The 272780-nt window shown below is 36.9% G+C and overlaps 5 protein-coding genes across 7 annotated transcripts; 1 reads left to right on the top strand and 4 right to left on the bottom strand.

Annotated features, from left to right (window-relative positions):
- Positions 1-30023: 30023 nt before the first annotated feature.
- LOC140171062 (serine/threonine-protein kinase 31-like) lies at positions 30024-109266 on the bottom strand. Its single transcript, XM_072194237.1, has 17 exons — positions 109208-109266; positions 108221-108343; positions 106638-106688; positions 102772-102897; positions 100668-100757; positions 100098-100205; positions 99336-99386; positions 96831-97082; positions 95803-95907; positions 95268-95348; positions 93445-93567; positions 92585-92794; positions 90431-90571; positions 89508-89633; positions 88278-88713; positions 86288-86431; positions 30024-35371 (listed from the first exon to the last, which is right to left on the bottom strand). Exons 2-17 carry the CDS (start codon positions 108323-108325, stop codon positions 35352-35354), a joined length of 2169 nt encoding a protein of 722 aa, XP_072050338.1. The 5' UTR covers positions 108326-108343; positions 109208-109266; the 3' UTR covers positions 30024-35351.
- Positions 109266-132606, bottom strand: LOC140171060 (uncharacterized). The gene is made up of 10 exons (XM_072194236.1): positions 132483-132606; positions 120270-120355; positions 118629-118748; positions 116395-116528; positions 114905-114963; positions 114077-114313; positions 112617-112784; positions 111008-111517; positions 110197-110282; positions 109266-109377 (listed from the first exon to the last, which is right to left on the bottom strand). Exons 1-10 carry the CDS (start codon positions 132549-132551, stop codon positions 109266-109268), a joined length of 1581 nt encoding a protein of 526 aa, XP_072050337.1. The 5' UTR covers positions 132552-132606.
- A 31687-nt stretch (positions 132607-164293) lies between these two features.
- LOC140171880 (uncharacterized) lies at positions 164294-207922 on the top strand. Of its 2 annotated transcripts, none has more exons than XM_072195220.1 (5): positions 164294-164495; positions 181571-181785; positions 184613-184811; positions 197558-197719; positions 201382-207922. In XM_072195220.1, exons 2-5 carry the CDS (start codon positions 181631-181633, stop codon positions 201526-201528), a joined length of 663 nt encoding a protein of 220 aa, XP_072051321.1. In that variant the 5' UTR covers positions 164294-164495; positions 181571-181630; the 3' UTR covers positions 201529-207922. The 2 variants fall into 2 exon arrangements, with proteins under 2 accessions (XP_072051321.1, XP_072051322.1); XM_072195221.1 differs by lacking the exon at positions 164294-164495 and adding an exon at positions 173725-173852.
- Positions 207923-210010: 2088 nt separating this feature from the next.
- Positions 210011-272541, bottom strand: LOC140171877 (polycystin-2-like). 2 transcript variants are annotated; one of them, XM_072195217.1, is made up of 17 exons: positions 272281-272541; positions 270676-270967; positions 262128-262241; positions 245007-245137; positions 244441-244694; positions 238005-238229; positions 237066-237294; positions 232338-232508; positions 230500-230681; positions 230175-230295; positions 229027-229259; positions 228075-228192; positions 226967-227017; positions 224266-224450; positions 223805-223952; positions 221906-222091; positions 210011-214210 (listed from the first exon to the last, which is right to left on the bottom strand). In XM_072195217.1, the coding sequence occupies exons 2-17, from the start codon at positions 270854-270856 to the stop codon at positions 214178-214180; spliced, it is 2562 nt and encodes an 853-aa protein (XP_072051318.1). In that variant the 5' UTR covers positions 270857-270967; positions 272281-272541; the 3' UTR covers positions 210011-214177. The 2 variants fall into 2 exon arrangements, with proteins under 2 accessions (XP_072051318.1, XP_072051319.1); XM_072195218.1 differs by lacking the exon at positions 226967-227017.
- On the bottom strand, positions 215167-221479 carry LOC140171879 (uncharacterized). Its single transcript, XM_072195219.1, has 5 exons — positions 221238-221479; positions 218897-218950; positions 217468-217665; positions 216792-216860; positions 215167-216617 (listed from the first exon to the last, which is right to left on the bottom strand). Exons 1-5 carry the CDS (start codon positions 221457-221459, stop codon positions 216165-216167), a joined length of 996 nt encoding a protein of 331 aa, XP_072051320.1. The 5' UTR covers positions 221460-221479; the 3' UTR covers positions 215167-216164.
- Positions 272542-272780: the final 239 nt, after the last annotated feature.

Below are 272780 nucleotides of genomic sequence, written 5' to 3'. Positions count from 1 at the left end.
TGAAGCAGGTTACAGAACCTCAATGCAACCGACTTTTCAAAAACAAGGAACAATAACCAGAGTACTGCAGATTTACAAGTTTTAACTGTTTTTGTTAGCCTCCCAAGTTTTGTTAGCCTCCCAATTGCCCAAGGTCACCTACCAAAGAATGTGAGGTTGTAGTCAATCATTTTTGTTTCAGTAATAGAACATGTAAATAAAATTGAGAATTTACACAACATCCAATGTTTAGCACATTGAATATCTCACATATTGCCTATGGAATACCGACCTTACAGTGAGTGTGAATTTCGAATGGGATGACCTGAATGGGTGACGCCATTTAAATCTACACACCCTGTGTAGGAGATTAGGGTCATGTCTTCCATAAGGGGAGCGTGAAGTATTTTTAATGAAAATAGCCCAATCTGCGGGGACACTCCGGGACTTCGGGATCACTCCGAAAAATAGTGAAATTTCATATTTTTTTCCAGATTAATGTGGCCACCTTTACTCTCAACAATTTACAAATGATTAAATCTCTCTTAAATTAATTGTTAAACACTTTTTAACACGGATTTGAAATTCATTTTACTTTTTATTTTCAGAGAGTGGTCGCTCAGATCACTCTTTCTTTGTTTACTCTTTAACATTAAGAGTGTGCCTATGTGGGTGTTTTTTAAGGGGTATGATATACATTTGAACAATATCTTTATATATTTATATAACATAATCTTTTGATTTAGATTTCTTTGTTTCCGACACTCCAACGGGAAGTTTTACCGCCCCTTCCACCCCCAGGTATCTCATCTGACGCAGCCTCTATGAGAATTGTAAATTGCTGAAGGAAACATCAATAAAAACAGAAAACAGTTCTGTTATTTCTGTTCTAAAACTAACACTTTCATTTGAGAAAATTCAAAACCTGCTGATGCGTATATATTTGTTTCTATACCAGTCAAAAGTTAATAAATAAATGGAGTCACACGGAGATATTGCATTACTGCCGTTTCTTTTAATCATCAGATGCGATTTGTTTATATTATATATAATTTATTTTCTTCAACAACACAACAGTTCATCAATAACTGATAACTTAAAATTGTGTCTTTCAATATATCTTTCAACGCATCGTTGCAAACGGATTTGTCAGAGTGCAATAAACCTCGCTGAAAAGGCTTTTTTAATTATTTAAATGTTTTCTCAACGGGTTTTCTGGTTATCGATTACCTTAATTACCAAAAATAAGTATTTCAGCCAACGGTATTGGATAGCGTAAATACGAGATGGAGATTGGGGATTTGGAAAAAAGGTCGAAAGACAAAAAAAAAACACAAACAAAAACAAAAACCAACCGTACAACAAAAGCCGGTTATAGCCCGAAGAATGTAATTTGTTTTTCATTGCCTTACCGAAACTATTTATTTGCAATTTATCGCTAAAGGTCTCAAGTCCTAATCTACGCTGAAAGCCGAGCCACGTCTCTATAGGGATGTACACTGTGAATAAGAAACTGATTCATAACGAAAAAGGAGTGGTTCTAGATGTATTAAGCTGATTAAGCTATCGCGCCTTTATCTTCTTCATGAATAGTGAAAAATATTTTATGCCTTGAGTTACTGTTATCAGCAAATACCTACGGTCCAAAGGTCCTATGATCATGTAATTATGATACCTAAATACATGAAATAGCCTTTTATTCAATCCCTCATTTCAAATATATAGTTTTGGTTTCTCTTTTGTTCAGAAACCAAAAATCAAGGGATTAAAAAGTAGAGCTGATCTGATCTGCAATCATAACACTATTATGCTGGGAGGACACAGTATATGATATATAACCAGAAGTATACAATAGCCTATTGTGCTAACATAATTATTATCATGATTGATATCGAAATCTATCCCGCGGACGACAGTTGATGCTCTCTGTCGAAGGTATAGGTGGCATATTACACTCACGAGTTCTAGGCCTAGAAATCATATACATGCGCGTATACTGAAGGATGGGGTGGGGTGGGGAATTTGTTTGTTTGTATGAAACATAAACGATGCATGGAGATGATTTGATTATGAATTAGTTTATTATCCCCGGAAGCACAACCCATACGTCTTTAAGAGGGGGCTCCCCTCTCTATATAACCACATCTTTCCTAAATTACCCCTTTCCCCTCCTCCTCCCCTACATTCGATATCTTCATCTCGAGCTCTCCTCCCCTTCTCTTTCACTTCCAATGCTCTCTCTCATATGTTTCTCTCTCTCCGGTCCATATCCTCCTTGCCCTCCAACCCCCCCCCCCCACACACACACACACACACACACACACCCCAATCTTCTCCCCTCTATCTTCTACTTTTTTCAGTAAAAATTGCTTCAGTAAAAGTCATTAGGTTATTAGAGGTCATATAATGGCCTTCCATCGATTCTGGTACATGGGATTAAGGACATGAATCGATTTTGTTTATAGCACCTATACAATTTAGTAGTGGCTCCTTTTGTAATGTCGAATGCAAATATTTCGATGGTCTATATATTTTCACAGTGAAATCAGCTTAGGCTATTTCGTAGTCTCAAGCCAATGCTTTCAAACTAAATCAATGCTTTCAAATGTAGACTGTTTTGTTCGACTTCTCTGCTCGTGAATATTGCACTGCGAAATTTAAACATTTCTTTTGTATACTTAGATCAGGTAACTCGAAAATCCTGTAATTTTATTCGTCACACCACTTATAAGAAACTGAAACCAAAACCGAAACTACCTGTCACAAATGTTTAGTTTTAAACAAAAGGTAGAAACAAAGAGTTCGATATCTTGTGATTCAAGTGGTTAGGCAAGACAATAGGAAACCACGTGACCAAAACCAAAACCAAAACTAAAACTATATATTTGAAATGAGGCAATGCCAGCATAATACGACAAATGACCGTTTTGTTTCAAACAATTAACGAATGAAGCAGTCATAGCATTAAACAACCTTGACAAGGGTCAAACTGACTGGCTTTTGACCTCATGCCTCACACCTCAATATACTAATCTATGCTTATGTACTTAAATAAAACACCTATTGGACTACTGGTAATCACTAAGATTATCACATGGATTTACTCTTAATGTTTTAGGATGATACATCATAAGTAAAATTGAGGACATCATTATGATAGACATTCTGGGTGATTACACAGCAATGCTGACACATCTAATTAATGTATAAGACGTCAGGTCACCACTGGAAATCTCATTCGTAGAGAACCAGCCATTCCAGAAGGGCTCAATCAAGCGGCAACTGCGCATGGTAGTGATGACTGGGAGTGATGAGAGGGATTTATCCCCAGCTTGCATACCCGGGTTGCATACTTGTTTAAGTCGACTCTTGTAGTTGGACTCTCGTGATGCCTCTCCAAACTGCTCTATCCAGAATACAATTCTATATAATTATCTCGTGATGTTAGTACTCTGGCATTATATTGATGTAATCTTCTTAGCCTCAAGATTGTTCGTTTCCCATATTTGGCTGTCACATAAGAACCATTGATGCTGATGCTGCTTATCCTGCGCACCTGGCACTGGCACTGGCACATGCAACCTTACGGTTTTTCCCACTCCCCCCCCCTATCTATCAAAAGTTTCCATAATTTTCCCCCATTTTCCCCTTCCCCCGAAAAGAAATCTGGCGCTGCCACTGTCCAAGCCCTTTCAAAGTTCTTGCTATATGGTGGTAGATGCTCGGGGTAGATGAAACAGTCAGCCACCTGGACAACCGATTCTTTAGAAATGCTTAGTCGCGCTAAAAGTCGATCGATACATGTTAAAATCAGCACAATTCAGAGATACACCTTTTTGCTATGAAATTAATTTTCTCGGTCAAATATAAAGCAATATTTTTTTTCTTCAGTAATGTCAGTTAAAAACTTGGTGCTTGGATATACATTTTTTTTAAAATTCTGGTGTTAAAATTAAGCATCAAATTGTGTCTTTTAGTGTGATATTTTTGATTTTTATAGGCCTTGAATTCGCCCGCGAGCTTTTTACGGAATTCATGTTTTAGCGTCTCAAACTATTATAGTTTGCTAAAGAAAGATATTTCCCACCCCTGTAAGGCACATCGTGTGGGTCTATATGTTATAGTTTTGTCAGAATTTCCGTTTTTGTTTTACCCTTTTTCCCTTCATGCTCCGAAAATGTCTAACTCAGTACTTTTATCTCCAGAGCAACCAGCAGAAATAGTCGATATTTCCTTTGTTGTTTATCCAGGTCAATTTTCCATTGAAAGCAAATTGCCCGACCAGCGATTTGGTAGCCCAAATCCCCAATTGAGTGTTCTGGTTAAACATGATCAGTAGGAGCGCAATAGGCCTGGGAATTTCTTTGCTATATTGAAGTTCTAGCAACACTGTAGCCATGCCGGTATTCCTATTAAACCCAGGGATATCGATCCACAATGCTAGTATTAGCCTTAGATTTCACGCGTTGATTTTGAAAAATGGTCAGCCGGCAGTAAAAATGGTGAAATGAAAACGCAAATTCTGACAAAACTATGATATATCGCTCACGGTGATGTGCGTTAGAAAGTTGGGAAAAATCCTTCATTAGCGAACTATCTTACTTTGAAAAGCTAAAAGGTTGATCCAAAAAAAGGCTCGCGGGCAGAGTTTAAGCCTATCAAAATCGAAAATCTTACACTAAATGACTAAATTTCACGCCTAAGTTTAACACTAGAATTTGAAAAAAAAATACAGTATCAAGCACAACAATTTTTCCTGACATTTACTGAAAAAATGAAAATGATTGCTTTTCATTTGGCCGAGAAAATTAATTTTACATCGAAAGGGTGTAACTAAAAATTTAGCTCATTTCAACACCAAATTCGATCGTTTGTATTGCCTCATTAAATGACTGAGTGAGCCTTGCATAACAAAAGAATCGGTTGTCCAGGATGCTAACTGGAAAGGTTATTAGTGGGCTGAAGGAAAAAATGATGAACACGCTTCTGAAAATAGGTACATGATTAGCTCATTGCCAGGGTAGTGGTTTTAGACCAGTCGGTTATAGTTTCCTAGTAAGACATTATCAGCTGTGTCCAAGGATTCTCTTGATTATTACGAAAGATTACGGGCTATCAATCTTATGAAACACTTGGTCCTATAACCAATCCTATTAAATTGGGATTATTTGTGAACAATTACACGGCGTTTCTGTCACATCGCATATTTGGCAGACATATCAAGTCAGAAGTGACAAGATATTTACTCACATTAAAAAACATGGCTAGTAAACGCGGAGATGAGCAATATATAAATTGATAAACATAAAAATAAATGTACAGACTGTAACAATAAAAATTATACAATTGCAATTTCGCTTTTCAAAAAAATAAAAGAGATTATGGCAACAATATTATATGCAGTGGAATCAGTAACATCTTGGCTAACAGAAAAACTTGATTTCTTTACTAGTTCGAGCTCAAACGTTATGCTGAATTAACTAAATCGTCCAGAAAACGAGTTGGGGACTTTTGACATTTTCGCGCCTATCAAGCTAATTATATTGCGTAAGATCGACTTTCATGATTAGCAATTGCATTTTTGCTTTTAAAAAATAATAAAAGGGGTCATGGCGTAAATTCGATATGCAATAGAATAAGTAATATCTTGGCTAACAGACAAACTTGTCTTTCCGAATTCAGGCTCAAACGCTATGGCCTATTTTACTTAATCGGCCGAGTTGGGCCACTTTTTGCCAATTTCACACATCAAGTTTGTACCGCGTAAAATGAACTCTTATGATTATCGTCAAAGATCTCAGAACCAAACCATAGGTTTTCGTGTTTTTCTTTCACTTAATTGACATTAGTAAATAAATAATATGATATTAATTTCAAAATTATAACTTGAAATACCACTTCAAATGCCCCATTGTTTAAAATTACCCATCTTAAGAGCACCAACCAGATGGTTCATGATTCAACTCACTTCAGACACTTTTGCTACACAAAGACATGAAAGTGGTCCAAGCTGTTTTAGGACTACTTTACACATCTCGCCATATCTTCGATTGAAGACCACTTATTTTACTGAAACAAAGTTATACCACATTCACACATTAGAATCATCTTTTTCAAAATCGTTTTTGAAATTACGAATGTAATTTGTGAAGCTGTTTAAAAGTGTTGAAAACATGAAAAGGTGTCGATTTTGAACAAGCTAATTCTAATTTGTGAATGTAGTATGTAATAGTAAAAGTGTTGAAAATCGGGAAGTGTCGATTTTGAAATTACGAATGTAATATCTGAAGCACTTTAAAAGTGTTGAAAACATGAAAAAGTGTAGATTTTGAAAAAGCTAATTCTAATATTTTGTCAATGTAGTATGCAATAGTAAAAGTGTTGAAAATCGGGAAAAGTGTCGATTTTGAAATTACGAATGTAATATGTGAAGCACTTTAAAAGTGTTGAAAACATGAAAAAGTGTCGATTTTGAAAAAGCTAATTCTAATTTGTGAATGTAGTATGTAATAGTAAAAGTGTTGAAAAGTGGGACAAGTGTCGATTTTGAAATTACGAATGTAATATGTGAAGCACTTTAAAAGTGTTGAAAACATGAAAAAGTGTTGAAAACATGAAAAAAAATCCTAATGTGTACAGTGAATGTAGTAAGTAATAGTAAATGTGTTGAAAAGCTGGAAAAGTGTCGTTTTTGAAATTACGAATGTAATTTTTGAAGCAGTTTAAAAGTGTCGAAAACATGAAAAAGTGTCGATTTTGAAAAAAAAATCCAAATGTGTGAATGTAGTATCTAACAGTAAATGTGTTGAAAATCGGGAAAAGTGTCGATTTTGAAATTACGAATGTAATTTGTGAAGCAGTATAAATGTGTTGAAAATCTGAAAAAGGGTCGATTTTGAAATTACGAATGTAATGTGTGGAGCAGTATAAAAGTGTTGAAAACGTGAAAAAGTGTCGATTTTGAAAAAGCTAATTGTAATGTATGAAGGTAGTATAATAAGAGTGAATGTGTTGAAAAGTTGAAAATGTGTGGTTTTTTTTAATTGAAAATGTAATTTATGAAGTATTACAAAAGTGTGGAAAACATGAAAAAGTGCCGAGTTTGAAAGTGGCGAAGTGGTATACTCAGATTGTTGAAAACATCAAAAGTCGATTTTGAAAGAGCGAATTGTACTTTTGCTTATATGTTTAGTCAAAATAATTTCATGGCTGATTGCGTTTTGCTAGACTTCCTCATTTCAACTGCTGATTCCCATAATTATTCTCTTCCAATGTTTCAAATAATTTCCCTCACATTACACAAGATATATTTTTTTCTAAAATAAGAACCCGATTTTTTTTCTGTCCTATATCATGACATGTATCCATAACTTTGAATTCAAAGTATCTTGGCCCTATGACCATAGCACTACGGCCGTATGGATATTCTTAGTCCACTGTATATCAAAACAGGTGTCCTGTTGTATGGCCAGACATCTGACCCACGGGACATTCATTGAATGACTCAAACCATATCAGTGTTTGTCAGTTGTTCCTTATATCACCTATATAGCATTACCAATGCGCAGACAATGTCTTCAACACGAAGGAAAGCAAGAAACTAATTCTATGTGACTTCGTTTCAAAATGGGTATAGTCTATCGGGTGTCAGTGTCTGGGGAGTGGTTCAGTGGCCTTTTCAGTACTTACGGTGCAGACTGTAACGGACTGGACATTTTACGAAGTAAACTCGGGATGGCGAAATGTAAAAACGTGTGCCTTTTACCCATTTTAGTATTATTTCTAATATTCAAGTATATAACCGGGCTACGCGTCTCCAGTGAAAATCTGAAATGTTCGTTTATATTTTATTCTTATGTAAGGGGCAAAATGTCCTAGAGCAAGCGCCTCCGTCTTTTTGGAATCAAACAAGTTAAGGGATCTAAAATGAGCGTTTATTGCGTTTCGACAGTATTTTTTGTGGGACATGAGACCACCTCAGACCTATCGAATTGCATTCTGAATACGAAGCATGTCTTTCTGATATAAAATAATTTTCATTTTTGAAAATCACAATATAATACAAATTTTATGACAAATTATAAAAATTTGATATTTTTCAAATTTTGATATATAACAGTCCTCGAAGTAAATCATATAAATCTAATGATATATTCTTAAAGTGTATGTAGCACGGAGAAAAGCCGACAGTCAATTGAAAATTTTGACCTTTCATATTGAAGATATGGATTTTTTTCCCAAAAGACCTAATTTTTTTGGTGTTTTGGGAAAAAATCCATATCTTCAATACGAAAGGTCAAAATTTTCAATTGATCGTCGGCTTTTCATCCCACCTACATACACTTCAAGTATAAATCATCAGATTTATAAAGTTTACTTCAAGTACTGTTAAATATCAATTTTCAATGATTTGCCATAAAATGTGTATTAAATTGCGAATTTCAAAAATCAAAATTATTTGATATCAGAATGACATTCTTCGTATTCAGAATGCAATTCGATATGTCTGATGTGCTCGTATGTCCCAAAATAAATACTGTCCAAACGTTCATACCCCAGCCCTTAACAGACTGGAGATGGTAACTTACATACGCGCGAGTCACAAAATGTAAAGGTTTGAGCTTCATTTCTGATAGTCTGTTGCTTGGGGTATTATCATGTCCATATCTTTTGCAAGGAAGGGTGGTGTAAATCTGGGACCCAAAAATGCGAGCCTTGTGCATGTTAGTGCTGAATAAAGTCTCGGTTATGTCTGGCTAATATCCATAACAAATCCTTTTTATGTTTAGTCAAAATAATTTCATGGCTGATTGCGTTTTGCTAGACTTCCTCATTTCAACTGCTGATTCCCATAATTATTCTCTTCCAATGTTTCAAATAATTTCCCTCACATTACACAAGATATATTTTTTTCTAAAATAAGAACCCGATTTTTTTCTGTCCTATATCATGTATCCATAACTTTGAATTCAAAGTATCTTGGCCCTATGACCATAGCCCTACGGTCGTATGGATATTCTTAGTCCACTGTATATCAAAACAGGTGTCCTGTTGTATGGCCAGACATCTGACCCACGGGACATTCATTGAATGACTCAAACCATATCAGTGTTTGTCAGTTGTTCCTTATATCACCTATAATAATAGCATTACCAATGCGCAGACAATATGTGACCGTACAGCACGAATGAGCCGTAAATGTCCTCAATTGTATTCTGAGTTACAGTGTAAAATGGGCATGAAGGTCGTATTCATAGGTACCTCAATTGGGTGCTACGTGTACCTCATTTACTGAGATACACGTAGCACCAAATTGAAATACCTATGAATATGACCTTCATGCCCATTTTATACTGTAACTCAGAATACAATTGAGGACATTTACGGCTCATTCGTGCTGTACGGTCACATATGTCTTCAACACGAAGGAAAGCCAAGAAACTAATTCTATGTGACTTCGTTTCAAATGGGTATAGTCTATCGGGTGTCAGTGTCTGGGGAGTGGTTCAGTGGCCTTTTCAGTACTTACGGTGCAGACTGTAACGGACTGGACATTTTACGAAGTAAACTCGGGATGGCGAAATGTAAAAACGTGTGCCTTTTACCCATTTTAGTATTATTTCTAATATTCAAGTATATAACCGGGCTACGCGTCTCCAGTGAAAATCTGAAATGTTCGTTTATATTTTATTCTTATGTAAGGGGCAAAATGTCCTAGAGCAAGCGCCTCAGTCTTTTTGGAATCAAACAAGTTAACAGACTGGAGATGGTAACTTGCATACGCGCGAGTCACGAGTCTTTTGCAAGGAAGGGTGGTGTAAATCTGGGACCCAAAAATGCGAGCCTTGTGCATGTTAGTGCTGAATAAAGCCTCGGTTATGTCTAGAAAACGTCAAGTTCAAAAACCTGAAACTGAAAAAATACAAATTCTTCAGCAGACGCAAGTTTCATGGTACCTGGTACAATTAGAACCATGCATTTTGTCTAGAAAACTTTGACATACCCAATCAATCTCCTACTTGTCTTTCACTAATTTGTCAAGACTATGTCAACGGAATTGACTATGTCAAAGCCTTCACTATATATTACACATCCAATGAAGAAATAGGACACTTTCCTCCGATGGGACAACAAGAATTTAATCTTATTTCATTTCTTATCAGACACCTTCCTGACATCTTGGCAAATAAAATTTGGTGATATTTAACCATGTTAACCCGCCTAGTTAAAGAGGGTCGAACATCACTACAACGTGCGCTATAATGATATGAAGTCAACAGACTCCGATGACTTATATTTGCGAGTTCAGCACCAGTCAGAGATTCCCAGTGGTGGAAACTTCAAGTAGTTCGGAAACGACATGAATTTTGAACTCTGGAGAACTGAATTTAAGATAAACCATCAGCCTCCGGGGAGGAGCGAGACTTTAAGAGCATCTGCTTTTTAAACGAAGTTAGACATGATAATAATAAGCCTATCCTGCAAAGTGAATAGTTTTGTAAGTAAACTGAATTTAGATTCAGGTAAAATGTTGACAAGGATTGTCAATAGTACGTGGTATTCCTGCTTCCCTTACAACATATCCGGGCAACATATAATAATATAATTTTAAAAAGAAGTTTGTCTCCATTTTTTTGCACTTCGTTGTTGTGCGTGGTCATAGACTTTGCTCATTAGACATAATTGTTGGAGCTTTCGTTTTCAGGAGCAATTTTAACGCATTTCGCTGTTGTCTTTATTCAAAAGATTCAGAAACAAAAAACCAATGACAGAATCTGCTCACAAGCAAGTTTTGTTTTCATACGTTTGGGTTACAAGCGATATGAACTCTGATGAAATCAATATTATTGAAAATCATATCAAAATTGAATTTATATTTGAGTGGGGAGGCTGGAAACCTCGTTATCGTTGGACATTGGTGATCGTATTCTGCCAGTGTCCCTCAATATCAGTGACGTAACCAGCCTCATTGTTCCTCAAAGTACATTTTCCTTTTCATTCCTCTTCTGATTTGCTTCTTCCTCCATTCCTCATTTGTTTTCTGCCTACGGACGCCCTTCATAACAGATCAACTGCATTGTTCACGAAGAAGTTCGAAAATGTTAAAGACAAAACATTCTAATACCCTGCACCGTGATTTATTAGGATACCATGGGAGCAAAGACCTTCAATATTTTTGCTGAGATTTTTTTAATAATGTGGATATGCCGACATCCCCACTGTGCTATGTTATCCTGCAGTTGGCCACGACGGGTTGTTTCTTAAATTCGGTTCTAGGACTGAGAATGCGCGAATAATGGCTTGATAGATGTGGGGTGGTTGAAGGGTAACTCAGTCCTTTATATGTTCTGTACCCATGATATGGATACCAAAGAGACAGCATTCCCTCTGCATGGCCGCTATATTTTTTTTAGTTATGAAAATGTCCCAGGATAATGTACCACTTTACTGACACCTTGAGTGTGGGACTGTTCAACCTCGGAGACATTGACAAGCTTTGATGGAGGGAAATTAAATATCAACCCATTTTTAATACCTTGTGTAGCGTTGTGGACACTGAGGGACCGCTACTTTCCCGGTGTGGTAGGTAATATCTTATAATGCGAGTTCATAACCTATGGCGCTGGGGAAAGCAACCCAATTGAGGAATGGTCCCGGTTAGGGCACGGCAGGCGTCAGCTCGTCACCTCTGTCACTTTCAATTGCCTTCCCAATTTCATGTTAAACATGATGTTCTATTTCTCCTGAACGGATTATGGGGAACACTTTTAGGTGAATAATGAACGTGCTAGGAACACAAATTAAAAACAAAAATCCGTTGTTGAAATGTACCAACCATAATTGATCATAGATAGCCGTTGTGGTTAATATCACAGTCATGAAGTTATTTCTCGACACCACGTTCTGTTACTCTCTTTCCCGCAGACCATTGGCTCAATTTCATCTTGCTAATTCTTTCGTATTCTGCTTTGAGACATTCTTTCGAGCGTTTTTATCTGAATGGAGTTATTGTTGAAATGGAACTTGCAACTAGAGTCAACAGACGCTGAATACAAGCCGCAATTTGACCCCTATAACTTGACCCCTGGGTTACGGATGGGGTCAACTGCTCTTGCATTGTGCTTAGGATGTCATAAGAAATATTCCTGGTGAATTTCAGCTTAATCGGAACTTATACATGGATTTTGATTTTTGAAAATTTTTGATTGACCTTTTGACCCCTTAATGACATTTGACCTCAATGAAAAAAAACCTTATATACACCGACAAAATGCATTGTTCTAATTTTAATTAAAAATTCTAACATGTTTAGTTCTTGAGATAAAAATTCTTGAAGTTATTTAGCTAAAAACAGGAAGTGACCCCTTTATGACCTTTGACCCCTAAAATAAAAATACCATACATACATCAGGTAACACTGATTCATGTATGATGGTTATATTACTCTGGTCTGTCTACATTTTGAGACAAAATTTTTTTGAACATTTTTGATAATTTTGGTTTTGACCGGAAGTAACCCCTTAATGACATTTGACCCCAAAACTGTAGGCATCCTAAAGACCCTGGCTAGTAGCAATGCATGTGTGCTAATGGCGACTCTCTGCTATGTAATTTGTAAAGACAGTGATTTTTTGAATATTTTTAGACTTTGACCGGAAATGACCCCTTAATGACCTTTGACCCCTTATCTGAGCACACCCTATAGACACCGACTAAAGTCGAGTCACATGATATAACCATGTTCTCATCGCATGAAATTTGTGGAAGGAGTAGCATTTTTTGTGAAATCACATTTTTGACCATTATAGCTAGGTCAAAGGTCACAGCGAGGTCAAAGTCAAATGGAAGGTTTGGCCTAGCCCAATGGTCATTTGGGTCAACTTTGGTTGAAATCTGTCAATCCCTTGCGGAGCTACATGCAGTTGATTGCGGTTGCCAGAAGAAGAAAGAAGAAAGAAAGAATTGAGAAGAGACAGAACAAGCCGACATTCGTCGTCGGCTTGTAAGTACATGATTGTAACAGAAGTGACGAGCTTAACTTTTCCTTCCTAGAGAGTACTGCATTGTGGCTTACGATACACCAATCCATACACACGTACTTGTGCAAACAGCTTCAAAATTCTTAATGTTATTGGAAATGATAACACCCCGCTCAAGCATACTATTTTCCTCTTAGTTGAATGACGTTGAAACACATCTTAATTTTTGCCGTATCTTTAACTTTCCTTAGAGAACACATCGCTTATTTGGCGGAAGCTGCTTCTTAACCTAAATTCTTGAAAATATGGTATGATGGTTGTTGCAGCTCTTCAAATCCCATCACTAAACTAGAAGGACGGTATGATTTTATTTCTAAAGGCTACTATTTTCATCTTGGTTGAATGACCTTGAAGACATCTCCCTACATATGGACTTCCATGTTGATATTGCAATCGTTTGTAATGTTTATGAGAGCCAGAAATGTGCACTTAGATGCCTTTTGTCAGATGGAAAAGCCCCGGAAAAAAATGCCATACCTGCTGAAATTTACAAAGCAGGAGGACTTTGTCTTGTTGACCTTGAACTCTTTGCCCTAATTTATGCTGGCACATACGGATTTCCATGTTGGTATTTCAATCCTTTATGTTTATGAGAGCCAGAAATGTGCACTTAGAGGCCTTTTGTAAAGTGCCTTAGTGGAAAGCCCAATTGATGTAATAACTGCTGCAATAAACAAAGCAGGACCTTGTATTGCTGAAGAAGAAAAAAGCTCACCAAGCTCTTCCAGTCAATATGGAGTCAAGAACTGGTTCCTCAGGAGTTCAAGGATGCATCCATCATCCATCTTTACAAGAGGAGATGCATTCATCAATCCTGTGCCAATCATATAGGCACATCCCTGCTGCCAAATGCGGATAAAATTCGAGACAATGTGGCTTTACACAAAATCGCGGTACAATTGATATGCTCTTTGCAGCTCGCCAACTTCCAAGAACAAATGATGAAATCAAGAACAAATGATGATTTCTATTTCACCTTTACACCTTACGTAGACTTGATTAAAGCATTTGATACTGTCAGCTGTGAAACACTCTGGAAATTTGGTTGCCCTGATATATTCATCACCAATTCGTCAGTTTCATGATGGCTAGTGTACAAGATCAAACTGAATCATCTGCCAAAGTCCCTGTTACAAGTCAAGCAAGGTTGTGTTCTGGCACCAACACTCTTCAGCATGATATTGGTGCTTTCAACAACGGCACTGCTCAGTTATCGATTTGATGGGTATTTATTGTTCAACTTGAGGAGACACCAGGCCAAGACCGAAAAAGAGGAGGTAACAGCTCGTGATTTCCCGTTTCCTGCTTTACCATTATCAGCACTAAGAAGTTATGTATCCACCCGCTCCAGGAAAACCATATATGGAGCGGTATTGGAGCCAACATCACAGTTATGGACCAGAACTTGTCAGCTGTTGATAACTTATCTTGATGCCGAAATCAATGCCAACATCAACAGCAAAACAGGTATCAAAGTCGACATATATGGATGTGAATCCTGGACTGTATACCAACATCATGCCAAGACACTGAACACCTTCCGTATAAATTGTCTGAGAGAATCATGAGATGAAGTGGCAAGACAAGCATCCAGACACTGAGGTTCTAGTGCGTTCATACATGATGAATACTGTTGAAGAAAACCAGCTAAGGACTGGCCATGTGGTCAGAATGCAAGACACACATCTTCCCAAGAACTTCTTTAGATAACTTAAATTTGGAAACGGTCCCTTGGTGGCCAGAACAAACTATTTAAAGACACGCTCAAAGTATCTCTGAAGAGCTTTAATATTGATCTGGAGCATGGGAAATTCTAACTTAAGAACAAGACCCTGGTCATGCTGGTGGACAAGTGGGTGAAATCAGCAAAGAAACATTTTTTGGCACACCCCGACATACATCACACACCCATACATTAAATACACAGGCATATATCAGAGCTCATTTCATAGTCCCCTTTCCTATTTGGCAGGGACAATAACTATTGTTTAACGGGGACAAAACGAGGAAATGATCTGGGTATGATTGAATCCCCCTCCTTTAAGCTGGCCTCACCCTCTGTAACCTGCTGCGTGTCATTGAAAAGTATTTGCTTCCGAGTCTCTCGTACCATCATCTTTGAACTTTGAACATCGGTTTGCCAAGAAATCACATTGACAGACCGTGGACAGGAGATGTAGGCACAATAGAGGAACAACAACATCCAAATCCATCCAAAAAATAGGTTGCTATATTGTTTCAGCAAGTCTGGGTCTTGAGACATAACAGGCTAAATATAGAATTAATACATATTTACTTGCAACAACACACACTAACAAACAATTCAGTCAGTATTTTGTTAATTTAATGTTTGTTTTAACAAAACTGTTAACAGCTGTAGGTTACAAAATAGTAATAGTATTAATAAACATGGTTACAATATAAAGAATACAAGGAAAAATAGGCCCGTTTTGAAACGCATCTCTTGGCACATCGTAGGCGACTGTAAGCATGACTGAATTGAAGTTGGGCACATCTAATAATATGCTTCAACAGTAAGGTTCCTTGAAACAAGCCATGCTATTTATCATCTATCTAGCTAACTACGTAAATGGAAGGTCAAGTTCCTTATGTGGAAGACTTCAAATAAAAAGGAAGTGATAAATGTCATATAGATATTACTTAAGCATCTTACTTCTATTAAAAACTCACACATAAGAGATCATGTGAATTAACTATTCAGGTTTGGCCACTAAAACAGTTACTTGAATGTTACTCATAAACTATAATGGTGCAAGTACTTTTGCAAATTATCACATCATTATACTGTTTGTTCAGTACTAAATCGATTTTTATCATATATTTAAATAAAAACTTGCATCTTCAAAATGTAAACCCAAAATTTTGTGAACGTTTCTTCACATTTTGGCAAAATATCAACTTCATTCCTGTGGTTTATTGTACAACAATGTTTCCATACTTGCATTAATATACTGTTACATTTCAGTATAACTCTTCTATACACCAAAATTCAACTCGGATTGTAATTATGACAAACATCATCTCACCTTTCTGTCAAACTGATTATTCTTTGGCCCAGTGATTTGGTCAATTACATACACATCCACCTCGAACTAGATTTTGGATGATTAACAAACTTACAAATTAATGATTACCTTTAAATACAATTTTTGTATCACAATGCTCAAATGATCTTCTAAAACCTCCATAATACTTCCACTATGTATTACTTTACTTAACAACAACTTTAAACATGTTCAAATTTTGGTTTTATGTAGATAGTTTGTAATCACATGCATACAGACAAGCAATCTTCAAACTGTGAAAAAAAAACCTAAATGCTGACGTGACAAAAATAATAAATGTCCAATGGCATGTTAGGTTCTACCTGAACATCATGTTTCTCATAAACATGCATTCTGCATTTAATCAACAAAACAAATATTATGATATTTGATGGAGAAGATTGCTAGAAAAAATTAGGGAAAAGATGGCCAAAACATAGAGGGCAAAAAATGCAATACAAATCCCAATGCATGTCACTTTGCCTTTTCAACTAAAAATGGATAAGAATGAAGCATAGCCCTTAGGGCTTCAGAAAAAAGTCACTGAGACAAACACATGTTTTGGGGATTACAACTGTAATTTCAGTTAATCAAACATACATTCACATTAGGTGTTATGCAACTCATAAAACCCCCTATTTATACTATACTGGGAATACACACCCAAATGAAGCCTCCCTACTATAACGTAAGACATAAATAAGACACAAGGAAATGCTGAAGACAAAGTGACTTCAAAACAGGATATACTTATATACAAATGCAGCTCTAATTAAGGATGACATCAAAATGTAGCCCATTGATTGAGAGCATGTCTAGGAAAAGGAAATGAAGGAAATAAACCCAAAGATTGAAGAAGTCATGTAAACGACAACTACATAATTATCCAGGATCATAGTTTTATTTCATAGCGGACTTTTTTTTTTTATATGACTTCATATATTTGGTTTGTTCAATGAGAAAGGACAGTAATTACAGATGGACAACTAAGGTTTTTTATCCTAGGCCTTTCTGTATAACATACAAATAACAATTGCACTTTCTGTGACAAGTTCCAAATGAAGGTAATTCCAAGGATACATATAAAAGCACCATTTAGTGCCAAAATAAAACATACAAATGGGCTATTATGGTTGAAATCCATACACCCCGGGCTATGAAAGACATGAACTTAATCTCCCACACATGTGTTGCAGATTCTAAATTGTATCACCCATTCAGATACCCCATTTGAAATTCACACTCCCTCTGTGGAAGATAAAAGTCGTGTTTTCCATAGGGGTGTATCATAATGGATTTTGACTGTAATAGCCCAATCTATGCATTGCATGTTTCATTTCTATAACCTTTTGTATGTTTAATGGAATCTGCACAGCTGTACTATCATGGTTCTCATTTTGTGACTTATGCACATCAACAACAACAAAACAACATAAATACAAAATAACAAACTTCCAGATTGAACGCATGTCAATCTTTACCCATAGCAGCCAGCGCACAATAAATGTCACATCATCCTATCAACACAGAGCACTAAGTGTAATAATTTCAACCTTCAAGATTGTTTTGGACAAAATTTCAACATAAATTGTACACATACAAACTTTCAAAGCAACTTTGACTCGTATTATACTTAACTAATGTGTAATGTGATTTTTACATATAAAAGCTATGTGGTTGATACTTTTCAGCTTTTGACCTACTTGTATATTTTTTTAATCATTTAAAATCCAAAACTGTCATTCTTTCTAACACCCGAAAACAAAAGCCCCAAATGAGCCAATCAAATAAGGCTTCATGGGGCATGTTGTTTGATATCACATTATGAGATAGCTGTTCATGAAAGTTCATGTGTGTTGGTATATTGAATGATTCAAGGTTAAACTTTTGATTCATACACAAGATAATCATTCCTACCTCGGCATTTTCAATTTCAGTTGGTTACTACATCTTTCTTCAGGGATACTGAGACTGGGGTGTTGATCATCAGCTTATGACCTTTTTGACATATAGTCTCAGCCTCTCATAGACTCCTGGAAGTTTGAACCTGTCCCCATCTCTGTTGAGAAAGACAAACAAAGATGGGGCAGGTTCAAACTTCAGGAGTTTATGAGACTGTGATCAAGTCTACAGCCAAAAAGGACACAACTTGATGATCAACATCACAGTCTCCCTGATGAAAAGCTGGAGTAACCATCAGAAAATTCCAAACTAGGGATAATTATCTTGTGTTTGGATCAAAAGTTTTAAACTTGAAATATGATATAGCTGTGTAACTCAAATTTGTGAAACAAACTCCTTCTTCCTTTGCCCAGCCCTAATATGACAAGTTACTTTAATCCATTTTTCATCAGCTTCCTTTCTTATAATATAAATCTTGTAACTACTAATCCTGCCTTGTACAACCTGAGTCAGCACAAACAAATCTTGTTCTTGCCTGCCTTGATCAAACCATAATTATACCTTAAAATCATAACATAGCAATGACAAGGAAATGAGATTAGTGCTGTGGAAATGCCTGGTAAGACATATTGCTATATAACTATTAGTGCTGTGGAAATGCCTGGTAAGACATATTGCTATATAGCTAGTAAATCTTCACACTATAGTATGTCTTGTCTCAAGTTGCCAGTAACGAAATGTTGGATTTTGCAAAGACAAGATTCAAATCATATGCTCTACCCTAATGCCACGAGGCGTATACACATACGTAGAAGGCAGATTTGTCTGTACGATGGCGAAGCCGCATAAATGCACTCATTTGAATCTACCCACTGCAAAATCCAACATGGTGTTAGTTTCAACTTGAGACAAGACACATTATAGCTATCCCTCACAGAAAGCAGCTACCATGGTCTTGGTTTCTGATTAGGCTACTTGGTAATGCTTAGCAAGACAGGGAATGTGATATAATGTGGTAATATTTATAGAGTTTAATTTCAGCCTTCATATTATCCCTTACTGAAAACCAGAATTGATAGTGTTTCTGACTGTCAGTGCAGTTAATTTGCCTTTAAAATCTTCAAGTTTTTTTTTCACCCCGAGTTTTTATTTGGGCGGAAGTCCAGTACGGAGCATGGCTATTTGTTATCCCTCACTAAAAACAAAAGTTAGAAGGTGCAAAGTATTGAAATGTTCAACCAAACAAGTACTGCACTATACATGTGGCTACAAACCAGCCGTTCAAAAATTACTGGCACCCTCAAGCTACTACTAATGCAACAATGAAATATTCATGGGTACTAACCATTTTGATACAAGTTGTATATCGTTGAGCCTTTAATTTAGCCTAGCATAATGCCAAGCAAGAAAAGTTGTGTGAAAACTATACTTGCATCCTAGTGCCTGCCCTTCTCATAACTTGACATGTCTGTGAGTTTGCACTCACACTGGCAAATCACTGATACAACCAATTCAACCAATATGAAATGCTGTCCCTCTCCCATGTTGATAACACTGCATGTTTTGTGTGGGGGTAACAGGCATATATCCTGTAGGAAATGATAGATATCATAGCAATGCCTGCAAACAGGACAAGATTTCTAGCACACATTACATAACACCTTATACTTAGTTCAGCTTATGATTGGCCAAAATTAAACAGTTCTTGTTTATGTGTGCGTCAATAAAGTTGTAATTTACGCTCACAAAAATTTCCATAAGCAGGCGTAAGTCGCGCATTATGCAATGTACAATTACCATAAGTGCTGTGCCCAACTGCGTGCATGCCATTCTATTTCAATACACAATGTTATGCGATACATTTTTTCGCCAATTATAAGCTGAACAAACTATAGGTTGTTGACAACACTATGCACCGAAATAGTCTCATACCCAATGACACAGTTCAATACCCTCCACTTGGTAAACTATATCAAAATTTGCCCTCAAAGTAAGGAGGTTGAGTTTTTGTGACCGAATACACATCAAAGGTCATTTGTGTTGGATGAGCATGTTTGAATCTTACTGCAAGGGCAATAAATCAAATTGTAAAATAGCAATCATATCCTTACAAAATCAGAAATAATATATCAGAGGTATTTCAGATAATGTTCAGTAAGATGTCTGGTACTTAACTTTGCCCTCTGCAACAACAAAGATTGCTGTCACTTCAGACCAATTGCACTAACACTGGCACTGTGGCACATCATATAATATGCCCAAACTCCATTTCTAGACTTCAATTAAAGGTGGAAAATCTCATCCCCCACTTTACCTCAACAAAATGCTGATTTTGGTATCAGATGAAAGCTCATAATTTTCTCATAAACATATTGAAATTTGGGATTCCAAATCAGTGTATTTCCGAAGAAATCATCAAAAAACTAACGAATTGGTCTCAAATATGGTATACCATAGTTGAGACTAATTAGGCAGTTTTTGATAATATCTTGGGAAATACACTGAGTTGGAACTTCTAATTTCAATATGTTTATGAGAAAAATAAGGCCTTTCACTTGAAATCAATATATTACATGAACATGATGATTTTCATTAATAAAAACACTGTAGACTACCAATATCACACTGTATAAATGTCGGTAATTCCATCAGGAATTAGTCACATTTACAAAAAACATTTACATTTTCTTTTTGCATGAATGCTTGAAAGGGATGACATTTTATGTTATACGTAAGTTTTAAAGAATTTGATTTTCCAAATATATCAGGTCACCTTCCTTTAAACACCCCGTTTCAATGAATTTCATGACTTCAATTTCAGTTAAGATGTGATTAAGGTGATGTTTACCAAATTGACTGTCAAGATGTTCAGTTTCTTGTTTCAAATACGATCTATAAATTTCAAGTTCATATTTACAATAAGCACTTGTATGCAATAAAATGAGTGTGAGCATTCCCAAGTATTGAGTCAGTAATTCGTAAGATTACCCATAATATTTCACACAAATATTTCACCAAATTCTGATTCATATGTTGTACACTTGGTAAGATTCATCAGATAGAGAAATCACAAGTCACTGGCATATTTTGAGCTGGTGCCAACTTCCAAGAAAAAGGACAACACAGAGTTTGTCATCCCAAAGAAGGGGGAAGGGTAGCCCATTTTCAAAAAGAGAAGGATGGTACTTCTTCAAGGATATCCAATTTTCTCCTTCACTTTACCGCTATGAACCTACATTTAATGCACCCCAGCTTACAACACAACCCAGCCAGGGTACAGTAAGAATTGACAGATGAGCGCTATGAACCTACAGTTAATGCACCCAGCTTATTACAACACAACCCAGCCAGGGTACAGTAAGAATTGACAGATGAGAGGTTCCTTCTCAACTCTTTCAATCAGCAGACTTTCAGAGCAAGAATTTCTACTTCTTTTGAATTCAAATTGATTAGTAATCTTGGTGATCATGCTGCGGCCCTTCAAGTAAAATGCAATATATGCTATGTTAAGTACTAGGAAACACTCTCTGTTATTTTGGGAGCAAACTGAAATATTTGCCTCGCAATTAAAAACAGAGTCTCTGCTATGTTGTGTACTCGAGGATAACTGCATTTTCTACCAATTCAAAAACACCAGTCTTGAAGAAAAAAGGCTTGCAGTACCTGTTTCTTAATTTGGTCACAGATACTTGCCATAATTCCTACATGAACGTCGTACATGAACGTGTGACATCAATTTGATGGCATTCAATAATTCCAATTGGTAACTGTTAGAGCAACATCACATGACATCACGGATTCATGTGTACAAAAAGGTGACATCATGCATTCATGTTATGTAACCACTTCCACATAAGAAAAACTAATACTGTCGAATGTGTCGAAGGAGTAATCCATGAAAAATGGAATGCTACAACCTACATTACTTTCTCCTACAAAATGAATATCTGAATTTCTTGCTAGCCAGGCTAAAATGCACCATCAAGCAATTGCTTTTGACCAAAAAATTTAATTGTTCTTTCCACAAGAAACAATTCCTATTTATTTGTAAGAATTATGGTCACTCACTGGCTAGAGAATGAAGTCAAATGTCCAAATAATATCAACAGCTTAGCACCCTTTTTGCAACTGGTCACCTTGTTACCAACTTTTAAAATCTTTTCCAACAAACCATACGGCTTTAAAAAAAATAGCATTCATAAAAATGGGAACTATCCCCATTTTTGAATCCATCTACACCTTTGCTAAGTTCCACAAATTTTTCATTCAGGCCAATTGGCCACACTATTCTTATCCAGATTAACCATATGAACAAATCAGCTTTCATAACAAAGTGACCAATTGCCATTATTTACCAAATAGTCCACGTCTGCTTCAATGTATTGATCTAAACATCAGCTAATATACAAACACCCACTTTTCTAGGCCAAATTTGGCAACTTTATAGGCCAAATGGCCACTCTCTTTGCCCATCCTTATTTTGCAAACATAGGATGGTCTTTCTCACATGTAAAAGACTAGACTGCAGCTTAATTCAATGCACCTTAAACCTATAAGCACCTTCACATAACACAGCTGAAATCCAAATTTTTTGGAAGACATAATCTTAATCTCCCACACAGCAGCTGTGAATTTCACAGAGGGTTACCTGAATGAGTGACTCTGTTTGAGATTCACACCCGGCCCTGTGTGGGAGATTAAAGTCAAGTCTTCCATAGGGCGTATGGATTTCAACTGGAATAGCCCATTTCTGGACTTTAAAGTTTCAACTTAAAAGTTTCAACCAAAACCCAAAACTAAGTTACAACCAAAACCAAAATTACATACAGCTCTATCGTCACATACCATTTCTGTTCATTTCAGTTCCTTGAAATCAACCAGTGCACATCAAGACATTTTTTACACAATAACATATTAAAGTTTATCTCAAGAATCACTGACTCAATAGTAGGCATGTTTGCACTCCTTTGATTGCATCATCAGGCTGAAAGCAAATACAACTGTAAATTTAAAGGTCTTGCATTCTATGTTGTTAATGTAATGAAAAATTCAATGCATCCTACACAGTGCGCAAAGGTGAGATTGTTAGAATGGGAGATATCATGAACAAAAGATACATAATTACATAAGTATATAAATAATGGCTATATGCTCATGTTCACCAAACATAATTAGCATTAACAGCATTATGAGGAAAATGGATGTGGTGGACTGACCAACTTTAAATAAAATTGTCTCCAATTTACCTCTTTTAATTTTACTACACATGTATTGGTTAATACATTTTTATCGTCATATATTCTTGTGAAGTTCCTTCAATGCAACTTCTACAGTTATTCTCAAGAAGTTAAGCTATGCAAAAAGACAGTTTTCAGGTGATGTTCTAGATCTGATCAAAACTTACGGCATTTAACAATTTCTGGGGATAATCCCTTCAATTTGCATATCATCTACTCATTATAAACTCAGGACACTTAACCAATACAACAACTAACACATCAATGAGAGATCAAATCAGTTGTTACCACTACAATTTACGCTACCTAAATCCGTAATCAGGTAAACATCACAAGACTTCCAAGGAAATGTATTGATTTGATCATGAAATTACCGCTCAAAATTACAAAATGTGAGAAATCCTGTCCAAACGAGGACAGTGCATAGCATGCATGATCAGGATGAGTTGCTTATTACACACAAAATATGTGATACAAAGATAAGACTTGTTTATGCCACACTAAAGTAACTAAAACTTATAGATACATATGGCTGCAATCCAAGTGAGGAGCTGACTAATTGTCCAGGGATTCATTCCGCCAATCAAAAACACACTTTTAAAGTTGCAGCTCTAACTTGACTACAAGCATATTAAAGTTTCAAAATGATTTTCATTTGATCTGGTGCGAGGACCTTAGAGATTAGAATTAAAGAGTATCAACTCTGCTCTGATTGTGTCACTCATGGAGGACCAAATTGTGTACCACCAAATAATTCACTGTGCACCAGAAAAATTTGATTCCAAGTTTTCTGCATGTAATTTTTAGGGCTGATAGAAATCACAAAGAGCAACACCCATAAGCCTTTGTAATGATCAAGCCTAAGAACTCATATAATTATGTGATGTGTCATGTCAAAAGGAGACACTTTTGGGCAGGTTATCAATTTTAAGGTTTTTACATATCTTAAATAATGAGATATTTTGCTCCACGATGCCGTTTTCCCCAATGAAATCGGACATTCATAAGCGAAGATATTGAGTTGGTAAATTGTGGTATTAAAAAATTGCAAATTTAGATATCGGCCTTAAAAAATATTATTGACAACGTTGAGAGTAGGATTTACCTTGAAAAATGTCTAAAAAAATACAAGATGCCAGTTATATTCCGGTCTGAAACTATCAGACAATATTTGAAACATGAATAACATCACAAATTCGCAACAAACCTAAATTGTGAAAAAAATCACCCCGGGCAGATTTTTGGCTCCTTTTGACATGACACGTCACATATATAGTTTCATTTCGTGTCTTTGCCCATTAATGCCAGAGGGACACCATGTTGGTCTCATGTATGACAAAGTCCTAACTCTTTATATCTACTCTCTTTGGTCATATTCAAATTGAAGATTACTGTTGCATTTGTCCTAATGTCCTGAAAGTTTCAGCAACAGTGGGACAAAAGGGATAAAGGAAATCAAATTCTGTAATTAAACCTTAGGGCTATTCCAGTTGAAATCCATACACCCTCTATGTAAGACACATCTAAATCTTCCGCACAGGGAGTGTGAATTTCAAATGGGGTTACCTGAATGAGTGACTCCATTTGAAATCTACACCCCCTATATGGGAGATAAGGTTATGTCTTTCATAGGGGGTGTATGAATTTCAACTGGGATAGCCCATTAATACATGTGTTTATAGTTAGGCTTTTGTTCTGGATTAACCACACTAACACATTCCCAATTGTCTGTTTAATTAAAGGGCTTATTGGTCAAGTTTAAAGTGACCTTATTAAGTGGAAAGTGGTCATTCCTATCATTGTGTAAGTTGACAATCAACTTGGGCACAATAACGATCTGCTACTGGTTGTTCTTGCCTTATCCCTAGTATGTTTAAATAATATGTAGACAGGATAGTGACAGAATATTCCTATATCGTCAGTGATCAGTTTTTCCAAATAAATATCTTAAAATAATGTTATGGACATACCAAGGGGACATATTGATCTTTTTTTGTTTGCGTTATTGCATAATAATGACAGTAAAATGTTCTTTTATTGTAAATAATTGTTTGGTCTGACTTCACAGGTCTGACTTGAAGCAATGACTACCTTTTTCGTTTCTCTTTGAAGTAAATACTTCTCTGTTGTTCTACATACCTGGTGGAATCTGTTAACAGCTTTGTTATCAAAATAAATTACAGCTTAAATCAATTTTAACATATTTTTATACAGGGTTTTTGTACACAAATATGAAAATAATTGGCATCCCTAATGCTGTGAAAAGGAAGTACTTCACAGGAACTTGTTAGTAGTGAGGGTTCACTTTCCACAAATGAACAAGTGATGATAGACTCTTCCTACCAGGCGCAACAATTGGGACATGCTTCAACATTTTTGCCATTTCCCTAAACATACAACGCTTATATATTTTTTCAACCCTAGCTTCAGAGATAATGCTACTTCTTGTGTGGCTTAAAACTTTTTTATCCCTTAATAACTTTTCAAGTGTGGCTTTATCAACTGGCTTTAGCCTAGAGTGGCAAGTTTTCCGTGATTTAAAACACCGAATTCCGTGATTTTCCGTGCGTGGGTTAAAATACTAAGTTACGTGATTTTCTGTGATGTAATTTCAATTCTGTGTTCACATTCGGGGCAAAAAGAAGTTACTTGCATTATCTTTTTAGTTGTTTTAAGCCTGATATCTTTGAAGACAGACTTCATTTTCATTATTTTTACCTCACATTCTTATTATTTTTTCTTCATTTTTATTTTTCTCAAGGAAAAACATGTTTTCTGTGAACTTCCTGTGTTTTCTGTTTTTTTCTTAAATTCCGTGGATTTGTCCGTTTTTCCGTGACACAGAAAACTTGCCACTTAGTCCAGTAGCAGAGTAGAGCTAAGTATCTTTATGCATGGAACAAACTTAATAATCTGGTCGCCCCATCAATATCAACTTCAATAAACCATACTCATAACATAGTGTACAAATGTTTATAACACATACCACATGTGGCATGTTGATAAATGCTTTATTAAGATACTGACTCTATGGCACTTTGCAATTAATAACTTCCTAAATGATACATATGTTAGGGCCATTGCTCTGTGAGAAAAACTTTACAAAAGCATCTTACTTTTCACAATACTATACTCAACTTTGAAAGAAAAGAAAAATGCTCATGACTATCTTCAAGCATGAAGCATTTAAAATGTGCCTCTAGCCCTGTCAATTAACTAATATATTTCCTATTAATTACATCCTCAATAGAACATATATCCTGAGGCCTGTACAAGGCAAGCAATGAACAAAGATACAACTCTTTATATTGTCAAGTCAATAAAACAATGTATTGATACTTGACTACAGGAAACTATTAACTAAACCAGGTAAAATGTTTCTACAACTTATCAACTGAGTTGTTGAGCTTTCATCTGGAATGGGCTGGATTGGGCTAGTCCAGATGAAATCCATGCAAGACATGTACATCTCCAATACAGTGGGAGTAGATTTGAAAGAGTCACCCACTTGGGTAACCCCATTTGAAATTCACACTCCTAGTATGGAAGATAAAGGTAGTGTTTTCCATATATAGATTTCAACTGGAATAGTCCAAAGCGGGCAATCCCGAGTTTGATAGTGACATTGGTACATATTTGTACATATATGCGAAATGAAACGAAATATAGTTTACTTGTCAAGATCATTCATTCTGTTCTGATGTGTGGTACTCTTTTTAACAAACACTTTCTAACATAATAATATACTAGTAACTCTACTGAAAATGTCAGTAACATTTTGGTCATTAGAACTATATCACTTACAAATATAACATTTGCTTTTTTAGTTAAAAATAAGAAATAACAAAAGAAAACTAACCAGTTAGTTGAAAGAACTCATATATATCATACTTGGAATGTTTTCCTCTAATCTAGTTCAAATAAGTTATATTTTAACATATACATTTAGTAAAACTTCACATACCACTAGATCCTTAATCTCCACTAGAATGCAAATAACTCAAAGGCTCCAGAAGTACAATGAATTAAAACAAAATTAAATGATAGTTGATTGCAAACATTTCTTTCATCTGCTTCCAAGGCTTCCCTGATAAATATAATACTACTCTTGTTTGGTTTTCTTGTACCTTATCACGCTAAACTTATAGTTTTCTTTGCTGCAATAACATGCTATGTTGTAAGGGAATATACTGAAGTACAAACTTTTTCAGTACTTCAACAAAACATGCAGAAGTGAGGGTGCAATCTCTTGTTAACAAGTCCCACCTTCACTTGGGTTTCTAACATGCTCATATGTCAAAACAAAGTTCTTTAACCCCAATAAGTTTGTACACAATATAATGACATCTGCAATTGTTGGGAACAAAAACTCATAGCCATCAACTCCCAGGTCAAGATATGATTATTGAATACAGGTTAATGGACTGTGCCACAGGGAATGAGACCATTTGGTTCATAGTGTGCTTGCATTTAATCATATGCTACAAGTCACTTGAAACCTTACAATCATCACAAATGTTATCACCACCAAATACATGCCATGCTACAAGCAGTGTTGCCAAAACTTTTCAGTGGCAAGGCGTGGCGAATTGGCTTGCCAGGCTGCGGTGAATAATGAAGTAGCCTAATTTGTAATATTCCAGAAACGCACCCAAAACCAGATATTTGGCATCACTGGCTGTTTACAACCTTTGATGAATGTCAGTCAGTTCCTACAAAAGATTTTGTTATTTGTTATTAGAGCGTCAGGTGCTGTAAGGCTATTTCCTCCAGTTAAACAATAGGAAGTCTAATTCTAGGGATATAATTGAATGTGTTGTGTTTGGATTGACTATTTCATAAGGGGAGGATTCAGTTTACTTTGTAAAAGGTGCTTAACCAATGGGAAGTTGTAATTCTAGGGAAGTACTTGACTATAACCTGTGCTCTGACATTCAATTTGAAAAAGTAGATATTAAATCTACTTTGGTACTTTATAAATCCCATTGTTTATATGTGCATATGTACATGACAGGCCTTGCAGAAGTTTTCATGTATATACTTTGGTTCACATCGGTAATGGTAATTTCTCTGGTTGCAGTATCAAATTGTTAATTGTACAGAGCATAAACACATACATACACGCAGCATGCTTACAGTGTAACTGCAAAAAAGCATCGACGTTACTACCAAACTTGAGGTAACCCAAAATATAGTACCTAGTACATTATCGGCAAATCTACATTGAGCACTATGTTTAGCCACATGCACCAAGCAATAACTACACAAGTTATCAGAGTCATGACACATTAAATGTTCTCCTATTCAGTTTCACTGCCAAACAAAATTGCAACAACCTGGAGCCTGGGCCACGGATTCAAACATGATTCAACAAGGTGATCATGCGAGTACACAGGAAGCCTGCAATATCAACATTTGATATATGTTGACATTGAGAAATTCAATCAAACCATAAACCATCTCTCTTCGTATCTTCCTTCCCCACTGACTGTTTGACCTTGGTGAGAAAGTCCCTGCGTACTGCGGGGTGAGAAAGTCCCTGCATACTGCGGGCTTCATCCTCTGCTCCACCCCATGCATATGGTTACTGAATTTAGTTACAATCATCTATCTTTGCTACTGCTCCTAATAAAACATTACAATAGTGTCCATAAATGCATATTTTGCACAAACCAAATATACTTGAATGAAGCTGCATTTTAGAAATGATTTTGTACATTTAGCGCCATCAGCAGTGAATATTCTTGTGTGGTTACAAGAAGGGTAATCACTCGTCAGCAGATTCTTTACCCAATTAACGCATGTCATATGCACAGGATGCCCAGTTTTACAAAATGAGAACACTAAAACAGACATCAAGAAAACGTAATACTGACAGATACAATCAAATATGACATGTACCGTATTCATTCCAATAAGCGCCCAGGGCACGCAACAAAGTCATTTTGGGTGGGTGCTTAATTTTGTACATGGTTTACCTAATTTTTTCCTAACAGGCGTTTATTAGAGACTAATCTATACATGTACATTATAAAAAGGTTCCTGAGACGTTCTAGAAGCTTTTCTGATGCAGAAAATGTATTGCAAGTTTACACAGGATTTCTAATCCCCAGCTATTTCACTGTATTGACGTCTATCCATCTTTTCAACATTGATGGTACCCTTTGGCAAATTGAAAATACCCTGGGTGGGCGCTTATTGGGGCATGGGCACTTATTGGAACGAATACGGTATATAGCTGAATTTATGTTCTCAACCTTGAACATTTATGATGGTTATAAACATTTATCTACAAAATATAAGGAAATATTATGTAATTGAAGGACAAACCAAAGATGGCACGACTCATGTAAATGTTGAATTATTGTCTTGCCAACTAAAATGACAACTATATTTTAAGATGGAAGGTTCAAATGAAGGTAAAAACTGTTCTATTCTTTTCACTTCCTCAACACCTGTGCGTATCATACCAAATGGGTAGAACTTAGATTTATATCATTTTTTTAAGAGGAAGGTTGTAAGCATGACTTATTAACTGTGCTTATGTTCTTAGCATTCTGGTTTGACTAACTGTATAACGACATAGAAAAATAAAATATGGCACTGCCAGCCACTACAATTTTAAAAAAAACCCACAATCTACAGAACAGCATACGTTCGCCTAATGGCGCTAAAAATTTCCTTGACAAAACTGGAATTTTAGACACAAACTAAAAGTGCCCTCCCATAAAACTCCCACCAGCAAATAAGGGCACGTACCCCTAATTCTTGTTGGGATTTTTAGAGGAGGGAGCTCTCTATTTGAACAAAATGCTTACTTCACAGCTGCAGGATGGAAACTTACCCATCATGAATAGAACACCCAACGTTTTATTAAATATAATATAATGTCCACTTTAATACATGAAAGTCATACTTATTATCTACAATAGACTATTAGAGTGGCTTGTGTCCCAGTTTTAAGCAATCAAAGCAAGTATATAATCCTCTCACATGATATTTTTGTTCTTATATTTCTGCTGCATTTAGACAGAACACGTGAAGTAGGAAATTAAGCAACAATAAAAAAACATGATTATATTGGCTTCAATTTCAGTTCCATAAATAGTTGCATAAAAATGCGATTCGGTGAACAGGTAATAAACCCGATGAGTTTTGTCGCAAAGTTGAGGCTTACCCTATTTCAGACGCTTGCATTTGATGAGCAGAAAAACATCTGAACCTTCCAACAGAAAATTAATCTTAAAGTTTAACTTATTGGTGCTCAGAGCTTATTAACAAAGATCATTTTGGCTATCCTAATGAATAAATGCACTTTTCAGAGCTGTGTTGTACATCTATAATAGATCTGCTTGCATATAGATCACTGTATTTCAACAGCTTGGAACACAAAAAGGCTAACTGCTAAAGTTATCTACCTTTGTTTAACCTTTTTGTGCTAGAGCTAGCAGTCGCATGGATTTAGGGTTTCTCTACCGGAAGTCAATTTGTGCCGAAATTCCTTCCCACAATGCAATAAGCGTTTTGCATAACAACAGATACAGTTTGGAGGTTAATCAATATTCTTTGTTATGCAATACGCATATGGTATTGTGGGAAGGAATTTCTGCACAAATTGACTTCCGGTAGAGAAACCCTAAATCCGCATTAGATCAAAATGACTGCTAGCTCTAGCACAAAAAGGTTAAACAAAGGTAGATAACTTTAGCAGTTAGCTTTTTTGTGTTCCAAGTAGTTGAAATACATAGATATGCAAGCAGATCCACATATTCAGTACCCACAGTATCTATTACGGAAGAACTACATATAATTATGTCAAGGAGGGATTTTTTATACTCATTGTTACAAAGAGGTTAAAATCATTGGAATTTAAAAACTAGGTTTTTGATGTCATCAATTAGATTTCACATATATGAGTGCACTGAAATGGTGACCCTTATTTTGTATCTAAGATTCATGGGCCACAAAGTAAGCAAGTGATACTAATGTAGTTGAATGAGTAAACGATGCTATGATATACAGAAATATAGCCCATTTAGCCGCCATAAAGATCAGTTGGACTGGGCGATACATCCAGGATAGGATGTGAAAATGTGCCACTCGTAAGTCCAGAAGAATAGATTGTATTTCTAAATTTCCTAGCCCATTTAGATAAAATTTCGAAATGAAAATGCAACATCATCCTAAAACCAGTTCTACAGATTTATAGAATTTGTGATAACATACAACTTATGGATATTGTCAACCTTCGTTGCTTAGCAACACTTCCATTCATAAAAACATGAGTGGAATCAATTCCTGAATTCATAACATGGATAGTATCATCATTCTAACATGTAAGAGTCAATTGTACATGGTAAAAGAGATTAGAGTTAAGAGTATATACCAAGAATGCCCTTGTAAGTAATGCTATGTGAATTGTGATAATGGGTATAGTGTACAATTCAAACTTTTATCACAAACAACCAAAATTGAATTATAACTGGGCATCTCTATGCTTGTGCATTACACAGGTAAAAGCACATTTAGCATTTGGTGCATATTGTCAGCACAACCTATCGCTTTGTTTGTCGCTCATGGATGGCAAATAGTATACTTCCAGAATCCAGCATTTTTTTGGTATAAAGAGTCCAACAATAAGATGCACATGTAAGCTTGGTTAAAAAGGTTTGCTCATTCAGTACTTAGCGCAAATGTTTGAAACAACGTGTTGCACGCAGGACATAAATAACAACGCACTTTGAATCAAAGACTTTTGCCAGGCGCATAGCAAAATTATCCGGATGTACACTCTTTGCCATCCATGAGCAATACGCAAACATTGCGGAGTTGGTACTTTTTGGTGGTACCTCCTTGGCTAGTGCTGGTAAGTATGGTGCTTTCATCATCTTCCCTGCTTTAACTGATGGTCTCATTCCCAATCACAAAATTCATTAACCTGCACTTAACACTTACACCTCAAAATTTGACCTCAACTTGGGGAGTATGACTTTTTGTACCCAACACAGTCAAAGGTCATTCTCATGACTGAACAAATGTATGAGAATAAAAGAACTGTGCCTGACATATGAGCCTGACATGTCTTAGATCCTAGTGTATGTAGCTCTCCTCCTTGTTCCTACAGCATTTCCAATTCTGCACATCTACAGCTAAATGTAAGGTCAGTCATGCCATTCCCTGCACCCCTAAAAAAACTCTTAACAAGGTAAGTAGTGCATTTCTATGGAACACAGCTTTAAAACTTGATTCTTCCACAACATAGAGAGTCTAAATAGCTATTTATATGTACTTTTCAAACTTGAATATAAAAGCGAGTCATTTTGACAGTCAAAATTTAACATGGATCAGGTTAAATATGAAACATATGTTAGCGGACGGATGAACTTATTCCATGATGAGTCGATAGACTGTCTCCATTTCTATCCAGTCATGACACTGGACTTTCACCAGTGATTCTAATGACTTTGATTTCACACTTGAGTAAGCCATAGAATTAAGGTACCAGATGTGTTCACCCCTGTATATCCTAAATAAAGACAAATATGTTAAAATTAAAACAAGCAGCCAATACCTGTACTCTTTAGCTCTGATTTAAGACCTTATTTTTTTAAATTGATTGAGAATTAAAGAAACAGTGATCTAAAACCTAATGAAGAAATTAAATTAAAATTGCACTTTTATGTTCTAATCAATGAAAGCACAACGCTGATTTTTAACGTGCTGATCAATGGAAGCACGGCTCCAGTTCTCTTGTTCGCAAACGCTTTGTGTACAAATCAATCGAGCATGCAATGGAGCAAACTGTAACTTTTAAATTGACATCTTCCTTAGGTTTTTGGATCGTAGTGACTTTATTTCTTGAACTATTTCAACGAATGAGGTCTTAAATTTGAGCTAAAAGATGCAGGTATTGGCTGCTGGTTCCAATTATGACATATCTGTCTTTGTTTAGGATATACAGGGGATGAACATAACTGGTACCTTAATTGTTTGGCTTACTGTATATTGTCAAGTTCAAGTTCTTAAGTTAGGAATACTAAATTTCAATATTCAGCACAAACTATTAACCCAGATATAATTTAACAAAAATAAATCATATTCCTTCCCCCGCTTGCCCAGCCACATATCATTTAGATAGGTCTCGGAAATTCTCTGATTCTTGGTCTACCTAGTTGACTGAATATCCTAGTAAACTTTGTAACACAGATATCTTTATCAGTAGCAGGATTCATTTAGACTTTTTAAATCACCATTTCCACACCTACAGCGCATCAAGTTTGTGTCACGGCTCATAACCAATATCAACATATTATAAATGTCACACACTTATACACTGCAGACAGACACTTACGGATGCAATAACTGTGATAACATGCGCCTGCATGCACCAGCGTCCAGCGTCAGAATGTGCCGGTCGTTGGGTCACTTCGAATGGCATTAAATTGGCAAGATTACATGCCACATGTGGTGGGAAACCATACTTCACTGAGGTAAAAGACAGTATTACTTCTGATTCCACAAACCAGAACAACCCATTTTCCCAAATGATTTTTTTTAAACGTGAATTTTTAAACTATTCAATCAATTATACTATATTTGGGAAAATTTGCTTCACAACTTTTGAGTACTGTTTGACAGGTTTAAGTAGCTACAGAAACTTTTGTGGCTTTTATGTAAAGGAATATGTGTTTAAAGTTGAAACATATTATGTACACTCTCCTATCCTTCTGGTAACGGTGCTTTATGAGCAAATGACTTGTAGTAAAACTTTCACTTGAATGACAACAGCTGTACGCGATTTTGTATTTCAAATACAACTTGCATACATAATGAAAATACTAGCCAATCACAAGTGAGTTGGTTCACTTTCGCGATATGCACTCGTGGGTGTTCATCAAAGTGTACGCGGACAATCGTCATGCTGCTGGCAGGTGTGTTCATTCAAATGAATTTTTTACTGTAAGCATAGTAAATAGTCACTGCTTTGTCAAAAGAAACATTTCTTTACACTTTTCTGTGTTCACCAAGTCCTATAATAATATTGTCACCAATGTAGTACAATATTCCTTGTGCTTAGTAACTAAATAATATATGCTCATTACTTTAGTGCACCATGTTAAAATAAATTAATCAAAATATTATAGTAGTTACAATACATACAGCATAAATGCAGCTGGCTGTAAATTAAGCATACTACGCATATGTGACCGTCCACCACGAAGTGGTAGTAAAGTCCGCTCTAAGTCATTTTCTGTTTATTGCAGATTGTGAAAGAATGCACTTTCACCTTTAAAATGACACCTCAACCAGCTTCATCGGATATCTGGAAGTGAAGTTATGGTTCATCAAAGGTCAAATCCCTAATATATTTTACATAGAAATCCATATACTGTTTTTGATTTATCTCAAAATGGAAAATGCCGACTTTACGACCAGTTTGTGGTGGATGGGCACATATACCTTATATTAAAAAAACTAAAGAATTTGGTTATTTTTTCCTAAAACATGCATGTAGCCACTAGTTGTCATTTTGACAATGCAGCATACTCTATCAACAGTATTAAGCACCAAAAATTTATGGTAAAAACTCATTTACAATGTACATGATGTTATGAAACACAATCAGTTTATCTTACTTTGAATACATATTTATTTAGGGACCGATCATCATTTAAGCCAGGAGGGAGTACGATAATTATCAGCTTTTGGGACACAAAATTTAACCCTTCCCCTGCATTCACTAAAACAATTTATATCCCCTTTGATATAACACATTTCTTCATTTAAAATACACCACTCAACATTTTACCATTAAAATTAAGTTCCCTTTTTCTTTCTGGGAAAACAATTGTCAGCTGCAAAAACTATTAATCAGTCGCTTAGTACAGACAGCCATATGGAAACAAGTACACTTTGTACTTATTTTATAAGTATAAATCTCTTTTAGTAACACAACCTAACACTAATAAAAACTGTAAACCTAGCTACAGAATACAATATATCATATATAAAATAATGAAAAATAGAGTTGGCAAATCTCATCAGTTTGGCACCATCACGTTACATGCATAGTCTTTCATACCGGTATCTTGTTAGTCGTCCTTGGGACTCTCCTAGACTCACTCTCTTTATAGAGAAGATTCCACTCCTGTAAATAATAAAAAACAAAAGACAGCTTAATAGTTTATATGTTTCTACAGATTGCAATTCAAAGCACATTATTTTGTGACCTGTTTCAATAATGGGGGGGGGGTGCCCTGGGTGCCACAATCCCTAGCTATGCCACTGCCAGTACCTGTACTGATTTAAGACCACACCTGTTGAAATTGATTGAAAATTAAAGAAACTGTGATCTAAAACCTAAGGAAGAAAGGAAATCAAAAGTTGCCCTTTTGTGTTCTAATCAAGAGAAAGCACTAGTTTTAATGTGGTAATCAATGGAAAACATGGCACTATAATCAAATTAAGTAATTCTTGGCCAAACTGGAACACTGTGAACGCTAGTGGCTCCGCGACAAACACACACGAATATATCACGGTACAGAAGAAAGTATACATGTGCCTTACACTGCGTACACGCTTAGTACACTACATGGACGCAACGCGCATGTTCCAATTTGGCCAAGAATTACTTAATTTGATTATAGTTATCTTGTTCAAGAATGCTTTGTGTACCAATCAATAGGGTATGCAATTGAGCAAACTGCAACTTCTTTTAAAATTTGCATCTTCCTTGGGTTTTTGAACGGTTTCTTAAATCTGAGCCAGCTCTGCTGCTGGTTCTAATTATGACATATTTGTCTTTGTTTAGGATATACAGGGGTAAAAAGTAACTGGTACCTTAATTGTTTTGTGGTCTGTGGATCTTTTCTACAATATAAGCAGCAACACCATAAGGTGTCAAAGTATGACCAACTCACTCTGTAATTGAATTAGTTATGGTATTGACACTTTACGATGTCGTCAATCACTCACACCGCCATTAACCACAACGTATATTGGCCCCGCTGGCCGGCTGGCCGGGGGGATGAACAATAACTGCGACACCTCAAGGTAAACATTCACTACCTTCCTCCAACATTATTTTTCACTTCACAGATGCATGTGAGAGAGGTGACAAGTTCAACTTGACAAAAATAACATTTTCAATCAACTTTACCATGGTCAACATGAGTAATGTTTTTCAGAAGTGGTTATTATATATTAGTCAAGTTAGCTCAATCGATAAGGCGTTCGACTATGGTGCGAGAGGTTGCTAGTTCGAACCCTGGTGGTGCCTAGTATGCTCTCGTGGAAAAATTGAGTTAGCTTGAAATTCCCTTGGACAAGGAATTCACTGCTAATTTGTCTCGTAACCCGTACGAAACTCGGGGAGCTGATCCTGGTTGCGATGGTTATTTGTGGAATGTCTATGGTGTTCGCTCTTGAAGCAGCGAAGCCCCTGAATTGTTGTTTAATGGTTTATGGAATGATGTTAGGCCATAGTGGTCAGCGACAACCTGTTAAGTGTGCTGAGGCTTGTGGATCAATGTCTAGGCATTGTGCCTGTGCGTAGCGCACTATAAATCACTGCGCTTTTTTTTTTTTTTTGCATGGTGATTGGTTAAGTGATTTTTTAACACCATTATTCCATAAACCTCAAATGTCAAGCTGCATTTTCATCATACTTAAGTTTTTGCGGTACTTTGTGTCAGCATAAAATTAAAAACTTCCTTTTTTGTGGTCAGCAAATCACAAAAATATGCATTGACCATCTACTTTATTTTCAACAAGCACATTTCTTTAATATCAGATTACGATTCTGAATGAATGTTAAACACAAACATTACTTTTACTAACTTGTTCACCTAGATTGGGCCCTTGAATGAGGAAGGACAAACTATTCACAAGAATATACTTCATCCACACCATTTAACCGGTCATTTTCAGGCCATGGGACATGTCATGACCATTCATGCCCTACATCCCTGCAGAGAGGGAAGCTGCACATTACTTTGGACAGATTTTGTTTGATGTTAACCAGTTCTCATAACCCGAAACTCTAATGACACGCATATGACACATAACACCTCATACTTCTTGTCAACTTCTGGCCAATCTTGAAATGATTACGGCTTGGGTTACAAATAGAAAATCCACTTTTGAAATCAGGATGAGCTGGAAAGTAGTTGTTGAAATGCACTACAATAGCTTCCAGGGTTGTCACTCGCCGGACGGCGCCGGGTCGAGCCGTCCGGCACTGTCCGGGCGTCCGGCACTCACAAAAATTTTTTTTTTTTTTTTTTTTTACATTTCGAAAGTGGATGATCATAAAAAGAGCAAGAAATTTTTTTTTTTTAGTGGGTGGTACCCTCAAAGCCTATTCCCCAATCCCTAGCGTTCACTAAAAAGATAGTGCGAGGCGAGCTTCGCTCGCCACGCTCGCCTTCAATATTTTAACCAGTACTTTTTGGTCCTGGTGACAACCCTGATAGCTTCTTTAATATACACAGGTGAAGTGTAATTATTTACTTTCCTATCTTAAATTTCATTATACCCATAACCAATTTTGGCAATTTTACTATACCCTCCCTTCCTCTTTATCCTTACCCTACATCTAACCCTAATCCCTATCCCTACCAGATTGCTTTTTCCTCTCATTTACACAGTTGAATAGTGCAGTGATATGCAAGTAGTGTTACTTTTATCCCCATGACCAACATAGGTTGCTGTGAGCATGATTATATGACCAACATATTAGGACTAGATTGATACATAATCATACAGTGAGCAAGATATCACAAATACATCATGACTACATGTAATTTAGAACATGAAGCATTACACCAAGCTTACTACATGTATGTCAATGAAGTCCTACAGAGTAGCTCAGACTGACATCAGAAACTCTTCAGTAACAACACCATCAAAATAATTATGAGAATTTTAACACAATACCACTAGAAATGGACAATGTTAATAAATAAATGATTGGCCCTGTAAATAAAAATCAAATATAAATGGTATGATATTAATGGTTTAAAAAACAATTTTAAAAAAATAGAGTTTAAAAAGATGAGTTGAATGCCAGATTGAAAACCAAGATGCTGTCATGGGTGCTGTCTGGTGGTTATGCATTTAAATTGTGATTTTATAGTGATGTGCTAGAATTGTGCTTTTGCTTTCTCTCACCAGTGACATATACACACCATGACCATAATGGCAGTGTAAGGTATCACATACAATTAGTTATCCACATCCAGAATTAGTGAGTGTTTTTTTATGAGGGTGCCTTCCAAAAACCACACAGTACAAATAAAGTGTATGGGCTGCAATGGAATATTCCATTTAAAGTCCACTCTCCCTCTGTGGAAGATTTTGGGAAATTCTTCCACAGAGGGAGTATGAATTTCGAATGGAATTAGCACATTAACCAACTCTATTTTATTTGAAAATCGCCCTCAAAAGTGGAAGATTCAGGTTGAATCTTTATCTGAGGGTGTATGAAATTCAAATGGAACTGCCTAATGTGTTCATTCCATTTGAAAATCATACTCCCCTTGTGGAAGACATTTCCAAAATCTTCCAAAGGGGGAGTGTGGATTTTAATTGAGAAAGCTCAATTTGACTTGCACTTAAAGTGACATGCACAGATATTCTGCAAAAAAATGTTATTTGAAGGACTGTGCCAAGAATTGATCAACGGGCTTAGGTCATTTTATTACAACATAACAGCTCATTTTTCCTATTAAACAGCTGTATGTTATTGCGTTATTCCAGTTAAAATCCATACACCCCTATGGAAGACATGACATTAATATCCCACACAGGGAGTGTGAATTTCAAATGGTGTAACCTGAATGGGTTACTCCATTTGAAATCTACATGGATTTTAACTGAAATAGCCCATTCCTTCTGTTTGAATCAATTGGTTGGCCTATCATATCTCTGTCTGATAGCGTATATTAATGTTGAGCATGGCTTCTGAATTCAACTGCCAAGCTCGTACAAATTTGCTTGCAATTGGTGACAGATAGTTGAGCATGTCTTAAGATCTGATATCATTTCTGGTTTATTCATTGCAGCGATGAAGGGGAACACTATCAGGCAGGGTTGGGCATTTTTTTTTCTCATAATATAAAGGGGTATAGCCCGATTGCTAATAGCCTCATCCCCAGAACCCCAGATTTTAAATGAAATGGTATAAATTTTGGTATCAGAAGAAAGATATTATTTTCTCTATCAGCCTGTGAAATTTCTGGGCTCAAAGATATTTAGTTTGAATGTTATGAATGAAAAGGTGCGTCTTTTTGGTCGACCAATTAATTAATACACAGTGTTCCTATGGGGCTAGAAAATTACATTTTTAGCTCTCATATCAAAATGAACTGAAACACCAGCGTGAAACATCACAAATGGGAAGTGGTAGTATAAAGGTCATTTAATCAAAAAGAAAACTTTATATAGTTAAATCGGGTCATGCCCCTTTAAATCAGATTTTTTAATTTGAAGTCTTTATTATCTATTTATTTTCCCCCAATAGTCAACTAAAGTGCCTTATTACAATAAAAATCTAACAAATTTTCATTCAAATGCAAAATATTGATGATGTGAAAATCTTGAACAAATTATGTGAAAGCACCTATTCTGCATGTCATTTGTTAGTGCCAAATGTCCCAAACATGAGAAAAAAAACAATTAACATATCAACTGATCACCAGTGCAAATGATACACATCTAGCCTACATGATTTTGATTCTGGGGATAATTCCTTCAGCTTGTTAGCAATCATGTTCTCAATTCGTCCCAGAGGAGATGTACATGGCGAGGACTTAACTGTAACAAACACATCAAGATAAAATGCTAGTTAAAATTCTAGTTAACCCCATGAGAACTACCTGCCGATTGGCCAAAAAGAAGTTTTCATTATCAATTGGACCAATCAGCAACATTGTTAGAATAATTTCAACCCACAAAAAAATTGGGGTGAATTATTTGCAAAGCTCCATTCTGATTGGTGATTAAAGTGAAGGTATCATGTAATTGACCAATCATAGGCAATGTTAGATCGGCAGGTAGTAATCAGGGGGTAAGTATTCTTGTTAGGTATAATTATCATTGAATGCAGCTAAATACAGATGCAGTTCAGCATCCACTTTAGGGTTCAAAAATATGAAATCTATAATCTTGTTTTCACAAGTTGTCTTAAAATGTTTAATTGCAATAACTATAATGAGAGGATGTACCTTCTGCGTCAGCGTACTTTTCATAGAATAACACGATCGCGTGACCTGCATGACCGAACCTTGACCTTGCCTAGCAACGACCGTGTGATTGGTCAATTCTCAAAAGCTGTGTTTGCGCCGTAAGCGCCGGTATTTGCGTAGTACGCTCGACGCAAATAACTGTGCATACCCAAGTTGGTTCTCATGATCGAGAATTAATTATTTTGGCTATAAAGACTGTTCATAGCTAGATATCTTGTGTTTGAAAATGAAATCAAAACTGTAATAACATATATAAATGTACACACATAATGTCAATTCTTTCAGGCCATGATCATGACTGAATCAAGCAGGGCAGAACCTATTTATCAGATCGGTACCGGTTATGTCTATCATCTGTTTGGATATCAGTAAAGAAATAATATTACATATCGGATCGGATTGGATATCGGCCAATATGTGACTCCTCGCCACAACTGAGCCCGGATGTCGCCAGTGCCACTATTGAGATATGCTCCATCGAACTTAACAATAAACAATAGGAAAGAAAGGATTTATTGACTGTTTTATTGATTTTTCACTACTTAAATGTCAAGTAGTATAGACATGATATACATCATTTTAAAGCTAATTTCAAGCAGAATATTTTGGTTGAATATCTCAAAAATGATGATTGGCGACATCCGGGCTCAGTTGTGGCGAGGAGTCGCATATTAGGAACATCAATATCGATGGTGGACAAAAGTCACTTCGGTTCAGCTCTAGTAGTATCAAGGTCAACTGAAAACATTTCTGAAAAGGTTAAAGAGATTAGTCCAAAGAGAATGGACTCGGTCATGTTTGTCACTCATGGAGGCTAAAATAGTGTCCTCTGGAAACGTGTGCTTGTTTACATACTGCATGTTTTTGTAACGTGTTGCGCCAAAATCACTAATACATGTATGAGCAAATCTTTGTGTAATATATTGCTGCAGGGTATTTCTTTGGCTGGGAGCATATAAAGATTAATTGATTTAATTACAACTCATGTAGCCTAGATGTATAACAAGGGTGACACCTGTCCTAGAGGTAATTAATTAACTCTATGGCCTTGGTGTGAATAATGCCATCTCATGACACACGTCCAGTGTAGCTTGAAATGACTAGATACAAATCAAGTCTACTCTACACAGGGCCGCAGCAAGGGGCAGCAAATTTTCTTTAATGTCCTAGTCTGGCTCCCATCTGCCAGCCTTTGTTGCTTTCAACATTTACTGCCCTCAAAGCTTACCGCCCTAGACAACCGCCTAGTTTGCAAAGTACCTAATGCCTAAAACTAGATTTTCCAGATTAGGGTCGGTCGGTGGAGGACAAGCAAGCAATCTTTTTTTTTTTTTTTTTTGTCCTTTTTAGCTAGTATTACCAATGAACATATTATTACAGGCTTGTTTCATTATGAAGACAGATTTGGTCTCCCTCCTTTCAAAAAGTTGAGAACATTTTATGAGGATATGTAGAAGGTGCAGATTTTGAATTTAAGTGAAATATTTGCTACAACACATTTTACTATATAGTCTTGCCAGCATCCACATTTTTTAGGCAGGGAGTCTAAAGTCCCTTGACTTTTGTGCTTATCATGTACTATTAGGACAGTCATACATCATGGACAAGTAATAGACTACAACATACATGTAGGGCAGTGGGGATTTCATGTTTCCTTACCAGATAGTGATTGGCTTGTAAGTAATGTGAAGGGAAAAGTTTGATCTGTTCTTAGGTCATGATAAGGTTAGAAGATGTGCACATCTACCACTCACAGATAATGGTCAATCAAGTCCCCTGTGACACTGTCTGTATAAGTGATAAAAATCCCACAATAAATTTGTCATGCTCATTAATTTCAAATATATTTGCTGGTTTTTTGTTAATTTCTAAGTTTTCTATAAAGATGTACAAGTTAAAAGTTTCACACCGTGTAGAGGAGCACAACAAGCATACAACTCTTCTTATACATTACCTTTGTACAGGAGCCAAACATTAAAGCCAGTGGCGTAACTAGGGTTGGTAGCGCCCGGGGCAAGAATAAAAATTGGTGCCCCTACCCTCCCCCCCCCACCCGAGAATATCTTTGACCCACCCCCACCCCCATTTTTTTAAACAAGCGCGCGAAATTTTGGACAAATAAGGCATACCACTAATTAATTTTGGTTACTAGAAATTGAATACTGTCTTAAAATGTTCTTTTAATTGATTTTGTACTGAAATGCGTGCAAAAATTTTGACTTTCATCGCTTGGAGGCGCGAGAATCGATGATAAATTGGTCAATTTGGCGCCCCTAATGGTGGCACCGGGGCACGCTGTTCTCCCCGCATGTGTTATGCGTGGGTGCATAAAATTTGTCATGCCTGCAACTTGCGTGTTTACATGTTGAATCCAGTTGGAGGTAGCGGCTAAACATTGCCATTTTATTCTGCAGTTTTATCGCTGATATCAACACAGAATCACCAATCTTCTTGCAAGGTTGAGTGGCAATGACTAACTGACATTCCTCGTGAAATAATTTATGTGAATTAGATGATCTTTAGCTAGTTTCACATCCGGTAGATCTCGCGGGGTTTACTTTGCTCAGGCAGCCGTAAAGTAAACCGCGCCGACGATGCGGACTGACCAACGGTGAAACATGATTGAATCGCTATAAACTAAAGCACAGAATTTCCACTATTACAGATTCCTGCAGAGCAAGTGACAAATCTGTGTTACATTCAACTGGAGTGTCTGGTGATTTTTAGCAACGATATATCTGAGTAACATACCTACCAAATCTCTTTGGTTGTCCAGTATCTCAAAATTGTCAGCTTTTGGCAAATAGTCATGTATTATTGCCATAATTCACACATTCCTGCTCTGAAAAACCAATTCGCCATAGAAGTGAGGATGTAAAAAGATAAACTACCACAGGGGTGGAATTTCGCGGGAGTCCGAGAGTCGACTCTCGCAGAGACTCCCGTAAAAGTCCTATTGCGAGAGTCCATGTGGACTCTCGCTGGAAATGATCAGCTCAGTGAACTTACGTTTAAGTTCAACACGCCTTAAAACTCAAAGCCTTCAAAATTAAAAGGAAAAGTCACCAAAGATGCAATGACATATGGAAATGAGAGTATGATGACACATATATTAAAAACTTAACTTTGTTAGTTTATTTGTTAGTTTTTTGTTTGAATGCATTTTACGTAGGCCTACATATAATACCTTTTGGACTCCATAAGATTGTACAACGAGAATCCATTTACGGGAATCCATGGACTCTCGCAAAACTCTCTTGCGAGAATCCACTTGGACTCCTGTGGCACTTTATGAAATTCCACCCCTGCTACCATAGCAATAGGGAATACAATTTTTGAATATATCGCACTGCACTAGTATGTTCACACGGTACATCTGTATTGAACCATAGATGTCAAACAAAAAGGGATAAAGACCTGGATCGTAATTCTATAGAATATTCATATCATGCTGATCACTCCCACCTGTAAGATTAGTATTTTGAAAAGAGTGGTATTGTATTCAATCTATGATTACAGACATACACAGTTGATGAGTCCAACCTGTTCAAAAATTGTATTCACCTATTTCTATAGTAAATAATCCTGTTACATCATCACTTCTATGGCGAATGATGATTGAAGTCGAAAATCAAACATCTTTGATTATTTATGCTCACCTCAACATTGCTTTGATAAGCGGGAAGGAGACAAACATGTAAAGCCTGACATAAAAAACTGACATAAAAACTGGTTTTTCAAATAATTCATCTACCAATTCTGCCTACAGTGACTTTCAGAAGATGTCAAATATCCAAACATTATTTGGCACAATATTATCAAAGACAACCTGATACCTGGGAGACCTACTGAACGTCAGTGAATGCGTAACCTTTGAGAGTGACTTACAGAGGTATTATGATGCCAACTGTAGTCACCAATCAGTGACAAGTCACCTGTATCTTCAAGTGCAATAGCAAGCAGTTGACCCAATGGCCTTCATTCACCTGTTAATGTTGTGGCAGCCTTGGATGATACATAATATGGGACACATTACCCATACAATTCAATATGGGGCTCATGATCATGACCTGAGAAAAGATCAAACTTGTGTCCTGATCACCCACAGAACTACGTAATGTCTTTTTCTAATGTGACACATAATTCAATCTTTTTAACCCTAACAACCCAAAACACCACAAAATACCGCATGCATGAATCCCATGGACTCCGATGATGCAATCACCTTAAGTGTTATATGCTCACGGAATTGCTGCCCGGGCAGCGATAATCCGTGTAGCTACCGGTCTGTGATTGTGTGGTTGGCAGGGGGGGGGGGGGTCAAAGGTTCGAATCCCGGGTGCTAAGTGACTTCTTTCTTCATCATCTCTCCTTTTTCGTATCTTCTTTAACTTCCGATATCAAAAAGCAGGGTTCAGTGTTAGGGTTAAATACCATTCTGATGCAATCCGGTATGGACGTCCATAAAATGTGATGAACAATGAAACCTAAGACTTATACAGTAGATACAAATTCTGGCTTAGTGTTCAAAGCTTTGGTCCAGAGATTTGAAGGTCGCTGTTCCGAATGGAATGTACATGTTTTTTATCAACGTTTATGTGCACCAGCCAGTCTGGGGAAAGATAGAAAACTTGTACAAAAGTTGGTAATAATCTCCCAGTCTGTATATCAAGGCTTCAAGTCTGAAATACTTTGAGGCAAGTTATGAATCAGTATTTACTTACCCAGGTGACTAACTTACTATATATTTGAGCCTCAATAACCCTATCCAAAGCAAATCCCACAAAATCCCACACCCTGGGTGCTTCCCCTGGAATATGGTAGGCCAGGTAACACACAAGGTACCCCCATCCAAACCATCCTGACACGCAGAGTTACAGATGATCATACAAATGGGTTGTTGCAATTGAAATTCACATACCGCCTGTAGAAGACATCACTTAAATCTTTCACACAGGGAGTGTAAATTTCAACTGGGGTTACCAGAATGGGTGAATCCATTTGAAATCTACACCCCCCGTGTGGGAGATTAAATGTCTTCCATAGGGTGTGTATTTTAACTGGACTAGCTGGAGATGCTGATTAAACAGAACTCGAATAACAGTGCTCTCATAACAGCAAAAATATTGAAGATAAATGAGCTTCTTGAAATGCTGAGGGCCAGGTGTGAGCTTATACAGCAACTGGTCAACCTCTCCTAAAAGACAAGCTAGTTAAAGGCAATATATACAATGCATATTATGCATGCAGGAATATTCCGTACTTGTTCTCACAACTGATCATAAATAGTTCATGCATTTTCATAACACAGTACAAGTAGTTCCTTTTGTAAAAAAATGCTAGCCCTTCATAGCAAAGCCTGCTAGCAGCAGTATATGTTAATTTCTAGAGGTTAATGACTGTGCATCATTTTGTTTGGAGTGTACTGTGTAGCTTTTGGAATATTCTGACAGGTGCAGCCCTCAAGAATAACCTGAGGAACAACCACACAGTTTTGATTTTTCAAAATACCTGAAAAATAATGGATTCAAAGTTATTAACCTCAAATTACCAAGGATACGCTTACGCACAAGTTATTAGGGCCTATTGTGCGTATTTTCATACCATGTCACACAAGGAGGTCATTAATGTGTGTTTATAAGTACATGTAGCTGTGCATCGTTTGTGTTTTGACAAATTAGTATGATTGCATACATTCATGAAGTTATGAATTGTGGTTTCTGAATTTGACTGACTTGTTTGCACAAATCTTCTGCTCACCACTGACAAGCACTTATTAATTACAGGGCGAGAAATACACAGTAACCTTAATAAACAAGCAAATTGACCGCAAACAGATTTATCTCTTCCTATAAGTCCATTGAAACCTGAACCCTGTTGCATATAGGCCGACATTGTTACATCCAAATAAGGGCAATTTGCCAAGTCCGCAATGAAATAAACATATACAGGGATTATATTAATTCTTTACAAGCACAACTTGTTATATTGTAAATCTGAAACCTTACTTAAGCTGACCATATGTATGACTAATGTTGTGATTGAAAAACTATTGCGCTATTTTCTCTTTCAAAGCAATCCCCTGTGCAAGAAGTTGAATCTGTGCACTTTTATTCATTCTGAGGCTTGACACTGTTAGATTGAACTCATAGAAAACTGAGTAATTTCCAAGATTCAACTTTTTGCCATTCTCAGACAGAAACATCTTTTGGAAAACATTTAAGTGCATTGGGCAAATGGAATCTGAAATAGCTTGTAACGAATTTATCCATATACAGACATCTTCACTCTAAATGAGGGCTTTTTTTACAAAAGAAAGGAAAGGCAGACACCCTCCACAAACATTACAATAGATTGGTCTTACAATAATACATGTTTGTACAGCCACCTGTATCAGTAATATAGTTGCTCAAACTCAAAGTAATGTTTTTGTGGGGGTATCTTCCGTTCGCCTCATTCATACAAAAAAAATCTCATTTCGAGGTATGCATATCTAGATGGAATTCTACGGTATTGTGTGACTATACAAATGGGTCAGACTGACAGCAGAATAAGTTTAAAGACACAGTCCATTGACCCTTCATTTAAGAAATAAAGGGTAATGTATTATCCTTTACACGCAAATAATGTGTCCGAGGCAGTAAAAACGTAAATAATGGGTGAGGCGCAGCCGAAGCCATTATTTAAACGTTTTTCCTGCGAGAATCTATTCTATAATTACCCAAAATAGTGCGATTTAAAGAGAAAATATCACAGTTTTTGCACAAATATTTCAAGTTGTTTACCTCAAGGTGGAGGGCCTACGCGTAGCCAAAGCGTAAGTGATAGCGAGTATTGCAGAACGCGTAACCAAGCGTAATGCTTTATAGAATGCGTAATCTGACGCTAATATACTGCATCGCGCTTTGTTGTGAGCTATGATTCGAAAAGAACATAAAGTTTGTTGCCCTGGCCACTTTATTGCTAATGATGGTCTTTCACGTGACGCGTTTCAACACACAGTGCGCGATTTTGAATAATGGGTCGTGGGGGTAATAGAATAAACAATAGAAAACAGATGACTTCCCACCCATCTACCTATGCTTTACTACATTGATAACAAGCAATATAGCATATGCAATTCATAGCAAACCTCATGTTGACAAGACTTGGCCAGTCAAATAGTATTTCATATGTCAGAATGACAACTTTACAGTCAATTGCATTGGACAGTCATATATAATTACACTATTTAGATAAAGGAGGGAGCCTGCCTGGGTGGGTTGAAATCCACCAAGTCATGACTGATGGGATTCCAGTCACAAGTGATCCCCCTGTGTACCGGCCACAGGTCTAATGTGAAACACTACAAGAAACTTAGACAGTCATTATTATTCACTGTCTCAAATGTCTTGCTATATATCCATGTGGCACAATAAATTAAATTTACAAACCAAATATGTGAAGCAATCAAGCAAAATCAGTCACAACTCGGAAATATTAAATTTTCAGGTTCTTATCGATAGTAACAAGCATTTATAAAGCTGCACTTTGCAGAAATCCCCATTGAAATTGAACAACCAGTTTCAAAGATATGAGCAATTAAAGAGTTTCCAAAACAGAAAGAAACAAAAGGAAATATTACCTTTGTTTGGCTGTATCTCAAAATCAATATTTACGAGTTCCGACTGATTTTGCTTGATCGCATTTGTTCCCTGCTAAGAATGTTCAATTTTAAACCAACATGGACTGACTTTGACAAAGGGACAGGATTTTCTCTTACACATTTGAATGGAAAGTGGTTTTAATGGAATAGAATATAGTGCTTACAAAAATGAGCTTTCCGTGTGGACTTTTCATGAATTTTGTGCATCAGGATCTTCAAAAATAATGCACTTCTTAACTTCTATTCCCTATTGAATAATATGATGCCAAAACAATTCAATTTATATCAGGATGTCATTTAATACAGCGCGATATTCATTTCACAAAAAAAGATAAATTAATGTCCCCCGGGAATGCTTGTTTTGTAATAGTTTTGCGAATTATATTCAATGTCTTTCTCTATATTTGTGCGAGTGTTCGTGTTTTATTTTGTATGTTTGGGTATGATAAATTTGTTATTACGCTTGGTTAAGAGCAAGATAAGGATGATCTCTCATATACAGTAAGGCCGTATACAAGTTCCTCCACTAGAGATGAGCTCATCCAACCTTGCCTCACAACAAATAATATTACACAAAAGATCTAAAGGAAAGTCCAAGACACTTATGATTAATATTTTCCTTGTCACCATTACCAACCATTTGAGGTGTGAATCATACCACACACAAACACCCATCAAATTACATATTACATACATACATAGGGTAGACTACATGATCCATAGGTAAGTCCAACACATTACCCAGGCAAAAATTTAGGCATGAGTCATGCCCATGAACATGCCAAGAACATGCCAAGAACATGCCATGAACATGCCCTATTTTCCCTAGCAACGTGCATGAATTTTCGCGAATTTGGGAATATTTGGCTGATTTCTCATCCCCAACCATGAAAATTTATGCATTGCCATTCTTATTTGTATCGTGCTTTTTGTCAGAGCCTTGATATATTCAGGGCATGTTCATGGGTATTTCATGGGCATGAATCGCGGTCAATGTCAAATTCTCTCTACTTTCATGCCATGAATTCCTAATATTCAAGGGCGTCAATTTAGTGGGTGGAGCTATCAACATACATTTATAATTATCATAGCTCCCTCTATTGAGCATGGTTGTGAATGGTGATTGGTGTTTAATCAAATCATTCGGTAAGCAAGCCGGTGATGTACGGCCTACCGATATTAAACATTTTAAATATCAATAGAATCACCACACATATTCTTACACATGTGATGATGAGACATCCACATGAAAGGGTTTCTTAAATGCTAATAATGGTGTGATTATCTATATTATTTATGATTGATTTTTGTTAACACCTAAAATTCCTATGATGGTCATGGTACACATCATTTTTTCACTGCTCTTAAGTTATAGTCGTATGCAGACTCCGAGTATTAGACCTATAATATTTGATGTAACATATCTACGTTATTTTGTCATTCTATTTTCAGTAATGTTTAAGTTCTAATGTTTGATGACGAGTTTTTGGTTTGGGTTTGAGCAACGAAACATCATTTTTTTTTGTGTTATTTTGAATTCGAGCGTATGTATAGGCATTATCGAGACTTAGACCTACTTACTATTTGCCATAGAGATGATCCACCGGATGATCAAAATCAATTCAAAAGTATCCCATGTTAGTCCAAAAGTATAATCAAAATAATTTTCAACCCTTTCCTATGAACACTAACTAACATAGTAATATGACGGTTTAGTGGAAATGTTTTGATCAAAATCAAGATGGATAAACTTAGTTACACTGACTGACAAACAATGGAAACAAATTTCCCTCGAATTTTTTGTCATATCCCATATAGGGCCTACACACATTTTATGAAGATGTTAAAATATGTGAAGTTCATTAGACAAGTGAAGTAATTTCCCCGGGGTAATTTCACTCTCCACATTTTTAGGTAAAGCAAGTCGTAGGCCTAAACTTTTTTAAAGGTACTTCATGTTTACTTGCTTTACTTTTAAATAGGCCTATTTAGTTTATTTTGTGAAAATATTTAATTATGCAATACATTTATCAAGTTTACTAGTAATGTACTTGGACATGACACCATCATAATACATGCATTCACACACTTGCTCAGTGGCACAAAGAAACTAAACAATATGTGACCGTACAGCACGAATGAGCCGTAAATGTCCTCAATTGTATTCTGAGTTACAGTGTAAAATGGGCATGAAGGTCATATTCATAGGTATTTCAATTTGGTGCTACGTGTATCTCATTAAATGAGGTACACATAGCACCAAATTGAAATACCTATGAATACGACCTTCATGCCCATTTTACACTGTAACTCAGAATACAATTGAGGACATTTACGGCTCATTCGTGCTGTACGGTCACATATGGTAGCCATCATATTAACTAAATTTGACAAGTGGACATTAATGCTTTGAAGTCATTAGGCATGCCCACACGGAGGACTTCGACGAGCAAAAACTTCGGCCGTGTGAACGCTCTCAAGTATTCCTAAGTTTGCCCCGGAGTTAATATTGTTCGGGCAAACTCTGGGAGTTTGCCCCGAACAATTTCAACAATATAATATCAGATATAGATTCTGAGTGCTGAGCTTAAGCCAGGCTATGAGCTTGGTTTAATTATATTGAAAATGGTTCAATTTGACGCAATACTATATAGATTGCAAAACTCGGGATTCCAGGTTTCAACCCGGGGGTTGCTTCAATATCGTATGGACACACAAACTCGGGGATTGATTTAGGAATCGCAATACTCGAGCATGCCGATCCTCAAGAGTTCTATCGACCGTCTGAACACGACTCTCATTCTCTGATACCAATATCCTTGGTAAATTTTGGTCTAGTAAATACTGTAATACATGTACATGCAGATCTCTAAACCGATTTCAATATAAATAGGTGTACAAGGCTTACTCAGTCACTGAATGAGGCTATACAAACTATCGAATTAAGTGTTGAAATGAGCAAAATGTTGAGTTGCACCTTTTCAATGTAAAATCATCTCGATGGTAAAATTAATTTTCTCGCCAAATAAAAAGCAATAATTTTATTTTTTTCAGGAACTGACGCCGGGAACTGTCGTGAAAAACCATAAATGCTTGATGCTATTTGTTTTGTTTTTTAAATTCTAGCGTTAAAAATTTAGGCGTGAAATTCAGTCATTTAGTGTAAGATTTTTTTTTTGATCAACCTTTTAGCTTTTTAAAGTAATATAGTTCGCTAATGAAGGATTTTTCCCAACTTTCTGACGGTGACGGACATCACCGTGAGCTATATATCCTAGTTTTGTCAGAATTTCGGTTTTGATTGCACCAAATCAGCACCATTTTTCAATTACTACCAATTTTGTCATAAGGCTGCGTTCACATAGAAGTATACTATTCGGGTATACGGTGCACGTTTTACAGGTGCACGCGTATAGATTAAATCGAGCAAGGTAATTTCATAGTACCGGGTCACATAAGGCTACGGTCGCATAGAAGTATACTATTCGGGTATACGATGCACGTTTTGAAGGTGCACGCGTATAGATTAAATCGAGCAAGGTAATTTCATAGTACCGGGTCACATAAGAGCTATTCGAAAAGGCCGTATACCTGCGTATAGTATAGTATAGTGGGAATCGCGCATGTTCGATTTTTTTTTTATTTTTTACCGTATACATTTTACAGACCTAAACTCTTATGTGGGCAAATTCATTTTTTTAATTGATGCACTATCTAATTCTGCACATTATGACACCTCATTGAATGCAATGTGACCTCAAGAAGTAAAGTTACAAGCATTTGATAAGACGAAGAAAATGGGTAAACTGACATACCGTAAAACGGGGTGAATCGGGACACCGGGGTGAATCGGGACAAAACACAAAAAAGTTTTTTGACACCAAATATTTCAAACCTAATTGATTGTTTTGTGTGTTTCTCTTCCCATGTTAAAAAAATGGACGGTCAGTATCAGAATGGTGGCTTTGCACATGTGATACAGGAAATATGGAGCCCAGGACACTAAAATGAAAATTTCCTCCAATTGCTCCAAAAAAATGATGTGGTCAGAACTTTATCCCTCCCAGTGGAACCATTGGAGGAAATGAGCTGGAAATGCACAGGGACCTCACAAAAAGTGTCATACATGTGCTGTTAAAGTGAAAATTTGGTTAGTCCAAAGAAATTTTTAATTTTGTTGATTTTGTACTTTTCAGATTTGAACTTTTGAGAACAGGGGTGAATTGGGACACAATGTACTGTAGCTTTAATGGTATTAAGTTTGGATTATTCTCTATGTGGCATCACCTTAAGCCTGTAATAGTTAGTTGTCCTCTACCGGTACCACCCACCACTAATTTTAAAAACAGGAAGTGAGTTTTTACTGTCCCGGTACAAAATTTTACCACACCTAATTTTCAGAATTCCAGAAATAATTTTTTGAAAGGATTTTCAGGTTTTAAATAAATACATACTTTGTTTTTAAAATATTGTTATTAATTTGTTTGTATCTTTAATGGTATAACTTGTATAAGATATGTATTGGTAAAACAGACCTATTTGCACCTTCATTGGGCACAGGTCATTGGGTAGCTCTATAATTTGACTTAGAATTAGAAAATTAGAAATTCAAATTTGAAAGCCACCCACCCTTAACCCAAAAAAGTTTTGGAGGACAACCATTTGAACTATAATGTTGTTAGTCTTATCCTGCAGTTCCAGTAATTATTGAGTTAATTATGCTTTGAATATTGCTGTTAGAGTTGGAAAATGTTTGCCAATGTTCAATTTGTTGGACTGATAGAAATCATTCGTGAGTTGTTTTTAATGGCACTGGTTGCAAGTTGGTACCAGTATGGTATTGCTAAATTGCCCATAATGTGTTTGGCCAAAGGTTGTTTTGCTTTAGGCTGTACATTGTATGTACATGATAATTGTTATTGATGGAAAATCACATGCAAGTAGCAAGAACATTTAACAGTTGTCTGCAATATGTGCGAGTTGTCCATTTTTGACTGAAAGTCACAGCTCGCTCGTTATTTTTTCCTTTAAAAATGACACATGATTATCGGTATTTTTTTTTTAATGTTTAGGGAGAAATGCAGTATTTATTTGGTAAGAAACACTGTAGTATTACCTTATGTAAGTAGTGATAAGAAAAGAACAATGAAAACTTCAGTTTTAACATGAAATGTGAAGGTCAAAAGTTTTATTACTTTTTTACCGTAACAAGTACAGTCCAGTTGAGGGTACCAAAGAACATCTAAGTTATGGCAGTAAACATGACATCAATTGTTGTTAAATTGTTCTAAATTATTAGAGAAGTATTTAAATACTTGTTTAATGTCTCAATTCACCTCATTTGTGGGGATAAAGGGTACAAAAACTAATTCAAACCTTCATCAAATACTATTTACTCTGCTGTCCCGATTCACCCCAAACTCGGGGTGAATCGGGACAATCACTTTTTTTAAAAAAAGAGGTAAAGCACTTGAAATCCACTCAATCTAACATTACCAGTATGTAGATCTCATGTGTGGACATAAAATGCACCAATGACTGTGGCAATTGAAGCTACAAAGAAAAAATACAATTAAAGCCATGCCCAAACTGTCCCGATTCACCTCGTTTTACGGTATTCGATATTAAGCTATCTGAAATATTATCATTCGATCAGGCTGAGTTCACATAGTATACTCCTATATGAACTCAGCCTGAACGAATGAGCGTATTTCGTGTAGCGAATACCGAATACCGTATACTTCTATGTGAACGCAGCCTAATCAACACGCGAATGTACCCACGGATGGATGATTTTGCAAGCCACAATAGAAATATCGATTTAGTTCTGCCATGGAAGAGAATATTTCCAGGTTCTGCTGGTTATAATTGAATACCTGAGTGGAAGAAGGGCCCAACTCCAATTTTTTACAAAAATAAGTTAGACCCAGCATTTTATTGCCAGCAGACTGTTCTTCCTTGTGTGTGAAAGATGAGCCAAAATTCACTCTCTAAATAGTCTTCCACGTACACTTAATCATGGTTTTCATGGATGTACAAAATTCCTCTTTAATCAATATTAGTGGAAAAAGGGCCCAACTCGATGGATTTGGGCTCTTCTTCCACTAATATTGGATTAAAGAGGAATTTTGTACATCCATGAAATCTGCTTTTCACTACAATAAACTTTCTTGCTAACATATTTACATGCTTCTACTTGTGCAATTAATGGATAATTACCTAATTTCTGTAGCTATTTATAACACGTCTGCTTACGGAACTAGCACTTGCAGTATTATTAGTGGAAGAAGTGCCCAACTCCAGCTAGTATTAAGACCTGTACCGTTGCCATGGAAACAGGCCTCGAAATAAGCCAGAATTTCTGAGGGCCATTTGGGCCCTTGATCTTAAATGTTTGAGGGCCCTCACAAATTTTTATGGGCCCGAATTTGGGCCATTGGTTTTAACCTATGAACCCCACAAAAAAGTGAGCAAATTGTCACAAATTTTGCGGGCCATTTGGGCCCGCCGGATGTGTCTTTTGTGGGCCCTCACTGATTTTCGGGGCCGAGGGCCCTTGGGCTCCCCTTATTTCGAGCCCTGCATGGAAACATCATAATAAATTTCGAATGTATGTAATATTGTATGTTCATGTATTAAAGGTCCCCTGAAGATGAAAACATTCTGTCTATAAAACTTTTCCAAATATTTTTTTTCTTAATAGGCCTATCTCAAAAACAGTTTTGATGGAGTTGGGCCCTTCTTCCACTCAGGTATTCAATTATTCGCCGCAGAAGTGAAGTAATTAATCGGATTAAGGGGCTGTGCAATAATTACGAGCCCTGGGGGGAGGGTAAAATTGGGGGGGCAAGAAATTTTTGGCGAGCTGAAAGGGGGGGCAAGCAATTTTGGCGAGCCGAGAGGGGGAGCGATTTTTGGCACACATTCATGGGGCGCCTTTTAAATAAAACGCTCTAAAAAGGCTTAGGAAAACAGTACGGAAACGCTTAAATATGCAAATTTTCCTGCTCGCTGCGCCATAACATGTATCGGACCATTTAAGGTTTGAAAATTGAGATCCCAAAAATATGGCATGCACAAGGGGGGGCAAAGATTTTTTGTTAGATAACTGTTAAAATAGCAGATTTTCGCGCACTCAATCACTCGCTCACATTTGCAGTTTGCATGCTACACTAGTACACTGCATTGAAGGAGAGGGAAAAGATTAGTCCTCCATTTAATACGATAGTCCACGGCGTTGATTATACTGCTAATTATTGCGTTGGTCCTGTATGGACTAGAAAAGATTTGACTTTAATGCGCTCAAGTAGGCTCCATTGAAAACCCACCCATCGATGGGTCCACTCACATTGTGGCCTGTAAACCATCCGCGATAATAATTAAAACGAGTAAAAAGGGTAGTTTTCCCGAGTTGGCACGATACGCGCTTATCGTGTTTAGGGTGTCAAAAACATGAGAAATAGGGAAAAAGGGTAGCAAAATTGCAATTGTTGATACGCGGAAATGAAATTTAGGGTATGGAATTTAAAATACAAGGAATAAAATTCCTGTATCAACAGAAGCGTGTTACCTGTTTAGAGTATGTTTTAGCCAAGGGTTAAATCCTTGTTTAGAGTGCTTTTCAAAAGTTGATTATCGCGGATGGTGTACAGGCCACAATGGGAGTGACCTCCAGGCCATCGATATACCAAAATCGTTGAAAAGGTATTATACCCCAAAACCGTGGCACACCCCGTATGATACTTTCAACCAAGGAGACCACCCCGGATTATTATCTTGTCCAAGAACATTGTGTCCAAATCAAGAAGGCAGTAGCAAACTGGAACCTTTGAATTTGGATGTTTGCTCAAGTTCAAATCATATCCTTTGTTTCAAGTATAAAAACCAGCCGTGACTAGTTTTACAATCATGATTCATGAATGATGAGAGTTGACATTTGAAGGTAATTTCATGTAATTTGCTGAGAAAATCTTGATGTGTCTACATCACTATGGACCACAAGAGTCTCATCCCAATGGCATAGTCCACTAACCTCAATTACATAATCATAGTGCAAAATTTAACCTCAAGTTGCAGAGTATGAGTTTTTGTACCGAAATCTTTAAAGAGCTTTAAAGGATGGAGGATGTTGTGGATCCTACTCCTAGTGCATGCAGAGGTTAATTTATTTATGATCAACCAAATGAATGATGTATATTCGCATTCAGAGAACTTTATACAAAAGGCCTTCATACTTTCCTGTCTTGTATGTTTAGAGTTTTAGATAGATTGATTGAGTAAACATTTAGAAATCAACAAAAATTTAAAGGCCATATCCAAGACCAATCACAAAACATGCAACAATTACACACAATGCAAGAATGATGCAGATAACTTTATGATAAATACAAATAAATAATGCAATAAAACACAAAGAATATTGTGAGAGATTAGCGGCATACTCAGGGGTGTAGCCATGATTTATTTAGGAGGGGATGAAGCTGATTTTGAGAAGTGGACATTTCCCCCAAAGTGTTCAACTGTTTTTACCATAAAATCCCATTTTTTTCACTACACTTGTAATATTAGGCAAATGTTGTCTCTGTTGACCGAAAAAGCATAAAATACCTGCTATCCCAGCAAACACAAAAACATTTTAAATAAGTTGTATTTTGGGTTTTGGTTTAGGTAAAAACGTTTTAATAACATTAAAATGTCGGGTTATATAAAGGTCATGAAAACGTTTTAAAACGTTTTGTATAAAACACACTCCAACAATATTTTTTAAATGTTTTCAATTGTAAAACTAGTTTTACAAACATTTTTGCCAAATATTTTGTCAACACTTAGGCCTAAATAACATTATGTTAAAATATTTACACCCCAGTGGCGTGATGCGGGAGGGGTGCAGGGGGCAGGGGGGGGGCAATTTCCCCCTGGCAAAATTGCCTATTTGGGCCCCCCCCCTCAGACCCTCATGCCCCTCTAGCTATTTGGCCCGCCCTAGCGAAGGAAAAAAAAGGGAAAAGGAGAGAGAGAGGAAAAAAGGGAGGGAGAAGAAGGGGAAAAGAGAGGGGGGGAAAGGGAGAGGAAGGGAAAAGAGATGGGGAATCCATACGATATGCAATGATACCATACGATTATTGTCAATAAGCCTGGCAAAATTGTCTTTTGGGCCCCGCCCCCCCTAGTGCGGGGAAAAAAGCTCAAGATGGAGAAAGAGGAAAAAGATGGGGAAGAGAAAGGGAAAGAGAAAGAGGGAATCCATAGGCCTACGATATTACTACTCCACAATATACTTGTAATGACTTCTTGAAGACAAAGAAATATAAATCTTTTGAAATGCTAATTGCACAAAAGCACCTATAGGAACAGTATATTGATTAAAACAATAAAATGGTCAACCCAAAATAGAAAAAGTCGAAAAAAGGTGGTCAAGAAGGCTGTGTCCGACATGTTTCTTGTAGCATGCCCCAACCGAAAATGTTCAGTATCGACACAAAATTGGCCGATTAAGTCATTTACCATTGAGCTATTTCAAACTTGGGGCCGGATTTACGATTAGACCAGATGGGTAGGCCTACTGGTACCGGGCCCAGGCCCCTAAAATAGCCTAAGGTATGTTCCCCAAAACACCATGTTTTGGACCGAAATATGGTAACATTGCTAAATTTTGAGCGCTTCAGCATGAGCTGGCCTTTTACGTAAAATTTACCTTTATTTTGGGCTAAAATTGTCTGAAATTGGACATTTTTAGCGCGCTTCCCGCGCACTTTAACCAGGAAATTAGTAAGAATTATGGCCAAAATTCATTTCTATTAAGACCAAATTAGAAATAAAAAAGCAAATTTTGCTCAGTAATAACCCAGTTTACCATTTTCTCTCTTGGGCCACTGTATTGCCAAATTTACCTTTGTTTTTTATCTTTTCGATGGGGGTGCGTCGCACCATTCGCACCTACCCCCATTTTCGTTTGGTGGATTTGGGCCCCGCCCCATACAGGCTTGCCCCCCCCCCTGGAAAAAATCCCAGCTACGCCACTGTTACACCCAGCAGGCACAGAAATGTTTTATACGCTTGTATCTTTCGACAGACAGTGTTACTGTCTATAAAGCCTCCAGCATACTTTCCTGCCGCTTGACAAGCCTTTATTGTGTCCGTTTGTCTGCAATGCTTGGCGCATGCGCCGCTCAGCTGCAAGCTGCAGGGTAGTATGAAACCAGCATAACAAATTACACACTATAAAAGATCATCTTTTATCATCCGCTGATTTTAAGATATACATTTTTTAACACCAAAAAAGGACAAAACAAAACAAAACGAACACAAACAATGACACAGACAAAAGGACAAGCTTCCCATGTTATTCTCATCAGTTGCAGAAAGCGAACAAAATAGTTTAAAAAGAGGAAATGCAAATAAAAACAGATTGGCAGGCAAAGTGACTTTAATCCTCATTTAGGTCAAACATAAATTTCTTGAAATGTTTGCCCAATTTACCTTTACCTTCGGCTAGCCTATATTTATAACTGGGAGAAGTCTTTTGAAATTTAAATCTATGAGTATAAAACTTCAAACATAATACAAGAAAGATGATTACAATTCTGTGCTCAGAGTCATAGACATTAATCCCAAACAATTTTGGTAGTTATAAATTGTAATATTATCACCAGTTTTGCTTTCAATAAATTGGGTCAGACTGTTCCACAAACAGGGTTTACTTTAACGCACAAAACACGCGTATTTACGCGTTCAGGCACTTTTCTGACTCCTTCAAATCCACAGTCCCAAAAAAGTCCAATGCGTACAAAATCTTGAAAACGTACGCGTTCAGATATTGCAAGATTTGAATAGAGAAACACCTGATATTGTGCATTTATTCTCGGCTTTTGGCATTTAGGACCTAAAGGCTTTATGGACCGTCATGTCACAATTTTCGCTTTTCAACTGTTTAAACTTAAATTTTACACAGTAATAGAGCCAAAATGGTCCACCAAATCGCTTCAATTAGATCTTCATTTTGCAAAATTTTCCAAGTTCTTAGGGGGGAACACCATCCTGCGTAGCTGACAAACAAATGGCCACTTTCACTTCTGCTTTCGACATTTGCCAATTTATGGTTAACACAATTTATAGGCCTACCATAATAGGGAAAACTTGCCGTCCACGAAAGACTCCATGGACTGCTCATTTCACAAATATTCGGCTTTGTTAAACTAACATTTTACACATTAGTGCCAAAATGATCCACCAAATTGCTTCAATTAGGTCTTCATTTTGCAAAAGTTTCTTACTTCTCAGGGGGCATTTTTAAATATTATTATTTTCTTCTAACATTGCCCCCATCCCCTTCTGACTGCTCTAGATCCGACACTGCTCCAAACAGTGGCGTAGATTTCTTTTTGACTCGGGGAGGGGGTGAAAATAAATGTTTTGAAGTATAGTGAATCCAGCACTTATTGGAGAAAGAATAAGTTTATGGTACAAACTTTTTTGCCATTTTGCAAAAATGTGCACTTTTGGGGCTAAAATGGCCAAATATGAGGTTAATTTGGTCAGAAACCCATATACAGGCGTCAACATTGGGGGATGATACACAAGACTGGTGCTTGTGTTTTGTTTGTAAGAGTGAACGTTCTCTTTGTCCATCGTCTTTGTCTCTTTTGTGATTGTCCTTTGTACCTATTCTTACAAATTTTGACTATAATATTATGATTTAATTCATGATCGTTGGGAACTGGTGGCCCATTATGTATGTTTTTTCTCCCTCCACCAGTTCCAAGAACAGGGAATAAAAAACTTCAAAAAAAACACAAAAACATTGGGGGATGATTGTATGGATCATCCCCTGGCAAAATATTGGGGGAGATTCCTATATGGCTCCAAAAACACACATATTGTTGAAAATGTCTTCAAAAATAATATTATAAAAATACCCCTTGGGCAATGTTTTTGACTCCTTCAGAGGAAAAATTCACAATTGAAAGGGTTAAAAAAAATTTGAAAATACCCCTTCAGCAAAATGCTTAAAGAAAACCCTGTCCACAAGCATTTGATTTTTTAACAATCACAAAAAAATGCACCAATGATTCCTCAGAATTATTTCAAAACCACAAAATGGGGAATCAATCTACCAATTTTATGAAGTAACTTGTTTGTGCAAATTACTCTCTGAAACACGTAAAAAGCTGAGTTTCAATACTGCAAGAAAAGTTATTATTGTGTACTTCATTCCAATCCGTATCCTGAACAATATTTAAAGCATCAATCCAAAAGCTCTCAGTTTTGGCAGGTCCATCCTGTGTTTTCAAAATAGTGTATAAATACTTTTGCCATTTTCAAACAAGCTTCCAACAATCTTATCAAAAATACTTTCTTTAACATTAGGGGGGTAGTTATAAAACAAGTCAATCGAAATTCCTTTCATAAGATAATTGTACTTTCTTCTGTCTTTAATATAGAGATATCAAATTCAAGAACAAGATCTTCAAAAGATTTACTGAAATTATACCTCTATTAAGATCCTCAAGGATTATGTATACCACGATCAAACCAATCTTGATAAAAGAATATTTGTTTTGGTTTTCAAACGAATATTGCAATTCCACCAAACATCCAAATGTCTGTTTGGCTAGTGAACGGGTACACCTTGCCCCTTTCCCGAATTTCTCTTTCATTGTTTGTCAAGGGGGCACCGTTCTCTTACATTTTTAGGGACTTTTCTTTAAATTCAACCATAGGCGCCCTTTATTATAGCTTATCAGACTTGTGTTAAAACGTGTTGTCAGCTCGTGTTTGTAACAAATTAAATCAAATACAAATACTTTAATGTAGGCCTATAGGTCTTTGTAGTGAAGTTTACGTATATTGAATATTTTTATCAGTAAAATTTGCAATATAGAGAAAATTACAGAATGAATGTCAACAGTGAGAATGCAGGCCTATAATTACGGTATAGTATTAATTATTCCATCCTGTAGGTGAAAAGGCTATTATTATTGCTATTCAGGTGCTTGTATCAACTGATTAATTGATTATTATATATTTTTAACTGATTTATTTCACAAACGTAACCATTGTAAATATGAAGCTAAATGAGGCTTAAAAATATACTTGGAATTCAAGAGTACTTGTAAAGTAGGGATTGGAGTAACAATGTCGAGGTTCGTTTATTACATGCGACTGGCAACCCATCTATGTGTATCGGCTATTAAAGTAACTTCTGTTAGCTGATGCCTAATTTTGTCTGAACAATGTGACGCTTGATTTAGAGACGCGTCGACATGTTAAAATTTGCTCAAGTGATTTTATCATAATAGCCATCACATGCGCATAATAATTGACTATTATTTATTGTTTCAAAACATAATCGCAACAAATTATGACCCTAGCAATGTTATTCGGGAATTAACAACGAAACCAACTAATTTGAAGAAAAAAATGGAGCAATGTTTTGTTGCAAATAAATGGAGCAATGTTTTCGATAGGAAACAAATGGAACTCCTTGTAATTGTAAAATTTCACAATTTTTCAACTTTTATGCAAATTTGAAATAAGTCTTTTTAAGTATTTCGTTCTGTTTTAAACAGGAAAGTGTATAAGCTATACGATCGTGAAGGAATTTCATAATTACTCTCCAATACCGTGAGGCAGTTGAAGCATATTTGTCATGTGAGATCCAATGCCGAGTTGTATGCAAATTATACTGTAAAAACAGTAAATTAGTTCATATTTGTTATAGTACCCATGTAGAATAGTGTAGATCCCCGGTACGCAATATGAAATGGATATAGGTGTAGAGCTGACACTTTCCATAGTAAGGGGCATTCGGTGAGAGCAATTTGTAAAATATGGGGTCATTTGGCCTGGGTGAGAGCATGTTTTTTTGGATTCGATGAGAGCAAAATGTAAAAATATGGGGTCATTGGGCAAAAACCGCAATAGTGCCACAGAAACCTTGAACATTTAACAAATTTTGTTCTAAATGGCTTCAAATATCTTTTTATTTTTTATTTATTTTTTAAATAAATAACAAAATCAGTGATAAATAAAAGTTGCTGTTCAAATTGAAAATAGGGGTCTTTGGGTGACAGGTCAACGGGTGTGACAGCGCATGTGTTCGTAAACAAATATGAGGTCCTTGGGCGACAGCGATGCTGAAAGGGGGTGAGTCTTTACAGCCCTACATACGCGCACCTCCAAAGTGGGAGTGCCCCCCCCTCAGCTTTTACAATCAAAGACTCCTCTTCCCATACACACCAACGTTGTTCGACCGTTGCCGGTTATTCATTAACAAGTAATTATGAGCCCTGGGAAGGTAAAAGATGGGGGGGGGGGGATGGCGAGTTGAAAGTGGGGGGGTGGTTGGCAAGCAATATTTGGCAAGCCGAGAAGAGGGGGGGGGGGGTGATTTTTGGTACACATTCCATGTGCGGATTTAGGGGGGGCGCAGCCGGCGCGCGCCCCCTCTATTTTTTGACTAACAAAGGGCGCCGGTAACTTAAAATTGTAAAGGAAAAAAACAAAAAACAAATTCGGCCATGAACAGCAAAGAATGGGCCAAAACCATTGAGTTTTCGAGAGGGTAAGCCCCTTTAACACATCGTCGACCAAAAGGCGCCCCATTTATCGAAAATTCCTGGATCCGACCCTGCATTCTTGGACAACCGTTCGGAAACGTTTAAATCGCTTCTTCAACTTTATTTTCCAAAATCAAACAGAGTAATGAGAGTATACTTATTAGGTACATTATTACAAACAAAGATTAAACGAAACGATTATGGAGGGAAATGATCATAAGGCCAAGAAGGCCAGAATTGATCACGCCTTTTATAATACAGAAAAAAGCAAAGCAAAATGAGAGACTATCACACAAGATACATAAAACTTAAAAACTTGCTCCAAGAATAAAACGTATGATAAGGAAAGATGCAATTTGTATTTTTTTTTTCGAAAGTTTGTCAATGATTTAGCTTCTTTGACATTTTTGTTTTGGGCCTGTGGTTCTGAGTCTGACTGCTTGATCAGTAAAAACCTTTTTATTTCATTGTTTGATCATAATTGTTTCTGTTTCTTCAATTCTTGTGTGATAGTTGTGGATATCAGAGCGTTTTGTAAAGAAGTTGTTAAGCGAGTTTGGTAATTGATTAAGACAGTATTTGTACATACATATACATAATTTGTAAGTATCAAATACGTTTTCGCAACATGTATATAGACCCCGGGGGCGGGATGCACTCAACTTTGGAAGTGACGGTATGCACTCAACTTTGGAAGTGACGGTATGTGCCTGTCAATAGGGGCCCTCTTTTGAAGTCGACTATACCCGATGACCCCATTTTTTTAAAAGTCATATCCAATGACCCCCTTTTTTTGGTTGCGGCTACCCAATGACCTCTTTTTTCTAGATTTTAGCATCAAAATGCCAAAAAATAATGCAGAAACTTTCAAATTTTGCTCAATTTTATCACAATTATCCCGAAATTTTCAAAATTTTGCTCCATTTTTTCAAAATTTTCTGCCCGATGACCTTTTTTTTTTTTTTTTTTTTTTTTTTTTTAAATCTTATACTCAATGACCTTTTTTTTTCAAATATTATACCCAATGACCCCTTTTTTATTTTGTTTGTACCCAATGACCCCTCTTTTAAAATAACGCTTTGTACCCGATAGGCCCCTACTTCGCGACCCCGTAGGCACTTCTAAAGTTGAGTGCCCCCGGGATATAGACCATTAGGGTTTGCAAGTTGGGTTCCAAAAATTTGACATGTGCAAGGGGGGACAAGCGATTTTTGGGCAGGCGGAGAGGGGGAGGGCAAGAGATTTTAGGCGGGACCGAGAAGGGGGGGCAAGCGATTTTGGGTGGACGTTTGAAATTTTACCCCGGGCTCATAATTATTGCACAGCCCCTACCGGGAGCCCCTAAAGCTCTTTCCCACCCGTCCCGCTTAGCCTATAGCTATAAACGGATTGTAACTTTTTACACTCGACACAAGGGTTTATTTCATAAATTAAATTATTTTATCCTCGTCAAATTTGGATCCATCAATTCATCATGAGATTTGGATATAGAATTGGGTTTGAGAAGTAACACGTACGGTACTGGTGTATTCATATGTCAAAATTTATTTTCGGTGGCAATTGTGCTGTGGAAAGTTGAAAACAAGTGCATGATTATACAATACACGTGCCTCATGTCATTCAATTATTTATAAAATCCTTTTCGCGGAGGAGCACCGTTTTTAGATGAGCTGAGATGATTTCGCATGCATGTATGACTGAATGTAATGAATTTGAGGAGAAGAGATTTCATTCAAAGACGTGTAGGAATCATGGGCAAAGTATTAATTTAAAATTTAGATAAAATTATCCAAATCTGATTAATATAATGACATCAGGCATGATTCAGCAGATTAACTAATTAAAGGATCCGTTTATTATTCCAAATGGAGGGGCCAGGAGTAGACAGCAAGTCTTTAGAGGAAATGCATACTCCCCCACCCCTTTCAAAGATGAGGAAATCATTATGACCCCCGAGCTTCACAAAAACAAAATTAACAAAATAATAAAATAAATTCAAAAAGACATTATTTAAGTGCAAAATCCAGGAGTCTATAAAATCCACCTTTCTCGAGTCCGAGCCTGACTTGAATCCAAGTGTGCAATAGAGTCGTACCACCACGGTCTAAAACCAATCATTAGCACCAACGTGTTAAGGGTGTTTTTGGGTACGTTTTTGTCAAAACACATCCAGTTTTGGGGTGGGGTTTTCATACTGACATGAACATAGTTATGAGGCTTAATTATTATGACGTCGACAGATCAAAAATTGCCAACCTAATTTGCAACCACTAACAAATATTAAATGAGCAGTTTCATCCTTTGAAAGTTCAATCATGCAATGAAGCAAGACTTGGGGAGCGTACACTGTGATCCGTCGTAAGACCTCTCAATTATTATGAGCCCGCTGTCACCCAAAGAATCCATTTTATTTTATTTTATCATTATTTTTCTTTTAGCAATTTGAACATAAAAAGTCCACATTTTTCCCAACCATCAACCAATGATTCTATGTGATGATTGGGTCTTTTTGTCAAAAAATAAACAAATGTTGACCATGATATTGTTTTACTGGGGAAAAATATCCCCAGCCCGCATTTTCATATAATTATGCTCACATGTTTCCTGTAGTATTTGTCAGTGTTCTATAGGTGTTCTGGGTGTGATGATGCATCCGAAGGTGTTTAGAGTACTCTAAGGCAACTTGTAGAATATCGGAGTCTTCACAACAGTCCGAACCACAGTGAGTCCGATTTTTGTAGGATTAGGGTTAAGGTTAGTTGGGGTTAGGGTTCGGACTGACGGTGTTTTGGACTGACGGGGTGTACCCGCAGAATCCTGCATGTATTATATACGCACCACTTTTCTAGAAACCGACGCAAACAGGGTTCACCATATTCCAGTGGTACCACTGTGCATTTCCTATTAATTTCAATAGTTCAAGTAAAGAGTTAAAGTATCAGCTACACTCAACGTCGACTTTGGAATCCAAGTCTAGTCCGAGTTCGACTCCAGTTGTGTCCGAGTCATAAGCGAGTCGAAAGTCAAAGGTTCGATTCCTACAACACGCACCAAACCCGGGGACCCAACTTTAAAGTCCCCTCAGATACTGAATGTATCTGATGAACCCTAAAAAATTACACCCGATGACCCCCTTTTTTTAGGTACGGCAACCCAAAAATATTATTTTGCTCCATTTGTTTTCAAAATTTCTACCCGATGACCCCTTTTCTATACCCAATGACCCACTTTTTTCAAAATATTATACCCAATGACCCCTCTTTTCATTTTGTTTATACCCAATGATCCCCTTTTTCATAAACGTTTTGTATCGCGATATACTTCATAATGCACGCCGGTGGGCACATGCATAACCGTCACTGCTAAAGTTGAGTGCCTCGTCCTGGCCAAAACCATGGGACCCCTTTCAAGAAAAGTGAACATGAGCCTGCTTTCAATTACTAAAAAAAAACTAGATCCTTTTTGGCGTGGTCCAAACCATATGACTCCTAGTTTTTTCATGCCCACAGACACAAAAAACTAAGAAAATTTATATTTATCTGAAGTCAACAAATTTTTAAATGTAGGTGATTATAGTTATAGATGTAACTCGCTCCGTAACTTGCTATAAACTCGTGTCCAAAAGTGTTAAAAAGGGTGCTATTTTCACCAATTATGACGTTTTGTTGTTGTTGCTGTTGGTGTTTGCTGTTGTTTTTAAATGGTTGCATTTTAGCAAGATTCCCTAGATATTTGAGTATGGTAATTTTTCGTGTGACTTTGAGACAAATTAAAACAGTGACTTCTTAAAAGTAAATGTGTATTTTCCTGTTTTCAGTTTTTTTCTGCAGTATGACCTTATAATTATTTTGGTTAATTGAAAAAAGCAGCCTAGGATATCAAATCAACATCTTCCCATCTTACATATCGTTATGAATTCAGATCAGAGACAAATCGAGCATTTTGAGCAAATTGAGTTTACTGTATGCTTGTGATTATGTTAATTCATCAGGCGATCTTTAATGTCCACCAAAAATTAATAATAAATCTTACTTCCCAACGTATATTGAAATTATGATTTGGGCGAATCGCCCTATATAAGTGCGATTAATAAATTTGACCAAAAGATCGAAATCGTGTACTTAGCTGTACTTGATCTATTGTATAGTATAGCTGGAATCTCCCAATTTTCTATATTACATGTTCTACAGCTACTGGAATATATATTTGATATATAGGCCTAATGGGTAGTTTCAGGTCCGGGCACGTAATTTTTTTCTGCAACCATAACGGGACGCAAAATTTTATTAAATCATAACCTAACCCTAATCCTAACCCTAACATGCACTTACCCTAACCCTAACCCTTTCCTATGGGTTATAAAATTTTTATGTCCCGCGTTGCAGAAAAATAATAACCGTCCGGGAACTTTCGCAGTAAGGTGAGAGCAGAATTCGGTGATATGGGGTCATTGGATGAGAGCATGATTTTTGGCATTCTGTGAGAGCAAAATGTAAAACATTTGGGGTCTTTGGGTGAGAACATGACCTTTTTTTGAAATGGAACCTTTGGATGAGAGCCAAAACAGCTCCACGGAAACCTTGGATTTCCAGTTCTATAAATGGCTTCAAATTTCTTCTTTTATTTTTTAAATAAGTAACAAAATCAGTGATAAATGATAGTTGCTGTTCAAATTGAACTTGTAAGGGTCTTTGGGTGACGGATCAAATGGAAAAATAGTGGGTCTTCGAGTGACAGAGCATGTTGTCATTAAAAAAAAATGGGGTCTTTGGGTGACAGCGGCGCTGAAAAAAGGGGGTCTTAATATGCGGCACCTCCAAAGTGGGAGTGCCCCCAGGCTATTGGTATCTTCTATTCAGTGATACCAAAATAAGGACAATCATTCCCAACATGATATCGCTATGGACTGGAGTAATTATCGCGGGTAATTAATTATGTCAGAGCGCCGTTGCAAAATTGGGAAATCACAGAAAATTATAGGCCTATAGGTGTAAATAGGCCTACCTGTTTTGAGGGATATAATGATTGTTTTAGAACATGCAAATAATTTGTGCACATTCATTTCTATAATATAGGCCTACATTTCAAATGAGTGCTCACGAATGTTCTCAATTATTATTAGAATGACCAATGGAATGTACCAAGATTTCCAAACGCCTGCCTAATTTGCCTGCCATCCTTCCTTCACGTACAAATGCTATCGGGTATGTGCCGCCCAAATGGGTAGGTTTTCCACGAAATATCCTTAAACATTATCTGAGACATTATGGGTCTCTTTAATTTTTCCGTGCTATACAGTGGCGTATATTTCTTATTGACATGGGGTGGGGGTGGGGTTGGGAAAAAATTCTGGAAGTGTAATGAATGCAGCACCTTTTGGCAACAGAATAGGTTCATGGTACAGATGCGCGCGATTTGTAATTTTGAAGCTAAACCGATGAAAATGGTGCAATAGAATAATAAATTTGTGCGAAGCACGAACAAATTTGCACTTTTGGAGCTAAAATCCTTTTTAGATATGGGTCTCAATTTTCGGAAAATCCTTAGATATGTCCCTATTTTCGGTAAAATTACCCTTGGAGATGGGTAAGGGTTTGAATGCTCGAGCCACACACCCCCGTCGAAAAATAATCCTAGTACTACTAACAGGCCTTGCCGTTTGAGGCGAGTGATCGCTCTCGCTCACCACCGCTCGCCCAAACTCCATTTCTAGTGAGCGATTTTCCACTCGCCACAGACACTATAGGCGATAATTAAGCTCGCTACTGAATCTCCCAAAATCAGCCATCGAATCAACCAATTCAGCATTCAATCAATTATGTTCTCTCTTCAAGCGGAGAAAGTTACAAAGTTTAGCGCTTGGCAAGCATTTAAACATAAATACCGTTTAAAGACCGAAGCTTTACTTGATTTTAGTGGTATTTGTGCAATTTCGACCACTCGCCTAGACCACTCGCCTTTCAAAGGACTGAAGTACCAAGTGAGAACATGAATTTTTCTAAATACGGGGACTTTGGATGATAGTCAAAAACAGACCAACGGACATGACGGAAGCCTCAAATAGGCCTATAGAATCATAGTAGAACTATAATAGCCCGTTCACAAATCGCGACGCCTCTCGAACAGCGGCGAAAGCGAACACCGAGCGTCTAATCCCGTTCACAAATCGACGCGACGCCTCTCGAGGGGGGGCCGCTATGACAATTATTATAATCATTGATGTCTCAGAAGTGAGAAAATTTTGCAAAATGAAGACCAAATTGAAGCCATTTGTTGGACCATTTTGGCACTATAAATTGTTAGTTTGAAAAGTCTAATATTTGTTTCGTGGACAAGTCTTCACTATTATTGTTAGACTTCTCCGTAGTCCACTTGCCCATTTTGCATATACATGTACTCTGGCTATTAAGCATAAAACGCTGATTTGTATTAGTTTGTGTGCAATTGATAGATTTTCACATCTGATATTTTCAGTCACCATACGGTACTCCCTATGTTTGTTAGCTTCCCAAGTGGATTTTACTCGGGCTTTCGCGATCAATAAACTGGTATTCCAAAATCATTTTGCTCAATATTAATTATACAAGATATGTTGCATTCAATATAACTTTTTAATCATCTATAAATTATATAAACTCTTTATGACCATTTTACTATTGAACATTTTAATTCTAATAAACATCAGTAGAATTTTGAGTTCAACGGAATGCGTTCATCATGATTAAAAGGCCTATAATACAAACCATTAATTGGTGTTCGATTTTGACACTATCGTTGTGTTAACTAATTAGTTAGAAAAAGTTAGGAAATGTGTAAAAATGAAGGCCCAATTGAAGCCATTTGTAGACCACTTAATTGTTTATGTTGACGTTGGGACATTTTGCAAAATGAAAGTCTAACTGAAGTCATTTGGTGCATCATTTTACATTATTGATTGCTTTAAACAAAAATGCCCTGAACCTAATTTGCAATATTTTGCTTGAGATTTGAGATTCACAATTGCTAAAGCATGCATGGATTGATGTTGAAGTCACCATAGAGTCCGTCTTAATACTGATTTTGGTGACAAAATGTGACGGGCCCTGTATATCGGCGACCCACAGTAAGTTTTACAGGTTTATGGGCCGAGGAACTGCCTTCAAACAATGCCTAAAATAATCACAGGCCTATGATCGACCAGACTGTGCGGCTGTTTAGGGGAATGGCATGGGAGTTTTTTAAAGAAAAAAAACTTCGCCCACTAGAAAGACGAAAAAAAATTGCCTCACTGATGAGTGAAAAAAAATTTCCCCCATCCAACTTTGTATAAAAGTATACATTAAAATTGAAAAATAAATACTTCGCCACCGAAGGCGAAAAAAAAATTCTGTCTGACCCAAACTCCCATGTCCCCCCTGAGAATCTAATGGTGCGTCCCTTAGGTATGGGCAGTGATGGACCCTCTCAAAACCTTTTCTCTTCTTTTTTCCCTTTTCTCTTCTCTTTTTCTCTCTTTCTCTTCTCTCCTTCCCTCTTTTTTTTTTGGGGGGTAGGAGAAAATGTGTGTGTGTGTGGGGGGTTGATATTGTGTCCACCACATTGGCGTGCGTGGGTCATCCGATGGGGGGGGCACCAACCATATTTGGGGGCACGGGTCTGATGCATGGGGGCACAAGCCGCTTTTTGACAATTTTCCTATGGGATTTTTTTAATTTTGCAATCGACTTGGGAGCACGTGCCTCCCCCACCCGTGCCACTATGACGCTCGCCACTGCCCCCCCACTTTGAAAAGTGAGTCCCCCTGTCCCCCACCCGATTTACGCCCTTGCCTCTCGAACAGCGAGTGAAGCGAGCACCTATAGCGAGAGCCTGTGCTAAAGCAGCCTTAAAGTACCTTACCGGTATTTTGAAAGCAGCGCTGAATGAAAGTTGCTGTTAAGGGACCGTTCATAAACACTTGTTAGGGGCCTGATGCAAAAAGGGGCCCTGAAATTTTTTGACCCTCCTAAGGGTGGCCCTGAAATAAATGTATGCTTTTCTATGGGGTTGACCCATATTTTATATGTCATAAAGGGGGCCCTGACATTTTTGAGACCTGTAAAGGGGGGGCGAAAATTGTTTATGAGCGATAATTTTTTTTTTGCATCAGCCCCCCCACTAACAAGTGTTTGTGAACGGTCCCTGATGAAAGTTGAAAAAGGATACACATATCCTACATAATCCTGTTTTGGCGTGATTTAATGGCAATGTATGAAAATTGCCTTCAAATGTTCTGTGTAAATAACAGTTGCACAATAAATCCTTACAGGTGTAACACTTTTTAAACACGCTAGGCGTTTAGCCAAATCGTTGTTATTATCTACATGTACCTTTCGAATCATCACAAATCCAAAATAACATCAATACTATCCGTTTGGTTTACAAGTTATTTTACTTTGGATTTGTATCTAAACGCATTTTTGAACACCTATATCCGAAATACTCTAAATGCTATACCGTTTAGCTATAGCGATAATTTAGATATTTTAATATCTAAATAAAAATATAAAGTGCCTGTATAATATTAACACAGACTAAACACCACCGACTGTTTAGCATGTGTTAATAGATTATATACAGGTTGGTGTTTGAGTGTAAACACAAGCTAAACACAGTGTTTACGATGAGTTATAAGTGCTTACGATGCATTTAGATTTAAATTCAAAGTGTGATAACTTGAAACCAAATGGAAGGTTATTTGTGATTTGTGATTTGACATTTTGTGTGTTTACTTTCTAAACAATTTTGAAAGTCAAAACACGTTGAATGTTTAGAATCTAAATACTTACTCTGTTTAATCTGTATTTATGTATTTACTTTGGTGTTAAGATGTCCTACCTTTACTGTGTAAATGAAAAATTAAACGCCTAGCATTGTTTTAAACGTGTTACAGAAACCAAACACCAGGGTGAGCCTAGCCTATAATTTTGGACACCTATGTGATGGGCTGTTGTTCGTTCATGGAAGTTCGAGTCATCCATAGAAAGTGTTCATGGTTCTGTCAAACTCTCAATTGTAAACCTTGACTTTTCAATGACTCATGTATCACCAGGCCAATGTAAAAATTTGTACTTGAATTCGGTCTTCAACCCCTCTTGGCTATGATTTATACTGTTCATTTTATAGGCGACGAATAAAAACATGTTCTACGGGCCCGACCGATCCAGAATGTGCGCTTTGGAGAATTATTTTATAAATTTTGTTAAAATCATGTAAAATCAGCGGTTTCTGGCCCAAATTGATTTTTTTGGCTGAACATTTTTGAGAAAATATGTTTGCAAAAAAATTTGCAGATATTTTTCAGATTTTTAGGGTAATTTTAGCCTTCAGAAAAAAATACTTGAAAATTCCGTTCAGCCCGAAGAACATGGTTTTTTTTCGTCGCCTTATGTGGTACATTTACTAATTTCTTTCTATTTCTCAAGTTCAGCTTTTATGTATTATGGTTGTTGCACAAACATTATTTTGATGTAGTCTTCTTAATACAGCTAGCTGTTTCAATTGTGGTAATAACTAAGCAGCTCGTTAAACTATCGGATAGCAACGTTTGAGCAGTATTTGTGTGGGACCGGAGAGCGCATCAGACATACTAAATTGCATTCTAAATCCAAGGAATGTCCCTCTATTTTGAGTAGGCCTAAAAAATAACAAAGTTTGAAGGAAACCGTACATCTAAAAATTTGATTTTTTGAAAATCGCGATATAATAAACATTTTAAGGCAAATTATTATAGAAATGATATGTACTAAAAGTGTATGATTTGATATTAGGGGGACATTCCCCATATTCAGAATGTTCCACAAAAAAGGCTGTGCAAACGTTGCTAAATCAAAACACGTTTAGCCTAAAACCTACATTTTAGGCATTATCTAGTATTATCTAGTAGTAACTGGCCATTTAGCCTACTTTATGAACGAATATGGCCGGACGATAAAGTATAGGGCTATTTTAAAATGTGTCTTTCATTTGGTGAGAGATTTGGCTCCACTTTGAATGGGTGCATTTTGGGTTCTAAATCAAATTTAATTATAAGATCGTGCCTACCATTATGACTATCATGGAATTGTCCTGTTTGTCCATATAGTGTCTCTTTATAATTCAAGGTTTTTGTTTGTTTGTTACGTCATAAATTCTAAACTATTTACCTTTAATTAAAATATAAATAAAAATACATTTTATTATTAACCCATTGCAATATCAACTTGGATATTTAAAATAGATTCAAAAATTGCCGTGAAATGCAGCTGTTTAAAATTGAAACTTATTACTAGGCCCTACGTATGTTCACACGTATGTGTACGTATAAAAATAAACAAATCTAACCAAAAACAACTTATAAAATGTAAGATTCCACTGAATGTTTCCAAAGGCATGGAATCGATGACTCTGGATGACTTGTAATTTGTGTAATGCTCATGGTTAAGGCTGAGGATTTAGGCCTCGGAGTAAGAATAAACTTATTCTTGAAGGAGAAATGCCATACATCTTCCCTGAGATCACAGATGCTGAGATACAAAATATATACTCATATCACCCAAATTGCATGTTTAAACACAAGCATGATCTGATTTATTAAAATAGCAACGAATAAGTCTACTTTGCCGGTTTTTTTTATCAAAGCATTGGAATTATTAATGCAGGGCTATTACTATTATAGTGTTATTAATAGTAGTAAACTTTAAGCATTTTGTTAAGAGAACTAGCGAAGGTCAATTTTACGCTCATGTCCATTTGGCATTCAATTTCATGCATAAGGCCTATTCAGTGATTTGCTCATCCGGACAATCGTAAAAGTCATCAAAAATCACATTTTGGTACCTTTGTCATTGTCATAGATGCACAAAATAAGACATTTTACATGAACATGATAATTTATATATTGAAACTAGGCCCTATATAAATTATCTACATGTACATGTATTTGAATGGGGCTTCAACTTTGTCAATACTGAAATTTTTCATTTCAAAAATACCACTCAATGACATTTGAATGACTTATCCTTCATTTTTAAGCAATTTATAAACAATTTTAATTTTTTTTATACTGGCGCTGGAATCACTGAATGGGTCTTTAATAATTATGCCCTGTTCATGCGCGTCCATGATATTTGAACTTGAATGCTTTATGTGTCCCCGGTATGTGTCAAAATTGTAACAAACAAGCAACAAACATTTGAGGAAGTTTTCATGGAAATACCTGCAATAGAAATGACCAAATGACTTGTATATAAACCATCACAGCAGGGTTACGTTACTTGCATGATATGAATCATATGATGAAACAAAAGCAATTGTTCTGTCGCCTTTCTCGACAAATTAATCGTTGATTGTAGAAAACTCGTTATTTTCATTCAGAACGTTATGATGCGCGAATGATCACATTTTATTATTTTATCAAAATGAGCTAGCGCCTATACGTACTATATATTACACTATTTCAAAAGAAGACTGAAATCGGATGTAATTTATTAAATTTTATGCAGACTGTACTGACTTTCCAACATGCATTATTAAAACATCAATTAATCATGTTAAAAGGCGAGCATAAAATCATTGGAAAGGGGAGCAGTAACAGCAGTTGGCGCTAACATTAAATTGCCAATACGACTGCCAAAGCTATAAAGAAAGACCTGTATGAACAAAATTGTTTTGGATTACCAATAATCATGATAATAATAGATTTTCTTCCGAGTTTACACAAAAACCAGTCACGGATACCGCTGCAGTGGAAAACAAACATGACAAAGTGGGCAAACTAATAAATGCTTATCATAAAATGACCGAGGGCAGCAGGCATATTCAACCCAATTAAATTCACGTGAACTTAATACCCAAATTATATTTTGATTGACAGCATGATAATTCGCTACCGTTGGCTACCATTTCTCTATCACTGCTAATAAAAGCATCCTCCCAAGTCCCATAATGCAAAAATGATTATATTTTTCATGGGTTGAAAATTCACCCCCTAATTTCATGCCCATGAGTCCTTGATAGAGGATTTCATGGCATGTTCATGCCAAATACAAAACAAAAGATTTGGAATGTCTTGCCATGTTCATGCCAAGAACATGCCATGTTCATGGCATGATTTGCATAGCAACCAGTAGCGAATTTTGGGAATACCCATGAATTTTTTTTGCCTGGGTAATGATTAATGTGTGACCTGTTAGAGCAAAAAGTACATTGCACCTTATTATGTCAGCAACGACATACACCTCCTTTCGCTTCGACCAGCTGAAATTATTTAATCCCACCATCACCATGAATAATACAATAGAACGGGATTAGCTTGGATTATTGGCTTGGCCTTTAACCCTAACAGGACTGTATACTACAAAATACTACTTGATATATGCACTGTTCGTGCGTGCATCTCACGTGGTGTGATGACGCAATCGCCCTAAGCGATATATAGGCACGGTTTCGCTGGCCAGCGAAGCCCAAGACCTGTGGCAAAGTGTCGCCGACCCAGTGCCTGGCATGCGAGGGGTCTCCGGTTCGATTCCTACCCAGAGCAAACAACTTCTTCCTTTTTGTTTTCTCTCTTTATTCCTTCCTTCTTTCCCTTCCCGTCGCCAAAAAGCCCTTAGGCGGTTAGGGTTAAGGGGTCTGATTATTAACGTTTAGCGACGTTTTCACATATTTTTTGTGGGAGCTGAGAGCACCTCAGACGTATCGAATTGCATTCTGAATACGAAGCATGTCTTTCTGATATCAAATAATTTTCATTTTTTGAAATTTACGATATAATACAAATTTTATGACAAATTATTAAAATTTGATATTTTTCAAATTTTTGATATATAACAGGCCTCGAAATAAATTTTATAAATCTAATGATATATTCTTAAAGTGTATGTAGCTGGGAGGAAAAGCCGACGATCAATTGAAAATTTTGACCTTTTATATTCAAGATATGGATTTTTTCCCCAAAAGACCTATTTTTTTGTTGGTGTTTTGGGAAAAAATCCATATCTTCAATACTGAAAGGTCAAAATTTTCAATTGATCGTCGGCTTTTCATCCCACCTACATACACTTTAAGCATAAATCATCAGATTTATAAAGTTTACTTCAAGTACTGTTAAATATCAAAAATATAAATTTTTAATGATTTGCCATAAAATGTGTATTGGGTCAGTCCATGTCAAAACAGACTGAGTGTACACCCACCCTCTTGGATTATGCTCTCCTTTGGCTCAGGGGTACCTTTCATGGACCCCTAGGTGAGGTCACAAGAAAAAAATTCAAATTCAATTTCGTTTCCGAATGGCGGGCCATCTAAGTTTGGCGACCTTGACCAAAATTGGGAATTTAAGGTGTCCAAATGACAAAGCGCTCTCTTTGAGAGGCATTTTCTTCTTAATTAAATCAGTTGTGACCCTCTTTTGAATGTGGTCACTCACTGGCTGTGTCTGAAATGCCTAATGCCAAAAAGATTGATTTGAATTTCGTTGGGATTTCAGAGGGGGTCAAAATCAGCACTTCATACTGTTCAATCAAATTATCTTTGATTTTGAAGGACCCATGATAATGCCACAGTGCACTTATAGGTCCTAATTATGTTCAGAATGGATTAACCATGTGCCAATGTCTATGAGCAATTCAAAAAAAGAGAAATTTCTAGACCCCCTACAGAATTTTAGGCCCCCCCTAAAGTGGTTCAGCCACAAATGGCGCTTAAAATCGGCAAATTTTGACACCTAATAACTTTAGGTGTACACCAGATATAAATTTCTAGTCTTTTGCATCTGAAAGAATGTAGTTTAATGTTACTAGGAACATAAGATTTGTTTTGTATTTTTTTTGTTTTTATACTTTCAAAAAGGTTGTTGACCTATGAACATTTTTCGTCATAGCGCCCTCCTGAAAGGTCTGACACATAACACACTATACATTTTTTGAATCCTCATGACCATACGAGTAATTTGATATATTACTTGACATAATTGGGAGCATTCTGAAAATTTGACCCCCATAACCTGTACTTTGCATGTGCATCATTGCCAGGAAGTGCATTTTGACCCCCTTAAAAATCCATACAGAGGATTAGAAAGTAGTTTTTCTTATTACTTGACTCAAGAGCAACTTGAAATATCAGGATAAATAATACAAATGGCTATAAAGTGATCAAAAATATAAAAAAATATCATACTAAAATTGGCATTTTGAACCGTATCCTGTATGCATGGTATGTTAGGCAAAAATGACTATTTTTGAAAGCGTCAACTTAATACTAAAACACAAAAATACAAAACAAATCTTATGTTCCTAGTAACATTAAACTACATTCTTTCAGATGCAAAAGACTAGAAATTCATATCTGGTGTACACCTAAAGTTATTAGGGGTCAAAATTTGCCGACTTTAAGTGCCATTTGTGGCTGAACCACTTTAGGGGTGGCCTAAAATTCTGTAGGAGTCTAGAAATTTCTCTTTTTTTTTAATTGCTCATAGACATTGGCATATGGTTAATCCATTCTGAACATAATTAGGACCTATAAGTGCACTGTGACATTATCATGGGTCCTTCAAAATCAAGATAATTTGATTGAACAGTACGAAGTGCTGATTTTGACCCCCTCTGAAATCCCAAAGAAATTTCGAAATCTATCTTTTTTGGCATTAGGTATTTCAGACACAGCCAGTGAGTGACCACATTCAAAAAGAGGATCACAACTGATTCAATTAAGAAGAAAGTGCCCTCAAAGAGAGCACTTTGTCATTTGGACCCCTTAAATTCACAATTTTGGTCGAGGTCGCCAAACTTTGATTGCCCGCCATTCATAAAACGAAATGGAATTTGAATTTTTTCTTGTGACCTCACCTAGGGATCCATGAAAGGTACCCTGAGCCAAAGGAGAGCAAAATCCAAGAGGGTGGGTGTACACTCAATCTGTTTCGACATGGACTGACCCTATTACATTGCGAATTTCAAAAAAATCAAAATTATTTGATATCAGAAGGACATTCTTCGTATTCAGAATGCAATTCGATATGTCTGATGTGCTCTCATGTCCCACAAAATATACTGTCCAAATGTTCATACCCCATCCCTTAAACAATGTTGAACATTCAAAATTGATGTTTGGCTTGCCCACAACTGCTGCATTCGTGTGCAAAAATAATGATGACAACAAAATGAATAATGAAAATGATGTGCATGTCCTGGAAGCTTTAAGGTATCTTTTGTTGCAATGGGTCACATATTTTCCTAGTCACCATCAAGACAACCAGTTCTAACTGAGGCATAATCCATCCCACACATAAACACCCATCAACACAAGTTCCTATTCAGACATAAAGGTCATCTCATCAGTCCTTGTTCTGAATCATAAGCTCATAATGTAGCTTAATTAAAACAAAAAAAAACCCTAAATAGACCTGTGTTAATTGACATCTCTACTGTGTCATGTTTGTCACATTTAAAATAGTTTAGAAGTATGAAAAAACTGTTTTAAAAAAAATTCTGAACATTTGAAAAAAAAAAAAAAAAAATTTCTGGAATTTTCATAATTATGTTTGGTATTCATTTGGTAGACTCAAAACTTTTTCCAGTTTAAATAATGGTTGGTCGGGCGAGGACAAGCAAACACTTTTTGCCAAATTCAAAATGCCTGAATTTGAAATATAAGCACAAATATAAAATAAAACAAACCAAGACATAATGGCAGCTTTATGAAATAATTTAACTTAACAGCCAAGTATGCTAATTAAGACAGATTACAATGTTATCTGAATGGACAATATTATTATCACTCCATTTTCAAATTTACCACCTTTGGCCTGAGTTGATAAGATTCCAGCATACCATTCTTCCCAAAGACTGCCACAGACAGTCCTCTTTTATCTGGCCATGATGGGACTACGCATTGGTCGGATAAGTGAAAAATCCTGATAAGTGAATTACATGCAATTCTGCATTAAATGTGCCAAGTGATGATTTTGGGACAACAAAATATTACTCAATATGCTGTTATAACAGCATGTCCTTTTAAATACATCCGAACATGAAATTAAGGTGCCAAAGCATTGAAAACAACATCACACATGCGGATAACACAGAGATCCATATAAAAGATGTCTGGATAAGGGACGTTGTACCATACCCAGTGGTTTTACTGACTAGTACCACTCTGTCAAGAGTGGAGTCAAAACCATGTGTACCACTCCAGACATAATGAGTCACATGGGAGATTACTTGTCCCACCCTCTAGTATAAACTTAAAAAATAAACAGACCCACCCAGAGAGTGGTCCTACTCCAGACATAACATGGGAGACTACTTGTACCATCCTCATAACAGGTGTGCCCAGAGAGTGGTCCTTTTTTCAATTAAAATTTCCCAGTAACCTCACAAGGGTTTAAAAGACAATATTATGTAACCTCACAACAAGGGTTCCATGTGGGTGTATACTTTTAGGACATAACCATGACCTCAGTATGTTTGTAAACATAGATTACTTGGCTAGAGTTTTGTCCTTGTAGAGTGCTCCTTTTTGCCATGTATCACTCTGCCCTGGTACGAATAACTATTACTTGTACTGTATTGGGCTTTTCCCTATGGAAGACATGACCTTAATCTCACACACAGATATTTAAGGATTTCAAATGGGCCCCCTGTGTGGGGCATTAAGGTCATGTCTTCCATAGGGGATGTACATGTGTATGGATTTCAACTGAAATAGCATATTGTGACCTGAACCATGCAAACAATTATTGACTCAAGATACAAATTTAATTTTATACCCTCACACCCATCTCATATGCTTGAAGTTTTCTAAATAAAATTACAGACATGAAGAAAAAGACAAGGCGGTTCTCGAACCACGAGTCTCGCCTGCTTTTGTGACCGCCTGCTTTTGTGATAACTGTTGGTAGAGAGGTAAATGAATTTGGCGGTTATCGGCTGGGCACGATTATCTGGCCGATGGTAACTGTACCCACCAAGTTTCATGCCCATGCAACAGTTTTTACTAATATGACCTCAGATGACCCCTGGTGGCCCTGAAATGACCTTCTAAAATTTTGGCTCTAAATGTTGACTGTACCCCTCGTGCTAAGTTTCATGCCCATACGACAGTTTTTACTAATTTGACCTCAGATGACCCCTGGTGGCCTCGAAATGACCTTCCAAAAATTTGGCTTTAAATGTTGACTGTACCTATCAAGTTTCATGCCCATACGAGTTTTTACTAATTTGTCCTCAGATGACCCCTGGTGACTCCGAAATTATCTTCCAAATATTTGGCTTTAAATGTTGACTGTACCCACCAAGTTCCATGTCCATCCAACAGTTTTTACTAATTTGACCTCAGATGACCCCTGGTGACCTTCCAAAAATTTGGCTTGAAATGTTGACTGTACCCACCAAGTTTCATGTCCATACGACAGTTTTTACTAAGTTGACCTCAGATGACCCCTGGTGACCCCAAAATGACCTTCCAAAAATTTGGCTTTAAATGTTGACTGTACCCACCAAGTTTCATGTCCATACGACAGTTTTTACTAATTTGACCTCAGATGACCCCTGGTGACCCCAAAATGACCTTCCAAAAATTTGGCTTTAAATGATGACTGTACCCACCAAGTTTCATGCCCATACGAGTTTTTAATAACTTGACCTCAGATGACCCTGAGTGACCTCGGATGACCCGTAATGACCTTCCAAAAATTTGGCAAAACCAAAGAACTATTTCATCAAAGTAATAAATCAAAACAGAAAGATGCTTCCTTTACGAGTTATCACTCATTGAAAGTGCTACTTTGCTATACTTTACATGGAAAGCGACTATCTTAAAGTCGTCATATTTCCTTAATTACATGACCGATCAAGCTGTTATTGGGATATGTGATGCACAGTTGAAAATTAATTATTAAAAGATTTGGTGACCTCAGTTGACCTTTGACCTTGTATGTGACCTTTGACCTCACGAAATTGGAAAAAGTATGTTGCCCTGAAAAATCAAATTTGGCAATACCAAAGAACTATTTCATCAAATAAATCAAAACAGAAAGATGCTTCCTTTACGAGTTATCACTCATTGAAAGTGCTACTTTGCTATACTTTAAAAAAAAAGCGACTATCTTAAAGTCGTCATATTTCCTTAATTACATGACCGATCAAGCTGTTATTGGGATATGTGATGCACAGTTGAAAATTAATTATTAAAAGATTTGGTGACCTCAGATGACCTTTGACCTTGTATGTGACCTTTGACCTCATGAAAATCTAATCAGGTCGAGTACCTCTGGCCACGCAACTCCCCACCAAGTTACGTCACTGTACCCCATACGGATCTCCAGATAATCTGTTCACAAGGTATTTTGCTTATTACGCATATATTATGCAAATTAGGTACTTAATTACCATATTTTACGCTCAAAATCTAATCAGGTCGAGAACCTCTGGCCCGCTTCTCCTCACCAAGTTACGTCACTGTACCCCATACGGATCTCCAGATAAGCTGTTCACAAAGGTTTTTTGCTTGATACGCATCAAATACGCATAAATTATGCAAATTAGGTACTTAATTAGCATATTTTGCGCTGAAAATCTAATCAGGTCGAGAACATTTGGCCACGCTTCTCCCCACCAAGTTACGTCACTGTACCCCATACGGATCTCCAGATAATCTGTTCACAAGGTATTTTGCTTATTACGCATAAATTATGCAAATTAGGTACTTAATTACCATATTTTGCGCTCAAAATCTAATCAGGTTGACACCCTTTGGTCATGCTACCCCTATAAAGTTTCATCATCATAGCACTTACGGTTCTCAAGATAACGCTTGTTCACAAGCTTTTTCCGAACACACACGCACACACGCACCCACACCCCCACACACCCCCCACACACACACCATAGTGATTACTAAGTCTCTCCCTGAACATTCAGGCGAGACAATAACTGAAAGTGTGTGATACGGCCACTTTGGATTTGGCTAATTGTGATGGTGGGGAAATGCTCTCAGTTTTTTCCTGAAGAAGTCAGAGTCACACCTGGCGAGATCTTGAAAACTTTTGCTATCCGACAGCATACCTGTTGAAACGTTGTGGCTTGTTTTGTAATATCTACATGTAGGGTACAGGATACACTTGGTAAGGCTCATGATTGTCCTGAAGAAGTCAGAGCTACTCCTGACGAAAGCTTGACAGTTCTAAACTTGTCCGACGCCGAACCCGCTAAAAACCCACTAATTGCTGATGATTACATTGTGTACCTTTTTTAAAGGTGGGTGACCATGCAGGATGACTGCCTCATCCAACCTCACTTTACTCAATCAAGACCAAGATCAATTCAATGGCATCACAAAAATAATTTCATAACCCTGATAAAAGTTTACGCCTGAGATACGTTTTGATTAGATACAATGAAAAGAAAGTGGTAGCAGGGTGGTGTAGCACCACTCCAATAACATGTATTATTCTATGGCAATTTCCAAACAACAATGTATGCTCCTAATATTTGAAGTGCTGGAGCAATCGATTGAACTCATAACTTGGGAAAAATAATATTTTGGTTTGTGAGTTTCTATAAAATAGAAAGGACCATGTGACATCAAATTGGTTGCATTATTGGTGTAAGATATTCATGAGTTAGAGTATCATAAATACTCCATTGAATAATTAAGTAGCTTACAGAACAAAGCTGTATAATCCTTCAAATGGAAGATTTTGTGCTCGACTAATTCTGTACTCTCTTACATGAAGGATAAGCCCTTGAATCATTTGAAGGCAAATATGAGTAGTAGGTGTGAAGATTTCAAAAGTAGGGCACTTGGTAAAAAGGATGCCACTGAAAATTGGAATAAATTCTTATGCTAGAAAATATAAAGAAAAGAGGAAATAGTGAATAAATTGCAATGTCATGTAACACTTATACAACCAGCTTATTCACACAGTTCAAAATGCTACATTTTGATACCAGGTATATACATTGGACCTTGTCAATTTTAGGACAGCTTCTCTGAAAACTGACTGTGTGGCCTACTTCCACAAGCCTTCAGAACAGATTGACTGAATGAATAAGTAATGAACACTAATGAGGGCAGTATACATACCATCAAGGCAGTCAACTCAACATAATTTGCATATCGTTCAAATAAACTTTCCAAGTATGGCAACAGGGTCTTAGCTAGAAATTGAGGGTTGCCCATCATTTGAATAAAATTGCCTGTCCTAATTTGACCTTTAAAACATTTACCAGACTTCTATAGCCCATTGGGGGTTCAGAGAGTTCAAATATGTGCTGATATGTCCTTGTTCTACAAATTGGGCCTACTAAAAAGGGCAATTAGCTTCTCAAAACATACAATTTATAATATAGCTTCTGTCAAAGGCATTAATTTTGCCCGTCCCAGGAGCAAACTGGCCGTCTAAAATGACGGCCAGACGGGTGGCTAGCTAAGACCCTGTATGGCAATATAACTAGCAACAACAGTCTGCTCACTTGTACATACTGATTGTATTAATAGTATAGTTTACATGCTGTGGTGTTGCAATTTTGTTTACAACAATCATCTGTTCACCCTAATTTATATTATTCTGATATTACAAACTAGGAGAGCCGTTTCAAAAGAGCTGTTTGAACCAATGGCCAAGACACAATAATGACCCAGCAATTGACAGAGATGAGTCAAAACTCACCAGGGGAGCAAATAGGTGCACTGTGGGTGAGCAATCACTGCTCCCCATCTCATTAAAAGAGAGTCCCAGGAACCAAACCTCTTAAACCCTAGTGTAATGTTATGCTGTGGCCTGTGTGATCTCAGGGTGCTACTATGGGCAAATTATACACACATTGTCAACATTTTTGGTCCTGATCTTGAAGGGGTGCTTTTGCCGTATTTACTCTATTGACAATCCCCCTCTACAGTGTGGGCCAAAAACAACTTTACCCAATTTAAAAGGTTCATATCTCAGAATTAAAAAGTCTGCTGCAAATTGTTTTCATATATTCGTAAAGAACATCTTCTTTAGAGTATTTGGTAAAAAACTATCCAAAAATGTATTAAATTAAAAACGTGGCGCTAGTTTTATCTCAAAGAGTCAAAATTAACTTTGTCCACGCTTGAAGGCCTACAAGCTGTCACGTCGCATCACTTGCAATGGCGAGTTCGATAAAGAATGAGATTGAGAACCACGCAGTATCATAAAAAATTGTTCAGCAATTTTATATCACGGTAACACAATCAAATAAATCAAACATTTAATTTAAATGTCAAGCTTATGATATTTCGTCATGATATGCAGCTTTCACGCTGCAAAGATAAACACAATTCTCTTCAAATATGGGCAAAGCAATTGTAACCTCAGACCTGTTTTTTTTTTCATGAAATGTTATCTACAAGAAAGTTTGAAGTTTGAAGTTATTGAAGTTATTGCGTTAGTGGTATGTTCGGCAAATTGTTGCGTCGACAAATGACTGGGGTTAGCCTCAAGTTCCTTTGAACCACTGCAATATTTGCAGCTGAACGACCAGTTCTTGGACGTCCACTCCGTGCTTTGCATTTATTCATCACACTTCCGAGGTTGTGAAAGTTGTTCGTATGTAGAGTTATGGTAGGTTAGGGTGGGATCTTACGTTCGGAAACGAATCCGAAATTGGCGCTGCACTACCAAAAGCTTTCTGTTCTTAATTAAGTATACCTCTGCCATAAAAGTCATCTCTTGTGTTGTGAATTGCCTTATCTTGACACCTTGCAAACCTATTTAGAAATAAGCCACGCAGTCACAAAATGCACGAAGGTCTGTTTAAAATTCAAAAATTGGGCCAGATAAAACCTTTGTAAGTGTGTAATTTTTATGCTAATTGTTGGTCAATGACAGGAGTGAAGTTCGAGTACATGACAAGTAAATGGGGGTTAAAATCGATTGTATTTCTTTCATGCATGTAAAACAATCATCACTTTCAAAGACAAGCCAAAGCGTGTTTACCAATTACATGTATGCCTAACGCATATGTATGCCGTACTCTTAGCAATCGGACACATACCATTGAATTACGTGTGGACAAAGTGTTTTTTTTCTTTTTTTTTTAATACTAGCACCATTTTGTTAATTTAGCTTCTTTTGATTTCATTTCTTCATCACATACTTTTAGAAATATATACATTTAGAATATGTAACAATATTATGAATAGCTTTTCTACAATTCCAGCAACCACCCTCTGAAATTGGGTAAAGTTGTTTTTGGCCCACACTGTATTAAGGGGGTACTACACCCCTGGCCAATTTTGCGCCTATTTTTGCATTTTTCTCAAGAATTATAGCGCATTGGTTACAGGTAAGATATGTATATTATAGGGGCAAAGACTACAACTACTGCACTGAAAATTCAGCAACTCAAGGCAAGTAGTTATTGATTTATTGATCAAATACTGGTTTTCCCTCATTTTTGACTGCAACTCCACAACTGTTGTCTGTGCTGAAATAAAATTTCTAGTGCAGTAGTTGTAGTCCTTGCCCCTATAATATACATATCTTACTTGTCACCAATGCGCTATATTTTTTTGAGAAAAATGCAAAATAGGCACAAAATTGGGCAGGGGTGTAGTACCCCCTTAAACGCCCCCTTCTTTTTTCAAAGAAAAAGTGACAGAAATGCAAAAAATTTTCCTGCCATAGCATGTAAGCATCATAATTAAGCTTAAAACTAGCATGTTATAAACTTGCGTTTTTATCCAATTCATCACTTCATTTAAGCAGACTGTTCATATATTTACCTAAATAAATCACATTCTTGCATAAAAATGCACAGATCTAATTTGTTTGTACTTTCTGATAATATGTGCTTCCTGTATTAATGGTTCCTCCATGATGATTTTCACCCAGGAAGTCATATTTTGCGAATTCCGGAGGTCGTATATTGCGATTTTTTTCCTTGAAAAATCACTTTTAATATTAAAACACCCTTTTTCGTAATTGCAACTCCTGCTGGGCGTTTAAGGGTATACGAGGTATTGTTGGTCAAAGCAGTCATAAAATCGATTTTCATTATCTGAATCAATATATTATTGAAAAATAACACTTTGGTGTTTTGAAAAAGTTCATTCTACAAATCATATACTTTGAAAACTTGCTTAATTTCGTGTTGTTAATGAGTTATGTACGTTTTACAAAAGTGTTGTTGTTTCAGCCCTCTTTACAACATAACTCAAGAACCACAGAACCTACAAAAGTATATCTGTGATATTTGAATTCTTCTACAAGTTCGCTATGAATTGAGCAATGCAATTTTTGCTAAAGCTCACTACCATTCGCAAGATGCTGTGAACTACTTATTTTTTGGCTGCTTCGACCAACAAAACATTGTATACCCTTAATAGAGTAAATATGGCATGTTGTCTAGTTAACATCACCATGGGTCTTGGGGTCAGGGTGCACATCACATCAGGCAGAGAGGTAACCTACCAAAGTTCTAACCCGCTGACACTAACCTTTACCTACCTTTCTATATTGAACAGGCTACATTGATACCAGCCAGTTGAGCAGGTCATTTGGTCATTTGGACAAAGTTACTATAACTGTATAGCTGGTATTAAAGTAAATCCCTAATCGGAGTGTGTAATTATATGAATCTTGTACCCACCTTGTGACATTGTCTCATCATCATTTACAGATGGTGTCTGTTCAGAATCCTCCTCCTTCTCCTTCTTGATCTCTGCCTCCATGTTCTGGTTTATATCTACCTCCTCCTCCTCTGCACCTTCCTCCGTTTCAAGAGCTGGTGGGCCTATGTGACAACAAGCAAAAGTATCAGGTTAGCAAGAATCTAAAAGGTGAGCAAGAATCGAAGATTAACATTGCCAGGATTTCTGTATACTGACAGACAGACACTATATTACAGCAAGCCATCCTTTCTTTGGATGTCACTAATGCTAGCTTGCTTCATAGCAGTGGCCATTCCATGTTGCACCCTCTGACATGATGGGACACTTACTGTTGCACTCAATCGGGGGAATCAAAACATGCCATAAAATTAATAAATGACTGTTTGTGAAACAATTCCAAAAGTTGGGGAATCAACTTCAAATAATTACAAAAGAAAAGGTATTTTTTATGTCTACAGAGAACATTTACTGGAACTGAAAGGGCCTGCATGTACAACCCAAATATGGATTTTCAGAGGGTGTCCCCTTTGAAAGAGGTGTGAAATGGAGAACTGCAACAGATGGAATAACCCATGTAAGGCCTCACACAATTCGCCTACAAGGAGCGGTAGCAATTATGGCAAAAACATCTGTACATTGCATATATGTGGCTGGACGCGGCGAATGAGCCGTAAACTCGGCAAACTTCATTTTGAGCTACAGGTGAAAATATATGCAAATCTCGTATTTTGGCGAAGTTGAGATTTTTGTAGATTTGAAATGTTTAAGCTTTCTTCTAAACACATACAAGGTTTTATTTTAAAGAAATAAGTGGAAATATGAAATAATCTACATTTTCTGAGGCCCATCTGATGAATGATCATGTTGCTTCCCTAACTTTGAACGCGTTTTTCTCGGTTTCGCGTTTTGATTCATGACAACCTATAACAAGCCATAACTTCGCTTCTGATTGTCACATGAAGTTCATTGAGGTGTCATTTTAATCCCTGAAACATGCTCTTTGCAAATATGTAAAAAAAGTAAAAATGACCAGAGGGGGACTTTACGGCTTATTCGAGGTGTCCAGGCACATATTTGACACCAATCATCACTGCACACAGTCCAATTACAGAGGGATGGTTTATAGTCAACTTGGTATGCCACAATTATGACCATTTTTTCTCTACAGCAGCATAAATGTTTAAGTAATTGATTTAAGGGGGTACTACACCCCTCGATAAATTTGTGTCTATTTTTGCATTTTTCTCAAAAACTAATAACACAGCGGTAACAAAAGTTATGTATATTATAGGGGCAAGGAATCCAATTACTACACTGGAATTTCAGTGACCCAAGACAAGCGGTTTGTTATTTATTATAAGAAATAAGGTACCGCTAGGATGTACCTCGTTTCCTATCATATATACTGAACCGCTTGTCTTGAGTCACTGAAATTTCAGTGTAGTAATTGGATTCCTTGCCCCAATAATACACATAACTTTTGTTACCAGTGTGTAATTAATTTTTGAGAAAAATGCAAAAATAGTCACAAATTTACCACATGGGTGTAGTACCCCCTTAATAAGTTATACTCTAATCAGCTTGTAATAGGTGGGACTCATAACATTGTGGAATGATATAGAATGACGTACACATAGCTTGGCGCTAGCTTGGCGCAGCACCTATGTGCACTGCGCTTTGCGTATTCCTTTCTTTTGTGAATTTACGCAGACATAAGTTGGAATTTTATTGACTCACACAGTAACAAAAGCGAATAATTCTCGCCTTATTACTGCGCTGATCATAGTATAGTATGCTAAATCGTGTACTTTTCACTTTTTCTGCAAACTTGTATCCATTCCATTTGGTTTCATTTCCCATGACCCTCCCAGCCATGCTCCCTAAACTCCATAATATCATTACTGTGAGGCACCTCTGAAATGTGCTTCCTCTTCAAGCCTATGTTAACATGAAATCTTGAATGCATACCATCATCATCGTCTTCAGTGTTTTTCTCTTCTTTCACAGACACTTCTTGCTCCTCTATCTTCACAGTTTGCTCTGCCTCCTTTCTTTCCTGCTCCTCTCTGCACTTCTGTTCTTCTTCCTGTTGTTTCCGTTCTTCCTCTTCTATTTTCTTCTGTAGCTCCTCTTTTTTCCTTTGTTCCTCCTCCTCTCTTTTCTTCTCCTCTTCATCCTTTATCCTTTGCTCCTCTTCTTTTCTCTTTTGTTCTTCTTCTTCAAGCTTCTGGATGTCCATTTTTAAGTATTCACTTGCTAGGACAGCCGGGGAATGAGGGCGCTTCCCTTGCCCGTAGCTGATGAGTTTTTTTATGATGTCACGTAATTCTGGCTTTATGGTGATAGCAGTGAGGTCTGGTGTGCCATCAGGTTGCATTGTGAAAGCTGTTTCAGGGTAGTGAGCCTATGGACAATACGAGATGAGAAATCATCAGTCACCATTTTCATAATCACCATTTAGGGGCAATATTTCTAAGGATTTCCCTTTAAATCACCAAAACTTATTGTAAATGAATCCCTTTAATATTGAAGTCGTTCCTTTAACTAGCTGCAACTTGAACTTCCTTTATAAGAAACCTCATACTACCTCCTTTTAAGTTCTGTACTTCAATAATCATTTAAGTAACATATGCTTCAACAACATTGCACAAGGTATTTACACCTGAAGTGTTACAAGTGCATATCATAAACCGGTAGTCTACGGACTTTTGGACAAGGAAGATGACCACCCCACTCTGTGAGCATAGCTCCAGTATAACATTATCCTTAAAAGAGGTGTGACCCTATCAAGAGCTCCATGCCCCATTTTGCTTCATAAAAAATGAGATTTTTATATCAGAAGAAAGCTCACATTTTTCTGATAACCCCAATAAAATTAGAATAGAGGATGTGAACAGAAATGTGGCAAATTAAAGTAACCACACTGGAAGTGTACCATCATATGGTAGGCATGTTTACATCACAAACTGTAGATACCGGTATCAAGTTGTTTAGTTTATGGGAAATTTTAAACAAAAATTATTTTTGACCCAAAAAAACTTGATGTTAAAAACTCTAGTTTTATACTGTACTCTTATAAATTGATCGACACTGCAACCAGTGAAATACACAGCTACATCATTACTAAACTTGTTCTGTTCTGGAAATAAACATGCTTGTTTTTCAAAATAAAGATCTATTGTGAAATACACAACTTACGAATAGTAGAGATACACCTAATGCAAACATATCTGAGGCAACATGTGCCTCCAAGCCACAGTTGATTTCTGGAGCTGTGAAGTGCAGCCCATTGTCTGTCTTGTACCCTTGCTGAGCTCTCTCAGTCTGGATGAAAGGAAAAAAAACAAATGCTGGTTATATACTGAGTAAGTAGATGTAAAATTTCAAGGCTACATGTATAGGCTAGAGTACCCACCTCTCTTTTGTGAGAGATGGGCTCCTTCTCATTATTATGCTTCAGGGGGTGGCAACACCTCCCACACAATAAGGGTGTGTACCCATCCCAGCATAAGCCGGTACTCAATATACATAGGTGGAGAGAGGCAATAGAGTTGAGCATCTTGTCTAAGTGTGTAACATTATCAAGCTTCTAGGTTTCCAACTAGTCACCATATAATAAGGACATTGTCTAAGTGTCCAACATTATTATTACAGCATGACATCATTACAGCAGTGTAATAGTATCTATTGAAACCTTTGACAAACAAAGCAGAGAAATATGTGACATGATCAAGTGGAATGAGTCGCATGTCGACCCAGGTCGAAAATGAGTTTTACTTATGTTTCTAAAGAGGACATTTAGTGCTTTCAGAAACTGAAAACCCCATGTTGATACAACTTTTCTTTGCAAAGTTACGTCAATTTATCAATCGCTGAAAACAATATAAAACAAAAGAAAACACTTTCTTTGCCAATATCTCAAAATCAATATTGGCGACATCCGACTCATTTCCCTTGATCGTGTCACAAATGCTTAAAAACTCCTGCAATCCATTACTTAAAATACAGTGACGCTGTGGTTTGTTCCATAAGAAGATGTCAGCTTATGTAAAGACTATTACAGGTGTATTTAACATTGCTCACAAAGTGTACATTTTCCTACTGTTTGTTCCTTGACTTACCGGTGTTTTTGAGAAGTCATAATCAGCCAACATTGCATGCATATCTTCTGTAACCAGGATGTTTTCTGGATGTAAAGCACCATGAATAACATCCAGACCATGTAGAGCCTTCAGACCTGTCACTATGTCCTTGAATATTGTCTAGTGATTGTAAATACAATATTTCATTAGATTAGTTGGGATGAATGCAACAAGTGTGATATGTTTAGTATTCTGGTATTGAGGGAGGGTATTTGGGCATGCATTACCAAGCTAATTCCCCCTACCCATGAAGGTTTAATCCATCCAACTTAATGCCAGGGCTGGTAATTTCCACGAAGAAACCGTAAACCAAAGATTCTACAATGTAATAACAAGTTGTCTAGAGAAAAACACAAAGAAATTGACTAATTAGCCCTGTAAACCAAACCGGGTCAAAATAACATTCATGTTTTGGGGAAATAATCGAACATTTGAACACATTCCCTCACCCAATGTATACTGCGCCAATAAAGTATCCTTACACTTGGATAAATAATCACAACTTCAAAACTGAACAATATTTGGGTAAATTTGTTTTTCCAATAGATGCACTCTATAATGCTGCACATTATGACACCACATTGAATCTAATGTGACTTCAAGAAGCAAAGTTACAAGCATTTGATTAGACGAAGGTCCAGTTTTAAAAGTGACAAACTGGCCTATTCAAAACTCTACAGACTAGACATCTGGTTTGAGAGTGGCGAATGGCTAATTTATGCGTTTGGCATTGATTTAAAACAAAAGGAACAAAAGAAAGCTGAAACAAAAGAACTGACAAATAAAATGAAAGTTATGAAAAGTACAGAGAAGTAAAAACTGAAATAAAACTGCTTTAAATAACGCTTCATTGAAGAAACTGTGTTGTCTCTTTGTTTGGCTTGTTGGGAATCTTTTTATGCCTTGTATAGGCCAGTTTGTCACTTTTAAAACTGGACCTTCGTCTATTCAATTGCTTGTAACTTTACTTCTTGAGGTCACATTGGATTCAATGTGGTGTCATAATGTGAAGGATTAGATAGTGCATCTATTAAAAAAACAAATTTACCACAAAATTGTTCAGTTTTGAAATTGTGATTATTTATCCAAGTGTAAGGATACTTTATTGGCGCAGTATATGAGTTTCATATGTACTGTATTACAGTTTGTTCAGTGCAACACTCACATCATCTGTGTTTATATAGTCAAAAGATTCAGTAGGGTAGCCTTATGTGGTGGTGATGGTTGTCATTGTCTTAAGGGGGTACTACACCCCTCTATAAATTTGTGTCTATTTTTGCATTTTTCTCGAAAACTAATAACACAGTGGTAACACAATTTATGTATATTATAGGGGCAAGGAATCCAATTACTACACTTGAATTTCAGTGACCCAAGACAAGCGGTTTGTTATTTATGATCAGAAATAAGGTACCGCTAGGATGTACCTCATTTCCTATCATATATACTGAACCGCTTGTCTTGAGTCACTGAAATTTCAGTGTAGTAATTGGATTCCTTGCCCCAATAATATACATAACTTTTGTTACCAGTGTGTAATTATTTTTTGAGAAAAATGCAAAAATAGTCACAAATTTACCACATGGGTGTAGTACCCCCTTAAATAAATAATAAATGTTGGTATTTATACAGCGCCTTTCACATGTGAACATGTACCAAAGCGCTCTTCATCAGCATCATATTATCGTTCTTATTACAGGTTAGGTACTATAATTATTATTACCATATTATTTTTAACCTTATTATTTAAATATCTGTAAAGTTGATTTATATCCACAATCTAGGACAAAATTGTTGGATCATTTTTAACATATGCTTTGTCATTGATCCCCCTCCCCCCCATCATTAAATCTTTACATTCTGTTTCTGCTGTTGTGGAAGTACCCAACATTGATTGGGGGAAAGGGATGTTAGAAACCAAGATGTTTCATAAGTGAATTCCATGGTGAATGTTAGGCTGTTTGAAATTTCAAAAACACCTTGGGTGATCCAACACATTTTTTCCTGGTTTGCAGGAAATGGGACATACATTTCAACCAATTTCACTGAAAAAGAGCAGCGATAACACCTATCCTGAGAAACAACTTTTTTACGAGAAAAACAATGTGAACACTTTTTGAACCTTTGTATTACCTGAAGGTGCAAGGCTGTGGGAGTAGTCTCTTTCACAGTCCTAACAAGGTTCAATGGCAACTGTGGCAGCTGGAAGTGGAGTTGATCTGATAGTTCTGAGGTAGGAATGATGAGTTGAATGTGTAGGAGTCTATCAATGTCAAGTTTGGAGTAGGCAATGGCGTTGTGAAGGAGAACTGTGCGCATGTCTTCACTGCTGATGTTGTACGACTGAAAGAACAAAACGATATGGTAAGATTTGCAAATAACCCTGCAAAATCTTAATATGTTGTTGTAAGTTATTTGACTGATTTAGATAAAAAAAATTCTAAAGCACAAGTTAATGTTTGTGCTTTTATCTGCTGTACAGTGCATTGGAACTTTGACCTCAATCTTATGAACTTTATAAAATATAATTTATGTTACGTTAATTTATTTCAACCTTCGCCTATGCAACTTTTTTTACTATCTTTTGCACTGGTTCCATCAAGTGTGGTAGTTTTAATCTATCATGAAGTTTACCTCACTCTGAGTCTGCAAAGTTTCAGTGAAAATAGCATGGTGGAGTGGTTTAGGTATATGCCAAAGGTGTAGGTTCTGGGTTGAACCCCAGCAGGGGAAAATAATTAATACGAAGATGCCACTCAGTTATACTCAAAAACCCTGAAAACTGGTGAGACAAACATGAAAGGCATGTGAATTTGGATTGAAAATAAATACAAACCAAAATTTGGGCTCCTTCCAATACTGCAATTGAATTATGGGGCAGATGCAGTGGATGATAAAGACCTCACAGCCAGTTCCGATCAGGGTAACACTTTGGCAGAATAGAGTCTGTACACTGAATGATTTATCCACACAAAATACAACAAACATTTTACCTTGATGACAATATTCTGGCCATTAAACTGTCCAGATTTTACTATGCTACTCTTAGTACTGGGCAAAGGTTGAAGGTCAAACTGCTGAAGATCTCTACCATGTTTTAGTAGCCCATTGGTTTCCTGGAAATGGAAAAAAAACAGAGAATTTCAATTTCATTTTGTAATAACTCTTGGGAGCTTGTTTATGTTCTTGTGTGATATTTTTGACTGCTTGTATTTGTATTATCATTGTAGTTTTAAATTGGTTTTACTTCAATGTAAACAGGATGGTCAATGCAGGCCTTGACCTTTTGACCATCTCCTCCATAATCGCCTCCATATTATTATCTTTGTGATGTGAGATTTCAATATATTTTGCTCTTTTTTATAATGAAAATAACGATTCAATTCACTTTAAATATAAACTCCTCAACAAAAGTTTGGAAAGTTTTTCAAGCATCCCTATTCAGATTATTTGTGACATGTTCATATCGTGTTGCATATCAATGGATAGCTACGTTATATCGTGTTGCATTATCAATAGATAGCTACGTTATTGCCCTTTACAATGACACCCCATTTGAAACAATCACATTTTTCACGGCTGAGTACACATCTTGTGAATGTAGTGGAGTCTCAAACAGAATGTGGCAAATTGGCTATCATTCTGTGCTCAAACAACACTAGTGACTAGCCTCAATAGCAGCCACAACAGACAGGAACCTTATCCTCGTGCTGCTTACCAGCCTGGTCACACATTGCTGTGGAATGGCATCAATTCTCCAACCAGGAATCATCACAGGTCATTCAATGTGGTTGCATTGGTTACTCTGGCACGTACAGCACGACCAAAGTCTGGGCTGATGGCAGGCCATTCCATTCTCTCTGCTCCCATATTCTGTAGGTAGTCCTTGACTACGCTGGCTCTGTGGGGGCGAGCTTTGTCATCTTGTAGGATTGCATTAGGTCCCAGATTGTGAAGATATGTGATTGTAGCTGCAATACCATATTGCAGAATAATGGTAAATTTGGCACAGTCGGTTTGAGACCCCACTACATTCACAAGACGTGTACTCAGGCGTGAAAAAGGGGATTATTTCAAATGCGGTGTCATTGTAAAGAGGAATAAAGTAGCTATCTATTGATATGCAACATATATTCACAATATTATTTGTGAACATGTCACAAATAATCTGAGATATAGATGCTTAAAAAAACTTTCCAAGTTTTTGTTGAGGAGTTCATAAATAATCAACCATGTTCATTCTGAACAAGTGTTCATGTCCCAATTTTGTGTTATAAATTATAATTAACAATATCTGTCATATTATATACAAAAAATATCTGTCTTTTGTACAATACACCATTTTTTCCTATTTCAAGATAAATGTTTGTCCTATGTGGACATGCAAGAACCATTTTGTGTGCCTTACAGTCACTGACTGATCAAGCCACATTGCATGCCCGGTTTATTAATTTCTGATTTTTCTACTTCGTTGGCACAATCATGACAGAATGCCAGTCAGCAGATTTGAGATTGGATTATCATAATACTAATCACAGAGTGTCCGTCCGTGCGTCTGTGCGATATTGCGTGCTCGCGGTGTGCTATCGCGGAGTATCAACGGGGCGGGGTGTGCGCAGAGTACCGCATCGCGCATCGGAAAGCATTACAGTGTGACTGACAGGTGCATCTCATCGGACCTATTTTAAAGACATGATTAACATAAAAATCACCAGTTATGGTAAGGCCTATAATAACCCGTTTGGGTAATTAGAGATAGGCCTATCACGAGAACCGCCCAACTCGAGAACCGCGAAATCTAGTATTAAATACTTACCAGATAGTCCTTAATTCTGAATGTAGGGTGTAAAAGAGCCAACTCTGGGAAGTGTCTCTTGGTAAGACCAGCCAAACCAACCTGCATAGGTAGAACAAAATATAAACAAATTAACAACTTCTCTCGCCCAATCATGGAAGGTGTCTATCATAATGAATTCAATATTGACAGCTGCAAATCTAAAAGTACAACCATGCTTTGAGATGACAAAGGATCTATAGTTTGATCAGCTCATAATCGGCAGGCCTTATAACATCACAGATTATATTATTTGGAGAATTGTCTTGTGACATCTTGCCGAAAGTATTACAAATTATTATTTGAAGTTCTATACTTTGTCTACTTTCTTTAACACCCAAAATATAGACCAGTCAGATCAATAATATCCTTCTTAATGTGGATCTACTTTTCGGCGTAGTGGTAAAAGCCTAATAATTCCTGTCGATTAGCAGCTGATCAAAGTATACATGGGTTGAAAAAACAAATCTGCAAGTTGATAATACATCTTACTTATGTAACAATTAATCCTACTTACAAGTAGTTTGTCCTCTGTGGCATAAGCTTCTTGAAGTCCACTTCTGATCTGGCCCAACTCATCATTTAGGCTTTCTTTATTCTTCTCATCACATAGTTCTGGAGCCTATATAACACACACACACAAATAATAATTAGGCAAGAATATCTTCCAACAATAGAAAGTCCAAAATCTGAACAGCCACTAGGGCGTAACCAGGAACCTTAAGACCCGGGTGTCGGGTGCGCTGCATAAAGAATAGTCTCAAAATAGGCCAATTTTGCATGTTTAGGAATCAACCCTGGGGCCCTCTGCATTCCCCTAGTTAGGGCTAGGGTTAGTGATTTGAAAAAGACAAAAAAAATGTGTTCTTTGGAAGATTTGAAAAATCTTGATTGCTCAGATGTTCGACAGTTTCAAAACTCTAAACCTGAACAAATCAAACTAAAATCGAAACAGTTGGCTGCTACATGGGCAAGAAAAAAACTGCAAATGACTACACTTTGCTTCATTGTAAGTTTGGTCGTGACATCAGAGCTTTACACATTTGCACCACAAGAGTGAAGACAAAACCTCTTTCTATGTGTGTTTACTCTTTGTAGGGTTAGGCTGGCATGCACGACACTTGATTCGATATTACCGCCAGTGGAATATGCACCTACATCTGTACCACTCGAGGTAAAACAAAGGCTGATTAGGTAAATTAGTGGACAGTTAATTTATCAGTTTGTGAATATAAGTATTTCAGCAAATACATTTCGAAATGAAGCATTATGCAAGTACCACAGGCCCAGGGATGCAAGTAGCTGTTTTAAAAAAATCCAGATTCCAAATCCGGATAAAAAACAAACAAAATGGAAATCCGGCAAAAAACAGAAAACTTGCACCCCTGCACAGGCCCAATCTAAACCTAGAAATAATCCATAATCTGAAAGCATCAAATGGCAACCCTCAACAACCTTGCACTGAACTATTTTTCCCCCAACACAAAATCATTTTGAGCAATACAAACAATTGATAAAATGCAGTATCAGTAAATGGCAGCTCACCTCGTCCATATCATGCTTATCAGCCAGCTTATGTCTTAGTCTGGAGCGCAGTCCTTTGATATCTTTCTGCACAGTCTGCATCTCAGATACATCTGGTTTGGAGTTCATCCATGGTTCCAACTCTTTGCCAAGCTGCTCATGGTGATTGTACAGTTCTGTTAAGGTTTCGATGGAGGCTAGCTCTCGGCGAAGTTCTTTGGTCAGGCAGCATACGGTTTTGGTCAGAACCCCTGCTTTGATGGTTTCTTTTTGCTGCAAAGTAGTGAAATAGAACGGAAATTCAATTTTGGCATACCTTCAAAACAGGTACTTAATAAAAGAAAATCTGAGCCTGTAAGACCTTTTAGTTGCAAATTCAAACATCAAGTTAGTGACAGACAGTGAGCAAGACAGACTCAGACAGAGACGAAGAGACAGAGACAAAAATATAGACAGACAGAGAGAGATAAGCTGAATTTATTTCAATCACTTTTGCAGAAGCAAATCGATACAATTTGCAGAGGCAAAAACAATGTCGCAAGTTGAAGAAATGTCAACTCCTGAGCGATGTCGCTTGCCACATGAATGCATCAACCAATCATTTTGTACAAACTGGATCTACTATTTTGTGGCCTTTTGAATATTTCAATTGTCATCTGCAATCAAGAGAGCTGTGATTAGTATTGCTTTGGCAGATATGCCACTCAGTTTCACTCAAAAAACCTGTTGAGAAAAACCTGAAAAAGCATGTGAATGCAGGCCAAAAAGCTCCAAATGGGCTAAAAATAAATAAAAAACACGAGACTTTGGACTCATAAAAAACCTGAATTCAGGCAAAAACCTGATCTCTGCTTTCCAAAAGCGGTGCATCCAGTCGTCAAATTATTTTTTTTACCTTGGGGTGCACTTTCGGGTCACATTTGGAAAGTTGTGGTGCAATTTCATCTGATGCAGAACAGCAACTGGAAGTGCAGTCTCAGACAATCAACACATAAAGTCGGTACAATGTGGTATCACAATTTTGCCCTGCACTTTTAAAGTTGTATCGCAACAGGCAAATTTTAGGGTGCAACTTGCACTGCGATAGGGCTTATTTCGAACGCTGGGTGTATCATATAAATGCAGAAATTTGGCGATCGTTCATTGCTTTCCAAAAGCAGTGTATCAGTGATTGAGTATAAATTCAACTAGAGTGCGAGAGAGACACACACAGAGAAATAGTGACAGAGAGAGAGATATATTCAAGAATTAAATTTCAACTGCATCACCATCATAACATGCAAAGTTCAACCTCAACCTCAAATTCAGTTCTGTGTAAGATAATCTCAATATTTTGCACGATATGAGTGTCACCTAAACTATGAAGGAAGAATGTTATACAATTAATATCCCAGCAATTTAGATTTTGTTGATACCAAACAAGATTTGGTACGCTAAAAATGATCATAATCTTAAATCGTAAACGCCTGAAGAAGCACATGGCAATTTGTAACTGTCCTCATCTGATCTTAGCTGAAAATTGGTGTTGCTTGTTCTGATGAGGCAGATTTTACATCATTACATTGAATGTATTTCTTTATGTGCCAGAGGTCATGGATTTTAGCTGACCAAAGGTTATTGCCAAGGGACTAAATTGAGTAAGTCAGCAAAATTCACAGACTAATGCTCAGCGACCGAGTGTAAATTCAGCTTTAATTACATTTAGTTGCAAGCAAATCCAGACCCTATTTCTAGAGCACTTACTAGACAAATTCCAATCAGCCGTCTACACTTCGCATTTACTGTGTATGCTTCGTAGTGACGACTGATTATCTTACAGCCAATATCATGACGGACTTCTGAAAACTATTCAATGCGACTTTGGTTGTGCGCCGTGGCCGACTGACTAGCGGCGCCCGTTTTGGACAATTTGGACACAACTGCAAGATGCTCTATGCCACAGGAATCCTGTTGCAAAATCCATGGGGTATTCGGGTACCCGCCGAGATTACATTACCGGGCAGGAAATACCCTGCCCGGTACCAAATTCAAAAAAAAAATTATTTTTTCGGTTTTGTAGTGTCCCCGGACCTAGACCTAAACGCTAGGATCATTCATGGTTGACCTAAAAAAAAAAATTAAAAAAAAAAAAAAATTTCAAGATGTTTTGTATTTTTAATAAGAAAATTGATATTTTGTATTCATGTCATACTCTATTAATGATTTCAAAATGCATTCAAATTCAATGCATTTTGAAATCATTAATAGAGTATGACATGAATACAAATTATCAATTTTCATATTAAAAATACAAAACATCTTGACATTTTTTTTTTTTTTTTTTTTTTTTAGGTCAACCATGAATGATCCTAGCATTTAGGTCTAGGTCCACCGACACTACAAAACCGAAAAAAAACTTTAAAAAAGGAAAAAAAAAGGTAAAACTGCGTGCAGCGTGCCGGGTACAAAATTACCCGAAAATGCCAGGCCACGTAGTTTTCTCAGTCGTCAATCCAGACGGTTGACGACTGAGGGCAGCAGTCTTACCTGTTTGGTTTGTAGAAGAGATGGATCCAGTTTAACTACAGGTGTGTAAGACTGTCAACAAATAATATACAGAAATCTTAGTTCATCCATGTTGGTTTAATTCTAATACAAATTTTATATGTCCCTCAAAAGTTTTGGTCATAACTTAGTCCTTCAGCATAATAAAGGTACTCCCAAGTTAGGGATTGCCAACCTTTTAGACACCTGATTCCTTAAACCAAGTCAATAAAAGTTACCAAAGGTGTAAAACTCTTTACTGAGTTCAGATCATCACACTATCAAAACAGAAACGGGCCAAAACCACTAATTGCTCATTAATTGATAATAGCCCCTCCTGGCCAGATTGGGTATAACCCCTGGCACATGCCTGTACAAATCAAATGTCAACTTATCCCTTATCCGTGCTATATTATGTGTATACAACATGACTGGTCACTGCTCTTGTATTCCAAGAGGGTGGTTAATTAGTCAGTGTCTCATGGGGGATTTATGGTAAGCCATATCACAGTCGTATTCTCACCCCTATTAATTAGACAGAATTTCATTTCTGTTTAGATAGAGTGACCAGAGTATACAGCACCATACGAGGGATGGTCCAGATATCCAGGAGGCCAAGGTTCAAGTCCTGGTCAAGGATGATTTTTTTTTTGTGGCCAAACTTGCAGGAAGAATAATTACATAAAAATAATACAATCATACCATTATCACAAATTATTCACACTTTAAACTCAAAGGAAACAAGTAAGCTTCAATTTACACTACCTTCTGTGACATATAGAGTTCTGTATCTATGGCAACCATTAGTGTCTCAATAAGCTCATCGGTGGATTCCACTGGCTCAACATCTTCATCTCTGTCCAATCCAAAACTCTATGGGGGAAAAGATTACGGGGAAGTCAGCGTTAATATGTATACCTCAGTCAAGTTTTACTGAACTTATCTCAAAGGTTGCCACAGACTAAATGTGTACGCCAGCAATTTCAGTGAATGCTCGCGATTTGAAACTGTACACTGACTGCACAAGGGTAAAAGCACTATATACAATTTTTCACCCCCACAAATGCTGTTTGCTCTGTTGTGTGTTAAGTATAATAGGCCTGCCATCACACGCAAGCAACTCTTTTTTAATATTGTTCTACTTTCTCCTTAAATAAACCTCTACGGTTCAGTTTTTATTTAAGAATGTCAAAATTTAAATCTATTTTGCTGGTAAACTTACTACGTATCAATTTAATTCTGCAATATGTTTTTTGAAATGCCAAAGGCCACCCCTCCTCATTTTCACAGGAAATTCATTTTGAATGTAACACCATCAAAATTTGCAACACTCACAAGTAACAACTTGGCAAGAAGAGATGTCCACAATGTCAGTGTGTTGTCTGTTGTTGTTCTGATACTGCTTAAGTAGCTACACTTATCAGTCTACGGGTAAACAAAAAAGAAAACAATATATTTTAAATTAACATAGAAATAAGAGTATTCATTAAAAACAAATTATTTTCAGTTTGAGAAACATTTTCTTCCATATATACTCATACAGACATTACTACTTATTCGGCTACACTATAGTTTTCATAACACAGAAGTGGGGTTCTGATTGGCTAATTGAATCACATCATCATCACATCAGCACCTCATTTGCCGATAAAGCTGCGTAGCATCGCGTGACCCAGGCGTGACCTAGTTCTTTTTACGAACAAGCAGGAAGAACAGTCAGACACTGCTAAAGGACCTTGCCAAATACTATAACAACATAATATGATGGTGTTTTTACTGAATGCCTTGCAACACCCAAGTTTTTATTCCGCCATATTTATTATGGGGTGTCAAAGTCAATCAGTTCGTCTCTGCTGCTCTGCAAATCAGGTTAATGATTCACTGCCTGCATATTTAGTGAGAAGAACAGAAGTAAAAAATAAACTTTTCATGCCCTGCAGGCTGCTTTCAAACAAACATGAATTTTCCTCCATGTCTGAGCAAAGATGTCCACCTTCTCCTTATACTTTTCTATGCTTAGAACCATAGAGAACTAAATTGTGAGAGGTGCCACTCTGATCGCAAAACTGAGGACAGTGTAATAGCGCAATCTTGTGTAAGAGCTGGACAGTGTAAGAGCTGTGCCATAATTATGGTAATGAGCCATGGATGACATAAAGCAGACAACATAAATAAAACATGTTTCTCATCATTTCTAGAAGCTTCAAGTATGTATCTTTTTAATATGTTATTTAATAACCTTTTGGAAACAAAATGTGTGGTAGGAGTAGCTATATAGATTTGCTTTTACATTTTTATCACTGATTATAGCCCTGAGTTTTGACATTGGATTCTTGCTTATGCATGGTGATTGACTGCTGCAGGGTGCGGCTAATTCTATATCAAGTACAAAAATGTGACTCTTGCATATAATCAGTCCAAGAGAACGCCAAATATGGATCAGGAGTATTACATAATAATACCCTGCTATGATAATAGCTGCACTAGGTTAATCGTATAATCTCCTTATGTGGTTAGCATGGTCTAATGCCAATGTCTGTACATGTATTCGGTACATGTGCCATATCTTTTACAATGGGTGATAAATTTCTGGTTTGTTTTATTTCAAAACGCAACATTCGATATTCTAAAGCTTGGTCCAAATCCAAGAGAAGAACCAACTCTAGTAATTTATGTGGTTTCAAATTATATCAGACGTTGCCTTTTTGATAGAAATGGTGTTTGTTGATGTGCACAGTTTCCCATTAGATCATAACATGTTGTTGTACATCCAAGGTCAAAGGTCTTTTAATCCATATTTGGCGTTGTTCTGGGACTGATAATTATCCATGGCTTCAAAAATTCAGAACCATCTCTTCAACAGAGCCCTAGGGCTCTATGGTAGAGTCCAAAGTTTTCCGTTTTACGGAAAACGGAAAAAAATCACGGAATCGGAGGTAAAACACAGAAAATGACATTTTTGTATGATGTGACAAAAATTGTTAAAAGATAAGAGAAATAAATGTTAAAAACAAGCATGAGTTGTGTATGTCAATTTTTATGATAAAATACTGTTTAACAATTCCGAAATAAAGGTATATTACCAAGGCATGAACCCCCTATATCCCTCCAAACATCGTAATAGTCGGCCTATTATCGTGAGAATATTCCAATCAGAGCATATTGATCGCGATATTGAACACTTTATTGTGACATTAATATCATTCTTTATACATTTTAAGCTTTATTCATGACACAGATTTACAAATTTTACAACACGGATTACAACACGGAAAATGGATTTTAGAAAACGGTAAACTTCGGACTCTACTCTATGGTCTCTCTCAGTACATGGCACATAGTAAGACCTGGCTGGTGATGTTTACTGAGTGGTCATTTTGTAACTCTTCCAAATGGACAGGCATTATGTACAAAGTGCCATGGGCCTGCTAGAACTTACCTTCCACTGTGTATACTCCTGTATACATGCATCAGCAATTTGGCTGCTATCTTCCTTGGCTGCTGTGGCATCTTTATCTGCAGCTAGGAGATCAAAGTACTCTGCTTCCAGACACTCAAGAGCAATCTGATGGCAAGGGTGAAATAATGACAGTCATACATCAACATCACTCATAACATTGTCTGCGGCCATTTAACAGTGATTACAAGATTATCAAACAAATAAATTGAACAGGTGATGATGTTGGATCTCATGCATGGGTGGATAAATATAAAGTAAGGTCAGCATGCAAATACAATGTGGTATTAAAATACATCAACTTGCCCAGGGTTAAATATGTTGTGGCATTTATTGGCCAGTTCCCAGTTGAAATCGATACAATGGAGTCACCCATTCAGGTAACCCCATTTTGAAATTCTTTGTGTGGAAGATTAAGGCCATGTCTTCCATAGTGAGTATATGGAATTTCAACTGAAACAGCCAATTAAATGAGAGAATCAGCCTTGAATGTTGCCAAGGAATTTAGCCGAAATCAATTCACCGTGTGAGTGCAAGAGTTGAATATCAGAGTCATATAAAATACATATTCCTTGTGCAACACACAACCAGCACACCCTAAGAGATCTAAAATGAGCGTTTATTATGTTTCGACAGTATTTTTTGTGGGACATGAGAGCACCTCAGACCTATCGAATTGCATTCTGAATACTGAAGCATGTCTTTCTGATATCAAATAATTTTCATTTTTGAAAATCACAATATAATACAAATTTTATGACAAATTATAAACATTTGATATTTTTCAAATTTTTGATATATAACAGTCCTCGAAGTAAATTATATAAATCTAATGTTATATTCTTAAAGTGTATGTAGCAGGGAGGAAAAGCCGACGGTCAATTGAAAATTTTGACATTTCATATTGAAGATATAGATTTTTTCCCAAAAAAGACCTAATTTTTTTTGTGTTTGGGAAAAAATCCATATCTTCAATACGAAAGGTCAAAATTTTCAATTGATCGTCGGCTTTTCATCCCACCTACATACACTTTAAGTATAAATCATCAGATTTCTAAAGTTTACTTCAAGTACTGTTAAATATCAAAAATATCAATTTTAATGATTTGCCATAAAATGTGTATTAAATTGCGAATTTCAAAAATCAAAATTATTTGATATCAGAATGACATTCTTCAGATTCAGAATGCAATTCGATATGTCTGATGTGCTCTAATGTCCCAAAATAAATACTGTCCAAACGCTCATATCCCAGCCCTTAAGATGTTTATTTTCTCTTTTACATTCCTAGCTTGTGACCAATACCCAGAGATGAAAGATGTCCATATAGCTCACCAACAGGCAAAGTCCCTCAGAATTCTTGTATATTCTTGAGGGCATATCGTTCAATAGACCATGTCTAACAAATCACACATGGGGTTGCATGCCTTCATGTTTCTGCTAAAGAGCATGCCAAGCATTCGCATTTAAATGAAAGATGCAAAAAAAATATGGCATAACAATTGGCGTTCATTGCCTGATGATATAGACTTTGCTCCTTGGTGCACCCTCTGTTATTATTAGTCGGTATACCCAATTACAAGTTGTTACTTCAACATTTACTATTGCTTGTGTGTGCATATAATATGATTCTTGCTAAGTATCTATGAAAATCAACTTTGATTCACACAATGCAAGAATCTTTGCAAGAATTGATATGTTGATTCCAACATTAACCCTCACACTGATGTTGATTTTGTTATCAATGGCAGAGAGGAGGTGGATTAACTTGACACGTTGCTTTGCATGTATCTTTTAAATCACAATGCAGGGAAAATGCATGCAAGTGGGAAATTATTACCATGCATGAATAATTAGGCAATAACAAAATAAATAACAATAATGAGTTAGCAGTAGCTACTTTCAACAGGAAACATTTGGTAACAATGCATGCAGGAGCTCAATTTTGAAATAATTCTTGATTAACAAAGTTCTGCATTAATTGCTTCAGAGATTGCATTTCCCTACGCAACGCTAGCTTCTATTCAAATGTCAACTCTTGTGATTCACAATACAATGCACCTCCAGTTGCTAGGGAGAGGACAAAATATGTAGTGCATCATGGAAAAAGTTGACATCCAGGCCCACTTAATACAACACAGGAACATATGTCAACATGTATTTAAATGTCAATACCATGATGTTACACACAAATACACACTAAAATTAGTAATTTACAATTACTTTCTATCTATTGATCATTCATACTGAATCCTTCATGGAGCTCTTTTTAACATCACACTCGCGTTAAAATTAGCTAGAACTGAGATGCCAACCCTGGACCGGCAAGAGCAACCACTGGTGGCGCATCGTATTGTGAATCGCAAGTCAATTCAAAATTACTCCACTGTGATTGACTTCTAAATGACACTGCATTGCAGTTAGCTTGGCTTAAAAAAATCACAATCTCTTAAGCTTTGGGCTCAGTTACTTAGGAATGTCATACAATCTTAAAATTATATCAAACCTGATTTTACAAAGACTAAATGCCCACAGCCATCAAAATGCTATAATCTAACAAAGAGATACTCTGCTGCAGGGCATGTGATAAGGGCTTAAGGTCCAGTTCACCAACCATTTATCACAGTGGCAGTCTTCATACACCATGGTCAGTCAAACTCAAGCAAAGGATTATTCTGATCTGTAATAATTCCTACTGCTGCCGAGCTACTTTGTGGCTACTCTAGAGTACCAGTGCAGGACCAGCCCAGTACCAGTGTATATACATTATGCGTGACTCTGATGTGTGCACTATAGAGTACCCACACTGGTACTCTAAAAAAAAAATTTAGTAGCTGCCCAACCGACAGTCACTGTAAACTAAAAAGGTCCTAACAAGGAAAAATCAACCTAAGATTAACTCCCTACTACAATGGGGAATTATCTCTTCACTCCTTTGTGCCTCAGTTCAACTTAGGTGAAATTAGGGCACTAAAGAATTGAAGTTAGAAAACTTTTTAGGACACCCACTTCAATATAATAATGAAACCACTTCACTCCCAGGAAACCCACTGAAGTGAAGTGACTGTCCTAAAAGTCAAATGATTACCTTTGTTAAGTGAAGTGGTGTCCTAAGAAGTGCCCTAAATTCAATAGAGGCCGTCAGCCTTTCGCCATCGTGTGCCATTTTGTGGGTACAAATGCTACACGTGTTCATGCGTTGGACACTACGCACAGGGCGCAGCTCGCCACGCAACTATTATCACGCATCATCACGCATGGAGATCAAACGACCATCGCAGCGTGTACCCACAAGATGGCGGCATATGACGTCACGCTGACGGCCTCTATTCTTTAGTGCCCTAACTTCACCTAAGTTGAATTGAGGCACAAAGGAGTGAAGAGATAATTCCCCATTGTAGTAGTGAGTTAATCTTAGGTTGATTTTCCTTGTTAGGACGTTTTTAGTTTACAGTGAGTGTACCTCTGGTGGCAGTAGCAATAAGAACCTGGTAACACTATTAAGCCATTACAATTTACATCAGGTTGCCCTTCAATTTTCTGCTTTATACAACCATAAAGACGACAAGTCAAAACAGTCAAAAAAGTTGGTAGCAAAAGCACTGCTTCGCTTATTTTAGCAGAAAATATCTCTGGGTATAAACTTTTCGTTGCACTGTGGAATAAGTCTTTGTAAAATCAGGTTTAGTCCTATCATTTGATTATCTGTATATTTGACAGAGTGTATATTGCAAGACAAAACATTTAGAACACAAGCAGAATAAAACAAGAATGATATAGCCTGTAGCCATTCATTGTATTTGATGTGGACAGTGAGTTTATCTATCTGTTGCATATTGGGTGCTTACTGATACATCCTCGCTATGGTATAACAGGGCAAGTGGTGGGCCAGAGGTGGGCTGTAGGAAACAGACAACGGCACAAAATATATGGTTGCTACACTACACTGTCCTAACCATGACAAAATGGCACAACTGACATGATGACTAGTTTCAGATAATGGCACATGAACATGCTCAGTTAAAACACACCAATATTATAGGGTTGAATCTGAAGTATGAATTTTGGCATGTTTTCAAATGTGACATGATCTGGTCCATGGGGGCCAACAGAGGCATTTTCAAAAATTGAGTTACTGTAATTATTACATCATACATACAATAGGTTATCATTTACTGAAAACACCAAAGGTCTAGCATACTTGGTTCTAAAAGTTATGAAGTTTTTTGATGCCTATTTCTTATGTATTTTATTGTTTTTTTTACCCATATTTTCATCTTTACCCAAGTTTCAAATTTGCCGCCTTTGGCCCCCATGGACCAGATCATGTCACAAATATTCTTCTACGTAGATATCTATGAACAACCGGACCATCAAACAACAGTCATTAACGGTAACACTCCAAGAATGTATGCATTATATAGAATTTTATTTGAAATGTTAAAAACCTCAAAAGAATCATGATCAAAAGTGTCAGGTGTGCCCTTTTGTAGTAGTGCAGTACTTACATCCAAGCCTTCTATTATAAAGACACAAGGCAATAGGGGCTCATGAGCATTTGGCTTGTAAGAAAATGACATGACCAGATGCAACATTCTATATTTCACACCTGCCGTAATGCTAGCCCTTCACCTATAACCTTACATGAATTTGACACATGGTAAATAAAAGTAACATTATAATGATCATGTCTATCAATTTTACGTACAATTCTGGTTTCCCTGCACACCCTGTATTTTTAATACAATTCTGGTTTCCCTGTGCACCCTATTTTTTTGGTTTTAGGGTTAGGGTTGGGGTTAGGGTTAGGGTTAGGGTTAGGGTTAGGATTAGGGTTAGGGTTAAGGTTAGGGTTAGGGTTAGGATTATATTTGTGTGCAGGGTATACCAGAATTATTAATTTTAAGTTGACTGATAATGGGCACCTTCACACTGGAGCGAGATCACATCAATGTGCATTCTGGGATCCCCATCAATATTAACAACTGTCTATATGGCACTTGGATGCGCATCTGGGAAATGATCGTGTAGTGAGCGTGTTTCTTGTGAGCATGTTACAACGTGTTACAGTGCATGTATGGCGTTCAAGGCATGCCGTTGTCTGCACGTACAAGAGCATATCACATTGATGCGCTTTCCTGGAATCTGCATTAATGCAGATCTGGCCTCCAATGTGAAGTCACTTGTTTTGTTTTTCTCATACTGTTGAACCCCAGATAACTATAGAAACACCCACTTTGAATTCTTAACAAACCTGGACACTATCATCAGGCTATGAAGTATTTATTCAGGTAAAACCTTACCTCGTCCATCCCCTCTGTCAAGACTGGAAGAGATATTGTCTTGGACAAGAACCGTCATGCCTGGAATCATTTTAGACATGCCCTATACAATGTAACATATCTAAATGTTTTCACTGGTTTGCCCTTACCTTCACTTTCTCCTGTCTGTCAACGAGTGGTAGGGATTTGGTCTTGGAGAGGAAACTAGTGATTGCCTGGAATGTTTCTTGGCGTGCTTCATTGCGCGCTACCATCAGATCAGGTAGTAACTCCTGTAATCAGAAAAGCATTAATATTCAAATGAATGCTGTATTCAAAATTGATTTTTATCTAGTCTTAAGAGAAGTGTAACAAAAATGAAGAGCAATCATTTGTTTTGATCTGAAAATTGAAACCCAAGTCTATAGAGCATTTCCCTTTGTGTTTGGTAGTGATGTAGGAACATCTTTCGCTGATTGCGGTATTGAATTTGGGCTGGTCGATGCGGCTGTTAAAATATCAAGTTTATTGCAAGATCGGGAATTTTTTTGGACCGGAATGAAAAACAGATTGATGATACATGCATGAATCATGTGTTTGAATAATTAATAGTTAGAGCTTTAAAAAGTTACTGGCCATTTGGGTCTGCAACTAGTTCTGCTAGTTAGGAAAGTTATCAGCCCAGCCAAAAAGTTATATGACAATGGCCGGGGGACCGCCACTATTTGTAACGCTGAATATGTGGACTTACACACCAGCAGGTGGAAAACGAGACTATATTTTGGACAAATAACATAAAAATATATCCGGCAATGAATTCAGTCTAGTAATAATCCTGATTAAGGATAACAAACTGTAATTTTTTTGTAATTTTTTCCAATTGTTTTCAAATTAACTGTGAATGATCCTAGCACTTCAGAATAGGTCAAGTGGTTCTCCAAAGTCGCCGAAAACTTTGGAAAAGAAATTTAAAAAAATTATTAAAAAAAAAAAAATCTTTCTTTTTTCTTTTTTTTTTTTAATTTTTTTTCAGAAAATCGGAGTACTCCGATTTTGGGGGTTTAAAACTCAGGAAATCGGAGTAACTCCGCGAAAATCGGAGTAGTTGGCAGGTATGACATGCATAGAACCGATTCCTGGTAGAGACTCATTCCTACCTTATCAGTACACTTGCGTAGATTCTCCTGGCATTCCTCTAGTCTATCGTTAGCGCCATCACCTCCTCGCATCCAATACTTTCTTGCTAATACTAGTCTCGGTATTCTGTAGGAGTTTTATTGCTGTCTCAATCACGCCATCAACTGTCACATCCAGCGGCATCTCCTTCCTGTCAGGGAAAAAAGAAATATTTGATTCAAAATCATTTGTGTACAACCATATTCAAAATGATGTTAAAGTCAGCAGAACATGTAACACCCTTTTCGGTAGGCATGATGCAGAGAAGGGAATAAAAACTTTAAGGTGTATTTCATGATTCTAGCATCCTTATTTTAGGGTATGGTTCAAAAAAAATTATTATTTCCAAAGTTGCGAGTTCTGCATAATTGCATTGTTTGTATTACAGTGCCACATAGGCACTGTGTCAGAATTTCTGTGTCAGAAAATACTAATTTGATGATGCCTTTGTCAAGAACCTACAAGAACAGCTACATGAAGAAAAATTTGTGTGTGTGTGGGGGGGGGGGGGCATCATTCGTTAGTGAAATAAAAACTGACAATTGAGTCTGATCTTCCCAGAAACCTTCCAAGGACTCTTTCTATTACCGTATTCGTCCGAGTATAGTCCCACGTTCGAGTATAACCCGCCCCCCCAGTTTTCGAAAAATTTCAGAAATTGTAAAAAAAAAAAAAAATTCAAGATATTTTGTATTTTTAATATGAAAATTTATAATTTTTATTCATGTCATACTCTATTAATGATTTTTTTTTTTTTTTTAACCATGAATGATCCTAGCATCTAGGTCTAGGTCCAGGGACACTCCAAAACCGGAAAAAAATAAACTTGTTTTTTTGTTGTTTTTTTGTTTTTTTTGAAATTCGAGTATAATCCCACCCCCAATTGTGAAAAATGTTCACATAAAAAACGGGTGGGACTATACTCGGACCAATACGGTAGTACAATGCTTCAAGTACACTCCACACTCACCTCAATGTGCGCACCTTCTCAAAGCTTTTCTGTACCTTGGTAAACTTGACTTGTACGGCTGATGATAAGAGACTCTGCAACCCTTCCTAGAAACAAACAAAACATTTCATACTTGATTCACTCTTCTCCTTAGTCTATATCAAAATGTGCCAAGCTAAAAAACATTCAAAAGAATAACAAAGCCCCAAACAAAGCTAGTCATTAAGAGTATTATTTTCATATAAGTATATTCAAAGAGTTATCCTACACTGGCTTTCAGAGAAGAACGACAGTCCCTTTCTCAGATTGATAAAAACTTAAAGGAGGATTTCCTGAACCTAGCATCCTCTTTTTATGACATATTTCAGTAGATATCCACGAAAAAAGCTTATTCCCAAAATTTCAGTTGATTCCGATTTTGCATTTGCGAGTTATTAATGATTATGCGTATTACACTGCTCCCTAGGCCACTGTAGTAATTTCGTTCTGGTATACCAGAACGAAATTCAAATTTGGCGATATTTTTGCTAAACGAAATGAATCTGCAAGAAATATTTGGTACGTAAACATTATGTAGCCAGAGGTATCCAGTGGTATAAAAATCTCAACTTTTTTGGAGAAAAGTGGGGGGATGAGGTTGTGGATCACGAAATGCCCTTTTAAATTGACCAGTATAACCTATAATTGAATGGTTTTGTGCTCAGTTGGCAGTTCAACATACATGACAAACCACTATATTGCTTTAAAAAACTATTATGACGGACTTGAGGCACCTTTATGTTTTTTGACTGATTCATTGTCAATTCCTTAATCATGAGTACCAACTACTTACATTTTCTGTTTTTAGGGCACTTAGCTGCCTATCCTTTTTCTTAATTTCACGGGTAGCATTCTCCAATTGTTTATTGCTGGGTGGTGCGCTATTTGCGCCTTGTTCATTTCTGCTGGTCGGTGCCCTGTTTCCACCTTGTTCATTTCTACTGGTAGGTGCCCTGTTTGCACCTTGTTGTCTGTTGTTACTGGTGGTACCCTGTTTCCCTGCAGCTGCATCTTCCTGTCTGTTCTGTTGCTGGATCTGTCTCTGTTGACGTGGAGCTTGCTGTTGATTACTACTGAATCCATTCTGTGAGGAGCTTTGCTTGGGACTCTGGTCGGGACCTCGACTTGGACTGGCAACAGGAGTGATGGGTGCGGCAAACCCATGATCCCGCATCAAACGGTTTAGATCCTGTCCTTCACAGTGCAGCTCACATGGGACACTCTGGTCCCCATGGACAAGTGGTTTGTATAAGCGTACATTAATGAATTTGTTGTCTGCTACACCCATCAAGAAATTCACCGCCTAAATTGGAAAAGATAAAGATAGTATTTAGAATCTAAAAGCAACCAAAATACATGTATACATATTGGGCAATCAAATAAATAAATAGAATTCTGGATTTATACAGCGCAATTTTCCAGCAGATTCAAAACGCTGTAATTTCACTGCCACTGTTGAATCATCACAATCTGATCGCATCAACTAGGCCGGTTACAGCCAAACCCAGTGCGAACCTATCCACGCTTATACTGTAACATCCACCAATTATCTGTGCAGCTCCCCAAATTCCATTTGGTGAAGGAAGCTTTTGAATGAAACTAATTACCAGTTTACAATGTGTCGCTGAAGTGTGTGGTTCACAACCTATGCTACATAGCTCGAGATACTCTAGCTAAAATACAGGTTTACATTTACTATCTTACATTATCTTGCTGTATTTCAGCTAGAGCTCCAAACGACAAGCTTCCGGGGTTTTTTGGAGAACAATACTGTTACGTAAGATGAAGAAGAAACCCGCCTCGGAGCCTGCCCTACTCATTATTTCATTGTACTTATTGCAATTTGCCTCCACACATTACGTAATCAACACAAAGCTTTTGTGAGGATTAGTGAGTGGATAAGAAATTGACAGTGGAGGATACTGAAGGACACGCCGATTGTTAGTTGTCAATCATGAATTGCCGCAACGTATTAATATTTTACTGCATGGCATTCCGCAAAACACCAAGACAAATTATGCCGTATTTTTCCAAAGATCATCTCATATGAAGTAAGCTGAATGCGATCTGTACTTTTGTAACATTCCGATCGCTTTTGATCACCTATTATCGGCGAATTTGCTTGAAAACACGTGAGTTCATGTTGTGTAAACATAATTAGCATAGACACAAATGAAATTACGATGCAATACAATGCAATTTGAATGCGCAGCAGATCTATAGAAATAACTTTGCCCGGTTTTATGCAGAATTAGACCCTGTCTGATGCTACAGGATTCTCAGTGAAGTAGATCGGATCAGAGTTTATTCTGAGTGTAGCAGTGCTGCTATTTTTGAGCATCTACGTTGGCCACCAGATACTTGTGACACCTGTTAGATAGCTATGTATTCATTTGACTTACTCGTTTGTGTTCTTCAGCATTAGAAATAGCTGTACAAGTTGGTTTCAATCCATGTAGATGTAGTTTGCATGCTTGTGGTTGGACGGTAGCTAATTCACCTGTTAACTGCACCATCTGAGTGGCGTCTGTCACCTCTTCATTACCATAATCAATGTACCGTACATGAGCCTTGACAAGGAAGTAAAATTAACATTGTGTTTTAAGGGGGTACTACACCCCTGTGGTAAATTTGTGACTATTTTTGAATTTTTCTCACAAAATAATAACACATGGTAATAAAAGTTATGGATATTATTGGGGCAAGGAATCCAATTACTACACTGAAATTTCTGTGACTCAAGACAAGCGGTTCAGTATATATGATAGGAAATGAGGTACGTCCTAGCGGTACCTTATTTCTTATCAGAAATAACGAACCGCTTGTCTTGGGTCACTGAAAATAACTTTTGTTACCAATGTGTTATTAGTTTTTGAGAAAATTAAAAAATAGACACAAATTTATTGAGGGGTGTAGTACCCCCTTAAACCAGATGGATAGCCTAGACTTACCATACCAGAGTTGTAACGAGTCATGACTTGTGACTCAAGGTAAACTCAGGCATCCGACTCAAGTGATATTAAGTGAATGAACTCCATTGAATTTTAATAGTGACTCGAGTCACTTGACTTGACTTGAGCTAATAATAATTAGGCCAAATGACTTAATTCGGTTTGATTTTTGGTCACTCGTTACAGTTGGAATCCAGGCACCCCCATGAAAGACTTGTCACAAAAACTGATTGAGGAGCCAATGGCTCCTAAGTTTATAAATTTAGGCGCCCAAATTTTGCTCCCATGTAAAAAATCTGAGGTACCAACGTAAACTGAACAGCTGCTGTACTCTGATCTACATATTCCCATTGAACGCTACATACTTCATACGCATATGTTTTCCAGGAAGTCCCCATTTAGACATGATGATAAATGCATATTCATAGCATACATTCGTACTCTTGAATGCTACATTACATAATAACATGTTTTGTTTTTGGCGATTAAAAGCTTCAGCAGTTGGTCGCCATTGGCGCCAGGGATTGAATATTTAGTCGCCATCAGCAAAAATCTAGTCGCCAATGCTCCTAAAATGGTTGCACCGTACAGCACTGCTGTACATTTCAAATGGAGACACCCATTCAGGTAAACCCATTTGAAATATACACCAACCTTTAGGGAGATTATGTCTTCCATAATGGGGTGTATGGATTTCAAATGGATGGTCATTTTGCTTTTCCAAGAAACTAAATACGTACAAATATTGTGGCAAAATTGTGGGAAAGTTGATTTATCTTATCAGAAAATAACAACATTTTCCAGCCCCTGATAAGTTAGAACTCCTTCATCTTTCAGTCTACTTGAGACTATGCACATTTGGGGTCAAACCATAAAAGAGAAATTTAGCGGCAATTATGGAGTATTTTTACCTCTTTAGTGTTGTTCTGTCCATAGGCTAACACCTTGCACCTGTACCACAACCCATCCTCACTGAACACTGATCCGTACAGAACCTTAGGCTCTGGCTTGGAGGATATCTTGGGGGCACTTTGGCAGAACTCCTGCATTTCCACCATGATTCTGCTGCTCTGTTCGATGGATGCCTGGCTACTCAATTGTACATAGACACTGCAGGCATTACTAGCATGAGTAAGCATAACCGACTCCTGCAATAGTAGAAGATATCAGCAATACAATGGTTAGTTCTTGTCAGCAGCAACTTCAAGCTGGAAATAACACTATGGACCATAATGACCTCATCCCAATGCCATAGTTCAATAACCTCAATTAAACAATCATAGAGCAAATCTTGACCTGAAATTACAGAGTACGAGTTTGTGTACCTAAATTTCCAAAGGTCATTCAATGAATGTGCAACTGTATTGGGGTTAAAGATGTTGTGTGGCATGTTGTGGCTCCTAGTGTAATACATTATACTGGAACTGGCCTAAAAGGCATATCATACCAGTGTAGCGGGGTTTTTTTTGTGACTTCCGTCACTTATCAGAAAAGTTATTGTCAAGATGTTAACTTGAAGGCAACTTCTATGTAACTAGCCAAGACTGGTTGCTGGTAGCGATTGTGAAAATGCTACCAGCGTTACTAGCTTATTTCGAACAATGATGATATAATGCTTGCACCACACTTTGCATGTCTTGTTAGTGTCCCTCCCATGCACCATTATATAGTAGACATCTGTGTTACTTAAATGACAGTTTCTACCAGAGTACATCCCCACCTTGTTGAAGTCAACTTACCTCTGCAACAACTGTCAGGTTCTGTGGTGCTGCTGTTGCTGGGCTATCTTGACGCACACCTGCAAAGTGAAATAATGTCACCAATATTGGTCTCAAAAAAACATGGATGGGTTGTACAATGTTTTACAAGTTTGATATTCTGATAATATCTGGCTTCTCATGATTTGTGGAATTTTATCCTCAATCTACAAAATTTCATAATTTTTATTTTTAGTTTGCAACGTAAAACCAGAAACATTGCAATTCCTCATTCTCCATTCTGAAAGAATTTTCTGTGATATTTCTACAAGCAGTATTGCCCAAACAGGCATTATGTCTCAATTTTGGTGCAGTGAACATGAGATTTGGCCGGCCCCAGAGAATTGCCTTCTCAAGGCAAACATATAACAATTTTGCATCAAATTAGATCATGTTTTAGGAAACGCACTTCATTTGGCACAACAACATTTTTGACAGTGAAACACCCTTCCAGAATCATTATGTAACATAACAAGCACCTAACTCATAAAATAAACCAACACAATGCAACGCTCTAAATAGAATACACTGCGCTACACATCAACATACATGTCTACATTGCTCCACTATGATCCACTATTGACCTTTTCAGTAAATCTAATAAGCCTTTTTTTGGGACCTCTAGATACACCACCAATTATGTGCACATGATTAGCGAACATTGTTACTGTACATTTACCGCCATTGAGTGCGCAATAATGATGTCTGCATTGGCATGATGACATCAGGGGTCCCAAATGCAAAGGAAAGATTCCTACCTAAGGCCACTCCACACCCTTGTCTCAATTCTAGCTGTGCTTACATTGTGTAATAATCGATCCATTGGGAACTTTTTTCAAAATTCAGCTGGATGTTTCATGGTATTATCTGAATATTCCAACTTTGATGACACCTCTCTTCATTTTCAAAGAGGTATAAGAGTGATTTGATGAGACAGGTGCCCTAATCAATTCTTAGCAAAGCAATGCTGTATTGATTACACGTTTAATTTGCTCCATTGCATTTACACCCACACAACCTCCTCTGACAGTGAATGGAATCCGCCAAGCGTGACGTGCCGAGGATATAACATAGAGCAGAAAATTGTGAAAATATTCACATCCAGCTGGATTTTACACAATTTGGCCCCTAATTCGGAAATCATCCAAAACGATCCACACCTTTTATACCATTTTGATGAAAACTGTTGAACCTGGTAAGGCTCAAACTGCCAAAGTTGGTTGGATCTCCAAACTTTTCAAGGCAGGTCTGAGTTTTCATATGGACTAGTCCATTGGGCTATTCCACTTGAAATCCATACACATTACACCCCAAAGACATGACCTTAACTTTCCACACAGGGAATGTGAATTTCAAATGGGTTACCGGAATGTGGTGGCTCCATTTGAAATCTACACCCCCAGTTTGGGAGATTAAGGTCATGTCTTCCATAGCGGATGTATGGATTTCAAGTGGAATAGCCCGCTGCCTACCTCTTGTCCTGGCGGATGTACCATCTTTGCCAGCATCCCCTCCTCCGCCAAATCCACCTCCGCTGCCTCCTGTTCCGCCAAATCCACTTCCACCGCCACCACTACCGCCGCCGCCGCCGCCACCACCGGTGTACCTGTGGGATACATATCAATACAACTTGATCATCATGATCAGGGTTTTCTTTAACGCACAAAACACGCGTATTTACGCGTTCAGGCACTTTACTGACTCCTTCAAATCCCTAGTTCCAAAGTCCAATGCGTACAAAATCTTGAAAACGTACGCGTTCAGATATTGCAAGAATTGAATAGAGAAACACCTGACATTGTGTATTTATTCTCGGCTTTTGGCATTTAGGACCTATAGGCCTACTCCCGATATGTAGGACAACGAAAGGCTTTATGGACCGGCATTTCACAATTTTCAGCTTTTCAATGGTCCACCAAATCGCTTCAATTAGGTCTTCATTTTGCAAAATTTTCCAAGTTCTAAGGGGGGGTGGAACATCACCCTGCGTAGTTGATAAACATATGGCCACTTTCACTTCTGCTTTCGAGTTTCGACATTTGCCAATTTATGTTTAACACAATTTATAGGCCTACCATAATAGGGAAAACTTGTCGTCCACGAAAGACTCCATGGACTGCTCATTTCACAAATGTTCGGCTTTTTTAAACTAAAATTTTACACATGAATATTGCCAAAATGATCCACCAAATTGCTTCAATTAGGTCTTCATTTGGCAAAAGTTTCTTACTTCTCAGGGGGAATCTTTAAATATTATTCTCCAAACAGTGGCGTAGATTTCTTTTTGACTCGGGGGGGGGGGGGGAGGGTGTGTGTCTTGAAGTATAGTGAATCCAGCACCTTTTGGAGAAAGAATAAGTTTATGGTACAACACATTTTGCCATTTTGAAGCTTAAGGGGGTACTACACCCCTGGCCAATTTTGTGTCTATTTTTGCATTTTTCTCAAAAAATATAGCGCATTGGTGACAAGAAAGATATGTATATTATAGGGGCAAGGACTACAACTACTGCACTGAAAATTCAGCAACTCAAGGCAAGTAGTTATTGATTTATTGATCAAATATTGGTTTTCCCTCATTTTTGACTGTAACTCCACAACTGTTGTCTGTGCTGAAATAAAATTTCCAGTGCAGTAGTTGTAGTCCTTGCCCCTATAATATACATATCTTACTTGTCACCAATGCTCTATAATTTTTGAAAAAAATGCAAAAATAGGCACGAAATTGGGCAGGGGTGTAGTACCCCCTTAACTGTTGAAATATGGTGCAAAAGTAGAATAAATTCGCGAGAAGCGCGCAAAAATGTGCACTTTTGGGGCTAAAATGGCCAAATATAAGGTTAATTTGGTCAGAAACCCACATACAGGCGTCAACATTGGGGGATGATTGTATGGACCATCCCCTGGCAAAATATTGGGGAGATCCCCCCTCCCACCATCCCAATCCGGATCTACGCCTATGGCTCCAAAAACACACATATTGTTAAAAATGTCTTCAAAAATAATATTATAAAAATACCCCTTGGGCAATGTTTTTGACTCCTTCAGAGGAAAAATTCACAATTGAAAGGGTCAACAAAATTTGAAAATACCCCTTCAGCAAAATGCTTAAAGAAAACCCTGATCATGATGATGGTGGTTTTAATTAATTCATTCCTTTGAGAATCCAATTAGAAGCAGGGGCGAGTTAAAGGTGGAGGTCCAATTGTTACACATAAATGTTTTACATCACATTGACACAAATCAGGCAAACATTATTATTCCATGTTTTGAGTCAAATTGATCCTGAGATTGGGATTCTAGAGGCAAAAATGTAACTTCCAAGATGGTAAACACCAAATGTACCAGTTTTTGTTCATATCACCAAAACATATTTCAGGCCTAAAATTTCACAGGGTATGAACACAATATGAGCATAAAGCTGATACTACAATCAACATCTTGATGGGGTGGGGGTAAAGTGAGAGGGTCACACACCTGCATGCATACCTGTGGAGGTATTTAGGCTTTCAGACACACCTGTAAGAGTGTAGAAGCAATGGCACGTCTTTCAGTAACGTCCCTGAATGATGTTAATATAAATGGTATATAAGGTGAGTTTTGGGCCCAAGTGGTCAGCGACTTCCTGTAATGAGCAATGATCTTATATAATTGTGCTATAGAAATATGTGCCATTTTTTTTAATTATAGGAGAATGTGCACCTACTTTGGGTTGTTTGGGTTCCTCTCCGCCTTTTTTACTAACAGCACCTTGCCGTTAACGTACTTGCCGGATGCATCTGAAACGGCTTTCTGTGCACTCTCTTCCTCCACAAACCTAACAAAACTGACACAGAGAATAGGACACAGACAGTCTATATGAATACATTATATAATGACGAGCTCACCAATGCTCAAAAACTGTAAAAGGAAATGTTGAGCAGAGATTTTTATGAATGATATAGATCCTCATTTGTAAAATTTGCAATTCAGCTTTGTGTTGCATTATTATGGAAGCATGCACTTTTCAAGTTAAATATAAAAAAAAACATTAGAAAATTTGTAAAGCCTTTATCATTTCATTTCTATGACATTGTTTGATTAAAAGTTGCAGTCTGCTTATTTCTAGATACTGAACTGTGCTTTTATAACATATATCAAAAGCTACTTGTTAATGTTCCTATTTCTCTACTAAACATTGAACAGTTCCAAAAAAATGCCTCTTAACATTTTACCAATTTGAACATGCTTGTGCACAACATATTTCAAGCTAAAATTGTTCCTTATTATGACTTCAACTTTTGGTTGGTGGTGCAAACATGCACACTGACAATCTGAAAACACTAGCTACATTATCTCCTGTTCCATACAGTTTACTGAACACAATGAAACAAAGAAAGTTGACCATTTTTGTCATAAAAAAAAATAATGTTTGTTGCATCACATATGTATGTAACATGCTAAGCCACTTGAACCCCTGAACCCCCCCAACCTGGAAGACTTATGAATTCCTACCAAATTCTACAGATTGATTGATTGATTGATTGATTGATTGATTGATTTTATTCGTTTCAATAATTTCCGATACAAACAATTATAATACATAAAAAGTGGATATGGTATGAAAGATTCTGTAATTCCATACAGAATTTTCTCATAAGATAATATCATAAATTTGAAAACAATTTTAAACTAAAACCTTCCAACTGGATTGAACATATGGTGCAAATTCAATTCAATTCAATTCAAGAAACATTTATTTCACAACTTCAAAAATACATAGTATAAATGACAAATGCCATAAATTTTCAAACCAATTACATACAAAGCAAAGTAGTGAATCCGATCACAGGCCCACTGATGACAGTCAAATGCGATCACGTAAGAACAAACAACCTATTAAAAGGCAAGAGACAGGTCAAGAGTGGGCCTGAGACAAGATTATGAGGGCATCAATAAAAACCTAAAATAAAGTTGTGGGGCAACACGCTGGGAGCAAGCTCGTGGGTGCGGGTTGCCGGCAAACAGTACAAACGAAAATACAAATACAAACAGGACAAGACAAGACCTTACAAAAAAAAATAAGATGTGAACAGGAGTCAAAGAATAATTACTGGTAAACCGGTTTAGAAAGCAAATTGCTCTTAAAATGATGTTTGAAGGAGCTTGTGGATGTGGCATTTTGGATGGAAATGGGAATGGAGTTCCAAATGTTAACTCCATGCACTTTGATCGAGTTAGCAGCAAGATTAGAACGAACACGAGGCGGATGCAAACGAACACGATGCAATTGAGATGGAAGTGAAATCTTCCACACAGTGGGTGTGGATTTGAAATGCAGCCCATGGATCCATTCTGATTCAATTACCCGAATTTGGTGCCAGTCTGCTTGCCATCTTTCAATAGAACACTGTGAATGCCTCCATATGATGCAAATAGACGTTTCATCCCATCCTGTAGAAAAAACAAACAAACAATATTTAGATTAGTACTTGATACATTCCTGGTAGAGAATAAGTTTACCAAGTTGTCCAAGTACCATTCACTTACTAGGCTGACTTTGTTAAGAAGTAAAAGTGAACATTTTCGCACTAGTGTTTAATGTGCATTCACATACACACATACATTGTAGCAGTCGATACGAAGAAATCGTTGCTCCAAAAATGACCGCAAATTACACATTTGGTCTTGCGTCATGAGTTGGGATACCTAATTTGGCGGTGGGGTAACACTTTTCCACCTTTTCCATGTTTATGATGTCATATTTTCCATAATACTTGTCATACAATAATAAATTTAGTGTCATTTTAAAGAGTAATCTATAGACCACTTGACATCACTGTTTATCAACAAAGGCGAGGGACTCGTTTATCGATATGCTTGAACGAGCCGCTACACTGTTAAATAGCTGTCTTGTACTATATGAAATGTGGCGGGCAATTTAAAATGCACGTGCCCTTAGCAAACTACGATGCGTACGCACACTGCAGGGCAACGACGTCACATGCCAAGTGGTCTATACTCTTTCCATAGCAATAAATAAAATTGGTTCATATTGTTTCAGTTTTAATTAGGGTTAATTAATTAATGAATTGGTGATTGCGGTGGTGGCTAGGGAGCCAGTGGCTAGGGAGATATTTTCCACTTTTAAATGTTAATTTTAAAGAAACAGGAAGGTCCATGTGTCATGAAAACACAATTTCTGGATTAACAGACCCCAAATACATATAATTAGACACCAAAATTAAATAAAAAGCTTTAAAATAAAAAATTAACATCATTTTATTACAAATATATATTTTTTAGACCCCCCCTTTCTGAAAATGGTATTTTGGCCAGCGCCAGCTCATTTCTTGGCTTATTTTTATTAAAAAGGTGTCAAAATGCTCAGGAAAACAAGCCTCATCAAGTAAGATGTTACTTAGCTGCAAGATGAAAGCCATTGTAATTTTCAAAATTTCCATGTGTTACGGATAGGGGTCCCAACTCATGGCGCAGGACCATTTGTAATCATTTTTCACCACAAAATATGATATTAAAACACAGGTGAGCAATGTATGACTATATGGAGAGGTCAAACAGATTGTTAATTATTGTCAATTAATATTTTTTGACATTTAGGGAATGTTCATAAATACTTTGGTGGGGGAGTTGGAAAATATGGGGGATCAAAAAATTTTGGGTCCTAAAAAGGGGAGATCAAAAAAGTTCAGTCCTTAATTAGGGGGGATCATTTATTTTAAAATAAAAAAGTGCCAATTTTTTGCTCTTCGCGCAAATTAATTCCAGTTTTGTACTATACTTCACCAATTAAGCTTCAATATGGCAAATTTTTTGTACCATCATAAAACTTATTTTGTCGGCAAAAGGTGCTGGATAATGGATTCACTGAACTTCAAGAAATTTTCTCTAACCCCATTGTCAAAAAGAAATCTATGCCACTGTTAATGATCATATTTTTGGTTTCTTTCTTAGGACATGAAAGGGGGGATCAAAAAAATTTTAGACCATAAAAAGGGAAGATAAAAAAAAATCCACCTTTTTTTAGGGGGAATCCAAAATTTTTGACGTCCGAGGTTCCAACTTTTTCAACCCCCCACCAAAGTATTTATGAACACTTCCTTATAATGAAAACAATTTACACTGAAGACACCCTATGGCACCTGCTACAACTTGAGAACAAGTCCTCAAATGTTCGAAATTTACAACTGACCGGCTCCATACATTTGATACATATTTCCATACATTTGATGTATGACAGCTGCACATAGTCCGAATAATCAGACCCAGAACAAAGTATTAATTTCTGACATGATCGTGTTCTGGGTCTGAACTGTTTCCATTCGAAATCTTGATGCCCAATTGGACAAAAGAAGCACATGGTCCTACTTCACAGTTTTTTAATCCCCTATTCATGTTGCGTGAATCACTCTATTGTGGACCACCCTTTTGATACTTGAGTATTTGGACAAGCGGAACAGCTTTTGACAGGCCTTTTGTCTACCTCTCTGTTTGTAAACAAACGAGGAGGTCGAAATTGTCCTCCTCGGCAAATACGAAAGGCAGCGTAACAGTATGGCACTATTACCTTCACAGTCACATGCATTCACAGGCCAGTGATGCCACAGGCTCCAGCCTATTATAGACCACTTGACATCACTGTTTATCAACAAAGACGAGGGACTCGTCTATTGATATGCTTGAACGAGCCGCTGCACTGTTCAAATAGCTTTCAGCCTTTCTTGTAGTAGGGACTGCAGAAGTCTACTGAGCATAGTCAATTTCCCAATACAAAAAATGGTGTAAAATAATGCATCAGAAAAACTGACATTTTTAGCATTTTACTGAAATTCTGAGCTGATTTAAGGCAAATTACCAATTTTAAATGGTTACTGGTCACCACCAAATGTCAAAAAATTGTGTTAAAATGCATCCGCAATTCCCTAATTAGGTCAATTAAATTGGAAATTAATTATTTTTCCAATTTAGGGGTTTTGCTATTCATGAATGTGAACGAATACAAAATTTTTGGAAAGAGCATGGTCAAATTACTCAGAAAATGTTTTTGAATTTTGAAAATCGGTTAGCTAAAAATAGCTAAAACGGATATTGTAAAGTGCCATAGTGTTATAGCAAACTTTATGTTGTTTACTTCTTGTTTACTTTTGTTTATCTAAACTTTGCAAGTCAACATACTCAATACTAAAGCAAATTTTAGCAATTTTCTGGCACTAATATATTTGCTGGATATAGCACTTTCATGTTGACGAGAAAACTAGAGCGATAACCGCACCATAGCTGAACCATATGGCTTCGGCAGTATATTGTGGTAGGCCTATACCTAGGCACCGGAGTTTTGCGCGATTTCAAACAGCAAAATGCGCTGGCCACTTTTCAAAATGCGCCAAAAAATAGGTCAAAATGCGCTAAAATGCGTGATCCCCTGTTATCAATGCAAAACACGAAAAAACATCGGTAAAACGATGACATGTCAATCAATTATGACCGACTTCCGGCTCATTTCCGGGTTCATTTCCAGTTTCTGGAAAAAATAAAGATGGCGACCATCACAAATCGTTGATCGAAATGTCGAAAGCAAGGGTAAATTTCCCCACATTATGCTTGGTTTAATGATCGTTATTTGTATTTTGATGTACATAAGTGAAGTTAGAACCAATATTGCGTGAATTTTCTTGTAAATGCTGCCGATTTGGGGCATAAAATCGTAAGTTTTAACTTTAAGCTTATCGATGGGTCAAAATCGTGAACATTCTCGATGGAACCCAAAATGCGCTTTGGACACCCAAATGCGCGAAAATGTGCGCTTTTGCGCGAACCGCGCAAAACTCCGGTGCCTACCTATACCACTGTCACCCGGAGTCTGTAATGGACATAATCTCGAAATGCTACGAAGGTATGACCGCCTGAGTGGTGTTAATGAAAGAGGAAAAGTAAAGAATATAAAATAAACTAGAGCAACTGTGCCCTTTGCAAGGGATCGAGGTAAGTTAGGCAGATGACTGTGACGATCTGATCAAGCAGCAATACTGGATAGTATTAATTTTAATAAGATTGTTTCATTAATTGACGTTTTAATATATACCTTGATCGTGGAAAGCTGGCATTTTGACAACTTGACTTTTGACCTCTGTATGACCCCCTTAATGACCTTTAAATGAATTTTAGAATATTTAAAACATGCTAAGAATGTCATAAGGATTGTTGCATTTAAATTTCAGCTCAATTGAAGCATTTTGAAAACTTGAACTTGGACCCCTTTATTGCCCCAATGACCTTAAATGAATTTAAAAATATTTTCAACATGTTTAGAATGTCATAAGGATCATTGCGTTTAAATTTCAGCTCAATCGGAGCATTTCAGAAAACTTGACCTTTGACCCCTTTATGATCCCTTAATGACCTTAAATTAATCTTAAAATGCTTTTAAAATGTTAAGAATGTCATAAGGATCATTGCATATAAATTTCAGCTCAATTGGAGCATTTTGAAAAACTTGACCTTTGACCCCTTTATGACCCCTTAATGACCTTAAAATTGAATTTTAAAATTTTTGTTAAATGTTTAGAATGTCATAAGGATCATTGCATTTCAATTTCAGCTCAATTGGAGCATTTTGACAAACTTGACCTTTGAGCCCTTTACGACCCCTTAATGACCTTTAAATAAATTTTTTAATGTTTTAAACATGTTTAGAATGTCATTATACAGGGGCGTTTATTCTTCCGTTAATCGCCCCCAAAGGGGAGGGAATAATTTTACCCCTTTGGGGAAGAATTTTGCATTTTGAAAAAGAAAAAAAAATAGAGGGGAAAAACAGAAGAAAGTCAACAAGATTCAAGGAAGATTAAAAATAAAATTAACAAATTTGGGGGGAAATGTATAACTGGAACATGTATTATTAAATGTTTTATGGCTATTTTTGGAATAAAATATATGGTCACAGGCTGGCAGTGACTGCTCTACAGGGTAGGTGAATTCATCAAGTATAATTTAGGGAAGAATTATAATGGGTACATAGCATTAGCATGCATGTAGTGATCCCTTGTCTTTTACCCATTCCCATCCCAAAAATAATTATTTTGAGCGAAACCATGGACTTAAGCATAAAACAGGGAAAAGTTGGGTCAGTAATTCTTCCCTGCCCGGGTAATAGTGACTAGTGGTCATACTATATAGGTAATAATGCACACAAAGATTAAGGGAGCTCTGCTTTGCATATTTCATACAAAATCCATTTTCTTTTTAGTTTGGACAACTGCCTATCTAGGGAAGCATTTGGGATTCTAAGGGAAGATGTTTATCTTCCCTTTTAAACCTCAGCTTCAGATCCAAATCCTTGATTATCCTTCCCTAGGCCTAGATGCAATAGTTCAGTGGCAATCTCCAAACTCTGCTACAGAAGAATTTTAATTCTAAGGTTTTATAAATCAGGGGCATGTGAGTCACCACATGTATAAAAGAGCTGAAAATGCTGAAAACAGTTAGCAAAAAGCTAAAAACACCTAGCAAAAAGCTTCAATTTGGGAAGATCCTATACTTTTGTACAGAGCAAGTATACTGGTACAAATAAAGCTGAAAATCAAAAAAAAAAAAAGAAGCTGAACTGTCACACCCTATAAATAATAAATCACAGTTAGCTCTGAAAATAATAAAGAGCCTAGAGGTGTTTGCCAGCCTGTCTTCCCTAAGTTCCCTTTGAACCATTAGTCCTAAGTTAGATGCAATGGTTCAGTGTCCAGACTGTACCATCTAGGAAAGAATTTGATGTTTTTAAGGAAGACAGAATAAAACAGCTCACAACTTAGCCTAACAGTTGTATAAAGAAGTTTCTGGGTCTGACAACACATCTATATTCAGACAAGGAAGGGAGGGAACAACAAAATAAGGAAAAGTACAAGTAGATAGCAACAAGCCTAAAATTTTCCCTTTTGGTCCATTTTTTTGGATCTCAGTTGGGGAAGAATCTGGGGACGGATGTGACACAGTGCGGTAGGGTGAGGGAATAATTTCAACTTTCTGGAAGAATAGACACCCCTGTGTCATAATGATCCTTGCATTTAAATTTAAGCTCAATCGGAGCATTTTCGGTTAGAATGACCTTTTTTGACCCCTGTGACCCCTGGATGACCGCTGATGTTTGGAAATATTTTTATTATATTCTTTATGTTTTCCTCTTTCATATGACACCACTCATGGGGTCATACCTTCGTGGCATTTAGAGATGTCCATTTCAGACCAAATGGTTAGTCAGTTAGTAAGTAAGTAAGCTAGTAACATAGGCCCTACACTAATATAGGGCTAGGCTGAGACCATTTCATGGTTCAGCAAAAATAAATTGGATTCACATTTAATTATGTAATAGCCGTTTAAATTTGTTTACATAGTTTGTTTACTTGTAAATAGTTTTCTTTTGTGTTTCAATGGGTTATACAACGAGTTAAAAATTCAAAACCACGAATGAGGTTCTATTTTGCATACAAAACATAATTTCAATCCATTTAGAAATAAACAGTTCCAATAAATGCTAATTAAGGTAAGATGCTAATTAAGTTGTTTACTCTTTGTTTACATGACAACAACGCACAATTCAAACAACAATTCAACAAACCAGCCCTCGAATTAACCCACGGCACCGACGGCATATTGCCATGGGTGCCCACCCCCATTGCCGTAATGCCCTCAAAATATGTCCTTTACCGACGGCAGTCACTTGCCGTGCCCTTTAATGAAGTTGCCGTGGGTGCCCTAGCCGGCCAGCCCTGCCCAGGGTTCGTAGCGGTCATTAAATTCCTTAAAAGTCAGTGAATTTGAAGCAAGGTCATTAAAGTCATTAAAAGTCATTAAATTTTGTAGAAAAGTAAAAAAAGTCATTAAAAGTCTTTGAAATATATTTGTATGAAGGAAAAAATAAAAATACGATGTATTTTAATAATTATTTTATTTAATTTATGATTACATACCTGCCAGCCGTTCCGCTTTTGGCGGAACTGTTTACACTTTTTAAACCTCAAAGTCGGTAAAAAGCGGAACGCTTCGCTTTTCCCGAGAAAAAGAAATATTAATGATGATTCTTTCTGGACACATATATTTCCAATTTTAAAATGAAAATTCCTTAGAACCCTGACTGGATGACTAGGCTAGATAATGGTACTCATTTAACATGCATGTGGTCACCTTTTCATGCCCAAAAGACTCCCAAAATTGATGCATTTTGGTGGATTATCGGACCTGCATGTTATCAGGTTTTATGTTCAAAAACTCATCTCTTTTTCCTCAATGAATATTACCTTAGTAAGAAGTATGTAATGTGTATTAATGAACGATGACGTTTGAGATGATGCTGGACTGATGTCGTGTAGGCCTATATGTATACTCTAATATCAAGTCATGTTTAAGTCTAAATTAAATTGAAGCAAACTTGGGTCAAAGGTTTGATATGAACCTTTTAGCTGTATCCTTTGGCTTTGTGTGGCCGTCAGTCGGGGTGGACTTGGGGTGGGGGTGGGGAGGTTGGGTGGGTGTGGGTAAGTGTGTATGTATTTCCCTTGGGATAGGCCTACTATTTTAGTCCCAATTTGTAGTGACATCACTCTGTATGTTTAACATACTGAATTTTACAAATTACTTTTATCATACAATATATTCTTCATGCACATTAGTACCCCCCATGTGGGCCCCATCCCACATACCCGAAGGTGTGGGGGGGGGTCAAAGTTTGATGAATCATTGTTTTTATATTGCGCATTATATATACCAATTTCAGTCATGTAGGCCATGTTATTAGGCAAAAAAAAACTTTGAAGAATGTCTCTCATGTACAAAAGTATAGGAAACTGAAAACTTTAAAGCATGTTTTCTGGAAGAAGGAAGCACTTTTTATTAAAAGTGTAAAACAAGCCAGGAGCTTTGAAATACACATTAGTACCCCCTCCCCATGTGGGCCCCTCCCACATACCTGAAGGAGGGGTGGGGGCAAAATTTAATGAATCATCGTTTTTATATTATGCATTATATATATCAATTTCGGTCATGTAGGCCATGTTATACAGGCAAAAAAAAACTTTGAAGAATGTCTCTCATGTACAATAGTATAGGAAACTGAAAATTTAAAACCCTTTTTTAGGATGAAGGAAGCATTTTTTCAAAAAGTCTAAAACAGGTCAAAAATGGTGTAAAAACCTCTGGCTTCGGGGCTTCATCCACTCGACCCCCACTGGGCTTTGCCCCTGAACCCCTGCTGTTATATGCTCGGTCGCACAAGTGCTCCTCGCAATATGTGTTCCACTTTTGGGGTTTCTGGGGTTGGCAGGTATGTGATTATTATGTATTACTTTATACTTTCCCGTTAGATAAATTAGAACAGTAGATTAGTTGAGTAACCCTTCCGAATTCAGCAGCTGAACCTGCAGGCTGTAGTATCAATGTATATTTGTATAGGGTAAAACTAACTGGTACTTATATATTAAGAGGTACAAACATAACTGGTACTTATATTAAGATGTACAAACAATACTGTTCAACACATCCGAGGTATGAGATTTAATAAAAAGTCATTGAAAAGTGTATTTGAAAGTCATTAAAAGTCATTGATTTCACTGTGGTCTTGACACTATGAACCCTGCTGCCCCTTCATGATTATAAAATCATTAACAAGTACTGGTTAAAACCTCGAAAAATTTTGTAAAATTAAAATCGATAATCTTGAACACGATCGCTATTTTCAGCATCGTAACCCAGCTATCAATCAATAGTTGGTTATTAATTAATATTCATTACCCCTACGTAAGCTTACATATTCAGCCAATCACATCCGCTTTTATACATTATCTGGTTGCTATTTTCTGACTTCATTTTCCCGATTGGTCAGAGAAATACCTTCAGCTTACTATCGACCAATCAGAAACGCTGTTAGTAACTCAGCTTCCTTGTGTCTCGAACAAAATCCAAGTGCTGGGCAAATCAATTGATCTCTCGATTAGCAAACATTGACTTCCCATTGCAAACCGATGGCGATACCCTTCCGGTATCGTCTTAACTTGTACATGTGAGCCCATCTCTAGATATGTTTTGCACAAAATAGTTTTTATCCCGGCGAATTTGATCAATATTATTACCAAAGTTACAGTTCACCGCTGTTTCGGGTCAGTTTTGCAGCTCAGAACTAGGGATCGCAAAATTTAAGTAAATTAAACTGTTGATTTTTGACTGCTTTGTATTATTTAAGCAGGTTTTTGAGCAATCAGGTTAGTTTTAGTGTAAAGTTGAGAGTCGAATTTTACTTTCGAATTCAGCTGACAGCAATGCATCTATTCGCTTTTGAGAAATTGCCTTGGTGCCCTTCTCAAATTTTCAACAGTTGCCATGATGCCCTTTTGAAATATTACAAATTGCCGTGCTGCCTTGCCTTTTCAGTGAAAATCCAAGGCAATTATCAACTTGCCCTAAAAAGTTGCTGTGCCCCTTCAGATCCTTAATTCGAGGGTTGCAACAAACCAAAGTTACGACTTAAATGTATGCACTTTCTATGATCTGTTGCGCAGGAGACAGCACAAACTTTAATGGATATTGCCTACTTACAGGCATTTGAATTTGTTTACCTTTTTGTTTATGACTATGCTAGTCCAGAAAATAACCAATATAGAACCTGTTTTATGCCAATAATTTCCCAAAATTGCCATAGACATTTTGACTGAAAAAAGTGCCCCCATGCCGAAGTTCAACGAGTCATATCTGCTGAACGGTTTGAGGTACAGAGGTGATTCAAGCATCAAAATGCTCAGAATTTAACATTCTCTTGCATAGAAGAACTCTTATTGAGTTCAGACACTGCCAAATTTTTGGTGTGTGGTCCCTATAAAAGTTGTAGTAGTGTTGTACTAGATATGAAATGTGGCGGGCAATTTAAAATGCACGTGCTCTTACATGCTTACAAACTATGATGCGTACGCACACTGCAGGGCAAAGAACAATGGAAATTGCCATAATTTGCGCGCAATTTGCCGGGCAATGACGTCACATGCCAAGTGGTCTATACCCTAACCAGAACTCTGATCTGAATCCAAATTATACCATTGACCCATGGGGGATGTTGTTATAAAATTAGGGAGTCCAGTAGTTTCCCGATTTCCGAATTTGTATCTGGAAGCATGTAAAACACGCAAGAATTGTCGTATGTTTTAAACATGATTTTTATGTTCAAATGGAAAAATAAATTATGATTCGAAGAGATTAAAGATTAATCTTTCTAACTGTATGATGTTTTTTCCAAAAAAGTCTGTATAATACTAGATCAATGCGATAAATACGGTGTAGCCTACCTTCAGAGCAACAGATTAGCAGTAGATGCATTCGTCGCCATCTTGTCACATGAGCTTCCGGATGTGACGGAGTTTTTGGATCACATCTCATTAACCCCTGACCTAGTCCAAAATCTGAGATTATTATGGGATAGACAAAAGAATTCCCCATCTGGCAATAGTAAACAAATGCCCGTTGATAAAGCATGAACGGTAGTCAAAAGCAATTTCTGAGGCACCAAAATCAAGGTAATTTTTCCCGATTTTTCTTGTCAAAAGCCTAATATAATTCGGTTTATATAAGATTAAAGAGTCCATGAAACCTACATATGAAACTGGTATTAGATTAAATTATAGACTTTCAAGAAGAAGTTGGCCAAGTTGCAGAGCAATCGGAGGTTGCGGTAAAATGCGAACCATGATTTTGTACAGGGAGGTACTGTGGTAACATGTGAAGTACAGGGAGTGTAGCGGTGTGTTAGCGGTGCATGCCATGTCATGTGCCTTGTCAGGTTGACGCCGGGTGGTTATGGTGGTAGATGTAGCGCATTATCGGGTCTTTAGGGCAAGGATAAAAATGAAGAAAGCACACTTAATACAAGTGATATTATTTTTGTTACTACTTTTAATCATTTCTATGATACTTAAAGAATCTGTGTAATATTTTTAAATTTTTTTTTCACTTCCTTTGTATTTTTTTTTTCAATTCTGAAGTTGAGTAGTGCAGTGTCAGATGAGCTTCTAAAGACAAGAACATTTTGCATGAGGGCTTCAGAGAAATATGAGAAAAAACCACTTCAATGAATTGATATTATTTATGTTACTACTTTTAATCAACTCCAGTATAATAAGAATCTCTGTTCTAAACTTGTTATAAAAATGTTTATGCTTTTTTCCCGATAGGACCGAAGTTTGGGGTGACTTGAGAAAAAAATAAAACACACACAACTGCACTTCATACTATGTAATCATGTTGTTACTTTTTTATTCAATAATTGTTGTCAATATGATATTACAATACTAGTTGTCTTTTTTAACTCCCTTTCCAAATTTTATTAGATTTCAAATAAATTTTGAAACAGTAATCGACATAATAGGGACTTCGTTGCACACATTCCAGTTGGTCGCGGCGACAGACACAAAACCTGTACGCACACAAACACAACTTTAATTGAGCATAACTTCACTATACTTCAAGCTACTGAGCTGATTTAAAGACTGTTGGTTTTCTCTTAAATTCTCTTTCCAGTGATACCAAACTTGATAAGGTTCGCTTAAGGGGGTACTACACCCCTCGATAAATTTGTGTCTATTTCTGCATTTTTCTCAAAAACTGATAACACACTGGTAACAAAATTTATGTATATTATAGGGGCAAGGAATTCAATTACTACATTGGATTTTCAGTGACCCAAGACAAGCGGTTCGTTATTTATGATAAGAAATAAGGTACCGCTAAGATGTACCTCATTTCCAATCATATATACTGAACCGCTTGTCTTGAGTCACTGAAATTTCAATGTAGTAATTGGATTCCTTGCCCCAATAATATGCATAACTTTTGTTACCAGTGTGTTTTTTGAGAAAAATGCAAAAATAGTCACAAATTTACCACAGGGGTGTAGTACCCCCTTAAAAAAGGCAAAAAGTGCCGGACAGGGCTGTCAACTTTTTGGTATTGCTTGGCGTGAGACAGAGGCGTACCGGGATTTGCCGACTCCAATGTTCAATTTTGTACCATGATTACTTGAGCCACGGCGCTCGACAATGTGAAAAGCGGGGTAGGAGCAACAAATTATTCATGACGATCGTGAGATTTTACTAATTTTCCAGCTTTTTATGCGTGAGATTTACTACCTTGGCGTGAGACCGTGAGAAAGTGACCCAATGCGTGAGACTCACGGCCAATGCGTGAGAGTTGACAGCCCTGGTGCCGGACTCCCTAAAAGTAAAAATTGGCTAAATGCCAAAAATAATTTCATGGAATCATGAATTTATTTAGCTAAAAAACCAAGAATTGCCCAACTTGCTACATGTTTTAAACCTGAGGCTGGGGAGCCGTGCTGCAACAGTGTATACTGCATATCATATCCATAAATTGCAAAATGAGAAGAAGTAGAACTGTCTGTACAAAAAAATGTATGTATGCCGAATTCGTCATCCGAGCAAAAGCGCTGCGAGTCGCGAGCAAATTTCGGCACGATATTTTACAAACTTATACTACCGCATTCTACCAAATTTACAAAACTTGATTTTGCACCTACTTCATCAGCAGTTGAAGGCAAATTCCCAACGTAAACATCAAAGGTAGGTTTACCACGACCAGGGTTCATGATGAATCTTGCCAGGAACTTTCACGTGTTGACAAAAAGTTAAAGTTTTGACAACTTTTCGCGACTTCCTAGTCTCGCATTCCAGTCGTTTCCCTCTCCTGAGAGTTGCTCTCTCTCTGCAAGTCTGCATGGAGGAGCTTGGAGGCCCACCTTGGAGGCTGAGCAAGGGTGACTCAGAAAAACAAATGTTTTTATTTTTTAATGGGCCAACATCCAATTTTGTTCATTTTGGTGTAAAAATGCATCATGCAAAATTTCATAAAATTTAGATCAATTTTGGAGTGCACCCAGGCTTTGAAGTTTTGGCAAAGCAGTAGACAGAAGCTGACAGAACAGTAGACTTCTCCGTAGTCCACTTGCCCATTTTGCATACTCTGGTTATTACATTTAAGCATAAAACTCTGATTTATATTGATTTGTGTGCAACTGATAGATTTTCACATCTGTATCTGATCTTTTCAGTCACCGCACTCCCTCTGTTTGTTAGCTTCCCAAGTGGACTACTGACTTTGCCTTGCGGTTAATATTTTTAACACAGGACTCTATGGAGAGTTAGGCCAATTTCTGACCTAACTAAAATTGGCCATGATGTAATGCATCTTTAAATGGATCTACCTTGTGATTGTTCGCCCATATCTCGCTATGGTTTAAATCTGCCGGGCCCGCGTCATTACGTTTATCAATAAACTGGTCACTTTTGACTAGAAACTAGTCAAATTTGACTAGATTGCGGGGTGCAATAGGATCTTACTAGACTCTAGTCATTTTGACTAGGATAATCTAGTCGACAGGAACGACTAGGGAGTCTTGTCAAAACATGACCAGAATATCTAGTCATTTATTTTTCACTTTTGACTAGAAACTAGTCAAATTTGACTAGATTGCGGGGTGCAATAGGATCTTACTAGATTCTAGTCATTTTAAATTCTAGTCATGTTAATTTGGGGAAATGCATCATCTCTTGTCCGCTTCACGCTAAGAGAAGAACATTATGCCTCAACACTGTGGTGTTAAATAGCCATCAAGTGTATTTGATAGCATGGTGACACGTATTACAGAAATAATCTATAAAATTACGGTCTTAAAAGAGGAAGGCAGAAAATTATAATGTATTTGCTTGAAAATATAAAATCTATGGTGTTAAATAGCGTTTGCCCTGTGTTCTTCATCCGTGGTTTTGTTTCCTATTATTTCAACTGAGTATAATATTTAGGATTTAGAGAAGGTCCTCCAAACACTAGCACTCATCACAATAATCGTTTGTTACAAAATTGTTACCCAATTTGTTACCGAAATTGGTGTGAAAACTCACACCAAATTCTGCATCCTCGACTTGGAATTGACTAGAATTTCTTGACTAGAATTTATGACCAGGCGTAAATGACTAGATATATGCGTTGACCAGTCATAAATGACTATATCAGCGTTGAAATGATTAGAAAACTCCTCAAAATGACCAGAATCTCGTCAAATTATTTTGACTAGGATTTCTAGTCGAAAAACGACTAGGTATTTTTAAGAGTGTAGATTCCAAAATCAGAATTGTTCAGTATTAAGGGTAGACGAGGTATTGTTGGTCGAAGCAACCTAAAAATCGATTTTCATTATCTAGATCAATATATTATTGAAAAATAACACTTTGATGTTTTGCAAAAGTTCATTCTGCAAATCATATACTTTGCAAACTTGCTTAATTTATTGTTGTTAATGAGTTATGTACGTTTTACAAAAGTGTTGTTGTTTCAGCCCTCTTTACAACGTAACTCAAGAACCGCAGCACCTATAAAAGTATATCTGTGATATTTTAATTCTTCTACACACTCGCTATGAATTGAGCAATACAGTTTTTGCCAAAGCTCACTACCATTCGTAAGATGCTGTGAACTACCAAATCACAGTTTAAAATAATTAATAACCTTAAAGTGAGCCATTATAATTATGCAAGATATGACCATTTTACTATTGAATACTTTAATTTTAATAAACATCAGTATAATTTTGAGTTCAACGAAATGGGTTCATCATGACTAATAATAACATGGTAGCTGCAGGTAATATGGGACAGCAGGTAATATGGGACACGGACACCTGTTTTCATTTTAACAAAAAGTAGCTTAGAGAAGGTACACACTTTAAGTTGATTTGTCAAGTGTTTAGAGACATCAATTGTGCTTCTAGAAATGCAGTTTTGGAGTCTGTGTATCAAACTCTTGGAAATCAATGCCAAAAAGAGTGAAATTGCCCAAAAATTTACGTCGTTTTTTGGCCTGATGATATAAAATCAATGACGCCACATTTTATGATTGTGTATCCAAATACTCTGGTACTGTAACGAAAATGGATTTTCGCTCATTCTCTAAAAATTGGTTATTTGAGCTCGTGTGAGGCTTATGGTCTTATTTTTGTATTGTTACACGTACCTATATCTCTTGGACTAGTTATCATGATTTTTATAACCAAATTTCGATTCGTCCTCGATTTCGATGTTCTGGTCATGCATTTTTATAAGCTTACTGAATGAAGAGTATTGTATTACTCACCAGTTACTGATTTGGTCGCCAGATTTTCATGACCCAAATTCTTTTATTGTGCAAATTAATAAAAGTTTACAGTAAAGCACAGGTGGAAATACTATCAAAATTACTTTTATTGAAATCTGAATTGAATTTAGGCGTAAATTAATTGGTTTAAAATGATGTGTTTCGTGCATATTTTCGATCTGGGAAAGTTTTGATTTGTTTACATGTTGCCAGTTCTTTGTTGATTTGGGCTTAATTCTCTGAATCTAGTAAAGATTCTGTCAAATTTGCGGCCCTGGCAACTCGCTTTTCATTCTGGAGATCGACCCCGTCTGGGGATGTCTATGGTCGGATTCTCGCTTGTCTGGGTTTGAGCCGCGTTCGTTTTTCATGTTTTTCAGTCAATCAGAAACCTTTTCGGTGAGCGAGTTCTCGTGAGCAGAATGTGCTGTTTTCTTGCTCACGAGAAAAGACGATAAATTGCTCGTGAGCTAGGAAAGTCCTTTTTCTGCTCACTCAACTCTCGTTTTGTGCGTGTTTTCGCGATAAATTGCTCACTATAAAAGCGGCTGCTCGCCAAAATTGCTCACTTTTTGGTTTGACGCTGCCAGGGCAGTCACGCCCCTGGTTAGCTCTATCACAGCAGATTTGAAATGAGACTCATCGGGCATTGGAAGTGATTGCCACTCACTGCCGTAGCCTCGCTTTCCTTGACATTGGTTCACTAAATTTCAGCTTCGATGTGGAAGACATTTAATGCAATTTATGGGAACTTTCAGCCAAAAATGGTGGTCAAAATGTAGCAGACGACATGCAGCCATGTCAGCAGTGTAAAGTGGGTTGTCATCTTCGAGCCTTTTTCAAGGCTAGCCTAGCTTTCTCCACTGCGTAGTTTAATAATTTTTGGTTCCCATGAATGCTTGATTGTCTCCCTCGAAGATAGGCCTATAGAACTGCACCATTTTCAGCATCTTTACAGTCACAAATCGTCATAAATCGGTAAACTTAGGTGGCCTAGGCTGCTGCCTTGCAACTTTTAGCGCCTGTAGGTGGCCTGGAAAGTTTAAGCTTACTTAGGCTCTTGGGCCTTCTGCTTCTCTTGGACATCTTGGTTCATCGTGACTGTTAAACAATGGCTTAATCATCTTAATTTAATTACGATAGAATATAAAAGGGGAAGTTCCTAGTCTTCAAGAAAGGCTAAGCTTAGCCTTGCATTATGATGTGCATGCATGTATTGCATGCCATGCAGATGGTGGCTCTGAATTTAGGTGTTATGGATTAAAGGCGCACTCGTCGTTTTATGAATTAAAAAAGGAACTTCCTGTTTATTCTTTCAATCGTGCAGTTCTATACTTCAGAATCAAGGAAAGTACGTGGAAAATCTGCCAGTGACTTCAAAATTAATTAAATGGGCTGAAGCCTATTATTTTCTTGTTTTATTTATTGATTTTTATATCGCAAAGAAATTTGACTTCTGATTGGCCTAAATTGCTCAATTGCCAAACTGATAGACAAGCTCATTACAAGGTGGCCTGTATGCTTTTTGTACGATGACCCCATAAAATGTTCATAATCCCTGATAATAGCTGGCACGCGACACCCGACGGGATAATTACTTTACCACACAAGAATTTTGGAGTCGAATTTAAGTCAAGAAATTCGACTCCAAAACACCTCGAGGTCAGATTTATTTTTAGCCGACCGTTAGCTCTGCGGCCTTGTGGCCGTCTCCTCCATTCAGTTTACACTGTGTACTGTAGCATAGGGCTGTACTGTACATGTTCAGCACTTGTCCACACACACACACCCTTTCGTATTTGCTGTCTCACACAGCTCAGTTCCTTGCATTTCGTTGTTTTATATTTTCACATTTTTAACTGATTTTAATTACACCATATTCCTTACATTTTATAATGTGAAGACAGTAATATTTTATGTATATTATTGCAATGAACAGAAAAAATTATTCAGATTAAAGCATGTTTTAATTTTTTTAAAGCAAAGTGTGAATATTTTTTCACAGAAAGATTGGCATTTAGGCCTACTAGGCAATTTTATTTTAAGAAATAATAAGGCCGAGTAAAAAAATACATGTTTCTCGTCCGCTCCCTCCTCCTTTATTGAAGATTTTAAATGTTTTTTATTTTGTAAACTTTCAATTATAACTTGTTGAAAAAGATGTTTCATAAGTTGAAACTTATTTTACAGCTTTGTAAATGCAAAATACATCATTGGGGTCACTAGAGGGGCCACAACGACATCGCCTGGCTAATAATTACCTGGTACAGCAGGGATACTAAAATAAATACCCAGGATCGATACACGTGAATTTGCTATGCACGAGTTTGATATGAGAAGAAAATCTTTGGATACCGGTGTACAAAATGATGAATATCTCCCGTAAATGATTTCGTATAAAGAAGCCAGATGTGGTTCCTTGCACATGAATATATATTTTGAACAGATGTGATAGTCGATATGTATAATGACCATGCGTGGCGGTGGATTCAATCTACCATGGCGATTTCTGCCATGAAGATATCGGGGCGATGACACTGTGGGGCCTACCTCTCAAAACAATAAAATAAAAATGGCCTCCTCCTTTTACTCAGATATCAATCTGTATGTCGAATACCCAAAATGTTAATCAGTGATATGGGTAGGCCTACTAGGCCTATTATAGGCCTACTTGCGCAATGTGTGGCGATTCTTCATCATAACGTCACCTGCGAGACCCCAGTAGATAAAGTAGTCAAGTGCCATTTTGACGAAATTATGTTATTGGCAGATTATAAGTCACTAGGGTCAAACATTTTTTTGTTGAAAATTTGGGTCGATTTGACCCCCTACAAGTAGGGGTCACTTGAGGGGTCAAATTGGGTCAAAATTTAAAAATGGTCCGATTTGTTTAGCAGTTATAGGGTCGAGGTCAATCAAAGGTCAAACGAGGTCAAATTTTCAACAACATCCGATTTGCATAAATGATACACAAAATTGTTCTTCTCGATATGGGCATTTTAAAATGTATACTTTTAACTATTATTAACTTTCAATTTTGTGAAAAATGCAATTGTTTAAATCTGAACCATGGTTTTTAGTGGAAAAAGTAGTCAAGTAAAAATACTGATTATTGATTATAAAAAATCAATAAATGACAAATCGTTGATTGATAGCTACATTAAGTACAATTCATTACAGCAAGTTTTATACAAAAATATCTCAGTTTGAGGTCAATAGAAACAATTCATAACTTTAAACCCACTTTTCTCGAAACTGTTATTTTGGCACTTAACTACTTTATCCACTAAGGTCTGTTACAAATACGATGCCACCGCGAATAGCAAATGGAGCCTACGGGTTTCCAAGAGTGTGTTTTTTCCAGTATTTAATCTCCCTATTGGTAATATTGGTAGGCCTACATGGTCAGCTAAATATACTCTCTGTCGTACGTCGAAGTTTCATTTAATTTCTTAACTGGTGTTTAAATAAAGAATATCTGGCAAAGCAAAGTGTGAATATTTTTTCACAGAAAGATTGGCATTTAGGCCTACTAGGCAATTTTATTTTAAGAAATAATAAGGCCGAGTAAAAAAAATACATGTTTCTCGTCCGCTCCCTCCTCCTTTTTTGAAGATTTTTCAATTTTTTTTATTTTGTAAACTTTCAATTATAACTTGTTGAAAAAGATGTTTCATAAGTTGAAACTTATTTTACAGCTTTGTAAATGCAAAATACATCATTGGGGTCACTAGAGGGGCCCACAACGACATCGTCTGGCTAATAATTACCTGGTACAGCAGGGATACTAAAATAGATACCCAGGATCGATACACGTGAATTTGCTATGCACGAGTTTGATATGAGAAGAAAATCTTTGGATACCGGTGTAGAAAATTATGAATATCTCCCGTAAATGATTTCGTATAAAGAAGCCAGATGTGGTTCCTTGCACATGAATATATATTTTGAACAGATGTGATAGTCGATATGTATAATGACCATGCGTGGCGGTGGATTCAATCTACCATGGCGATTTCTGCCATGAAGATATCGGGGCGCTGACACTGTGGGGCCTACCTCTCAAAACAATAAAATAAAAATGGCCTCCTCCTTTTACTCAGATATCAATCTGTATGTCGAATACCCAAAATGTTAATCAGTGATATGGGTAGGCCTACTAGGCCTATTATAGGCCTACTTGCGCAATGTGTGGCGATTCTTCATCATAACGTCACCTGCAAGACCCCAGTAGATAAAGTAGTCAAGTGCCATTTTGACGAAATTATGTTATTGGCAGATTATAAGTCACTAGGGTCAAACATTTTTTTGTTGAAAATTTGGGTCGATTTGACCCCCTACAAGTAGGGGTCACTTGAGGGGTCAAATTGGGTCAAAATTTAAAAATGGTCCGATTTGTTTAGCAGTTATAGGGTCGAGGTCAATCAAAGGTCAAACGAGGTCAAATTTTCAACAACATCCGATTTGCATAAATGATACACAAAATTGTTCTTCTCGATATGGGCATTTTAAAATGTATACTTTTAACTATTATTAACTTTCAATTTTGTGAAAAATGCAATTGTTTAAATCTGAACCATGGTTTTAGTGGAAAAAGTAGTCAAGTACAAAATACTGATTATTGATTATAAAAAATCAATAAATGACAAATCGTTGATTGATAGCTACATTAAGTACAATTCATTACAGCAAGTTTTATACAAAAATATCTCAGTTTGAGGTCAATAGAAACAATTCATAACTTTAAACCCACTTTTCTCGAAACTGTTATTTTGGCACTTAACTACTTTATCCACTAAGGTCTGTTACAAATACGATGCCACCGCGAATAGCAAATGGAGCCTACGGGTTTCAAGAGTGTGTTTTTTTCCAGTATTTAATCTCCCTATTGGTAATATTGGTAGGCCTACATGGTCAGCTAAATATACTCTCTGTCGTACGTCGAAGTTTCATTTAATTTCTTAACTGGTGTTTAAATAAAGAATATCTGGCAAAGCAAAGTGTGAATATTTTTCACAGAAAGATTGGCATTTAGGCCTACTAGGCAATTTTATTTTAAGAAATAATAAGGCCGAGTAAAAAAATACATGTTTCTCGTCCGCTCCTCCTCCTTTTTGAAGATTTTTCAATTTTTTTATTTTGTAAACTTTCAATTATAACTTGTTGAAAAAGATGTTTCATAAGTTGAAACTTATTTTACAGCTTTGTAAATGCAAAATACATCATTGGGGTCACTAGAGGGCCCCACAACGACATCGTCTGGCTAATAATTACCTGGTACAGCAGGGATACTAAAATAGATACCCAGGATCGATACACGTGAATTTGCTATGCACGAGTTTGATATGAGAAGAAAATCTTTGGATACCGGTGTAGAAAATTATGAATATCTCCCGTAAATGATTTCGTATAAAGAAGCCAGATGTGGTTCCTTGCACATGAATATATATTTTGAACAGATGTGATAGTCGATATGTATAATGACCATGCGTGGCGGTGGATTCAATCTACCATGGCGATTTCTGCCATGAAGATATCGGGGCGATGACACTGTGGGGCCTACCTCTCAAAACAATAAAATAAAAATGGCCTCCTCCTTTTACTCAGATATCAATCTGTATGTCGAATACCCAAAATTTTAATCAGTGATATGGGTAGGCCTACTAGGCCTATTATAGGCCTACTTGCGCAATGTGTGGCAATTCTTCATCATAGCGTCACCTGCGAGACCCCAGTAGATAAAGTAGTCAAGTGCCATTTTGACGAAATTATGTTATTGGCAGATTATAAGTCACTAGGGTCAAACTTTTTTTTTTGAAAATTTGGGTCGATTTGACCCCCTACAAGTAGGGGTCACTTGAGGGGTCAAATTGGGTCAAAACTTAAAAATGGTCCGATTTGTTTAGCAGTTATAGGGTCGAGGTCAATCAAAGGTCAAACGAGGTCAAATTTTCAACAACATCCGATTTGCATAAATGATACACAAAATTGTTCTTCCCGATATGGGCATTTTGAAAATGTATACTTTTAACTATTATTAACTTTCAATTTTGTGAAAAATGCAATTGTTTAAATCTGAACCATGGTTTTAGTGGAAAAAATAGTCAAGTACAAAATACTGATTATTGATTATAAAAAATCAATAAATGACAAATCGTTGATTGATAGCTACATTAAGTACAATTCATTACAGCAAGTTTTATACAAAAATATCTCAGTTTGAGGTCAATAGAAACAATTCATAACTTTAAACCCACTTTTCTCGAAACTGTTATTTTGGCACTTAACTACTTTATCCACTAAGGTCTTCGACTGTTACAAATACGATGCCACCGCGAATAGCAAATGGAGCCTACGGGTTTCCAAGAGTGTGTTTTTTCAGTATTTAATCTCCCTATGGGTAATATTGGTAGGCCTACATGGTCAGCTAAATATACTCTCTGTCGTACGTCGAAGTTTCATTTAATTTCTTAACTGGTGTTTAAATAAAGAATATCTGGATTCCAAATAAAAGATAAAACTGAGATAATATCTCAATATCTTAGGCCTAAAAAAATGTTTGATTGGCGGAACATAAAAAAAAAATAGGTAGGTCGGGCCTAATTTTAAGGTAGGACGGGGTTACGCCAGTCAAACAATTTTTTTTTTTTTCGACGAAGCAAGGAACCTGTATGAAAGAAATTAATAATATAATATTCTATTAAAAAGTATGCAGAATTTCAACACAGCGCAGCGGCATTAGGATGGCCTCATTTCCATATAGAATTATTATATCAGAATAACCAATTTTATTGCCCCGTCATCGACACATTGAATTTCTTGGTCTTTATAAAAGACCATTCAAAAACAGGTGGAAACAGATAGATATTCCTTTTTATTTAATACTTTTGCAAGCAGATCAATATGAGACAATTTTTATCATAGAAATTTGCCCCCCATGGAGTTGAAATTTTGACATTTGACCTTTTCCCTATAACTCAAAAAAATGTACGTCGGAGATATGTCGAACTATAGTTTTTCTGAATCCATTTGACGAGAGCAATACATTGGTATGGTTTTCAGGAGGATTTGATCAAATTTGACCGGGAGCCACTCACATAAACTGTACGCATGCGTGAACAAAAAACAAGGAATATGGGGTGGTTTTTTTTTAGGCAAGGCAAGTTACGCGAGTGACGCATTTAGGGTCTAAAAACACTGATTATCAAGAAAAGGGTAGTTTTCTGAAACTGATCAACTTGTTTAGGGTACCGTTTCACATTTTAGTAAATTACGAGTCCAAAAAGGGTACCTTATGTGCTAACATTTTCAAGTATACCACGCAACACATGCGCTGCCCTATCAAAAAATATGCTACCCTTGCCCAATATACCAAGCTATGCATGTGCTGCCCATTAATAATCTTTTTTACACACTTGACCTATATACCATTATGTATATGTGCTGCCCATCAACCATTTTTGCTACAATTACCAATATTATAGCACACTATACGTGTGCTACCCTTAAACAAATCTGTGCTACCCTTGAAATTTTTGTGGTAACCTTTTCCAATATAGCACGCTACATGTACGTGTGCTACCCTTGTCCGTATATACCATGCTTTACATGTGCTGCCCTTAAACAATTTGTGCTACCCTTGTCACATGCTATACATTTGCTACCATACAAAATTGGGCTGCCCTTTCAAAAATTGTGCTACCCTTTTCCAATATACCACACAATACATGTGCTGCCCTTTCAAAATTGTGCTAACCTTTTCCTATATACCACACAATACATGTGCTGCCCTATCAAAATTTGTGCTACCCTTTTCCAATATACCACACAATACATGTGCTGCCCTTTCAAAATTTGTGCTACCCTTTTCCTATATGCCACACAATACATGTGCTGCCCTTTCAAAATTTGTGCTACCCTTTTCCTATATGCCACACAATACATGTGCTGCCCTTTCAAAATTTGTGCTACCCTTTTCCTATATACCACACAATACATGTGCTGCCCTTTCAAAATTTGTTCTATCCTTTCCTATATACCACACAATACATGTGCTGCCCTTTCAAAAATTGTGCTACCCTTTTCCAATATACCACACAATACATGTGCTGCCCTTTCAAAAATTGTGCTACCCTTTTCCAATATACCACACAATACATGTGCTGCCCTTTCAAAATTTGTGCTACCCTTTTCCTATATGCCACACAATACATGTGCTACCCTTTCAAAATTTGTTCTACCCTTTTCCTATATGCCACACAATACATGTGCTGCCCTTCCAAAATTTGTGCTACCCTTTTCCTATATACCACACAATACATGTGCTGCCCTTTCAAAAATTGTGCTACCCTTTTCCAATATACCACACAATACATGTGCTGCCCTTTCAAAAATTGTGCTACCCTTTTCCAATATACCACACAATACATGTGCTGCCCTTTCAAAAATTGTGCTACCCTTTTCCAATATACCACACAATACATGTGCTGCCCTTTCAAAATTTGTGCTACCCTTTTCCTATATGCCACACAATACATGTGCTGCCCTTTCAAAATTTGTGCTACCCTTTTCCTATATGCCACACAATACATGTGCTGCCCTTCCAAAATTTGTGCTACCCTTTTCCTATATGCCACACAATACATGTGCTGCCCTTTCAAAATTTGTGCTACCCTTTTCCTATATGCCACACAATACATGTGCTGCCCTTTCAAAATTTGTGCTACCCTTTTCCTATATACCACACAATACATGTGCTGCCCTTTCAAAATTGTGCTACCCTTTTCCAATATACCACACAATACATGTGCTGCCCTTTCAAAATTGTGCTACCTTTTCCAATATACCACACAATACATGTGCTGCCCTTTCAAAACTGTGCTACCCTTTTTCAATATATCACACAATACATGTGCTGCCCTATCAAAAATTGTGCTACCCTTTTCCAATATACCACACAATACATGTGCTGCCCTTTTAAAAATTGTGCTACCCTTTTCCAATATACCACACAATACATGTGCTGCCCTTTCAAAATGTGTGCTACCCTTTTCCTATATGCCACACAATACATGTGCTGCCCTTTCAAAATTTGTGCTACCCTTTTCCTATATGCCACACAATATATGTGCTGCCCTTTCAAAATTTGTGCTACCCTTTTCCTATATGCCACACAATACATGTGCTGCCCTTTCAAAATTTGTGCTACCCTTTTCCTATATGCCACACAATACATGTGCTGCCCTTTCAAAATTTGTGCTACCTTTTCCTATATACCACACAATACATGTGCTTCCCTTTCAAAAATTGTGCTACCTTTTTCCAATATACCACACAATACATGTGCTGCCCTTTCAAAATTGTGCTACCTTTTTCCAATATACCACACAATACATGTGCTGCCCTTTCAAAAACTATGCTACCTTTTCCAATATATCACACAATACATGTGCTGCCCTATCAAAATTGTGCTACCCTTTTCCAATATACCACACAATACATGTGCTGCCCTTTCAAAAATTGTGCTACCCTTTTCCAATATACCACACAATACATGTGCTGTCCTTTCAAAAATTGTGCTACCCTTTTCCAATATACCACACAATACATGTGCTGTCCTTTCAAAATTGTGCTACCTTTTCCTATATACCACACAATACATGTGCTGCCCTTTCAAAATTTGTGCTACCCTTTTCCTACATGCCACACAATACATGTGCTGCCCTTTCAAAATTTGTGCTACCCTTTTCCTATATGCCACACAATACATGTGCTGCCCTTTCAAAATTTGTGCTACCCTTTTCCTATATACCACACAATACATGTGCTGCCCTTTCAAAAACTGTGCTAACCTATGTCCGAAAGACCACACAATACATGTGGTGCCCTATCAAACATTGTGCTACCCTTTTCCAATATACCACACAATACATGTGCTGCCCTTTCAAAAATTGTGCTACCCTTTTCCTATATGCCACACAATACATGTGCTGCCCTTTCCAAATTTGTGCTACCCTTTTCCTATATGCCACACAATACATGTGCTGCCCTTTCAAAATTTGTGCTACCCTTTTCCTATATACCACACAATACATGTGCTGCCCTTTCAAAATTGTGCTACCCTTTTCCAATATACCACACAATACATGTGCTGCCCTATCAAAATTGTGCTACCTTTTCCAATATACCACACAATACATGTGCTGCCCTTTTCCAATATACCACACAATTCATGTGCTGCCTTTTCAAAAATTGTGCTAGCCTTTTCCTATATAGCACACAATACATGTGCTGCCCTTTCAACAATTGTGCTACCCTTTCCAATATACCACACAATACATGTACTGCCCTTTCAAAAATTGTGCTACCCTTTTCCAATATACCACACAATACATGTGCTGTCCTTTCAAAAATTGTGCTACCTTTTCCTACATACCACACAATACATGTGCTGCCCTTTCAAAATTTGTGCTACCCTTTTCCTATATGCCACACAATACATGTGCTGCCCTTTCAAAATTTGTGCTACCCTTTTCCTACATGCCACACAATACATGTGCTGCCCTTTCAAAATTTGTGCTACCCTTTTCCTATATACCACACAATACATGTGCTGCCCTTTCAAAAACTGTGCTACCCTTTTCCAATATATCACACAATACATGTGCTGCCCTATCAAAATTGTGCTACCCTTTTCCAATATACCACACAATACATGTGCTGCCCTTTCAAAAATTGTGCTACCCTTTTCCAATATACCACACAATACATGTGCTGCCCTTTCAAAAACTGTGCTACCCTTTTCCAATATACCACACAATACATGTGCTGCCCTTTCAAAAATTGTGCTACCCTTTTCCAATATACCACACAATACATGTGCTGTCCCTTTCAAAATTGTGCTGCCCTTTCAAAATTTGTGCTACCCTTTTCCTATATGCCACACAATACATGTGCTGCCCTTTCAAAATTTGTGCTACCTTTTTCCTATATGCCACACAATACATGTGCTGCCCTTTCAAAATTTGTGCTACCCTACCACACAATACATGTGCTGCCCTTTCAAAAACTGTGCTACCCTTTTCCAATATATCACACAATACATGTGCTGCCCTATCAAAAAATGTGCTACCCTTTTCCAATATACCACACAATACATGTGCTGCCCTTTCAAAATTGTGCTACCTTTTCCAATATACCACACAATACATGTGCTGCCCTTTCAAAACTGTGCTACCTTTTTTCCAATATATCACACAATACATGTGCTGCCCTATCAAAAATTGTGCTACCCTTTTCCTATATACCACACAATACATGAGCTGCCCTTTCAAAAATTGTGCTAGCCTTTTCCTATATAGCACACAATACATGTGCTGCCCTTTCAACAATTGTGCTACCCTTTTCCTATATAGCAAACAATTCATGTGCTGCCCTTTCAAAAATTGTGCTACCCTTTTCCAATATACCACATAATTCATGTGCTGCCCTTTCAAAAATTGTGCTAGCCTTTTCCTATATAGCACACAATTCATGTGCTGCCCTTTCAAAAATTGTCCTACCCTTTTCCAATATACCACACAATTCATGTGCTGCCCTTTCAAAAAATGTGCTAGCCTTTTCCTATATACCACACAATACATGTGCTGCCCTTTCAAAATTGTGCTACCCTTTTTCCAATATACCACACAATACATGTGCTGCCCTTTCAAAAATTGTGCTACCCTTTTCCAATATACCACACAATACATGTGCTGCCCTTTCAAAATTTGTGCTACCCTTTTCCTATATGCCACACAATACATGTGCTGCCCTTTCAAAATTTGTGCTACCCTTTTCCTATATGCCACACAATACATGTGCTGCCCTTCCAAAATTTGTGCTACCCTTTTCCTATATGCCACACAATACATGTGCTGCCCTTTCAAAATTTGTGCTACCCTTTTCCTATATGCCACACAATACATGTGCTGCCCTTTCAAAATTTGTGCTACCCTTTTCCTATATACCACACAATACATGTGCTGCCCTTTCAAAAATTGTGCTACCCTTTTCCAATATACCACACAATACATGTGCTGCCCTTTCAAAAATTGTGCTACCCTTTTCCAATATACCACACAATACATGTGCTGCCCTTTCAAAAACTGTGCTACCCTTTTTCAATATATCACACAATACATGTGCTGCCCTATCAAAAATTGTGCTACCCTTTTCCAATATACCACACAATACATGTGCCGCCCTTTTAAAAATTGTGCTACCCTTTTCCAATATACCACACAATACATGTGCTGCCCTTTCAAAATGTGTGCTACCCTTTTCCTATATGCCACACAATACATGTGCTGCCCTTTCGAAATTTGTGCTCCCCTTATCCTATATGCCACACAATATATGTGCTGCCCTTTCAAAATTTGTGCTACCTTTTCCTATATGCCACACAATACATGTGCTGCCCTTTCAAAATTTGTGCTACCCTTTTCCTATATGCCACACAATACATGTGCTGCCCTTTCAAAATTTGTGCTACCCTTTTCCTATATACCACACAATACATGTGCTTCCCTTTCAAAAATTGTGCTACCCTTTTCCAATATACCACACAATACATGTGCTGCCCTTTCAATAATTGTGCTACCCTTTTCCAATATACCACACAATACATGTGCTGCCCTTTCAAAAACTATGCTACCCTTTTCCAATATATCACACAATACATGTGCTGCCCTATCAAAAATTGTGCTACCCTTTTCCAATATACCACACAATACATGTGCTGCCCTTTCAAAAATTGTGCTACCCTTTTCCAATATACCACACAATACATGTGCTGTCCTTTCAAAAATTGTGCTACCCTTTTCCAATATACCACACAATACATGTGCTGTCCTTTCAAAATTTTGCTACACTTTTTCTATATCCCAAAATTTGTGCCCTTTCAAAATTTGTGCTACACTTTTCCTACATGCCACACAATACATGTGCTGCCCTTTCAAAATTTGTGCTACCCTTTTCCTATATGCCACACAATACATGTGCTTCCCTTTCAAAAATTGTGCTACCCTTTTCCAATATACCACACAATACATGTGCTGCCCTTTCAAAAATTGTGCTACCCTTTTCCAATATACCACACAATACATGTGCTGCCCTTTCAAAAACTATGCTACCCTTTTCCAATATATCACACAATACATGTGCTGCCCTATCAAAATTGTGCTACCCTTTTCCAATATACCACACAATACATGTGCTGCCCTTTCAAAAAATGTTCTACCCTTTTCCAATATACCACACAATACATGTGCTGTCCTTTCAAAAATTGTGCTACCCTTTTCCAATATATCACACAATACATGTGCTGCCCTATCAAAAATTGTGCTACCCTTTTCCAATATACCACACAATACACGTGCTGCCCTTTCAAAAATTGTGCTACCCTTTTCCAATATACCACACAATACATGTGCTGCCCTTTCAAAAACTGTGCTACCCTTTTCCAATATATCACACAATACATGTGCTGCCCTATCAAAAAATGTGCTACCCTTTTCCAATATACCACACAATACATGTGCTGCCCTTTCAAAAATTGTGCTACCCTTTTCCAATATACCACACAATACATGTGCTGCCCTTTCAAAACTGTGTTACCCTTTTCCAATATATCACACAATACATGTGCTGCCCTATCAAAAATTGTGCTACCCTTTTCCAATATACCACACAATACATGAGCTGCCCTTTCAAAAATTGTGCTACCCTTTTCCAATATACCACACAATTCATGTGCTGCCCTTTCAAAAATTGTGCTACCCTTTTCCAATATACCACACAATACATGTGCTGCCCTTTCAAAAATTGTGCTACCCTTTTCCAATATACCACATAATTCATGTGCTGCCCTTTCAAAAATTGTGCTAGCCTTTTCCTATATAGCACACAATTCATGTGCTGCCCTTTCAAAAATTGTGCTACCCTTTTCCAATATACCACACAATTCATGTGCTGCCCTTTCAAAAATTGTGCTAGCCTTTTCCTATATACCACACAATACATGTGCTGCCCTTTCAAAAATTGTGCTGCCCTTTCAAAAATTGTGCTACCCTTTTCCAATATACCACACAATACATGTGCTGCCCTTTCAAAAACTGTGCTACCCTTTTTCAATATATCACACAATACATGTGCTGCCCTATCAAAAATTGTGCTACCCTTTTCCAATATACCACACAATACATGTGCTGCCCTTTTAAAAATTGTGCTACCCTTTTCCAATATACCACACAATACATGTGCTGCCCTTTCAAAATGTGTGCTACCTTTTCCTATATGCCACACAATACATGTGCTGCCCTTTCAAAATTTGTGCTACCTTTTCCTATATGCCACACAATATATGTGCTGCCCTTTCAAAATTTGTGCTACCCTTTTCCTATATGCCACACAATACATGTGCTGCCCTTTCAAAATTTGTGCTACCCTTTTCCTATATGCCACACAATACATGTGCTGCCCTTTCAAAATTTGTGCTACCTTTTTCCTATATACCACACAATACATGTGCTTCCCTTTCAAAATTGTGCTACCCTTTTCCAATATACCACACAATACATGTGCTGCCCTTTCAAAATTGTGCTACCCTTTTCCAATATACCACACAAAACATGTGCTGCCCTTTCAAAAACTATGCTACCCTTTTCCAATATATCACACAATACATGTGCTGCCCTATCAAAATTGTGCTACCCTTTTCCAATATACCACACAATACATGTGCTGCCCTTTCAAAATTGTGCTACCCTTTTCCAATATACCACACAATACATGTGCTGTCCTTTCAAAATTTTGCTACCCTTTTCCTACATGCCACACAATACATGTGCTGCCCTTTCAAAATTTGTGCTACCCTTTTCCTATATGCCACACAATACATGTGCTGCCCTTTCAAAATTTGTGCTACCCTTTTCCTATATACCACACAATACATGTGCTGCCCTTTCAAAAACTGTGCTACCCTTTTCCAATATATCACACAATACATGTGCTGCCCTATCAAAAATTGTGCTACCCATTTCCAATATACCACACAATACATGTGCTGCCCTTTCAAAAATTGTGCTACCCTTTTCCTATATGCCACACAATACATGTGCTGCCCTTTCAAAAATTGTGCTACCCTTTTCCAATATGCCACACAATACATGTGCTGCCCTATCAAAATTGTGCTACCTTTTTCCAATATACCACACAATACATGTGCTGCCCTTTTAAAAATTGTGCTACCCTTTTCCAATATACCACACAATTCATGTGCTGCCTTTTCAAAATTGTGCTAGCCTTTTTCCTATATAGCACACAATACATGTGCTGCCCTTTCAACAATTGTGCTACCCTTTCCAATATACCACACAATACATGTGCTGCCCTTTCAAAACTTGTGCTACCCTTTTCCAATATACCACACAATACATGTGCTGCCCTTTCAAAAAATTGTGCTACCTTTTCCAATATACCACACAATTCATGTGCTGCCCTTTAAAAATTGTGCTACCCTTTTTCAATATACCACACAATACATGAGCTGCCCTTTCAAAAATTGTGCTACCCTTTTCCTATATAGCACACAATACATGTGCTGCCCTTTCAAAAATTGTGCTACCCTTTTCCTATATACCACCAAATACATGTGCCCATATTTCAACCTGATTTCAACTAACTTTTAGGTTGAAATCGGGTTGAAATCAGGTTAGATTGAAACTTCGACGTTGTGTCAACGTTGATTCAACGGCGAAATCCTAACCTGTGCCCACTGGGTAAACACGATAAATAGCATTTTCATATTTGAACCATTGTAAACTATTTAAGAACTTCAGGATTTGATTCTGCACTTTGCGAATTCGATTGAACATTTTTCCATTTTGTTTTCGCATAATATTAATTTGTATTTCCAAATAGGCTCTGAATTAAAGCCTACGTGAAGTTGGCTGCACAATTTGCAAAATTTGCTGCACAATGTGCGAAATTGGGTGCACTTTTTAGAATTTTGAATGCGTATTAAATGAAATAGATTGAACATTCGCTTAATTGAAATCGAGAATGTAAGCGTTCATTAAATTTCGCGCGAAAAGGAATGTCACTTATACTAAACTGAACGACCAAAGTTCGAAATTGGACGGGAAAACCTATATTAATAATAATAATAACACTAATAATAATAATAATAATTAACGTAGGACCGTAGGACTACTTTCATCTAAAACCCACCCACCCCGCCCCCCCACCCCATACACGTAGTAATACAGTAAATAAGGAAAATGGCCCCATGTAGGAGTACATACAACAATGTATAAAAGAAGGTCCTCCATAGGACTACTTTCATCTAACAACCACCCTCCACCCCAAACACGTAGGACTACTCATTAAATAATAAAGAAAATGGCCCCTGTAGGACTACATGCAACAAAGTATAAAAAGGTCCCCCCTAGGACTACTTTCATCTAACACCCAGCCACCCCACCCCATACACGTAGGACTACTTAGTAAATAATAAGGAAAATTGGCCCTGTAGGACTACATGCAACAAAGTATAAAAAGGTCCCCAGAGGACTACTTTCATCTAACACCCAAACACCCACCCCACCCCATACACGTAGGACTACAGTAATAAGGATATGGGCCCCTGTAGGATTACATGCAACAAAATATAAAAAAGGTCCTCCGTAGAACTACTTTCATGTAACACCCACCTACCCACCCCATACACGTAGGACTACTCAGTAAATAATAATAAGGAAAATGGGCTACTGTACTGTAGGACTTCATGCAACAAAGTGTAAAAAGGTCCCTGTAGGACTACTTTCATCTAACACCCACCCACCCCACCCTATACACGTAGGACTACAGTAAATAAGGAAATTGGCCCCGTATGATTTCATGCAACAAAGTATAAAAAAAAGGTCCTCCGTAGGACTACTTTCATCTTAAACCCACCCACCTACCCCATACACGTAGGACTACTTAATAAATAATAATAAGGAAAACTGGCCCCTGTAGGACTACATGCAACAAAGTATAAAAAGGTCCCCCCGTAGGACTACTTTCATCTAACACCCAACCACCCCACACACGCAGGACTTCAGTTAATAAGGAAAATGGGCCCCCTGTAGGGTTACATACACCAAAGTATAAAAAAAGGTCCTCCGTAGGACTACTTTCATCTAACACCCACCCCATGCACGTAGGACTACTCAGTAAATAATAATAAGAATAACAAAAGAAAACTACATCCACCCACCGAGTTTGAGCCCCGTACGAACTACGACGGCCTCATATTGACATTAGCAGTCACATACAAATAGACACATTATATCTACAGAGAATATCGTATAATAAAGAAACACATTTCACATTGATTCACATTCACACTAATTACTAGCGTACACCCATAAAGTTACACCCAATCCTTTGTTTGCCCTTTTCCTTTTTAAAGGAATTTTTAATTACCGGAGGATTTCAGCATGCGCAGTATATTGGCTCTGATTGGCCCTTGCAACAAGGTCGGTGATATTACAGTAAGCAAAGCAGTCAGGACTTGTGATGCAAACGAAATTGGATACCCCGCTATATGCCCCGCGGCCTCTTGGTAGCATATGGTTTCTGCTGAATGTTATTGATTTAACAGGGGCACTAATCCTGCTGCTGACAGATGTACTTAATGGTATACCGAGGTAGCTCGGTATTCGACGCTCCAAAAAGCTTAGACAACACCTTGTAATGGCTGGCATCAGTCGAAAGCTCCCGCCATGAGTAGTATTTTTAAGAACCAGTGAAATTCGCTCAATAAGAATAGTTCACCATTTTAGATGGCATTTCGTACAGTTTGTCTTTTTGTCCAGTCGTTCCAGGTTCCGGATTCTCAGTATTCACCACCGCGGCCCAGCCGCGTTACAAATTTTTGGTGGCAGCTTGTGTGGATGAACTTTGCTTCTTAGGAGAGTTGACCTTCTTCATAGATGACAGACCTACTGAGTACTGAGATCGTCCGGAACAGCCTGGACATGAATTTCGACATTCCATGGTAAGCTTACCTGTGGCTTCGCAGCTCTATTTAGCCTATTCTATGGTGTTCAAAATGTATACTGTTTCTGCGCCGCTACGGTTCTACGCTACACATATGCCATGTCTACGCTACCAATGCGATGGTGATGTTTGTGTGTTTGTGATGTCAGAATTGAGTCTAAAATGCTTCAAAGCCTGTTGAGCATGTGAGTGCCGGTATTCCTTGATGTAATTATGGCCTACAAATGCAGCTTCAGAATTGAGTAGTACCAAATGACCAGTCTATCATCTTTAATATGCAATGTAATTGCAAGTATTTACAACTGCATAAATGTCCTTCATGTTAACTTTTATCAAAGTTTTTATACTTTTAGTGTTGCCAGATGGCCTACAGTCACAGCCTCATCTTACATTATCTGGTGGTATAGCAATCCTAAGGTTGGTAGACAACCCAACTCCGAAATTAGATAGAAAATAATGTGGATGGTGATCCAGGCGCTGTAACAGGGACTACAGGCACAGCAGCAGGGGCTCAAGGCGCTGTAGCAGGGGCTGCAGAGTGCAGGCGCAGTAGCAGGGGCTGCAGACGCTGTAGCAGGGGTTGCAGCAATGGATACATACAGTAGTAGACGCCACTGCCCATTGAACTGGAAGTAGTCGCAAGGCCACGTAGTAACCACCCGCCGTTCCCAGAGAAGGTGCTCGATAAAGGAGTGAGGAAGAGGGAGATATAGCGCCATGCCTGGAAGATGTATTTTTACATGTGAATTTGTTGGAATTGGAAAGGACCGGTCCGCTTTTGTTGATACCTCCGTTGTAGCCAGGACGAGCAGGGTAAGCTCAGCAGCTAACGGAGATGTGTTTTTTGATCGCAATGGTTGAGTAAGCGCCATTGTTTTGATCTGGTACTACGCCTTGAGACGACTACTACAAAATGGGTGGAACCTTAGGATGATTGCAGGGAGACTGAGAGTGTGTGAGACTCTTATCATTCTACTTAATTTACATAAACTGAGAGAGGTAAGATGTGGCTGTATCAGCTGTGCTGTACTAATTGTACAGTGCTGCTGAATGGAAATTTTAAAAGTGAGTGGCTACCAACCAACAACTGTTTACACCAATCTTGATAGTTAGCAATCTTTATTAATTTCTTCAAATTATAGATCTCACCTGGGGTGATGAAACATACCTACCTTTCACATGTATGACGTACTGGTGTTGCTGGTGCACCACAGTATCAGGGGTCCTACATTGTGTTCTGGAATGTTGACATTGATGCTTGCAGTACTGATCACACTGTAAAATTCATTACCAATATTTCCTACCTACCTTTCAGGGAGAGATGGTTTGGCTACACTCTACCTTGCCAACCTTGAAGATTAACTTTATTTGATGGAGAAAAAAAAAAAAAGTCTAACATGTACCTTCAACTTTAACAAAATAACTGCAAAATGTCATGTTTTATGATATTTTATTGTTCAACCAACTTTATTAATTCTGATGATTTGGTACTACACATTGTACATATGCTATCAACTTGACTGTGTTGATGTGAATTAAAGAATGGTACCATTGCTTTGCTTGTGTAAACAACCATCTTTACTAGTTGTATCTTTTCAGCAATGGTTCATCAGTCAGCATGTGGTGACGGTGGTTCTTCAGTCTTCGATGGTATTCAACCTGGAGATGGCACGCACCTGGGACATGTTGCAATGAGAAGTTTGACACTGGTATTATTTATTCTCTACCTTGGGCTCTATGTGGGATGTCATGTGAGCGATGGTCTGAACCTGTTCTGATGAGAGCCCTGTGCTAGCTACATGGTGTGATGGGATGACTGCGCTACCGAGTGTGTATGGTGAAACTTTGATGGTTCTTCCAACAATACCAGTGTTAAATCTTTTCAAAGCAACATTTCCCAACTTGAGTCTTGACAAGGTGACTCTCACTGCCATCTGGAACCTGGTTCAGCATGATGTCAGATGACAGGCTACCTGTGTGATGGTGTACAAGCTGATGATCATCTGAGAGACTGATAACCTGCAGAAGAAGACTATACGAAGATTCAGTTAATTCAGCATGTAAAATTTGTAAATTCACACATCAAAAATCTAGCAAATAATTTGGAGCACAAAATTTTAATTGATAAATAATTTATCTTTGAATTTTGAAAATTGGATTTTTGGAAAATAAAATTTAAATGAATTTTGGTTATTTTGAAAAGCTCAGAAAGTGAAATACTATTATTTCTGATATTAAAGTTTTGTGATGATTGGAAACATTTAAAAATTTGGAGTTTTGGATAATTGGAAATTTGAAAATTGATTGAAATTTTAAAACTTGAAATTTTGGAAGATAAAAATAACCTTTGTTTACATTGTGATGATTTTGAAACAGATTTCAGAATATCGTTTTGAATTAATATTTGAGATGTTTTGAAAACTTTTGATTATATTTCTGGAATAACTTTATACTTAACTTCAGTTAAATTTGAAATAGATTTGCAAAATTTAAATGATAAAAATAATAATAATTAAAAAAAAATTCTTGAAAATCAAAACAAAATTAAACCAAATTGTAGAGTAAGATTTTATACTATGTATTGTGTGCTCAATGTTGACAGGGATTGTCTTGCAAAGGTCTTCCTAGTACGGTGTTATGTCTTCTTTAAAATGTTTCATAAAGCAAGCGCTGGAGACCTCAGTGGTGGAAATGTTCACGTGTCACAAGACGAGTAATTTTTGGCAATGATGAGTGCACTAAAATGACTTAGGTATGGAATTGGTCGATCTAACCAGTTTAAATCCTGTGCATTTTTTTAATGAAATTTTGGCTTTTATTCAAATTTTGGTAAATTCAATTCTCTTTTGAATGTTTTGAATTTTAATAATAGTTCACAATTTAGATTGTTCACTTAATTCAGAAATTAAATAAAATTTCGAGGACGAAATTCTTTTCAGAGGTGGGGGTAGTGTAACGAAAATGGATTTTCGCTCATTCTCTAAAATTGGTTATTTGAGCTCGTGTGAGGCTTATGGTCTTATTTTTGTATTGTTACACGTACCTATATCTCTTGGACTAGTTATCATGATTTTTATAACCAAATTTCGATTCGTCCTCGATTTCGATGTTCTGGTCATGCATTTTTATAAGCTTACTGAATGAAGAGTATTGTATTACTCACCAGTTACTGATTTGGTCGCCAGATTTTCATGACCCAAATTCTTTTATTGTGCAAATTAATAAAAGTTTACAGTAAAGCACAGGTGGAAATACTATCAAAATTACTTTTATTGAAATCTGAATTGAATTTAGGCGTAAATTAATTGGTTTAAAATGATGTGTTTCGTGCATATTTTCGATCTGGGAAAGTTTTGATTTGTTTACATGTTGCCAGTTCTTTGTTGATTTGGGCTTAATTCTCTGAATCTAGTAAAGATTCTGTCAAATTTGCAGCCCTGGCAACTCGCTTTTCATTCTGGAGATCGACCCCGTCTGGGGATGTCTATGGTCGGATTCTCGCTTGTCTGGGTTTGAGCCGCGTTCGTTTTTCATGTTTTTCAGTCAATCAGAAACCTTTTCGGTGAGCGAGTTCTCGTGAGCAGAATGTGCTGTTTCTTGCTCACGAGAAAAGACGATAAATTGCTCGTGAGCAAGGAAAGTGATTTTTCTGCTCACTCAACTCTCGTTTTGTGCGTGTTTTCGCGATAAATTGCTCACTATAAAAGCGGCTGCTCGCCAAAATTGCTCACTTTTTGGTTTGACGCTGCCAGGGGCAGTCACGCCCTGGTCAGCTCTATCACAGCAGATTTGAAATGAGACTCATCGGGCATTGGAAGTGATTGCCACTCACTGCCGTAGCCTCGCTTTCCTTGACATTGGTTCACTAAATTTCAGCTTCGATGTGGAAGACATTTAATGCAATTTATGGGAACTTTCAGCCAAAAATGGTGGTCAAAATGTAGCAGACGACATGCAGCCATGTCAGCAGTGTAAAGTGGGTTGTCATCTTCGAGCCTTTTTCAAGGCTAGCCTAGCTTTCTCCACTGCGTAGTTTAATAATTTTTGGTTCCCATGAATGCTTGATTGTCTCCCTCGAAGATAGGCCTATAGAACTGCACCATTTTCAGCATCTTTACAGTCACAAATCGTCATAAATCGGTAAACTTAGGTGGCCTAGGCTGCTGCCTTGCAACTTTTAGCGCCTGTAGGTGGCCTGGAAAGTTTAAGCTTACTTAGGCTCTTGGGCCTTCTGCTTCTCTTGGACATCTTGGTTCATCGTGACTGTTAAACAATGGCTTAATCATCTTAATTTAATTACGATAGAATATAAAAGGGGAAGTTCCTAGTCTTCAAGAAAGGCTAAGCTTAGCCTTGCATTATGATGTGCATGCATGTATTGCATGCCATGCAGATGGTGGCTCTGAATTTAGGTGTTATGGATTAAAGGCGCACTCGTCGTTTTATGAATTAAAAAAGGAACTTCCTGTTTATTCTTTCAATCGTGCAGTTCTATACTTCAGAATCAAGGAAAGTACGTGGAAAATCTGCCAGTGACTTCAAAATTAATTAAATGGGCTGAAGCCTATTATTTTCTTGTTTTATTTATTGATTTTTATATCGCAAAGAAATTTGACTTCTGATTGGCCTAAATTGCTCAATTGCCAAACTGATAGACAAGCTGGCATCAGTCGAAAGCTCCCGCCATGAGTAGTATTTTTAAGAACCAGTGAAATTCGCTCAATAAGAATAGTTCACCATTTTAGATGGCATTTCGTACAGTTTGTCTTTTTGTCCAGTCGTTCCAGGTTCCGGATTCTCAGTATTCACCACCGCGGCCCAGCCGCGTTACAGTACTGAGGGTGCATTTGTCACTTTTTATGATCTTTAGGTGATGGGTTAAGCTTATCAGCAGGTAAAATTCCACTGAAAAGTGGCACTTTCCTTTTATAAATGATTATTTTCTCTGATTTTCAACTGAATGGGTGCAGGTAATATGGGACACATAGGAAATTGTGTGCATTGTCAATGCGAAAAGCAAAACTATTTAGAAAATTGAATTTTCTTGTTGAAATTTGCATTTAACATTCAAAATCATGTAACAAAAATGTTTTTAGAACAAGAGAGTGATTTTCTGAACATTTTGATTTTCACCATAGAGATAACACAGTGTCCCATATTACCTGCACATGCAGGTAATATGGGACACTTGACGATGACGTCATTTTGACGTCATAGCGTCCAAACAAACATAAAAACAAGATATAACATTGCCTGTTTTATTAATCTTAAAGGACAGGTTGTTCATCATAACAATCTCTTTTGGGCATATCTTCTATAGTTTTTATGCACATAAGCTAAACGTCCTTAATGGTCCCATATTACCTGCAGGTACCCCTATTTTTAATAAAATTCGACTATGGCATAGTCTAACAGAACAGCCAAAACATTTGGCCAGCACGCAGGAATATTATGATTAGGATAGCCTTAATAGAATAAATGAATGGTATAAATAATCTCTATTGTGTTTTCAGCTTCAATAACCTGTCATCCACTTGGAAATACTAATTATTATAGAGAATACAAAATGTCCATCTCTCGATCCTCTTCCGATTGGTCAAATGCTGTCATAATGGCCAGAAATCCTAGCATTATGCAGGAAAGCATTATCCTCCAAAATCAACAGCTATCAACTTGACGTCTGGTGGTGGGAGGTCTTCTTCTTTCATACTTTCATAATTATGTAACAACCTGCAATAGGCCTAGATAGTGGATAATATATGCCTTTGTTAATATTCATGAGTTTATTCATCTGCCGTTGCATTATGCCTAACTATGAAGTTGGACTATATATCAGCAGTGCTACTAAGAGGATTCACTCCCTCTTCAGTGAATGTCAGATGTAGGGCCTACTTTTTTCATTATTAGGCCTATATAGACAATAAGGCTTGAACTTAGTGATTTAAAATTCCGATGGGTTTACATAGGAAACATGTGTAGGCCTATCTAACACACCTGAGAAATTCATCCACATAAGTTGAGTCTAGCTTTGTGTGAAAAAACTGTTGGAAAAAATTTTGCACCAAAACCCTATTGACTTTCAATAGTTGCATACAAAATTGCCACCATTGAAACAATTGAGATAAATTTTGAATTTTCTCCGCTTGTATATTTTCATTTAATTTTTCTTACATATTTGTTTTATGAATAGGCCTACCTAAGACTAGGTCTACATGCTAACAGTTTTATAACATAGTTAGATAAGTTGATTATTACTTTCTGGTGGCTGAGTGAAAATTACCAAAAATCCCCATAGACTTCACACACAAAACTTCAAAGCCCGGGCGCACCCTCTAAAAATTATTTGAATTTCATGAAATTTTGCATGATGTATTTTTACAACAAAATGAACAAGAAATGTCTTTAAAAAAGACAATGCCTCCAAGATACAAATGGGCAACTTTTGTTATTAGTTAAGGAGACACTTATAATGCTAGCTTTAAGGTAACGCTATTGGATATAGATTTTTGTCTGATTGAAATATGTGAGCCCATTCTCTCCTGATTACAAGACTGAAAATTTTATTTTAATCGGATATTCGGTTACCAAAATATGGCCTGTCAAAATGGCTTTCTTTTATTTTTGTTATGCAATGTTGTCAGGTAGGCCTTATTTTCTAATTATATATGCAAGAGTTATACAAAGTAAAATGTTCAGATCGGCTACAAATTAAGATATAAAACCCATGGATGCCTTTGGCAAATTTCCATTTGCATAATTAATTTGGGCCCTAATCAACTTTTCTAATAAGTGGCCCTGATTAATTATGCAAATTGAAATTTGCCAAAACGCAACCGTAATTTTGTAGTATAGTGTGTGTTCTACCCATGTAGGCCTACCATGCCTCAGTGCCATAGCTCTTTTAATTGTATCTGATTATCTGAAATCTTTACTTTGCATAATTCATGCATGTAATTAGAAAATCATCTGGCAACTGGAAACTGCAAAAATATAGAAAATAAAAAGAAAGTTGTTGCCAATTTTTTGTTTTGGTTTCACGCGCCATTCCCTGGGGCGCCATTTTGACAGGCCATATCTCAAGAACCGAATGTAATCTACAGGGCATAAGCTTTAACATACTATAGTATTATTTAAATAGAAAGAAAATCTAAATTTGTGCATTAGCCAATAGGGCCACGGTCACCTAAAGCCATCTTGCAGATAATTCTGATGTATGAAATAAGACCTTCAAACTTTCAGATATGAAGAGTTCCAGATGCAGGCAGCCGTTTCTGTTTTTTAAAATATAGGCCTAAGTTGTATCAAGAGTCATTTCTTGTGGATTTTTTGACTGAAAATTACAATTGTAACGTTTCAGAGTAACAGATTTTCGTATCAGATTCTTTTATGCTTGTTTATTACATTTTGTATTCAGGACTAAAATAATATTAATATTATTATATTTAGGGGTCTTTTCATAGGCCATTACTTTTTTGTATGTGTAATTGAATAAAAAATCAAAAACATTATTGTTTTGTTTTCTTTCCTTCATTTGTGCTTTGTTTTGCATCGAAAGGGTCAATATCAACACCTTGTTTGTAAGAAGTATTGTGTGGGGAAAGATGATTCTTGCATTTTATTTTTATTTTTATCTTAACAAACAAAAAGCAAATTTCTCAGTCATAGTCTTGAAACGGTCATGGGTATGCATACAAAAATATTGCAACAGTACTCAGTAGAATGTAAAAACTGACATACATACCACCAACATGACCAACCACGCATGGGAAGCAAATACTTTAAAACGAATTATTCCGAATTATATCAACGCAATAAAATTGCAATACTTTAGTACATGATTTGAACAGCAATGAAGCCGGCCATAGGCGCGGCTATAGGCGCGGCTAGGCGCATCATAGTTGAACACGGCACAGCACATACATCTCGTATGCAGAGAAATCAAATAGCTAGCCGGTCTTTTCAATCCCATCATTTCAACCTATTATTATGATGTAGACACGCATGCACGATGATTGCGGCCTAGTCGAGCCTAGCATGCATGCCAGTCGGCCTGCTGACTCACCGCGTATTAAATGACACAAAAATACCTCAAATTTTGCACAAAACAATCCATGATGTCAAATTATCACATCCAAAGTGTCGCCATGAACGTCAGCTTCAACTTCTCCAGCCAAAGTTTTTGCATTGATAATCAGGTTTCATGTAATCATGAAATTAAACCTTGTTTAATGTGTTTTCCCATTGCCACACACAGCATAACGGTTGTCCGACTTTATTTCTACGATATTGCTGATGTGCTCTATCTTTATTCCATGATGAGGCTACAACCCATAATTAAATACCGAATTAAAAATACTAGTTTGCGTCTGACGTCATGACAAAGGCGCGCCGTGATTGGTTGCTGACCTGCGCAGTATGGCATTTTTGGTCTGGTTGACAGGACGGCATACGCAAGCTAGTCTTTTTAATTCGGTCTTCAATTATACAACATATGAGTTTGAAAAAATTCTAATGCATAATTCATGAGCTTGATAGACTCGCACCATTGGCGCCACGTGCTAGGTGTTTCTAGAATCCCTATAGAATAAGATTAATTTTAATGCTAATTTATTGCACATGCTGAGGAAGCGTGATTACCTTTTTGAACATTCGGAAATGGCGATAGGCGAATTTATGTATGGCGCAAAGTGGTGGGGGATATATATTGGGCTTTCGATATTGGGCGGAAATTAGAGTACTTGTCAGAATATAAATTTGTACAATCGGCCTATATGCCGCGCAATGTGCGGCATTTTAGGTGTAAATTTCAAATCATACTACCTCCTGGCGGAGGCAGAACAATATTAGGGGTTGGCCCGTTATCACCCTACTGGGCAGGCATGTTCAGTCAACGCTCTGCAGGGTCTATTGTTCTATTTTTCCGATTAGAGCGCTGACATATTGGAAAATGTTGCCAATCAATATTCATGAGAGTGTACATTCAACGTCCAGTTTTCGAAATTGGGTGACTTGTGTTTGGGAATGGCAGGTGTGAAATACATCTGATTGGGCGTTTAATATACGTAACGAATAAACGCATTGACATCATAGAATGGCTGCCCAGTGCGGTTACCGTAAAATGGAGTAACTTTGGGCACTTTTCAGAGTTTTTAAACCACTGCTTCCAAACAAAACCAATTATATTTGTAATTAACTCTTTTTTGTGACATTATGGATCCCTTCTACACATTGAAGTTGAAAAAGATTTTTAAATAATTTTGTAAGGGTGCCCTCGGGGTTAAAGAATAGTTTGACCAAAGTTACCCCGCATTTGGGGCAATTGGTCAGAGTATTAAATTCCATGCCCGGATTCCATGAAGAAAAAAAAATCAAAAAAATTAATCTTCGCTGTATATGGGCAAGTTATTGTTTTTTTGTGACATTTGACCCCTTGCAAAATTAATCAAGCACCCATCCTTGCTCACAAATGTCGATTTTTATTTTTCAGAAAAAATGTAAAAAATGCTCATTTTGGTCAAAAAATATATTTGCCCGACCAAAGTTACCCCGCTGACCGAAGTTACCCCATTTTACGGTATGTGTTTAGTTATTTTATAGGCCTAATATTATTATTAAATGTATTCATCATTCCTTTCTTTTCCCTTCTTTGTACTTATTCTTTCCTAGACCTATACACTTTATCACTCCCAGTCGCTCTCCTTGTCCCCTCTCACCCTCCCTCTCTCATTCCCATCATTTTCCTTATATTTCTATTTACGCTCGTATCTACTTGTCTTTATTATATCTTTTCATTTCACATCGCGCGCTAAAAAGTTTGTCATATTGAACTTGAAGCTATAAAAATGATGATGGTGCATGTGTGAAGTAGTCTCGGGCACAGTTGAGATGTTTATAGACATTTGTGATGCCACTAGAATCCGGGCTAGTATACCAATCAGTGGCGTATCCAGGATTTTGGAACCGAGGGGGCACAACCTGTAAATGTACCGACGGAAATATTTTTTGCCGACGGAAGTTGTGATTTGTTGACCCAAAATTTTTTTGCATGGTTTGAAAAAGTGAATAGCAAAAAAAAATTTTTTTCAAACTAAATTAACTTGACGTTGAAGTATACACTCTCATGCAGTGGGGCGGATCTAGAGTAGTCAGGGGGGGCAACTTGAGAGAAAAAAAGTATGAAACGGCCACCCTGGAGAGCTCTGGAGCACTTGTGCGACGCGGGGGGGGGGGGGGCTGAGGGGGATGTGCCCCCCGAGAAGTTAGAAACTTTTGGAAAATGAAGACCCAATTGAAGCCATTTGGTGGACCATTTTGTCACTATTATTGCAGTGTAAAATATTAGTTTGAAAAAAAAATTTGCGAAAAGATGGTCCAATTGAAGCCATTCGTGGACAAGTTTTGACTTTATTATTATATAAATTATAATTAGTACCCATTAAGTTGCGCACACAGGGGGGGTCTGAGGGGGATATTCCCCCCTCAAAAGTGAGAAACTTTTGCAAAATGAAGACCTAATTGAAGCCATTTGAAGTCCCGGGGGGGCACTCAACTTTAGAAGTGAGGGGAAGTGCCTACCGGCGTCGCGAAGTAGGGGCCTATCGGGTACAATTTTACAAAGCGTTATTTAAAAAAAGGGGGGTCATTGGGTACAAACAAAATAAAAAAGGGGGTCATTAGGTATAATATTTTGAAAAAAGGGGTCATTGAGTATAAGATTTTAAAAAGAAGGGTCATCGATTAGAAAATTTTGAAAAAATGGAGCAGAATTTTTAAAGTTTCAACATAATTTTGAAAAAATTGAGCAAAATTTGAAAGTTTCGGCATTATTTTATGGCATTTTAATGATGCTATTCCAGAAAATCTAGAAAAAAAAGAGGGTCATTGGGTAGCCGCAACCAAAAAAAAGAGGTCATTGGGTAGCCGAAACTAAAAAAAAGGGGGTCATCGGGTATGACTTTTAAAAAAAGGGGGTCATCGGGTATTGTCGACTTCAAAAGAGGGGACAGGCACATACCGGTAGCTACCGGTATCGTATACCGTCACTTCCAAAGTTGAGTGCCCCCCGGGATTGGCCCGTCCCTTTTAAAGGCAATTTTTTCATTATGCTGTCATCGCCGCAGATCGCCGGTACAGATTTGAGTCAACGTAACGTTGATAAATTTTATTTTTAAATATTCAGGATTTGAAACAACACCCTGTTTTTAAAAAAAGTGCTGAAAAGAGAACAACGAATTTATATCCATCAGAAGTGCAGCAGTTGGACTACGGATTCAAGAGCCGCTGTGTCGTGTTTTTTACGTCGTGATCCGCGACCGGAAGTGTAAGCTTACTTAAATTTATTTATGCACAACAACACACAGATTTACCATGTTTACAGAGTATGTAAACTGTTTATGGGGCCTTTGAGTTGACAATAATAACGCACTATCTGTTTTGAGGTCAGTGTGGGAAATCAGAGGGGTTTGTTTTGGGCTGAGAGGTAATTTTCTGAGGGAGCGTGAGTTTGCCGACAAGGAAGGACAAGACCAAGGCCCCCAACAAACCCGACAATTTCACGCAACCCAAAGGAATGACCGTAAAACATATGGAGTTATGTACGTGATCTACCAGTGGAGCTCCTGCGCCCCTCTGCAGAACTTCCGGTAGTGGATGTTCTGCGCTCGGGGGCGCAAAGAATCCACTGTCGGAGTAACTGCGCTCGGAAGCAAAATAATATATTTTCTTATAAGGCCAAGTAAAAATAAAAATATGTTTCTCGTCCGGGTTTTTAAAAATTAGGAGGATGAGGGGCTTTTTATTTTCTATTTTTTATTGGAAAACGACGCTAAATACCTGTATTTGGCAGTTTTGGCACCATATTTTCGGGTATTCGACATACAGATTGATATCTGAGAAAAAGGAGGAGGCCCTTTTTATTTTATTGTTTTGATAGGTAGGCCCCTCTAGTGATCACAAAACTCTTCTTAAGGCAGCTGTGTACTCTCCAGGGTTCCCGTTAAGGATTTAAAATGTGCGTCATGAGTGACGCAAGTTTGCTGACAAGGTTGAAAAAACTTGCGTCCAGACATATTTTTGTGCGTCCATCTGAAATTCACGATCAATCATACCGGGAAACGCCGCGGAATTTCATGATCAGAACGGCAGCCCCTTCTTGCTAACACACGTACCCGTGCCCCGGGTCTACACTTCATCAAATGTTGATTGTTAAAATAAAATAAAAGTGCATTTTCGCCGTGATATTCCATCTCCAGTCGCTATGATAATTTTTCTCATTTTTGTGTCAGTTTTGGTCGGAAACGTGGTCAGAAACAGCTGCAAAAACATGCACAAATTTTCGTACTTTTACTTCCGGGTTTCTTTAATTTTAAAACGTGCTGTTGATGCTATAAAAGCTAAAACACGCGCTGCCACAAATAATACAAAAAAAAAGGTTATCATTTGGATTTTGTCTTTAAAATTGCTTTTATTCATCGTAACTATAATACTAATAAAGGAAACGTAGATTATTTATGAGAAAATAAACTTAAAACATTAAAAACTGAATATTGTCAGCTTGTGCTAGACTCGCTGAGTCTCATGGACGCCGTTCCTATGTCCATCAGACTCGTATTTCCCATTTTGGATGTCAATGGGAAATACACACTTAACGATTTGCGCCGGTTAGAAACTTGAAAAAAAATCATTAAAATTTTATCAATGTATGGTCATGTGTCATATGGTGGGGCACATTTGCGTTACAAGTACTGATTTTGATCATTTGTCCTCCTTTTCACTTAAATTGTTACATCTCTAAAACTATACATCTCACATCAACAAAACTATACATTTTTGGAAAGCTTATGTTCCAAGGAATCCAACTATGCAAAAATGAAGTTGGTATACAGGGTGCGTAAGAAAATATAAAGGGTGATATCATGAAAAAAAATTAATTTTACTTGTGAATTCATAATTTATTGCATTTGCTACTGATATGGAATATCTCAAATGTAATCTAACTTTGTGGCAGGCAACACTATGAGCTTAAATAAAATGTATACTTTTGCCATGTTATGATTGACCAAAGTGGTGATACAGGGTGTGAAAATATACGTAACTTCATGCACAAAATGTTGATTACATTTTTGAAGATATTTTCTTTAGAGTGTATCCTACATTTATTTTAACTGCATATTTGGATTCCTGGGGTAAAAGCTTTCCAAAAATGTATAATTTTCCTATCTTAGGGTGTATAATTCTCAAGATACAACAATTGAAAGCCAAAACGCATGTCGTGACTGAAAATCTTGGCATTTGTGTGTAAGTGAATAGGAAAAAATTGAGGTTCTTGTGACTTGCGGTTCTCAATTAATACTTGTTAACACGATTAGATAAAATTAATAGCTGAATATGAATAATGAATGATCAAGCTTTCATTTGAGGTATGATTTGCAAGTATAGCACACAATTTGGCAATTATATAATTTAAAATTCAAAAGGATGCCATGTCTCCCATAGAGAATGCACATACTCCACTACCGCTTATCCACTACCGCTTATCCACCAGGTTTATCTTCGTTAACATTTTGGTATTTTTCACTAATTAAACAAATTGGCATTCCAAATTGAGAAACATATTTGAAAATTAGAATAATCAGGCTGTATAATGAGCCCAAACTTCATGCAATTGAACCAAGAATAGCCCTGTGACAACAAGTTAAATCTGAAAGAGGAGAGAAAAATGTAACATCACCAGGTATTTTATGGTCCCACCATAAGACACATGACCGTATATAAAAGTGGTACCAACCTTATTGTGCTTGCTAATTTAAGACTCGGTTGAAACAAAATTAAGGATCGAATGCATTTTAGTGTCCAAAAAGGCAAAATTATCGTCAAAGTTCTGCGAAATCGGCACCCTAGCGAAGGGTTCAGAATTGAATCGAACGAAAATATCCGATCTTTGCGATCAAAAACACAAAATTACAACTTTAAACATACTATTGGCAAAAGACATTATTACCAAACAATATAGAATAGAAAATTTGACATCATTTTCTCAAAATATTGAAAAATTTGCTCACTAGACATCGAAAAAGTACGCAATCCAATTCCCGTTCAAACGCATGGGAAACTGAAAGTGCGATAATCGTGACTAGCTTGTGCTAAATAATTAAATAAACAGCAACTGCACGGTAGCCGCACATCTTCAGTTGAGCAAGCTTTGTAAACAAAGCATCAATGGGGACTTTCCCATAAAACAGCGATTGTACGGAAAGCTTGCAAAAAGTGCACGATTTCCTGACGTTGCATTTACAAATATTGCAGAATTTACTACAATTCTTAAGCAGGTGGGTCAAAATTTTGGGGCTTTTATTATCTTAAAAACATAAAAGAATAAAAATGTCTTATTTTTATCATCAATTAATGATTAAATTTGAAGTTAGTCTGCGTCCCACATGCATGTGATATGGACGCAAAAATACTTGATTAGCCATGTGAACTTGCGTCCAAATTCGTAAAATACGCGTCTGGACGCAATGACGCACACTAACGGGAAGCCTGGTACTCTCAGACATGCATGTAGTAAAAGTGCAATAACTTTGTAATTATTCGCGCAAGACATATAAAAGTATACATTTTTATAAAGGCAATAAGGCAAGACATCAATCTTAATATAAATACAGATTTGGGGTAAAAACAACAATTATGAAGAAAATCACAAAAAGTGAGTTTTTGGCAATATTTGTTAGGTACATCATAACAAAAAACACTCTTTCCAAAATATTTTATTTTGTTTTTAGTTCAATCTTGAGGCTCCATTCCAAAAATGTTTTTTTTATTTTTTTGATATTGGCCTTAGTTTTTGAGATATTGACCATATAAGGCATCAAAATGAACTTTTTAAAATTCACAAATGCCTATTTGCACAAAATGATGCCTAAAATCGGAAATAGACCAAAATATAAAAAAATGAGAAAACCGTTTCTTGAGTCGATCATGCTTTTTACGATGATCATATTTGCTTACCAATAAATACAGCATCTATAGGTAAGCAAATATTATTTGCTTACCTATAGATGCTGTATTTATTGAGTTATCGTGTACCTAAATCGTCATTTGTGATGCGATCAAGCAAAATGAGTCTGATGTCGATCAAAATCAAAATTCAGTTTTCAATATCATTATATCAGCCATTCTCAGAGCTTTATTTTGCCGAATACCCCATCATAATTAGACTTATTGTTCCAAAGATATGGCTATTTTAGTGTTGCTCAGAACAATAAAATACAAAGGAAGTTGAATACTATTATTGATTATATCTCAAAATCAATATTCCCGACATCCGACTCATTTTGCTTGATTGCATCACATTTTACCGAGAAAATGAACATTGAAATAATGGCCGTTGAAGTTTAAAGTGGTCACATTTTGCCCTTTCATCGAATCTCACAGGAGAATGCGGCAGTTTTCGTTTTTCTACCTTATATTACGTGAACATCGGGTAAATCCACAGCCCGTTGAGAAGTTTGAGCGAAATCCATTCATAACTTGATATTCAAATCGAGGAGAGAACTTGAAAAACCCACATTTTATCAGCTAAAACGGAGCCATTTGACCACTTGAAATTAGTGTTTCCAAAGGATGCGCCACGCATGCAGATAAGCGGCGCGTATGCGTAGCGTATCTGTGCGTTAACAAATTGCGCGATACACAGCGCAATGCGTTGTTATGCCGCGTGTACCTCGCTGATACAACAAAGATTTTCTCTTTTTAAAATTGCAAACACGAATGAAATAGTGAAATAAAATCCATAAAATAGCGCAGTTGGAGTTTATAAATCTGGATTTTCTTTCCTTGTATTTATAAAAAACATAACAAAGTAACAAATATCAAAAAAACTCAATTTTGCGAAAGAAACAACGTCTTGAGTACACAGCCGCGTTAAATGATCTATTATGCATTTACAAAGCCGTAAAATAGGTTTCAACTTCTGAAACATCTTTTTCAACAAGTTATAACCATGATAACTGAAAATTAACAAAATAAAAAGAAATTTGAAAAATCTTCAAAAAAGGAGGAGGCGCGGACGAAAACATGTATTTCTTTTACTCGGCCTAAAGGTGGATCATTGCTACGCTCGGGCATGAGAATCCACGATCGGAGTTGATGCGCTCGGAAGCAAAATAACATATTTTCTTATTATAATATCGGTGGATCATTTCTGCGCTCGAGCGCAGAGAATCCACCATCGGAGTTGCTGTGCCCGGGCGCAGTTCCTAAATGTAAAGGTGGATCATTGCCAGTGCTGTACGGTGCGACCATTTTAGGCGCATTGGCGACTAGATTTTTTCTGATGCGACTAAACCTTCAATCCATGGCGCCAATGGCGACCAACTGTTGAAGCTTTTAATCGCCAGCAAATGCAAAACATGTACATATGGATGATAATATAGTATAGGTCAAAAGTTTTGATTGTTTTTAAGCACTCAGGATGGCATCAAAATAAAAATAAAACTTTGAATTTGATGGAGCTTTTGGGAAACAAGAAGGATGACGATAAAACAATTAAATCAGGGAATCCAACAGCAGTTGATACTTTTAATGAACCAAGTAGAACCCGGAACTGGAAATGGAAGTAAGCCTAAAAAAACTTGGGAGCAAAATTTGGGCGCCTAAATTGATACAGTTAGGAGCCATTGGCTCCTCAATCAGTTTTTGCACCGTACAGCACTGATCATTGCTGCGCTCGGGCGCAGAGAATCCGCTGTTGGGAGTAACTGCGCTCGGAAGCAAAATAATATATTTTCTTATTAAAATAAAGGGGGATCATTGCTGCGCTCGGGCGCAGAAAATCCACGATCGGAGTTGCTGCGCTTGGAAGCAAAATAACATATTTTCTTATTATAATATTGATGGATCATTTCTGCGCTCGAGCGCAGAGAATCCACTATGGGAGTTGCTGCTGCATTATAATTACAATATTTATTGGTTTGCTTGTTCCAAATATATTGACCTGTTATATTCGAGTAATAAAATCTATTATTTTGCTTCCGAGCACAGTAACTCCGACCATGGATTTTCTGCGCCCGAACAAACACATTTGTTTCATGAAAATAACACAACCTTTGCTTGAAAATACATCTCCGTTCACTCAGTATAAATTAGTTCAACTGAATGAGTTCATCACAGATATTAATAATAACATATTTTTATTTATCAAATACCGACTATGGCATATACATGTAGTTTAATTTGAGTAAGTGTTCCACCGGCAGAGCCAATAGACCCTGCCCGGCCTTCTGGAATCTGGAGGATAACCAATATGTTTGCTATTCTCCTGTTTTGACGAGTGTCCCATTCAAGGTCCTTTACAAATTTGTAATATATGGTACTGGTGGTTTTGTATAAGTGTTGGTTATCTTGCATGAACATTCTCCTCTACAAACATTTTTTTTTTTAGATTTAGGGCAAAAATATGTGCTGCACATCTAGGCAAAATAATGCCAATTTGGCACAAAGTATGAACTTTTTTTTCTTGGTTTTTGTGATGTAACCATTTGGTACGGTACTTTTAAAAATGCAAAATGCCGATTGGGATGATGGCGCAATATGTTATGCCCCTCCAAAGTCTATCATTTAGTAAACTAGGCTCAGAGAGGCTGAAATTTCAAGAATTTTTTTCAGCCAAATGAGGGCACTGTGCAGTGTGCACGCTCATATTGTACATGTGAGTTGTGCCAGTGTTAATATGTGTATAATCTTTTTTTTGTATCACAACCCCCTTTATTTGGGTACATAATTTAAGGAAGACTGGCTCTTCACTGAGGAGAATGCCCTCAATATTTTTTTTAATTCTGTTTTTACATGATTATATTGTACTTTATTATAAACTAACATACCCTGCAAAAATGATCGAAAAACAAGCTTGTACCACTATAACCAACTATATTGAGAACTATCATCTGGGTGAAGAATTTCAATCGGCGTACAGGAAGGCACATAGCACTGAGACGGCACTCATGAGAGTTAAGGATGACATCATGAAAAATCTTGCTCAACGCCAAGGTGTCTTTCTAGTGTTGCTAGACTTAAGCAGTGCCTTCGACACTGTCAGCCATGAAATCCTCATTAACAGGCTTGAATTTGATCTTGGTATAAAGGGTACTGTTCTTCAGTGGGTCAGGTCATACCTTTCAAATAGATCAAGCAGTGTGTTAATCAATGGTGTGCTTTCAGACCCTATGTCTTTAGAGTTTGGTTTACCACAAGGGTCTATTTTAGGACCACTTGGCTTTACTTTGTATGTTCTGCCACTTGGTCGTATAGTTAGATCTTCGATTTGAATTTTCACATGTATGCAGATGACATACAATTGTACACAAATTTTAACCCCAAGGACCCTTCTTCCATTGTGGTTGCTCTGCATAACCTGTCTTGCTGTGTTGATGCTCTCAGAAAATGGATGAGGAGGAATATGCTTAAACTCAATGACAGCAAGACAGAGTTCTTTGTAGCCACTCCGTCCCACCTGAAACATATTGTGGGTCCTGTGTCATTGTGTGTTGGTGATATGTTAATCAATCCATCTGATAACATCCGCAATTTAGGTATTATATTTGATTCTTCCATGTCATTTTCTGCTCATATTACAAACCTTTGCTGTAGCTTGACATATCATCTTGAAACCTTTCTAGGATCCGTAGGTGTCTTGATCGTGATACTTGCCATCTTGTCATCCGTGCCCTCATCTTGTCTAAAATAGACTATGGCAATGGACTGCTCCTAGGGTCAAACAAAACTGACATTCAGCGTATTCAACGCATCCAGAACTGGGCTGCGAAGATGATATGTCAAGTCCGTAAACAAGATCATGCAACTCCATGTTTGGAAGAACTGCATTGGTTGCCTGTGGAAAAAAGAATTGTGTTTAAAGTACTTTTATTTGTTTACAAATGCCTGAATCATATGGCTCCCAATTACATCTCCTCTTGTATCACTCTCAATCAACCTGGTAGAGCTGGACTGCGCTCAGCATCTGACACCACCACGACTGACAGAGCACAATACATCTAAATTGCTGAAGTCTGCTGGTAGCGGGGCCTTCTACTATAATGCTCCCAGAATGTGGAATCGTCTACCGATCAATATCCGTGAATCTGCATCACTTGCTGTTTTTAAGAAGGCTTTAAAGACACATTTGTATAAATCTTCCTAATTGTTCTGTTGCTCTGTATATATTTTGCTTGTGTTTATATTTTGGCCTTTTGCCACCTTCAATATTGTGTGTAGCGCTACGCTCTTAATGTAGCAGCGCTTTATAAATGTTCAATATGTATGTATGTATGTAAAAATCAAGACTATGTGCTGCAGTTTTGTCAAAATCCGAGATTTTTAATCAAACGCACTGTCGTTTTTTGGTATTATCGGCGCTGGTAGTAAATTCCTATTTTCTTTGCTTTACCTCAGTTGTTCGGCTCAAAATTAAAAGAGGACATCTGATCAGAAAAGCTAACATTTTATGGCAAAGAAATACTAATCCATTTTGTATGAAAATGTTATAATATGGCTAAAACAAGTGTTTTAAAATCTGATACCCTGGTACTACATTGAATATGTAGAGTTGTAGACACACCTTTTATATTCCATTCAGTCTGATGAGTTTGCCATCTGGTAGTGGTAGACATCACTGTATTCAGGTTACAATTTTTTTGACAATGTACTGACTCACAATCCCTAAAAGATTCAACTTTGAATCTGGATTTGATGTAGTAGTTGAAAACCCCAAATGTTCAAAAATAAATTAAATGCAAAACTTAACCATATACTGCAAGAATACAAGATTATAAATCAGTGAAGGCCCTTGAAACTCAATTTCTTGTTTCCTGTCACTTCTTTTTCATCTCATAATGAGGCAACTTTTTTATTATTTTGGCAATTTCCATTTTTCACAAAAAATAACCCCTTTGGCACCACAAATTTTTATTATTTTTTTATTCTTGGTCCAGGGCCTCAATTTCGTGCCAGTTTTGGGAATCATGAAAGAAGTGATTCTCGCAAAAAATGTTACGAGAATCATACCGAGAGTCGATTATGTGATTTTCATTAAAGGCGTCGGTGACGGGAAACAGGAAATCAAGTTTATTCAAGAACCTTATACAACAAAACATTTAATATAATGCAATGTGTCTTATTGTACCAGTGCATTACATTACATTATATTAGAATGATATGACCTTTTTCATAGCTTCCAAGCAGTGACAATATTAAATATTTTCCTTTTTTCTGGTCATTACATTGTAGTCAGGCCAACTTTTAAGGCACATGTTTTGCCCTACTTGTGTGTGTCAGTGTCACTGTAATGAAGCGTGCCTTGAAAAAAAGTTGGATCATGGTGATGGGTTTCAAGTACTGTGAGGTCAGTTTTTACACACCATAGTAGTATAAGGGTTAACATTTGACTTGTATAGGATAGATTTAGCAACATTGCCTGTTTATCTGAGCTGTGTATGACATGTGGGATTTCCTGAATCACTGTTTGTGAAGGCACTGCTACATGGTATATGGTGTATTATTTTTTCACAACATTGATGAAGTAATTACTGGACATTATTGGAGAGCCTACATGTACGATTTGTACTGTGAGCTATGCACTGTGATTGATTGATTTGCATGGCAAGTTGGATTTGCTGTATAGATGGTATGTACATGGTTTTGTCAGGATAATTATTTCTACTACATTGGTTCTATTACTACATCATTTCCTGGGAGACGTACCAGTTTGTTCTTTTTCTTATTCATGCCTGAGATTTGTTGCTTGGTAAGCTAAACAACTACTTGCTATGATTTCATATAGTAGGCTTGTGTTAGGGGGGGGGGGGCTAGTATTTTACAAAATTACACTTTTTATTTTTTTACCCTCCTCAAAATATGTACCAACCCTAATAGATAATGAATCAAGAAAAAAGAAAAAAAATCCAAACTGCTAACCCCCCTGTACAGTGTACATACCCTCTGAAAGTTCCAAATTAAGGTTGCCGAAATCGGCAGGCTTGTACTGCTTTTAACATAGGGGATTTCTGACTGACAGACATGCATTGCTATAACATAGGTTATCACAAAAATGATAAATTTAGTGTCCACATTATAGTTGTTTACATTTTGAACAGTTTAGGTAATAAAATATGTATTTTTATAGGGGGTGGGTGTCAATATTTCTGGAAGGGGGGGGGGGGACATAATAGGCCTACGTGTATTTAAGTTCCTCTGGATACACCTAAAATTAATAAAATATTGTTTTTCATGCAATCCAACCTCTTTGTCAGGTAAGATATCTACTGCTACATTGAAATCATCAATGATTACATGATGTAATGTTGTTTCAAATAAAGTTTCATGTTGTTGGGGGTGATTGTTGACAGTTTTTTTTATAATCCTTCAGCAGTCTAAAATATTTTTCGGCATAGGGCTAATGCAGTATTAATGCAGAAGTATACCTTGAGTGTCATCAATTTCAATATGATTTACTTGTCCTAATCTGCACTTGTATACAGGGTCCACCTATATTTTTGAGTAGGCCTACCGATTGTACCTCCTCAATCCTCCTAATATCAACTGCAATGTTTGTGATCTTTTTGGCTTCCATGCTCTCCTTTTAAGGATCTCCATCCTGTTTCATGTTCGAACTTCAAATTATTTAATGCTGTACTCTTTGAAGGAGCCATGATCTACACGGCTTTATATCAAGTCTGCTGATCTACATTTTAAATGTGAGGATGAGCTAGGATGAAACAGATTTGAGTTGATTAGCTCCATTAGACCCAAGCAGGGTTGTAGCTACGCTGGGCGGTGGTGTGCGGACCCGCCCGGCATTCTTAATTTCCACCCGGCACTCAAGTTAATTTTGAGCCCAAATACCCGGCACTCCAGTATCAAATGTTTCAGTATAAAAATTACCAATTCTTATCAAAATTTCAATTTTTTTACCATTTCATATAAATTTCACCCGGCACTAAAATTTGCCTAGCTATACCCCTGGACCCAAGTTCATAGTTTATGAACCCAGCTTCTCTCTGCTGCTATATTATGGACTGGTGCCTATTCAAGTTTTGCACTATTCATACTTGAAACGCATGATGATCATTGTCTTCTGCTCCATGAATCCAACTATACCTCCTTTTTACCGGAGGAAACCCTTGGCAAGCAGTAGTAAATTAGGATCTCCGATTTGTAGGCCCACTGCCCACATACATTTGTATGACCACCTAAACAATAACTAAATAATACTCATCAAATCAAGTAAGTACAAAACTGCTGAATCAGCAGACTTAAGTCATGTAGGCCTAAGTTAATTGAAAACAGACCATCATCAGGCTCATTCAAAGAGAACAATGAATTGTACAACATTATTAATAGGCTTATAAAATAAGGTTTGGAACATGAAACAGCTAGGAGGACAAGGCATTGGAGCTAAAGCGATCACTCAAAACTACAAATAGACCCTTTATAAGTGCAGGTGGTGTTGACAAGAAACAAGATAATAGAGAACAGTTTAATAATATTAAAGATGCCAAAAACAAGTGATATTTTCCCCTAGACTGATAAGCATCATAAACTAGAGCGATAACCGCATCATAGCTGAACCATGTGGCTTTGGCAGTATATTGTGGTAGGCCTATACCACTGTCACCCAGAGTCTGTAATGGACATAATCTCGAAATGCTAAAAGGTATGACCACCCAAGTGGTGTTAATGAAAGAGAAAAAGTAAAGAATATAAAATAAACTAGAGCAACTGTGCCCTTTGCAAGGGCACGAGGTAAGTTAGGCGGATGACTGTGACGATCTGATCAAGCAGCAATACTGTGCAGGATAGTATTAATTTTAATAAGACTGTTTCATTAATTGCCATTTTAATATACCTTGATCGTGAGAAGCTGGCATTTTGAAAACTCGACTTTTGACCTCTGTATGACCCCCTTAATGACCTTAAATGAATGTTAAAATATTTAAAACATGTTAAGAATGTCATAATGATCATTGCATTTAAATTTCAGGTCAATTGAAGCATTTTGAAAACTTGACCTTTGACCCCTTTATTGCCCCTTAATGACCTTAAATGAATTTTAAAATATTTTCAACATGTTTAGAATGTCATAAGGATCATTATGCGTTTAAATTTCAGCTCAATCAGAGCATTTTGGAAAACTTGACCTTTGACCCCTTTATGACCCCTTAATGACTTTAAATGAATCTTAAAATATTTTTTAAATGTTTAGAATGTCATAAGGATCATTGCATTTAAATTTCAGCTCAATTGGAGCATTTTGAGAACCTTGACCTTTGACCCCTTTATGGCCCCTTAATGACCTTAAATAATTTTTTAAATGTTTGAAACATATTTAGAATGTCACAAGGATCATTGCATTTAAATTTAAGCTCAATCGGAGCATTTTCAGTTAAAATGACCTTTTTTGACCCCTGTGACCCCTGGATGACCTCCGACGTTTGGAAATATTTTTATTATATTCTTTATGTTTTCCTCTTTCATATGACACCACTCATGGGGTCATACCTTCGTAACATTTAGAGATATGTCCATTTCAGACCAAATGGTTAGTCAGTAAGCTAGTAACTTAGGGGTGGTGCAATAATTATGTGTACCCCGGGGTGAATTATAGGGGGGGCAAAGATTTTTGGCAGGCCAAAAGGGGGGCAAGCATTTTTGGCAGGTCGAAAGGGGGGTCAAGCGATTTTGGCAGGTCGAAGGGGGGGGCAAGCAATTTTGGCACAGATATTTTGGGCACCGTTTATATATACGCCCTAAAAAGGCGTAGGAAAACGTTATGAACACGTTCAAATATGCAAAATTTCCTGCCCGCTGCGCTCGCACTATATGTTAAGACAATTTAAGGTTTTAAATTCGGGTTCCCCAAAATCTTGCATGTGTAAGGGGGGGCAATGATTTTTGGCACGTCAAAGGGGGGGGCAAAGGTTTTTGGCACATCGAAAGGGGGGGGCAAAGATTTTTTGGCACGGCAAAAGGGGGGGGCAAGCGATTTTTGGCAGACCATTTTGAGAAATCACCCCCCCCGGGGGTACACATAATTATTGCACCACCCTTAGTAAGTAAGCTAGTAAGTAAGCTAGTAAGTAAGCTAGTAACATTCACTCTTATAGGCTGATACCATTTCATGGTTCAGCAAAAAACTCATCAGGAATCACTTATTCACCTTGAAACTTTATTTGAAATGTCACATCAAAGGCTGATGATGTAAAACACAAAACTGCAGTAGATACTACTCCCCATATAGGTTGCTTTAGGCCAACATGTGGAAAATATTACACAGCACCTCCCCCAATTGACACCACCATATGCCAGTATATAAAATAAAGTACACATTTTATTACCCATAAACTGCTCAAATATATGAACTAACAATTGTGGACACTAAAATTAACATTTCATCAGCGATAACCTATATTATAGCAATACAAGTGTGTAGGTCATTGAGTTCCATGTATTAAAAGCAGTGCAAGTCTTCCGAATTCGGCAACCTTAATTTCAAACTTTCAGAGGGTATGTACAGGGGGGTTAGAACTTTAAAAAAAAGTTCATTGTTGTTTTCTTGTTTAGATAGGTCATCTACATATTTTAAGATGGGTAAAAAAAAAGTTGGTCCTAATGACACCCCCTACTTGTGTATCAACTCCAGATGGTACATTAATTAAGATTTAAAGGCTCTCCAATTTTAAAATGCTGACATACATTGTATATTTGTACAGTGCTGTATATTTATTGTTTTAATGCCAAGAATATTTTAGGCATTAACAGCTGAAATCATGGAGATAATGCTGATGAAACTTCTACTGGACCCATTGACCTGGTGAAGGGGGTCACAGTAGATAGTGGAGCATTTTATACAGGATAGGCCAGTGTAGCTGACATTGATAGGAATCAACTCAAAGATGAGCCACAGGGAGAGGGCAGATTTGGGTTGATTTTGGCCCAGTAGAGATTTTGACCTCTTGCACCACAGACAAAGACCTGGTAAGGATTAGGTTCAGGTTTAGGATTAACTTAGGGCATAGAGGTTATCCACTTTACTCATGTGTGACTTCTAACAAAAGGCGCTGGTTCCCGTAGTATTCCTCATTCAATCCAAATCTGCTTGACTTTGGCGGGCTATGATTTTGAAACAGTCATGGTTGCACATGAAGGTACTTCTTTTGAAAGTCATAAACAAGGTATAGCAGTCGCTGAAAGGATACACAGCTTATAGAACACACATATTTAATTTAACCTCTATTACAAATTTGTTTAGAGGTAAGCTACACAAATGTAGCTATTGTTGTTGTTGGTGATACTGTTTAGTTATTGACATACATCTATTTCCATCTTGCAAGCTATAGATATCTTCTGTTGCATCTTCACCGGGGGGGGGGGGGGGGGGGTTACTCAAGTTTGATTTGGGGGGGGTGTGCTGCTGAATTTATCAATAAAACACAATTTGTCAGAGTTTATACACTCTGCAAAACTGCAAATCAGGGTTCGGTTTTTGCCGGCAAAAACCTGTTTTTGCCAGCAAAGTGGCAAAACCCTGGCAAAAACTGTTTTTGCCTGGTTTAAACCGGCTAAAACTGGCAAAAACTCACATATAGTCACTCAAATATTAAAAAGTGACACAGAAAGCTCATAAACAGTAACACACAACTTTTAACGAATCATTCAACATATTTTTTTGTCTCATCAAGTCCTTAAAATGAAAATGTTTTGAATTTGATACATGCCACATTTCGATTAAATGCACTTGAGCAATGAAAACGCATGCCTTTAATTTCTTAATATATTGCTTATAATTACAAAATCTGGCCTTGTTACACTCTGAAACTTATTTTTGTAACTTAATAATTTGTTTTTTTAGTTTTTGCTATTTTTGCCGGCAAAAACTGGCCAAAACTGTTTTCGCCAAGTGGTTAAAACTGCGGTTAAAACCCGGGTTTTTCCACCTGCGACAAAAACCTGCGAACCCTGTCTGCAATAGTGCAAAGAAGAGGCAAAGCTATTGATGACAACTTCTATTGAGCATAGATACAATAATGGGACACAATGTAACCAAAACTAAAAGCAGGTGCTTGACAAGGCCTACTGTCATGATTGTACCTAATCCCAATATTCCAACTCAGTGGCGTGCGCAGCACATTGAAAGTGTTGGGGCCAGGTTGTTCAGTTCCCCCGAATGGAGTCAGATTTAGGTGTGTAAGGTGCGGTTTTAGCATTTTCCCCAGAATGACGAACAGAAGTGGGGGGTATTTGTTCGAAATTTGGTTGCTATGTATTAGATGACATGCATGGTTGTGCCAGTGTTGGGTGATAAATACTAGGGCAGAGAAATACAATTGTACTGGGAAATTATAAAAGTGCATTTTCAAACGATTAATAATTAGATAGCATATAGCTAAAAACAATACAGCAGTAAAATCACTATTGGTAGAGTGGAAGGGTATGAGATTTGATCAATTTTGCAATGTACATATACATATAATAGCTTGCATTGTCATATAGTACCAAAATACTACATTTTAGAGCTTGAACAGCGTTCGAAATAAGGCCGGTCAGCCGGCCATTGGCCTGTAACTTTTTGACCTGGCCGGTAACTTTTCTGACTGGCATCTAGTTGCCGGCCCGGCTGGCCGGTAACTTTTTAAGGTCAAGCCCGGCTGGCCTGTAACTTTTTGAGGCATATTTCGAACACTGAGCTTGAAGGTGCTTATTTGATACTAATGAAATAATGTTTTGAACTATAACATACAATCACACAACACTCACATATAAGGTCTACTTTGGCTAAGTAGCATAAATTTTATTAAATGTTTTGACATTATTCAAGTCAAATGAAGGAATTATGAAAGCTGTAGCAGGCTACAAAATAACCAAAGGCACCGAAGGCAATTTACCTTCGATGCCCCTAGTTAGCTTAATAATTGAAATATTGAAATAAAACATGAACAATACAATTTCTAAAGTATTACCCAGGTACCAGTATTTGATCAAGTTGTATATTCTCTGGTATTTCCTGCTCAAACCAGGAAATCAATAAATACTAACATTTGAGTTTGACTACATGATTTTGGCAGTAAAGGGTCAACTCCTATTTCCCAACCATTATGAAAATGTTTATTTTCCTAATTCTTATGATAAAGTAAATATTTTACATATTGTTGCACATTTAATAGAGAGTCATATAGAATCACAGTCAAAAGGTGTATTTAAAAGTAAAAAAACCAAAACAACATCAACACCACCCCCAAATGTTTACCAGTTTACTATTAGTTATTATATCACTCATACATAAATTCTAGACAGTTCATTGGTTGATTACCATTTGCCATTTTTACTATCACCCTCTCCGTGTGATAGTCTTTACCATCATGTGCTCTGGCGTGAGTGCGCCTGCGCCAAGCCGTCTTGTGACTCTTGGACTCGCCGATTTAGTTATGGGTGGACCCCAAAATGTGAAATATATCACGGCAAAACATGGTGTTATGTTGATGAAAAATGTATTTCCTACCTTAAATAGTATTTTAGTAATAGAATTTATGCATGAGTGATATAAAACAAATATTAACTGTCTTAAATTAGGTGTAATGGTGAAATATAATCACTGGTGAAAGATGTATTGTTCCATTCCACTCGCCGTTCCGGCTCGTGGAATGGAACAATCCATCTTTCACCGAGTGATTATATTTCGACCATCACACTCATAGACAGTTAATATTTGTATATATTATACCATGCTGAAAGACTTAAATGAACAGGTTGGGATTTATTCCAATCATGTGTCAAATCTAAAAAACACATACAGCCTTATAAATTCCAAGATTTTAACTCAACTCAAATTTATGAGTTTCATAACTTTGTGTGGAAATTTTAGCAATTTTAACTTCCTATGTGATTCTGTATATTTCTGTTCTGAAGTTGTAACTGATGAGCTCAGCAAATGCAACAATATTGTTTTAGAAGGGCATTTTGTGATCCACAGGCTCATCCCCCCACTTTTTATACCACTGGAAACCTCTGGCTACATAATGTTTATGTACCAAATATTTCTTGCAGAAAAAAAAAATGCAGATTAATTCGTTTAGCAAAAATATCGTCAAATTTCGTTCTGGTATACCAGAACGAAATGTGGCCTATGGAGCAGTGTAATACACATAATCATGGATAACTCGGAAACGCAAAATCGGAATCAACTGAAATTTTGGAAATAAGCTTTTTCGTGGATATCTATTGAAAAATGTCATAAAAAGAGGGTGCTAGGATCACGAAATCCTCCTTTAATTTATGTTATTTGATACGAGTGCATAATATTGAACAAATATTTACTCATAATTTTTGTGTTATAATTTATCTTTTCAGATCAATACTTCATCTGGCTGTGTATAAATAAAGAACGCTACAGATCGCCATACAGGAACCATGACGGGCATTTTATATAGCTGTTTAGCAAGGGACACTATTATTTTAGTGGAACATTCCATGACATTTGACCATAATTTTCAAGGCGTGGCCAGGTCTATGCTGCAGAACATCTCATCACAGAGTGATTCTAAGACAATGTACACAGCAGATCAGTAAGTCAATACATGTAGGCCTATATAATATAAAATAATGGAGTAAACAAGTAGTGGCAAAAAAAAAAAAAAAAATGATCAATAATAAAGTCCAAGAGAAATAGTCGGTGACATTTATTTTTTCATTTATAAATTTTTTTGGTTAGTGTTGCTACACAAATAAATTAATATTATGTGGTTTGTCACCAACTATTTCTCTTGGACTTTATTATTGATAAAATAATGGAGGATTATTGATAATAATAATAAATAAATTTCGGAATTTATATTGCACTTTTTCCAGAGGATTCAAAGCGCTGTAATTTCGCTGCGTGGTGAATCATCACAATCAGATCGCATCAACTAGGCTAGGCACCGGAGTTTCGCGCGATTTAAAACGGCAAAATGCGCGAAAATGCGCCATAAAATAGGTCAAAATGCGCTAAAATGCGTGATCCCCTGTTATCAATGCAAAACACGAAAAAACATCGGTAAAACGATGGCATGTCAATCAATTACTGAACGACTTCGGTTCATTTCCAGTTTCTGGAAAAATAAAAATAAAGATGGCGACCATCACAAATCGTCAATCGAAATGTCGAAAGCTAGGGCAAATTTCCCCACTTTATGCTTGGTTTAATGATCGTTATTTGTATTTTGATGTACATAAGTGAAGTTAGAACCAATATTGCGTGAATTTTCTTGTAAATGCTGCCGATTTGGGGCATAAAATCGTAAGTTTTAACTTTAAGCTTATCGATGGGTCAAAATCGTGAACATTCTCGATGGAACCCAAAATGCGCTTTGGACACCCAAATGCGCGAAAATGTGCGCTTTTGCGCGAACCGCGCAAAACTCCGGTGCCTAAACTAGGCTAGTTGCAGCCGAACCCGGCGCAAACCTATCCGCACTTAGATTGTAACATCCACCCATTTTCTGCAGCTTCCCAAATTCCATTGGGTGAAGGAAGTTTTTGATAACGAAACAACTAATCACCGATTTTGAAAGCAGGAGGAAACCGGAGATCCCGGAGAAAACCTGCGAGAGCGAGCATGGATCGGGATAAACCAAATGCACATGAGTCCTTGGGCCGCGCCATGATAAAATAATGGAGGATGGGTACCACATGGAAAATTTTCTAAAAGAAAGTGTTCAAAATATCCAATTAGAGAAAAGTAATTATTTTTCCCTTGAATCAAATTGTCATTATACTTTGATGATGATGAGAGCATTTGTTATAATGTGGTCTTCCCAAAGACTGTTTCTCATCATTTTCTCATTATAAGCTATGGGTACATCAATCATCAAGTAGTTAATCTCATAAAAACAAGGGAACAGATGGTCCATACGCAATGTAGCATCACACTTAATATTGATTTTCATATCATCCTTCAGCTTGCCCAAATGTGGAAATACCAAGAATGCAATTTGGTTTTCTCATTGAAAATTCATCTAATGTTGTGGTTCAGTGGTTCTGCATGTACCGTATTCATTCCAATAAGCACCCACCCATGGTATTTTCAGTTTGCTTAAGGCGGGTACCATCAATGTTGAAGTGACGGATAGACGTCGATACAGTGAAATAGCCGGAGGACTAGATTTCTACATCAGAAAAGCTACTAGAACATTCTCAGGACCCATTTATAACATACTTAAATTTGTCTCTAATAAACGCCCCTAACAAAAAAATTAGGTCAACCAGGTAAAAAATAAGCGCCCACCCAAAATGACTCTGTTAAGCGCCCTGGGCGCTTATTAGAATGAATATGGTACATGTAGTTGGCATTTTGATAATTTAATTGTTTATAAAAACAGGTATGTAATCATGTTCCCCTCAAAAAGTTGAGGATTCTCAAAATTAAGACCTATTTCATCAGGGGAGTGGATACAGGGTTGGAATAAGGTAAAAAATTACTATGGAGGGGTATTAATAGGTTTGTAAAGGGGCTGTGCAATAATTATGAGCCATGGGGGGGGGGGTAAAATTTCCAAACGATGTGCCAAAAAATGCTTGCCCCCTCCTCACTGCCTGCAAAATATTGCTTGCTCCGTCTAGCGTGCCAAATAATCTTTGCCTCCTCCCCACATTGCACATGCAAAATTTTTGGGACCCCAATTTGCAAACCTTAACTGGTCTAGATATATTTTGCAAGTGCAGCGAGCAGGAAAATCAGCATATTTAAGCATTTCTGTACTGTTTTCCTAAGCCTTTTTAAAGCATTTTATTTAGAAGGTGCCCCATGAATGTGTGCCAAAAATTGTTTTCCCCCCTCTTGGCTTGCCACAAATTGCTTGTCCTCTGGTTTCGGCTGGCCAGAAAATTCTTGTCCCCTGAAATTTGTCCCTCCCCTAGGGCTCATAATTATTGCCCAGCCCTATAAGAAGCTGACAATGTTGCAAATTAGCTGGGAGGGGTAAGGGGTTAGCAGAAGCTTGGATTGTAAGAAAATGTGTTGGAAAAAATAAACAAAATAATACTTTTCTTGTCAGTTTATTTCTAATAAATATATTTGGAGATATTTTTTCAGCCTATGAAGACCTCAAGGCCACTTTATCTGAAATCTGTAAAATTGACAATGTATACATCAGGGGTGTGAGAAACCAGATATTTATCTGTTTTCAGATGATTTGTTTTCAACTTTCAGATATTTTTCTACACTTGTTGTGTACAAAAGTATGTATGGTTTAAATAATTTCAGATTTTTAAGCTAAAAACAGATATTTTTTCAAAGACACACTCTCAGGCCTGGTATACATGTAATCTATCTGCAGCTTGCCTCTCGGTATGATTCGTCACTGGACAATGAAATTAATTTTCACTACCCGTTTTTTTGTCGTTTTTTTGCAGATATAATTTCCATGTAATAGTAGATAATGGTATCACATACATAAGTGCCACGACTGCAGACTTCAGCAAACAGAATGCACACTTATTCTTGAAGGAGATCATAGGTCGTATTGCAGCAAGTAGCCTTAGTCAGAGAGTACAGCATGCAGGAGAATATGAACTCAATAGGGATTTCAGCAGTGTGCTCTCACAAGAAATGGTAAGATTTTACCTGCTGTGTCTTCCAGTGATAGCATCAAGGAGGTGGGGCATGTATTTTACCCCCCACCCCCACCCCACTTGGGCTTTGCTCCACCCCCTAGGTTTTCCCCATTCAGAACAAAAATCATTGGGGGAATGATGAATTTTAGACAATTTTCTAATCCCATCCCCCATATTTCACTTCCTTCCATTTCCCCCTGCCACCTGGTAAATAATCATGGTGCTACATGTACTACTGGGCTCTTGTGAAAACTTGTTATGCAATCAGTGTTAGGGTAGTGCCTCTCTGGATGTTACCTGCATGAGTGCATGCTATACCAGAGGATGATTTAAGCACTTCCCAGCAAGTCTTGCGGTTAGCACAGCTGTGTGCGTAAACATGACACCACTGCCACCCACTGCATACACACGTGCATGGTTAAATTTGAATTTGGACAGATATATTTACAATAAATACACCTTCAAAAAGTTGGTCGATTTCACATTTTATGTTATCTACAGAAGATGTGAATTATCATTCATGCATACATCACTTTAGATCTGAAATCGACCATATAATGACGACACACGGGCAATTCTAAAACAACATCTTTTGCACAGAGTTCAATGGGATTTGAAAAGTAAAGTGGCAGTTGAAACTCTAGTGATAACACATTTACAGTGCATGATGGGGCTTCCTTAAATCATCCTCTGATGCTATACCATTATTTACTCTGATGTGGTAGTGGCGTCAGCTGTTTCGCTTGTGCATCTATGCGTCATCTTTAAGCGAGTGCGTGTGCCATTGCTTTGAGCAAATGCTTTTTTTGTGGGTGCACCCAATGAAATGTGCACTCACATCACTGCCATATCAGGGTGGAAAATGGTATAGCTAGGCTGGAAAATCTAAAATGTTACATACACAGCTTAAAGATGACCAGATCAGCCAATTTTACATTATTTTGTAGCTTTATTGTTACGATCAGTCTGGCTGGCTAGTCAGTAAAGTTGCCAGTTTGGCAAATTTTTCTGCCATGAGACAGGCGGGCATTTTGAATGCTTTGTACAATGTATACAATATGTAGGGTACGTGTAAAGTGCCATGCCTGAGCAGAATGATTTATGGTAATTAGGTAAACACTAAAATGTGCAATTGTTTCACTTGACAGGGATTAATCACATAATGGAATTGAAATATTGTTAACTTTTAGTTAATTGATTGATTTAGGGTAAAGCCAGAAGTCCTCCATGTTGCAGATTTTCCGCGAAAATCAAGGAATTCAGGAAGAGACACAGCAAAACAGTTTTTCTAAAAAGAGAAAAAATGAACTGAAAAAAACTTTAAAAAGCGATATTATTAATGAAAAAATATCTTTTAGAATGAACAAAATAATAAAATCGGCTTCAAAATTCAACATAATAAAGTGAAATAAAGTTAATTAACTATCATTTCACCCGCATCATAGGCCCTATATATTGATCTAAGAATCTCCAAATCATGGCCATACCTAATCCAAATCGTAGGCTGAAGGTTTTTTATTGAAAATTTTATTATCGCAAAATTTACAAAGCGGAGAAAAGCGGAAATTGACGTTTGTAAAGCGGAAAATTTGGGCTTTACTTTAGGGTACAAACCAAAAGATTGATGGAGTCCTGTGAACAAAACTAGTCTCGTTAGTTAGGGATGAGGTTTAAATGTTGATTGATGTTTATTGTCTCGAGACAGCAGGAAAGCACAACAACGCAAAGAATAGACTCCGCATTGCCCCCACGATCATGAGGACCATTTAATACACATAAGCTTATTTATAATAATTTCACAATCTCATAGAAATTAAGACTATATTGAGATAATAACAGATTTCATATCAATTAAACAAATTATATACATTGAGATAATTAATTGCAGCAAGCATTTGGAATTATTTATTATCTTCATATAAATCAATAAATACACTAATTATTGGAAAAATGTGTACAAGCCAACCATACAGGCTGGACAAACAAAAGTTGACTTCTGAATCACATTTAACCAAATTTCATCTTAAGCAAATCTTAAGCATATCTTAAACAGATCACATCTTTGGATCAAACAGAGGATTGGATTGGAAAACAGCATTTTTAACCGCAAATAAATAATTAGAAATCTCCAAAAGAATAAACAATGCCAACACTAGCAAACGAACATTTTGTATTCAGCCAGATCCGCATCAATGCTTAAACCATTTACTGATATATAATATATTATTAAATCCACGGTATTTACAACCAAGTAAATAAAGATACTCCAAATAAGCAACAAAGCATTTATAACCCTGGTATAAAAATGCAGTAGAAAGGAGGAAAGCATGAAGGCAACCAATAGCCCACTATAAATCGCAGTAGAAAGTGGAGACAATCTACTGACGAGATTCTTCAGGTTTTGAAGAAACTCCACCACCCTCAATAAAAACGCAGTAGAAAGTGGAGACAATCTACTAATGATATTCTTCAAGATTTGAAGAAATTCCATACAAAGCCTCTATTCTTAAGCATAAAGCAGCATTGTTGATGCCATTTACCAAAATCAAAGTTTGTTTAAGTGTTGTGCATCCTTAATCATTGCATTCCTATGGCATGTTTGTTTATGTGATGAGCGCCCTTGAAGTATAAGCTAAACATAGCCTGCAGCCCATCAATCACATGTAATTTGGTGCCGAATTTGGCACTGGAGGCTGTCATCTTGTATTTTGAAGTATTGTAGTGTAGAAGCTCTCGGTAAAGACACAATTAATCTTTACCTGAACCAACATAATTATTATTTGTGACAAGAACAAGAAGAAGAATAGCAAGTGAAGATAATAAACATCATCAAGATACGTTTCAGCTAAAGTGTATCCTTGGATTTGTGATGATTTGTGTCACTTTTTGTTGTTGGTTCCGAGTTATCGAAGATTGTATTACTTAGTACCAAGCTTCTGCTAACCAGGGGAGCAATCCAAGTTTGCCCCTACATTTGTAAAGATTAATTATCTGTAAGAAGATGCTATAGTTGGTAAATAGTTACCAAATAAAGGTTCAGTTGAGCGTCTGTTTTGTAAGCTTACCTAAAAATAGCTAAAAGCTTAAGGTCGTGTCAGCAGTGTAAACATAAACATTGCATTGGCACAGACAGTCACCACAGCCTCCAGTCATGTCAGACGTCACTGAATATAGCAAATATTAATGAGTGTGCATGTAGATAAATGCACACTTGGTAGAAGCTTATAGATTAGAACTTCAAAGAAGTTATCAAGGCCTATGAATCCGATTCAGAGAAATCAAATAAAGATATCAGTAGTAGTGCCTGCATGTACATTTCTAACACTCCCACGAGTCGCCACGACAACACAAGCACAAACTGACACGGGACTACTACTGAAAAATAGCTTTGTGGTATTTTTTAATAAATATCTAATAAAGGGGTAACAAGTTTACTCCCACCCGTCGCGAGTCGCTTACGACAATTCAAATAAAGTTTGGTAGTAAAGTGCCTGCATGTACGCCTCTAATACTGACATTAGTAATCTTGCAGTTGCACAGCTAGTGCATGCAGGAATAACTCATAGAATCATACAACACTGACACAGGACTTCTACCTAAAAAAGAGTTTTGTGGTATTTTGTTATCAATAAACGGACGCAAAGAGCTTACTCCCGCCCGTCGGCACACAATAAATGGGTGCATCGAGCTTTCTCCCACCGTCCGGTAAGCAACGTGGGGCCTGCATTCAAGCGAAGTTTCGTGTATACTGACATTCGCATTTATTACAGGTTTCGACACATGTCGCCACACAAAGCACACCTTACACAGGTCCTACGTATAGTTTCTCACATAAATTTGTGAACCGTTGTTCACTTTAGAAAAGTATTGCGCTTCGTTGCTTGCATCGGCGTCGTTTACTTAATTCGCTCGCTTCGGTACTATCGAAAACATCATGTCGAGTCATAAAAGCAGTTCGAATTAAGAAGCAGAAGATCTTATAAAAGTGATGCATTATCAAAAAGTACAGAATATGCATTATTGCAAGCTGCAACTCGAAAGGTTGAACTAGAATGTCGAGCCAAAGCATTGAAGGAAAAACAAGCTTTAGAAAGTGAGGAATTTAATATCCAAGCAAGGGCAAGAGACTTGGAACAAGAAATGCAAGCCAGGGCAAGGGACTTGCAACAACAAAGAGAGTGGTTGGAAATGAAGACCGAAATAAACATAGAGCAAGCTAAAATAGATGTATTGGAGGATTATGAACATAAATCCCAGAGCTTAAGAAGTAGACCAAAATCGGTGCTTGATGACCTCACAGAAGCTCAACCAGATACAAACACATCAGTGAGGCAGTGGTTGAACCACAACACTAGAGAAGGTCAAGAAATTGATGGCAAGTTCCTAGCTAAACAAGATACAATTGGTGCTGTAGGACTAAATCCAGGGCAAGACCAAAATACACTCACATGGATTCGGATTTGCTAAAGACCAGCCAGCAGTGGGTATGACTACTGATGGTAAAGTACATGCTGATTTAGGTCAACAAGTTCAACCTAGAAGCATGTTAACAACCAGTAAAACTATGCAAGTCAATTTTCCACCACAAAGTGAAGTCTTGTTTCCTGCAGCAGCACCTGAGGAATCAGAAAGTACAGGGGACAGAATACCCCACATTATTTGTCAGCCACGAAATATGAAAATATTGATGAACAGTATCGTCAGTATGGTCAAGAACAGTACAGTGAACAGTATGAACATGACGGGCCTTCATCAGTAAAGTATGGTCATAGAGTAACCGTCACCAGAGCCTGATGTGAAGAAAAAACAAGTCATGTTGCCACGGCAACATACAACAGAAGTGAAAGAAGAAGATAAAGATACCAGTATAGAAAATTTGGCACGCAACCAAGACAACTTAACAAGGCTGCTGGTGGAACAACATAAACAAGCGAGTCTACCAAAGCGGACATTACAGACATTTACTGGAGACCCGCTTCAGTATGTTACTTTCATACGAGCCTGCGAATTCATAATCGAAAATAAGAGCAAAAGCAATAGAGACCGTCTGTACTATCTTGAACAGTACACAAGAGGTGAAGCCAACAGTTTGGTGAAAAGTTGTATTCACATGGATGATGAGGTTGGTTACCTGGAAGCAAAAAGGTTGCTGGAAAGGAAATATGGTAATAAGCACAAGATTGCAGAGGCTTACTTAGCGAAGATGAGGCAGTGGCCGAATGTGAAAGGTGATAGTTCAGGGCTACAAGATTTGTCATTATTTTTGTTAGAATGCAAAAATACCATGACCAGCCTGGGCTATACTAATGAGTTGCAAAGTACAGCAAACATTAGAATGTTGATGATGAAGTTACCATATAGTATGAGAGACAGATGGAGGAGACAAGTAGATTATGTAGAAGAAGAAAGAAACAAAGTGGTAACATTTGAAGACTTCACCTCCTTCCTAGAAAAACAGGCTAGAATCGCAACTAATGCTGCCTACGGTAGAAGTGTGACGGAGAAGGAAGATAGTACTAAGAAGGAAGAAAGGGTAAAAAACCCAAACTATCAGACTTATAAAGCTAGAAGAAATCTAGCAACAAACACAGAAGCTGTGTCGTCAAGTGTGACATCAAATAGTCCAGGAGCCAGACCAAATGTAATGTCATATAGTCCAGGAGCCAGGCCAAATGTGTCGACAAGTAGCCCAGGAGCCGACAAGCCGTGTACATATTGCAAGGGTAAAGATCACACTTTGGAAGTGTGTAACAAATTGAAGGAAAAGCCTATAAGTGACCGGTTGCAGTATCTAAGAGAGTTGGGAGTTTGTTTTGGCTGCCTAAAGAAAGCAACACATTACAGTAAAATCTGCAAATACAAGCTTACCTGCAAGACATGTAAAAAGCGCCATCCAACAGTGCTGCATGTGAAACAGGAAGAGACAAAGAAGTCTGGTGAAGTTGCCAATCAGACATGTGGGCTTACAGGCGCCGGAGTTAAATCTAGTGAATCATATCCCACAATAATACCAGTCATAGTCTACTCAAGAGTTTCCAGAATGTCTGTAGAAACTTACGCCTATCTCGACAACGGCAGTGATGCTGTATTCTGTTCTGAAAGGCTGCAAAAGGAACTGCATGTTAAAGGCAAGAAAACCAAATTGGAAATTGAAACCATAACAGATGATATCATAGTAGACAGTGAAATCATCCAAGATTTAGAAGTTTCTGACATGAACAGAAATAATATCATCTCTCTTCCAAAGGCATATACACAAGATAAGATCCCTGGTGACTTGGCTGACATCATCAACCAGGATGATATTGATGCAATTCCTTATATGGAAGAAGTTAAGCTAGGAAGATTAAATGATGAATCTCAATGCCATATTGGTCTCCTCATTGGAAATAATGTGCCTAAAGCATTTGAGCCAATACATGTAGTAAATAGCCAAGGTGAAGGACCTTTCGCCTGCCAAACTAGACTCGGATGGACAGTGTATGGTGTCAAAAACAAAGAACACAAAAGGACATCAGTCATCCACAGAATTAAGGCACATGACACTATTGACCAGCAATTAGAGAAACTCTACAACGCTGAGTTCAATGAGCGAATCATTGATGATAAACCAGAGAGAAGCGTGAGTGAAGGACAATTCCTAAACAGAGTAGAAGCATCAATCAAGTATGTAGATGGGCACTACCAAGTAGGTCTCCCCGCTCAAAGATGATGACATGAAATTGCCGAACAATGTACATCAAGCCGAACAGCGGGCATGCCATCTGAAGAGGAAGTTAGAAAGGGACTCGGTTTTCAACGACCAATACACTGCATTCATGAATGATATGTTTAAAATGATTATGCAGAAGAAGTGCCCAAAGATGCATGCAATAGAAAGGATGGCAAGGTGTGGTATGTTCCCCACCATGGGGTGTTTCACCCCACCAAGGGCAAGCTACGAGTTGTATTTGACTGTGCGGCCAAGTACATGGGCCAGTCTTTAAACTCACAATTACTAAAAGGACCCGACTTGACAAGCAACTTGGTAGGTGTGTTGACGAGGTTTAGAGAGCACCCTGTTGGAGTTGTAGCAGATATAAAAGCAATGTACCATCAAGTGCGTGTACCAGAATCAGACAGAGACTTAGTAAGATTTCTATGGTGGCCCTACGGTGACCTGAGTCTGCCTCTGAAGGAATATAGGATGAATGTGCACTTGTTCGGCGCAACTGTCACCTTCATGTGCAAATTTCGCACTGAGAAAGACCGCTGATGATGGTAAGGAGAAATACAGCGAAGAAGTATGCAACACAGTGCTGTCCAACTTCTATGTCGATGACTACCTCAAATCTATCGAAAGTGAAAGCAAAGCTATTCAACTCGTCAGTGATCTCACCAGCTTGTGTAAGGATGGTGGCTTCAAGTTGACAAAGTGGTTGAGTAACTCAAGAGAAGTGTTGCAGTCAGTCCCTGAAGACGATAGAGCTGAGACTACAAAGACACTAGATTTGAAGAATGAAGAACTACCATCAGAAAAGGTGCTGGGGTTGCTATGGTCACCAGAAACCGACAGGTTTGGCTTCCATATTAAAGTGAAAGAGAGACCTCCTACCAGAAGAGGCATCCTAGCAACTGTAAGCTCCATCTATGACCCGCTAGGATTTGTTGCTCCAGCAATCCTGCCAGCAAAACAAATACTGCAGAACTTAAGCAAGCTGCAGCTTGGTTGGGATGAGTCTATTCCTAGTGAGCTTCTGACCCGTTGGGAAAGATGGCTTGATGAAGTTCGAAATTGTCAGATTTCACCATCGAAAAGATGTTTCAAGCCCAAGGACTTTGAGGAAAGTGAAGTTCAGATGCACCACTTCTGTGATCCAAGTCAGAAGTGGTATGATTCAGTGAGTTACTTACGAGTCGTTAACGAGAGTGGTCAAGTGCATCTTACTCTCCTGACAGCCAAGGCAAGAGTTGCTCCTTTGAAGATCATAACTATACCTCGCCTAGAGTTAACTGCAGCTGCAATGGCAGTAAAGGTCAACAACATGTTGCAAAAGGAACTACAGTTGAAGGTCGAAAGCACATACTTCTGGACTGATAGTCAGACCGTGATCAAGTATATTAACAATGACACCGCCAGATTCCACACCTTTGTGGCTAATCGAGTCGCACTGATTAGAGATGGCTCCCAGCCACACCAATGGAAGTATGTAGGAACCAGCTCAAACCCTGCAGACGACTGCTCAAGGGGCTTAGCCGTTGATTGCTTCCTCAAGAATAGAAGGTGGACTGATGGTCCAGACTTCTTACACAAAGCAGAAAACCAGTGGCCAAAGACTACCATTGGAAACAGCGCTGAAGAGCTAGCTGATGATCCAGAAGTTAAAAAGAAATTAGTAGTCAACACAGCGTTGACAGAAGAAGCAACAGATACAATGGAGAAACTACTTACACGGTTCTCCTCATGGTATCAACTTTGTCGTTGTGTTGCATGGATCCTCAGAGTCAAGAAATATCTCCGTAAGATCTGTCATGATAGAGATGATGATAGAGTTGATAATGGAGATGATGATGGTAGAAAGAATGATGAGAATGAAGAGCATGGCAACATTACAGATTTGCTTAATGTTGCTGACATGCAAGAAGCAGAAAGAGCTGTAATAGTATATGTCCAAACCAAGGCATATCCAGAAGAAATTAAGACACTAAAAGAGCTGCAATTGAGAAGTAATGACAGTCAGCCAGAAGACAACTTCATGCGACAAGTTAGCAAGATTAAGAAAGCAAGTCCTCTCTACAGACTTAATCCATTTATAGAAGATGGAGTAATCAGAGTAGGTGGTCGACTGGCTAAGTCAGCTCTACCTGAAAAGACAAAATTTCCATCAATCATACCAAAGAAGTCCCACATTGCAAAGTTGATTTTACATGACGTCCATGAAGCAACTGGACATGGGGCAGAAACCACATGTTGGCTCATCTGCACAAGAAGTACTGGATAACAAATGCCAATGCAGCAGCTAGAAAGGTTATCAACAGTTGCATCACCTGCAGAAAGAGGAATGCAAAAGTACAACAGCAGATGATGAGTGATCTTCCCAAAGACAGAGTCACTCCAGGAGAGCCACCATTTTCAAGAGTTGGAATGGACTATTTCGGTCCACTAGAAGTTAAACAAGGCCGTAGTCAAGTCAAGCGATATGGTGTAGTGTTCGTCTGCCTTGCATCCAAAGCCATACACATTGAAATGGCAGCGTCTTTGGATACCGATGCCTGCGTAAATGTCATACGACGATTCGTGTCCAGAAGAGGCCAAGTGAAACAGATCCGCTCTGACAATGGCACCAATTTGATAGGGGCAGAAAGAGAGTTACGCCGAGAAATTTCCGCTTGGAATCAAGACAGAATCCATGACTACCTTCTGCAAAGAGAGATTGAGTGGATCTTTAATCCACCAGCAGGAAGTCACCATGGAGGCATCTGGGAACGTCAAATACGGACAATCAGGAAAGTGATGTGCTCTGTTATAAAGGAACAAATACTAACAGATGACTCTCTTCATACATTACTGTGTGAGATAGAAGCCATAGTTAACAGCCGACCACTCACCAATGTTCCTGGAGAAGTATCTGATTTAGAGCCACTTACACCAAATCACCTTCTTCAACTAAAGAGTGACATGATCTTACCACCAGCCGCTGCAGGAAAGCTGAGTCAGTATGCCAAGCGTCGGTGGAGGCAAGTCCAGTATCTGGCAGACCTGTTTTGGCGCAGATGGATCAAAGAATACCTTCCTCAGTTACAACAAAGACAAAAGTGGATTCACCCACAGCGAAATGCCAAGGTGGGAGATGTCGTCATGGTTGTAAATGAATCTACACCCAGAAACGTCTGGCCGCTAGGAAGGGTGATTGAAACTCTCCCAGCAAGTGATGGACTGGTTCGGCGTGTGCGAAAGTGAAAACTAGGACAAGCATTCTCACCAGACCCATTGATAAACTGTGTTTGCTGTTGGAATCAGAAGTCCCAGATCAAGATATAGGAGTGAAGAAAGATTCTACTTCAGCTCATCCACCAGTACCAGCACTTGGTAACCCAAGTACCAAGCCTAAAACTACGTCCAGTGCTACCAACAATGAAACTGTATCAGTGTCAGGTACTCCAGAAGCAAGACCAAGACGAACATTGAAACCAGTGAAACGCCTGGACTTGTAAAGAACTAAAGAACTAATAGTGTTATAACAACAAGTCACTGAAACCGTTATAACCAAAAGGTATCAGCTAAGCTAAATTGCCACTTAGTCTGGAGGCTAAGCTACGGATCAGCTGATATATAAAATAAGACTAAACATCAGTTTACGTTAAATTGCCATGAAAGGCAAGCTGACACCTTGCTTTCACTTTGGAACAACTGATGCAAACTGTCAAATTCATCATGAGATCTACCAGATGTGATGACGGATGAACCTACCTGTACTACAGATGTGAAGACTGGTGATTCGCCTCTACAGCGACGTGTCTGCGTTTAGTGTGAAGGTGCCAGATGCGTATACAACTCATCGTCAAGATCAAGAATGAACATGTTTTACACCTACATCACCACATCTGTGAATTTGATTTTGTAAAGAAGAATCCTATGCATGCAATTTGTACCGATGGAACCAGTGTGCATCATTAGCAAGTTTGTTTAAAGTTTGGTACACCACAGGCCCATGGAGTTTTAATTTGCAAGATTCTACATCGTATTCTACTGCTTACAATGTGTGCACAATTTGTTGGTTGTGTACAGTGATCTACATGTAATCCATATTTGGGATACACATTTGAAAGTAATGTTCTCTCGTGTATTTTGGAATCTCGATAATGCTCAAATTTGATTTCTCTTGAAATTATTGCTCTGCTATTTATCAAAGGGTATGCATGATCGAGGTCTGAAATAATTTCACTCAAGTTTATAATTGTGTATTCCTATCTACATGTACTTTGCAAGTAAATGCATCCTATCAGCATCTGGTGTTTTGACTATAACCTGGATTGACTGAATTTGCAAATTTGGGCCATGGCTGCTATGGTTGTGCACAGGCAGTCATATTATATCAAGTTGTGTTTTTCTCATGGCTGCTATGGTTGTGCACAGGCAGTCATATTATATCAAGTTGTATTCTCATTTACAAGGTGTACCAAACAAGATATTCGCATGCAAAGCGTTTTGTACTTTCATCTAAAGGACAGCAACAGACTGCATTTCTAGTTTACAAACTAAACATTGTTGTGTTCATGTTGATAATATGTTGTGATCATGTTGCACTTAAATAGTATCTCCCATGTGTTCAGTTGGCTTTTCCAATCTCACCAAAATTTGCCTGTTGTGTGGGCTTTTGTTTTGTTTTGTTTCACGTAATTTTGGTTGGCATGGGCAGTTATCTCTTGAGTGCAGCATCATCTATCTTGAATGTAAAATGAAGCTAAATAATTCTTTCATTTAAAGTTAAAATCACTTTTTGAAATTACCAAAACTCAGTTTATTTTTGTTTTGGATCAAATCATTTGAAATTTTTGAAATGTTTTTTTTGTTTTGAATCATTTGCATTGATACAAGTTTTATCACACAAGTGAATCTCAGATAAAGGTTTTTTGATTTCATAAACTTTATTCATGTTTCAAAATCAGTCAAGTTTGATGTTTTGAAGTTTAAGGGTCACAAAGGCACCTCTTGTAAAAGGTTCAGTTTTGTCAGTAAATGGCACACCAAAACTATGTTTTAAGAAGTAATTGTTGCTGGTAGCAGACAATTAGGCGCGGAATGTTGATGCCATTTACCAAAATCAAAGTTTGTTTAAGTGTTGTGCATCCTTAATCATTGCATTCCTATGGCATGTTTGTTTATGTGATGAGCGCCCTTGAAGTATAAGCTAAACATAGCCTGCAGCCCATCAATCACATGTAATTTGGTGCCGAATTTGGCACTGGAGGCTGTCATCTTGTATTTTGAAGTATTGTAGTGTAGAAGCTCTCGGTAAAGACACAATTAATCTTTACCTGAACCAACATAATTATTATTTGTGACAAGAACAAGAAGAAGAATAGCAAGTGAAGATAATAAACATCATCAAGATACGTTTCAGCTAAAGTGTATCCTTGGATTTGTGATGATTTGTGTCACTTTTTGTTGTTGGTTCCGAGTCATCGAAGATTGTATTACTTAGTACCAAGCTTCTGCTAACCAGGGGAGCAATCCAAGTTTGCCCCTACAAGCATAATTGGACATACCATTTTATTGGAGTATCTTTAACCATATTTAGTTAACTGATTCACCCTTCCAGCTTTTGGGAGGGTGGGGGGGATTTTTTGGTCCATCAAGATCGAAGGAACAATTGCAAGTGCATCACTAGGAGAACTATGGACATAACAAAGGAATGAAAAAATAAGACGGAGACCTGAATGGCTGCACACCACTAAAGTGACAGCTGACTGGACAGAAAAACTGAGCTTGTTGCTATAACAACATAACAACAACCCCTAAATTAAAACTGAATTGACCAGGAGACCAAAAAACTTTAAGTGTACTTGAGAATGCTCAAGTGTACTTGAGAATGCTCAAGTGGGAATAAGAGGATAAGCCTCTACACCTAGATGCACATGACAGCCTAATGTCCCCTGCTGCTGAGACAATCTAGTTTTTAAAAGATTTGCAACTTAAAAAAACAGAATTATCTTGACCCTTATAGTTAGTTAGTGACCAATTGTTGTCTATTGTTTTTATAGGATCACTTTTCAAATTTACGAGGTGGAAACAACAAGTTAGATAACCTACAGAACCAAGTAGATGAAGTAAAAGACATCATGTGCCAGAATATTGACAGAGTCTTAAGTAGAGGGGAAAAGTTGGATGTTTTGTTAGAAAAGACTGAAGATTTGGAAGCAAGTGTAAGTAGTATGGTCAAAATGTTGAGTCTCTCTATTTCTGAGGTTCTTGTTTTGCATGAACCTAATGTCCTTCAAGGGGGTTTGGCTGGAGGTGCCCTATGTGTTGCCCACACCCGCTGGCTACAGGGGAGACGCCCAGCCTGTGGGGTTTTGTAGGGTTCAGGGCAGTTAGGGTTAAATTAATTAGCTTGCTATAGAGGATATGGTGGTTGTGTGTGCATTTGTTTTGGTTGGGGTAAGGGGCAAAAAGGAGAGGGCCTGCCAGACATGTTTGCTGAGGGTGAACCGACAGGCCTGTGGGCTAGGGCGGGGTTGCTGGTTGTCAGTTATGACATGGGTAGGAGACTAGGAGCACAACCGTGTCGCTTCATTCTGTGAATACAAGTGATCATTGTGGATAAATATCAGGTGGTCGCATTTTTACCATATGCAGATATGGGCCTGATTAACTATAACACGCTTGAGAGGGGTTTAGTCATAGGTGCCATATGTGACCAGCTCCAATAAAACCCGGAACAAGTCGCCAGGCATGTTTTTGAGTTATAGGCCTTTAAAGATGACATTCCTATTTAAAAAAATCAAATTTTGGAATTCTAAATTTTGTGGTATTTAACCTTGGGACAGAGTGGACTTTCAAGGATTTGAAAGTACTTGCTAAAAAGAGGTTTATTATACCCGCATGCGAAGCATGAACGGGTATATTGCCATTCTATGGTTTCTTCTCCTTCTCCTTCTTCTCCTCCATCAAACACATCATTCTGTCAAGGCTAGCGCTAAAACTACAAGGGCCACAGGGCCCATATGTGGCACACTTATGGGCCCTACCCCGTAGATTTATCCTTTGCCCATCTTGGCCCCAGAGGTCAAAGGTCACGGGCCCCAGGGGCCCAAATGTAAAAATACAAAGCATGCCATTTCTCATCAAATGAAGCAGCCTCAGGGCCCTGAGTTGGTACAATGATAGCCCCAGGGTTACTCTATATATACAAGTATACATGAGCCCCACATGTCATATATTATGGGCCCCAGGGCCCCAAATGGTAAAATAAGGGGCAACAGATTGACAGGGCTAGCGCTAAAACTACAAGGGCCCCAAGGCCCATATGTGGTACACTTATGGGCCCTACCCATAGATTTATCATTTGCACATCTTGGCCCCAGAGGTCAAGGTCACGGCCCCAGGGGCCCAAATGTAAAAATACAAAGTATGCTGTTTCTCATTAAATGAAGCAGCCTCAGGGCCCTGAGTTGGTTCACTGATAGATCCAGTGGTACTCTATATATACAGGTATACATAAGCCCCACATGTTATATATTATGGGCCCCAGGGCCCCAAATGTTAAAATAAGGGGCAACAGATTGACAAGGCTAGCTATAAAACTACAAGGGCATTAGAGCTCATATGTGGCACATGTATGGGCCCTAAGTTGAAAATTGCCTTTTGCCCATTTTGGCCCCAGATGTTTAATTAAGTCTAGGGGCCCCAGAGGCCCAAATGTTAAAACAAAGGGCCGGTCGTTTCTCAGCAAATAAAGGAGCTACAGGGTTCAGATTTGGTACACTAATAGGTCTTTAGCATTATATTGTTATATGTATATATGAGACCCCATGCGTCACATAATATGGGCCCCAGGGCCCCAAAAGCTAAAACATAGGACCGGTCGTTATTCAATAAAGAAAGCAGCTACAATGTCCAGCTTGAGTCTGCTGATAGCACTTGAGAATTATATTTCAACATACGCACATGAGCCCCATAAGTCAAATATTATGGGCCCTGGGCCCCAAATGTTAAAGCAAAGGCCCGGCCGTTTTTCATCAAATAAAGCAACTTTAGAGCTCAGAGTTTGTACACAGATTACACCTGAGAATTATATTGTTATATGTACATATGACCCCCATATGTCACACCATTGGCCCCAGGGCCCAAAACGCTAAAACATAGGGCCAGCCGTTACTCAGTAAATAAAGCTGCTACAGTGCCCAGCTTGAGTCTACTGATAGCAATTATACTTCAACATATGTACATGAGCCTCATAAGTCAAATATTATGGGCCCCAGGGGCCCAAATGTTAAAAAAGGGCTGTCCGTTTATCATCAAATAAAGCAGCTTCAGGGCTCAGAGTTTGTACACAGATTGCACCTGAGAATTATATTGTTAATAACACCCATCCCATCCCACCCCATACACGTGGGACTAAAGAGATTCACAGACAATAGCGTAATTATAATACAGATAACATAAGCGTTACGGCTGTTCCAGTTAAATTGCATACCCATTGGCTGCTCTATTTAATTTACATACTCCCTCTGGAATGGCCACAAAATAGGCTGTTCCATTTAATTTACATACTCCCTCTGAAATGGCTGTTCCATTTAATTTACATACTCCCTCTGGAATAGCTTTCCCTAATCAAATTGCATATTGTGAATTTCAATAGCGTATTATAATAATTATAGATGGTGATTGGAAATACTATGTGTGAAGCGTTAAGACTGTTCCATTTAAATTACATACCTTTGGCTGTTCCATTTAATTTACATACTCTCTCTGAAATGGTCCCAAAATAGCTGTTCCATTTAATTTACATACTCCCTCTGGAATGGCCACAAAATAGGCTGTTCCATTTAATTTACATACTCCCTCTGAAATGACTGTTCCATTTAATTTACATACTCCCTTTGGAATAGCTTTCCCCTAATCAAATTGCATATTGTGAATTTCAATAGCGTATTATAATAATTATATATGGTGATTGGAAATACTATGTGTGAAGCGTTAAGACTGTTCCATTTAAATTACATACCTTTGGCTGTTCCATTTAATTTACATACTCTCTCTGAAATGGTCCCAAAATAGCTGTTCCATTTGATTTACATACTCCCTCTGAAATGGCTGTTCCATTTAATTTACACACTCCATCTGGAATAGCTTCCCCCTAATCAAATTCCGTATTGTGAATTTCAATCCATCAAATTGCATAGCTTCACTGTGAATTTGAGAGACTGACAACAGCAACCTAAGTCCTCAGCAAATAAGGACTGTAAGTTTGTGTAAACCGATAACATGCGGGTATAGCCGTATTTGTGTACAAATATATAGCCTTCTAGTTTAGATAATCCCCATTCAATCCTGTGTAAAGCAGGAAACTAATTAGCTCAATTCTCAGAATAGCAGTTCAACAAAAATATCAAGGTATCATTTACAAAATTATCCATATCTTGCCTCGGGTGCATGTTGACCAATTTAGCATCGATTTTGCGCCCCTCCAAGCGATGAAAGTCATAATTTTTGCGTGCTCCGTGCACATTTCAGCACAAAATCAATTGAAAGATCATTTTAAGACAGTATTCAACTTCTAGTAACCAAAATTAATTAGTGGTAGGCCTTATTTGTCCAAAATTCCGCGCGCTCCGAGCGCAATTGTTTCAAGAATGGGGGGCGTCTAAGATATTCTCGGGTTGGGGGGTAGGGGCACCAATTTTGTTTCTTGCCCCGGGCGCTACCAACCCTAGATACGCCACTGGACTGTACTCATAAAGATAGTTATTCCCTCATAAAAATATTGATGTTATTTTGCCCACTTTGATGACAGTCATTGAAGCCATGCTATTCAGTTGGTAATTGCAGGGATCATTTGCAATTTTTCTTTCTTTACTTACAGGCACAAACATTCCAGAAAACAGCGAGGAAAACAACCAAGAAATACTGGTGGAAGAACACAAGGTGGACCATACTGCTGGTCATCGTAGTCTTGATTGTCCTACTGGCAATTATACTTATCATATTAAAAGTTACTAATGTCATATAAATATCTATAGTATATTATATATTTGTATCTGGGCATCAAGGATTTGTTAAAGAGGGAAAGAGGATTCTTAAAACCCACAGAGCAATGCAATGACAAATCTGACATCTTGAATTCAAAGTCTGTTCAATGTTTTGTACACAGCTTCAGTTCTTGTCAAGGTCCTTCAGCATTTGCCAATGTGTGAGCCATGTTTATTTAGTATTTCAAAATAAACCAGGTCACGGCAGGGTCACATAATGCAACACGATTTATGCAATGAACGAGGTGCTAATGTTTCATAATGTAATACAGTCAGAATCACACTTCCTTGTTTAGGTAATGCACATGCCATATTGGCCAAAGAGTTCTGTCATGAAAAGTGTAGTCCTTGTGTGATATTGTCCCATTTAGAAAACATAAGACTTCTCCTTCCCTGTTTCAAATTCCTTGATGTAATTTTTGCCAGAACTTCCCATCATGCTCTACTTGAAGGGTATATGACAATCATGCCAAGCACAAGAATTCACAGTACCACACTTAATCACCCGTGAAGGTAGAAATGTTCATGCAACATTAGTTGTCACACTTTTCATACTAAATTATACAGGTCACAGCAAATAAATACACAAATTTTATGTTCTTTTATGAGGCCTATTCGCTGTCGTAGTGCATGTTAGTAACCATTGGTTACTGGTTCAAGCCTGGGCTCATACACCTGTTCCGAATGTTGATATGATATAGACTTTGTGTTGTGATCATTTCAATCAGTGCTTCGTAACAAAGAAAGTGTGAGCCAGTTGACCTAGCAACGGTCATATTCTAACGTGCACTACGGTAGCGAATAGGTCTATTTGAGAAACTCACAATCATCAATTTAAAAACAAAGTAGTTCAAAATCTGCAAATGTGTGAATATGATCACTTTGACAGTGTTATGTAGGGCAGAGTGCAAGTGGTTTGTGCCTGCAATGAAGTAACCCAACACAGTCACAAAGAATTCTGTGATTATGTATAGCAGTATTTCTTTGAGTATGCACATTTTGGCTTCCAGGGAATGGGCTCTTCGTTTGAAATCCATATACCCCTTATGGAAGACATGACCTTAATCTAGGTGATTTAAGGTCATGTCTTCTGTAAGGGGTGTATATATTTCAACTGGAATAGCCCAATTCATATGGACAGTTGAATGTACCTTCAACCTTGTTGCATTCATACAACAATATACAGTATGTGTTGACTCTGCAGGTCTTTGCTTATGCAGCAACCTAGAGTTTGCTCCAGTCTCCTAATTCTTGATCACATGACCAAATGTGTCCGTCCATATCAAAACGATGCACTTGTCAGCTGCTACATGTGTCTCTTTTTACAAAATAGCTAGGAGTAAATACCAGACTCATCTCAATTGGAGGTCATTTCAAATCATCTCTGAGTCACATGGTTTAGGAATACAGAGAACATTCCATAACCATGTGACTTGGGATGATTTGAAATGACCTCCACTTGTGATGAGTTTGGTATTTATTTCTAGCTATTATGTGAAATGAGACACATGTAGCAGCCGACAAGTGCATCCTTTTGATATGGATGGACACAAATATGCAATAAATGGCAAATTTTAGGGAACTTGGGCAAGATGCATGTTATTGCTTTACTGCTTCTTACGCAGAAAGCACAATCTAGGACAACTATCCAGTTACCACGATAGAATTTGTTTTTTTCTGTGTGGTAGAAAGTGGAAAGTTGTCCCGATATTATTCTGCTCGCTGCGCTGCTCACATGATGGTATTTCTAAATACCATGAGGCAAACAACATATGCAAAACCAATGTAGAACTTAAAAGTACCAGCTCCACCATGTTTGTGTGTCACTCATGGAAGGCAAATAGTGAACCTCCGTATTATTTCTCTATTGGCCAGGTAAACTTTGATTGCTTATTTGTATTCTGTGTCTAATGTATTGTCAAAATACTGCATACTTAGCAGAATGGTCAACTGCAGATCCATCGGATAACACTTTTTCAATGGGAAATTAACTTTGCTGCTTGGATGATGTCACGATGAGGTTAGCATTTATTCCGCATTGAAAAGCGTGTTCCGGCGGATCTGCACTCGACCGGCCTCTTGGTGTACACGCACATACAAATAATCGTTTGAATATTTTCCCTACCATGCATGACAAACCAAGACAGCGGATTTACCATAGCGTTATGCATGGTGCAATTATGAGTCGGTACTCTTGTGTATAATCTCTTTGTTCAAATCACAATGGCATACCCATGGATGAAAAGATAACAGACCAATCACAACCAGTCAAAGTCTCAGTATACGTGAAGGCAACACTGGCGTGATCGTTAGACACGGCACCATGGAACAATCGGCCCTCATGAATATGGTGACTTTGACTGGTTGCGATTGGTCTGTAGTAGTCTGTGGGCATACCTTTGCAAGCACAAGTACATGTTGGGAAAAGGTATTAATTAAGAAGAGGGATTAATACTGGACTATTCCAGTTGGAATCCGTACAACCCCTATGGAAGATGGGACCTTAATCTCCCCCACAGGGGGTGCAGATTTCAAATGGAGTCACTCATTTAGGTAACCCCATTTGAAATTCACACTCCCTATGTGGAATATTGAGGTCATTTTTCCCACAGAGGGTGTATGGATTACAACCGGAGCAGCCCATAGTGACTGGATCTGATATCTAGGTCACATTGATTCACACTTTATTATACACAGAATTTAACTGAGAGAGTCCTTATAACCCTATGATGTGGGAAATCACAAATATTGGATATATAATGCGAACCAAAACAGTTTGCATCTGATAGTTTGTGGTAAAGGACCAAAATAGAATCACAGAATTGGAAACTTGAAAGATTGAGGGTTAAAAAGTGTATACCGTAAACGTCGCCTAATGGCACACCTGGGCTCCTTTGTCTTGGGATAAATTTCATGTACAAATAGACAGTCCCTCCTCTAAAAATCCCAACAAGAATTATGGGTACATGCCCTTATTTACTGGTGGGATTTTTATGGGAGGACACTTTTAGTTTGTGTCTAAATTTCCAGTTATGTCAAGGGAGCCCATAGCGCCATTAGGCGAACGTTTACGGTATGTGTATGTAGTGTGTATTATAAGCACAATCGACTACACAAGCAGTTGAGCATGCACCAATGAAGATATTTACAGCATGCCACAATGAAGATATTTACAGCATGCCACAATGCAGTGAGCCTCTCATTCTGTGTTGATTCAATAGAAGACTTGGAGATATCAGTGTTGGCTCAACTGGTGTAAAAAGCTGGCTCACAGTGTATAATGAGATGCTCTATGTGGATATTTTCTTTGAGCCTGCACATATAATTGAAATTTGGCTGGACGTACGCTATTTTCCTTCCAAGTCAAATTCTGTGGTTTTTTGAAAATTCATAATTACTGTTTTAAAAAGATTATATTTGTAACCAATTATGCTTTCAATGTGTACTATGAAATAATAGCATATTATTTTTAAAGGTTCTTTCCCTCCTTGTATATCATTGTGTATATCAATTGTATTACCTGTGACTCCCAATACTTCTGACAGCTTTCCCCTGTTTCTATTAAGATAATTACAAATGGTTTTAGTTGGACAGTTAGATTAGGCCAATGAAAGTGAAAGTTGATTCATTGGTTCCTGGTTCCTATCTGCACAAACTGTTCTTTTTGCCAAAACTTTCATCATTTTAATGACAAATCCTAATTGTCAAAGGTATACGGTATGTTAATTATTAAAAACTCAAAATGCCAGACTTGTCAACTGATGCTTTTAGCTTATACCAGACTTTTAGACGCATCAACATAAGCGCACATGCATTATTTTGTCTAATTTCTCTCCCAACAAGTAATACGTGTTCATTAACCTATAAATATATGATGGTAAAAACTATCACACGGAGAGGCTGATGGTTAAAAAGATGAATGGTAATCAACCAATGAACTGTCTAAAATTTATGTATGAGTGATATAATAATAATTAACCTTGACATAGGTGTTTGGCAGCTGTTTAACTTTGATGCAAAAATAAACCTTGATGTATAAGTCCTTATATAGCGAGGGTGGTCAAAAAGAAAAGATCGCCCACTTATACTGGGAGTAAAAAAGAGACTGGGAGTAAAAAGAGACAAACAAACTTAGTTCATGTGATGCAAACCTAATTGTGTCTGTTTCTCACCAACACACCTGCATCACCAATACAGTCCAACCTCTGTTCAGGACCTCTTTTATCCAGCTCTGTGTGCTTTATTGGAAAACATGTGTTTAATGCTTTGACACATGCCCTGAAGCATTTTAACGTTTAAAAACGTTGTATATAGCACTCAAAATACCATCACCCCATATTGAGTAAACCGTTGCTGTTGATAAGACAAATAAGAGAGGTTGGAATGTATATTCCAGCGATTCTTCATGATCATTGTTGATGTCCCTATTTGCAACGTTTAGGCGACAAAACAACACCCCTGTTCTACAGGCGCACATACCTTTCAAGTAGGGTCAGTTGGTGTGGCTTGTTTTATTATTATTTAGCAAATGATCTTAAAATCACCAAAATCTGTAAATATTTTCAATTTCCTGTAATTTTTGGAATTTGTACAGGAATTTTTTTCCCCTATATTCTTGAAATCTTGGTCGTTCGGGCCCATAGAACAGTGTTTTTATCTGTCGCCTTACTGTCTTTTATAAAATGGAATCAAGCAAGTGCTGCAGACTTCAAATTGTGCAAAACCTATGCTTAAGTGCAAATTTATGTTTTATTTTTATATATGTAGTGAATAGATTTGAGTTACACAGATTATTTAGTACTGAATAAATCATGCCTTATATCACAGACAATAATCAGCAAAAGCTTAACAGTCACCTCAAATGGATATACAGTTATTTATTTTGTCAGCAAATTAGGTTTAATTTTAACATCTTTAATTGAAAACTAAAACTTCACACCAAATGTTTCACAAGTTGAAGTAGGTATGTAAATGTCACACAGTCATACCGTGACACGAACGCAAGCCTTGTGTAACGTAAGGAAAATACTATAGATGAAAACACAAACTCGCTCAGTAAAATTAACCAAGCTGAGACTCACAGACACTTTGGCAACCCCAATAACTCTTTATTTATCTCTACTGTAGTCCACAAACATGCAAACTTTCGTGCTACACAATTTTAATTCACTTCACGCTGCCGACATTGCTCCTGCCCCGGCTACGAGCCTGGGCAGTTGTATAGTAAACACATGGCAAAATATGAGTGCTCTTTGTTTATTTGAAGATGCAAAGAACATACAAAGAAAACAGCAGCAAGGTCTGCAATCTTATCACAACGTGCATATTTTTTTGTTGAAAATGCTTAAGTTGTGTGTTGTGCCGAAATTAAATGACTATATATCCCTTTGAAAAGCAGATCAAATGATTCTTACTATTATAGCATAGAATGGGTCAATCACCTTGATCCCCCCATAAAAAAAAAATTGCAGTATTGTTTTCCATGCTCCCTGTGTTTTTATTTGATTTGTTATTTTTTAAGTAACTGCCTAGCCCTGCATTGCACTGCATGAAATTCAAAGTTAACTATCCAAGAGAAATCACCTTGAAATCTAAATGATCAGTGTGATGGTAAATAAATATTTCAACACACAAGAATTTTTCAACAAAAAACAAAATAAAATTGCCATTTAAGATGAAAAAAGTAGAGCAAAAACATATATGTGTTTCAGTTGGCGTAGCCAGGTTTTTTGAATGGGGGGTACAACTTGTAAATGTATCAATGGAATTCATTTTTGCCAACGGAAGTTAATCTTAAGTGGGTGGGGTGAGGGGTTGCAGTGCAAAATTTTAACAAAATTTTCAACATTGATACATCAATATCATTCAATGTTGCAATGTCAACAGGCAAAAAGGGATGGGTCACATCAAAGATTTGGGCTAAATGTGCTCTTTATTTCTTCACCCTGCATAAGCAGTGCACACAAAATTGTCTATTGTTGATCCAATTTTTTTTTCATCAACACCCTTCCTGTACTGGCGGCCATGATGAGAGGCCCGGCTCCCACTGGCTACGCCACTGATACATTTCATCTCACATAACAAACAATAAGACAAATAGTTTGTTTTGTTAAGCTTTTCATGCATGTAAATAAAATAATTTCTGGATTCCTCTAAATAAAAATGTAAAATTTTTCCTTGCAAAATGCTCCCATACACAAAATGCATGCACCCTACAGAAGACATATTTTTCAGCCTTATTATCGTTTTTGTATAGAGATGTATCGTATAATGTTAGGCTATGTACTTCATGTGAAGTAGAATCATTTTATAGAAGCTATATTGTAATGTGTTAAATATTGATGGTTGTATTAAATCTTTTTATGTACAAATCAATTGGATGGAATGGAATTCTATTTTATGTGAATTTGTGTCTTTACAAATAAGTAAACAATATATACAGGAGGGGAGCTTAGAAAATTGAGCTGAACGGGATTAGAACCGGTGCCATCTGGTTTGTGTGACCAGTGATCTATCCGGTGATCTCGATATCAGGATGTTTTTTTTGCTCCATTTTTCATTCTTTATAAGAACACAGGTGTGTATATCATCCATCATTCACATGAATCTTGTGGAAAAATGTCTGGACAAATTGCCACATATTCCTATTCACAGTAGAAGTGATTTAACAGGATTAATAACCATAGCGATGGGCTAATGCCATTTGTGAATGTATTGCCCTGCACTAAGCAGGCTGCACTCATTGCCTGTGTATGTGTGCACTTATATATGCCCCTCTTTTCAAAGACACTAATCTTACAGGTGTGCATGAAACATACATGGACTCAGCATATTGTGAAATTTCTATAGAAATACGATTAGAGGTTAATGACTGTGCATCGGTTATTTGGAGGGCATTGTGAACATTTTAAACATTTTGCCTTTGGAACAGAGGAATATCCCAAAGCCGAATGTTTAGATTTTTCACAATACCCGACATATTACCGATGCAAACTTATTAATCTCATTCATTAACGTCACTTTCATCTTTTCACTTTACAAAAGAACACACAATTTTCCTCATAAATAACAACTTTTAGGTCTTGCCTTCGATCAGGCTAAAAACAGGACGACCAATAACAAAAGTGCAAATAACAATCTGTGCAGATATGGTAGCGTGCAAATTCAAAAGTTTGGATTACGAACAAATGGAGTCACCAGTAACACCTGTATCAATAAAACTCAAATGTGTGAGTCACCAGTAACACCTGTATCAATAAAACTCAAATAAATGTGCAATGATGACAATATCTCGGGTTGAAACGAGGAAATTACGGGATTTACCGGAAAAGGTCAATTGTTATGCCGTTCTAGTTGGTATATTTGATACGGTCTATTTGGTATGAATTGTGCTATGATCAAAATAAAGTCTGCACAAAAAGTAACTCAGCTGTTATAAATACGCCTATAGATTCAGAACAAATAATTGTTTTCACAATATTTCAACATAGAGAAGGATGATTTATTTACGCATTTTGATACCCCATTCGTCAAATGTCGTTCAATATTAACAGCACAGTAGTGCTTTTACAGAAAAATACCCAAATTTAAAAGTTGCAGTTTACTGCGATCAATGGTTATAATGCCAACACTGTAAACACGTAAAGCCCGCCATTATCTTCGCGCTTACTTCAAATCAATACAAATAACTGCAACTTTTAAATTGGGGTATTTTTCATTCAAAACACTGCTGTATTGTCAATATTGAACAAAATTGGACAAATGGGGTATCAAAATGCACATAAATAAATCATCCTTCTTTTTATGTTAAAATATTGTGAAAACCATTATTAGTTCTGAATCTATAGGCGTATTTATAGCAGCTGAGTTACTTTTTGTGCAGACTTTATATATCATAACAGATGTCTGCTTTCTGAAAACACTGCTATTTGGTAATACTGACAAGATGGCGGCATAGCCTCTATTAAAGAGACCACAGCTATATCCTGAGTAACAGCAGCAAACACACTGGAATAAAAACACAATACATAACTTTTTTTGGCCATCTGCTTTATTGAAATCTTTCCAATTACAAACCATTTGAATTTTCTTATTAATTGATAATAAAAGTTAATCATTTCCTAATTATTACACCCATGTACATCCAATGAATAATTTATATTTGAATTAATTTTAGTCTTAAAATGCACTTAGGTTTGGCAGCGACTTAATTATTTATTCACTTTGGTTCTTTGGGCTGCTTTAAAAAATATTGGGATATTCCATTTGAAATCCACACCCCTATGGAAAACATGACCCTAATCTTCCACACAGGGAGTGTGCATTTCAAATGGGGTTGCCTGAGTGGGCGACTCCCATTTTGAAATCTACAACCCCGGTGTGGAAAATTAAGGTCATGTAGGGGGTGTATGGATTTCAATAGGAATATAGCCCATTACCACTTCTTAATATGCTTTTTAAAAAAAACCTTTTGCATTATGGCAAAAAAATTGCAAATTTTGATAGCTGTCAGAAAAGAATTTTTATCTTTGGTATTTTTGTTTTAATTAAACTGCTGTAAAGATTTGCCTTACGGAACATGTGGGCTCCCTTGACATAACTGGAGTATTAGGCACAAACTAAAAGTGCCCTCCTGTAAAAACCCCAACAGAAAATAAGGACACATACCCTTAATTTCTTGTTGGGATTTTCAGAGATGGGAGCTCTCTATTTGTACGTAAAGTTTACTATAAGGCAAAGGAGTTCATGTGCACCATTACGCGAATCTTACTGTATATTAATTATTACTTTAGTACTGAAGTGGCTGCAGATACATTAAAATGTCTTTGGATAATTAAATTTTTTCTTTTTTTCCAGCTGTTTTTTGAATACCAAATTAGTACTGCATAAGGATCCGAAACATTTTGATAAAATTATAATTTTTCTTATTTTAATGTTTATTCGCAGAGGCCCTAGCTACATGTTACAACATGGAATACTACTCAACTATGTCTTATCACATAGTATATTTTTCACTTTATTTTTTCAATTTCTAAATAAATTTTGTACCTGACATAAAAAGAGAAAAATAGTGAATTTCAGTCTTAAAAGTTTCTGATATTAATTTTTCATAAATATTTTAAGGTGGGAAGGATAGTTTGAAGGACACTTGATATATGTGTAACTGTAGATAAAATATGATGATCATAATAAGAATTCCTCTCAAATTACAGGTAAATTAAGTGGTATATGAAAATGTATACAGAATTGAATACAGGGCTATATGTTTTATGTTTGCAATGTAAACAGCAACTGTTTTGAACATATACGCAAATTGTATCTCTTTCGTAATCCATGAAAGATTGTTACATATCCTCACACTATGTGTATAATGTTCACTACAGTTTCTGTAACAACAGATTGCAGAAATTATGCCAATTCTTTTAGTTATTATTATTTTCTTTTACATCGTGGAAACTTGAAAAGATAAACCTTTGAATACTTTAAATGCTTCTCAAGGTGAAGTAGAGGAACTATAAAAGAATATTTACATATAAGGTGGGCAAAAGAGAATATAGCAGGTACCAGTTAGGTCAACATTGATCCTAATTCTAATAATTAATTGATGCATGTTGACTAAATAACAAATATTATACATGTAGCTGACCAAAGGCTATTGAATGGATATACCCATCTGTTCCATTTGAGAGAGAGGGGTGTTCAGGTATCATCCACAATTCCACATCATGCGAGTTGATATCCAAACACCCCTCTCACTCAAATGGTACAGCTGTGAATATCAACTGAATAGCTTATAAGGCCTCTATCAAAAAGGAATGATTTGATGTTGTCCCCTTATATCAGCCATACAGTGTTTTGAAAGGTATGGAATGTTAGCACACAATTTGGAATGGAAGCAGACTTGTAATGGACTCATGATAAAAGCGGGGATTTAACGTTGATGAGTTTAAGATTGAGTCAAAGTTGGAATTTGATACCAAAGCCATGCCCACAAAGTGTTTCAAAAGGAAGATTGCAACATGGTGTCAAATGTCAATTTTCCTTGACACACTGAAGGCTACAACTTCAGGTTACGTGCATGCACTGCACTTTTTTTCCAAATCCGAGTTGCGTGTCAAGCAGTGTTCATTCTATAATTTGAGCAAAATACATTTTGTTCTCTCAAAAACAACCAAATTTGGCAAAAAAATTGACAATTTTCCATCAAGAATGGCTATCCTTTTCAGCCATATCTCAATATCACCGTGCCGAAATTGCAACATTCTGCCTCAGAAATAAAATCGGTAACAGGTTTGTTCGACTCGAGTCATTACAAGTCTGAAGAGTACAAACTACACAAATTGACATATAACACTGACAGCATAGTACTCTTAAACACTTACACTAGAACATATTTTTTATCCCAATCTACCAGGGACCTAGTTCACAATCTTGTAACACAACTTGGTCTGTGTTACGCCCGGGGTGTTACGTTGTGACAAGCACAACCAGGTTGATGCCATGTGCTCAAATTGGCATCTATAGTTTTGTGAACTGTTACTGGAAGAGTGACATTAATTAATTTAATTATATTTAATTGAATGGGAATTAAAATATCAGTAGTTACAATGATATTTTCTTTACATACATTTATATCATCGGGTACATATATAGCCCACGTTTGCAAAGACCACATATATAGCTGTGGTAATTGCTGCAATAAACATACAACATCTATACAACCATGGGCTATATCAGAGATGAAATTCCTGTTTAATATTAATATACAAGGAAAACAGTAATAGGCAGGAATACAGTAGATTTAACATTGATATTTCACTCCAAAAATAATACTGTAGTACAATAACAAAATTGTGAATAACTTGTTTTTCTTTTGTGTGTGTGAGATGCTTGTAGCATAAGGACAAATATTTGTTTGCCAAGGTAATTTGATTTGGACACAGACATCTCATCTAAATCACCCAATTCCGCTTTATTAACATTGCTGTTAAGGACACTAGTTTGTAAGCAGTACCATCCTACATGTATATGCTGTCCACACAAAATTAAAAACTTGGCAAAACAGTTTCCGTCTATATGCAAGACACAATATTGGTTAACACAAAGATGGAAAGAATACAACATATACAGAAAATATCACATTAATTTCTTTCAATTAATACACATCAGCCTCAAATCTAAAGACTGGTCAAAATCTCAATATATACACGTATAATAAATAAAATACTTCTATACAAGTATTATTTCATTTTTTTTCTACAAAATATGTACAAGAAGCATGCTTCAAGTAATTGACTTGAAGATGAGCCGATTTATACAGGAGAGTTATGAGGCCTAATTACAAAATACTTTTTGAATTTTTACCTAGGAACTAAAAAAAAACTTTTTCAAATCCTTTTTTGTAATCTCTTTTGAAGCACAAAATCGGTCCACCTTCAAATAAAAGACATAGAAAAGTTAAGTGAAAAAGTGTCCTTGAAAAGCAAGGGGGAATTTTATATTATAAGGTGGATAATGAAAGACAATCTTTAGGCACTGTCGGTATTAAATTTGTTCAGCCGGCTGAAAAAAATGTTTAAAAAAATGTTTTAAAATAATTTCTGTCACTTTAAATTTGGCCAAAAAATACAAATTGTGAATACAATTAATTATATAGGGGCAAAATTAAGTACACAAGTAGAACAAAAGATTGTCAACACTTTTTAAGCAAAAATCCATAATTCGTATTCAGTTCTCACTAATTTCACCGATTGATTCTTCTGCATTTCTCACAAAAATTTACAAACATTTATTGCTTATTAAGAGCAACTTTTTTCACAACTTTGTAAAATATGTTAACTACAAAGTAATGGTTCTATTGATAATACACTGAATACACAAGTGATATACCAAGAATTTACTTGGTGAAACAAAACTACCAGTGCTGTTTGAAGCTTTCATTCATTTTAAAGTTAAAAAGAGGCTGTTGGAAACATGTATTACTTTGATTGTTCATCCTTTTTCTAACAGCAATTAATTCTCCTTGTAATTTTTCCTTACTTTGGTCTGAAGAAAATAATTAATAACTTTTGTAAAGGACGATTAAGGGGTGTTTATTATTTTCATTCCTTCTCTTATGCAACTGGTAGTTCTGTCAAGGTGATTACGGCCACTGACTTATCTGCAAATTCATTTTGCAGTATTTATTATTTAAAACACAATTTATTCTAAATTATTCAACTTACATTAGCACTCACGAATGTGTTATATATTGCAATGTTAAGTACAAATATTATTGCTTCTAAAAGCTTTCTCATCTCTTATATTGCTTATATTGCATATAGATAGACGCAACAAATAAGGTGTTTTTTTATTGCTACAATATTAAGGCATTTACAAATTCACAACTTGTATTTTTCATTATGTTGCTCTGAACTAAATGTTTAATTGTTCTGCTCCTACCACAATATCACAGATATATTCTTTTTCTTTAAAATATTTTGATAATATATACACGATAAACCGGGAGATCATCCCTCTTTTTTTTATCTATGTGAACCATAAATGGCTGTTTTGATGAGATGAAAAAGAAGTTTCACATCTGATATTGCTATGGCATCTTGAATTTTGGTGACAAAATTGTTGAAACTTTTACACCTTGCTGGTGTTCACATCTTTAGGATCCTGTAAAAATGAAAAGAAAACAGAATTTGCATAATTATGATAGGAACATTGTTAATGATGCCTTTCAAATATCCCAGTATATGCATATACCACATGTGCAGTAAAAGAGTACACAGTTAGTTCAATGTGATTGTGAACTTTTGCCGCCATAACATCTATTGGCCTGGTAATGCATCCCGGATAGTATATGAAATATTGCCACTCATAAAACTTGCGTCCAGTATATCAGATTATAATCTCAAATTCATAGTTAGTTCAATGTGCTATTCCACTTGTAATCCATACACCCCCTATGGAAGACATGACCATAATCTTCCACACAGGGGGTGTAGATTCTAAAAAGGGTTATCTGAATGGGTGAAATCTACACTCCCTGTGTGGGAGATTAAGGTCATGTCTTCCATAGGGGATTTCAACTGGAATAGCCCAATTAAACATAACAGGTTATGAAAGTGATTGGACTGGGGTGGTCCCTTTCTTTTCTATCCTTTTGTGGCACCCTGAATGACTTTCCCTGACTTACACAGCAGAAACAGAAAATGTTATAGCTGTAAAAAAATCAAGAATGGGTATATAGGTTTCAAATAGCATATATATTTATAGTCTACCAACATGTTTAACATTGCTTATGATAATTATTTGAGCCTCCCAAAATTTGTGGCATAATAAACAAGTTTATCGATGGACAATTTGCCTAAACATAAGTTTAGTTGTAATGTTGGATAAAATAACCATCCACACATTTACAAACCTGTGTTTACAATGAACCTAAAAAAAATAAGAGAATCATCCATAAGAAATACACATATGACAATTTTATGTAATGTGCATCAACAATTTTCACCATTCCCTACAAATCTCCAATAATCCACTCTGTCATTACTCATAAACTCTAGCATTCTATTCCACCTTGCACTGCCTCACACACATCCCCCACAAACAATACTCACATCTACACTTCACCATCGTCCAATTCCTCGTTGATAAGTTTATCCACATCCTCCTGATCATCCTCATCGTCAGAGTCCACTAGAGTGGCACCCTGTGATGTGGACCGGTGGCAAGCATTTAGAAGGGAATGAGGCCAAAGAGGTTTGGCAGGGATGGAGCAGAGATAAAATAGACATTGTTTGTAAGTTCAGAACTTGACATGTCCTAGCTCAAACCACACAGCAATATTGTGCACACAGCAAACCTGTTGTTTACCACTTTTAATGCAAGTGGAAGATGTGATCTAATTCTGAAGATAATCCTCTAGTTGATCTCACATCAAACATTTGGTGCGTGGTCACTACTGCCCAAACAGGCATTCATAATGATGAACAGGGTTGCCAAACCCGCGATTTGGTAGCGACTTTTGAAGATTTTCCCCGCGACTTTTGACAATTTCCTGTCCCATAGAAACCAATGGTTAAGAAAAAATTTGGGCGACTTTTCAACATTGGCTCCCGCGACTTCCGATAGTTTCCTGCCCCATAGAAACCAATGATAAGGAGAAAAATTGGGCGACTTTTCTATTATTTGACCCGCGATTCGGGCTGAAATCTTTTGGCAACCCTGATGATGAAAGGGGATACAATCTATGCTTACTTACCAAATGTAGGGCATTTGTGCATCACATCAATAACTCACACATGACAGGAATCAATTAGAGTCCATATTATATACATTATAGTGTATCATACAGTTGGTGCAACTGTTCATCAAATTCTGTAGCTGAAGTAGTGTGCGATTGTTAGTACAAATTGCAACTCTCACTGAACCCTAGACCTGTAAATTAAGTGTGTTAGTTCAGTGTCACACTGCATGTGGTATTTCTACAAAATGACATCAATACCATTCCAAGTAAATGACATTTGAAACCTGTAAGGTGCAAGTGTAAATATTAGAACTATAAAGTTTAGAACTGTTATGTGATAGCTTAGCTATCTGGAAAGTTAGATCACATTTGATCCTAACCACTTGAAGTAGCAAAATGATTTTTACACATATCAAATGGTGCAAATGTGCATGAACACTGCAATCCTCGGCAACAACTTACACCATCTGCACGAGGGCTGAAGGCTCTTGATGCTGCTGATGAAGGCCTTGGGGATGCCGACTCTGAATCTGGTGAAGATGGTCTGGAGGAAGAGGCTGTTTCTGGGCGCTCTGATCCTGCTGTGGTAGGTCTTTCAGAACCGGATGTTGTTGGACGTGCAGATTGAGATCGAGAACCTGGACGTGGGGAAGGACAAGGGGAGCGAGACAATGCACGAGACGCAGCCTCAGATCTCAGCTTATCAAACGGATCGTCATCTTTGTTTTCTCCAGAGGCAGACTGATGGGATGTTGTAGATGTGATAGACAGCCTGGTTGACGAGCGGGAAGCAGCTGCAGAACGGATTTTCTCAAAAGGATCGTCCTCCTGTGTGATATGGATGGTCATGGAGGAAATCATGTTATTTCAATTCAACAGATGCAAAACAAGATGCAGAGAGTTATCTTTAGGTTATGTGTGCATTACATATCTCACAAAATTTAAGCTGAGATACATTAGAAATGTTCTTTCTCATTTTGTACATTGCCTATTTCAACTTACATCTATTTCTAGTTGCACATGAGAAACACTGCTTCTTGGACGAGAAGTAGAAGACTCGGGTCTCTCCACCTAATTAAGCATGCATAAAAATAATTGTTATAAGCGATGAAGGTAATAAATAGAAGTCAACCTCGGGCAACTGCAAACTGACTCTACAAATCCAACACACTACAGTATAATTCACAAACATAAATATATATTTGTTTGTACTAAGCACAAACGACAAACTTGAAATGAATGTGGACGCCCATCATCATTTAAAATTCAAGACATCAGTAAATCAAAGTTGACAACATGAGTAAATCAAACAAACATGTTCATGGTTTAGTTCTTTGAAAATCTCTTCATCACAATCTTGGATGATATCCTGCTAAAGGACAAATGTGGCAACAAAGAGACTGGGCATTGCACTAAGTGTAATAATGAACTGATACATCATAAGACTGGTGTATTAGAAACAGGTGCAACAATCAGGGGTTCTCAACAGGTGGGTGGATCCACTGATACCTGGCCCTTGACCAAATGTTTGAAATGTGTATGGCCATCTTGTGGCCTGGCCCTGGAACAAATCAAGTTGAGAACCCCTAGGGTAGTTGATAATCCGTATCAATTGGACAATGACAATAACATTGTGCTGAAATGTGACACTGCAATCTCAGGTGATGTGTGCAAGTACCTGCGAAGACTTCCTTGATGGCGGTGCACTCCTCTGTTGGGATTGTCTTGAAACTGAACGAGGCTCTTGTCTTGAAACTGAGCGCGGCTCCTGTCTTGAAACTGAACGAGGCTCTTGTCTGGAAACTGAACGAGGCTCCTGTCTGGAAACTGATCGAGGCTCTTGTCTGGAAACTGAACGAGGCTCCTCAGGAATTTCCTAAATGAGAAACCAAGCAATGTAATGAATAATGCCAATTTGAAAATATACATCCAAATTCAGGCAAAGCACTTCAAGGGACTTAATGCATTTTGCAGTGGTATGTAATAATGGTTTGTGCAACAACAAAAACAGATTGAAATAATTAAATGAATACATTTTATTTCATTAAATGCACAGAAAATTAAGTCAAATGTTGTATTGTTTATATAACATTGGTAAATGTGACATTTATTTGACTGAACTGACAGTGTATCACACAAAGAGAAAGACTGCACAACAATGGATTGAATACAATGTGGTAGTGGATGTTTGCTCAACTTTGATAGACAACAGGAACATAAACAACACAACAAACTTTGTGACTTTCCAAACAAGATAAATATCATCAAAATATTTCAGGAAGGTTGGCAGAGAGAAAAATGTTTGTTATCGACCACCATCCATAAGCAACGGCAGAATGACAAAGACAATGTACAAATAAACTTGATGTCCAGTGAACAGAAGGGTGCACTATGTATGGTGGTATTTGCATATCCATATCCAATTGTGAGTGACAAGCAAGTGTAATGAATAATGTGCACATGATTGTGCTTTGCATTCTCTGTGGTCACCATTAATACCTTCTGTGGGGCAGCTGTTTTTTGAAAAGCATTCACCACCGATGTCAAAGATGCTGGCTCCTCCGGTATTTGCTGGTGCATAAAACACAAGTTACTTATTACATTTGGGCCTGGTGTGAATGAAATTGCTGCTTTTTTTGTATCTATTTTTATTTTTCAGTTTTGAAATCAAATTACATACACATCTTTGTGATCATGGCAAGTATAAATCATTATGATATGTGTTCTTTTTTTACGTCAATATAGGGCAACGTTACCAATTTTTTAACAGTGAAAGCTGCTTTTGCCTCGATGGCTACTCGCGCTTGCCAAATCTCCTAAAGCACATCACAGAAAACAAGGAATTTTCCGACTCTTTTACTGATTTTTAATACCTTGCAAACAAGCAACAGAGACATTTATATATCAATTATCAAAAGTTGTCTGTCCAATATGATCTCAAAAAGTGAAAATGGTACCATTACAGCCCATTTGTGGTGACCGTCACATATGTTAAACACATGTTGCCGATTAGGTCCTATAAAAAGAAAAATCATTTTGAATACAAATTTCATAGAAAGAAAGCTATGGTTCTATGTGTAGTGCAATCTGTGCAAGCAAACAATTACCTCGGCTGCAAGCCGTGACGGCATACTTGCCCTGCGACTCCCTGGTCTTGATGCCTACAACAAAAAGGTAGAATATCTACATCTAATAAGGACACTAGACTCAATGTGGTAACTACTTACTAGTTTACAGAATAAAGTGGGTGAAGAATTTGATTCAATACAACACCCATTGAAATTAACAAAGCTACTGTCAACGAGTGTGTCAGTTAATATAAGTATGAAACATGAACATGATTGCAATCAACAATTGCAAGGAAATGCCAACACCTGCTAAAATTTGACATTTGAGAGCTGAAAACACATTGGGCAAGCTGTAACATGGTCTTATCCAGGTGTCAAGTTAAGCAGTGGCATAGTTAGAAATCCAAACAGGGTACAAACTTGTGAATGACCGAACAAAAAATTACAATGCTTTAATGTCCCAAAAGTATGTTCATTCTGGATTGAAAGAGACCAAAAAGAAGAAGCACATTGCGGCCAATTTTGTTAATATGGACTGTCGGTACACACAACACCCGTCTTACCAGTGATAGGCAATGTACCGGGCACACGGCAGGCCCAGTTTCCAGGCGCTCAAGGACTCAGTCTACTGGACATGCAACTGGTTGTACATTTGAGCTTTGAAAGTCAAATCTTAACTGAATAGAGTCTGGATGATTATGCACTTATACAAAATGATGAAAGAATATCTGATTCAGTTGAAATGAGGGCAAATCAGGTGTGAACCACAGCAACTTTCCCAATTCGGGCAATCAAGCAAGCTGATATATGCATAAACCTTAATGACATATCACCACGGACAGGCGATTTGCGCGGAAAAAAATAGCAAATTGCGCTGAACTTTTTTTTCCAATGCAAATCATGTATCCCTAAATTGCGCGGAAAAAAAGTTCCGCGCAAATCGCCTGTCCCTGCATATCACATAGTAAAGGTAGGTTATAAAAATGTGATTTTCTTGATCTATTTGTTCATGAGACACTTCAATTTAATCAGTCAATCAAGAACCTAACTTCCACACTGCAATATATGCTACAATAAGAGTAAAGTAAACACTTTCTGAAAAACATACATTAACTGCAAAACAATGAACCAAACTAGATGGACCGCGGTTCTCGGATGTCGCGGTTTTCGACGCACAGCGTCGACCGTGATGCCTCCACCAAAGGGAGTGATGTGGAATTCACAAGTTGATACAAAGCTTCAAGCCTAAAAAAGGAGACTGAATTTGACCTTAGATGACACCTGGATGACCCCAAAATGACCGCCCAAAAATTTGGCTCTAAATGTTGACTGTACCCACCAAGTTTCATGCCCATATAGTAATTATACTAATTTGACCTCAGATGACCCCTGGTGACCCCAAAATGACCTTCCAAAAATTTTGCTCTAAATGTTAACTGTACCCACCACGCTTCATGCCCATACGATAGTTTTTACTAATTTGACCTCAGATGACCCCTGGTGACCCCAAAATGACCTTCCAAAAAATTGGTTCTAAATGTTGACTGAACCCACCAAGTTCCATGCCCATACGACAGTTTTTACTAATTTGACCTCAGATGACCCCTGGATGACCTCAGATGACCCTGAAATGACCTTCCAAAAATTTGGCTCTGAATATTGACTGTACCCACCAAATTTCATGCCCATACGACAGTTTTTACTAATTTGACCTCAGATGACCCCTGGGTGACCCCGGATGACCCCAAAATGACCTTCAAAAAATTTGACTCTAAATGTTGACTGTACCTACCAAGTTTCATGGCCATATGACTATTTTTGCTAATTTGACCTCAGATGACCCCTGCATGACCTCAGGAGACCTTGACCCACTAACCAATATAAACTTGTTCTGTCTGGGGTCAAGATGCACCCACCCACCAAGTTTGAGGAACGTGCGACCCCCAGTCTCCGAGAAAAGAGGTAAATAAGGAAAATGGGCCCTCTGACCTCAAATGACCTTTTACCTCAGTATATGACCTTGAACCTCACCCAAAAAAAAAGTAGCCAGAGTTTTTGACCATGACCCACCTATCCTGAAAATCTGAAGTCAATCCGCCCATCCATGCCCAAGATATCGCATCCGGACGGAAGCACGGAAGGACGGAAGCACAGAAGCACGGACATTGCAAAAACAGTATGCCTCGCGGTGGAGGTATAAAAATTTGTACATTTTATGTTAGTTGATACACACCAAATTCAGTTACGTTTAATTAATTCCTCATGTTACAAAATATATATTTTTGATAAATTATGTATTTTCACACTATCCAAATTTATAAGTTATAACTAAGCGAGTGTTCTAGGTTCTCACTACAAACATGGTGCAATTTTTGCCCACCTGTGAGGACGGTCTTGATCTTGATCTGCTTGGTCCACGAGATGTTGAGGACAGATTGGATACTGACCGACCTAATTCCTTTTGGTATAGGCAATGCATGGTTAAAGGACAGGAAGTGGGTAATGCTGTTAATAGTATGACAATGCTGATATCATTTAAGCAACACAAAGAAGTGTTTTTGGCTATGACTACAGTGAAATATAAAAAAAATAACCAAAGCATTAACAGTCAATATCTATTTAGGTGACTAGCTTTTTGGGGCACTAGCCAGCCAGGCAGAAACTCTTACTAGCCTAACTTTAAACCTCCCACTCAGACATTCTTTTGTATCCACCTCAATCAAAAATTTACCTGCCAAGCAGCAAAGTTACCCGACTTGCACAAGATAATAAAACAGATCCCACTTGCATCTCCTTGAATAGAGATTTGTGAACCAAAACATTGAGTGAATAAAGCGAATCATGATATCAAGGAGGAAATAGGCAGTATTTTTAAGGGCTATATACTCACCAAATTCTGTAGACACTCATTCAATGTAGGACTTGCCACCAATCACTGAAATCCCTGTCATCATATACTACCACTCTTACCATACCACACCGTCTAATTCACATTTTCTCTCCTTCTTAACCACACTACACTCCCTAACACACTGCCGGCATACATACCCCTGGTGCTCCACGCTGTGATGCAGCGCTGCCTGGGCGAGATCGTGCTGCACTGCCACGTCCGCTCTGAGGACGACCGCTTCCAGACTGTTGGGAGAATGATGCCTCCGAGTCCCAGCGTTCTAATTCCTCACGTACAAGAGCCTCCATCTGTTGGCGCTTCTCTGGGTTCTGTCCACCATCATCCTGCAATAAAAGAGAATTTGAAGTTGCTGATTGGTTCTTGACCTCGGTCATTATGTGGCATTGGTGACTAATCAAGCAAATGACAGATAATAACAACCAGTGTGCAAAATAAGTGGTATCTTAAACTAACAAAAATCTTACCAGACTTCCAATAAATTTGAAGCAGTAGTATGGACGGACTATCAGTTATTTTTTGTATTAAAGACAAGGTTAGAAAAGTTGGCGCTAATCTGACAATTGATTCTCGCAAAGTTTCTTGTAAAAAGATTTTTGATTCTTGTGAAGCTTTTAAAACAGAAAATCATTGGCAAGAATCAAATGACTCAAATAAACATTGACTGGGGCTGATACAAGTTACCAAGAGTGTATGACCAAGTATTTGGGTCAAGTGTCCAAGAGGTCATTGATCCCGAACTTGGGGTGCCAATCTCCAGATGAAGGTCAAAGTTATGACCAAAAATTTGAGGTTCGTCTTAATTTTGCATTGGGATCATAAGTATTAATAATTAATTTGCAAATCTAGAATGATTCTTGAACTGTATTACAAAATCAGAGCCCTCAAAGAGTCCTACATCATCAACTTTTTACCAGATTTGCCTCCTTAATTCTCACACAAATCACAGCATTGTCTTATATTCTATAGCTCATCTGCTAAAATTCTTTTGATGAAGCCAAAAAACTGCAATCAGATAGTTACACTTCAAAATCAGTTCAGCACACTCAAATTCAAGAGTAAAAAGTCTAAAGATTAGTACTAGATTATAAAACATAGAAAGTGGTCGGGTATTGAGGTTAGCTTTATAAAGGCTTTTATATAGCCACCAAAAACTTTCCACTGAAGATTGTCCTGGTCTGGCTTCCTGCAGAAGTTTCTGGTCCATTCTTGTGTAGAACCTGCATGTACTATATCGACATTCAACAATGAAGATATTGTTAATAGCAGATTATTCAAAGTTGAGTTAGTAGATAAAAGTTCAGTAAGTATATGAGAAATGTGATGTAATGGAAGACACTGCAAACTCAATGGTGATGTGCATGTTGGCTCCACTCGGTGAATGATACCTCAGAGTCCGAATTGGAACCATCTGCGCTATAATATGATGATGCTGAAGACATGCGAGAGCTTGAGCGAGATGCTCTTGACATTTGCGAAGAGCGTCCCGGCAAGTCTGCTGTAGTCTTGTATGCCATCTTCACCTCGCGTTCCTTTTGTCATTGTGGCAAGCATGGGATGGAATGGAGGATAGGCAATGAGGATGCAATGATGATAATGATCAAGTCAAGCACAACTTATGGATTAAATTAGTATTTTAGCTAGAAATTATGGTTTGCCTGCCCCTATGGTTTGCCTGCCAATTGGAATTGGAAGTTGCCCATCCAAACATTACAATGTGTGTTGCTATCATCTTCTGTTTGGAATTTAAGCTACTTGTGGGTTAAATAAATTTGTTACAATAGGCTAACTACAAATAGATTTTAGCATTGTCAAAGTTGTTGATTTTGCCTGTCCCCGGAGTAAACCCCCATGCAAAATTATGGGTGAAAACAGTTATGGGTGGACATAATTTGTAACTATAGTCCCCACATAAGGGGAAAAAATACAAATTTATAGGAATGCAATAAATTTTGAATTATGTATGACAACCATTTAAAAATATAGTCATATGTCTTGAAATTGTTTCCACCTACATCTGATCACTAGTACTGACATACCTCTGTGATGCTATCCAGCAGTTTACCCATTGTTTCTCGTCTCTTCAGTTTAGCACGCTCCATGGCCTCCAGTTTGACAAGTACGGCATCAATCTTGGACACGATGCTACCGATGGAATGCTCCATGCGATCCACACGGCGACTCAGGCTATTAGGGGGAAACAAACAGAAAGGCTTCATCAAAGACACAAACATGTACAGTTGTGTAGGAAATGACACCTGTCCCTCCATCTGAGATGATATTTTCTCATCGGATGTGTTACCGGCTACTTATCTGTCAAAAATGACAATGCCTGTAAGGTACGTGCGCCTCAGATTCCCTTGGCCAGCAGATACCTTAGGGTACTTGTTCTGCCTTATTTCAAGACTATGAAATGTCTGGTTTATTTTTAAAGACAGGTGAAATTGGTACCAAAGATGGCATGCTTACATAATGAACATTTAATTCAAGCTAAACTTACACAACAAATTCCTCATAAGCCACTCCACCGCCGCCGCCGCCACCACCACGTCCACCGCCGCCTCCTTCACCTTCCTCACTCTCTGTTCCATCGTTGAAGCTGACACGACTGTGAGAGGTGCCTGGGCGCTTATCGATGGTAAGCTGTGCTTCTTCCAACTCTGCCAGCTGGTTGTTCAAATCCGTCTAAAATTGAGATAGCAGAGGTATTGGATTAAATCTATTAGAATTGATGGCACAAGGTGGATAAAATATTATGCAATAAGAACAAAGCTGTGCACTTTAAATCTTGATGCAGAAATTTGATAGCTTTCTTTACAACACATTTTTTTTTTTTTTAATGAAAAAATAACTAATTTTTTCTTTTCTAGTTTGGCACAATGTGCATGAAATACTTAGAAATCGAGATTGGTGTGTACTAATCACGATAAAGCATTGCAATTGTGATATTGTTTGCTTGAAACAGCAGCTAGTGCTTGAACTTGCTTGCCTCACCCCACTCAAGATATAATGGGGAGCTGGTTAGGAGAAAATCCTACCAAACTTTTGAAAGGCATTAGGTTCATGGTGAGGTCATATGTGACATGATCCAATCCATTCAGACCAAAGTTGTAACTTTTGAAATTTAGTTACCTTGCTCAGTGCCTCAGCACACTTGTCCCTGGCATACATGGTCGCAAAGTTACCAACATTTTTTCGATTTCCTCATGTTTTTTAACCGTTTTCCACTCCTTAGTTTTTCCTATATTGCAGACTTTGATCTGATTGGATCAGATTATGTTAACGTGCTAGTACTTACAAGTTACACATGTTTGATCACAAAATTTTTATTGTTGCTATTGTTTTCTGCATTGCCTTTTTTTTTTTGTGCGTGCATGTTGGTGTTTGTAATATAAATTCAGAAAAGTATTCAGAATATATCGAAGAGTGGAAAATATATGGTAGAATGAGAATTACAAATAATATTGAAAAGCATCAGGAATGTGTAAATAATTGACAGTGAATCAAAGAAAGAATGAAAGAAAATATTTTTATGAATAAATGAATGAAAAATGAACGAATGAGTGAATGAACGAGTGAAAGAAAGAAAGAAAGAGTGAATGAATGAATGGATCATTGAATGATTGAATGAATGAAACAAGAAAGGGGTGGAGGAAGGAAGAGTGGGATGGAGGGGAATGAAAGAAAGATTGAGCAAATGAAGGAAGAAATAAATAGATAAAGAAGTTTCCCTATATTATTTCTGTCTTATATTGTTAGGGAATATATGACAGCTGGGTCCAAATCTGACTTAATTGGCAAAGAAATTTGCACATTGCATGAATTTCAGTATGATATAAGTTATTCTTGAGCTGAGTTCAGCTGACTGATGAAAGATTCATTCAGTTATATTTTTTACAAGTTTTGATCAATCTTAAAAAGACTTAGAAGATAACAGCAGAATACAAGGCATCTCAATAACGGAATCCCAGCCCGATGTGCTGATTTCATCAAATTGTTTGAGCTCTATGGTACATTTATTAGCAGTTGGTAACAACACACTATCATTTCACCTTTACATCTGTAGTGACATCATTGCTTTTACAAGATTTACACAGCTACATGAATACCTAACCTGAAGGTGAAACCAAGTATTGAGTACTTGCCTTTTATTCTCTCAGAAATAACCCTCTCTAGTAAATCCCCCTATTTTTTTCTTCAACCAAAATTCCAAAAAAATTCTTAAATTTCCACGCTATCTTGTGTAATCCACATAGATTTGGTAATCGCCGAAGGTGACATCGCAAACCCAGAAGTGAACCGGAAGTCGGATGATCCCATGTTCATTGTTTGTCTTTTTGGCATGATTTTTAGCTTACATAACAATTATTTCGGTTTGTTTTTTTTGTGAAAATTTTGACTCCAATAAACGTGCCCTTTTCAAAAATGCAATTCCCCCAAGCATTTATTAGAGAATCTACAGTATAAGCATGTCGAGTAAAGTCTGCACAAAAAAGTAACTCAGCTGTTATAAATCGCCTATAGATTCAGAACTAATAATTGTTTTCACAATATTTCAACATAGCGAGAAGGATGATTTATTTACCGCATTTTGATACCCCATTAATCAAATGTTGTTCAATATTAACAACACAGTAGTAAAGTATTATAGCTTTTACAGAAAAATACCAGAATTTAAAAGTTGCAGTTTACAGCGATCAATGGTTATAATGCCAGCACTGTAAACACGTAAAGTCCGCCATTACCTTCGCGCGTTTACTTCAAATCTATACAAACAACTGCAACTTTTAAATTAGGGTATTTTTCTTTCAAAACACTGCTGTATTGTCAATATTGAACAAAATTGGACAAATGGGGTATCAAATTCACGTAAATAAATCATTCTTCTTTTTATGTTAAAATATTGTGAAAACCATTATTAGTTCTGAATCTATAGGCGTATTTATAGCAGCTGAGTTACTTTTTGTGCAGACTTTAGATTATCATGGTTGACTACAGTGTAAAAGCTGCAGATGAATATAGTTGAACCAATTCTGTACACTGCCAAGATACACAAAGAAATCAGCACATTTGTTGGGCACTTCCTTTTATTAAGACACCCCCTCTTGGAGATATTTGGCATAAACATGATTGTGAGGATATATAAACGTGCAGCAGCTATAATATTTGAGACGGCTGCCTTATAACAGACTTCATTGTACCTTCTTCCTCATCTCGGCATGGTGGTGTTTGATTTGCTGATTAAGATGTTGCTGATGAAGGCAAAGTTAGATTACTTGTTAAATTTTTGGTGATTCCAGCACAATTTTACCTCAGGATGTTAATAGCATTTGCATCAATCTGTTACTATTTACAACATAAACCCTCCTCCCTTCAAAAAAAAAGTTTTACATGTCTGACTGACCCCCCAAAAAAAAAAAAAAACTAAACTAAATTGCTCTTAAATATCTGCTTATTTGGTTCTGTATTCAAAGAAGTATTTTGTGATTCTGCTCCATTTATATAGGCCACTGTGTTGTAATTTTGTTTTATATCACTCATACATAAATTCTAGACAGTTCATTGGTTGATTACCATTTATCATTTTTACTATCACCCTCTCCGTGTGATAGTCTTTACCATCATGTGCTCTGCCGTAGTGCGCCTGCGCCAAGCCGTGTGCTGACTCTTGGACTCGCCGATTTAATTATGGGGTGGACCCCAAAATGTAAAGTATAACACGGCAAAACATGGTGTTGTGTTGGTGAAAAAAATGTATATCCTACCTTAAATAGTATTTTAGTAATAGAATTTATGCACGAGTGATATAAAACAAATATTAACTGTCTTAAATTCGTGTAATGGTCGAAATATAATCACTCAGTGAAAGATATTTTCGACCATCACACTCATAGACAGTTAATATTTGTATACTATTAACCAGAACGTAAATCAAATTGGACGATATTTTTTCCAAACAAATTAATCTGCAAGAAATTTTTTGTACATAAACATTATGTAGCCAGAAGTTTCCAGTGGTATAAAAATCACAACTTTTTTTGAGAAAAGTGGGGGTTGAGCTTGTGCAAAAACTTATTTGTCCCCCCCCCCCTCTCTTAAATACCGGTAAACCAATATAAACATGAAAGTAGTATAACACTAGACATGATAACATTTACCTTTTAAGAACAGAACAATTTGTACTGTATTCAGTCATAACAAAACACTTGACTATTTCAACCAACTTCAAGAGCATGCTATCCACCCATACAATAGGGTTGTTTTTTAATCATCTTAATGCTATATCATGACGACCTGGATCTACTTTACCTTCTGGCCTTCCAAATCGGCAGCCATCTTCATCTGTTCTTCAGCATCCAGGATACGATCTCCATCCACATCATATTTGGCAAAGACAGCTTCTATCTCGGCATCAGCATGACCACGGCTACAAACAAACCACACATATCAAATCATTATAATTTCACAAATGGCCACTACATAGTCTAACTTTGTGTGTGTTTTTTTGTTGAGACAAACATTGACTTTAACATCGTCTGCTGCGATTTCTGGCTTTCCGTCATGATTTTCCACACAAATAATTTTGTTTTGTGGCATTTTCAGAACATATATTACTCCTACAAGTTAATTGGAATTTCTGTGCATGCAGTCAGAAAACAGGTAAAAATTTATTATGACTAAACTAAATGACTTCCATGTCATCAACTTGAAACAATGCTAGGAAATTATTTAAGGATGGAGAAATATTCTCAGGCTGATTTGGTACAGATTTAACCAACCAATTAACTTGGAACTAAACAGTTCACTTTGAAAGGACACGTTTAATTACACAATCATTAACCATGAATAAGGTACCTTACTAAACATGTGACTACCAGTGAGTGGATGATACTTGCAATCAGTCATTCTTAAAGAGGTCAAGTTATAATACTTTGATTTGATTTCCATCTGTTCAAATTTGAGTCAATTTCTGTCATACCAAAACCAGCTTGACTTTAAACCACTCCCATGCCCAACTTCAGTGGTTACTGTATAAGTGGTAATTTTCGCGTACAGTTATTTTCGCAAATTGGAGTGAGAGAGACATTTTTGGTATTGTTATTTTCGTGATTGCCTAGTCTTGCCCTATACTTGCAATACATTATACATATATTCGCGAGGTGTTAATTTCGCGGATGGCACTCCATTCGCGAAAATAAAACCCTCGCGAAAATTACCACTTATACAGTATATGTTCTACATTACAATATCAAATTCTTACTTCTTCAATTCAGTACGCCACTCATCAAAATCAAGATGCTGATCAGCGTTGGCGTCAGCATGAGCGAGGGCCTCCTGGATGTCAGCGATCTTGTCACGTTTGAAATTCAGTTTGCCCACCATCTTCTCGTAGCCCTTCTTGAAGTAGTCTCCAATCTCAAATTCACTCTTCTGCGTGGCAATGTCTGCTTTCACTTCACTGTAGGTGTCGTTGATGATGGCCAAAAACATGTTCTGTAAACGACAAGAACAATTATTTAAGATTTACAGTACGGAGTACCTAACCTACCTGACCTTAATGTAGGTACAGCTAATTATGAAAATGATTACTTTGGTTAATCTTACACCCACTCTCATAGCAGTAACTCACATTTCCTAGCTTTGATGTTTGTGTGGATATAAGAGGAAAGGACTGGAGAGTTAACAAAATTGTGTTTGCTCTACCATCAGAGCCATTTCTTTTTGATATAATTCATCTTCCAATTCTCAATTATCAGTCCCAGAACAACGCCAAATATGGATTAAAAGACCTTTGACCTTGGATGTACAACAGCATGTTATGATCTAATGGGAAACTGTGCACATCAACAAACACCATTTCGATCAAAAAGGCAACGTCTGATATAATTTGAAACCACATAAATTACTAGAGTTGGTTCTTCTCTTGGATTTGGACCAAGCTTTAGAATATCGAATGTTGCGTTTTGAAATAAAACAAACCAGAAAGTTATCACCCATTGTAAAAGATATCGCACATGTACCGAATACATGTACATACATTGGCTGACCTTGTGGATTTCCTGGCCCAGCCATGCTAACCACATAAGGAGATTATACGATTAACCTAGTGCAGCTATTGTCATAGCAGGGTATTATTATGTAATACTCCTGATCCATATTTGGCGTTCTCTTGGACTGATTATACTGCATATGCCTACATTTTCCAATAGCCCTGAATTAGCTCCCAGCCATTTGAAAGTACAACCCCCCCGGGCAGCAGGGTGAAAGCTGCTTTCAAAGACCTTACTTTTAAAAACATGGAGAGCATTTGCATGCCTTAACACCACCGCTTTGAAAACTGAAAATTAAATAGAATGGGAAAATTCAAAATTCTTCAGTGGCACACATATGAAATAACCTGATACTTACCAACAATACGAAGAACACAACAAACACATAGGTCATGAAGAAGGCTGGACCGAGGACGCGATTCGCAGCTTCCAGCTCGTGGAAGTCAAAATCACCGAGCACGATACGGAACAAGGTGAAACTGCAGAGAGAGATAGAGATATCAGAGGTTTGTGGAAAGTGAGTACAAATTATAGTATGCAATATTTTAAAAATCATTAAAAGTTATGAAGTTGAAATCGCCTTAAAAACAAATAGAATTCTTAGTTCAAAATCTGTGTGCTGATAACAAACATACCACACAGACATATGCATCATAACATATGCGAATGCTAATCTCACTTACATGCAATCCCCTATGGTACTGAAATCTTTGATTTGGGTACCAAATACAAGGTAACCAAGCTGAGCGTAAGCCAAGAAAATGATTAAGAACATGATGGTGAATCCTCCGACGTCCTTGGCGCAGCGGGACAGCGTGGAGGACAGCTGTGTCATAGTCTTGTTGAAGCTGATGTACTTGAACACCTGTAAATGTACCAAAATGAGAGAGAATAGGTGGTATTACTGCATGGTACTTATTACTCCACATCATTTTATGATGGGTTACTATTTCTAGATACTCATCATTTGTAGAATCATCAATTGTAGAATATCCCTTGCAGAAGGATTTTATGACATCTTAAGGGCTGGGGTATGAGCGTTTGGACAGTATTTATTTTGGGACATTAGAGCACATCAGACATATCGAATTGCATTCTGAATACTGAAGAATGTCATTCTGATATCAAATATTTTTGATTTTTTTAAATTCGCAATTTAATACACATTTTATGGCAAATCATTGAAAATTGATATTTTTGATATTTAACAGTACTTGAAGTAAACTTTATAAATCTGATGATTTATACTTGAAGTGTATGTAGGTGGGATGAAAAGCCGACGATCAATTGAACATTTTGACCTTTATTATTGAAGATATGGATTTTTTCCCAAAACACCCAAAAAATTAGGTCTTTTTTGGGAAAAAAAATCCATATCTTCAATATGAAAGGTCAAAATTTTCAATTGATCGTCGGCTTTTCCTCCCAGCTACATACACTTTAAGAATATATCATTAGATTTATATGATTTACTTCGAGGACTGTTATATATCAAAAATTAGAAAAATATCAAATTTTTATAATTTGTCATAAAATTTGTATTATATTGTGATTTTCAAAAATGAAAATTATTTTATATCAGAAAGACATGCTTCGTATTCAGAATGCAATTCGATAGGTCTGAGGTGGTCTCTTGTCCCACAAAAAATACTGTCGAAACGCAATAAACGCTCATTTTAGATCCCTTAAGTACTTATATAATATTTTGCCAATCACAATGCTTCATAGAGTTTATAAAATGGATCCAATATTTGCCCCATTTGGAACAAGGTATATAAAATGTGGATTATTTTTTAATACGAAGTGGGGTTTCTTCATGGTTCCAGACAAGAAGTATGCTGCTGAAAAGTGTTTTAAAAATGACTGAAAAAGAACATTAATAGTCAATAATAAGTAATTCATAACCTCATTAATAAATGCGATGCATGCGCTCCAATCACATTTAGTTATTTGTGAAAACACGAACGCAAATCGAGGTCATTCATATCTCACAATTGACCGCAAAATGTGTAATTTTGCTCGAAAGTAAATATTAGTAACCTCCGCAGCGCCGTGTTGTGCGTTGACCAAACTGCATGGGTGCTGGCTGTCGATTTGGATTATGCACTTGCTGTCGATTTGGATTATGCACAACCATAATTACACAGATTGTGAAACACACTTTTATTATTGGTCGTCCTGTTTTAGCCTGATCGGTTTTTGGAAAGGGAAGATGTAAGAATCATTTTCTTATGTATTTTATTGTTTTTTACTCCATATTTTTGCCTTTATCTCCATTTCAAATTTGCCGCTTTGGCCCACCCCCATGGACCAGATCGTGTCACATATATGCCAACAACATAGCACAAAACATACATACAGCACATGAGGCCACCATACCCTATCACCCTATCGAGTTTGGAGATGAACGTTTATTGCACGCAGGCTGCAGAGTTTATTAATGAGTGCGCCCACCTGGATGGACAGCCAAATTTATACATCTGAACCCAACATAAGCCCAAATAAGAAAACAACGTCTCACCTTGATCCAAGCCAAGAACACAGCGACGGCTATAACGCTGTTGAACACCGTAGCCCAGTAGCCTAGATATTCAAAATCTGCATAATCGTCTGGCCTACTCAGCAGGTCCTCTATCATGGCATCCACTGTCATACTCCGGTATAGATAGAAACCCATACACACCACAGACACCTGAAAACAACAAAACAAAAACCATCAATTGGTCAGTTATAATTATACCCAGTTTACCATCATATATTTGTCTTGTTTTTAGAATATTTATGTTGTTTTAGTAAAAGCACCTTGAGAAAGCATTCTTTATAAGGAGCTTATAGGTCGGGGTTCTTAAACTATTACACTATATTTCTCACAAACATTGGTTTGCGGGGAAAGGGGAGAGGGTATGGAAGATGTAACATTCAGACAACACTTATAATTCTTACGTTTGACTCATACAGTATGTGTACAATGGTAAGAAGAACATGGGAATTAAAGTAAGCATTCAAACACACATATTTTTTCTGAGATTGTAAGTATCCTTTGGCATGGGTTCAGTGACATTTGCCTGGGTGTTATATTACAGAATTATCAAACAGTGCTAGATAGCAGGTACATTTCAACAAACTGAATTTATATTCTCTTAAGGGCTGGGGTATGAACGTATGGACAGTATTTATTGTGAGACATTAGAGCACATCAGACATATCGAATTGCATTCTGAATACGAAGAATGGCCTTCTGATATCAAGTAATTTTGATTTTTTGAAATTCGCAATGTATTACACATTTTATGGCAAATCATTAAAAATTGATATTTTTGATATTTAACAGTACTCGAAGTAAACTTTATAAATCTGATGATTTATACTTAACGTGTATGTAGGTGGGATGAAAAGCCGACGATCAATTGAAAATTTTGACCTTTCGTATTGAAGATATGGATTTTTTTTCCCAAAACACACAAAAAAATTAGGTCTTTTTGGGAAAAAAATCCATATCTTCAATATGAAAGGTCAAAATTTTCAATTGATCGTCGGCTTTTCCTCCCAGCTACATACACTTTAAGAATATATCATTAGATTTATAAAATTTACTTCGAGGACTGTTATATATCAAAAATTTGAAAAATATCAAATTTTTATAATTTGTCATAAAATTTGTATTATATCGTGATTTTAAAAAATTAAAATTATTTGATATCAGAAAGACATGCTTCGTATTCAGAATGCAATTTGATACGTCTGAGGTGCTCTCATGTTCCATAAAAAATACTGTCGAAACGCAATAAACGCTCATTCCAGTTCCCTTAATATTTATTTACTCTTTTTAAACTGCAGGTTTGGTGTTCCAAAACATGTTCATGCCATCATACCACCATATTGTATAAATAAATATGCGCAGTTTGTTGATTTATTATTTGACAAGACCTACAAAATAATTCCCAGGAATATATGCCAGATTTCCCAAATTGATTAGCAATTAGCATGTATTTCTTGGGAGAGCAGAATATCCCTGTAAATGACAGCATTTCACTGGAATGAGCTTCTTGGATTCCAGGCACTTATATTAAGAAATCATATTGTGAAAAATTATCTTCACAAAAAAGGGAACCGGTAAAAACAGCCTATTTAAGATTACTGGATGGCTAGGTTTAGAAGATTTCACTGTCTTTTCCATCTGTTTTGTCTTTGAACCATAGAGGAGAACGACACGCATAATTTTGTGACCCAAACACTTCCACAGTATGTGGATTAAGAACGGTTTTGCATGAAAAAAAAATGGAACCAGCCAAAAAAAGTTTATTACATAAGATTACTGCATGGCTGGGTTTGAAAGATTTCACTATGTCTTTTCCATCTGTTGTAACGTAATCGGTCACAGTCCACTTACAGCTAATTATGGCTCTAAATATACAGCATTTTAGTTCTATTAATATTTACGCATCTGTTAAAACTGTCTATTATTTTATTTGCTTGCTTTTTTTTTCATTTACTAAAATCTGTCAAACAAAGTGTAACTTTTCACAATTTGTAGAATTCCAAATAATGTGGCATTATCGATTGAAGCTCTGGTATCTTTCAAGAAGGTCCTAATGAAAATGGGACAAATTTGAAAAATGCAATATATTTATGGGAAATTTTTATGCTTCTTTTTTTAATTATTGTTATTAATATTATTAGATGTTTTTTTCTTCAAGTAACATTTTTTTCTGGGCCACGTCAAAACAATGTCAAAAATTCCACGATTAAAAAAAACCAAAAAACAAAACAAAGATATAGTGTTTTCACTCATTAATTCCCATTTTGCCTCTATTCTATCACACAATATATCCATGAAATTCCCATCTTAAAAGAAATGGACATCTCTGGTGCTGACCTGGTTTTATCACAGATTTTTGATTTATCTGCAGCATGGGTACACATCAATTAGTTTAATGTCTGATCCAAACTGTTGTTACAAAAATATTCATTCTGTGCATCATTGAGTCTATATTTGTTAATATTGATGCTGAACAAAGAAAAAAGGTCCACAGTATTAACCTCTAGTCAGTCATCAGCCAATTAAGACGGCCAGAGTGGGAAACGCTCCGATGATTTTTTTAATTAAATGACAACAAACTGCCTTCATCACCATGGTGATAAGGGTGCTTTAAATAAAGATGATTACTATTTCATATTTTAAGTGCCTCAATAAAATTCTCAAGACTATTATTTACCAATGTTACTAAACTGCATCTATATACAAGCCAAATTGACAAGACTACTAAGAATACTACTACTAATCCAGAGTATTCACTTATAATCAGTTAGATCCATGGTGAGAGTGGGAAATACTTGAGAATGATTTTTTATTATAAAATGCAAACAAATTGCCTCCATTGCCATAATACATCTTCAAGTCTAGTTTTCAACAACCCAACAGTTTAGATGGACATTTCCTGGTCAGTCAACAGTAAATTAAAATTAAGCAAAACGCTCAAATGATTTTTGTAATTAAAAGAGAACTAATCACCTACACTGCCATGGTGAAGATCATTAAAGAGGATTTGATTATCGTATTTATTCTATTGTTTTTGCACACATGTGCCTGGCACTGTACAAGCTCCTTTTTCTCTTTCTTCAATTTCATTTATTCATTTGGTATATTCCTCACCACTTTTTTTTTTTTTGAGGGGGGGGGTGGCATGTTTTTCAGGGAAGGAAAGAAATCTCAAATTTGTTGAATCTTTTATCCCATAACAGTGGAATTCTCAATGATTTTTTTTTTTTTTGGGGAGCCACAAGGCTCAAGTCTGAGGTAAAATGATCCTACCCTACATCAAGCCACCAAATGTTCCTCATTCTCAACCTCTCCATATTTCCCTATCCCATTTTCTCAATTGCTAAGCCTCCCTTACGAACAATTTCATTTGAAATGTTGCATTCAACTGTTGACATGGTTCTTTTTAGTGGTGAAACGTCACTAAAAAATGCGAGTAATCAACATCATATTTCACTGGAATTGTTTTAAAAGAACCATGACAAGTTCCTGGTTTGACGTCTTATGTTTCCTTTTCTCTCTCTGTCTGTCTGTCTTTCTCTCTCTCTCTCTCTCTTTTTCTCCTGGTTCCCCCCAAACATCTAGACAACATTTCTCACCATATGTGATGCGATCAAGCAAATTCAGTCGGAAGTTGAAAATATTTAATCTTCAGTTCCTTATAGGAAAGTAAAAAGCATTTACAAATCTGGATTTTGCAGAAAATCTCGTTGAAATTGAACAACCAGTTCCAAAGATATGAGCAATTAAAGAGTTTCCAAAACAAAAGGAAACATCAGGAAATATGTCCTTTGTTTGGCTATATCTCAATATCAATATTTCCGAGTTGCGACTGATTTTGCTTGATCACATCACACATGTGACATTAATTTCTTGTGTCATATTCAAGTGAACATCTAGTTGTCAAGCATGCTCCGCTTCAAACGATAATTAAACTGTCATAGCCCCTCAATGTATCCCATGTGCTAGGGGAGTAGCCTGACGCATTAAATTCCACAGTTTGCTAAGCATATCCATGATAAATGAGTCACACATGTTGCACCATAAAACACAATGTTCAGTGTTAATTAGTTTGGCTTCGATATGTGACCGTACAGCACGAATGAGCCAGAAAATGTCCTCAATTGTATTCTGAGTTACAGTGTAAAATGGGCATGAAGGTCGTATTCATAGGTACCTCAATTGGGTGCTACGTGTACCTCATTTAATGAGATACACGTAGCACCAAATTGAAATACCTATGGATATGACCTTCATGCCCATTTTACACTGTAACTCAGAATACAATTGAGGACATTTACGGCTCATTCGTGCTGTACGGTCACATATGGGTTTACAAACTTCATGGGCTTATCTCATGATCTAATTATTTGTGTGTTTTATTGTTGTTGTTTTCCTCTTGTACGTGACAGAAAACACCAGCTCAGCCTTAGAAATTGCTTGTTTGCCAAAATTTAATAAACTCTTGGAAATGCCAGGATAAAAGATTTTTTAAATTTTAGTGTGTGGTTATTTGTACACCCACTGTATTTTTTCATTCAAAGGGGAGGGGAGTGGCAACAAGCCTGCTTGAGAGATTGAAGGGACACAGGATAATTTTTGCAGATTGTTCACTCTAAATGGGTGGGGACATGTGCTCCTGTACACTGTATGCATACCATTCATGAAGTAGGAACAGGAAAGAGGTTCACCTATCGCACTGAAACCTACCAATATAATGAGCACATCCAGACAATTCCAGATGCTCTTGAAATACTTCAAGCGATGGACCTTAATCTCCAGGATCTCTTCCACTGTGTAGTATAAGATGAAGAGGACAAATATGCCTTCGCATGCCATCACAAAGTAGTCCATAGCCGTCACATAACGCAGCAGCTTCACTGTACGGAAGGTCCACCATGGAAGGGCGCCACCAGTGGCAGGATATTCAACAACCAACCTGATTGAAAAACAAAACAAATTCAAAACACAATGTTTTACATATTGTTGATGCTTAAACATAATGCAATAGATTTTGAGAAAATTCTTTATTTGATGATTTGTATATCTTGAGTATGACTTGAGATTACAAAGTCTGTTTGGACAATAATGTATGCCTTCATTCCATCAATAATTCAGCTGAGAAGATCACTCTTCTGATGACTCATCTGCAACTTCCTTAGTTTGTTTTCTAAATAATAAAAATATAGCCTACTCATGATCTCAAAATCTGCCACATTTTTTGTTGAAGCACCCTGGATTTCACACTTTTACCCAATTGTTTTCTCAAAATGGGATCAATACCCATATCGTCACCAAACCAACGGGGTCATCATGTTCTGACCTTTATTATAGCCCACACCTACTTGCATCCCTTTAAAAAAAACAATGTTCATTGTTCAATTTAAATCTTTCTCCTTAGAGCTCTCCCAAACATCCTCAGCAGAGTGATGAGTAGCTTCCCAACAATTTTTCAATGTCAAAGCCTGATCCGTGGTTGTATAGCACCTGCAAGGTCAGCGTTGCCAAACCTGCAAATTTGGTAGTCCAATTGCGGAACTTTTCCTGTTCTATACAAACCAATGATTCAGAGAAAAGATTGGGTGACTTTTCGCTGCTTTGACCCACGATTCAGGCTAAAAATTTTTGGCAACCCTGCTGCAAGCTTACCTTACAATACAGAACAAATTGATATTGGCATTGTAGACAGAGAAGTCTATAAAGGTTGCTCTGGTGCCCCTGTCTAGCCATAGATTGTCCCGCAGGTCACCTACGATGGCCTCACTGGCTGCACGACGATCGGTCAGGTCAACATAAAACCCTCCACCTCCGTACGTGGTCATCTTTCCCCAGTGACTAGACCCGTCCAATTCGTCCTCCGTGTTATAGGTCCAGCTGTTTGTAGGCATAAACAATTAGAGAATGTTAGAAACTTTTACCCGACATGCATGTATACATAAAAGTCACCACATAATAAATGCGTACAAGGTAAAATAATAATTGGTTCTGTATGCTAAGATCATGTTCTTTAAAATGTTCATCAGGAATCAATTTGAGTCTCAAGTGTCTGAAAAAATAAAAAACACAGTGATTTATAGTGCCCTAGCACAGGCATAAGCCACAAGCCTCGGCGCACTTCACAGGAATTCTATGACACACTATACAAACCATTTTTTAGCAACAAACCGGGACTTGGAAAAGTGCACCGTAAATATATATACTATAATAAACCACTGCAGCCAGGATCAGCTTCCAGAATTTTTGTACAGTTAACCAAGACAACAAGTAGTTCTTTGCCAAGGGGAATTTCAAGTTAGCTCAATTAGTTCACAAGAACAAACAAGGACTGTGCCAGGGCTCAAACTCGTATTGCCGCACACGCACCAATGAACCAGAGTCAAACGGCAAACGCCTTACCGATGGAGCCAACTGGACCGCTATTCTCATACATTCTAAAGCTTACAAACATAATTATCCAGCATATTTATTAAGTCTCACCAGTGGCGGATTTAAGCTGTCAGCAAGTGCTGACAAGGCCCCTGTTATTTTGGCCAAAGGACCCCCCGCTTTTGCTTTAATTGTTTTCTGCAAGGTTCAAAGGTCCGGTGGGTAGAATAGTACTGAAAAGGTTATATATGCCCGCGCATGCAAGAGGACATTCTATATTTATGCCTGCATTTATGATTCTTGAAAAGTTTCATTAAATTTTGCCCGTTTTGGCCACAGCAAGAGATCAAAAGTCAAGGGCCCTAGCTGCCCAAATTTAATATTTGGGAATACAATTTCTATAGAATCAGGACTACGAATTGGTACATCTAGTATGGGTCTAGGGCCCCCAATGTTAGATATAAGCGTATCATCAAAGCTGGGTCTAAAACTACAAAGGACCCCGTATGTGGACCGTGATGCACTTAAGGTGGTATTGGAGGCATTATAGAAGTGCTCTAAGCATGTTTTAAACAGATGAATTGAGTAGAGCAAAGCACAACTATCAATATGCCTTTTGTTTGAAGCAAATCGGACATACGGTTTTCCAAATATGTCAATTTATATTTTCTTTGTATCTTATTGTTTTTATCAATAATCAATAAAGTTAATGAGCTAAAATGGCTGGAGAAGCTCATTAACATATAATTTTTGTTAATATTTTGCTAAAAATCCATGCATTCAGGGTACTTTTATTTTGCATACTTTTGCCTTGAAACTTGGTCAAAGTGTTCCTTATATTTTCTAATGTATTATATAGTGAACCCGCCCTAATTTGCATATTTGCATAATTAATTAGCATATATGCAAATTAGCTCATTAATTATGCAAATATGCAAATTAGGGGGCGGGTTCACTATATAATACATTAGAACATATTAGAAACACTTTGACCAAGTTTCAGGGCAAAAGTATGCAAAATAAAAGTACTATGAACATTATGCATGGATTTTTAGCAAAATATTGGCAAAAATTACATATTAAGGATGCACACAGGATCACTGAAATGTTACATGGCCAAAATTGAGTTTTCATCACTAATGTCATCTTCAAACCGTATTTTATCTTGTCATTAATAGATTTTAAAGAAATCTTAAAATTTTAACCATAAGAAAGGCTATTTTTAAAGACCCTTTTTTTTTTAAATTTTGTCAAAATGCAAAAGCAAATAAATCATTGTTTTCCATAATAGATCGCGTTCTCAGAACGCTGCATCAAGCGCACAGCTAGCAAAGACACGCACACATGGTAAACTGGATGGGCGAGGTGATTGCTGATTGAGGCGCTGGAGTCGCCATCGCGATCACTACCATCATGTTTGTCTGGGATCACTACCGTATTTTATCGTATTGATCTCTTCCAAGGTATATAGGAAAATAAAAGCTTGCACCATTGCATTGCGAAACTGCGGGCCGACAGACCACCACCGTCCCCGTCCCAGAATCAGTAGGCCTACTCGATAAATTTCGCCAAAAAAGTGCTGATATAGTGGTATAAATTATAGGTTTTTTTAATATGAATATCATAGTGACTTTTTTGTTTGTTTTTCAAGTTTCATTCTGAACTTGAAAAGATGAAATTTATCTTTAAGAAGTAGTTGCCCGTAAGAAGCCCTGTAATGATGACGCAATCTGGTAGATACGATAGAAAACGTAGGCCCTAAAGATTTTGCTAGTAGGCTAGACTTAGCCCGTATAGTAGGCCTAGGCTTATTATTCATTCATTCATTTCATTGTTATTATTTGATTTACCAAGTTGGTGTAGTTGTACAAGAATATAGGCCCATTATATTACCTTATATTTTATGCAGTCCCAGCCTTGGTTCGAGGGCCTCTGCGGTCGTTCAGTCTCGTCTTAATTTTGAAGACCATAAAAAATAGGCAAGCGTTACTACCGGTAGGCCTATATTAGATACCTAAGGCCCTGAATAATGTTTCAAAGTGTTATTAAAACACGGATTTAAGATTCGTTTTCAAACGTTCTCTACTCCTGATTGACCATTAACGCAATGTCAAAAACGTTGACATTTCAATACATCATATCGACCATCTATAGCATAGGCCTACAACTCTATGTCAAAAATGTCGATATTTGAAATCTGCATATTGTGCACGCGTTTATGAAAGCATTTTCATGAATGTTTTAATGCTAAATAATAATTTCAAACGCGAAATATAATCGAAAAACGCAAATTGCGTGCTTTTTTCATATCCCATTTTAACTACATTTCCATTAGTAGGCCTATTAGGTCTACCATATGCCATGATTGCGATAAAGGCTTTTGGTTTTGCAACACTTTTTGCGAATGTTTTGGCCGAATGCCTTTTTATTTGCAATGTTTGTCTGGCTTTCAACTTTCACGTTTATAATGTTTTCTGTATCCTTTAAAAGGTAAACTGCTTTAAAGCATTTTTCGTGAATGTTTTCATGCAGTGTTTTAAAACGCTCTTTATAGCATGATGCCTATATACTGTAGGACTACTGCATAAACCACAATCTAATTTAAAGCCATAAGTGTTCCGTTTTCTACTTTTGAAATTCGGTTTTGTTAGGCTATGTCAATTTCCGTGTTTTTCAGTTTTCTTGTGACCTCTCCGTGTTTTGCCCGTATAGACCTACTTTTTTTGTCCGTTCTACAAGAAGTTTATTCAAGACATATTACAACTTTTACCCCACTTTTTACACGTTTATTTGATTGAAAACAACAACAGACACATTTTTTTTATTTTTGTTGTTGTATTTTATTCACTTTTTATGCGGCACAAAATATTTTACAACTTTATTTAAATTAAAAACATTATGAAAGCAAAATTATGAAAATTAGGACAAAACAGAAATCGCAATTATCATGATTATGTCTCAATTTATTCTTCATTTCATAAAACTTCCTGATTATCTGCTAAAATAATTGCTTGTCAGTTATTCTATGCTATACTTTGAATGTTCTGATGTCCGCAAATTTTAATACAGAGCATGATCTTTTTTTTTTATACGGAACAGGACAAAATTGTGCTTAAATAATCATGGTTTCGTTCGCGGCAACACGACCATGCACTAGCCTGAATCCTTCTGGCCTCTAATGGCGGCGCCTTTTTTTACCCATAATCCTTCACGTTGCCGATGACCGTGCGTAGTTGTTGAAAGACTGAAGGATCCAGTCTAACCATGCACTGTGCAACTTATTCGCGTAACCTGTCTGTCTGTCCGCGCGCCCAGTCGCTCCTCAAACGCCGACGCGACGCCGCGGCCTTGCCGGACTCTCTGCTGCACCATGGAAACAAGACTGAAGTAAATAAAATGGCTACTCCATGTGGATAAACATCTGCCGAATGTGCACGGATAATTTTGTCATATTGTATATTTTACCTTCTAAATCACCAAAAAAATGACAATCTGCTGCAGTTGGACGCCCTTCTCATTTTCTAACTTGACCAAACGTCACAAGTCACCGGATTATATATTTATGGAATAATCTTCAAAAATGGACCTAAAATTCGCTGTATTTTTCTAAATCGCGATTTTCGGCAAGTTCACTTTTGACCACTTTTAACCACTTTTAACCACTTTTGGTCCGCCATAGCGTCTAAATGAAGCATCACTGAGGTAAGTTTTTAAGTCAAACGTTTAGATATGGCCAAAATCTAGATAGTGTTTTTTCATTTTTTTAAATTAGGGCCTAGAACTTTTTTTATCACCCATGATTCAAAAATTTGAACACGGGTCACACATTTTTACTGATTTTTTGCCTATATTTTAAAAACTAAGCAAAATTTAGAAAAAATAAAAAAACACTTTCTAGATTTATTTGTCTAAATTAATAAAATTCATGTTTTACAGTTTTTGATTTTCAAATAATTTTTTATGGCGGACCAAAAATTTTTGGTCAAAAAAGCCGTTTTTTGGGAATTTCTCGAAAATTGTACTTTTTTACCCAAAACTGACATTTTAAATGGATTTATGAGATCATTTCCTTTAAAAAAATGTATACTTTTATATACTTTACATAAATAGTTTTCGAGTTATGAGGTGAATAATAATGGATAATTAGTGATCCTGTGTGCCTCCTTAATGAGCCTTTACAGTCATTTTAGCTCATTAACTACATTGATTATTGATAAAAACAATAAGATACAAAGAAAATATGTATTATGAAAACCGTATGTCCGATTTGCTTCAAACAAAAGGCATAGCGATCAGTGTACTTTGCCTATATTGAAAACATGCTCAGAGCATTTCTTGATTTCCAGAAATATCATCCAAAACCACCTTAAGCCTGAAGGTCTTTCCCCTTAGATATGAATTTTGCCAATTTTGGCCCGAATACCCAAGATCAAGAGTTCCCGGGGGCCCAAATGTCAATACAAAGGGCCTGTCGTTTCTCAATAACTATTCATGAGTTCCAAAGGTCAAATATTATAGGTCCCCTGGGCCTAAAATGTTTTTAAAAAGTAATTTAAAGCAATAACAGTTCATGGTTCAGCACTTGCGCAGTGTACCTTTACATGGGTATATGAGCCTCATAATGTCAAATATTATTGGGTACAGAGCCAATGGGCCCAGACCCAAGGCCCCCAAAATGTGCCTCCCTCCCAATTGCCCTGTGCACCTTCCTTTTTAGACCTAAAACACCATGTTTTGGGCCAAAATAGGGTAAAATTGCATAATTTTGCCCACGCGAAAAGCGCGCACTGGCCCTATATTATAGCAAAATTCACCTTCATTTTTTTCCGTGCTTCACCCGCAAATGTCATAGTAAAATCGAAAACAAAATATGCCCGACTCTCTCTAAATTGTTATGCTTCTGCCGCAATCTTATACGTAATTCAAATTAAACTAAGCCACTTGAGTGCATATACCGTATGCCTTCCTTACAGTGAGTTTGGGGCCCTCCAAATTTGGCCGGGCCCAGGGCCCCCAAAAGGCAAATCCGGCCCTTAGAAGGTGCATAGGCGTAGATCCAGGGGTGTGGGGATGGGGATTTTGCACCATATTTTGACAGTCTCGATTCAAAATGGCAACATTTTTCGCGCGCATTTGTGTCATAAACTTAATTTTTCGCCAAAAAGTCCTGGATTTAAGATTTTTTTCCAACCCCATGCCCCCCTAATGTCAAAATTCACGCGTACCACATGGCTTCGTATTCCTTGAGATCAGATTATGACCATTAATCTGGAATTTGCTTGCTTCTTGACTATCAAGCAAAAACAGAAAAGGAAATATTCCTTGTTCTTTAGTACTGTTTAAACACTCACAAATCTGATAAACCCTCAAATTGGGTATAGATTAGCGTGAAATTGTAAATTTTCGCGCGCTTTGCGCGAAATTTACCGTAATAATATAGGCCTATATCAACTTTTACTTCAAATAGTATGAAAAGGAATGAATGTTTACACTACGCTCACGTATCTCATAACATTGGGCCGAACTAATGATCACTATCAAATTTTGTTCTTAGTCTCCTCCTGACAAAAATTCAGGTACGTTTCTGATTTCAACTCTTTACCATTGGGCCCCCAGGATATTTTGCTGACAGGGCCCTTTTCCTTAAATCCGCCTCTGAGTCTCACACATAACCATCATCAACTCAGATCTGCATAAAAAGGGCACAACTTCAACTTACGCAGTCCCGTTCATTTTTCCAAAAGGATCCATGTCCTCAGCACTCTCCGAGTACGGCGCATAGCATTGTCGAATGTTGTCTTCAAAGTCGGAATGTACGGTGCAGGATTGGTTGTGAACTTTCACCTGTCGGATACGGGGCACTCCCAGAAGTTTGTTTTCATAAAAGATGTAGCCAAGTTGTTCGCCAGTCACGTTCTGATCATTGTACCAAGTCTCCCAGTATAAACCATCCAACATTGGTCCTTGGGTGAACTAGTTGGGAAGTAAGGGGAAAAGGTAGTGAGTTCAATTGTTTCCGAAATAATAATAGGATAATCAGGACGACCCAGGTGGAAATCCTTTTTATTCAGAATATGCAAGTCTAGTAGTGGCCAGATTTGCACAATTCTTACATAGTAGTATTACCATTGTCAACATGTGAATCATACTCAATTACTATTACAAAAGTGTTTTTAATGAAATGTAAAAATCAATGTTTTCACTAGATGACTTATATTTCTGAAAAAATTGTGAAATTATTTAGATAAACAAATACCTATATAAGGGAACAATAGAACAACTTACTCTCCAGAAGTCCATCATGGTGGTCATGCCACGGAATGTATTCTTTGTGTCCGGGAATGGCGAGTCCAAGAAAAGTTCAGACATCACTTTGGTGTAGTAATACATGGTGGAGTCAGTCATACCAAAGGTCACTGTAAGCAAAAGAAATGGGGAAATTATTTTTACAAAATTTGCGATTGTACTGTTTTTGGCCAGTTCTTCTTTCTTTCTTCTGTCAAACTTATAATGAGCCATCGTAGCCATATGCTTTAGGCCAATGTGACCATATTTTTTTTCTGTTTTTTTCATATATTTGTTTGTTTTGATTTTGATTACATTTATTTTGATAATTTTGTGTTTTATTTTGACACCTTATGCGGACAGTAGAAACAATTGATGATAATTCCATGCTGAATGTATTATTTAATTTGTATGTATGTACATGTACCAATTCTAACCTTGCATGTTTATATTTTCAGATTAAAAAGTGAGATAATATTTGTTATTTCCATCTTGTTTGTGAAAAAATACCTGTTTGGTTCACCCTACAAATTGAATTTATTATTTTTGTACAGTACTAATTCTTTCTTTCAAGTTGAACCAGACTTGTCAAAGATACTTGATTCTTCTAACAAATATCTTAATTAATGAAATGTCAAATTCTCAAAAAATAAAGAAAATGCAAGAACAAATTTCGAAAGACATCAATAATTAATAATTAATAATTAAGGACTAATGTTTCAAACAAAGCATCAATTTTTACTAAGACAATGTTTTACTTCTCATCTATGGATTTTTTTCTAAATTAACCTAGATCTCAATCATCTCATGCTCTGGTTTATTAATGGCCCATTTCACGGTTAGGCGCCACTTTTTGATTTTCAACATATCTGGCCTGGTGTGTAAAAAATAATGGGGTTACAGAATTTACTGTTGGTGATTTTTCATTGTCTCTGTATGGCCTACCTCCATTAGCTTAATCGGCCTTTCTAGTTTTATCTTTCAGGGCTTACAGGGGTCAGAAGTGGTCAAAAACCACATTTCACTAGCAACCTGGAAACAGACATTTATTTTCCAATGCTGCCACTTTTAACTATGTTGAGCCTACCAGCTGCTTTTGTTGTTTTTATGTAGTGAACAAGTTGCACTATACAGCCATACATGAACAAAGTATTAGTTGTCAGTTAAACTAGCATGAGAACCATTTAAATTTCTGAATTCGGATGTGACATTTTCCGTTCACATCTATGTACCTTATTCAATGTGGAATAGATCGACTAATACTTTACATGAATGGCAAACTAGTGTGTTTTAGTAAAGTTCAGAGTCTTGTTACTATTTGTTGAACAAATTACACTTGTTGCTCTTAATATGTAGATACAGCGATATTTTGAATTTTTGCCAACAAATTCCGTTCACAATTTTGTCACATCCGATTAATTTTCCAAATAGTATAATTTATTAACAAAATGTGGCAGAATTTTTTCTCCTTGATTTTAAAAAATCTCCTGCGATGAGCTATCTAATGACACCATTTAATGAAAACTCCTTCATCAACTTAGCTTGCAGATGTCATTTCAAAGTTTCCGTTCACATGTGTCACATCCATGGTACCTGTCACATCCAAAATAGTTTCTTCAAAGAACTAAGACAGGAATGGGACTAGGATGCCAGTTTGAAGTTATTTCATTACAGGTTTGTGGGGGATCAAAAGGCACAACAAATCTTTAATTCAGTATGCCTTCTTTAATTGTGACAGGAGATTCAAAAAGCTTCAATTTTCGTTCACTTTTCACATCCACAAAATAAGTAGTTGCTAGGCCAAAATACTTAAACAACATGATATTTGACTTTCTAAAATAGGTTTATTATTTTGTACATGTCATATATGATTATTTCAAAGCTTTGTCTTTGTCTTTAGAGGACAGTTTTGTATACAATTTACAGAAGCGGATGTGACATTTTCAATTGTGAACGGAACATTTCAGTAAATTATAAACATTTTGCTTGTCAAAAATATAAAGGGTCAGGAAAAACGTTTCAGCATTGCTCAATTCAATAGAATCTCACAAAATATATGTGTTAGAAGTGCCCAAAGCTTATATTTTTGACAAGCAAACTGTTTAGGCCAAATAAAAAATAAAACATGTTTCACGTCCCCCCGCTTCCTTTTTGAGGTTTCTTCAATTTTATTTTATTTTTTGAAATTCAGTTATAACTTTTCAAAAATATGTCTAGGAAGTAGAGATGCTTTCTATAGCCTTGCTAACATACAAGAAACACTTTTGTAAGGTTTTGTGATAGTAAGAGGGCCTATCTCTCAGAACAACAAATAAAAAGAGGCCTCCTCCTTTTTCCAGGCATTATTGTATACGCTAAAACAGCTCTAATTATGGGTATTTACACCGATTTTGCGATAAAAATAAAAAATAAAAAGCCCCCTCTTCCTCCTTTTTTTCAAAAACCCGGATGTGAAACATGTTTTTTATTTTACTTGGCCTTATCATAATGTCACATCCACTTCTATAAATTGTAAACAATGTTTTAAAATGAACACTAACACAGGTTGATATGTTTCAATATATCCCATTTAATTCACTGAGTGTGTGAAAACTCTTTGAATCATTATTTTCTGAAACATACTCTGCTTTACAGTGTGTGGTTTCCGTTCACATTGACATCAGTCACATCCAAAATTGCACAAACATCAGAATCTTGAATTTGACCTGTGTTTTCAAACTGGCTGATATTATTTGTGAACATTACCCATATTATGACCTTCAAAGCTGTGCAATATCAGGGTCATTCATTGATTATTAAAATTGTCGAGTAAACCTTTTCATGTCAATTTCCCTTTTTTACCACAAAATTACATTAAAGTGGCCATAAATTTGTCATTACACAACAAAATTTGCCCAAATTTGGTCAGAAGGGAGCCTATGACATACTCGTTTATTTTAAATATCTATGATATATGTATTGGACAGTCAAAGTATAAATATACACTACTCAATATTGATCAAATTTGTTAAAAAATTACATAACATGAGATAATAAATCATAATTTTCTTCAAGAAGTAGCGAGATTTAAGCTGGGAAATGATATTTTTATGAAAATCTGGTCTTATTTGGAAAAGAAAACCCCTATTAAATTTAATTTAATCCATTTTGAAAATTTCGAGTTTTTTTCACTAAAAGTGGCGCCTAACCGTGAAATGGGCCTAATATGAATCAGTGTTCCATGTCATTGTGCACTGACCAGTGACCAAGTAGAACCATATGTTTGCAGTCAGTGTCCATAACAGTGTCAGTGACCCACTTGTTAATTATTGTCAACTTCTGGTCATATCCCAGTGATTCTGTACTATGGAATTTGTTAATAATTAGACAATAATAACTGCGCACCATCTATTTTGAGGTCATTGTGTGAAATCGGAGGGTCCAAAACAAAACCCGACTAATCTAATATTTTGAACATATCAAAATGGCATTTTATGTTATTTTATGCCATAAAACGCTGTTAAATATAACCAGTTTTAATCATTCTTGTAACCTACCCTACAAAAAAATCAACCAGGCGAATATACCATTCGCGCCGACAACAAGAGCTACCAATCACAGAAGCGCGACGGCATCGCGTAGGCGTGTGCGTTGCCATAACGCTTAGCTTATACACGCACGCATGCGCAGAAGTCATTGTTGAGTTATTAATAGGGATGCCCACTGTCCATACAGTTTCCACTAGAACGATTTTTCATTTACTGTGTGCGTGCACTCACCAGCCCTCGAATTAACCCACGGCACCGACGGCATATTGCCGTGGGTGCCCACCCCCATTGCCGTAATGCCCTCAAAATATGTCCTTTACCGACGGCAGTCAGTTGTCGTGCCCTAAATGAAGTTGCCGTGGGTGCCCTAGCCGCCAGCCCTGCCCCTTCATTATAAAATCATTAACAAGTACTGGTTAAATCCCCGCAAAATTGTGGAAAATTAAATCGAAAATCTTGAACACGATCGCTATTTTGAGCATCGTAATCCAGCTATCAATCACAGTACACACAATTGTTTGTTGTGAATTAATATTCATTACCCCTACATAAGCTTACATATTCAGCCAATCACATCGGCTTTTATACATTATCTGGTTGCTAGAAATCCGACTTCATCTGACTTCATTTTCTCGATTGGTCAGAGAAATACCTTCAACGTACTATCGACCAATCAGAAACGCTGTTAGTAACTAAAGCTTCCTCGACCTCGTGTCGTGAACAAAATCTGAGCGCTGGGCAAATCAATTGTTCTCTCGATTATCAAACATTGACTTCCCATTGCAAACCGAGGGCGATACCCTTCCGGTATCGTCTTATCATGTACATGTGAGCCCATCTCTAGATATGTTTTACACGAAATAGTTTTTATCCCGGCGAATTTGATCAATATTATTACCAAAGTTACAGCTGTTTCATCGCTGTTTCGAGTCAGTTTTGCAGCTCAGAACTAGGGATCGCAAAATTAAACTGTTGATTTTTGATTGCTTTTTAATATAAAGCAGGTTTTTTAAGCAATCGGGTTAGTTTTAGTGTAAAGTTGAGAGTCGAATTTTACTTTGGTGTCGAATTCAGCTGACGGTAATGCATCTATTCACTTTTGAAAAATTGCCTTGGTGCCCTTCTCAAATTTTCAACAGTTGCCTTGATGCCCTTTTGAAATATTACAAATTGCCGTGCTGCCGTGCCTTTTCAGTAAAAATCCACGGCAATTATCAACTTGCCCTAAAAAAGTTGCCGTGCCCCTTCAGATCCTTAATTCGAGGGCTGGCACTCACACACGTATTGTCTATGGAGAAACTGATCGACACAAGAAATCCCAGGCCTGTTAAATGGCGTATGTATACTTCTTTTTGATCCAAATGTAGGCCTATATCAGGGTGTTTCAAGAAATTCCTGATTCCACCAGAAAACATTAACCAAACTTTTTCCTGATTGGTCAGTAAATAGAGAGGACCTTCCTCCATGCAGAGATCAACTTTTTTTAATGAAAAATTTAATGAGATGAGAACTACAACAGGTTGAAGTGACACCATTCCGTGCATCACGTGTTCAAACGCAATTATTTCCGAATTTGGAGTGAATCAGACAAGCAAACTTACATAGTCATAAAATGTAACTATTTTTGAAGACAAAATGTACAGGATGTTAAGAAATTTAAGAATGTTTAAGCCTACCGCGGCCCATCTCAAATCATGCACTTCTCACTACCATGTCCATATCATATGCTATCCATCATGGCCCCGGGATCATGGCTTCCATGCACACAGTGTATTGCTCAATGTATTAAAGATAACCTTTGAGTTGGAGCAAATTTCTCAAAATTGGTAGTGATTAATATTACCAAACTTATGCCATGATGAAATATAATAATTTTTGAAGATAAAATGTGCTGACCGTAAAAGATTGAACAATGTTTAAGACTACCGCCATTCATTTGAAATAATGCACTTATTGTTCATCTCCTCTATGGAGATATTTTCCATGGCGGCCATCTATGATCATGTTTGCGGTTTCACCAAACAAACCATGGGTTTTGAGGTCTTATATTTTTTGTTGTATGTCAACAAAATCGATTAAATTTTCAGGATGATCTTATTTTCATGTTGTTATAAGCAAATATAATGTTCCAGATAACGCTAGTTAATAAATACATTAAGAAAAAGTACCTTAAAATTGCACTTTCTGTTAGTAATCCTTTTTGGACTTTAACTTTTTAACATGTTCTAGCAGCCCTATATAAAACCGTAACACTCAAAAGGCCATATCTCTTGAATGAAATGTCCGATTAAGATTATTTAAACGCCAAAATGTTTCTTTCATCAATTCCCAGCCAATAAGTTAGGTCTGAATCAATTTAAAAGTACTTCAATTTTTAGTGGACATGCCTATTATTAATGACCTCGCAATTAGTGCGCGGTCAGGCAATCAATTTCTTTTGATTGGATTACATGCTTCGCGTATATTAATGAGGTTATGAATGCTGTTATTGTTACTGCAAAATCCTCATAATCATTTATTTTCATCATTCTTATTTTTACCATCATTCTTAACTGCACCATAAATGTGGTGTGTCCTTTTTTAAGGCAAGTACAAATATTTTAGTAGACTGCGATGCATTCCTTTTTTTTTTTTGATAAACAATTCATACGTTTCCATGCATGAAACCATTTAAAATCTATGACGAAACACATCTCATCTCCAGTGACTGCCCTGCCCAGAGAAAAAAGGACTGCGGTAGTTGGATATGACCTGTGTGACCCACCATATCTTAACACATAGACTCAACCTCTTTCATCCCGAATCTGAGATGAATGTTAATGAAGTAAAAATCAACGTGGGTGGTAAATCTTAACCAATAACAGATAGGCAAGCATACATGTTTATGCTTCAGCCCAACCCACTGTGTTCACTGAACCCAACCCACGTGGGGTAGCTCTATCTGTGTCATTCAGATTTCCTTTGACAGCTTAACCATCGCGTATACGTGCGCGACGTCAAGCGTATACATGGACCTTGTGCAAATAATACGCGGTGGACGGCTATTCAAACGGCTTAATTTGTCAAAACCACAGGATATGTGAATAAACAGCCAAGACTGCATTTTTAATGAGGTAACATCATACCCACTATAGAGTGCATAGTTCATTTTATATTCGAAATACAGTAGACTAGTTTTCTCATGGATATCTGAGCTGTTGAATCAGAACAGGAATGATGAGTTTTCCATGATCAATTCAGAGAGATTAATTTTGGGAATGATAAATTAAACTGGTCTACTACAGTAGACTAATATTTTAGTTGCAAAATGGGTGGTATTTGCCCATTCAACATGAAGCAAAAAAACAAATTCATTAGGATCCAATATAACATTAAATTATAGTTTCAAAGCATCAAATTATAGTTTAAATAAACAGAAATTCAACACAAGATCAATTGCTCACATTAATATTCCAGAATTACTCTCCAAAGCCAATTACATTATATTTTCCAACATGTACGTGTATGAGTAATCACTTACAGAAAAATATAGCCTATCTGCATATAATAATTGATTTCAAAGATGGTAGATGGTTGACAAATATGATTTCTTTCCAAATACAGCAAGTTGATTGAAAGGCACATTAAAAACAAATCACCACACAATCTAGTGAGTAAGGGAACAAGCCAAAGGTTGACAACGTCCTAGAAACAAAAGTCCATTTGTAGGTCAAAAAGTCTTATGTTTGTAAAAAGCTAGTTTAAAAAATATCAATCAAAGTTGATTTTATGGGTTGGAATTTTCAACATTTCAGGACGAGGGTCAGCCTCCTATCAAATGCACTTTAGTTCATAGGACTTTGTCAAACTTTTCGCTTTCTTCTTTCATTACTTTTCAAGAATTGACTGGATATCCTTCCTCACTATCTGATACAGGGGAAATTTCTAAATTACTTAAATTTAGTTGAAAACCACTCCAATGTATACCTCTGGCCATTAGGATGCAGAAGTATAGTTTGACCTATCTGTGATGCACCATTCTCATGTTATAAGCAAAACGAGATGTCATTATTTTGAGCTCTACAGGGTTATGCTGCCCTTAAACACATGAAACCAGATGATGCATTTACACATAATCCCATGATCACATGAAACCAGATCAAGCATTATAAAGACTGTCAATAATCGGAATACCAGGTTTCCTCCGATCCATTGCACGCCATCACATTAATCATATTCAACATAGCTGATAGTTATGATATTGGATAGCTAGTTTGAGAATATATGATACAGCATGAGCCAGGAAAATACCAACCGAGCGGAAGGAAGGCACATGTGGTATTCTCGAATCTCAGGAAAAAAGGACATCCAATATTATTTGAGTTTTCGCATCCATGCTTGTTTGTTCCAATAGTTAGTTATTTACAATTCGCAATCTATCTCGGCAACATATTCCAAGGTGCAATACTTTGAAATACACAAAAACATTATACTTGAACAAAATACAACAAAAACATAATACACCAACGTTAACCATGGTTGCATATACAACAAGATGAAGAAAGGTCATGTACCTGTAGGCCTATGTTTAAGGGCTTTAAAAATATTGAAAAATTAAAAAAAAACATTAACGTTTAAGAGCATAAAAAACTTCCTTTTTTCAGTAGCAGTATTTCTCTGGTTGAACAACCGGTTGAAGTAATTTTGGATCTATTTCCTTCTTTTTATTAAAAATCATTACCGTAATCAACTAATCATCCCCAGTATAGTCCCACATTCAAGTCCCCCACCCCATAATTTGTGTTCACTTCATAATCTATTAAAGATTTCAAAATGCATTGGATATGTATCCATTTACTATGACATGAATACAAATTATAACTTTACATAATAAAGACACAAAATGTATTTTTGAAATCAAACATGAATGATCATAGCAGGTCCAGCTCAAAATCCATTAAAAAAAAATGAGTATAGTAACACCCCACCCCCCCATTCAATTTTGGAATTTTGTCACCTAAAAAGGGTGAGACTATATACTCAGACACATACAGTGTTATTAATAATTATTAGTAATTTTTTTATGTTGCATTCAGGAAACCCATGAATATTGACCTGGGTAGGCCAAGGATCGACAGGAACTCAAATACCTGGGAATTGGTGAGACCCTTACATGAAATCAACCAAAAAGGACTTTTTTTTTCGTGAAAATGTTTTTAAAAAGCAAAACAAATTATCATTTTCTCAATAGGAACTCAAGCAACACCATTCTGTCATGACAGGTTTTTAACCATGATGCACCTGATGACCCTTCCTAAAAATCCTAAATTTCCATGAAGCAAACAAAGTAAGTTAAAGCTAACTAAAAATAAATCCAAATTACTAAGTTCTATGCCAAGTGTGTCCAAATCACTTCTGGTAACATAAATGTATATAACAATGTATGTTTTTAATTCAGCACAATTTCACATCTTGTAATAACATTACAGACCTAAATGTGCCACCAGGTATTCCATACATCCAGACAAAATATATGTAGCATAACAATATTTATCTGCGTAAACTAGATTTCTAATAACTGCTTTACATGGTTTACCAAGCAGGGCATGTAATATCCATTTGGCGTAGTGAATGATAGCCGAATCATCTGTGATGAACTAACAATATGACATTCTTGAATCTTGATTTGTTGCACAAAAGCATTACAACATATGACAGAGGACTTTTCGTTACTGTATGGTAATATAAATAGAGTTACGCACCGTGAACCAGCACAAACAAACAGAAACAACATGAAACAGAACAATCAAAAAGGGAAAGAACAGATTAGGGCCAGAGCCAAAATTCCCGTTTGTGGCGGGACGGAATTTTGATAGACCTTTTAAATTGTAGCTCTGTGACTGTTTATTTTATGGATTCTTCATGTTCTTAATATAAACAAGTAAGTTACAGACTACATTCATACGCAAGAAAAATAGTCCAAAGAATCAACTTGTTGCCACGGTAACACAAATTCATCGATGTGGCGGGACGGAATGATAAACGTCATGTATTTGTGAACACAATATATTTGTTGAATTTTTATCAAAAGTACTGGGATAAAACATTTGTTTCTAACATTGGTATTAACTTCAACTATCCTTCTTTTGTTATGGAAGGAATTATAAAATTCACCCCCCTCTTTATAGTGCGCTCATTAATTTTTTTAAATCATGTCATTGTGGCGGGACGGAATGTGGCGGGACAGAATTTTGTCCACCATGTCAAAATCAAGAAAAAAAGCAATTGATTCACTTTAAAACTGACAAAATTGTCTTTTCTTTCACTTCCAATGAAAAATTATTGCAAAATATTAACTGAGAAAGAAAATTTTCATCCCTTCCTGAACTTAAAAAAATCTTCTCAAAATGTGGCAGGGCCATGTTTTACACCACAGACCCTGAAAATAGCCTTATTGCTGGCATTCTACCACAAAAGCCCTGAAAAAGAAGAAGTTAAAATGGCTCTGAGTCTAGCAAAGTTGATGAATTCAATTTTTGTGTACTCAGGAATGTTTATTACCATAATAGTTGATATTTTGGAAAGTTTTGACTAAAAATTTTTTTTTCGTCCCTTCCGGAACGTAAAAAAATCACCTCAAAATGTGGCGGGACGGAATTTTACACATATTTTAATTTATTTCTTTATTTTTGCAAAGTCCACTGACATTTTTTAGTGCTGAAATTGTCTATACAGAAGACCTTTATAATACCATAAACAAAAAAATCCTATCTTTTTTAAATATGTAGTAACATCAAATTTAGCAATTCCGTCCCGCCATACCAAGAGGGCGCTACTTGTGCATTTCATTGCTTGCAGTCCGAAATTGACAAGCAAATTTTACTTTTTTTTTTTGCCGATTCATAATCTTTGGTTAGTAGTCTATTATTCCAGACAAGAAATTCACTCCTGTGACCATTTCTAAATTTTAAGTTGAGTGATGAGTATGACCATTTTTGGCTCTGGCCCATTAACCCACCAATTACAATTAAAACTTCTGACAAACAATTTAAAACAAGTGCTGGTGCAAAACCAAATTTAACCAAAACAGAGAATGTGCAGATACAGGAATCGGATCAGCAACCTTCTGCATGTTAGGCAGACATTCAAACCACTAGACTACCATCAGCTTAATGTAGAGCAGTAAGCGTAGGCCGGCACAAGCTTGTTTGCAACTTTGCATCTCTCTCTTTTGTGTTTGTAACATTATAGAAATGTAAGCAAATGTGGCTGCATCATCTCTGCCAAAGAAAACCCTGGGCAAAATAATGTTCTTGCTAATATAGTAGCTATCAAATTTTAAGGTGTACATTTGTGCTCAACCTAAACATGTCAGTCCTCAGTTTTCTTCCTTCTTTCCTCCTTCATGATTGATTATAAATGCTTTTTCATTTAGTTTTACTTTGGTTATTCAATCATGAATTCATTCCTGCTTTTTCATTTTGCTCTTTCATTCATTAATTCGTTATCTTTAACTATTTTCAGCTTTTTATGGCAGGCATCTTGTTATTTTAATGAATTATAATATAATAAAATAATAAAATTGTCACACAAGTTCCTCTACTTCAAATCAATCATTAGAAAGTCCTGCATAGCAATCATCATAAAAGAGACAAAATAAAATTATAAAAGAATAATGCTTTTTTACTACACTAATTTCTTCTGCTTGAAACAAGTCATCACATCATAGCAATATTGCACTTAGAGAATTCAAGCATCACAGTTTCCAAGGAGCACACAATGTAACCATAGTAATGCAGACAGAGACTAACTAATTAGGAAAAACCACTGATCTGAAACTGTCATGTTAATTTTGATGGCAAAAATGGACATTGTGTGAAGTGAAAATGCAAACTGATTTTTAATTCACATGATAGATTCTCTATGCTTGTATTTGGTCATAATTCTTTATGTTTTTCTCTTTCATTTGACACCACTTGGGGGATCATACCTTTGTGGCATTTCAAAATAGGTCCATTTTAGACAAAAAGGTTAGTCAGTAAGTTAGTAAGCAAGTAACCATAACTATTATAGGCTGATACCATTTCATGGTTCAGCAAAAATGTTTGAGTGCATTGTTTGTTTTTCCTGAATTTTCCATCTTGTACTAGTTGTACACTACACTGTGTTTTGCAATGCTAGCTGACACACAACCAGTCAATATTCCAACTAATCAATAGCTGCAACAATTACTTCTATTTTCCTTCCCCCTTCTTTCTCACTTCCATATTTAGCTCCTGAAGCCACTGTAAGTCTAATTTGCATATAACTGTAGTCTTCATTAAAAATTCATGTGAGAGCTTAACAATTGGGAACAGGGCAGGGAAATTACAAGGACAATTAACTTTTTCTTTGAGATGCACAATCTGCTTTATTTCTTTCTTCAGATTATTAAAAACCAATTCATAAGAGTGTCAATTTACTACCTTTGATTCTTAATTACTGTCACAATTACAATCCAAATTAAAATAATGTACTTAATTTGCAGTGGATAATTAATTAATATTATGAAAAATATTGACAAATTGATATTTTAATTTTGCAAACACTGTACTGTGTGCCGAGATACGTTACACAAAATATTGATTAGAAATTAGCAACTGACGTCAGTCCTAGAATGAGCAATAATTAATAACCCAAATTAGCAATTTCACAAATCTCATATGTTGTCAACAGTATTCTTTATAATTTATTTATTTCTTCTCTTTTTCGGCGGGGTATCTTTATTCTGCATAGACTACAGACTATGGGTACCAGCAAAGGATATTTTGATTTCACAAATTTTAATTAGACCCTTATAACAATAATTAAGGGGGGGATACTGCCTTTTGCTAAAACTTATTTGTTACTTTATCATTTAAAAATGATCTAACTTCTTGTGATTTATCTTTAAAGATATTTTATCATAAACTTGTACAGAACACACTGCCACATCCTGTGTTTTCAGCTAGGGTGAAGGTTTGGAATAATTTAGGATTAGGGTGATGTAAGGATTAGGGTTTAGAGTTCTAAAGGGTTAATTAAGTCAAGGTTTAGGGTTTGGGTGAAGTTTAGTGTGTGGGTGCAGAAGGTTTTCAATAATTATTCTAATAATAATTTTGTTAAACTTAAACAATCGGATACAGTCAGTCAAAGTACCGGCGCGGACGCACACATTGTGCCGACTTTGAAGGCACGCATACCTCAGCAGAGACGCAGCACTCACTGTTTACGCGCTGTATACGGGAACGTTGTCACTTTGGACAAACTGTAGTAACGTTTGCTCAGTATTTTTTGTGGGACCTGAGAGCACATCAGACATGACATTTTCGCATTTGTTTGTGGGACCTGAGAGCATCAGACATATATCGAATTGCATTTTAAATACAAGGAAAGTCCTTCTGATATCAAATAATTTTGATTTTTTTTTTTTTTTTTTAATTCGCGATATAATACACATTTTATGGCTACGCGTTTTGAATTCGCCACCCAAAAATGGTGGTTTTGTTACGCTTTTCCAAATCGAGACTCGTTCAAATTGTTATATCTCTGCTTAAACAAAAGGTATTGTAGTTTGTTTGGTGTCATTTTGTAGCTAAATGAGTGCCCTAACAGACCTCCAAAGGAGAATTGTTTATCAGCTTAGATAGTGGAGGTACAGTTGTTTGAGTTCAGAATGGCCAAGGTGGTTGTTGAGGCGGTGGTGGTTGAGGCGGTGGCGATATGTGCAAAGTCTATATGGGAAATAAAGATTTTGTGTGTGCGCGTTGAATCAAATGATCATATCTTTGCATCCATATGGGCTACAGACATGGTTAAGGGGTACTACACCCCTGTGGTAAATTGTGACTATTTTGCATTTTTATCAAAAATAATAACACACTGGTAACAAAAGTTATGTATATTATTGGGGCAAGGAATCCATTACTTCACTGAAATTTCAGTGATTCAAGACAAGCGGTTCAGTAAATATGATAGGATATGAGGTACATCCTTGCTGTACCTCTTTTCTTGTCATAAATAACGAACCGCTTGTCTTGGGTCACTGAAATTCCAGTGTAGTAATTGATTCTTGCCCTATAATACAGATAACTTTTGTTGCCACTGTATTATTAGTTTTTGAGAAAAATGCAAAAATAGACAAAAATTTATGGAGGGGTGTAGTACCCCCTTAATAGCTCTTTTGAAAGATTATTAATTCTGCTAATTGTTTTTAATCATTTTGAACACTTTACGATTGGTTTAGTCTATAAAATACAAACTTTTACGTACAAAACTACCAGTTTTCATATTAAACACTGTAGTAAGTGATGCGGATGTCTTCAAAATCTAAAAGTTGCTGTAAATTTTTAATTACTTACCTTATCATAGTAAAAATATACATTTTCTGGGAGGAAATTTGATGAGGAATCTAAATATAGACTTACTTTTTCTGTATGGGTTAGGGGTAAAATGTTTCAGTTCAAAATATGTGTAATTGTAAAAAAAATTGAACATATTTTGGGACACCCTGTATTCCGAGATTACCAAACAGCTGTGATTTTTTTTCTTCCAAAGTCAGTAGGCTCCACCTAACCTCTAACCAAATCAATGTTGTTTATACTTTCAGTTTATAACTGCAAGTTAGTAATAAGCAGTGCATTAAGTGACCCATTTTTTATTTGGAATTATTTTATTCCACCCTGTATAACAAGGTCACCCTGTACAATGAGTTGAAATGTGTATATTTCAATTGCTTTTGCCTTCAGCTTTCCAAAAATGTATACTTTTGCTAGTTTAGGGTTGATAGTTGTGGAGATATTCTAATTTGAAACTTGATTGGTGTAAAAATTCATAATATTTGTGATGTAACGCTAAGGGTGGCGAGTTCAAAACACACGGCCTTATGGCAAATGATTTTAAAAAATTGATATTTTCTCAAAGTAAATTGTATTCTAAAGAATCTAATGATATGTATGTAGCTGGGATGAAGAGCTGCCCTCATATGAAAATTTTGACTATTCGTATTGAAGATTTTTTCCTCAAACACCAAAAAAATTATTTGCCATAAAATTTGTATTATATCGCAAATTTCAAAAAATCTAAATTATTTGATATCAGAAGGATATTCCTTACATTCAGTATGCATCCGAGCCCTTAACAACCTGATGTGAAGAAAAGACATACATTATGACTGTGATGCAACTACACATGAATCATTTATCAACTTTAATGTGAACATTAAGCAAAACCATATTTCATTTTGCTTCAACAATTCAATAATTAGATGTTGGAAAACAGCGTTGGTCGATATCTTCACTCCAGTTTTGTATGGATTGAGTCAGTGACTGCCAACAAACGATTATTTTCTACCAGTAACCAGTACGAGAGCCAATAAAGCTAACAAGTGCAGACGTGAGGAGTAACAATTAACTTGGTGCAGATGAAGCTGTTGCTTAGCGACCAATTAATAAAACTACTCCAAAATTAATTAGGCAAGTACTCAAGACTCTTTCCCAAGGCCAATATCGCAAATATGTTTGTATTTCAAGTTTCAACAACAGCCTGAGCAGAAATTAATGAAAAACTAGACATTTGCACTTCTCGGCTTGCAAGGTTCTCAAAGCAAAGCGTTGACCACAATACCTTCATCAAGTTGAGGTGTATTGTTGAAAATATATTTTCTTTAAAAAAAAACAATTTTGAGGGAAAATATTTTTGAATTTAACATGTATATATTTGAATTTTTTTTTTTTTTTTTTGAAAATATAATATTTGAAGAAAAAATATACAATTTAAAATTAGCTCATTATATCATAAAAATGAATATGCAAATTAGACCCCAAAATGTAGCCAAAGTTTCTAACCATAGCCTACCTATCCTAGAGTATCTGAAGGCAATCTGCCTATCCATAAAAGAGTTAGAGCATTCGGCTGGATGTAAGGTTAATTTCAGCACAAAATAGGCAAAACTCATTAATTATGACAACAACAAAATATGCAAATTAGATTTTTTTTTTAAAGCAGGGATCCAGAGTGCGGAAGTACAGACTGGCAGACACTGCAAAAACAGCATGCGTCACAGTGAAGGCACAAAGGCATACATCTCATCATGTATGCTTTAATTTAAATGCAATACCGTATTTCGTCAAATAGTCGCCCCCCCTCAAATAAACGCCCCCCACCACTTTTTTCAACCAAGATGTTTCAAAATTCCGATATTTCCATGCTATCTTGTGTAGTAAGCTTACCAAGTTGCTCACATGGTCGATAATTAAGCCACTTGCACGTTCCGCCATTATGCACTATATGCGGGAGAGCCTCGAACTGGCAGCATCCATGAAAGGAAGAATTACGTAACCTTACACAGAATGTTATGACTGGTTCAATTCCCATTCATGTATGCTGCCAGTTCGAGGCTCTCCCCGCACATAGTGCATAATGGCGGAACCGTGCAAGTGGCGAATAGCAGCAATAAATGGCAAAAATCTGCATCAGAAACCCGGAAGTGAACCAAAAGTCAGTGTCAAAAGTTCGTAGTTCGTCATTTTAGTGTGACTTTTAAGCTTACCTAATGATTTTAACGGGAATTGTCGTGCTAAAAATGACCTCTAATAAACTTGGGAAAATGTAACGCCCCCGGGGGCGTTTATTTGACGAAATACGGTAGGTTAAAATCAATTTCTATTACCGTATTCGTCCGAGTATAGTCCCACGTTCGAGTATAGTTCCAACCCCCATTTTTCAAAAAATTCCAAAAAGTTATATATTTTTTCGGTTTTGGAGTGTCCCTGGACCTAGACCTAAATGCTAGGATCATTCATGGTTGGCCTAAAAAAATTGCATGATGTTTTGTGTTTTTAAACTGAAAATTGATAATTTGTATTCATGTCATACTCTATTAATGATTTCAAAATGCGTTCAAATTCAATGCAGTTTGAAATCATTAATAGAGTATGGCATGAATAAAAATTATCAATTTTCATATTAAAAACACAAACTTAACTATCATGCAATTTTTTTTTCACAAGGGAGAAAATTGCTCTAATTATGTTGAAAATGGTCTCAAATAATTTGTTTTCCTCGATAAATCAGAAAAAGAATGATTTGCGCTATACATATAAAGGATGTTTCGTTACCTTGGGAACACATCAAAATAGAATGATACCCCATTGAGTCCCACTGAATTCTATTGAGTCCATTTGAACTTGACAACTGTTGCGTTATCTGCATGATTGCTTGCAGCTAGACAACTAATTTGAGATCATTTTCATCAAAATCAGAGCAAATTTCGGACCTATTACCTTGTAATGTTTCTCTTTTACCCATAACTCCATAACCGCAAGTCATAGATTGGTCAAAGCATACTTTCCTGAATCCTTATTGAGGCAGAATCACGATGGTGTGGGTTTTGAATAAGTTTGAGAAATTCTCTGTGCAAAGTTCAATTACCATAAATTCCACTAATGGGGGTATGTTGAAATGTCTAGGTTAATCAGCATAATAAGTACTACTCTGCCAAATATGGCAACACAATTTGCATCCATGTGAACTGAAATCACTTACAATAATGATTGGATACAAGTCATTAAGACATGTCAGAACCAATAATACTTACTTATACATAATACAGTTAGAAAAACTAAGTAGATAATCAGCTCTCTGAGTGTCGTCCTCACATGAAGATCTTTGTCCTGTTTGGTATCATCTGTTTGTCTTGTCCTCCATAATGCTATAATGAAAACAAATAATATAATATTTATGATGTTGTCATCAATGTATTATCACATTTTAATTTCAGCTGTGCACATCAAAAGGCAGGGGGTCAAAACAGTGTAATAAAAACTAATCTTTGCTATTTTAAATACTTCAGGCCTTGTAAACCCGCAAGATAGCGAATCGCAAGGTATTGGCAAGGTAGAAGCGACTCAGTGCCCATTGATATAGGCTAATACATGTAGACTCAGCAGAAAGGACTCACTTTGCTCGCGCTATTCAAGAGGCGACACGATTTGTGAACGGGACTAGTTCTAACCCAAGGATCACCCATATTTCTAACACTGTGTGATGTGTGTATACTCAATCATAGATTTTAAATAAAATCTATGACTCAATAGACCTTTTCAAATCAACATCGTAAACATTGAAAAACCATACAACGCACCAGGTGTGCATGCGAGCATACTTACACTCACATATCATTTAAGGGCTTCCCAACCCAACATACATGGTCATGTGACATGATCTGGTCCATGGAGGCCAAAGGAGGCATTTTTAAAAATTGAGTTACCGTACTTAATTTATACTCCAATGTACAAACATTAGGCTATCATATACTGAAAACACCAAAGGTCTAGCACACTTGGTTCTTAAAAGTCCTGAAGTTTTGTGATGTCTATTTTCTTATCTATTTCATTGTTTTTTTACTCCATATTTTTGTCTAAATCTTAAATTTGCCACCTTGGCCTCAATGGACCAGATTGTGTCACATATAAAACAAGCAGCTGTCTAATTTTAAGAAAATTCAATTTAAAAAGGTCTATAGAGCTCAATATCTTTAACATCAAATGTGACAATAAATCTTGACACCTATATTAACCAAATGCATAGTGACAAGGCCAACTGACATTTAAAGTTCTGTAATTCTGCAAAGAAGATTCCACAGTAATATGCTCAAAAGAGTATAATTAATTGATCTGGGAAACATAAATAGTACCATCATTGGATGTTCACAGACCATGTGATGAATTCAACACATTGTATAACATACTATGTCTCTACATCAGGTATCATCTCAAGTACCAGCGAGTCAGTCTATAGATGGTACTCATCATAGCAGAGCACATTAATCTGCTTTTGCTTGTAACAATGTAGGAGTAGGATTCAACAAGAAATGTCTTTGAAAAGACAACGCCATGGATAAAGATCATGTTTCATAATTTTGCATTGACAAGTACTTGGGATGCTAGTAATTTTGTGTGTGTGGCACAACCAATCGGGTGGGAAATATCGGTTGACTCACTACACATAGGAAGATTGGAGGCAAGATTCCGAACTGGTGCTTGCCAGTTGCCAGTCACATCTGAGATCCACTTTTGTGCCTTTACGGCTCACAACAACCCTGTAAATGAAACTGGGAAGAATTCAAGGGTCTTCATTGTAGCTAGTCAGACTTGGTTGAGCTTGATATTACATTTTACAATGACTTTGCCATAAACAAAACATCTTTTAAAAACATAAAAGTAATTACTTGGGCAGTCATTGGTCATGGAACAGGGCGGGGATGATATGAACATGATCTTTGATGTGTCATTTCACATGGATTTCTTGCTACTGGTATGGCTAACCATAACCAGCCTAACCTACTGGTAGATTGCCTTCAAACTATAAACTAGCAATTTAGCATATTTTTCTTTTATCTGATTACTAAATTAAAAATTTCAGGTACATGTATTTTAATTCAAAATGTAATTGCAGTTTCAACTTGCAAGTTAAAACTAATTTCAAGCTATGCATTCTAATTTTTAGTAAACACTTTTTGTAATCTTTTTTATAACCAATAATTGATGAGCTAACTCTTAGAATTTTGTGATACAATTGTAAGAAAATATGTTTTTGGCCCATTTTCCTTCAAAATACAAAAATATTAAAATTTGACTTTCATTGCCAGTTAGAACGATAAAGGATGACGATTTTGCTATGTTTCATAGGCAAAAGAAGAAGATATTTTTTTAATTGAAAAAAATAGTGAGCACTATGTTATTTTTCTGTAATCAGGAGTAGCTCATAATTATACCACATTTACATTATTTATATAGGCAAAAGATGTCATTGATTTCATTTGTGTTTTGAATATGTCCAAGGATCTGGAGTATGCAGGGATATGGACAGTTGTATAATTTCTTTTTAGAAAGCACTTACAGTACAAATACATCTCAACCAGTGCTGTACGGTGCGACCATTTTAGGCGCATTGGCAACTAGATTTTTGCTGATGGCGACTAAATATTCATTCCCTGGCGCCAATGGCGACCAACTGCTGTCAAAGCTTTTAATCGCCAAAAACAAAACATGTATGTAATGTAGCATTCAAGAGTACGAATGTATGCTATGAATATGCATTTATCATGATGTCTCAATGGGGACTTCCTGGAAAACATATAGGCCTACACTGTACATGCTGCGTATGAAGTATGTAGCGTTCAGTAGATCAGAGTACAGCAGCTATTGAACATTCAACACACCTGGCTGTTCAGTTGCAAGTTGGCACCTCAGATTTTTTACCTGGGAGCAAAATTTGGGCGCCTAAATTTATAAAGTTAGGAGCCATTGGCTCCTCAATCAGGTTTTGCACCGTACAGCACTGATCTCAACCATAATTTACAAACAAGCATCTTTAAACAAGAGACATGCTACCATCCATAGAATTTTGAACTCACTAAAGAAGGTTAATGCAAAGAACATTCTTCACACAACATAATAAACTTTTTCCCTACTTTATTAAAACAGCTTTAAAAGTAATCAACACTTGGCTTACAAACATTAATGTTGTCACCAATGTAAGCATTTCAATGCATGTCCAGTCTCATCAAATTATCTAATGCTAGCACACATGTTCACTCAAGTCAAACATAAATTTTGAATTTGACAAGACATTTTGAAAATGAAAAGCGCTATAATTGAGAGGAGACGATATTACAAACATTTAAGATGAGTTTAAAATCCTAAAACATGGATTTTTTAGAATTTATATCATCCTTGATTGTCACTTGTCAGTAATGTTCATTAATTTTTTATACATTGCGCTGCCTGTGATTTTGTAAACATTTTGAGCCCTTTTCAAATCACCCCCCTTTCTCAAAGATGCTTGTAGCTTGTACGGTAAGGTTAACATAGCCCCCTAGCATGCCAAGCACATGATCACCAACCAGTAGCCAAGGGATTTCGCTGACCAGCAATTCGGTGTGCGTATGGGACTTTGGTGATAGGTGATTGCGTCATGATGATCACGTGATGAGATCCATCATCCATGCATGTGCATTGGTTATCATTGTGGCATTTTGTGGTATAAAAGCGGTGTTAGGGTTAATAAGTAAATAAATCTTGCCATAAAGTTTTGAATTGTCTTATCAAATATCATCAAGAAATCTACCAATCATCAATAACTGACAGTGTGATGTGATGTCCACTTCATAGGTTCATTTTAAAATTAACCATTTCACTGTTTAGCCTTTGTTTATAATTGATTGTTAAATTGTACATTGTAATTAATATTGTTGTTTTATGATTAAAATATTATTAGTTGTATAAAATACAGAGCACAAAAATGAACAGGGATGATGTGCTACAAACATGGGTTGCATTTGCAAAATTCCAGTTATGTCAAGGGAGCCCATATGCGCGCCATTCTAGGTGATTCTTTACGGTATACATGTACATCGATTACACCTTTTTCTGCGCCAATTATGGTACCGGTACTGTATCTAGATCCATTAGCCTTTTCGAAGCATGGCGTACACAAGGAGGGTAGTACATGTATTCAATCCTATTGTGTCTGCCTGCATGAAGGCCCGAATGTCGGGGGTTGTTTCATCTCGGGGTGAAAAATATTTTGCAGTGTAGTCATGGGTAGGAGTAAGGTCCAAAAGTAGAGGGTCAGAGTTCACCCCGAGCTTGCACATTCCCAATATATGGAGGGTGAAAAATTAATATTTTTTCAATTTAGGGGGTCATTCACCCCCGATCGGGGTTAACGCTACCCCTGTCTGCCATACCTAATGGGTAGTTTTTTCACAATTTTCTCAAATGTTTTGGAAAATAGCTCAAATTTGTCTCATTGTCTTATTTCATTGCAGATGAAATGTTCAAAAACAAATTCAGGTATTACGCGAGCGTACGTTGGGACTATATTGTCGCATTCAGTAACAAAAAAACCCCCAATTCACTGCTTTGCCTAATATATGCCAAACAAACTTAAGTGACAGGTCCACTTTCATAAATTCAGATTCTCACTTCAGTGGTACCTCCCTACCCAAACAAAACTAGATCCTTGCATCACACAATATGTGCAGCCATGTTTCACACAATCACGCAGTTCATAATTTCGTCAAATTATTATTTTTTAAGGAGACCTTTTACTAGTTCTACATGTATGCCCTATTCAATTGATTGATTTTTAAAATTTCAATATGGAGCTGAGACACCACATCAATAATTCAGTGTTGTTTCATGAATCCCTCAACACAACGTATTTACTGCCAACTCCACCAAATAAGCTGTAGTAGAAATAGGTCAGTCAATAAAATGAGGATCAATATTTCCTCTGTTGACTCTTAGTACCAAGTCTTCGTAATAACGAGCTTTGTTTGTCTGTTGGAATTCGGTGATCAAAAACTGGCCAAAATGCAGTACCCATGGGAGGTGATGGGCCTGGTGATGGGTTGTCCAAGATTGATCAAACTATCAATTTGAACAAAGGAATGCTCCTCTCCAAACAATGCCAAAAGACAAGTCTCTTTGAAGTTCTCAAAATACATGCTGTCAAAGCCTCATTTGATTTCAAAATGTCACTAAATAAGAGGATACAGGATTTAACACATATTTTGAAAATATAATGTTCATAAAATATGAAGGGCAGGAAAGAGAAATTTAAAAGAGAAAGGGCAATCATCAAATCAAAATACATTTAAAGGTGGTCACTCTTAACCCTGGGATTAAATGGAAATTTTTTGGGCATATCTGGAAAAAGTGGAGAACTTGGGAACCATGTTCCCAGGAAATTTTGCTATTTGGAGGGAAATGTTTGTCTTCTAAACAAAGAAATACATAAGAAATAATGGGAACATTTTCAATACTGGAGGGAAATTTTGCAAACTTGGAGGGAAATTTTGATGATGTTCCTGGGAAATATTGCATTTTTCCAGCCCTGTTTTTTGGGCCTCATATAATAACTTCTAATTGGTGGTCTAACAGTATACATACAGTGTATTTAGAATGGAAATGACTTGAACCTATCTGTGAGGTCATTTTGGGGCAAAAATGCTCAGTTTTGGAAAAAATCCCCCCAAAAACAGGTTTTTTGGCCCCAATTTTTTCGGTTATCTTAATTTTAAAACAAAATATTTCTTGAGTAAAAATGTTTTTATTATTAATTTTTTTAATCTAGATAATGTACAACCTGTTTTTTATTTTTTTTTTATTTTGAACAACTTCATCAAAAATATTTGGACTAAAATCAACCTTGTTTATGATTTTTTGGGCAAAATTGAGCCTTTTTCAACAATTTTTGGTGAAAATCGTCATAGTTGGTCAAAATAAAAAAATAATAAAAAAACGTGTCCTATTTAGAGGCCTGGCTTCTTTTTAAAAATTAATTTAAAAAAATGTTGACTCAAAAATTTGTTTGTTACAGTGACCAAAAAATTTGGGCCAAAATATTTTCTCCAAAACTAAGTATTTTGCTCAAATTTGACCTCACAGATGGATTCAACAAGTCATTTCCATTCTAAATGTTTACTTTTATGGTGTACACTTTAGACCAACAATTTAAAAGATATGAGGTGGGTCATAATTCCAGGGTTAAGACACTCCCATCTTTTAAACCCCGTGTAATATCTTTATCAAATTCTAACTTCCTATACCAACTGTTCCTAACCTTTATTCTAGTAATAGACTATGGTACCAAAACATACAAAAAATCGCTAAGGTGGGTGGCAGCAATTATTATTGCTTTGGCACTTGTAGAGTAAAAAATAACTCTGAATAAATAACAAATGACTCAACTCCACAAAATCAAATATATTGAAGAGCATGTCATCTTTTTAAGATAAGGGAAAAGCAGGCAACAGGTCCCTATTTTAAGACAGCGCAATTCACCTACATTGTATTCTCCTAATTACAAAATCAACTCACTAAGTTCCACTTCATTAATTTCCATGTACCTATCCAGGTTACCATGACAATGATTGATCAAACAATAAACAATACAGCACTTATAACCAAACTCATTAATATTGAAGAAACTGCAGATTGGCTTTTATTATTTGTGTGGTTATCGATCCACTGTATACCTGCGTCAAAACCATTCCAGTTTCTGGAAGCATTTTGCTAGGGAATGCGTCATCATAAAGGCGGTGTATCAGATCTTGATTTTTAGTTAGAATTAGAAAAGGGCTTCATAATTAAAACTGGTCTAATGCACGGTCACTGTGTTAGAAAATATTTCTCTGCTCAAAAGTTTTTACAAAATAAATAAAATAAACATTCTACAACAAATTATAATGAATTAATACATTTAGTGTTCTTTTTTTCAGCATATTTGTTTCATAGAGGATTCAGAGCCTTCAATCACTCACTGTTGAAATACGGTAACCATTTTGTATCTAATTTGTTTGTTTGTTTGTTTATTTTTCTCACTGTTTTAACAAATTCATGCATGTCAGTTCAGAAAAGTTCAGCTTAACACTTAGGTTGTGAGTACTGTGTGTCTGTGTACACTGTACATGTAGCTTGTAACAAGACAATATTCTGGCAAGAACATTAATTAATAACACCTTTTATTCTTTTAAACCCAATCATTTATTTTGAACATGCATCTTTTATGCCCAATCTAGACCCGCTTGCCAGTCCTATATACGCCGTACCTATGTATATTAAGGACTGGCTTACTCCATTTTGGATGTCAATGGGAAATACACACTTAACGATTTAGCCCAAGTTAGAAACTTGAAAAAAATCTTTAAAATTTTATCAATGTATATAAAAGTGGTACCAACCTTATTGTGCTTGCTAATTTAAGACTCGGTTGAAACAAAATTAAGGATCGAATGCATTTTAGTGTCCAAAAAGGCAAAATTAGATCGTCAAAGTTTTACCGAAATCGGCACCCTTGCGAAGGGTTCAGAATTCGAATCGAAGCGAAAATATCCGATCTTTAGATCAAAAACACAAAATTACAACTTTAAACATACTATTGGCAAAAGACATTATTACCAAACAATATAGAATAGAAAATTTGACATCATTTTCTCAAAATATTGAAGAAATTTGCTCACTAGACATCGAAAAAGTACGCAATCCAATTCCCGTTCAAACGCGTGAGAAACTGAAAGTGCATAATCGTGACTAGCCCAATCCATCCTATGGCCTTGAGGGGTAACCCGGGTAATACAAACATTTACCACTTGAATCATAAATGTGATGCAATCAAGCTCATGAGTTGGTCGCCTGTCAAACAAAATCAAAATTCCGTTTTAAATATTGTGTGCCATTTTTATAAGTCATATTTTTAAGCGTTGCTCTGATCAATAAAGAAGTACCTTCAAAACAAGGTCTTCTAAGGTAGGTTTGGGTGTGAATTCAAAAACCTGGGTACATGTAAACTAAAGATTTGTGTACAAAGTTTAGGACATGTGGGCAAAAACTGGGTGTGTACATGTACATACATATAAATTTACAAATTTAGGGTAAAACACTACACGACTGGCTGCATTTAGCCCTTGTCTCAAAATCTTTTACATTTGTACATAGTGACAAACAACTCATTTATACCATTTTCACCCGGATACATAGCAATGACGTCAGTGCACATTTCATTGGGCACAACTTGAAATCGCTAGCTTTCGCTCAAAGTGCTGGCGTACACACTACCACGCTTAAAAACTTACATAATGTACAAGTTCGGTAGCTCTGTCTGATATTTTTAAAGCAAATCTTGATATTAAAAGGAAATCAACAGTACAGCAAAATAAGGCTGACATAGCAATGTCTGACAGGCGACTCTTTCCATTTTTCAAACTTTACAACATTTTGTGATAACATGAAGTTGGACATTTTGATAAAACACAACAATAACAACATCAAAGGTCATTTTAGGCACCATCATCAATGCATTCTGTGCAAAATAAATTGATGCAATTTGTGGTCACAATTTACAAGTTTTTATGAAAATTCTAATTACAAGAAATGAGTGAAATCCTAGATAGAAAATATCTTGATGGGTTTTTTTATGTACACATACTTTACTATAGTTTAAAAATTAAATTTGATGCAAGTGAAAGAACAAAATGAAAAAAGAACTACATTGTACAACACCACTATACATTACGGTACTAACTTTTACTTTTTATCATGCATCGAAGCATTAGGAGTGTGGATTTTGATACTTACATCTTAAAAATCGTACAAATTTAGTCCAACATCCTGCTTGCTGCGCCTCTGCCCTTTGCTTGGCTACTTTGGGATCAACGACTCTCATTTCCCCTTGCATGTAGACTTCACTCTCCATAGCTGTGGGGGCATGATCTTTGCCTTCATCATCAGATGGTAATGATGGTCCAGCATCCATCATGTCATCATGTTTATTAAAACTACTGTCCAGATTTTTCTCCTCCGTACCGCATCAAAGCCTTCATTTTCATGGTCACTCCATGCTTGTCTTGAAGCAGCACTCGACGGACGCCTTGGAAAAAGTAAAGAGTGAAACAGTTATTGTTAGCCATTTCAGGTACGTACCGGTACTACACTGTACACAAGTAAAATGTGAGCACAAAACGTTAGTGGTGATGTTGATATTATGACATTTGAATGAAACAAACAAACAAACAATTAATTAAGCATTCCTTGCTAAAGTTATAAATAGTAGCAGAGCCTTGATACTCATTCACTGCCTGTACAAATGGGTATTAAGTCACTTTATCATAACTGGGCAATTGTCAGGATTAAATGTGGCCATGCAATTGGCCGATTCTGACCATATTGTGCATTTTAGAGAAAAAAAAACCTGATGCAAAATTTTACTTTCATTCTCACCAAACATTAAATATATATCGGGATATTCAGGAAGGTACGGCACTTTATCAAAACAAAAGGACCAACCTACATTGTAAAGTCACAATCAACAGAGTGACACTCATGACATTGATTGGCAACTTATATGCTGGAAACAGTTGCTCAATTTTTGTTTGTGTTTGCCTCATTCGTTCGGTTCGGGTCAAAATTTAAGGAGACATCTGACAGTGACGTACAGTTTTGTGGAAAGGAAACACAATTTGATTTCTTATGGAAATGGTACAATAAATATGTAAAAGTTATAATAGAGAGCTCTGTCCTTCCCATTTCATTTATCGGTATAAAATTTTACAAGCTTCACATGTTCAGTTAAAACATGTCATGAATATAAATTATAATTCCTCGAATTCATCTTCAACTACCGTACGCCGACTACAGATTTATCTTTAGGCTTTCGATCATTATTGCTCCAGGTACTGATTGTAATTATATTTGGGTGGCATGGGTAGTTCCAGTAAACTGTAACTCGTCATAGTTCCAGTAACTGTAACTCGTCATACCTCAGGCTCAGGTCAGTAGATGGCATTATGTTTATGATAAAGACTGAAGTCTTGCTCAGTTGCTGGCAGGACTAGTGGCATGGGTGGTTAAAAAATTGTCACCCTTGCCCTTGTGCAATACTTTTAATCTGATAATTAGACGTTATTTAACAGTTTTACATTGCTCGAGATTCACTCAGTACAATTCATTGCATTGTTCACCAACAACAATACAACATGTCATGAACATGGTAAACAACTGATGATGGTTGGTAAACAGCATGACAAGAAATCGTTTCCCATACGCCTGTTATTCCTGTAATCAGTCCTCATGCCACAAAGACATTCACGAATATCCAATATATCATCTTAAGCATTCGAGAGCATGTGTAAAATATAAAATGTTTAATACTTTTAACTACAAAATCATGTCGTTCTTGCCTACCTTTGCTCTTCCAAATCTAATCCAGATTTTGACCCGGAGGTACCTGGTCGCGGAGACGGGCTCACGCGTTTAGAAGCCATGTTAAATCGTGAGAAACTTAGTCCAGATCGTTAATAAAGTTTTTGGGAACTCGCTGTAGCAAAATGTGTAAATGACCCCTTAATTTTAGGGGTAAAACATCGAATTGTACGAGCTGGTCGTTGCGGACACCACCCTCCGAGAGTCTCGCAAGTTTCTTCTGTCTGGCTGGCTTCGTTACCTGTGGAATAGTTTTCACTTTCTTAGAGTTGCCAGAAAAGTGCACACCCACAAACTAAAATACGCCCAAATGTAAGCTGTGGCACCCTGAGACCATAATACCTTTAGGTATACACTGTATGGTCTCAGGTGGCACCTACCTGATTTGATTTGATATAAAATATTGGGGGTGGGGGGTCATTTCTCTAAGAAACTCTTTATTGATACTAGTGTAACTACACATGCCAGCAGAATTATTACAA

The sequence above is a fragment of the Amphiura filiformis genome, chromosome 15 (genome assembly GCF_039555335.1).
Source record: "Amphiura filiformis chromosome 15, Afil_fr2py, whole genome shotgun sequence".
Lineage (NCBI taxonomy): Eukaryota > Metazoa > Echinodermata > Ophiuroidea > Amphilepidida > Amphiuridae > Amphiura > Amphiura filiformis.
This window is presented reverse-complemented; position numbering and strand designations above follow the sequence as displayed.

Coding starts and splice junctions, on each gene's coding strand:
- LOC140171062 (XM_072194237.1), bottom strand. CDS start 108,325: ATGGTAGCGCGCAATGAAGCACGCCAAGAAACATTCCAGGCAATCACT. Junction 99,387..100,097: donor AACTCTATATGTCACAGAAG/GTAGTGTAAATT, acceptor ATTTGTTGACAG/TCTTACACACCTGTAGTTAA. Junction 92,795..93,444: donor GCCAGAATATTGTCATCAAG/GTAAAATGTTTG, acceptor TTGTTCTTTCAG/TCGTACAACATCAGCAGTGA.
- LOC140171879 (XM_072195219.1), bottom strand. CDS start 221,459: ATGCTTTGGTTATTTTTTTTATATTTCACTGTAGTCATAGCCAAAAAC. Junction 216,861..217,467: donor CATCAAGGAAGTCTTCGCAG/GTACTTGCACAC, acceptor ATGCTTAATTAG/GTGGAGAGACCCGAGTCTTC. Junction 216,618..216,791: donor ATGTGCAACTAGAAATAGAT/GTAAGTTGAAAT, acceptor CATATCACACAG/GAGGACGATCCTTTTGAGAA.
- LOC140171880 (XM_072195220.1), top strand. CDS start 181,631: ATGACGGGCATTTTATATAGCTGTTTAGCAAGGGACACTATTATTTTA. Junction 181,786..184,612: donor ACAATGTACACAGCAGATCA/GTAAGTCAATAC, acceptor GTTTTTTTGCAG/ATATAATTTCCATGTAATAG. Junction 197,720..201,381: donor CTGAAGATTTGGAAGCAAGT/GTAAGTAGTATG, acceptor CTTTACTTACAG/GCACAAACATTCCAGAAAAC.
- LOC140171877 (XM_072195217.1), bottom strand. CDS start 270,856: ATGATGGATGCTGGACCATCATTACCATCTGATGATGAAGGCAAAGAT. Junction 228,193..229,026: donor TGGCGTACTGAATTGAAGAA/GTAAGAATTTGA, acceptor GTTTGTTTGTAG/CCGTGGTCATGCTGATGCCG. Junction 223,953..224,265: donor GCTTATGAGGAATTTGTTGT/GTAAGTTTAGCT, acceptor TCCCCCTAATAG/CCTGAGTCGCCGTGTGGATC.
- LOC140171060 (XM_072194236.1), bottom strand. CDS start 132,551: ATGAACCCTGGTCGTGGTAAACCTACCTTTGATGTTTACGTTGGGAAT. Junction 120,356..132,482: donor TGCCTTCAACTGCTGATGAA/GTAGGTGCAAAA, acceptor TTTTTTCTACAG/GATGGGATGAAACGTCTATT. Junction 110,283..111,007: donor GTGCCCTAAAAACAGAAAAT/GTAAGTAGTTGG, acceptor GTTTGTTTCTAG/GAAGGGTTGCAGAGTCTCTT.